The sequence below is a fragment of the Neolamprologus multifasciatus genome, chromosome 13 (genome assembly GCF_963576455.1).
Source record: "Neolamprologus multifasciatus chromosome 13, fNeoMul1.2, whole genome shotgun sequence".
NCBI lineage: Eukaryota > Metazoa > Chordata > Actinopteri > Cichliformes > Cichlidae > Neolamprologus > Neolamprologus multifasciatus.
The window spans coordinates 16,643,938-16,932,295 of NC_140451.1; the positions used below are offsets into that span (position 1 = coordinate 16,643,938).

At 40.1% G+C, this 288,358-nt stretch overlaps 15 protein-coding genes, 4 long non-coding RNA genes and 3 pseudogenes across 22 annotated transcripts; 7 read left to right on the forward strand and 15 right to left on the reverse strand.

The window, feature by feature from the left end:
* Window positions 1-5,185: 5,185 nt before the first annotated feature.
* LOC146505310 (uncharacterized) lies at window positions 5,186-10,342 on the forward strand. Its single transcript, XM_085182288.1, has 5 exons — window positions 5,186-6,158; window positions 6,235-9,261; window positions 9,402-9,456; window positions 9,590-9,627; window positions 9,714-10,342. Exons 2-5 carry the CDS (start codon window positions 9,254-9,256, stop codon window positions 10,156-10,158), a joined length of 546 nt encoding a protein of 181 aa, XP_085038414.1. The 5' UTR covers window positions 5,186-6,158; window positions 6,235-9,253; the 3' UTR covers window positions 10,159-10,342.
* Window positions 10,343-10,383: 41 nt separating this feature from the next.
* Window positions 10,384-12,319, reverse strand: fuom (fucose mutarotase). The gene is made up of 6 exons (XM_085182290.1): window positions 11,888-12,319; window positions 11,617-11,685; window positions 11,458-11,528; window positions 11,257-11,355; window positions 11,085-11,158; window positions 10,384-10,637 (listed from the first exon to the last, which is right to left on the reverse strand). The coding sequence occupies exons 1-6, from the start codon at window positions 11,970-11,972 to the stop codon at window positions 10,571-10,573; spliced, it is 465 nt and encodes a 154-aa protein (XP_085038416.1). The 5' UTR covers window positions 11,973-12,319; the 3' UTR covers window positions 10,384-10,570.
* Window positions 12,320-15,327: 3,008 nt separating this feature from the next.
* Window positions 15,328-19,891, reverse strand: echs1 (enoyl CoA hydratase, short chain, 1, mitochondrial). The gene is made up of 8 exons (XM_085182285.1): window positions 19,717-19,891; window positions 18,384-18,581; window positions 18,155-18,282; window positions 17,096-17,195; window positions 16,466-16,570; window positions 16,065-16,184; window positions 15,906-15,973; window positions 15,328-15,795 (listed from the first exon to the last, which is right to left on the reverse strand). Exons 1-8 carry the CDS (start codon window positions 19,805-19,807, stop codon window positions 15,730-15,732), a joined length of 876 nt encoding a protein of 291 aa, XP_085038411.1. The 5' UTR covers window positions 19,808-19,891; the 3' UTR covers window positions 15,328-15,729.
* A 98-nt stretch (window positions 19,892-19,989) lies between these two features.
* Window positions 19,990-23,350, forward strand: sprn (shadow of prion protein). Its single transcript, XM_085182289.1, has 2 exons — window positions 19,990-20,756; window positions 22,883-23,350. Exon 2 carries the CDS (start codon window positions 22,883-22,885, stop codon window positions 23,348-23,350), a length of 468 nt encoding a protein of 155 aa, XP_085038415.1. The 5' UTR covers window positions 19,990-20,756.
* On the reverse strand, window positions 20,828-29,102 carry mtg1 (mitochondrial ribosome-associated GTPase 1). Its single transcript, XM_085182286.1, has 11 exons — window positions 28,844-29,102; window positions 28,653-28,719; window positions 27,538-27,640; window positions 27,372-27,458; window positions 27,212-27,268; window positions 26,758-26,848; window positions 26,604-26,665; window positions 26,422-26,518; window positions 26,210-26,291; window positions 25,983-26,095; window positions 20,828-24,777 (listed from the first exon to the last, which is right to left on the reverse strand). Exons 1-11 carry the CDS (start codon window positions 29,037-29,039, stop codon window positions 24,680-24,682), a joined length of 1,053 nt encoding a protein of 350 aa, XP_085038412.1. The 5' UTR covers window positions 29,040-29,102; the 3' UTR covers window positions 20,828-24,679.
* A 9,100-nt stretch (window positions 29,103-38,202) lies between these two features.
* LOC146505315 (peroxisomal N(1)-acetyl-spermine/spermidine oxidase-like) lies at window positions 38,203-44,653 on the reverse strand. The gene is made up of 10 exons (XM_085182281.1): window positions 44,438-44,653; window positions 42,158-42,334; window positions 41,526-41,656; window positions 41,239-41,426; window positions 40,867-41,045; window positions 40,312-40,481; window positions 40,040-40,125; window positions 39,812-39,924; window positions 39,532-39,686; window positions 38,203-39,449 (listed from the first exon to the last, which is right to left on the reverse strand). The coding sequence occupies exons 1-10, from the start codon at window positions 44,589-44,591 to the stop codon at window positions 39,297-39,299; spliced, it is 1,506 nt and encodes a 501-aa protein (XP_085038407.1). The 5' UTR covers window positions 44,592-44,653; the 3' UTR covers window positions 38,203-39,296.
* A 1,501-nt stretch (window positions 44,654-46,154) lies between these two features.
* LOC146505316 (peroxisomal N(1)-acetyl-spermine/spermidine oxidase-like) lies at window positions 46,155-61,026 on the reverse strand. Its single transcript, XM_085182282.1, has 10 exons — window positions 60,783-61,026; window positions 59,593-59,769; window positions 59,350-59,480; window positions 59,067-59,254; window positions 50,590-50,771; window positions 50,219-50,388; window positions 49,886-49,971; window positions 49,660-49,772; window positions 48,120-48,274; window positions 46,155-47,595 (listed from the first exon to the last, which is right to left on the reverse strand). The coding sequence occupies exons 1-10, from the start codon at window positions 60,934-60,936 to the stop codon at window positions 47,464-47,466; spliced, it is 1,488 nt and encodes a 495-aa protein (XP_085038408.1). The 5' UTR covers window positions 60,937-61,026; the 3' UTR covers window positions 46,155-47,463.
* LOC146505317 (uncharacterized) lies at window positions 54,436-55,765 on the forward strand. The gene is made up of 2 exons (XR_014877509.1): window positions 54,436-54,962; window positions 55,523-55,765. It is a non-coding gene; the product is annotated as an uncharacterized LOC146505317 (long non-coding RNA).
* On the reverse strand, window positions 56,327-58,184 carry LOC146505318 (uncharacterized). Its single transcript, XM_085182287.1, has 4 exons — window positions 57,925-58,184; window positions 57,535-57,786; window positions 56,871-56,960; window positions 56,327-56,698 (listed from the first exon to the last, which is right to left on the reverse strand). Exons 1-4 carry the CDS (start codon window positions 58,052-58,054, stop codon window positions 56,439-56,441), a joined length of 732 nt encoding a protein of 243 aa, XP_085038413.1. The 5' UTR covers window positions 58,055-58,184; the 3' UTR covers window positions 56,327-56,438.
* A 4,080-nt stretch (window positions 61,027-65,106) lies between the features above and the next one.
* LOC146505319 (uncharacterized) lies at window positions 65,107-67,930 on the forward strand. 2 transcript variants are annotated; one of them, XR_014877430.1, is made up of 4 exons: window positions 65,107-65,843; window positions 65,943-66,005; window positions 66,105-66,167; window positions 66,271-67,930. It is a non-coding gene; the product is annotated as an uncharacterized LOC146505319 (long non-coding RNA). The 2 variants fall into 2 exon arrangements; XR_014877429.1 differs by having other exon boundaries at window positions 65,107-66,005.
* Window positions 67,931-84,997: 17,067 nt separating this feature from the next.
* LOC146505320 (uncharacterized) lies at window positions 84,998-146,889 on the reverse strand. The gene is made up of 2 exons (XR_014877510.1): window positions 146,312-146,889; window positions 84,998-88,388 (listed from the first exon to the last, which is right to left on the reverse strand). It is a non-coding gene; the product is annotated as an uncharacterized LOC146505320 (long non-coding RNA).
* On the reverse strand, window positions 88,569-98,785 carry LOC146505321 (peroxisomal N(1)-acetyl-spermine/spermidine oxidase-like). Its single transcript, XM_085182283.1, has 10 exons — window positions 98,583-98,785; window positions 97,450-97,626; window positions 97,207-97,337; window positions 96,929-97,116; window positions 94,113-94,294; window positions 93,742-93,911; window positions 93,409-93,494; window positions 93,183-93,295; window positions 91,644-91,798; window positions 88,569-90,008 (listed from the first exon to the last, which is right to left on the reverse strand). The coding sequence occupies exons 1-10, from the start codon at window positions 98,734-98,736 to the stop codon at window positions 89,877-89,879; spliced, it is 1,488 nt and encodes a 495-aa protein (XP_085038409.1). The 5' UTR covers window positions 98,737-98,785; the 3' UTR covers window positions 88,569-89,876.
* Window positions 117,686-127,367, reverse strand: LOC146505322 (peroxisomal N(1)-acetyl-spermine/spermidine oxidase-like; annotated as a pseudogene).
* A 263-nt stretch (window positions 146,890-147,152) lies between the features above and the next one.
* LOC146505323 (peroxisomal N(1)-acetyl-spermine/spermidine oxidase-like) lies at window positions 147,153-157,127 on the reverse strand (annotated as a pseudogene).
* Window positions 157,128-166,812: 9,685 nt separating this feature from the next.
* On the reverse strand, window positions 166,813-180,958 carry LOC146505324 (uncharacterized). The gene is made up of 3 exons (XR_014877568.1): window positions 180,776-180,958; window positions 180,442-180,527; window positions 166,813-168,295 (listed from the first exon to the last, which is right to left on the reverse strand). It is a non-coding gene; the product is annotated as an uncharacterized LOC146505324 (long non-coding RNA).
* A 243-nt stretch (window positions 180,959-181,201) lies between these two features.
* Window positions 181,202-186,761, reverse strand: LOC146505325 (peroxisomal N(1)-acetyl-spermine/spermidine oxidase-like; annotated as a pseudogene).
* A 19,787-nt stretch (window positions 186,762-206,548) lies between these two features.
* Window positions 206,549-216,884, reverse strand: LOC146505326 (peroxisomal N(1)-acetyl-spermine/spermidine oxidase-like). The gene is made up of 10 exons (XM_085182625.1): window positions 216,311-216,884; window positions 215,104-215,280; window positions 214,861-214,991; window positions 214,581-214,768; window positions 210,873-211,054; window positions 210,501-210,670; window positions 210,168-210,253; window positions 209,942-210,054; window positions 208,512-208,666; window positions 206,549-207,987 (listed from the first exon to the last, which is right to left on the reverse strand). Exons 1-10 carry the CDS (start codon window positions 216,462-216,464, stop codon window positions 207,856-207,858), a joined length of 1,488 nt encoding a protein of 495 aa, XP_085038751.1. The 5' UTR covers window positions 216,465-216,884; the 3' UTR covers window positions 206,549-207,855.
* Window positions 216,885-219,754: 2,870 nt separating this feature from the next.
* rassf4a (Ras association domain family member 4a) lies at window positions 219,755-243,276 on the reverse strand. Of its 3 annotated transcripts, XM_085182628.1 has the most exons (12): window positions 243,102-243,191; window positions 240,991-241,081; window positions 237,166-237,234; window positions 236,967-237,042; window positions 226,404-226,510; window positions 225,659-225,732; window positions 223,364-223,533; window positions 222,849-222,950; window positions 222,478-222,529; window positions 222,243-222,364; window positions 220,833-220,930; window positions 219,755-220,175 (listed from the first exon to the last, which is right to left on the reverse strand). In XM_085182628.1, exons 3-12 carry the CDS (start codon window positions 237,216-237,218, stop codon window positions 220,106-220,108), a joined length of 924 nt encoding a protein of 307 aa, XP_085038754.1. In that variant the 5' UTR covers window positions 237,219-237,234; window positions 240,991-241,081; window positions 243,102-243,191; the 3' UTR covers window positions 219,755-220,105. The 3 variants fall into 3 exon arrangements, with proteins under 3 accessions (XP_085038754.1, XP_085038752.1, XP_085038755.1); XM_085182626.1 differs by lacking the exon at window positions 240,991-241,081 and having other exon boundaries at window positions 243,102-243,234; XM_085182629.1 differs by lacking the exons at window positions 236,967-237,042; window positions 237,166-237,234; window positions 240,991-241,081 and having other exon boundaries at window positions 243,102-243,276.
* LOC146505328 (uncharacterized) lies at window positions 228,139-229,321 on the forward strand. The gene is made up of 2 exons (XM_085182631.1): window positions 228,139-228,273; window positions 228,682-229,321. Exons 1-2 carry the CDS (start codon window positions 228,245-228,247, stop codon window positions 229,088-229,090), a joined length of 438 nt encoding a protein of 145 aa, XP_085038757.1. The 5' UTR covers window positions 228,139-228,244; the 3' UTR covers window positions 229,091-229,321.
* LOC146505329 (growth-regulated alpha protein-like) lies at window positions 237,899-239,287 on the forward strand. Its single transcript, XM_085182632.1, has 4 exons — window positions 237,899-238,029; window positions 238,156-238,285; window positions 238,382-238,465; window positions 238,811-239,287. The coding sequence occupies exons 1-4, from the start codon at window positions 237,963-237,965 to the stop codon at window positions 238,926-238,928; spliced, it is 399 nt and encodes a 132-aa protein (XP_085038758.1). The 5' UTR covers window positions 237,899-237,962; the 3' UTR covers window positions 238,929-239,287.
* Window positions 243,277-245,141: 1,865 nt separating the features above from the next.
* tmem72 (transmembrane protein 72) lies at window positions 245,142-249,597 on the reverse strand. Its single transcript, XM_085182630.1, has 5 exons — window positions 248,931-249,597; window positions 247,006-247,072; window positions 246,287-246,358; window positions 245,990-246,129; window positions 245,142-245,850 (listed from the first exon to the last, which is right to left on the reverse strand). Exons 1-5 carry the CDS (start codon window positions 249,004-249,006, stop codon window positions 245,414-245,416), a joined length of 792 nt encoding a protein of 263 aa, XP_085038756.1. The 5' UTR covers window positions 249,007-249,597; the 3' UTR covers window positions 245,142-245,413.
* Window positions 249,598-276,717: 27,120 nt separating this feature from the next.
* On the forward strand, window positions 276,718-282,629 carry cxcl12a (chemokine (C-X-C motif) ligand 12a (stromal cell-derived factor 1)). The gene is made up of 4 exons (XM_085182982.1): window positions 276,718-276,857; window positions 278,467-278,584; window positions 279,524-279,607; window positions 281,259-282,629. Exons 1-4 carry the CDS (start codon window positions 276,791-276,793, stop codon window positions 281,284-281,286), a joined length of 297 nt encoding a protein of 98 aa, XP_085039108.1. The 5' UTR covers window positions 276,718-276,790; the 3' UTR covers window positions 281,287-282,629.
* Window positions 282,630-288,358: the final 5,729 nt, after the last annotated feature.

Here is a 288,358-nt window from a genome sequence, read left to right on the forward strand (position 1 = left end):
ATGAATGGAGCCTACTATAAAAGATACAGAGGGTGAGCAATGCAGTGCAATAATGCATTGCATGTGCAAGATTCCTCAAATCTGATCACAGATGGTCTTTGTGATACAGTTAAAAAAAAAAAACAATAATGCAATAATAAAATAAACAAAATAAAAAGGAAAAAGTATATATGTTTTGATGAAATTAATACTTTATTAAATACTCACACTTAAGAAAAAATTGATCTCTCTAAAGATTTAAGCAGAATTCAAGCAGAATTATAAAAACAGCTGTTAAAGTAGCGCTCTAGTTAGCTGTAAATGATGGATGCTGATTAACTGAATCACCTTGACCTTCTACATCACTGGGGAAATCACTACTGTTAGAAACACTTTCACTATTAGCACTCTTGTATTAACTTTTAAATATTCTCATAGGCTAAGATGGATATTTCTTCTTGTGGGTGTATGCACCGACCATATTTGTGTAAAATGTTCTCAGGGAAAAAACATAAAAGTCGAAAGCATACAAAGTTTCATCCACTGACATAACTGCTCAGAGCGGGCACATGTTTCTTTAATAAGGATGAAAGCGCGGTGCTCTTGTAACTGGATCTTTCTGTAGCAGAAGGCTTTCCATCAAGGAACAGCAGGATCCTTTCCTTAACCCGGGAGCATCGGCACAGATTAGGTCGTGACACGCAACCTCAGATACACGCAAATTCAGACCCGTGTGACAGACACAGAGGATATCTGGATTAAATATACAGCGGTGAGGGCAGCGTAATGAACATCTGGAACACCTGTATTCTCTGCTAACACCTGTACGCCCTTCACCTCCTGACAATGTTTTCAACAAGGATGTGCTCCCCTCTGAGTTCATTCTCTGAATTCTGTGGGGCTAGAGGTCAGAGGTTAAAGGTTAGGGGTATTCCAGCTGGCAGCTAGGGCTGCAGTGGACTCCAGTGAGGAGTCATTCAGCGACTGGAACAGGGGTAGAAGGGGAGGGGGCGAGGCTTTTGTGTTTCATGGTTGATACTCAGCTCCCAAGGCCTTTTAATTTTCTGGCATGAATGATCTCCGCTTTCACATAACAATGCAAGCTGGAAGAGGAGATGTCTTTAAATTGCATTGTGTGGGCCTCTTGATTGCTAAAGCATCTATAATAAGTTTGGGTTTTTTTTATTTATGAATACCACGATTGCTCCTGAGGTCACCGGTAGTGGAAAACAACCCTGGAGTGGAATCTGAGCTTGATGTACAACTTTCACTGACATAAGAAAACTCTCCGTTTGCTTCTAAGTGGTAGGAAACACAGGTAGCAACTATAGACTGTATATAAACGATGGGCAAAAGTGCCATGACATCGCCTCATTTGTGAAGATCTGTTTTGAGGCAGTGGCATTTTGGCCTTTGCCAGCTTGATTTGGTTGAGTGGGTGAATTGCTAAATTAACAGCTACTGCAAGCAAGCCTGGTTACCAAGGTAACCGTACACTGAATGCTTGCAGACACATAAATAACAAATACAATATTAGACTCCCCCTCCACCAAAACTGGAAAAGAGACCATTACAGTGGCTGATATTACCATTAACTACAGGCTGTTTGATATTATTATGGTAGACAATTGCATTAAATTGCTCCAAGCAGCACACAGTCAAAGTCGAGGTTGGCAAACTCCCCCTGATAATGATCACTTAAGGCCTTAATTAAGTGTAAGGAGCTAAAAATACTGCTCATGAAAGGAGAAAATTTGCTAAAGACACCAAACTCTTACTATTAAAAAAAAGGCTAAACAGTTTTATTTTTACAATATTTACAGAATTGAGCATTTTGCTGTAGGTGTCTATGGAGCTGATTTTAGATCTAGCCTCAACAGAAATCAGAAAAACTGCAGTTTTTACCAATTCTGCTGGCTTCATTTTTCAGTCCAGATGTTACCATTTGTTAGCAAGTAGTGGCTGGACATGGCATATTATTTATCATATATTTGTCGAGCTAAAAGTAGAATGACTGAGTCAGTGAATGCTGGACATATCGACTTAAAATGTGACTATAGCTGCCCTGAAGTCATTACCACATGTTTAAAGTAAATCTAATGCTAGGTAAAGATAACAGCTGTGAACCTGAAACTGAATGTCTTTACTTACGGTTTCTGTTCTTCCCCCTTTTTTTTCTTTCTTTTGTTAGAAGGTCGGTTTCTTAATTACTGAAATAAGCCAGATGTGCCACGTGTTGGCATGATGTGTTTTCCAAAACATTAGTTCTCTTTGAGTGGAAAATCTCTTTAATGAGAAGCGCACAAAACACAGTAAATAGCCATTAAACTTAGTTTAACAGCTCCCATATGTTTACTGAGTTTGTGAGGGCTGTGATTGAGGGAAGGAGGAGGAGGGTGTACAGTGTGGCTGTGTGAGAGAGAAAAACAGAAAGACCACCTGAGATTTCCTTCTCATTATAGTCTATTATTTTCATGGAGGTGACACACATTGTCACAGCAATGTGATGGTTCTGAGTCAGCACAGGCAGCTGGCACAGCTAAGGACATCTTTCATGCAGATGGTCAGATCAGCTTTTCAGATTACCTGCCCTGGACAAAAAGAGTTTAGCCATTCCTCTGCGTCTCCTCCTGAACAATGAGCTGCCCACTCTTCTGTCATCAGTTACATAACAGATTGTTTTGTTTGGCTTCTGTGGAGCTGTGCAGATTCTGGTGCATCTCCCCTCGTCTACCTCAACTGCCATCAGTCCTATTGTTGCTGGAAAAAAGTTCCAGGCAATACCTGTGGAGCCAGATAGTCAGGTGGATCAGGGCCCCAGACTGACTGGCTCTGGTTACAAAAAAAAATGAAATCCCATCTGATCATGAGGAAATGGTTTATTAAGCACTCACAATGTTAAAGGCAGTGTCAAAGAAATAATGCTTGTGTAACTGTTACACAGATGGGTGGCTAATTCTTCATAACTACCCCCCCCCCCCCTTTCCCGGTCACCCAACCCGTCACTACACTTCACATTCGCCTCCCCTCTTCCATGGAGGTCCTTCCCCCAACCCTGTAATTCGTGCAAGAAAAATCCGCCGTGAGATGTCTGATGTGTGTTTAATGAGTGTTGGTGAAGCATCAATTAAGTTAATTGTAGATCATTGAGTTAATTTTAGTTATTTAGAAAACCCCAGCTTTCCTAAATGTTGTGAATGCGGGGGGATATGACGGAAGGCTGCGTGTAAAGACAGAGAGGTGGTTAGCCTCAAATACAGCCCTGCGCGCCGGGACAACCTTTATGGGATTTACTTATAGTAATGACGCTGATGATGAGGTTTTGGTGCTGATGATTGTTTTAGTGTGGGCAGGGAGAGTAACTTTTCTGTTTCCATTTGCTTTCAAACAGCGATACATAATGTGCTGAGGTCTAGTGTGGAGTCTGATGTCTCCAGCTGATTGCCACCTGTTAAATCTTGTGTTCCCTATTTGTTTCTTCAGCAGTGAAGACATCTTGATGAAGATGCCACTTTGAGTCAAGTAGAAACATGACAGCTGCATTCACGAAAGTCTAAGTGGTAATGGGCTGTTATTGGTTTCAGGGCGGAGCCAGGACTTAAAGCTGGAATGATATATTGATCTTTCCAGCTATGCATCATTCCTGCATGCAGTAGTCTTATATACACACTTATACAGGTCATGCAACAAGTGAGTCAAACATTAAGCTGCATGATGCAATGATCATTTAATTTAAAATGGGAGTTTTGTCAAATATTCATTTTGGTGGTTTCCCTCGTAAACTGCTGCAGGCTGCAACATTTGCAGCATGTTTTCTATCCCAGAATTACGGGAATAAATCATGACTTAATGCTGCGTTTAAACAGTTACAGACAGGCAATTTATTCTTGGCTCGCTTGTAGCATTTTGTGCAAAAACACTGTGTGACTGTGTGTTTCACAGTTTATTGGCATCAGCCTTTGCTTACTGACAACTCCCATTCGCTCTGGTCTTCATTGTTGCTTTTACATTTACTTAAATGCTTGTCATTCACATACTCACACATTAATACATCTCTGAGGGACAGGAAGAGGAAAACAATCATGCACTTGGCAGATGAAACCAGCATTTAAACATCTTTTATGCTGGTTTTGCTTCAACATGAAGTTCTTTACTGCACAAATGCAGGTAAAGTACAAGGTTATGTGCAGTTATTATTTGATCAAAATGAAAAACAATGTGGATTTCACAATTTTGATGAGACTTCTGGTTTTACTGAATAATAACTGCTTTTCTTTGAGCATGGAGAGAAAGAAAGTGGTTACAGAATGAAATGCAGGGGAGCAACCCTGAGAGTTCACTATCAGAGAATACCAATAAAAATTCATTTTGATAAGGTCAAAATATTCCACACTGGATATCTTATTATGCATCAGCATGAAAAGCACATGGAATTAGTTAGTCTGTAAGAAAATTAGCCTCAGTTGCTGCTGATAGTTTGTTGTTTTACAAAGGTAGTTTGTTTTTTTGTTTTTTAGCTACTATTAATTTTAATTGCATAATTTTTTTTTGCATGTTTTAAAATAAATGACTTAGAAATATATGCATATAATTCAAAGCTCACACATTTTTGCCACACAGATTTACATTAAGTGTTACTCTGAAAAACAACCTCCCTTAACTTTTCAGCTAATCCCACTGATTGTAAACTTCAGTTCAAAACACAGATTAAAAGCACTGCAGCACCTAGATGGGTTGAGTGATGCACCACTTACTCATAAAAAGGATCCGATTATTTTTAAACCTGTGGGACTGTTAGAAGTTCAGAGAGCACTGTCCTGTGGTCGGTCCATTGCTGGTTGCCTCTGGGTTTCACGTAGAAATGTTTGATGAGTATGTGCAGGGAATAAGGGCCAGATGGGTAAGAGCTGCATCGCACTATATTCATCAGAGCTCACCTTCAAGACTCCTTTGGATGTCTTAGGGTGTGGTTTCTATGAGATCACATGTGCAGGCCTTAATGTCTGATCATCAACATGCATGCATGTATGTCCAGATTATAAATAGCAAGTACTGTATGTTTTTCATAGACATTGACCTATACACACACACACACACACACACACACACACACACACACACGCACACACACATATATATACATACATACATACATACATACATACATACATATGAAAGCCCAAAACTATACATGAGTAATGTCCGCTATTTACAAATGGTCAATATATACTGGAAATCACAATCACTTTCATGTTTATCTTTGCAAAGACCAGATCTTATCTAAAGGAATAGTAAATTCTTATTAGCACCATGGTCCAGATGAGTACAGCTAGGTTACCATAGCATGCATACTTAAAGTTGTTCTAAGTAAAACAGTTTGTGTATTAACAAGGAAGAACCAAGTAGGTGGTTTTACTTTCTCTTTAGTCTTCATGCTAAGTTAGATCATCTCCTAGTAGCTTCACATTTACTATCCAAATATGAGAAAATATCTTTATCTGCTGTACTGTCCAAAGATCTGTCATCATTATTTATTTTTGTTTAGCTTGGAACATGAAAAATGCAATTTACTCTAACATGCATATGTAGACACTAAAGCTGGTACGCCAGAATGTCATACTAAGGAGGGTTCTTTACAAATCTAACCAGCTTGAAAGTGAATATTTGGTACCACCACATTTATTCCTAAAAACAGCCTGAACGTTCTACGAGAGGTCTTTTGGCCTTTTGGCCGTTTGTTAACATGGATGGTTCTTCAGGCTTGGTGAAGAACATTCAAATGTTAATGTCCAGGCTCTGGGGAGGCCAATCCATGACTGTGTGTTCCACTGTGCGCTTTTCTATTCAGGTATACTTTTACTGCATTGGCAGTTTGTTTGGGATCATTGTTATGCTGAAAAACAAAGCGGTTGCCAATCTGATGCTTTCCAGATGATATTGCATGGTAGATCAAAATCTGATGGCCCTTTTCTGTGTTCATAATTCAATCAATTTTGGAAACATCCCCAACACCACTGGCTGAGATGCAGCCCCAAAACATGACAGAGCCTGCACCATGTTTCTATCTGCCGTAGACATTTTTTTGTAGGCCTGCCACGTCTCCTTTTGTCCTCTACTTGATAAGTTTCCTTAATTTTTCAGAACACCTTTTCCATCATGCTGTGATATGACAGATTTTGGTTAACCTCTTAAGCCCCAAGCCTACCTGATCTCCTGCTTTTTGCCCCCGTATCAGGGGGCGTTGGGGCTTAAGAGGTTAATATCTCTTTGGAAATCAACTTGTTGGTGCAAACATAATGTGGCTTTGTTTTTTGTCAAAAGACAACAGTAGGAAAAGAGTGCCTTCTTAATGACTTACCTTCACTTCAGTTGATTTCTCTTTAACACAACAGCATAATGTTTTTCAGCATAAGGGTAGACCAGTCATTTCTTCCTGTTTAGTTTATTTTAGGAGGTTTTAAACTATTTTTAAAGACAGATTTACAATAAGTACCTTCAAAGATGTCTGGTATTTGCTTGCTTGAGGCGTGTTTTAGTAAAGAAGCAGACCACTCAGCGGGGGCTAGTCAAGCCAGACTGTCTCGTAATATTGGACACATGAATCTGATCGAGACTGCCGACATGCTGGAGCCGTCCCCTAAACCGAACAGGAAGTTTGTGTTGTATCTTACAGCTCCTGTACATTACGCTGAATCCTGTTGGCATGAGAAAATATTACCTTGGGTTAATTTAATGGATCCCCTGCTGCCATGATGAACAGTGAAAGACATTTAGCGAAGAGACACGACAGCAGTTTGACGGAGGCACTGCCAGAAATGCTAAAACACTGAGCTGAAATTAACTTATATTCCTCAGGGGTAAGCTGATTGAGGAAAATTATGGTTGTGTGCTTCAACTTACAGATGTTTAACATAAATCCCAGAGTTTGCATATCAGAAAGCAGCAATTCAGAATTGAGTTGTAATGTAAACAACTCAGTCTGTGCATCAAACATGAATGAATGAATGTTTTTATTCCGACGCAGTTTTGCAGTATGATACGATGTTGGCATGAAGAGCTGACAAACTCGTAGATGATTCAGTGTCTGTGGTGCCTGGCACTAAGATCACAGACCTATCATCTGCCTCCAATCTGGCCACATGGATGTGCATGTGAAGGGTGATTAGTCTGTTTAAATGATTAAAGCTGTACACAATAGGACTCCGTCTGAATCTGGGTAAGTTCTCATGAAAGTAAGCTGGTATGGGAAGTGTGTGCATTTTTTTTTTTTGCTTTGTGGCACTGTAACATTATACATATGTCAAACTTGATTTTACATATGTGTAATGTAAAATCCACACTCAGGATTTAAAGTAGGACCAGTATAAAGTAGGTCCTGCAGTGATGTACACGTATTCAAAAAGGCTATTGTGTATTATTGTATCTTATAGCCTATAAGTAAGTAAGTGTAGATTTTTAGGGGATGCAGGAAACACGTCCCCTCAGTTTATTCAAAATTCATCCATGATCTTAGCAGCTGCACATCATCTACGATGTTTTGCACCCAGGCAGATAACAATGGAGGAATTCTAAGGAAAAAGAAAGATGAGGTCTCTTATCATAAGATTTTTCTCAAAAGATGGAAGCTGAGCTCAAGCCACTGTGTTGTGTTTTTTGAGCTTACAAACTAATCTTAGGATTAGGTTGCCTGTCCTTCTTATTTACAGTCAGCCTAAGTGATGTAGCTGAGATCTTAAATTCATCATCCCTAATAGAGGGGGAATGTTTATAGCACGCAGAATGTTTTCAATATGGGAACAAATCTGAGCTAATTAAGTTCAACCGATGAATGAAAATACAATAATTTATCTGCACATTTATAGATGCATTATTGGCGTGATATCAGACCAGATAATCAACTCATCGCACTTTGACTCTCATGCCTGTAAGTTGAACACAAAAAAGGACAGACAAGTAAATCGGGTCTATATGTGTGTTAGAATAATTATTTGAAAGACATGCAGAATGCTCAAGAGTCTCATTGTACCTTAATTACTGCATACTTACCAATGTAATATATGAGATGAACACAAAACAGGGCTGTGCATGAGGTGGATGTCATTGTTTTACAGGAATAAACCAAAATATTGGACAAACTCAAATAGAACCTGATCTCGTTACAGCAAATGTCAGGAAAGGGATCATATCATTACATTGCAAAGATTAGCAGATTTTATGGCAGTGCATGCCACTGTGGAGACATTTCAATCAAAACTACAAATGTCAACCTGGTGGTGGTGCTAGTCATTAGGCTTCATCAGCAGAGGATCATAAATATCTTCACAGCACTTCATGACAGTTCTCAGAATAGTTGAGATATTTCAGTGAACAATTCGTGATGTTACACAGTTGTGATACACAGCAGGGCATTAAACCCAATGAGAGAGAAACGATGAAAATATGTTATAAAAAGATTATTAAAACAGAGAGCAGGAAAACCAAACTCTGTGGAAAATGCAGTGTGCAACTGTGTGAGTGTATTGAGTTAAAACTACCAGTGGTAAAATGTGCTTGCACTTCACGGAGAATGATTTTATAGATGAATATGAGTGTGATTTGTTACCATCTTTCTGCACACAATGACAGCAGATGATCTCTGAACTCATCACCAGCGAATGATGTTCAGATAGAAAACTGCAGTTTAATACAATGCTGCAAATGTAACCAAGTACAGAAAGAAAGGATAATCCACTGGTGCTTGCTGCTAACTAGCTGACATATATACAGTCATGTATACAATAGTTACTGAGGTTAGATACCGTCGTCGTACAGACGTACTTGGAGAAACTACTGCTGCATGATAATAAAGTTTATCTCTTACTCTCAGTAATAAAGACAAGGAGCTTTACAGCCTTGATAAGGGAGATAATTGCATCAAATGTAATTACAATATTGTATATTTATTACATATTTTAGCTGTGTTTGCATAACTGTGATAAATTAAAACAAAGAAAAATATAGGATGATATAAATAAGAAAAACATTTTATATTTGACATGTTCTGCTCAGTTACATGGAGTGTACTTTGACACTTTGACAGAAAGAGGAATTTTAATGGCACCAACACAAAACACAGGCGAGATTAGAAATGATAAGTTACTTACAGCTGGCACTTGGAGGATACAAAGGTCGGGACAGCAGGTTTATAGATAGATCTTTGGTCCTTTGTTTCAGTAGCAGGTGATCAAAAGGTAATCTTGTTCCAAACACTGAGCTGCCAGCACGAAGACGCACCATGTTCAGGTGAGAAATCTCTTCAAAGATTCAGCTGGTTTTTAATGCTTATAGATTAGATGAGTTGTTTTTGTAAGTTGACAGGGATCTGTGTTTATGAAGTATGAAGTTGAACTCTAGCAATTAACCTAAATTGGTTCCCCTGGTAGGATTTCTCTAATCGTCTGTGTTTCGCTGATACTTGGCATCACAGCAAAGCCTTGGGTATGTATATATTACTTCTAGTCTTATATTACATTGAAATAAATCAGACTTACTGTTACTTTTAAACATATTTTTTATGGTTAATAGTATTTATTTGAATTGTAATCCTGTATTATTTGTGCTCTTCTCTCAGAATAAACTTTCAGATGAAGTCTTCCAGAAAGCTGTCATGTGAGTTGAAGTTTCTTAAACTAAAATAAAGGTTCTCACGTTTGCTTAGGCTGATAAAAACAAATGGTGTGTGATACTCATTTCAGGTCTATAGATGAGAGAGGTAGGCCAGCCTGGGCAGTGGCAGTTGAGCCTCCTGAGGATATGGATAGGACCCACTATGATATTGACCCCAACATGAAGATCTGGAAGAGTATGAGAAGCAGCGGACAGAAGAAAAAATATCTGAAGGCTGAGGAAGACCTGGATGAGCTGTACCATCCCTCAACGGGTAATCTCCTCCGAGGTCGAAACCAAAACTTGGATGTCCCCCCTGTTGTCCAGGCTGAGCCGCTGATACCTCAGATGGCGGTTAAAATTCAGGCCAGGGTTCACCTTGAGCCTGAGGAGGACATGGATGCTGTCTACCACAAAGAACCAGTCAGGCCGGTCTTCCACCAGGACAACATCAGAGCTGCCTATCCTGTCAATTTTCCACCTCAGAAGCACACTGAGCCAGAGGAAGATTTGGATATGATCTACCATCGCTGATCTTCCAACAACTCAGCTCTTTATCATTTAAGTTTATGTAGCTGCAACTGAGTAAAAAAAAAAAAAAAAAATCAAGAGCTTCATTTGATTCAATTACACTGCCTTAAAGCTTCACTAAGCAAGAACACCTAAATCTGTGTCACTCATATGCATCTTGATGATAAAGATACTGTAAACACTCCCATCAGAGACTGTGTTTCATTTATTTATTGATATAAACATATAATGCAGAAATCAGTTATAAAAATATAGATTGTATTTACAGCAGTGATTACAGATTTGAAATAAATGCATCTGAATTCACAAAATATGATGGTTTTGACTGTAAAGAATTCAATTAGTGCCTAATATCACAGAACAACAGAAAAATAAAAACTGAAATCATCAAATGTGTTCAAAATGTGTGTGTGTGTCACTGTAGCTGCTCAGCAGGAATGACCCCCTTCTTCAGTATCAGATTACCATACAGAGCTGTCTCCCTGAGGAAAATCATAAAGACACAAATGTAAAAAAAAAAAGAAAGAAAGAAAAAGAAAAAAGCCTTTTGTGTTGATTTTAAACTTTAGCGTGCAGACCATAATCTCCATAATTAAACTAGCTCCAGGCCTGTGCAATGATATCCAGATTTGTTCATGACAATGAAGCGATTAAAATCAGTGCAACAGTCTGATTATCGAGATGAGACACTTCTTGATTCATGATGCTGTAGGTTTGCTAATTTATGAAAAAAAAACAAAAAAAAAAACCCAACAACAACTGACAGATAAATCATGAGAATGATTTCTAGCACGGATCATCTTTTTCTTTCTTTTTTACAAACAGAACCATTTCTACACTTGATTTTGAAACATAGAAGTGCACTTTTAGCAATGCAACTCAATCTAGCTGTTCTTAGACTCAAATAGAGGCAGAGAAAATACACCAACCCTGTTGCCACAACAGCGTAGGCCTTCTTGGCTCGTTCATAGAAAGCAAACCTTTCCACCTTCTCAAGAGAAACCTGTATATAAACAGAAATCAGCACACAGAGAGTCACAAATCAAATGAACACACACTCATTTTGTTTCACTTAATAACAGGGTGAACGGGTTGTCTTACCTGAGAGCCTGCCTGGCTCAAGAGCTGTTCGTAGGTGTCCCACACAGGCACAGCTAAACCTCTCTGCTTGTCACTATCTACTAGATCCATAACTGCAGCCTGTGAAAGCATGCAGCACAGATTTTACATGATATGAAATAAATATTAAACAGTCAGGCACAAAAACGACAGAAGGTCTATGCAGATGCTTTAGCTCAGTACCGGAGAGGGGACATAGGTGTCCAGGGGCAAAAGCTTCAAAACAGCCTCCATAAGCCGTGGGATCCCCAACCCTGCATAAAGGTTAGACACAGTCTGAACGATAAACTTGAAGCACACACACACACATTTTTTTTTTTATAGGCAGGTGTATTTACATACCGTCAGCCCTTATCTCCTTTGGGCCACATGCACAAATAGAAGATGCTGGGAAATTAGCATCAGCAAGCACTGAAAATAATTAAACGAGTGAGTGACTTCATGAAGAGTGAGTAAAATCTCTGTAACTGTGCCGTGTAGCTACAGGTTAATGATCCTTTTTACGTGGTGTTGACATAAACTCGGATTAGCACAGCAGTGTGCAACATGCCTACAAGCAGAGGGTATACAGGTCACTGCTGTTAGCAGCTCTGTATGCGTGTAATTATCATACCCAGTTCATCCCCGTGGCCCATTTTAGCGAGAGCATACAGAAGTTCAGGTGATAAAACAGAGGGGATTCCTCTTAGCACGACCATTCCTGCAGCCTCAAAACACCATTGACTGTAGAAAAGGTTTTCTACAGTCAATGCAAAACACGGAGAATCGGAGACGGCTCAAGCGACGCGAGAGTAGTACCTGTAGCCAACTTCCGTCTTCGTTTGTGACATGCTAGAAACATAAAATTACCAATTTAGGAAGAAAAAAAAACTTTTAAGTTTTAAATGTTAACTGTTATGGCGGAAGATTCAGTCGCCAAGCTAAGATTTCAAACTCTTATTATTTTTCGTTGTTGGTTTGTCGGATAAAGAGTTTAGTAGCTTTAGCAATAACTATCTTGACAGTCTTCCTCAGATGAAAATAAACGCATCACGTGCTAAAACTGATGAATCTGATTGGTTAGCTCACTTTTCTTAAAATTTAAATACAGTCTCAAAAATCCGAAAGCCCAGTTTTTGGAATAAATAAATAATAGCATAAAATACTAATGTGGCCTAAACGAGTACTAAATACGCTTATAAATAGTTTGTGTTTTCTTTTTGCTTCAGTTAGTAAAAGTTATCTAACCACACTGTGCTTATGTGAATCTATAAAGCAGGGTCGCGTTGTTCGCCTGTAGTCTGGTGTAATTAATCTTAGGTCCGTGTTGTTTCTGACACCCTTGGGTGGGCATAATTCAAAGCAGACACCGGTGAACGTGTTATTCCGACCCGATCTGTGACGCCAAGAATGTGAGATAATGAAAATATTTGTACGATGAAAACCACACTCCACCCGGCTTGTTTCATCTGGGCCAGAAATGCTCTCAGCTGGATGACAAGAAAAAAATGCTGAGGAATCCTTTCCATGACCGCAGAGCCAGCCCGGTGCTGATCTGCATATAAAAAGGCTTTTTAAAAAGTAAAGTCACAGTTGCAGGCTTGTGGGCTTTTACACTGAATTTATAGATGCTGGTAATAATGCACCGAAGAAACACTGGCGCTTTATTGCTCGCATTTAATTTGCAAATACATATCCACGATCTGCATTTATCTTATATCCGAGTAAATGACTATACAAATCCTTATGTTTTGCTTTCGTTAACTAGCTATAACCTTACTTTTTAAGTTTGTATGTAACTTCTCATGAGAAAATATTGCTCTGCTTACTAAATGCAGCTGCCTGAATTTTAATGCATGCAAACGGATTATAACGCGGACATAAAAGCTGAGATATCCGGGCATGACTGGCACTGCTGCACTGCTGTTTAGGAAGATAAGAGTTTTTGGGGGGCTGCTGAGAAGGAGAAAAGGCCCTTTGCGGGAGTCAGGCCTGTCTGCCAGACTTGAGAGCCCCTTCACCCTCCCCGGACCCACGCTGCTCTCTCTTTATTCCGGCTTCTTTAAATGAGTTTATCACGCTACGAGGGTCCACGCTGCCAAAATGTAACGTTTTGCTTCCTTTGTCTGCGAAGAGCCTCAATTGAGTCTACATTTATTATTTTGACCTTTCGGTAGCCTCAAAGAGAGGTTTCTTTTCGGGCCCTCTCTGCGGACTTTTGTGCTTCCCTGCGGAGAGAAGAGACCAGTTTTTTTTCACCCCCCTCTCCTTTTTAAAGGTTTGTTTCAAGGGGCTGACAAGAAAGCAAGCTCCAGGGGAATATTGAATAAAAAAAATCAATTAGGACACGGACTTGTGGAGATATGGGGCACCGCCGTGTGAAGATCAGAGAGAAAGAAGGTGCCTCCTGATGACTGGAGCGGCAAAAGAAAGTGCGCACTAACCAAATTTGTTCTGGTGTTTTCTTTGAAGTGAAAATTGTGGGTTTATGTGGCCCCGAAGATCCTCACTCAATATGTGATGGGGAACTCTTAACTTAACTCTTAACTTATCTATAGTTTTTTTATATATTTTTTTATTTTATTTAAATTACTTATCAGTAATTTACAGAGGTGGCAAGAGCATCCAAATATCAATAATATCGATACCAACGCTAGTATTGGACTCATACTGTATATGATCGATACATTTTTCCTTATCATCTAAGTTCTGTATATAAGTGTGTTAAATTTATATTTCCTTTGATGGAAATGAAGAAAAAACATGCTCTATGAAAAAATGTCTGAACTTTATTGTGTTGACTCTCCCATCTGTTTTATTTATAACCTGTAGCACATTTAAAGTTCAATAAAAACCCCTAACATTTTGATGTTCTAAAAAAAAAGTTATAAAATGAAAGGTGTGTTTTGTTGGGTTATTGTTGTGGAAAGTTAAAATCACAGTTTAGTGGTTATTAAAATGTGTCCAAAATTTGGCACGCTGATGATGATTCATCTCATAAATCACGACACACTCCCTTTCCTTTATAAGCTCCCTTTATAGGTTAAACATATCACCACGCATCAGAAATACTGGTCGGGTATCTACTTGGTATCAGTCATCAAAAAATTTGGGAGTATGGCACAGAGCTAGTAATTTAAGAAGAAAAAAAGACAGCTGACACTTTATCCCAAGCCCGATGCAAACGGCACCATTTATTTTGAGCAAAGTGTGATATAGTGTTACATTTTCCTTTGATCTTATTGAATATATAAAACCCAGACTTGTATTTTAGTGACTTCATAGCTGTGAATTTGACCTTTGCTTGTCCAGCTCGGTGTGTCTCTCAGTCCTGTGGGCCGACCAGAGGACTTACTGGCCATGTCGCGTTTTCCTGCACTTGTTTACAGCGCAAGCGGGCCACCTAGCGGTCTGAAGGCCACGTGCCCATGATGTGACTTTCCTGTTCCACCACATCCCAATGGTGCTGTAGTGGATTGAGATCTGGTGCCTATGTAAGTGATTTGACTACAGTAAATTCAAGGTTATTTTCAAGAAACCAGTTTGAGAGGATCTGAGTGTTATCCTACTGGAAGCAGCCATCAGAAGACCAGTATACTGTGGTCCTAAAAGGGATGGAAATGAGGAGTGGTGTCCTGCTACTGCGGCCATTCTTCAAGGTTTGATATGAACACTCAAATTTGTAACATAAACAAAAACTGCTGCTTAGTTCCTGTAACCTCCTATAAAGAAAAAAGAAAAGAAAAAAATCCATCTCTGAGAAATGCAAAGTTTCCAATATAGGTGCGGTGCTCAGTTTGAGCTTCAGCAGGTCCTCTTGCCTGAAGGCACTGGGTTGCTGCCACGTGACTGGTTGATGAGATATTTTTGTATTAATGAGCAGTCGAACCTGCGTACCTAACAAAGCAGCTGGTAAGCATGTGCTTTGTTAGCATGTTACAAATCAGCCCCTGCTTGCCAATAAGCAAACACAATGTTTATGAAATTGGAAAAATATATGTAAAATATGAAAAATGTTTTATGGAATAAACTAATATGTTTACGAGTGAATAATTAATAAAGTCTTCCCATGTCTTCTTGCCTTAAGAGTCACTCCCAGGGTTTATTTGTAAAATGTACAGAATAACTTGCCTACAAAATACAAATGTTTGACAAATGAAAAGGCAAAGTCAGTACATGTCACATGCCCTACACCACCTGCTACACACTGACTATAATCACAGAGATCAAATCATATTCACATTCAACCCCCTTGCACCCAGACTCCATTTGATTTTGATGCTGATCCTCGTCAGATGGGGCTTCAGTGAGAAAGACACTCTTGTGCACTCACATGGTGGCAAATCCTAGTCCCAGCAGCTGGCAAATTCCAATAATCCTGGATTTTTGCATCACTCAGCATATTACACATAAGGAAGTGAGCCACTGATATCAGAAACTTTGTGTTCTTGACTGTGATCTTCATCTGCTCCTTTTCTAATTGTCCTGGAAACTGGCCTTTCTCTTCTCCACAAAGGCAGTCATGCCTTCTTTACGGTCATCCTGTAGGGAAGGGAAAAAAACAAAAAACAAAACAACAGTAGATCATGGATTGATTATTAAAATCTTACTCCACTGTTTTCACTTAATCCCATATTAGTTCTTCTACTCACCGTTGCAAATGTAGCATGGAATAAGCGCTTTTCCAAGCGATTCCCCTCAGCCAGAGTCAGTTCAAAAGCTGCCGTCACACAGAGGATGAGTCAGATAAAACATCCAACATATTCAGCTCAGTCGGTTTTAGAATATTTAGCCTTTTAAAATGTGCATACCTGCGTTAACAGCCTCTTTAGCCATAGCAGACACGAGTTTGGAGTTGGCAGCGATCTTCTCTCCACATTTTACGGCTTCAGACACCAGCTGGTCCACGGGATAAATTTTACTCACCAAACCTAAGAAATGCAAAGATACACAGTTGAGAACAATAAATATAATAAGTCAGTTTATTTGACACACTATTCATGTCACATTTTGTTTAAAAGCAGACTCTGTGAGGTTTAGCTTTGCTGTTATCCAGATGCAAAACTATTCAATACCTTCCTGTATGTAAAAGTACCAGAACCACAATCTAGAAATAATCTTTTTTAAGAAATGGTTGTTTCTATAAAGCAGACTTATATAAAGACTCAACTTGTAGAACCTTAAGCGCCTTTGTAGTGCTCTTTGTCATTACCTGATTGCTTTGCCTCTTGAGCACCAATCCTGTCCCCTGTTAGTACCATTTCCATCGCCAGGGATTTGCCCACTGCACGTGTCAGCCTCTGGGTGCCACCCGCCCCTACAGGCAGAGAGAAGTTAAGGTGCCAATAAACCGGCCTCAGTGATGTCATCACACAGATACAGTCATTTATACTTGTTAAGGTGCAAAAAGCCACTGCAGTATTCTCCTACGCAATAGGTGTTGCCACTCAGACAATAACGCGTCATACACGCTGATAAGGAAGAAGAAGAAGTCAAAACCAGAAGCCAAGACTTTGTCGAGTGTTTTTTTCTTTTTTGCAAAGTTTCTTCCACAAATTCAAACAATTTTCAATTTTCAAACAATTCCAACATCTTCCTCTTTGTGTCAGTATGTCTCTGAGTTTCTGTGCAGGATCCTCATTAAAACGGCACAGCAGGCCAATGCGCCATAAAGATTGTGTCTCGCGACACAGGATGTCATGTGAAAACTGTCACACGCGACCTACAACTTAAGTGACACGATGAGCAGAAAAGCTTTACAATCGACTGCTCAAAAAGCCAGCCTCTAGTAAAGAGGTGCAGTTTAACAGAAAAGTACAGTAATCCATAAATTAGACTTTACCAGGAATGGTCCCCAGCAGGATTTCTGGTTGGCCAAACTGAGCCTTCTCCCCGGCGAAGATAATGTCACACATCATAGCAAGCTCGCACCCTCCACCGAGCTGAAAGAGCAGAATGCACGCATAAAAACACCAAAGCAGGAGCTGTTTAGATGATACAACTGAACATATTACTTCTGTTGTCCTTAGTTTTAACAATGATGCCCCTCTACAGTAGAGGTGGGAATCACCATACATCCCACGATACAATATTATCACGATACGATATCATCACAATACTTAACGCACGATACGATATTGCAATTTTTTTAAATATTTTGCGATATTCAGATTCTGTACATAAAGATAAACTTTATCAATATTCATTTTATCTAATATCAAAGTCTCGCACTCGGTCTTTCTCTCATTTCAGTCAGTTTTATTGTTGACAAACTGAACAGTTTGCATTACAGTCTAGTCCAACTTAACTGAATGCAACCATCTGGTACAATTATAGCTATTCTGAACTATGCAATTTATGAAAACTATGCAGCCCATTCCGCAACTGAAGAATTTGAAAGTAAATTAAAACAAAATATAATTTTACATTGAATAAAAAAGTTTTAAACTTAATTAAAATAAAACATGTCTTAAATTAAAATAAGTAAACTGTCATGTTGCTACCCAAAAAAAAAAGTTAAACACATTTGGACAGTGAAGGAATGTCAGGATTCTTGCTCAGAAAAAGGATCAACATGCTCTGAAGTCAGAGCACAAAAACCTTTTTTGTAACAAAATATCGATTTCTGCTGTTCCTGTATCGATACATTATTAGCAAACAAAGTATACTACACAGTATCGATTTTTTCCCCCACCCCTACTCTACAGTGTGACATCCACTTTCTGAGCCTCGAAACTGTCCTGCAAAGAGCCCAACCAGGAACGCTCGGATTTTTGAAGAATTAAAAATGGCTACCAACCCAACCTGATCCCCCACTTATCAACAGTAACAAGCCTACATGAAAATCCCAGAAGTCAAAACAAACAAAGAAAAAAAACAAAAAACAAAACTTGAAACCTACAGCAAATCCATTGACAGCTGCTATCACAGGCTTCTTCACCGTGGACACTCTGTTCCAGTGAGCCAGGAAGTTTCCACCATAACACTCCTGGAAGGTTCGATTCTGCATCTCTTTAATGTCTGCTCCAGCTGCAAAAAAGTCCACACCAAACTCAAGTTCACTTAAACAGTTTTACGTACCTTCACAAAGGAGGAAATCTGCAAATAAAAGGACAGAAAAAAGTCCTCACCAGCAAAGGCCTTTTCGCTGCCAGTGATGACGACAGCACCGACGTCTCCATCAGCTTCAAACGCATCCAGCGCCTGTCCCACCTCCTTCATCAGCCCGTCGCACAGAGCATTGAGAGCCTTAGGTCGGTTCAGCTGAATGAAACCCACGTTTTTCTTCTTGCCTCGCTTTTCCACCAAAATATGCTCATAGTTACCACCTGCATGAAGACGGAATTCAACATTAACGAAAAACTTCCAATGTAACTTGTGCTGTTACTGTCCTCATTTTATGTTTTAATATTTTATTTTGAAAGTATTTTATAATAATACAGCAAAAACAACAAGGCAAGATAAAAGCTTTAATGTCTGATCTGACCACCCTGGACATTTAATTCCTCTTGTGTAACTGCGTGGGATAAGATCAAGGCTGCAGCTCATGCTCAAGTTATCAAGGTCGATTATTCAAGAAACAGTTAAGGATTAACACCAACAGCCTAGTAGTATGGCTTCAGACAGTGAGCAAAGTTACAGCATTTATTTGTATTAAATGTTCAAATTACTCTGCACCTTTAACCTGGTATTTAGAGCTAGAGTCTCATTAAACTGAGGCTCACGTCTTTCAGGACAGACACAAAGAAGTACCAGAAGATTGCCCTGAAGAACAAATGTGATCACACAAAATATTGAATATGCAGTGTATATCGTTTTCTCCTACTTGTATGTTTCAACAGACCCCCCCCCTCCCTCCATTTACCATTTTCCTGAAAAACATACACAAATGAGGGGTGCCAAAATTTTTGCACAGTCCTGTATGTGCAGACAGTTATTATGGGACTTCTGACCGTCAACTCTGCACAAATCCGTTAAAAATCCACCGACTTTGCGGTTGTCTATAACAGGCTGTTACTGAATGATTGCTCAGTGTTGTGTAATTCCAAAATGGCTCTTCTTGTGTGAGCCAAACTCCACCAGGTCACATAAACTTCAAACAAAATCATCAGAAAATAAATGTAAAAAAAAAAAAAAAAAAAAAATAGCAGCAATAACAGTAACAATAATAATAATAATGATGATTGCAAAGACTAAACGGTCAGCACCTGGAAGATGCCACGTTCAAATTCCCTTTGCAAACCGCACACAACACAACATTGACAAAAGTGGGGACTTTTTCACACAGTAAAGACTTTGCGATGCAAAAACACCACCAACAACACATAAACTGTTGGCCTAAACGTGAAGCCGTCGCACAGACAGTGACGCAGGTTTTTGACATTGTAGCAGCTGTTGGTGCAGCTGCAACAAACTGACCCCTGCAGACACGGTGGAGCTTAAACCACAAACACACAAAAACACCTGAGCTGTAGAGGCGGGCTGCGGATAGCACGGCTGGGGCAGCTTGGTAGGGCTTCAGCAGCGAAGCAGCACTTCGACAGAGGAAAGCCATGACAGCAGGATGGACGTCAGATAAGTTGCTTCGGGAGCAGCTAGCAGCTCTCGCTCGCCTCCAGTTGGTTCTTATTTGTTGGTGTTGTCCGTAAACGAGCACGTGACAGAAACTCGCGCTACCGCCACCTGCTGTCTGCGGAGGTGAAATATTTTTCCTTCTACATACGTGATGAAATATCCCTGTCCTCTCCACCATCTTCCTGTTTTTGCACAAAATTGATAAGTCAGGGATGACATAAGTATAGAATAGAATACGCCTGACAAAGACTCCAATCCGCCCACTGGATGGTTTTGCACTATATGAAGGAGGGCATAGATTTTTGACTTTTAACTGTATTTTAAAAAAGAAAGACCTAATTTTCAAGACAATATGCAACGAGAAGCTTTTCTGTAATTTTACACATGTATTTATTCGTTCTGGCATATTTCTTTAATTTACTACAGTAGCTTTTTATATAGAAACGCTTATAGAATAATCACATAGAAAAACCGAGACCTGCTGTTAAACTTCTTTTGCTTATAGCCTATTAATTTGAATTGATATGTATTTAAACGTATCTACAGAAAGGGGAAAGTCGCTAGTTCGGTCAATTTAAGATTAAAAGTGGGCCCTGTGTGGCCAACGATGTAAAATGAGTTCATGATACAGATATACCATATACAGAGGAAATACACCGGTTTCATTACTTTCTACATAAATAAGATCGCGAAATCATTTTTAAAAACTAATTTAAAAAAGACATTGAATCTAAACTGACATTATAAAATGCCTATGAAGAATTATTGAAGTCAGCATAACAATATTTGATGCTCAGATGTTTCTGTGAGCGTGCTGCTCGCTCTCGCATCTTTCAGATGGAACAAGCCTGCGCCGTACACGACAATCCCCTCCATCTTTCCTCCGAGTACCAACCCATTAACGGGCTTAACAACACCAGGGAATAAAGGTAAGTCTGTTTTGATGTAGCGTGTAACCTGGGTGTATAAATCCAATATATAATTATGATTTTTTTTAAAAAAATCGATGATCAGGCTGTAACATGAAAGTGCTAATTTATGAGAATGTACAAGACAATCAAATAGGATGCGTTGTCGATGCATTTGTATGCATATATATGACAATTTTGTATAAAAGGACAAGTTTTAAGATATGGAAAATATATTGTCGAAGAATTTTTTTTCTATCTTTGAAAACAGTGGCCCAGTTTCCTGCTAGCATTGCAAACGATGGCCTATTACTACCAACAAACACGCCATATTATTATTTTATTGCCTTTTATTTATAACCCTCCATTTTATGAATATTATTGCATGTAGTCTCACTGCAGGCTGAGACCCAAATAGAATTTTCTTTGCTTAGCATATTTCTGTTTAAACTGTTCCACTCTAATGGAGAGGGGAGTGATGTGCAACAGAAGCACTGAGCATTAAATGGACACATCAATTTTTGGGGGGTCAGTAACATAGACAGTGCTGTCTATGCTCATTAGCTGGTATTTCTTTAAATACATTGTGTCACACAAACATATGGTGGTTTTCTAATTTTATGCAAAAATAATCAGTGCACAGAAGTCATTAAACTAATGACATACAGCTGTTTCCTCAAAAGCTGTGGGACTGGAAATAAAAATAGGAACCCTTCACACTCCCAGCAAATTTATGGAACTGCATATGCATTTTTATGACAGTCGGGATGATACATTTTTATGATGGAATGACTCTAAAGCATTCATCTTTAATGACTTTGAAAAGCAAGAATCGGGTGCAAACATCTGAATTTATTTTTTCTAATCTGCTTTCTCTAATCCACACAGTCCCAATATCTATCTATCTATCTATCTATCTATCTATCTCTCTCTCTCTCTCTCTCTCTCTCTCTCTCTCTATATATATATATATATATATATATATATATATCCTGAAAAGGATAAGCGGAAGCGAATGGATGGATGGATGGATGAAATTTTTAGCTGCCCACATCAACAAGTCAAATGCCTTCTGGCAAAAAGGTTTATGGTCAGACAAGAAAAAGATTGACATTTGGTCACAATGACAAGAGGTATGTTTGGAGGACTGAAGATGTGTCTTTCAAACCTAAGGACACTGTACGAGCTGTCAAGCATGGTGGTAGCATCATGCTGTGGGGCTGTTTTGCTGCCAGCAGCACTGGTACATTGCACAAAGGGGATGGAGTAATGAAGAAACTGTTTTTGTAATGGATAAAGCCGGCTAACATTACGTTTCTGGAATGACCTTCCCAAAGCCTAGACCTCAACCCTTTTTTGAGGTTTGCCAATTCTTCTAACAAGAGTGGTCAAATATGTAGCCATGATTATACCAGAATCTTGTTAATGGCTACCAAAAGCATCTGGTTGAGGTGCAACTTGCTAAGGTTTATTTAACAAAATATTTGGGTATGTATGCACATATTATATGTATCATTTTGACCCTGTGTGGATGAAAGTAAATTCAAAATCAGCTAAAACTTGTGCACCCAATTCTTCATTTTTAACCTCCTAAGACCCAAACTCTTCCATGGCATGCATTTTTAATTTCTTTTTGATATTTGGGCTGATTGGGACCTGATGAATGTAAAAACAAAGTATTACCAGATTTTTCTTTCTCTAATTTTTGTTTCTAAGAAAAATGAGAGCCACATATGAGGATATCATTTAAATTTTAAATAGAACAGTTGCAGTATAATGTTCTCGTAAGTGGATATCAGGCCCTTGTAGAGCAAGATTTAGTATTTTGGTCTAAATAACCCAAAATGTAATGTAATGTAATATGTGGACGCCAGGCCCTAGGAGGTTAAAGTCATGAAAGATGTATGCTGTATGATCACCGTGGTCTAGAAAAAGAGCAGCCCAAAGAAATCATTAAAAGACCCAAATTACCATGACTGTATATGCAAACTTGAAACTATGCAAATTGACAAATACTTCCTATATATTTGCACAACAGACAAAATATTTTAAGTCTTATTTGACCACTGCATCAAAGGTTTAGCCATGCCACCAAAGGAAGGTTTAAGATGTGCCTTCTTGCTTCATCGTGTCCTCTTCCTGTACAGATGTCTGGGATGAACCAGGTGGTTGCAACATGCTGGACTTGCCTCCTGCTCTCTGCCTTCCTGTTTGAGCCCACGCTGTGTAAAGGCGGACGTGGAGGGTCCAGGGGCTCCTCTCGAGGGTCACCCTCCCGCAGCTCCACAGCAGGGACCTACAGGGGAGGAGGCGCTTATGGCGGGACCCGCTCTCGTTTCAGGGTGGCCGGCCGGACGTCACCGGTGAGGGTGGCAAGTGCAGCAGCAGCAGGGGCAGCAGTGGCGTTAACGGCAGATAAATGGTACGCATCTGCCTACCGACGCGGCAACACAGACAACTCGGAGGAAGAGCTGGATTACTACAACAGGACCAATTACTTTGATGCTCTAATGTCAGGTTCTACTCAAAATGGATCTTTTTTCTCTAAAGTAGTTTCTGTCATTATCACAATGTTTTCTCCTAAATACGGACTCTTGATGGACAGTATACTGTAGATATTTGGGTGATTTGTAGGATACATTTGTGATTGGATCTAGAACCGAAGTTCCATCCAGGTTATGATTATAATGCGGAGGACTGACTGGAACCTGCACGGGTAAGACCAGTTAGAGCGGTCACACAGGAGCAGAACAAAACAATGACAAAAACATCACTGTACTGTACTTTTTACAGTTTTTCCAACTGGCAAACAACAGGCTGCGTTACCAGCTTAGTATTCATGGGGACATTTCACCTCTCAGACTTCATCTCTGCATATATAACAGAACTACTGTCAATTTCCACCCCTAAAGCTTAAATCTTAGTATTTCACTGAAGAACATATCAGCAAAATGCCAATGACTCTTCAGAGTCTAACCGAGCTGCTTTCTGCCAATTTTAACTACTGCCAAATTTTAAAAAAATATACTTTTAATAATATGCACAAAATAAAAAGTGACCTGTACTGCAGCTCTGTACAAATGACAGAATCTATCTGTGTTTAAAAGCAGACCGGTGTATTAATATAAAGTTTGGACTTGCTGCAGTTCATTTAAAATATGGAAGTACAGATTATCAGCTACTTTATAACATTTATTAAGTTGAAAGGGACCTGGCACCAGCATTTTCTCACCCCTGAAATCAAACAGTATTAGTAATTTTTCTCTGAAATATGGACTTATTTGTTTTACAGAGGAAAATACGTGTTTTTGTTCAGCTTCCAAACTCAACCAATGCAACACATTTCACTTCGTTCTTTATACAATAATTTAGATAACAGAATAAGTAAGAGTGCTGTGCTTTCGGAAGCTAGTTTTCCACAATCGTCTTCGCATTCTGAATAGTTCACACTCTTTTTTAATAATGCCTGAAATTCAGCTGAGATCTGTGATCATGACATGGATGAGAGGCAAACCTACCGCTGCTCTCAAAAGCGACCGGTGTCTCTGGTAGGTTTTCACGGTGTTTACATCTTCCAAAAAATAAAAAAATTATCTACCTACAGAAGACACTCAGGAGCAACAGACTGTTCCACATTTACAAGTGCACTCTATTATATGCTACACTGATGTACATAATAATTAAAGAGTTTGTTATCACTGTCTTTATGCCAATAAATATCCTGTTTACACCACCCTGGATATCTGTCTCATGTATCCTACAAGCAAAACTGAGAATAACTATTTAATAAATGTCTTTTATTTACAAGTTATACAGGAGTCTGGTGACTTTTTGCATTATCCACAAGCCCAAAAAACTGCACCATGTCAGTGCAGACACAGACTAATATGCTCTTGAAGAAATCCAGAAACAGTTTTTAGTTATCATCGGTAAAATGACTTGGGTCAGTCGAGCATTACTTGACCCAGCTCTCCTTTCCTGAAGGCTCTTATGAAATCATATGCTGCTGCTGTGTAGTTTGGTATTGTGATGGTAACATTTCCTGAAAGAGACAAGGAAAAAATGGGATTGAACCGTTAAAAGAGAAAAGTGCAACAAACCATGAGGATTTCCCCTGAATGACGGCAAAGTAGTTCAAAAAAGGTACTGAAGTAGGTTAAACTGCTGATTAAAGCAAATATATGATCATCCAGTCACTTGATGCATTTAAGCATGCAGACATGATCAAGACCACTTACCAATGTTCAAACTGAGAATGAACATGGGGAGGAAGGTGACTTAAGTGACTTTGAAACATGACACGGTTGTTGGTGCCACTGATCCGAGCTGGCGTTAATATTTGAGAAAGTTCTGATCTAAAGCGATTTTCACCACACAGCCATCTCCAAGGTTTACAGAAAATGGCCAGAAAAAGGAAAAATAGTGAGTGGCAGTTCTTTGGGTGAAAATGCTTTTGTTGATGCCAGAGAAGAATGGCTGCTTTGAGCTGACATGAAGGCAGCAGTAACTCAGTGAATGTTGAACACACATCACATGAAATGTTGAAGCAGATGGGCTACAGTGGCAGAAGACCACACGGTGACCCACAGTCTTCAGATCTTGATCCAGTAATAGTAACTAAGGAAGTGGGCAGTTGCATATAAGCAGTCACTTTTATTTTTTAGGAATAGTAATATTTTTTTTTCTTTAGCAAACAATTGTATTTGCTTTTCAAGTTAAATTACAGGTTTTGTGGTCCCAGTAGTACTGGGACCACAGGTATTGTACTGTATTGTATTCTCTCTTTATTTATTTATTTATTTTTTAGATGGAACTGAGCTGGTGTTCTGTGCTTAGTTATCAGTCTGTTTGTTTTTGTTTATTTGCTTTTGTTTTTTGTTTTTTGATTTATTTATTCATTTTTGGTTCTGAATTGTACACTTTATTATGTTATGTAATTATGTACTATTTGTGAAAAAGAAAAAACTAATAAAAAAATATATTAAAAAAAAAAAAATTACAGGTTTTGTACTACTTTTAAATATAAAAAAAATATCTATTTGAAGCTCCTGCCTGCAGACTTGTTTTTTTTATCCCAATTTCAAGCCTTCATGCTAAACTACAAAGTTGCTTGCAACACAGACAAGGCAGTGGCATCAATTATGTTCCCAGTAAAAAAAGCAAATAAATAAAACCAATTCACTGATAAATAAATCATTAATTACACTGTACAGAGCAGTTGTATGCATAGGATGAGCCGTGTCTTACCCACTCCAGTAATCGCTTTGACCCGCTGAGTTTTTCCAAGTTTTACAGCAATGCGTTTGAGGACATGCTGGATGTCGTCACTAGGCTCTTGGAGATCATATTTGTCCACATAACTGCACACAAACACATCTTTACAGTAAACATTCAAGAGAAAGCTAAATAAAAAAAAATAAGAAAAAAATCTAAAAATGCACATGAACACAAAATAGGAGAAAGAAAAATTCCACCTGAACTTTCCTAGCCTGTTCAGAGAATACAGTAAGTAGTCAGCGATGATGTCTTCACCCACTAAATGGTCCAGTATAGTTCCTGCAGAAAAAAAGATTTTCAAATCATTCTGTATAAACAAGAAATCCAACTATTTGGAAAACAAAATGATTTTATTATATATACACAAACTGACAACAATTATGTTAGGGGAAAAAAATATTCTGCATACCACATAAGGCCAGCTTCATGCCTGTTTCAACACTCTCAATTTTAGGAGGCAAGACTCCAGGTGTGTCTAACAGGTACATTATGGGCCGCTCACACACCTGAGGACAGCAGCAGTTATAAATACTGGATGGTTGATCAGACCATCAAAACACAAACAAAGGCAAACGCATTCTCCACACACACCTGAATTTTAGTTAGGACCGCTTTGGTTATTCCTGGTTCCCCACCTACTCGAGATGCACGACCTGAAATTAGTGTACAAGTGCAACACTCGTTAATGAGGAGGTGAAAGTTATACTGAAATCTTCAAATCAATCCACAGCTTTTCTCTATTTACCCTTTTTTAGGTTTGTTCTTCTCAACGAGTTAATAAGAGACGACTTCCCAACATTGGGCACTCCAATCACCATCAGGCAGTAATTTGTATTCTGAAAGTTTAACACGTTAATGTGGTTGCATTTTAAATAAAATCAATGAAGTAGGAAAATGTAACATTCAAAGAAAACTAATTTCTTCAACATAGAAGACACTGGTGAGCAATTTGCTTCCATATTTGTAGCTTAAAGACTAAGATAGCCAATAAGGAGGGACGTGTAATTATTTCATAGGCTAAACTCACAGCATGGTGAGGGTATGAGTGCAATTTCTATAGTTTTGTGGCACTTTTTCTGGACATACCTCATATCTTGTGCAAGAAATTGAATTTGATGTTGTATAGAAACAGTGAGGATATATGTTCTCAAACACAGGGCACTAAAACAATATAGTTTAACCGTCCAGACAGAATGTACCTCCTCACGGTTAAAGCGTGGTTTGCTTGCAATAATATCCATCACCTTTGGCACCAGCTAAAGAAAAGAAGGCAGAATTAGTTTGCACATCTGTGCTCATAACTTTTGCAACTTTTTAGCTGTGTAGGAAATGGCTGCAAACAGTAAAATGTTTTTCTACCTTTGTGATGTTGTGGTCTCTCTGCTTTAAGCAGTCTGTGAAGAGAACATGTGTCATCCCTTCTTTTTCTAGCTTCTTCAGGATTCTCTGCAGAGTAAATGTAGCTGTAGTACAGTAAAATGCTGCTGACATGCGACTCTGCCAAAGCTGCTGCAAGAATTTGTACCTGCTTGTTGGACAGATCAGCGAGGTCCATCTTGTTGAGAATTAGCAAATGTGGTTTGGCACTTAGTGTGTCCTGAAACACTGGGTTTCTTCCAGAGAATGGGATGTTTTTAAAGTTAAGGATTAACATCACAGGGCTCCCGCAGTTTTCTTTTTAAAACGAGTACACTTTCTATATATCAAATTATCACCTGACCACATGCTATTTTTGAAATTCAGAACACACATGGAGTACTTAGGACTAGAAACACCTGTCTCTCTCAGATGGTAAACAAGCTCTGAACTAAACTAAACCACTTTCTACATAATTTAGTTATCTTGCCAAAATCTTGCATAGATAAATATATATATATATATATTTTAAATCAGCTCATGTGCATCTCCCAGATCAGTTCACAGTGATTCACCTTCTATTTTCACAACTATGCACCATGTTTATTGGCATAATAGTGAAAACTCTCTGCATAGAGTACCTTTTGCACAAAATGTTCTTATTCTTAAGAGTTTCTCTTAAGGATTAAAAAGGATGATAAAATCCATATACACTGTTAATGTTTATATCAATGTGCTCTTTTTTTCTTATGTGACCTTGTCTGCTGTCCTTCAATATATTTAAGAAAATCAAAAATAGAAAAAAACTCACTACTTATATACACCATTTTTTCCCATTTCAAAGTCAAAGCTTAATTGTTGTCAAAGCTTGTTGATGTTGTCTATAAAATTATTTGTTTTTAAGAGTGTATAGACTACCTATACATATAATCATAACCCATCATATCCTCTGATGATGCAGAGGTACTTTAGGTAGAGGTAAGGGCTTTATATAAATAAAAATATTCAGGCTTAAAATTAAAATAGAAAAAAATTACACCAATATGAAAGATGTTTCACCCTAAAAATATGCCAAAATGTCTCATCGATTATTAAGGTATTGGTTAACAAAATAACACGGAAAAATGTCCAAATATCAACAATAAAAGCTATGACAGCTGGCATCTTGCAGCACCCACCAGAAAATACGGTTTTTATTGGAATTTTGATACAATTAAATATACCACTGTTAGTTTTTTATTTAAAAGATGATACTGTTTTATGGTGTAATATAATAAAAAGGATATTCTGGCATCGTGTATTTCTATGATGCAGTCCACACTCTTCAGGTTGGCTCTCATCTGTTTTAGTCCTACAAAGAACAAATTATTTCAGCAATTATGTGACCAAGAAATGACCTCGGACACCAGATTACCCGCATTTTCAAAAGCATCAGAAACCACACTTTACAGCCAATGTAAAGCCGAAGCTGTCACCTTTAGCCATGTGTCCGGGGAACCAGTGAGCCACTTCCCGTCCGCCAAAGTCGAAAACGGTTCTGAACTTGTCGACATGACGGAGTGCCTGGTACAGTTTCATGCTATTTACCCAAATATATATCCACCGTCCTTCATTTGTTTTAACAGAACACTTACTTTGACTCCACTGGATGCACCAAACAGAAATGGACATGTGTCTCACTGTTTACATCCCGACTCGAATCTGCCGTCAAGCTTTTTTTGTTCCGGCATGAAGACGACTTACTCTACTTTTTTCAGGTTCGTATAACTTGCTACTGCCCCCTGCAGGAACACCTGAGCTGGGCAGAAAATCTTCCGTGTCATTGAATAAAAACTGATGACGGTGTCAAAGATCGTGGTAGGGAGATTATTTCAAGGGGAAGCATTTAAAAACCCTATTTTGGTACAGACTTTAGGCTATATTTCATTCTCCCAACAAATCACCCATATCCACGTTTAAATACAATTTCTTTATAAAATTTTGCAAGTTTACGCACCTTAACAATATTCTTAGTATTAAACAACTTCTCCATCTTATAAACATTTGGTCTCAACCTAAAATACACAGGCAGACATGTTTGTTTTTGCAACTTAAAATGACTACATTCAAACAAGTAATGAGAGTCATCTCCAAGTTTCCGTAATCTACAAAGTCCACATAAACATTTAGTACATATAACTCCATAAAATCTGCCCATGACTGGGATACCACTAACACCGCATCTAAACCTTTTCCAGATAACACAAAATAGAAACTACACAAATTTTATAGCAGTTTGATCTCTTGTTTAAATATTCTGTTATCTATTGGAAAAAATTGGAATTCCAATTTTGTCTCAGAATATCAGATATACTCGTCTCAGTAAGTGCTCTTATAGCTATCATTCACCACTCTGGTATGTACGGTGGCCCCTAGAGACAAAACACATGCAAACTCCAAAACACATGCAAACTCCAAAACACTTGCAAACTCCAAAACACTTGCAAACTCCAAAACACTTGCAAACTCCAAAACACATGCAAACTCCAAAACACATGAAAACCCCAAAGCACATGCAAATTCCAAAACACAACGGAAGTGCTCCAGGACGCTAGGGGCAGTGTTGAGCTCGATTTGCAAAATAAACGGCAAGTTTGTCTGTATGGGACGGTCTAGTCTCTGTCGCGCTTCCCAGGTTGCCTAGCAACCATGATACTAACCACTGGAAACGTGTCATACAACTTTGTTTGACAGAAATGAAGGAAAACATATTTTGTTCATTTGTTTGTTTGTTTCTACAAGAGCTTTGTGTGATTTGATAAGTATCTGAGGTTGAGACCACAGGACAGTAAAACATGATTTTTGGGCTTCATTTCTGTACTGAACAGTCATTTAAGATTAGTTAGTAAATAACAATTAGCTAATGTTGTTCATGAGACTAAAGTCATATCACTTTGGTAATGTAAATATAATATGGCCAATATTATAGTTATTATATTAATCATTATTAGCTATTACAGCAGTGAACATGAACTCTGTGTCAAATACTGAGCCTCAGTACAGATTCAAGTTGCAGTTATTTATAGGTCTTATCACCTTAAATCTTCACTCAAAGACAAGTATCTTTGACAGTGCATATATAGGTGTATCATATATAAGAGAGAAATGTTGTTCCTTCAGTATGTTGGCATTACTAAATTTGGCTCATTGCTTACATACGTGTGTAAAAAGAAATTATATGAGCTGTGATAATTGTTTCTGATAAAAATGAAGAGTAGACTGATATATTGAATATTCCTTTATTGGGTGAGAAAATCAGACCATGTCATAACTGCTTTAAGTCATACAGAATAGATATCAGAGCCTTAAACAGGCTGACTTCTGCTAAATGGGTCAAACTGGGCAGAAAGTATACAAACACATAGCATCATTATAGAATATGATGTAACGCTATAGATCAACTTACCTCAGAATATATAAAGCATATAAACAATTACAGCAATATGATGCAACAAACACAGCACTGCTACTAATCCAAAATACTCAAAGCTTCATAGAACTGAAACAAACATTTATTTTTAGGTCCATTCAGCTGCTGATACATACTTTAGGTTTCTGAATATTAAACTTGTTTCTTCCTTTCATAGTGTGTAACTTGAAGGCCCTGAGTACTTTCTCCCACACTGCAAACACTGGAATGATAAAATTATTTGAACATTACCTAATAAGACTGATTCAGGACAGACAATTAGTTATTTAAACTTTCCTAGCAGTCCTTCACAAACAGGGAACAGTCTGTCTATTCTCTCCATCTGTCAGCTGCTGCTGGCTCTTCCTCCTCCTCTTCCTCACACACTGCTGAGTCCTGGTGGATCATCAGGGGTGCAAAGCCTCACAGATAATGTGCAGCAGTGAGTCCCTCAGTCTGTCCTCACTCTGGACACTTGCAGTTGTCACACATGGAAATCAAATGCGTGATAAGCTGCAGGATTCAAACACAAGTGTAACTTATAAACACATGTTCATATTTTTATTACACAATCAGAGAGAAAGAAAAAGAGAGAGAGTGCAGGACAGACAGACAGGTGACAGTCTCAGGTGTATACACTGCTACAAAACAGCACAAAAGAAGGAGGACTGTGTTATTACGAAACAAGAAGAGTTCCCAGATGGTACAGTAGACACATGTGTGACTCCTGTGATTAAAGCATCTTTCTTTCAGCTTAACGAGTGAACCGTCAGCTCGTTCAAACACACGTTAAACTCTATTTGGCTCGACACCACCGAACAGAGGCAGCAATATAACATAGCTAACATTAACAGTGCAGTGAATCCTGCTTGTGCCGTGATATTCAGGACTGCAAACCGAGCAGCATCACTGACTTTCAGCCAGTTGTGTTTGTGGATATATGGCTGACTTTAATTATCCATAAAATCATCACATTCTCTGTAAGATTAAAGTCAACTATTGAACGGCGTATATTTTGGAGTAAAGGCTTTAAAACCAAGTTAGTACAAACATCACTAATGTCACATAACTTTCCCGACATGTGGCCAACAGTAATGTTTTAATGTTCTTCATTATAAAAAACATTTGCGCATAAATAAGTGACATAATACAGTACTTACTTCTGAAAGTTTACTCTTCGGCGGCTCCGCTTCCGCCGTTTTTTTCGGCAAAATTATCCACACCACAGCCGCGCTATGAAATCTGGGATATGTTGGGCCATGAAGGCTACAGCGACCCATCCTTAAAATTCAGGGAAATTAAGGACGCATTTGAGGGCCGCATTTCGAGCAGCCTTTGCATTGGGACAGGCTTCGTCGTGTCGCTGTGACGTAATCGGCCTTAAAACGCGGCCTTTAAGGCTGCAGACCCAAAGGGGGCCCAAGATGGCGCTCTGAGCAGTCACGTATCGCTGAGCTCTGCGAACCTTGCCTTTTTTAAATATATATTACACACAGTGAACAGAGACTTTATTTACGCCTACGCAATAGTCATCTTTTACTTCTCATTTTGGTATCTATTTGTGAACCAAAATGAGCAAACCCGAGAAGAGAAAGTCCGAATCTAAGAAGTTGCATGCTAACAGCGGCTCCGTTAGCAAGCTTGCTAATGTTAGCCAAGCTGCTCAGTCTTCTCTCGCTACTGAGATGCCCGCCGACACTAAAAATACTCTCATCGACTCCATGCACGACTATTTGGAGGCAGTTTCCGAACCGCTTCAGTATTCACGGATGGAAGAAGAGTTTCCCCCTCTCCCTATCACTCCATGTGCCTCTCCCGCTGGTAAGCTAAGAAAAGTTGCGGATATGGAGACATCTACGGTTCTCTCCCAGCTCTCATCACTTACCATGTTGATTAACTCGAGGTCGGACACTCTTGAAAAAATGGTGAGCAACAACTCCATAGCCATCTCCGAGATGAAAAAAGCTGTCCAAGAGAACACTGAACATATCACAGCTGTTAAGGAGTCATTTGATGCTGTTTGTGCTGAGTTAAATGATATGAAGAGCAGAGTTGTCAGTGTTGAGGCACAGCTCGAAAAATATAAAGCAATCGCTGAAGCACAGGAAAAGCGCATCTCTCACCTGGAGAGCTATTCACGCCGTTGGAATCTGAAGCTCTACGGTCTGACCGAGAGGGACAAGCAGGACATGCGGCAGGAGGTAATCAAAGTCTGTAGATCAGTCCTACCGGAGATGCAAGATAAATTCCCCGACGTCGTTGACACCGTCCACCGCATCGGTCCCAAGAAGTCCAACAACAACCAACCCAGGGGAATCATCATTCAGTTTACATCCAGGATCTACCGCGATGCTGTCTGGCGCGCTGCTAAGAAGTCCACCTACCTGAAAGGTAACAACCTAAAGCTGGCTGAGGATCTGTCCCCTGACGACCGCGCCCGAAGAAACAGACTCTGGCCGTCTGTGGAAGCTGCGCGCAAAGAAAACAAGCTGGCGTTCTTCGTAGGAGGTCGTGCGTTCGTGGAGGGAAAAGAGATTTTTCCACCCCTATAATTTGATCCAAGGTATTTTGAGGTGAAAACTGAAGTATCTTAAGATTAACTTGGTTTCACTGCCGTTCTTTTTTTTGTTTGTTTGTTTTTGTTGTTGGACTCATAAAACGATCAGAGTTAAACTGATGCAGTTTATTTGTTATAAGTTTATTGGTCTTCAGTTTGGCTGCAATTTAGGCTATTGTATTCCTATTATTATTCAAGTTCACAATTTCCTTACTCAGGGGTTGCAGTTCTCATCTTATATAGGACTCTCTTAAGTGACCAGGTTCCCAATTCAACTGTTCTTCATTTACTTGGTCTAAGCTTTTTCTTATTTGTCACCTTTAATTTTTGTTACTATCATTATGTCTCTGTCTGTTATTTCTTTAAATGCAAGAGGTTTAAGAAACAATGTTAAACGTAAGGCTATTTTTTTGTTTTGCAAGCAATTCAATTCAGATTTCTGTTTTATACAAGAGTCTCACTCAACAGAACAAGAAAAAAATTTTTGGAGATCGCAATGGGGAGATGATCTGTGGATGTCCCATGGTACAGAGCATGCTGCTGGTGTCTGCATACTTAAAGGAAGATTTAATGGTAAAATCTTGAATTCTGACATAGATAAAGATGGTCATTACATTTTTCTAATAGTTGAGGCTGCACACTCTATCTATATTTTAGTCAGTGTGTATGGTTTTAACTGTCAGAGGGAGAATAAACTATATTTTGATAGGTTGGAGGAGCGCCTACTGCGCTGGCTATCTAAATATCCCAATTCTTTTATTATTTTTGGTGGAGACTTTAATACAGTGTTTAACAGCTATTTGGACAGATGGCCTTCTAGAAGTTCAGACTCTAACTCATTCATAAGACTGTTTGCACAAAGATTCAACTTAGTCGATTCTTGGAGGGATTCTCATTCATCTCAGATAGCTTATACATGGTGTAATAAGACTCAAACCAGACACTCACGTATCGATTTTTGGCTTATCTCAAAAGATTTAGAAAAAGTTAAAACGGATATTTATCCTACACCACTCTCAGACCACAAAATGGTTAGCTTATCAATCCCGTTGTCATCCTCCCTAATCACTAAAACCTCTTACTGGAAGTTAAATAGTACCATTCTTGAGCATAAAGAAGTAATTTGTGAAGTTCAGAGATTCATTAAACTTTATTGGAGTAAAGCTCTCACAAATAATACATTTTGTAGTAACTGGGAACTTTTGAAATATGAAATTGGAAAATTCTTTAGAAAATATAGCAGTGATTTAGCAAAAAAAAGAAGATCTGATGAGACGCAAGTGATACAAAAGATCACATGCCTTACTTCCAAACCAATAGACACCCTCAGTGAATCTGATAAGATAAAACTGGTTGACCTGCAGCATAGGTTAGATGAGATTTACAAACGCAAAGCTGACGGAGCATTTATTCGGTCTCGCAGGAAATGGCTCGAAGAAGGAGAGCAGAATTCAGCCTATTTTTTCAGACTTGAAAAGCATCAATCTAACACCAACTCCATCCTACAACTAAATATTAATGGGACAATTTCTAATGATAAGGATACCATAGCAAAATATTGTTCAAACTTTTATTGCAAACTTTATTCTTCTAGTTATTGCCCTGAAGCTTGTCTGACTTTTTTTAATTCTTTAGACAAAATTACTCAGCTGAATGAGGAGGATAGTCAGCTTTGCGACAGATCAATTTCTTTGATTGAGATTGCAGATGCTATAAAACATCTAAAGATTAACAAATCACCTGGAACTGACGGCCTTACTGCCGAGTTTTATAAACAGTTCGCTGACAGTTTAGCCCCGTTTCTTTTAGAAGTTTTTAAGGAAAGTATGGATAGAGGTGCACTCCCTCCCACTTTATGTCAAGGTTTGATCACCCTCATTCCAAAACCAGGAAAGGATCCTTTGCTCTTAGACAATTGGCGACCAATCTCTTTACTGAATAATGATTATAAGATATTGGCACAAATTCTGGCTAATAGAATGAAACCTGTATTAGATAAAGTTATTGATGAGAGTCAGTCTGGTTTCATGCAGAATCGTCATATCTCAAACAACATAAGATTAATTTTAGACATAATAGATTACCCAGAACTTGTACAGGATGATAGTCTTATTCTTTTTTTAGATTTCTACAAGGCGTTCGACTCCTTAGAGCATGAGTTTATTTTTACTGCTTTAAATAAATTTGGGTTTGGTCAGTCCTTCTGTAATGCCGTTCGGACACTGTATTCCAATAGTAACAGCTCCATAAAGCTTGCCACTGGTATTTCCCCAAGATTCTCTCTAAAGCGTGGAGTGAGGCAGGGTTGCCCCCTATCCGTATATTTATTCCTTCTTTCTGTGCAACTCCTTAATTCACACATTAAACTCAGTTCTTTAAAAGGCCTGGTCATTGCTAACAGAGAAATACTCATAAGTCAGCTGGCAGACGATACAGCTCTCTTCCTCAGAGACGCCTCGCAAGTTTCAGTGGCCATTAACAATATACAGCCATTCACTAAAGCCTCCGGACTTTCACTCAACCTGCATAAATGTGAACTTTTACCAGTTAAAAGTTGTTTAGCAACTTCAATTCATGGAATACCTGTAAGAAACTCTGTAAGATACCTTGGAATTCAAATAATAAAAAATGAGCAATCCAGATGCTCCACAAACTTCATTCCTATTATAGATAAATCCCAAAAAATCTTTAATCATTGGCTACAGCGAGACCTGTCGTTGAAGGGTAGAGTTCTGCTATCGAAGGCTGAAGGTATCTCCCGTCTAACCTATGCTGCCCAGTCACTACATGTTGATAATACAACCTGTAAGTCAATTAACAAATTATTATACAATTTTTTATGGAAAAATAAAACTCACTACTTGCGTAAATCAGTAGCTTTAAATTCATATGATAAAGGAGGTATAAATTTTATTGATTTCGGTGCTCTTAACAACACCTTTAAAATAAACTGGATTAAAAAGTATTTAAGAAATCCCACTTCTATCTGGAACTTTATCTCACATCATGTGTTCTCTAATTTAGGCGGCCTTAACTTCCTACTGCTCTGCAATTATAGTATTCCAAAAATACCACTGAAACTTTTTCACTTTCATCAACAAATTCTTTTGGCATGGGCGCTGATTTACAAACACAATTTCTCTCCACAAAACTGTTTTATTTGGAATAACTGCAATATTATTTATAAAAATAAAACTCTTTTTTTAAATAACTGGTTTAATAATGGAATAATCTTGGTTAGTCAGTTATATAGAGAAGATGGACTCTTATATAATTACTCTGAGTTCCTCAGGAGATACAATGTACCGATAACGCCTAAAGAATTCTCAATAGTGTTCGATGCCATCCCATCTGGTCTGTCCATGTTACACAGATGCTTCCACAGTGCTCCACTACAGGTCACTCCCCCGGATGTGTTACATTCTTCTCTTGGCAATGTTTGCTTTTCTTCTCATAAATCTTTAAATACCAAAATAAGATCTCTCTTTCAGGATGCAATGGTCTCTGTTCCATCAGCCATATTTTATTGGGCCAATTTTGTAACAGATATTGAATGGAAAAAAGTTTGGACTTTACCACAAAGGTTTTTCTTAACAAACAAAATTAAAGAGATTTCCTTTAAGTTGATTCATAAGTTTTACCCTACCAAACAATATTTGTCCAAATTTATGGCTGAAATAAATGTAAATTGTACCTTCTGTCAAGAGCAACCTGAAACAGTTTCTCATCTGTTTTGGTCATGTAAATTTACATGTAAATTCTGGAAGGATTTCCACAAGTTTATTACTGACTCTGTTCTCCCTAATCTTCAACTATACTATAAGGATGTTATCTTTGGCTATTATAATTTTAAAGACAAGGACAATGATGCTTTCTTCTTTATAAATTTGGTTTTATTTTTGGCAAAATTTCATATACACAAAAGCAAAGTCCTCGGCAGAAAGCCTGAACTTCTTGTATTAAAAATGGAACTTGCACAATATATAAGGACAATCTCCTCATCAAAAAACACTAAGGCTCTCAAGACTGTTAACATCTATAACCGATTGAAACTGCTAACTTGATTTTGGCTCTTGCAAACTTTTGTTTATTTATGTTCCCCTTAATTTATTTTATTTTTTGTACTCACTTTTGTCTCACTGTCCTTGTCACTCTCTCTGTTCCTCATTGTACTACCACAATGTCATCTTTTATGTGATCCCTGTTTTACTCGACTGTATGTCTAAAATGTGATAAATAAAGTTTACAAAAAAAAAAAAAAAAAAAAAAAAAAAAGGCTGCAGACCCCAAATCCGGTTATTGGTACATCCTGGCTTGTGTAGTTACTAGGTAACAAAAGCTCAACACTGCCCCTAGCGTCCTGGAGCACTTCCGTTGTGTTTTGGAATTTGCATGTGCGGTGGAGTTTGCAAGTGTTTTGGAGTTTGCATGTGTTTTGGAGTTTGCAAGTGTTTTGGAGTTTGCAAGTGTTTTGCAGTTTGCAAGTGTTTTGCAGTTTGTATGTGCTTTGTCTCTAGGGGCCACCATAGGGGGTATGTTCTCATAAATAATAAAATCCTGTATATTGAAATGCTTGCTTTAAGATTCAATTAATGACATGGTCTTCATGGTCTTCATGGTCCCACGCCTCTGGTAAGAGCAACTGGTTAAATAATTGTAACTGAGTTTCAACAGATAATCCCAGATCTTTAGCTTTAGTTAACAAACTATATCTGCCCCAGTTGACTTAATAGCCTTTTCAAGTGATTATTGTAATTAAATGTCACACCAAGATAAGCATAATGATCCACTGCTTGTAATACAGAAATTCCAAATTTGAAGTCATGGAATTTTCTTACTTTACCTCTTGCAAAAACTTTACTTTTATTAGAATTTACACTTAGTTTCCAGTCAACACAATATCTTTCTACTGCATTTAAAGTCTTCTTCTTCTTATGATGAAGCCTTTATTTGCCACTTGCAGTTGCCTGCAGCGAAATTACACAAACATCACATCGGGGAGACGGGTCAGAACAGGTATACAGGCTTCTATAGCTTTGTCTCTGAGTCTGACAATACTACAGTGTCATCTGCATACATAAGAACAATAAGTCTTACACAGATCTCAGCATCATCATCACTCATTTCTCAGTCATTATAACACCTATTCATTGTATACTCAAAATCATTTAAAAAGATTGCAAAGAGGTGATACATTTTCACCCCGTTGAACCCCTATATTACAGTCAACAAACTTTGAAGGACTTTGATGATTCTAAAGGCAGAAAATCTTAAATAAAAAGTTAAAGTATATTATACTTTACAAGTTAACAGCAGGTGAAGATGCATTACTGCTGCTCTAGAGCTCTACATGGACAAGTGAACCTTTAAATCCATACATCCTCAGCAGATCCCTGAGGCCCCAAACTCTCCTCTGTGCCTGTGATCTGTGTACTCTGTGAGCTTGCTTAAAAAACAGCTAAAAAGTTATATTTTAAAGCTGTTCTAGCATTTTTGAGGTGAAGGACCTCGTAATATTTGCCTTAAAATGCATCATGTCAGAAGATGTGCTTAGTTCCTAAAAATTACATTCACAAAAAGCCGATCCACTACAAAATACAGTTTATTCATAGTTAATTAAAATCAGTCCAAACGCAACAATTTGAGTTTGCAAAAGGAAAGTTTAGTCAGTTATCGTCAGTCCTAGTCAGTAGTCAGTATTAACAACCATTATTCATGTCAACACATCATTATTCTACACATTGTGTGGGTTGCCTGTACTGGTTGAAAGTACCAGTGAGGCCCATTAAACATCCTCAAGTCAGCAGCAAGCCTTCATATTCACTCTGATTTTCATTGTTTGAAAATAATGTAACACATCAAAAGTGAAGTACATTTTTATATTATAGTAAATTTGAGCTTTTTAGTGGCAAAGAGCAATTTTTTAAAACTTTGACTTTGGAAACTCAGAAGGAGTAATGAGTGAGTAGTGCGAGATAAGTCTATCAGCTTCTCTCCACCCGGTGAGAACAGCTCCATGGACGGTTGAGAAGTAGCAGTGATGAGTTGCCTCTCCAGCGAACAACACCTGCAGGGGCTGAAAGAGGCAAATTAGAAAGAAGTGTTAGACCTTTGATGATGTTTCTGGTGGTTTGAGTGTGAACATAATATGTAGCTACTTGTGATTTTAATCCTTTTGGTGGAAGGGGCTCCATCAAGTTGTCCAGGTCCTGCTCTGAACAGCCTTTTCCAAGATTACTGTAGGATCCACACGTCCACGGATCGTGAAACCACTGGGAGCGCAGGATTCTCCTTGGAGTGACGATGGGGTTCCCTAAACATGCAAAAAAAAACCAAAACAAAACATATCTTTCTAAAATGACTTTTGTAAGTCCTTATGTAACTAATGACACTGGAATATCTGGCATTTCCCACTACTTATGATCTGTCTGGACTCACCTGTAAACCTGCGAATAAGCTGTGTGATGGTATCTGTGACCTGCTGTTCAGACAGTGTTTCCATGTACTCTGACTCATGTCCAGAAATCCAGCCACAGAGAAGGTGGCCGTACCTGAAGATTAAACCACACACAGAACTGCACTGTTAATGTACGAATTGGCATGTTTTTACCACTCAGTGCAAATCTAAAATGCTGGGCAAGCATTAGCATTTTGTGAGCAGTTGACCTTTCAGTGGGTTTGAGTACAGTGAAGCCAAACAACTTCTTTATCCAGGATGTTTGCACATCTGGCACCTGGTCCACCACAGCATCCTGAAGTATGAAAAGGGATTAAACAGACATTCAAGCATTAGCAAAGAATCTAACAACCAGCATAAACCTACAAACATTTTGAAACAGAGATACGAGCTGATGTACTCCTGTTTAAATCATAAGCTCAAACACAGCATGCACAGTATCTTTATTTAGGTGGCTGAGTATGCCTTTATGAAATCTCACCTCATCATCCCACACGAAGAAGATGACCTCACAGTCAGCATCCCACCACGGTGAATCAAACTCCACAAATATTTTATTGTTTGTCCCAAAACCCAGCCTCTGGACGGAGAGCAGCTTGTGCAGAGGGAGAGGAGGATGGAACAAGGTCGAGTGGTGCTTCTTCAAGTATCCTGACAAAAAGACAACAACTTTAAATTCACTGAGCCTCAATGTGGAAGTACTTGTTTTTGTGACTGTAAACGACCACGGCAGACCCAGTGGCATTTTGATACTTTTTATTAATGCTTTGACGGTTGCTGTCCACAATCACAGAGCTGCAGCTCTCCCGCTGCCCGCTCAACATTATCACAACAACCACCACCACAGGACCCAGTACAATATTTATATCGGTGGGGCATGATTGCGGATGCCGTGCAGGTGCGTCCGCCTCCTCTGCACGGCACCGCAGGCCACGCCCCACCACAGTGACCCTATGTGAATAAGGGAGCATTTATTAACTAATAAAACCTTCATACACTGAGGTATAAATCAGCATTTTATGCATGTGAAACTTACCGAGTGGCACGGTGACTATAACGTGATCAGCAACGAGCTTTTGGCCATCATCACACTCAATCATCACGGGCTCTGCGCTCTTTGCGCTGTTCCAGTTGACACAGCGCACAGGCTTATTGTAGGTCACTAAACCAGCGGGGAGCTCTGCTATCAAGTTCTGGGTTAGACCTTCATAGCCACTGTACAAACAAAGGACATAACTTTTAAGTCATATGTGCTGCAACAATTTACTGAATTAAATTAAAAATTGTATTAATTAACAGGCTGACTAATCTACTAAGACAATAATTAAGACTGAGTATTTCCTTGTTTGCCCAAACAAAATAAATGCTTGTTTTTGCACAGTGTAAATGCAGAGTCAGGAGTACGAACCCTGGGAATGTACAGTCCAGTCCAGGTAGAGTCTTGTATAGGCCAAAGGCCCCCATACTGACCTCATCCATGCTGTGAGTCCCATTGACACAGCACTCGACCTTCAACATGTTACTGATCACACAGAGTCGCAGAGATCTGGTGGCTTCATCAACATCTTTCCATTTCTCTGCTGCGTGCTGTTGCACCTACACCAGATAACAAGCAAAGAAAAACACCCACAATTCATGTGAGAATCTAGATGCCACTAATGGTGACAAATGATTTACCTGAAACCAGAAATTTACCTGTGCCCGTAAGAAATCTCCCACACTGGGCCAGGGTTCTCCTCTTTGACTCTGAAAATCGGAACTTTCATTTATCAGCTCCAAAAACAATTTCTGAGCAGGTAAGATGTCCTCAGCGTTCAGCTCCCGACCTGCAGATGTTACACAAGAACACTGGTCAGGAAAATCTAGACTTCTCTACATTTTTTTAACCTCTCCTCCAGTTCAGAGCTCTTCTTGAAGGCTGGTTTCACACTTTATCTTCCCATTCAATAAAGATGACCAAGACAGATTTAGTATGCTCTGAACCTTTTAAATCAATTTAAAATCCATTTGCTCCATGAAGTCATCCCCATAAAAATGAAGGGAATTCTTTACTCCTCATGGACTTTTTGACTCTTTAACTATATCACCTCTTGATGGCAGAGCTCAGTGGTTGTTGGCCACATCGTTCACACAGCACCAGCATGCAAACAATGATGATTTACAGCCTCTGCCTTTTCCTTGTCTATTTGCATAAATACTTTGCATTTGGTTGATGGAACTTCCCAGCCCCAGTAATTAGGTTAGGTGTAAGACTAATCAAAACATTACTAATCTAAAAAAAAAAAAAATCAAACAAACAAATACACTTTATAAAAACATCCTTGAACCTGAACTGCTGAAGAATCTAGGAACCCAAGGAAGATGGCCTCCGACATCCAAGGCCTGGTTCTCCGGCTTGAGGGCCTCTGGATCCAAAAGCCCATACTGACGGGCCAGACAAAACACCGGGTTCTCCTCACACGGCCCATGGATCCAGTTTGCTCCTATCTCGACAATTTTATCACCTACAGGTAAAAAGATTTAGTCCAGAAGCAGAGAAGGAAACAACTTTTAATAATCGGATTATATACTGTATACTCTTGCCATGCTGTTGTTGTATTAGAGCTGCCTGGCAAGGGTATAGGGTATAGGCAAGGGTTGGCTGGACAACCAATCAGCCTACTGTTTTATTAACCACATGATCAAATATACTGTTACATAGGAACAGGTTTTAATTGTATTTCTATTTTTTAAATGTGTCTAGTTTCTTCTACACCATGTTGTATATTGTTGAATGAATTTTGTCCTAAGAGACAACAATAGTGAGATTAGTTAACACAGTAGTATCATTTACAGACCTTGGTGTCATGATCCCGAGTCTCTGACCCAGTGTTCTTAGTTAAGTGTTTTGTTCTTTTAATTATGTTTTAGGTTTTTGCGCTGAAGTTATAGTTTCTTAATTTTGTCCCTGAAGTCCTGCCTCCTTTTGTTAAATCTCTGTCTGTGTTTGGTGCTCTATTATTTGCTGGTATTGTGCCAAAAAGTGATCGTCAGCCAAAGAGCGGTTTCCAATGTTTCTGTGTTTTTTCCCTTTAGATAGATAGATAGATAGACAGACAGATAGATAGATCAAAGAAATGGCCTGTTTTTCAAGTATCTTCATGATTCTACCTTTACCTATTTTACTTTACTTTACCTACCTACCTCTACCTATTGTACCTACATATATAAAATATCTAGTTCTTTTCGGGCCCTGAAAATATGTATTCAAAGTGATGGAAACATGGCAGCAGTTCGTCTGCTTTTATAAATTTGACAGGTATTATATAACAGTGATGTTAATTTTACAATTTCTGCTTCCCTCTTAGCTCTTGTTCCTGAAAAACTAATTTTTATGGTAAATGAGAGTTATTACTCAGAGAAATATAGCAAATATAACAGTTTGCCAAAAAATCATTGCAGCTTCTACCTAGGAATATTCTTTCTGGCTCAAAATGACTTGATATCATTTATTTGCGCATTTATTACCAACAAGTCATTTCTAAAGAAGTTAAAATTCCTGCAATCACTTTTTGGTAAATACCTGACAAAGATAGAGGGAAAATTGATACGGCATAGTATTGATAAACTAAAATACTCTGGGGATGCTATGAATAATCTCACTTTATAGAAGGCAACCTTTCTGCAAACAGTTATAGTCTGACTTGGATTGAGTCCAATCACTCTAGGAGAGATTGTTGAAGGTTTCATATAATAGCTGTCTAATTTATAAATGTAGACAAACTCCTGCCATGTTTCAATCGGTTTGAACGAGGCTTTGTCAGTTAGCACAAATCGAGGGGACTCAACTGGCTGCCAGTTGGTTGTAATCTAGTTATATTCCTATAGAACAGAAAGGTTACTGAACTCAAATGTAACAGTTAAATATTAATTTCTGTTACATGTGGCTCTCAGTAATTTATCACTCTTAGTTACTGTATTATCAAAAACATATTGAATGTCATTACCAACTTGATCCAGTCAGTTGCAGAATGGTAGCAGCATGTTGCAAAATGTTACCAATCGCAATAATATCATATCGTGAGTGGAATACTTTGGCAATGTTTTCCATTGGTTTTTGTCGCCACCCCCCTTATAGTTGTGTGCTCAGTGTGTGTTTCGCGTTTTCACCTTCTGCTCCACATTATTTGCATCTTGTATTTTGAACAGTTTACAGCAGTAAGGCTTCTTTCTTTACTTCGCTTTCCTCTCTTACGAATCCTGCATATGGGTCCGCAAAACCTTTGCCACACACCACTTTATGACGCTCGGAGGAGCTATACATTACGGTTATACAATGTGTAAGTTTCTGCCAGACTTCAGCTCATTTTACAGTTGTGCTATAAGGTGTTATAAAGTAGTATCCAAAGTCCTTCTATCATATCCCTGGCATGCATATGTATGCTGCGATTTTACTTTAGGTCATCCAGTACATCCAACATGAACGTGTAGTGCGAGGAAATAAAAAAACTTTACACTGCTGCTTGCCATCATGACAAGAAAATGAAATGTGTGTTTGTAATTTGCGGGAACCAGAATTTAAAAAAACTGCAGATTGACTGAAAAAGCCCTAAGTGCACGTTACTCACCGATCCTTCCAGTTTTTATTCGTCCTCCGCTTCTTCCTGTCGCCTCCAGTATCCGCACTTGATGAAAACCAGCTTTCACCAGTTTCTGTGCTGCTGCTATACCAGCTATCCCACATCCTATGATCACAACTTTCGCGTCCCTGTGTCCACCCATGTCTAGCAACAACGGTGAACCGCAGCTGTGTCCTTCCTCTGAGGAGCTAAAAAAAAAAAAAAAAAAAACCCGCTGCGAACAAAAATTCTTCCGGTCAGAATTTTCAGAATAAAGTCCATTTTCCGATTTTCCCTAGAAAGCTTGACTACATGGAAAGTTATTCTCGCCATTATAAATAAAATACATTGAAAATATGTTTATATTATAATATATTATCAATAAGCCAAAATTCAGGTTATTTCAAAATTTTAACTTAATAACTTAAAATGTCAAGTTATTTTCTCTCTCTTTTTTCCCCTCATAAGTTTCAGTTAGTAATTCATAATTTTGAGATACCCAGGTTGAAACTTGATAGGATGGGATAAGGCAATGGGCGCTCACTTGCATATAAACAGCTGGGTTTTGACTTCTTTTCTTTTGCTTTGGAAATAAGCCAAAAGGTGCATGTGAATAAATGCTTTGGGTCAACCAGCATCAGCATCAGACGATGCACAAGAGACGTGAAAGAGACGTGAAAAGAGAGTGCAGGAAGTGTGGAGTGGCTGGAAGACAGCAGCAAGAGTGAAAGGAAAGATTTACAAGGTGGTAATAAGATTTGCTATGATGTATGGCAGGGGTGGGGGAACTCTAGGCCTCAAGGGCTGGTGTCTTGCAGGGTTTTTTTGATGTGTCCTTAATCCAACACACATCCAACATGTCTTGAAGTTCTCCAGAGGCCTGGTAATGAACTAATCATTTGACTCGGGTGTGTTGACCCAGGGTGATATCTAAAACCTGCAGGACACCAGCCCTTGAGGCCCACAGTTCCCCCATCTCTGATGTATGGTTTGGAAGCAGTGGCAAGAACAAGAAACAGGAGCTGGATGCCAAAGTTGAAGATGCAAAGTGTTTGTAAGGAGTGGTCACTACTCCAAAAAAAAAGCTTTGCTGCATGGAGACAGATGAGCTGACAGAAGAAAGGTTTGCATGCCTCCCTAAAGCTGATCACATGACATCACCTTATATATTCATAGAGAGCTACTTTATTTGTCTTTAGTGGCTTTCTTAAATAAAATACACTTCATTACACACATTACATTATTTGGTGAATTTGAGGAAATGTATTTGTATTTCCAAAAAACAAAGACTTCACTTGTCAGTTAATAATTAAAGTTGTATCCTTACTGCAGTTTTTCAGTATTAAACTTCAGTAATATTGAAGTTTAATACTAGAGAACAGACAATGTATTTTCAAACGGAGGACTGACATCAAGGTTCTTACAGTTAGCTGGTATTTTGATCTATATAACATACTAACATTTTCATTTCAGATGAGAGAAAGCCTGAATCGCCTGGGTGCCCTAGAATGCACCTGGATCCTGGTAATCCTGGTTTATGATTAACCTTGGTGCTTCTAGTACAGAAAAGAAAAACACCTTTGCGGAGGTGCAAGTGAGAAAGTTCCAGCTCTCTTTATGCATAAACCAATAAAGACAAGAGTATTTGGTGACCTCATAAGGTGAACACAGGGGGAGAAAAAAGTAGACATTAATTTACTTGCATAAATAAACACAGTAAACACACTACAATGTGTCCATGTTTGATTTTATTTATTAATTCAAAACACAATCACAAACCTGGATAGAGCCCTTTTGTCCACTTGTGACAAGTAAAGCAAAGTGCATCTCCTGTCATTTACTAAAGTTTTATTATAGGGAATCTAATAAATTATGTTTGCATAAACTGAAACAAAATCATTACATAATTCTAAATATTAGGAGGACAGCGGCCCTTTAGAAAATGCAAATATATCATTATTTTGTGTTTAATGTAATGTTACAATGATTTGGTGTTCTCCCTATTGAGGAAATGAACTATTCTTCATCTGAATAACACATTATATTTGTGGTCTTTTTATTCTATAGAAAGACAAAAAACACACAAGCAACTACATAGCATGTGTCCTGATTGTGGTTTAAAACAGATGATTTGAACTAGACTTTGATTTGTGCTTATTATGCATTGCGAAATAGTTGCAATGTCCAGGAAATGCATTTATGTATGGATATTTCCTCTATGGAAAATAAAGCTATTACATATTTGGTGTACTTTTTATCTTGCTTACTTCATCCATATCTGCAAGTTTTCCCATTTTTAATCAATTCCTTCCTCAGTCACACTCACTAAGGGTTGTATCACTAATCCCACGCCACACTGACCCACTTTTCAATAACTTCCTGCTAGTTTGCCTGCCATTTGTATTTGTTCTATTGTACCTGCTTTGCTTAGCAAATTTTATCCAAGCACCTGCCCAACTACTGCTTGCCTGTAGCGATTAAGTCATGTGTGCTCTACCTGTCGTTTTTATGGTATGCCAGGGTTGACCGTGCATAACTGTGTCTTATTTGTTCATAATACACTAAAATTGTTCAGTGCTCTTATTCTTTGATTTTTTTTAAATTGTTGGCATTGATTCAGTTTATGCATACTCTTATTTTTAAAATCACAACAAAAACATAATTTTACTTGCATTAATATTACCAAAAACCCCACCAGTAAATGTTCCCTTGGCAACATGTTAACAATGACTAATGTATAATGTAATGTGTCAACCTTTAAACCCAGATAAGGAGTGGAACTCCAGATTACAACATAACTATGCCACAAGCCCTCTTTTTTTCCCATATTCAGCACTGTGGTTTTTAGTGCCAACAGACAACCACTATGATTACTCAGTGTCACCAGATAAGACACAGATAAGATTTGTCTTTTATCTTATCTGACTAAAGAGCAGTCAGAAAAGATAAAAGACTTATCTGATTGTTTTTTAGAAGAAAAGAAAAAAAGCTAAAAGAAAAGTCTTCATCTTTAAATTTCTTATATTACAGGGAATTCATGGGCTAACAGAATCCCAGTAGTGAGTGATGAGTCTATCTGCTTCTCTCCAACCAGTGATAATTGCTCCATGGACGGTGGAGTAAAAGCAAGGATGGGTTGCCTCTCCAGCGAACAACACCTGCAGGGGCTGAAACACACAAGCAGTAAAAGTGAGAAACATTTTTCAAGGTTATATTATGTCACTTTCTGTCTAACTATAAAGTAACAGAAGTCAGTACTTCCCTGAGCAATATGACTCACTTGATTTACTAATAGTTCATCTGCTGCACACCATGCCAAGATATGTCACGTTTTCTACTAGCAATTCTTATCAAACTGTGTTGTGATTTGGCGCTATATAAATAAAATTGAATTGAATTGAACTGTGTTATCACTGGCATTTTTTATAGATTGAATAAACAAATGTGAACAAATGATGCATTTTTTCCAACAGGCTGCTAGTAACAAAGCGCTAAAGGATGCCATTTAAAATGGATTTTAACGGACAAAACACTCCTCTGAAAATGGTCAGGTAAAAGGACTGGACTGAACATTTTTAAAGACATTCAAAAAAGCCTGGAGAACTCTTACTCAAGACCACTTTAGAAAAATGACATGAAAGTGTGGCTCCTTGGAAGCAAAATATTAACGGTGGCTCAAGACGTTCTGTACCTGTGACAGAGTTTCCTGTGAAGGCAGAGGTTCCATCATGTTCTTCAGGTCCTTGGCTGTACAGCCTATGGCTGGGTGACAGTAGGAACCGTATGTCCAGGGATCAGTGAACCACCGGGAACACAGGATTCTCTTTGGTGTGATCGTACCGTTTCCTACAGACAAATATGAAATAACCAAGGCTCAACCACTTCAGAAAATATATATAAAAAACTGATATAAATAAATTACTTTTACTACCTATTAAAGCCTTCCCTCTATGTATGACAGCTTTCTAGGACTTGAATACTGTATATCAGTAACTATTTGCTAGCTCATTTCAGCAGGCAGTGCCTTATACAGCCTGCCCCTCCAATATGCCCCCTGTGACAGCCAGTGGGGTGGCCTTGTGTTCTTGTTTTCTTGTTGCCTGTTTCTTGCAGGTAAGCGGAGCTGACCCAGTTATAGATGCAGCACACCTGAGCAGGCCAGTCCCAGTATATAAAGACACCTTGACTGAACCATGGCTGTCTCTCTTTGTCTGTCACTCATTATGTTCATTTTGTTCTTCAGTTATGGCTGTTGTATTATTTAACTTGTCTTTAAGTTTCTTTACCTTATTTCATTAAACATATCTTACAGCCTTTAAAAGCCTGTGTGTGATCTCCCACTTGCTTGTCACGTCCTTTGAGCCGGGTTGTGACACCCCAAACATTCTGGTTTATTAAAAAGCAGCAGCTGGATCAATTATGGATCAGTTATCTGAGAAGAATATTTCTTGCAGAAAAGCCTCAAGCTACTTTTAGATGCTCCCCTTTCCAAAACATGTTACCACATTAGGCAGCTCTGTATATTTGATTTGACAGATTATTATGGGTGCCCTTCCTGACGTAGTGTCCAGGCGATTTGTGTGTTTTCTCGGGCACAAACCAAGTAGCTTCTACCTTAATGGTGCCCATTCAATACCTATTCAATACTCGGTCTAACATGTACATTTCTGCACTAGAAGGTTTCAATCAAGGAAAATAGCTGCATAGTTTTCTACAATCAATTGTCATCTGCACAGTGGCCTGTTTTGGGCATGTCAACATCAGAAGATAAACTCTGAAATCTGACCTGGTTTCATAAATCTATACTGAACTATTTTCCCAATACTAATATGTTATATATAAGTAAGAGTGTGATGACTATCAGCTTTTTAAAATATAAATACAATTTGTGCAAACATCATATTAGCAGTTTCAACCACAAACTCAGTCTTATTGCTGTAAGACAAAGATATTTAGGTAATAGTCATACATGTTTGCTGCTCGATTTAATGCCATTATATCTGCATATATACTCTGTATTACCTGAACTTGTTTTATTCCTATAACAATGAGATGTTTTATAGATTTCTAATGAAAAATTTAACTGTTGTGATGCTTGTGCATACAGAGAAGTTTTCTTAGGTATAACAACCTTTAATTTTAATTATTAGTCTCTTTGATATTTATTTTTTTATCTTTAATTATGTTATAGAGGAAAGAGCTATAAGGGTTAGATCAGATATAAAACTTACCTGTGAATGTACGGACGAGCTTTGTGATTGACTCTCTCACTTCCTCCTCAGGAAGTGTCTCCATATACTCTGCCTCATGGCCACAAATCCAGCCACAGAGAACATGGCTACCCCTGAGAGTTTGTGTTAATCAACAAGAGAAGTCTGAATGCTGGTTTGAATTGCAAAGGAAACTTTATAGGAGGGAAAAATCATTAATGGTTCCTCAGATTAACATGTCACTTACGTTTCAGAAGGTTTATGCACAGTGAATGTCACCAACTTCCTTATCCAGGATTCACTCACATCTGACACTTGGTCTGACACAGTCTCCTGAAAACACAAAAGGGTTTATGTCCTCTCTGATCTCTGGCTCTAAAACACAAGTTCACACAATGTCTCTATTGTTTTACCCTTACTAGGCAACATTTCTGAGATATTTTATTGCATCATATACATAAAAACAAAGAAAAAGGTTCATATCTTTAAAATTGTGTAAGAAAGTTTAAAAATATCTGTCAACCTGTTATTAAGACAGGTTCGGTACATATGAAACTATTCTGGCTGCTGCATTACAAACCTCGTCTTCCCACACGAGGTAGATGATTTCACAATCAGCATCCCACCACGGCGATTCAAACTCCACAAATATTTTGTCACATGTTCCAAATCCTAGCGTCTCGATCGACTTCAGCTTGTGGGCCGGGAGAGGAGGGTAGAACAGAGTGGAGTGGTGCTTCTTCAGATATCCTGACAAAAAGAAAACGTATTAAAAATTGCATAAACTGCAGCAGAGGGTTAAATCTAACTTGGTCTGTATTCCATTGTGACACTACCAAAACCCCGCCATTAAGATTAAGCTCTGACATTGGTCATAACACGTAATTTACAATTAATCAATTTCATACAGAGATACGAAAAAGAGGATGAAGTATATGAAAAGAAGTTTACCTAAAGGCACAGTGACAATAACGTGATCAGCAGCAATCCTCTCGCCATTCTCACACTCAACCGTCACAGGACTTAAGCCACACTCTGTGTTGCTCCAGTGGACACAGCTCACAGGGCAATTGTAGGTCACCAAGTCAGAGGGGAGTTCAGACATCAAGTTCTCGATTAGGCGCTCAAATCCTCTGCAAGATAAGATACATTAAGATGACCACAATGCAGCATCTGTAGTACATTTGTATTTTATATTTGATGTAATAATTATAGCTGTTGACAATAACAAAGTGATGATGAGTGTCCATGAAGTGTGCAAAACTTGACTCACTGCTTACTATTGAGGTTCATTAGATTAGAGCAGTGGTTCCTAAACCTTTTTTTGCTAGGCCTCCCTTTGTTTTACAAGAAAAATGTTCGCGCGCACACACACACACACACACACACACACACACACACACACACACACACACACACACACACACACACTTATTTTGCTCAATTGCGGTTTATTTCCCACCTCAAACGTTTAGTAAACAATTAAAAATGACAGGTAGTAGTAATAAAATAAACTACTAACTCTTTTACACTATGGTCACACCTACACGGTATTTTTGAAAACGCAGCTGTTTCGTCCACACGTAAACGGCGTTTCCAATCACCGAAAACTGAGATTTTTTAAAACTCCTTTTTTGCGTTTAAGAGGAATACAGAGTTCCTCATGCAACTTCAAAGGTATGTGTCTTTTTTCACGTCACACTGTGCGCCACGTTATTGTTTACATGAGCTGAATTACAGAATGGCGGATAGAGACGAAATACTGTTACTGTTAATCTGACTATCTTCAGTTTTTACAGGCTTACATACACATGCAGCTACTGTCCCTCCATTTAAGAAGGTAGAAGCGTCACGGTGTAATTATTTTACATGTAGTTGTTTTTTTTTCCTGTGTAATAATATTCAACATTGCTATCAATACATTTTTCAAAAAATGCCTCTCTGTGCAAAAGGGGTTCAAAAACATAAACAGCTGTGGGATACTGTTTGTCCGTGATTTGAACCGGGGAACAAATCGTGGCAGGATCAGCCTGATATTATTTGTATCCCACCAGGGCCGTGCAGAGAGGTTTAAAGGGGCGGGTGCTCAAAGTTAAAAAGGGGCACATTGAACCAGGCTGAATAACAACAACAGACATTCATCAAGAATCTAATATGGGAAGGGCAGGGCTGTGCTGATCTGAGACTGTAGACAGTAAAAAGTCCACAGGAGAGATGGTAGCTGATTAAACAAGTGTCATGAGATAATAACAAAATGCAAAGATTGGTGACAGCGCTTGGAACCATAAGGCAACAAAAAACTGTGAGAAATAATTTAGGCTCTGCCTGTGAATCACTCTTTGCTTCTCTTCTTCCATCCCATCATCTCATATATCACTCTCCACTTGCTGTCTATCTGAGAACAAGGCACAACTTGCTATTGCAATAAACTATAATCTAATTATCCACACCTAACAACTCCAGCACTTAATCTATAATAAAATGATGACAGAAAAATGTTATAGCCCTGCCTTTAGTAGCCTCACACAGCTCCTACTGTTCCCTCCTCATGTCCTTACCAGCCATGTCTGCACACTGTTATATCATGAGTAATATTTTTTTTTTTTTTAAATCTATCTAAATAAAACAAACACATGCACGCACACACAGTGACATTTTAGACCTTCTTCAGAATACTGTATATACTATGGGCATCATGGTGCTGATCCAGAAACATTATTATTTATTACTAGAGCTACAATAATAAAGCAATGAGGAGGGGGAAGTAATAAATATGAAATAATGTATTTATGATGATTCCATTTGTTTCACTATCCACTCTGTGCAGGAGCAAAGCTTATTACATTTTTAAACTGTAGAGATACAATAATTTTACTGCTGTAAAATCCAAATTTTGTCTTATTTAAAATATAAATCTAATATAATCTGCTTCTTAATGTATGTTCTTTAAAATACAGCGTGTGTTTTTTAATATATTATAATAATGCATAATTATGTGGACATGCATATTAGATTGTTTTTAGTGAAATATAATCCCTCCAGAAAGGCAGGAAAAGCTCTGTAACTTACTTTAAAACTAAATATGTTCCCTAAAACGGTGACAGAGCTACAGACCCATGACAGCCTTACACAGGTAGCCAGCAGCTATGACCAGAACTACATGTGCAGTTAATAAAAGGACAGGTAATGTTTGTCGCGCTGTTACACGCACAGCACGCTCGTTTGTTTCAGTTCAACAGTTGCAACAAGACAGCTTACCAACGTAATAAGCTAACACTCCTGTGTGCTGTACACTACAGTGTACGCTGTACACCTACTTACTGGTTTTGTCGCATCAGTCTGTGTCTCTGAGTTAACTTGTGTTTCTCCTGCAGCTCCGGACTACAAAAAATGGGCGTGCTCTTTGTGAGCTCGTTCCCGGCTCATAACCAGCGCGTTCTGCCGTCAAGGGCGATCATTGGTTAAATGTGATCATGTGACTGATGCAAGCCAGATCCTTTTATTTAGCAAAACTGTGATTAATAGTTAAATATTATTGTTAAGGGGCACAGACAGGACTCCGCACGCACACACACATTAAAAAAAAAAAAGAATTTTAAAAAAGTTGCCTCAACAAAAGGGCACTTTGGACACCCATCAGGAAAGGGGCGGGTGCTCAAGCCCCTCTGGCCCCCCCCTCTGCACGTGCCTGTATCCCACTGTAACTTTACTGTATAAAGCGCTAACATCTCCAACATGTCAGGAGTAGTTAGTCATTAAAAGAAGTGTTTGTGAACTAAAAATCAAGAATGTGGGATACTGTTTGTCTGTGATTTGAACAGCCCAGCGCTGCTCCCAACGCAGGGAAAACCAATTCTGCAGGGGAGACCTACCTTGGCACTTGTGCAGGTGAATCCAAAGGGAAGATATGCTTCATCATATTTTCTAGTCTGAAGCTTAGAATGAAGTTGGTTTGGAAACATATTCAGCTATGCTTCATCTCCTGCTTTGCCTTTCTGAGGCCGCCCTGTACTAGCAGTGTCCAAGCATTTTGTTTTTTCCCCCCTTTCATACCGCGCCCCCCATGCAATGGCTCTGCGCCGCCCCTAGGGGGCGGGCCCCACACTTTGGGAAGGTCTGGATTAGAGCATTAGAGAATAGAATAGCATAAAAAAAATAGAATTTAATTCAAAAGTGTGACCTGCATATATATTATTTTTATTCCAAACACCTAAAGTGAAACCTAATCACACAGTCTAATAATTTAAGATATTGGATTTCTGATTCTAAGTCATAATCATCAAAATTAAAATAAAAAATGCTTGAAATCTATCACTTTACACGTATGTTAAAATATACATAGCGAGAGAGAGAGAGAGAGAGAGAGAGAGAATATATGAGTGTCTTCTTTCTTGTGTTATAAAATTTTTATACTATCCACAGTCAGAGTTACGTCCTCTCAAAAAGGTCTCGTTTGTGAACTCAGAGAAAAACAACAAGAATATTATACAACCTTAAAGTTGTTTCAGCCTGTGCTCCTGGTGATTTCATAGTCTTTCAAGACTTAGTCGTGGTAAGTGATTCTCTATATGAATTAAGGTGCAGCGAATGGAAATCAGGCCCATGACCTTTAATATGGCAGAGTGCCAAATATGTCTAAGAGTTAGCTCAAGGACATGTCCATGGATCCTGTCTGGCTACTTTAAATATAATCTGTAGTGAATAAATAACAAATTATAAAGATTAACTGGGTGAAACTGGAGCAGTCAAGAGCATCTTCTATTTATTTAGTACGTACTTACAGACATCAAGGTGCCTGTATTTCATTGTCTTACGGTGTGTTCACACCGAACGCGATGGACGCGAACAAAAACGCCCCAAACGCCCCTAATTTGACGCGTGCACATTCGCGCCTCAACGCGTGTCCAAGAAAAATCCATCGCGCTTCAAAATATGATATTTTGACGCGCGTGAACCGGAAATGTGGGAGGGATGTGGGAGGAAGTTGTGCCAGACCGGTATCTTTGCAAGATGGCAGCTGTCGAGTTAGCGCTTGAAGAGAGAGTCTCCCTTCTCTATGTACTGTGGAGAGCAGAGCAGCGGCGTAAAAGACGCCCTCGCCCTACCTGGGTCCATCAGGTCCTCCAGAGGCATGAGCAGTTTGGTGAGTTTCACCATTTGCTCCAGGAGCTGCGCCTGGATGACGGCCGATTCCAGCGACATCACCGTCTTTCACTCGGCCAGTTTGAGGACCTGCTTCCCCGGGTCGGTCCCAGAATCACCCGCCTAGACACCAATTACAGGCGCTCAATCCCACCTGCAGAGCGCCTGTCCATCTGCCTGAGGTTAGTAAAAGTATTTAATACGGTAGTCCTTTATTGATACCTGTGCTAATACATGCTAAACCATCCATTTATACACTGCTAACATGGATGTGCTATGCTAACAGTGAATGCTCTCGGTGTTTACTGATAGCAAACTGTGGTACGGAGACGACTGTTTATAATATTTCTAGTGATACTCAGAAGGTCTCATCAAGTCCCGATTTAATTCGATTTATGCTGTTATCAGTGTTTGAATGATAGCATGGCTGTGGTGTCATATCAATGTATGCGCTCGGTGTTTGCTGATATCAAACTGTAGCATTAGGACCACTGAGTTAACCTTTGTAGTGATACTCACTCCTTTTTATTTAGACCTGGTTTAATTCTGGGATAGTTGAATATTTGTATATAATCACCGCAGACTGTTTTAGATTATATCTAATATATATCATGTAATTATCCTTATAATTACAAAAGGTTTTATGTAAGATTTATGTTTTGCAATTTGTAATTTTGGAATTTCAATAATGTATTTTGTAACTGCAGTACACATAATACTCATTTTAAACAATTTTGTCCAGGTTCCTTGCCAGCAAACAACTCCTCCAGAGAGGCTGTCCTGGTGAGGGAGAAATTCATGGCTCACTTCTCGGTGGAGGGAGCTGTGTCTTGGCAACCAAAGGAGTAGCCTGTTTGAAGTCCGAGTGACTTCCCCACAACGGCTCTTTTAAGAGCCACCCACAAACCTCTAAAGAGTGTTCCTGTCCTTTTAATTTTTTCTTAATAAATGGAGCTCTACTCCAAAATAAACTAACCTCTTTTTACTCTCTTAAGTAACTTGTCTTCACTATGTTCCTATATACAGTGTGGTGCAAAAGTTTGGGCAACCTTATTAATAGTCATTATTTTCCTGTATGAATCGCTGTTACAATGAAAAATGTCAGTTAAATATATCATATAGGAGACACACACATTCATATACACTAAATATTTATTTCATTTCTCTTTTTTTGTGTCGCCAATTTATGCACCTGCTTGATTTAAACACTTATTGCACACTTTCTGTAAACTGCATTTCACTTCTCAAATATCACTGTGTGTCTCCTATATGATATATTTAACTGACTATTTTTATTGTGACAACCAGTGATTTGTACAAGAAAATAATTACTTTTCACAATGTTGCCCAAACTTTTGCATCCCACTGTATTAGTATGTTTTGTCATTAGTATAATATGAAATAAATTCTACTTGTGTCAAGTCGGGTGCCAATATTTGCTGTGTAGTAGAACAGAGACATTTTGTCATTATAAATGTTTATTTGAAAAAATATAAATTCATTAACAAAAACATTTATCATAAATATATGAAATGTAACTATTTACAGAGAGACAGGAATAAAAAGGACCCAGCTTGGAGTGGAAGAGCCTCAGGGAGAAGGAGGAGAAAAATAAGAACATTGTTTCTGCCCTGGAGAGCTGCTGCCTCATCAGAAAACTACTGATCATTAGGGTCCAATGTTTCCAAATTTAACACAGCTGTGCTGTTTTCAAAAGCTAATTTATAAATTTGAAATTTCACGAATTCTCGTGTCTGAGGCGGCATGCTCTCCAGAGCAGGAACAAGGCCGAGGAGGAAATGTTCAGTTGGAGACGGGCGTGGCCTCTTTAGGGACTCCAGGATGGCCAGCTCCACCGCCGATGGACCGTCCAGGGACCCGTCCCTCGCCCGCCTTCGAGCTGTCCTCCTCTGTGGGCCTGTAAAACACAGCACAAAACAACACAAAGTAATGAGAAGGCTGCTACTAGATTTTCATTTTCAAAATTGAAAAAAAAACATGATATAAACAGATTGGTTGTAGATATTTAGTAAAGGTGATCACAAGGGAATTCAAGCAAGTAAAAAGCTGTCAGTGCTTGATGTTCATACCTGTGGGTGCAGCAGCAGGAGCTGAGGGACCAGGGACTGGGGAGCCAGGAGAAGAGACAGCTGAGGACTCTGCTGCATGATTACTTGACTCTATCAAGACAATATTAGATGTTAACAGGTTGAAGACAATAGTCATAGAGAATATTATATTATTATATACTTATTATTATTATTATATACAGTGGTCTCTCATTTATTGCAGCACATGAACAGTAGTCACAGTTCTCACAAGTTGATTCTCAAAGTGAAAACCTTTGTCGATTTTAAAACGTAAAAGTATTATGCCGCGCTTTTTCTCCGTCTGCGGCGCCACTTTTGTGCGCCTTTTTTGCTCCCGGTGCAGGTGTGTATTTCCGAATGAGGCTCATAGTTATGAGTGTTTTTGTGCTGTTTTTTTCTATTAGACGTGATGGTTATCAAAACCAAACATGATAAGTTTGGCAAGCGCAGGAGACACGACATGGAGGAGATTTGTCATTTGGGCTGCAGAATGCAATGCGCATTGTTGAAAGCTGTACGGTGCAATAAAAAAAATCAGCGAAAAGGCGAGGCAGTGACGGATGAACAGCGGGACTACTGTATACTGTTTATTAATAAACAAAATATGTTCCTGTATGACAACACGCATAAATTAACTGCCTACATTAACTCAATGTAAACATACCTTCTGACTGACACTCCCCTGCTGCCTCTTCGGGCTGTCCCTGGTCCTCGGGGGAGAAGTTCTCCACGGTCCGCACCATATTACCGCTAGTCTCCCGCGGGGTGAGGAAGGGGTCCAGAAACCCCATGACCGCGAAGAACTTCCATCTTCTCCCCGATCCTGCTGCAGACCCACTCCTCTTCTCCTTCTCTGTCTTCTTCTCCTTATTATAAGTGTCCCTGAGGCTCTTCCACTTTCTCCTGCAGATGTCCTCTGAATAAACGCATTATCTTGTTAGCGGAAAGGTATTTGTACATCAGTGGGAAAATAGCGGGACAGTAGGCGGGCTTGCTAGCTTTTGCGCGGGTTCATCGGGTCAGTCTGAAAATTAAAAAGAAGGAATGAACTTACCAGGTTGCCCGATCTCCTCACTTATGTGTCTCCAAGCTAGGTCCTTTTTATTCCTGTCTCGGTAAAAGTAGTAGCTAGCATCGTATAGCTCCGGGTGATTAGCCACGGCACTGATTAGCTTTTCCTCCATACTGAATGAAGAATGAAGGGCTTTGGCTGGATCTGCCCCTTTGACCTAGGTCAGAGCCACGTCACCAGGCTCCTGATTGGTTGTCGCGGCGCGATTTGACGCTGGAGTTCAGATTTTTCCAACTCGAGCGGTAGACGCGAAACGCGAGTATGCACAAAATGCAACACAAAAACTCACGCGCGTGGTTTTATTCGCGAGTCAAACGCGCCAGACGCGCTACACTGACGCGCGTTTCATGCGTTTTGGCGTTTTGGCGACGCAAATCTGCTTCCGAATTTTCGCGGGACCCGCAATCGCGCTTCATCGCGCTTTTCCATTGACTTTACATGTAAACCTGACGCTCTATTCGCGTCCATCGCGTTCGGTGTGAACACACCGTTAGTCTTTATTGTGGATAAATTAGCTTTGTTTTTGTAAAACTAGACAATAAATGAATAAATAATAATTAGCTAATTGCTATAATAAAAACCACAGAAGGTTCTCACACAGGCTGATCAGAGGATTAAATGGTAAATGGCCTGTATTTGTATAACGCTTTACACATCCAGTCATCCACCCATTCACGCACACATTCACACACTGGTGATAGCAAGCTACATTGTAGCCACAGCCACCCTAGGGCGCACTGACAGAGGCGAGGCTGCCGGACACTGGTGCCACCGGGCCCTCTGACCACCACCAGTAGGCAACGGGTGAAGTGTCTTGCCCAAGGACACAACGACCGAGACTGTCCAAGCCGGGGATAGAACCAGCAACCTTCCGATTACAAGGTGAAGCCCCAACTCTTGAGCCACGATCGCCCAACCAATAACCAATAATAAAAGAAACAATCTAAAGGACTAAGGATCTAAATCACTGCCACTTTAATTACTCAGTATTAATCAATGCAGCTTTACTCTTTGACAGCACTTGGTGGTGAAGGCATAAACTTAAATTGCTACAGTTGAGCAAATGACAAGTAAATGAATGGCATTTATGTTAACACCCTTTATGCATACGATGATGCACAAACCTTGGAAGCGTGCAGTCCACGCCACGTAGGCTCTTATGCATAGAAACCCCTGCCAGGTCTATGTCATCCATGCTATGAGTGGCACTTCCACAGCACTCAAACTTCAGCATAGTACTGAAGGCAGAGAGAAGCAGCTGCCTAGTGGTTTCATCCTCATCTTTCCACCTTCCTGCTGCTTGGTTCTGCGCCTGCACAAAATGCCAAATTTCAACAAAACAGATTTTTTTTTTTTTTTTACAGCTTTTTATATCATCAGCAACAAGCATAATTCAAAACAATGTACCTTTGTTCGCATGAAATGTCCTACACTCTTCCAGGATGTGTTTTTGAGATTTTGAAATTGTGAAGTGTTATCCAAAATCTCACGAAACAGCTCCTCAGCTGGTTCCATGCTTTCTGCACTCAGCCTCTGACCTTTGGGACAGAATTTAAAGTTGTAATAACAATCACAGCTTACCAAGCACGCTATTAATATACACAATGATGTGATGTGCTGAAGTACACTTGTGTTACTATGTCTGGTCACCTGAACTGCTGAACCAGTTGGGGACCAAGGGAGGATGTTCATCCACGTCTACGGCCTGGTTCTTTGGAGTGAGCGCTTCTGGAGGCAGGAGGTCATAGTCACGAGCCAGACAAAACAATGGGTTCTCCTCAGATGGGCCATGGATGTAAGACGCACCAATCTCTGTAATAGTGTTACCTGTCAAAGAAAAACAAGTCTTTGTGTACATTTACTTGCACAATGACAGTAAACTGACCAAAGATTAAGTTGACAGCATAATTATCTTGAAACCGGATCTACTAGTACAATGGGAGGCCATTGTACTAGTAGATCCGGTTTCACAGAACTCTTTGTAATTCTGAGAAAAACTAAACACACACCATGAGTCAACAGCTGGAAGAACCACCTGTAGCAGCAATAACTATAAGTTATTCTTTACTGCATGACTTTAGTAGTCTCTCACGTCTTTGTAGAGGAACTTTGGCCAACTCTTCTTTACAATGTTGCTTCAGTTTATTGAGGTTGGTGGGCATTCATTAAAGCACAGCTCTGTTAAGGTCCCACATTCAATCGTGTTGAGGTCTGGAATTTCACTGAGACATGCAGCACCTCAATTATTTTCTTTTTCAGCTATTCCGCTTTAGTGCTTGGGATCACGATCCTGTTGTCTGACTTACTTTGGGCCAAGCTTTAGCTTGTCAGACAGACACTCACATTTGACTTTAGAATACGTTGGCATACAGAGATTGACTCAACGACTGCAAGGTGCCCAGGTCACACCCCTACAGCAGGCTGCCAAAACCCTTTTTTTTTGTGGTGAGGTTCATCCAGACTTTCACAGCACCTGGTTGCTAAGATGCACTTAGTTTTTCACAGTACTGCATAGTGTCCTGTAAAAACTTTAATGTGAGGTGTCTGTATGCACTGGCATCATTTTTGTGTTGTTTCACCATTCGGAAAACATCAGAAAGCTGCACAACAGTCCAAGCACTGAAACTGAGAATAAGTACAACAGAAGATGCTGACAGCAGCAGGTTATTAAAAGAGACAAGAACATGCTGGATCGCTTATCCTCCTAGATTGTCTGCAATAAAGATGCTCACACTTAGAAATTAATGTTGTTCTTACTAAGGATTTAATTTAGTTGGTTTCTGATTTTCTGACAGTGTAAAGACGAAACCGACTAAAACAGAAACTACATATAAACTTACCCAGAGTTACTGTTTTTATTCGTCCCCCGCTTCTTCCAGTCGCCTCAAGTATCCGCACATGACCATATCCAGCTTTGACAAGCCGGTGAGCCGCTGCTATACCCGATACTCCACATCCTATTATAACTATCTTTGGGTCCGCACTCGTCGCCATCCTTGGTTCGCATCAAACTGTAGGACTGTCGCTCTCACAGCTTTATCTCAACTTCACATCGGGGCGTGTATGAAATAAGTGTACCAAGGGCGTAGATTTGGTTTTGGCATTGGTGGGGATGGATGATTCAGCCACCAAACCCTGCCATGTTTCTTTTTTTTCCTTTTCGTCTTTGCTTCTTGTTAAGAGATATATTCTAAAACACTTCTTCAGTAGAGAATCAGAGAAGAGAAACACACAGGTTTTCTTGCTAGCAAGGGCAGCCTCCAGAACTCACACTCCAAGAGTGAGGTTCAGAGACTAAACACTGAGTACTGCCCTGGTCTTTTATTTATACACTTCAGTGAGCATTTGTTCCATACATTGAAATGTGGAGGTGTGTGTGTGTGTGTGTGTGTGTGTGTGTGTGTGTGTGTGTGTGTGTGTGTGTGTGTGTGTGTATGTGTGTGGGGTCAGAGTGTGACCCCATAAATGACTTCCCTAAACCTGCTGGACTGGAAGTAGGATGTGGGGGTGAACGCCAGAACACCCTGGAATGTTACAAACCTCCTAGGATGAGACATTCTTTCAATATGCCACCAACTATATACTTCTAAACACAAATGATTACGTGCAGTATTCTACCATATGCAAACTTATATCATTAAAAGATTATACTGACTACTAAGTACAATTTTCCATTGACATTCCCTCCTGTTGTCAGTATAACTTTAAGTGAGATATCAGTATGTAACATCTTGTTGTACATTTTCTGTCACATCGTCATTAATCACACAAAGTCTTTATGTTCCAACAGGTTGGGGTCATCATCATCATTTGTCACGGCTGTATATGCAGCAACAGTGGAAAATATTATGCGGTTAATCATGAGTTTTAGACATGGCAGTATACACGTTACAAAGACACAAAATAAAAGTAAAAATATCCCAACTCCGATGAGTAGTCCTTTTAGCACCTGTAACCAGGAGCCAGTGTAAAGCCAAGAAAACCAGTCACTTGTATCACTTACATAGTCCTGATTTTGGGCCTGCTGGATCTGTCTCAAAGCATTCAGGGCGTCAGTCATTTTTGATGAATGTACATCATCTTTATGTAAGTGCAGCAGGTGTTATTGAAGAGGACACAAAGTCCCCCTTCCTCTGCTAGTATCATGGAGTAGTTCTTCCCTGGGAGTTGGTCCAGGAACACATATAGTGTGGGGTGTGTTGACGTGCTGGGCATATGAGAACAGACGTAATAGTCTGTATTTGCCGATTCTGTCTTTGTCCTGTAAAGGTGAGCGTCGTAGTCAAGGTAACCAGGAGGGTCCACCTTCCCATGGCTACGTACAGGTCCGTCACACCCTACTATTTGATTACTCTAGAGTTGGCCAATGGCTGGAGGTTGAAGTGCGAGCAATTCCCTACGGGCGCCCAATCAGCACTTCCCCCTCGCCACTGAAGCAACCAAATCAACTAGTTGATTTCTGTGGAGGAAGTGGAATCCTCTGGGACCTCAACCTTTTTGCAGTGGCTCTGATGTATCCAGGAGGGTCTCTCCGCTATTTTGCAGGCAGTTGGAGTGGTCGGAAGCATTTGAAATGGCCTCTGTCAACCCCATCACCTCACTTTAGGCCTTCGTCCTGCGATAGGAATACTTATGACTCTTCTACTGTCCATCCTCTGCAGAAAAATCCCTCTGTGGAAAGGGTGGTGGGTCCAGTTATCTTACTGCTGTTATGATCCCAGCAGTCTTCAGAGTATCATCGTATGCACAGTACAGTGACACAGCATTAGGTGATGTTCATAGGAAACTGCTGTCATCACCACCATAGCTTCTGGTTCATGTGCTTTCACAGAATCATGATGTCATCCTCGGACTCCCTCTGCGCTGTCGATGGAGCTTGGCACGCTCCCCTCATCCTTCAGGTGCCCGTCTGTTGTCCACAGTCTCCTCTGTTGGCCTCTGGAAAGCCCCCTTGGCACAGCTCTCATTCCAATGCAGCTTCAGTTCCTTGCTGTGGCTCCAAAGTCTGATCTCGTGATGGGCCCCAACCAGCTCGACCTTTGACCTCAACCACTGCCTGGGCTGTCAGCTATGCCTGGAATGGTTCTTGTATCTCACTGGGCCTCTGAAGATTTCTCAGGAGATGACTGCTGCACCTGTATTTCCTTGCTAGGAGGAAAAACTTCTATTTGGAGAGCATGTCAACAATCATCAAACCACATTTTTTAGTTCAGTGAACTTCACTTATAGGCCATCAAAGCCTCATCTGAACATGGATGCATCACTTGCATAGGCTTAATACCCATTGAATGAACTGTTAATCACACAAATCGCTGCAAAAATAATATAAAACATAGTTTAATGTTAATTCATTGTTTCATGTTAATCCTGGACCCCTCCTCTTGATGCATGGACACTCCCATGAGTCAACTCATCAAAACCAGATTCCTGTCTTAAAGAAAAAGGTTAGCTAGATCACGTCCCAGGCAACATCAGGGCGTCTCCTCCTCTGGAGCAGCACCACCCCGGACCTACAATCCTGCAATAAAAGATGTTAGTGTGTTTGCATATTAAGTTTGCTTAAAAACTGGCTCCGCCAGGAGCCTGCATACACACCATCATGGCCTGGAAAACAAGATCTGGAAGTGAAATCAAACTTCACACTTATAAATAATTATATAATAAGAGTGATAAAGCATTCAACATCAGCAAGACAAGTGTCATGTGCAGGTTTTCTCAAATCAGTAAACTACAATTATTTCCATAATTCACCTCAGACATGGATCATCCCATGTACTCAGTCAACATTAATGTAATCGGTGACTTCTCTTAAGCAAAGTCACTCCACTCATATAGTACTAGGAGTTCAATAGTGGCCAGCTAATGAGCCCCATATTCAACTATTCCATAAACACTGCATCTCTTATTTGTTTTTCTCATGTCACTTGTCCGCTTCTGCTGAATCCTCTACATGTACTCTTAGAAAAACAAACATTAGCAACACACATTGACCATCCCGGTGGTCAGGCGCAGGTCGACAGGTTCCAGAGGTGCCATAAAAAGACCATAAAGTTAACCATCCATAGCTGTGGAAAGAAGTGACACTAGTTTTCAACACAGGAAATTTCTCACATGTTATTCACATTGTCAAAGTAACCTTCACATTTTCCCAAAAACACAATGTAACAGCATCACCAACTCATAACCTATAAACACAGTTTCTTCACACATGAGCCCAGAAATCCTGTAGTAGAAAAACATTAACTAGTTGTCCTGTTATAAATCACATGATCAAACCACATGAAGAACTGTAATGCTGTAGAGAAGAAAATGCAAATGTTAGCGCTGCGCAGATGTATACACACTTTGTCACAGTTACCTCTGTGAGCAACACAAGGTAGTGAATAACACCCCTGGTAGATGCACAGACACAGAAGGTGGCATTTAAAAAGTAGTAATACACCTGCACTTTTTTTGCCCCCCCCCCCCCCCCCCCCCCCTCACCCCCCACCCCACCCCACACCTCCCACCCCACACCTCCCACCCCTTCCCACCTAGACAAATGGCAGGGGAGTGTAGTAAGGTTGATGGTGGGAAACAGGACCTCCAGACTAGGTGTCTTTTGTCTCTTCGAGAACTCTGGGAAGTAGCATGGGAGTGTGAACCTTAAGGTGTGAAACAGTTGTGTACTGAGGCTAGACTAATTTTATAAATCTGACAATATCTCAGCTTGCTGCGATGCATGCAATTTATTTTGAAAACGGCACAAGTGGGAATTTCTTCCGAATGGGTAATGTCGGCATGTTCACAAGCGTTTTATTTAATTTAACTAGTTTTCTTTCCAGGGTTGATGCGATCATTTTATTTAAAAATCGGGATTTCGCAATGTTGAACTAAGACTTTTGTCTCTTCGAGAACTCTGGGAAGTAGCATGGGAGTGTGAACCTTAAGGTGTGAAACAGTTGTGTACTGAGGCTAGACTAATTTTATAAATCTGACAATATCTCAGCTTGCTGCGATGCATGCAATTTATTTTGAAAACGGCACAAGTGGGAATTTCTTCCGAATGGGTAATGTCGGCATGTTCACAAGCATTTTATTTAATTTAACTAGTTTTCTTTCCAGGGTTGATGCGATCATTTTATTTAAAAATCGGGATTTCGTAATGTTGAACTAAGACTTTTGTCTCTTCGAGAACTCTGGGAAGTAGCATGGGAGTGTGAACCTTAAGGTGTGAAACAGTTGTGTACTGAGGCTAGACTAATTTTATAAACCTGACAATATCTCAGCTTGCTGCGATACATGCAATTTATTTTGAAAACGGCACAAGTGGGAATTTCTTCCGAATGGGTAATGTCGGCATGTTCACAAGCGTTTTATTTAATTTAACTAGTTTTCTTTCCAGGGTTGATGCGATCATTTTATTTAAAAATCGGGATTTCGCAATGTTGAACTAAGGCAAACCTGTCTAGACAAATGGTAGGGGGGGGTGGGGTGGGGTGGGAAACAGGACCTCCAGAGTAGGTGTCTTTTGTCTCTTCGAGAACTCTGGGAAGTAGCATGGGAGTGTGAACCTTAAGGTGTGAAACAGTTGTGTACTGGTATTGTTCCTGGAGAAGGTATTTAACTGAGACCTATGCGAAGCTCAGGGTGAACTCAGCATTCGTCGCGACAACATCACTTTCTTTGAGACCATCAAAACTATCATCGTTCTTTATAACATGGACATCTTAAACGGTAAGTAAAACAAAACCTATTATTGTATTTTTAAAAGTGTTATGTTAACATATTATAGGATATTCAAACTATCTTTTTCCTAAAACAAAAGCTTAATTTTCAGGAGTTCGGGAGAACGGCACAGCACCCTTTTCTTTAGAAACGGGGGCTTTTAAAGATGGAACAACATCTCTAACAGGCACAAGGTGTGTACAGAATTACGCGATTTTTAATCGTATGTATGTTTTAAGCTTGCGATTGTTTTAAATTATATAATAACAGAGTTTTTCTTTGATTTGTTCCAGGGTTAACAAACTGAGCAGGAAAACATTCAGACACCGCGACCACAGAGCCCATCCTTACAAAAGGTATGTATACAACGGGGTGTATAATTGTGTATTTAAAAAAACAGCAAATGGGTTTAAACAATTCCAAATGTTCTAAAACCGACCGTTTTACACATACAGAGCCACGCCAGAGAACCTTATGTGCGGAGAACCAGGGCCGTCAGGAATAACGCACACTACAAGGTATATATATAAATTAGATAAAAAGAGATAGAGAGGGAGACACGCTTATTCTGTTTGAAATGGGTACATGTATAAATGTTTTAACACATATCTATCTTCACAGACTGCAGCACAGTACCCCTCCACATAATGATCAGGACACCGTACTCCAGACGTTTTTGGAATGTTTAAACAGTATCGACCTCCCAGAACAACAAAAACCTGGAGCTTTGTGCAACAGTGGAGAATCAGAAGCGATCTTCATCAGCGGTCCTGCAACACCCCCGAGTGAGTGCTTGCCTCGTGATTTCTCTGATGTTTTTGAATACAGTATATCAGATTTCGATCTTGTTCATATACCCACCCCACCAGAATGTGTCAGAAATAGCATTGATTCACACGTAGATTTTGAAGACGACGGTATAACAGACTCTCAAATATCAGCGGCGTATGATGCTTACATGAAGGTTTCAGACGCTCAACCTGTTGAACAGAGTCATATAGCTTCATTAGTTGATAAATTATGTTTGATTGAAGCTAGACTCAATCAATACCACCAAGAAGCACAGATACAAAACCAACAGTTTATCAAATTCATAAAAAAAGTGTGTAGTACATTAGACATCATCTGCAGCAAAATTTCAAGTCCCTGACTTTTAAAATCCAGACCATGGACCCTCCAAATAAATTATTTAAGCATAATAACGGAACCTCCAGTCCTGTTAGATGTTTTGACTTAGAGACTTTTATGCAGTGGGCTGAAGAAACAGATAACAAATTAGACAATATTATAGCTAGACTTAATAGTGTGCCTGCATCAGCCTCATCTGATACACATCCTCGTCAGACTGTTCCTACGCCTGCTATTGCTGATGGGGCTATTGTTGTTGTTAATAATAGTGATAGTACATCAGGTGTTGCTCGGACCACTGTTGTTACTGATGCTAACCGTATTGCTGCTGCTGCTGCTGTTATTGAGTCTGTTACCGCTTCTACTAGTACTACAGACGCACATGCGTGTCCGGGCACCGCTGCAACACCACACACCCCCTCAGTCATTGTAAATTTCTCACAAAGTGATACTATCGTGATTGAGCCCGTTGTGCAATCTGGATCTGGCAGGCGCTCCCAGCCACACATTAGAGAGATACCTAATTTTAATGCTCGCGAATTGCGTGAGCGCCTTGATTTTAGGGGTATAAGTCTTGATCATCCAGAACAAGTACCTGCGCGAGTGCGCGAGTGCTTAGCCAATGTGGTAGACCGAGCTGTGGCTGGATCTCAACAGGGCAGCGTTCTAAACGTAGTCCTGCGTGGCCCCTCGCTGGCTTCAGATGTTCAGGCTGTTTTAAACGCTGATGATCGGTATGATCCGGAGCTGTTTCTCGATCGAATTGCACAAGTTATGCAGAGTAATGATGAATCTATCGGTGATGATGAATTAGAGTTTATTGTCACGGTAGCTCAGAACAGTAGTGGTGGGGCTCGCTTAAGACTGGCACAAATCCCTTATGATGAGATTCTCTCAAAGAAAGGCAGACATTTATACACACCAAACAACACACACAACAATTTGTGCTTCTCCCTATGTATAGCACATTCATTAAACTCATCAGCCTCTGAGCTAGAAAAACTCGCTACAGCTAAACGGATGCATGCTGAAGTAGGTCTATGCGACAAGCAGCAAGTATCATTCACAGATGTCAGTAAATTTGAGAAGCACTTCAACATTAAGATTGTAATCTATTACCACACAGAAGGGCGTAAACGCCTGGAATGTTTTTTCACACACGAAGAGCCAAACACAAACACGCTGATGATGTATCTCCATAATCAACATTACCACATGATTTTAAACCCAACCGCTTTTCTTGGTGCATCCTATGTGTGTAATTTCTGTTACAGTACATATAATTCACCATTACATCATTCCTGTAAACATAGATGTAACACATGTTATACACTCTGTCAACACCACAGGGGTCCCACAGTGAAATGCAGCGACTGTAACCGCATCTTCAAATCACAACACTGTTACCAGCAACACAAATTACCAGAATTAAAACACAACATGATCCCCTGTGATAATATGAAACATTGCATGCACTGTGGCACCACATATAAAGAATCCAAGAAATCGCCACACAGATGTGCCCAGCCTAGATGCGAGCACTGCCGCGAGCCTAAATTAACCGGAGACTCCGACCATCAGTGTTTCATACAGCCTGTTGAAAAACAGAAGCCTACCGATAAATACATTTTATATGATTTCGAGACTAGGTACCACAACGGTAAACACGAGGCTAACTTTGTGTGTGCGTCTGATCTTAACACATTAAAGTGTGTGGAGGCGTTTGTGCAACATTACAGACGCCCAAGGTTTCGTGGGTACACTTTCATAGCACATAATGCATCTGGCTTTGACAACTACATACTCCTCGAGTACTTTGTCAGACAGTGCATAACACCTAGTGTCATAATGAGCGGCAGCCGTGTGATTTTGATGTATGACAGGGACTATGACCAGCGATGGATTGATTCGTTCAGCTTTTTGCCCATGGGCCTTGCCAAAATACCCTCTGCTTTAGGTTTTCAAGACCTGCAGAAGGGCCATTTCCCACACAGGTTTAATACGAGGGATAATGAGCATTATGTGGGCCCGTACCCAGACCCCTCCTTCTACGGCTATGAGTACATGTCTGAAAGCGATAAGGTGCGATTCATGGAATGGTACCAGGTTGCCTCACAGAATCCCTTTGATTTTCAGGCTGAACTCAGGCGTTACTGTGTTAACGATGTTGATGTCCTGCGTAAAGCATGCAGCATTTATCGTGACACGTTACTGGGTTGTACACAAGTTGATCCATTCATGTATACCACCTTGGCTGCATTTAGAATGGTGTGTATAAAACGCTGTTTCTGCCTAGAGACACGCTCGCTCTCACGTATGACGGGGCATACGTTGAGCAGAATAAGACGTTTTCTAACGTCTCTATCGAATGGCTTCAATACGTGTCCCACACCACCAACAAAGTGGTAAAACATGCTCTCAGAGGAGGCGAACAGAGGGTTGGACCGTATTTTGTGGACGGTTTTGACCCCACAAGTAATACAGCTTATGAATTTGCAGGATGTTTTCACCACGGCTGTGTTAAATGTTACCCCGAGAGCGAAGTTAATCCTGTCAGCAAAGCATCCTATGGACTGCTGCATCGCATGTTTTGTGACAAAGTTGATGCACTGAGATCACAACACAGTGTGAACGTAATAGTGATGTGGGAATGTGAATGGGCTGGCTTGAAGCAGACAGACCCTACAGTTGTGGCTTTCATGCACACATACAGAAAGCCAGAACGCATGAATCCCCGAGACGCTCTTTTTGGAGGTCGCACAAATGCTATAAAGCTGTACCACAAGACTGGTTGTGATGAAAAAATATTTTACTACGACTTCACCAGTCTCTATCCCACAGTGCAGTCTAAAAAAGACTATCCTGTAGGACACCCTCAAGTCATTTACACCAACTTTGACAAGCTAGAAAATTATTTCGGCTTTGTTAAATGCACAGTGCTCCCCCCTAAGGGTCTTTTTCACCCCGTCCTTCCCTACAGGTGCCACGGAAAACTGATGTTTCCACTCTGCAGCATGTGTGCTGAAGACCAAAACCAGCATACTGCATGTGGGCACAGGGACAGTGAGCGGGTATTGAAAGGCACTTGGGTCTCATTTGAGCTTGAAAAAGCTGTTGAGAAGGGATACAGGGTTCTTGCTATTGATGAGGTGTGGCATTTCCCCAATAAGACCGACACATTGTTTAAAGACTATGTGAAAGCCTTCCTAAAACTCAAACAGGAGGCCTCGGGGTATCCTGAACACGTCAAGACACCTGACGAACAGAAGAAGTACATAGACGAGTATTATGAGAAGGAGGGAATAATGCTAGACCCATCCAAGATTTGTGTAAATAAAGCTGTTCGTAACTGTAACAAGCTGTTGCTAAACTCGTTATGGGGTCGTTTCAGCATGAGGTCAAATATGGCATCATCTGAGCTCATTACAGACCCTTCCAGATTTAGCCAGCTAATGTTTAGCGACCAGTACGACGTGCGTCAGTTTTGTTTCATCTCTGACGACGTCGCAATGGTGCAGTGGCGGCATGCTGATGGTAGAGCTTCCCGTGTGAAGGATGTTAATGTTTTTGTCGGGGCCATGACCACTGCACACGCCAGACTCATGCTGTATGATTTGCTAGACAACTTGCAGCAGCGCGTGCTGTATTGTGACACGGACAGTGTCATTTTCACGGCACGCCCTGGCGAGTGGATGCCTCCTCTAGGTCCGTTTCTGGGGGATCTCACAAGCGAATTAGACTGTGGAGAGGGTGGTGTGGAGGATTACATAGCGGAATTTGTTTCCGGTGGGCCAAAATGCTACGCGTATCACACATCGTTGGGCAAGACCCAGGTCAAATGTAAAGGCGTGACACTGAACGCACTAAACTCAAAAGTTGTCACCCATGAATCCTTGAAAGGTTTAGTCCACAAGTTTGTAACCAATCAGACATCAGACGCACACCTAGTTGCCGTGTCTGATAGCATCAGACGCGATAAAAAGAAGCTTCATTTGAAGAATAAAACCATTGTGAAAAAAGTTAAAGTTGTTTACAATAAGCGCCGTGTGCTCCCAGACTATACAACCGTACCTTATGGATTTTAAATTAGAACAGGGGTTTGACGCCCGGTTGCAGCACCCGTTCAGTATGGTGGTCAGCGGTCCCAGTAACTGCGGCAAGACTTTTTTTGTTAAAAGCATAATTGAAAATTCTTCCCGGATTATATCATGCAGCATTGACAATATTGTATATATATACTCATGCTGGCAGCCATTATATGACCAGCTTCTTAAGATAAGAGACATAAACTTTGTTAACGGTATACCCGAATCTCTTGCTGATGACACCCTTCTTCCTGCAGAAAAGAACAATTTGTTAATTATAGACGATGTAATGAACGATGCAGCTAACAATTTAGAAGTACAAAATGTGTTCACAAAGTATGTGCATCATAGGAATTTGAGTTGTATATATCTAGTTCAGAATTTGTTTATTCAAGGAAAATCCAGTAGAACCATTTCCTTGAACACTAACTATCTAATATTGTTTAAAAATCCGAGAGATAAATATCAGGTTATGCTTTTAGGTAGGCAAATGTTTCCGGGTAATACTAAATATTTTATAGAAGCGTTTAATGATGCCACATCCACAACATACGGGTATCTTTTAATAGACTATAAAGCTAAGACCCCGGACTATTTAAGACTCAGAACAAATTTACTATCAGAGCGTCCGGTTGTTTACATTCCAAAACAAAAGTCAGCAAAGAGGTGAAAGGATGTCATCACGCATGCGGAGGAATCTGTCTCTGTTGGAGATGATATACAGGGCTCCTCCTACTCTACGCAGAGTTATTATTAGTAATTCAAACTTAGATTTTATCAATGCGCTGTGTGAGATAGCCTTTAATGTATTGCATGGTAACATACCACTGACCAATCAGCAGTACAAACAGCTGAAAAAGAAAAAATCAATAATCAGACTGATTGCAGACAAAAAAATAAAAACTTTGAAAAAGAGAAAGACAATCAACCAATCTGGAGGGTTTTTACTGCCGCTATTAGGGGCTGCAATCCCTTTCATAACCAGTCTGATAGCAAACAGGTGAAAATGGAACATGTGCAAAAGATGTTTTTGGTACCCCAACACCAGTTGGACTTAATAAAGCAACAGCAGCAGCAGCAGCAGCAGCAAACAGACAGCATCAGACAACAGTCTCAGAACGAGTTGGACAAGGAGATGTTACAAGTGTTACAAGATTCTGACATAGATGTGTATGAGAAGGCTAAAAAATACAGCGATATTCTCCAAAGATACCTTACCCTTGTGAGACAAGGTGCCCGTGAAAAGAATGTATTGTCTTTATCATTACCTGAACAATTTAACAGGGATGTGCAACCCCAGTCGACGGACACATCGCCTGTTCATGGTGATGCAGGGGTGAGGGATCTTGTTGCGGAGAATGTTTTAACACACATACCTAAAAGGTGTAGGAGGAATGCAGAACTTATTCTATCAGCGGTGAGCCGTTCGCCACACTTGATCTCTTACAACGACAAAGGCGAAATTGTTGTTGATAAACACACCATCCCTGGTTCACACATTTATGATCTAATTAAAGGCGTCACAACCACACACACACCCTCTGAGGGTTTGAGACCTATCGGATGGACAGAGTTTTTAAAAGCTGTCTCAGATTTAAACGTACCGTTATCAGCCATATCTAACACAGGCATACGTAAGACCGTCGCCATGTATAAAACCGATCACACACTGTCTGAAGACCCTGGTTTTTTAAAACACACACCAAAAAAGATCACCCCTGGTGGACCGCTGCGACATAGTACACTAAAAAAATAAAGAATAAAAAAAACAAATTAAAGGGGGGTCCTGTAGAGTGGTTGGATTTTTGAATTCAGGTTTTTTCTTATTGCACCTGAAATTGTTTTTCTGCTAAAAATATTTGCTGTTTGGTGTTTTTTCTACTGTAATGTTTTTTTTCACTTATTGCTGCTAAATTGTTTTGTTTTGTTTTATTTTATTACTGTTAAATATATTATGTCTTTATTACTGTTAAATATATGTTTTTCTTTTTTATTACGGCTTAATGTTTGATTTCTTTTATTTATGTTTAAACAATGTATGTTGTAAATCTATATATTTATATACGAGATTTGATAATAAATACCATTGACTCGATTATCATGCTCTCATGTTGTTTTTATTATTCTCATTAGTACATGTCAGTATCCGCATTGCACACACACGTAATCACTGCATACAGCAACAGGTTGTATGTTGTTGACAAATCGACACACCATAGCATCATTACAAATTAAATCAGACCCATACATGTTAAGCACACGCTCATAAGATACACCATTTTGCACATGATATAAAAAAAATACACAATGTTGACCGCATGTGATGGAGAAGTCGTTCTGCACTTGTTTTCCTGAATATAAAACAGTGGAACAGTTTTTTAGAAGAAACATCTTTATTGCTGGGGGAAAACTGTCTAACGAGTGACCAAAACTATCAAAAAAATAACCGCGTCTGTCTCTCGAAATATAAACAGCAAGCCAATGTTCCCCGGGCATCGTAGAAGGGTGGGTGTTTACAATACTCATAGCAGGGAGTCTTTGAAGCCGTTCAGTGGTTAGCTGATCATAGGCTAACACGCCTAGGAAATGTGTGTTTTTATTGATAATGCTGCCGATCACGGCTGATAGTTCTATAGTGTTCATGACCGTTTTTGTCTCAATAGTAGTCCAAGAGCACCTGTCTCATGTTAGATATTTCAATGACTGAATCAAATACCGAATAACACAAGAGGTTCACTGTACGGGGTAGTGGATTTCTGAAACGGGTTTCCAATCTCACGTTCCCAGTTTTAATTAACGACACATTCCCTGAATGTCCTTCGTCAGCTTCCCGATTGAAACAGAATAAAGTGTAGCCGTTACCAAAGTCCGCACGCGTAATAGCTAAGGATCTGTCCTTTAAATGTCTTCCTGTGGTTTGTATCAGCTGGTAAAATTCTCTGGTATAGTGTTTTCTCTGGAAATTGGGCTGGAATGGTTTAGCAGGATAAGCCTGACTATCAGCATATAAAGACATAAATTCTATATCGCAGTTTTCAAAATGAAATGGATTACGCTGGTAGGAGCCAGTGTATGCTTCATTGTCTATAAATGCAATGATCACAAATTTAGGTATCCTACCCATAAATAAATTGTCATTTGTTGATATTCTAGCCCCTGCAGGTATGGAGAAGGTCTTTAAAGACACTCTGTCTACCGTGTATTTTGCGTTTGCATGGTGCAATGCCTTGCTGTGTGCAAGTCTGACGGTCGGTGATACACTAACTTTCTTGACAAAGAGACTGGCTGAGACAATTTTAACTCTGTATGCATTGGCATCCACTGTCATGAGAGCAAATTCGTCTTTAGAGCGCACAAATTTCAGTGACAGGTCGATTCCATTAAGTAACAGTTTTTCTTGAAAAAACAGGTCTGCATGTACTGGTGCAATCAATTCAACAATACTGCTATTTGCTGTGTAGCCACCTCTGGTCACCAGGCCCTGGTTCTCTCCTTCTATAGATGTGTCATTCATGTGTGATGATGTATCCTTACAGAATAACCCGGTGCTGAACTGTGTGTCTAAAGTGTCCTTATTATAATTGATAAGACATTCTATCACACCTCTGTATGGATATGTGTTGGATGATTGACTAATGAGGCGGTCTCCCAAATTAACATCAACTTGGCTAAATATGCTGCATCCAGGATAATTAATAAATCCTACATTAGCGTCCCTAGCCAGGTTTGAGCCATCAGCGTTTGTGATTCTCACACGTGTGTAGATATATGAGTCATTTAGATCCAGGTAATCTTCACCGGATGATGAGATGTAAAACTCGATCGGCCCTCCATCAGTGATTGCAGATACAGGTGGGATTTCGATAAATGTACTTTTCTCAATGCTAGTCTGTGTGTAGGGAACAGTAAACAGGTCCAGCTCTGTTTTTACACATTCTCCAGAATGACTGTGTAACAGTGCCATTTAGAATATGTCAAACTCTGCAGTTTTAGAACGACTGGTTCTGGGTCTTTTCACTCTGCGTGGCGGTGTCCGTTTGCTAGCTCTCCTGCTAGGTTTTGTGGTTTTACGCTTTTTAGACAACGGTTGCCCTGGGGGTGGGGTCTTAGATGGTCTGGGCGTATACACATACAATCCGCTACCGTCCTGCTTAGTGGTTGAGGGTCTGGTTATGTTGGTTATGACATCAGACACTATGCCCGATGCGGCTGTTTTTAGGTGTGGTTTGACTATGCTAACTCCTTTTTTAAACAGTGGTACAGCAAATCTAAACAAGCTGCGGAACAACCCACCCAGCCCTGACCCATATTGCGTACTGGTCCCAACATACCCTCCGAGCTCTCCACCAGCCTGTGATAAGTAGTATTTTACATATTTTGAGTCATCAGTGTTGTAGACGGCCATCCTTTTTTTCAAAAATGCTGGGTTATCGGTCGGAAGTGTAACTTGACAAACACCTTGCCGTATAAAAAGGGTATGTGTTGATTTCGATCGTCTTTCAAATCAATTTCTATGTCGTCGATCAATGTCTTTGACACAGGTGTGTAGTGTGGGCTGTCAAATTGTAGAATAGGCAAGCGGCGGTCATCGTCCGTGATATTTATAGCTCTTAATAGCCTCGCGTGGGCGTCACCCACAAGCTGGTAATCAACGATATCTGCATAAATAAAGATGTTATATTTTCCCCGTATATGTCTGCGGGGTGCGGGGCATATGTGTTTTTATAATGAAGTACAAACGGCTCTCCTGTTTCGAATCCTAGGATTTCCGCCAGTCTCCCTCTAAATGTGAGAATAGTGCCCCTAGGTCCCATAACACAGGCATGGTTAGTAACTGTGTTGTATTGCATTTTAAGGTCTCCAGTGGTTTGGTACTGCTGACATTTAAAATTAAATTCTTTTATTATCTGTTCCACAGATGCATAATGACCCACAGACAGTTCGATCATGGTTACGGCGATGGTTCCATCTTTGACTGGGTCATGAATTTCCACTTGCGAATCTGATTGTGGAAAAGACATCCATATGCGTGGGTACTGTATCTCTATAACAGCAACCTCATACGGCTGATCCAAAACGATAGGTTTTGCTAGCTTTGTTCTAAAATTAGATATCTTATTACCCGGGTAAACATGCGCCGAAGCATTCGAGAAGAGGCTTACATAGAAGCCTGCATTGTTGTTGTTCTTTTTATTCATGCTTTCTCCGTCTATGCTCAGTGTTGAATGAATGTGTGTAGAGCTGCGTCATCTGAGTTAATTACGCCTCAACGATGTCTTTTTCTGGAATCCACGAATTAAAGCTGTCGGGCCATCCTAGCCATTTCACTAGCACATGCTTTTTCCGACCCACTTTTTTTCTAGCCAATATGTTTTCAATTTTAAATGTTTTGTTTTCATCAACAACCACACGTTGTATCTCAGGCTCATAAAATGACCCTTTCAATACCTCTCCTGCTAGATCCGCTAGTCTGTACACTGGGGGCTGTCTCCCTATACGTTCCTTGACTGTGAAAATCTCATCGGTGTAGGTCTGCTCGTATCCTTTTCGAAACTTTCCTCTCAGTTTTGATATTCGTACAGTGTCGCCAATATTAAATTTAAAGCACAGTTCCCTCTGAGGCCTCGTTTTGTACAGCGCGTTAAACACAGACTTCTCATTATCCTTATTCACCTCTGCCGGAGCCATTTGGATAGATCTGTGATAAGCATTGTTATATGCTTGTGTGAGATCTGGTATGACATCTACATATCTCCGGGAGTTGGCTGATGTTAAGTACTTCCACATTCTACCCTTGAAGCTACGATTGAATCTCTCGACAATACTGCATTTAACCTCGCTAGCTGTTGAGAAATGCTTGATATTATATCGCTCCATTAGGTGTTTAAAGGTTGTATTATAAAACTCTTTGCCTTCATCTGTTTGTAGTTTCACAGGGATCCTACCCTCACTAAGTATATCCTCAAAAGCAGCTGATACAACATTCGCTGTCTTGTTTGTTAGGCATCTAACCCATGCGTATTTTGAGAATACATCTATACATGTTAGCAGATATCTCACATTATCATTATCTGACACATATTCACACATGTCAACCAGATCGGCTTGAAACTGTTTGTCGATCCCTGTCACCAATACTCTATTTCTGGGGAAATGGATCCTCACAGGTTTATGGAGTGTGTAAGTGTCGTCTTGTTCTAAATAATGTTTGACCTGAGATATTGGAGGTGTTACACCTGATGCCTCCCCTGCCGCTATACGTAGCTTATTTAAACTGGCCAACCCCGCAGGATGGGCTGGATCATGATATATTTTATGCAATGTGCTTTCCATGACTGTGCAAACCACAAATGACTAAGAAGTTGGTGTTAACACGTCTTTTTATTTAATTTTCACACAGACACAATCACAGACAATGGATACTTGAACAGCACACATTAAACCAGGTCTCTCCCACCCCAGTAGTTTCCAATCATGCGGAGCATGGCTGGTTTAACACGTCGGGCGCAAGTACTTGCTTCTAGCAGGTCCACAATGTTGTCATTAATGGCGCATACTATATTTCGCTCTGATCTCAGTTCACACATGAGGTGTTCTGCAACTCTGCGGATTTGTGTTCCAGTCCCATCTGTGGTGTTTGAGCGTACAAACAGCTGGATGGCTGGGATGAATCGGTCAGTCTTGAGCCTTATCATCACATCGTCATAGTAGGTGTCGAAGAAATACTCAGACAATTCCTGCAAGCAGCTGTGTTGCACCTGACTGGGGTGGCCTGTTTGGCATCCGTAACATGTCTCTTGTAGAAACTCATTCAGCGCCAACATCAACAGGTGGAGAGTTGCGAGTTTGATGTCGATTACAGTTTCCTCCCACAGGTCTGATATGAGGGGGTCCTGCGAGCATGATGGTGAGGGTGGTGGAGTCTGGGGGGTCGGGATTAGCAGCCCTATTGATGGTGACTCTGACAGGTCCCACGACGGCGAGTCATTCTCTGTAAAATGAAAACCACAAGCTCTTAATTTGTCACATAGATACACACACACAACCCCCACACACACACACCCCTCACATTAAACCTACCAGTTTATTGTTTAGTTGTCGGAAGGTCTTATGATTTTAGGTTTGCACAGGGTAGCAGGCAAACCAGTCTTCGGACAACTCGCCAGATCGTCAAAAACAAGGCGTTTTCTAATACTCTCGTACGCAGTGTTGAGTCTGTCCCTCTTGATCGCGTCGTCAATCTGGCTAAACAGACGCGACAAACCTCTCCAGTCGCACCACTGTATAAAAAACAAGTCCTTAAACCATCTTGTGCGCTCTTCAAGGTTTAGAGGGTAAGGATTTAACCTCCAGTTTTCAAGCCCTCTGGAAGCAATAAGACTATCCCTGTCATCACATGCACTGAGAAAAATAAAGTCTTCAGGGTTGCGATTGAAACGATCAGCCTCAACCCTGTAAAGCTCAGGGCCTGATGCACTGTTCCACTGGGAAACATACAGCACCTCTGGGAAGCCCACATTGTCCAGGTCCGCACACACTACGGTCCGGAAGAGCTTCCAGTTTTTGGTAGAGATGCTTTGGGGTTCCCCCCAAAACAATCCCTCGCCACAATCTACACTAAGCACAACTGTCCCTTCGGTATATTTAATGGTATACACATACCCTTCAGCGCCGCGATATTCTAACTTAAATACAGTCCCATCTACGGCATTTTCACAGCGTTGCTTTTTACGTTGAGGACCCCGGCTGCATACTCCTGTAGACATACCTAGAGCGGCTGTGGCATGGGCGATGTCCTGGCTGGGTTTCATGGTTGATACAGATGGTATTCTGTGCTCCTTAGGTCGGTGAGTCATTGGGGGTCCTTAGCGCGATGTGTCTGTGCTCCTTAGGCCGTGGCGGTGATGGTCTTAGAATGTGAAAGGATCACTTTTATACCTATATAACCTAAGCCATCCCACTAGGAGGAGTCGATACCGCCCAGAGGGTGTGTTTTCACACCTGAACGCGCATGCGCCGAGCACATCTGAACGCGCATGCGCACACGCACGAATCCGACCAAACGGGGTGGGAGGTGTGTGTGTGTGGGGGGGGGGGGGGGGGGGGGCAAAAAAAGTGCAGGTATATTACTACTTTAAAAGCTAAATCGGTACGACCAAAGCTCACGCAACCTCGGATGTTGCTGTCATCTTTCTGCTCCTGTAAAAGAAACACACAAATTCATCCACCCTTTCGTCCTGTCTAGGTGGAGGTTAACCTTGAGTAGTGGTCAAGTCTTGTCAGCTTTTACCAGTCAGTCAGTTTGTTTTTATTTCCATTTCTCTGCTATTATTTAATCATTTTGTAACTGATGTGCTATGAGTCCACTGATCTTTGCATCACTTCCCATCACACTAAGTGACTTGGACAAGATGGTAAACAGACTCACATGCTTAAGATATTGTCTAATCTTCATGAGCTCTCTTGTGTTTGGAAGTGTTAGTAGGGTTAATGCATGTTCTGCTTGTGTGTGTGATTTTGTATATGTTTCTTTTTGCAGTGTTTCAGACTCCTTCACAATTTCCCACTTAAGCAGTCAGTTTTGTTTTTCCCAGGTTTGCTAACCCAAATTTTGATTTCCCACTTTAAACACCAGCATTCTCACTTACTCTCACTGTTGTCCTCTCCCACCTCAACAGTCCAATAGCAGGCAGTTCTCTTTCAGCTTTGTCCTGTGTTCCACTGTCTCTTCTTGCCATTTTACTCCAAAGGTGGCAAATGTCAAACTCCAACAGTCTCCTCAGTTCTCCTCAAACGTTCTTTTCACATGCACAGTGAATTTGCAGCTTGTTGGGAACACAGTGCCATTCATCCAATCAGTCAGTATGATGGGTTTGCTCTTCTTCACTGATGCTGTTTGTCCACACTGCTGCTGCTTGCTGGGACTCTTTTCTCAGGACTTTGCTGCTGTCTCTTTATCTGCCATGTTATTGCTCTTTGGAGCTGCATTCCTTGTCTTCAGGGAGGAGTGAGAGCTCGCTTGCGAGTTTGAGAGACACATGGTGCTGTAAATAAGTTAGCCAGAAACTTGGCCTGAATGTTTCCAATGATGTTAAACTATAACTTTCTTCCGACCGCTGCATGTGGAAAATTGATTCAGGTCTGCTTTTCACCTGAAAGTGACAAACTAAGACATTTTCATTATTATTATCACTGCTTAATCAACACACATCTCTCTCTGTTTTTGTGAACAGTCCTTTAAGCAGAAAATGAGATTGTAGTTGTTCTTGGCTGATCAACACAAAACCTTTTTCCTATGATTATTTTTCATCTACAATGTAAATTTTGTCTCTTTTTCACTCTTTTTTAAATTTTTTTACAATAGCTGGTGACCTGCAGAATCACCGCTCTCACAATCAGAGGCAATTACTTTTACACAGCGCACAAAAACACTGTGACGTCAGACACATTCACACTCACTTTTTCATCTGTATAAATAAATCACATGGCTGATGATATGTGCCATGGTGATCCATAAGTATGATCAAAAGTTTATTTAATTATTTTTCAACCCAACAAAACAAATAACAAAAACATGATGCTGATGCTATGAACACTCTACACACATGAGTCAAGATGCAGGAAAACTGCTCACGGAAACACTGCACACTCCAGTTATCATAGTTATCTTAGTTTCTTTTCCCTCTCTTTTATGAGTTTTAGGCCAGATCTCAATCTGATAATGTGTAGCTTGCTCATCAGCTCAGAAGAGACCGCAACGCAACCTCACAGTGGTTTCATATTCATGTCAGCTTCTCCATCATGTAGTTTTCAGCTGTTTCATACAGGGTTCAGCATATTAGTTGTTTTCATAGGTGTGCTCTATATCTCAACAATGGCTCATATTAGGATGACAGTTTTTCAAACAGGTCAAGTGCCTCTATACACGTAATTAGTTTAAATATTTACCTATTTTACTTCATATGTCATTGTACCGAATTTGAGCAACCCTGAGCTTAATGCAGATTACTATTAACAACTGGTTAAATTAATGGTCTGGAGCACCGGCTGTTGTTGATCAGGGCAATCTAAAGAATCTGCGTTTTTTTGCTTTTTGTGGATTTCTCCACCTATTTGCACTGATTTTACCTGCTCCGGCTTGTTGTTTTTCTAACCATTTCTCATCAGGTGTTAATTTTAATTGTTTATTCTCCATTTTCAAAGATTTTGCTGGGCCGTCGCTGGCATGCTTGACTTCAGAGTGGTTTACTGATACGGCCTTCAACTTCACCCTAACGGTGAAGCGGTATCAGTTTTATGAGATGAAACTCAACCGTTCTCCTTTGTCACCAGTACGTGAGCCTCAGCAAAGAAAACAAAAATGGAAGTAGTTCAGCAGCGTATTGTGCTGTAAAATCAACTTACTTCCAGACACACACACATATAGACATTTGTGCGCTAATCTGTCACGAAGTATTTCACGGCTACCTCTAAAACCAGTCTAAACACAGTTCCTTTTGGTGAACTTAAACCTAATTTAATTTCTCTGTCTCAACGTGTTTTCATTTGCTTAAACGTATTTTAATTTGTCACGAAGTAATTTCAGCTACGTCTAAAACTAGTCTAAACACAGTTCCTTTTGGCGAACTTAAACCTATTTTATCACGTTACTTTAAACCTTTGCGGCCGTTTTATATACCAAAATAGTGTTTCTCACCCTCCGACGTCTCACTGGTGGTTCGGATCATCAGACTGAATCCCAGCGCCGTGGACCAGGCCACCGGTCCAGACCCGAATTCACGTCCTGGGGCTCTCTCCTCGTCTAAGAGGGCTGTGCACAGGCTTCGGTGCTGGCTCCCCACGGCGTCAGGAATCAGTGCTGGATCCTGGAACAGAGTCACAGATAACAGTTCTGATATTTTCTGATCCGGCTACGAAGGACCAAATAATGTTAAGAGATATATTCTAAAACACTTCTTCAGTAGAGAATCAGAGAAGAGAAACACACAGATTTTCTTGCTAGCAAGGGCAGCCTCCAGAACTCACACTCCTGCCCTGGTCTTTTATTTATACACTTCGGTGAGCGTTTGTTCCATACATTGAAATGTGGAGGTGTGTGTGTGTGTGTGTGTGTGTGTGTGTGGTCAGAGTGTGACCCCATAAATGACTTCCCTAAACCTGCTGGACTGGAAGTCCAGCAGCACTTAGACTAAAACAGATATTACTACGTTAATCCTACCGTAAAACAATAAGACAAGGTACAACCTTTCCCATGCTCCTAGGATGTGGGGGTGAACGCCAGAACACCCTGGAATGTTACAAACCTCCTAGGATGAGACATTCTTTCAATATGCCACCAACTATATACTTCTAAACACAAATGATTACGTGCAGTATTCTACCATATGCAAACTTATATCATTAAAAGATTATACTGACTACTAAGTACAATTTTCCATTGACACTTCTTGATAAAAAAAAAGGGAGAAATATACTTGCCAACATATGCTATTCTACATGCTTTTAAACCATTTAAAATTACAATTCATAGTTTTATATGTGAATTATATAATGTTAAGTTACTATTAAACAAATGACTAAGTATTTTAGACTTTAGTTTACTTCAGCCATATTCCATATAAATCAGGTATCATACAAAAATAAAAATAGCTTCACATACAGTCATGACAATAAAAGAATATGACTTTAAGGACTTAACAACATTACTTCAGTTATACTACACCAACATCTCTGATACATCAGCACTAAGGGAATACTGAATGACCTGGTGGTTTTTGTCCATAAAACTACTCATCTAAGATTACCACAAAGTAACAGATCTCTCAGCAAAATTATGCAACATTTTAGCCACACTATTGCCCCGATCAAATCAGTGAGCTGGGATGTTTTACTCTAAACATGAACTACTGTTACAGCAACAGACATGGACTACTGGTGTCCCACACAACAACTCAATGTCCACTATGTGAAGGAGCCAAACACATGCCTTCTCCTCTCGTTAACTGAGATAAACGGCTGGCATATTTGTTTTACATCTATACTGTCCAGTCTCTCCTGGTGGACATGGTGACACGTTATTCATGGTTACATACAATTTTAGACTGATGTGGGCTGTTGGATTATAATATCATTTTATGCCATGTTAGACCCCTAATTAAAGATTGTGAATTATTATGTAGTTTTAGTTTGCATTATTCTCCTGAATTAGAAGAAGGTGATAACTATTCCGTTTGTTAAACTGATTTGCATTACATTAGACTGTTGATTTATTGTGAATGAATGATATTGTTTTATGATGCATTATACTGCTGAGTTATAAGAAATACTGTTCCAGTAAGTCATCACCTTATTTGTCTGATTAGAAGAGAACAGAGCATACTGCCCCATCTCATCAGGAGCAGATGAACAGGGAGCCAAGGTCGTAGCTTAGGCGCTGTGTGAGAGAAAGAATGTGAATGTTTAGGCTTTTATGATTAGGTGGGGGCCACTAGAGGCTATAAGAGTTTGATCAAGGCTCCACCATTTTGAGATCTGATGCTGTCTGCTGTATGGTGTCCATCTCCCACGCGTGTGTTCATTAAATCATCATTTGACTTGACCCGGCCGGACTAGTGTTGTTATTTTGGTTTTTCCTCCTGTATCCATCCCCAATATTTGAATCCGTAACAGTTTTGGGGGCTCGTCTTGTGGTATTGGGGTGGAAGTTTTGGAGGCTTGGACGGTCCGAGGTGGTCAGACGGGCAGACATTATCCGGCAATCGAACTGAGTGGACAGGCACCTTTATAAAAGAGGTAGGCACAGGCCTGTTGATTTTATCCGAAGTGTGCTGAATTGGACGATAAAATTAAATGTCTATTTAGTAAAAGTTGCCGGTGAGTGTCTGTTTTGATTTTGATGAAAAAAACTCATGAGATTTGAAGCTGAGGTAATGATAATAAATAGCAGTTGGACTGCTGAGAGAATTTATTTTGATAGGGAATTGGTCATTTAGTGGGTTAAAGTCCCCATTGGTCATGGTTGGACCTGCCTCAGTCATACTCTTGTTTTAGTGTGTTGACTGTTGTTTCAAAGTATTATAAATTTTTCAGAGTGGCAGTTGGACTGCTGAGAAGCACAGTGCTCAGAGGTAACGCTTGCCAAGGCCGGGGACGCCTAGGCCTTGTCCTCTTTGAGGGATAGTCAGTTGGTCACTGTGGAGCTTGGGGCACTCCAGAATAACTAGTGGTTGGACCACTTTACCGTTTGGAACGGTGTCTGTGTTTTTTTGGGCAGCAAAGGTTGGACCTTGGGTGTTGGACACTTTTAAATTGAGTTAGGGACTTTAGAGATGAGGCCAGAAACTGTTGGACAGATACTGGTTAATTGATCACAAAAAAGTTGGACTTTTTCGGTTGGACCCGTTAACTTAAATTTGTCAAAATTGTGTAGGCGCTAAGACTTTCAGGCCTGAGAGTGATTGTAAATATAAGTCGTCTTTGTTATAGAATAATAGAGTTGGGTGTGAAATGGAGAGAAAGGCTGTGTGTGACGACAGCGCGCTGCAAGCTATTTTTAGACGGTGTGTGAACATGCAAATGAGGTGGCTGCTGTGAAGCGCACAGAGCACTTTCACTTCCTGTTTAGCGTGTTATTGAGTTTTATAATTATGATTTGCAAACAATGATACATGCCTGTAATTAAAACGCTGATTTTGCTGATTATAATATTACAAATAAAGTTTTGAATGACTACGGTGAATGTTTAATGTTTGGCTGGGTTTTGATATAAAAGAGACGGCTTTGCAGCTGCTGGGGGTGAGTAGCTGTGTGTCTGTGACCGGAAATCTGCATGCCCATAAAAGGCAACTGCCTGACTGTGTGAACTATGCACCAAGAGAGAGAGAGAGTAAAATTTAGGCAGATGAACCAAAGGGATGTTTTAAGAAAAATAGTAAATGAATGTTTTAGTCTCTTAATACAGGTGGATTTCTCTCAACCTGGACACCTGAGTACAGCGGATAGATTAACAGAATTGGGACGACAGACAGGCCAAGCTCTGGCTAAAAATTTTACAGCTTGACCTCTCACTTTGTCCCCACCCTGAAAAGAGGCTTAAAGGACATCTTCTCCTCCAGTTATCGGTTACCATCACTGGAAATTTTCAGGCAAGTTTTTTGCTGAATTGTTTTTGGCACCATGTGTCCCTGAATCTCACAAGCAAGCTCTAATTCCTGGCTGAAGACATGGAATGTTGTTATTTAAGGTGGGAAATCAAAATTTGGGAAACAAAATTAAAAACACACACAACTAGAAAAATGCCTTGTTTGAGAAAAAAGTTAAAATAACCCACCCACAAACGCACACACACGCAATGAAGAAACAGCTTACACTCATGAACACGTGAAGATTTTCCAGCAAGCTTAAAGCAGCGAAACTTAACATACACCTGTTGTTAAATGATAAAGTTTATCAACTGCTAACAAATAAACTTTCTGGGTTGCAGGACAACAACTTGACTTCAAAAAGAAAGACACTGGTATGACCAACCAGTGATGAAACAACAAATTTAGTGGTTAAAAGAGTCAAATTGTGACATGTTTTCCTCTGATTGATTAATACAAGTGATTACTGAATGAAAACAAATTCCTTTTTTGGGCTATTAAACATGATCTTAAGAATTTTAACATGTACCTGTGTTGTCCTGTCAACTTGGTGGGTTATGACTTGATTATATAGTGAGAAAAAAAAAAAGGGGGGGGGGGGGGGGCGGAGAAAGCTGACACAGGGCCTGGCCCCTCTCTGAATAACACAGCCAAAACAACATCATTTTCCTGTTTGTCTGTTTTTGTTTTGTTTTTGTTTTTTCTCTTTATGCTTGATTACAGGCTGATTTGTCGGCCCGGAAAGCCAAGGCTGACCTGGACTCCTGCTCTCCCCTCTACCATCTTGGCTCTCCCCTCTACCATCTTTGATGTGACCCTGACCAAATGCTACAGCAGCTGGACCCACAACAACAACCTGAAAATGTCAACAGTGCTGCAGGAAAACGATCTCATGCAGCGGAGACGGAGAACGTTAAATCCAAGGCCCGTTTCACTACACGGGGGAGATTTCCAGATGGCTTCAGCTGACAGAGCTGTGACGAGACGCCTATTAAGCCCGGATGAAAAGTGAGGCCGAGCAAAAGAATGCTGACCTTAACAACACTGCATTAAAACTGTGCAGGACAGTGACGGACCAACACGGATGATCGGGCAGCAAAAAGGGCGTGCCAGAGACACGAGGAGTAACTGAGGTCAGGAGGCACCTGAGAATGGACAAAAGCACTAGAAGAACATAAGCTGAAGGCACAGGTGTCGGGGCTCGGCCAGGAGCTGACCTCTGAGAAGAGCCGGACAGCAGAGCTGCAGAAGGCCGTGGAAGCAAAGCAAGGAAAACATCAATAAACTTCAATCTGACGTCTACGGAAAAGACTCTGAGGTTTCTGCCCTCAGTAAGAGCTCAAGGCATCAGAGCAGAAACTGAGCATGGCTCAGGAGGAGCTGGCTGCTAATCGAACCCATCAGTCAGGCTTAGAGTCCCAGATACAGGACTTGAAATCAGGCCGGAGCTAGCTGGAGCAGGAGGTTGCCAAACCTGACGAGAAGCTCCAACACCAGGAGCAAACCCTGAAGGAACTACAGAAGCAAAAGGGTCAAGTTAAGGAGGAGCTGGACAAGGAGAAGATGCAGGACACTGGAGAAAAGGACTGCCTCAATTGGGGCCAGAACCAGTATGGACAGAACTTTGGGTGGCAGTACCAATGGACGCAAACGGACTGAAAAGGAGGAGGGCAGGACCTCAGGGCACGCTTCAGGCCGTGATTTTCCCAGAACACCAGAACAGGAAAGTGATGAACACAAACACACACAAGCACACACATCTACATACACTGACTCAGAAGAGAAAGAGAAACACACATATGAACACATATGCACTTGTTGATTGACTGAGAAATGACACACACACACGCACACAAATCGAAATGCTGATTCAATTCACTGAGAAGTGATCCACACACACACATATACACACGCTTGTGCAATGAAGAGTGATACACACACACGCTGATGCAATGAAGAATGCTTTACTAACAAATGCTATGCTGATATGCAAAATGCCGCACACAAACGTCCAAATACAGAATCTGTTACAACAACAAGAAGCCATTGATTGTTTATTGGTTAAATGCATTTCATGTCACCCAGAGGGCATTTGTGTAGATTTAGGGGACAGGGTCTAAAGCAGTTTGGTTATGAAAACAATGTCTGTGAGTGATGTCTGTTTATGGCTCAAGGCCTCGACTGAATTGTTTACTGTGCTTCACACAGCCTGATAAGGAGCAGTGGTACAGAGTGAAAATGATGAATTAACGGTGTGAGCCCTATTTCGGAGCGCCACATTTTTGCGATTGGGATTTCATTGAAGGAGGAACACACTGAAAGAAAAAAAATAATAAAGAAAAGGGGGCCAGCCCTTGGATTTACGAACTGTGTCCGCCCATGTCTGGCAACAACGGTGAACCGCAGCTGTGTCCTTCCTCTGTGGAGCTAAGAAAAAAATCCCGCTACGAACAAAAATTCTTCCGGTCCATTTTCCGATTTTCCAGCATCAGCATCAGACGATGCACAAGAGACGTGAAAGAGACGTGAAAAGAGAGTGCAGGAAGTGTGGAGTGGCTGGAAGACAGCAGCAAGAGTGAAAGGAAAGATTTACAAGGTGGTAATAAGATTTGCTATGATGTATGGCAGTGGTGGGGGAACTCTAGGCCTCAAGGGCTGGTGTCTTGCAGGTTTTTTTGATGTGTCCTTAATCCAACACACATCCAACATGTCTTGAAGTTCTCCAGAGGCCTGGTAATGAACTAATCATTTGACTCGGGTGTGTTGACCCAGGGTGATATCTAAAACCTGCAGGACACCAGCCCTTGAGGCCCAGTTTCCCCATCCCTGGTGTATGGTTTGGAAGCAGTGGCAAGAACAAGAAACAGGAGCTGGATGGCAAAGTTGAAGATGCAAAGTGTTTGTAAGGAGTGGTCACTCCTCCAAAAAAAGCTTTGCTGCATAGAGACAGATGAGCTGACAGAAGAAAGGTTTGCATGCCTCCCTGAAGCTGATCACATGACAAGACCTTATATATTCATAGAGAGCTACTTTATTTGTCTTTAGTGGCTTTCTTAAATAAAATACACTTCATTACACATTGAATATTTTATTTGGTGACTTTGAGGAAATGTATTTGTATTTCCAAAAAACAAAGACTTCACTTGTCAGTTAATAATTAAAGTTGTATCCTTACTGCAGTTTTTCAGTATTAAACTTCAGTAATATTGAAGTTTAATACTAGAGAACAGACAATGTATTTTCAAACAGAGGACTGACATCAAGGTTCTTACAGTTAGCTGGTATTTTGATCTATATAACATAATAACGTTTTCATTTCAGATGACAGAAAGCCTGAATCGCCTGGGTGCCCTAGAATGCACCTGGATCCTGGTTTATGATTAACCTTGGTGCTTCTAGTACAGAAAAGAAAAACACCTTTGCGGAGGTGCAAGTGAGAAAGTTCCAGCTCTCTTTATGCATAAACCAATAAAGACAAGAGTATTTGGTGACCTCATAGGGTGAACACAGGGGGAGAAAAAAGTAGACATTAATTTACTTGCATAAATAAACACAGTAAACACACTACAATGTGTCCATGTTTGATTTTATTTATTAATTCAAAACACAATCACAAACCTGGATAGAGCCCTTTTGTCCACTTCTGACAAGTAAAGCAAAGTGTATCTCCTGTCATTTACTAAAGTTTTATTATAGGGAATCTAATAAATTATGTTTGCATAAACTGAAACAAAATCATTACATAATTCTAAATATTAGGAGGACAGCGGTCCTTTAGAAAATGCAAATATATCATTATTTTGTGTTTAATGTAATGTTTCAATGATTTGGTGTTCTCCCTATTGAGGAAATGAACTATTCTTCATCTGAATAACACATTATATTTGTGGTCTTTTTATTCTATAGAAAGACAAAAAACACACAAGCAACTACATAGCATGTGTCCTGATTGTGGTTTAAAACAGATGATTTGAACTAGACTTTGATTTGTGCTTATTAATCATTGCGAAATAGTTGTAATGTCCAGGAAATGCATTTATGTATGGATATTTCCTCTATGGAAAATAAAGCTATTACATATTTGGTGTACTTTTTATCTTGCTTACTTCATCCATATCTGCAAGTTTTCCCATTTTTAATCAATTCCTTCCTCAGTCACACTCACTAAGGGTTGTATCACTAATCCCACGCCACACTGACCCACTTTTCAATAACTTCCTGCTACTTTGCCTGCCATTTGTATTTGTTCTATTGTACCTGCTTTGCTTAGCAAATTTTATCTATGCACCTGCCCAACTACTGCTTGCCTGTAGCGATTAAGTCACGTGTGATCTACCTGTCGTTTTTATGGTATGCCAGGGTTGACTGTGCATAACTATGTCTTATTTGTTCATAATACACTAAAATTGTTCAGTGCTCTTATTCTTTGATTTTTTTTAATTGTTGGCATTGATTCAGTTTATCCATATTCTTATTTTTAAAATCACAACAAAAACATAATTTTAATTGCATTAATATTACCAACAACTCCACCAGTAAAAGTTCCCTTGGCAACATGTTAGCAATGACTAATGTATAATGTAATGTGTCAACCTTTAAACCCAGATAAGGAGTGGAACTCCAGATTACAACATAACTATGCCACAAGCCCTCTTTTTTCCCCATATTCAGCACTGTGGTTTTTAGTGCCAACAGACAACCACTATGATTATTCAGTGTCACCAGATAAGACACAGATAAGATTTGTCTTTTATCTTATCTGACTAAAGAGCAGTCAGAAAAGATAAAAGACTTATCTGATTGTTTTTTAGAAGAAAAGAAAAAAAGCTAAAAGAAAAGTCTTTATCTTTAAATTTCTTATATTACAGGGAATTCATGGGCTAACAGAATCCCAGTAGTGAGTGATGAGTCTATCGGCTTCTCTCCACCCAGTAATAATTGCTCCATGGATGGTGGAGTAAAAGCAAGGATGGGTTGCCTCTCCAGCAAACAACACCTGCAGGGGCTGAAACACACAAGCAGTAAAAGTGAGAAACATTTTTCAAGGTTATATTATGTCACTTTCTGTCTAACTATAAAGTAACAGAAGTCAGTACTTCCCTGAGCAATATGACTCACTTGATTTACTAATAGTTCATCTGCTGCACACCATGCCAAGATATGTCACGTTTTCTACTAGCAATTCTTATCAAACTGTGTTGTGATTTGGCGCTATATAAATAAAATTGGATTGAATTGAACTGTGTTATCACTGGCATTTTTTATAGATTGAATAAACAAATGTGAACAAATGATGTATTTTTTCCAACAGGCTGCTAGTAACAAAGCGCTAAAAGATGCCATTTAAAATGGATTTTAATGGACAAAACACTCCTCTGAAAATGGTCAGGTAAAAGTAGGGCTGGGTATCGTCACTGATTTTTAGAATCGATTCAATTCCGATTCACAAGGTCCAGAATCGATTCGATCCACGATTCGATTTAATTCGATTCGATTCGATTCACTTCGATTTGAATCTGGGAAATTTTGACAGTCAGAAATATTATAATTCAGATTAGTACATTTACATATTTTTGTATCTATAAAAAGGAAGCTGACACACGCAAGACTTTATCAAAGGTGTGAGCGTCACAGCAGATGCCTTTGTGTCAAAGTAGCTGAAGATAAAACACAGAAACACATGAAGGTGATTTTTCCTGGCCTGGGATTTTATAAAAATATTCTGCAGTACATCAAAAACGAAAGAAAACCATTAATCAACATATGAACATTACCTCTGAAGTTACAGCGGTTTTATTAGAGACACGGCTAAGCATTTTGCATTTTGCATAATTTTAAAAAGTTTAAATTTGTTCAGCATTGAACGGCAGAAATTAGGTTTTCTTTTCGGAAGTATATAAAACAGAAAAAAAAAAAGTCGGCCGATAGCGCTGTAAACAACGGTAGTCTTGTGCGTAACAAGCAAGCGAATAATGCAGAAAACGTACAGAGAGAGAGAGGGGGAGAGAGAGAGAGAGAGAGAGCTGTGCATCATGGTCGAAGCAAAACAGTAAAAGTAAGAGTGAATACATGACGATGTTTTTGGATCCTCTTTTGTTGCTGGTTCGGTCAATATTGTTTGGAGAGACATCAAACTAACAGCTTTAGAATCAGCGCATAAAGGGCGTGAACACAAAGCTCAGACCCGCCGACAGATCAGAATCAGCGGGCTGTCGGCTTTCAGCCCCGACTGTGAGAAAGGCGACATCTAACTGATTCTGATCCGCGGGCTGCGCTGTGTGTTTAAGTCTTTGTGCAGAATCCGTGTTCCTGCTCTCATTTACTGTTTTAGCTGTTTGGTGGTTGTTGAAATTTTGTGAGATTTCACCTGAGATTCTGGCATTTCGGGCAAAATAAATTTATATTAAAAAATCGATTCAGGATTTTAATGAATCGATTTTACGTAATCCAAGCCAGAATCGATTTTAATCGATAAATCGATTATAAAAACCCACCCCTAGGTAAAAGGACTGGACTGAATATTTTTAAAGACATTCAAAAAAGCCTGGAGAACTCTTACTCAAGACCACTTTAGAAAAATGACATGAAAGTGTGGCTCCTTGGAAGCAAAATATTAACGGTGGCTCAAGACGTTCTGTACCTGTGACAGAGTTTCCTGTGAAGGCAGAGGTTCCATCATGTTCTTCAGGTCCTTGGCTGTACAGCCTATGGCTGGGTGACAGTAGGAACCGTATGTCCAGGGATCAGTGAACCACCGGGAACACAGGATTCTCTTTGGTGTGATCGTACCGTTTCCTACAGACAAATATGAAATAACCAAGGCTCAACCACTTCAGAAAATATATATATAAAAAAACTGATATAAATAAATTACTTTTACTACATATTAAAGCCTTCCCTCTATGTATGACAGCTTTCTAGGACTTGAATACTGTATATCAGTAACTATTTGCTAGCTCATTTCAGCAGGCAGTGCCTTATACAGCCTGCCCCTCCAATATGCCCCCTGTGACAGCCAGTGGGGTGGCCTTGTTCTTGTTTTCTTGTTGCCTGTTTCTTGCAGGTAAGCGGAGCTGACCCAGTTATAGATGCAGCACACCTGAGCAGGCCAGTCCCAGTATATAAAGACACCTTGACTGAACCATGGCTGTCTCTCTTTGTCTGTCACTCATGATGTTCATTTTGTTCTTCAGTTATGGCTGTTGTATTATTTAACTTGTGTTTAAGTTTCTTTACCTTATTTCATTAAACATATCTTACAGCCTTTAAAAGCCTGTGTGTGGTCTCCCACTTGCTTGTCACGTCCTTTGAGTCGGGTTGTGACACCCCAAACATTCTGGTTTATTAAAAAGCAGCAGCTGGATCAATTATGGATCAGTTATCTGAGAAGAATATTTCTTGCAGAAAAGCCTCAAGCTACTTTTAGATGCTCCCCTTTCCAAAACATGTTACCACATTAGGCAGCTCTGTATATTTGATTTGACAGATTATTATGGGTGCCCTTCCTGACGTAGTGTCCAGGCGATTTGTGTGTTTTCTCGGGCACAAACCAGGTAGCTTCTACCTTAATGGTGCCCATTCAATACCTATTCAATACTCGGTCTAACATGTACATTTCTGCACTAGAAGGTTTCAATCGAGGAAAATAGCTGCATAGTTTTCTACAATCAATTGTCATCTGCACAGTGGCCTGTTTTGGGCATGTCAACATCAGAGGATAAACTTGGAAATCTGACCTGGTTTCATAAATCTATACTGAACTATTTTCCCAATACTAATATGTTATATATAAGTAAGAGTGTGATGACTATCAGCTTTTTAAAATATAAATACAATTTGTGCAAACATCATATTAGCAGTTTCAACCACAAACTCAGTCTTATTGCTGTAAGACAAAGATATTTAGGTAATAGTCATACACGTTTGCGGCTCGATTTAATGCCATTATTCTGCATATATACTCTGTATTACCTGAACTTGTTTTATTCCTATAACAATGAGATGTTTTATAGATTTCTAACGAAAAATTGAACTGTTGTGATGCTTGTGCATACAGAGAAGTTTTCTTAGGTATAACAACCTTTAATTTTAATTATTAGTCTCTTTGATATTTATTTTTTATCTTTAATTATGTTATAGAGGAAAGAGCTATAAGGGTTAGATCAGATATAAAACTTACCTGTGAATGTACGGACGAGCTTTGTGATTGACTCTCTCACTTCCTCCTCAGGAAGTGTCTCCATATACTCTGCCTCATGGCCACAAATCCAGCCACAGAGAACATGGCTACCCCTGAGAGTTTGTGTTAATCAACAAGAGAAGTCTGAATGCTGGTTTGAATTGCAAAGGAAACTTTATAGGAGGGAAAAATCATTAATGGTTCCTCAGATTAACATGTCACTTACGTTTCAGAAGGTTTATGCACAGTGAATGTCACCAACTTCCTTATCCAGGATTCACTCACATCTGACACTTGGTCTGACACAGTCTCCTGAAAACACAAAAGGGTTTATGTCCTCTCTGATCTCTGGCTCTAAAACACAAGTTCACGCAATGTCTCTATTGTTTTACCCTTACTAGGCAACATTTCTGAGATATTTTATTGCATCATATACATAAAAACAAAGAAAAAGGCTCATATCTTTAAAATTGTGTAAGAAAGTTTAAAAATATCTGTCAACCTGTTATTAAGACAGGTTCGGTACATATGAAACTATTCTGGCTGCTGCATTACAAACCTCATCTTCCCACACGAGGTAGATGATTTCACAATCAGCATCCCACCACGGCGATTCAAACTCCACAAATATTTTGTCACATGTTCCAAATCCTAGCGTCTCGATCGACTTCAGCTTGTGGGCCGGGAGAGGAGGGTAGAACAGAGTGGAGTGGTGCTTCTTCAGATATCCTGACAAAAAGAAAACGTATTAAAAATTGCATAAACTGCAGCAGAGGGTTAAATCTAACTTGGTCTGTATTCCATTGTGACACTACCAAAACCCCGCCATTAAGATTAAGCTCTGACATTGGTCGTAACATGTAATTTACAATTAATCAATTTCATGCAGAGATACGAAAAACAGGATGAAGTATATGAAAAGAAGTTCACCTAAAGGCACAGTGACAATAACGTGATCAGCAGCAATCCTCTCGCCATTCTCACACTCAACCGTCACAGGACTTAAGCCACACTCTGTGTTGCTCCAGTGGACACAGCTCACAGGGCAATTGTAGGTCATCAAATCAGAGGGGAGTTCAGACATCAAGTTCTCGATTAGGCGCTCAAATCCTCTGCAAGATAAGATACATTAAGATGACCACAATGCAGCATCTGTAGTACATTTGTATTTTATATTTGATGTGATAATCATAGCTGTTGACAATGACAAAGTGATGATGAGTGTCCATGAAGTGTGCAAAACTTGACTCACTGCTTACTATTGAGGTTCATTAGATTAGAGCAGTGGTTCCCAAACCTTTTTTTGCTAGGCCTCCCTTTGTTTTACAAGAAAAATGTCCCCCCCGCACGCGTGCACGCACACAAACACATCCTCCAACCACACACACCCTTATTTTGCTCCATTGCGGTTTATTTCACACCTCAAACATTTAGTAAACAATTAAAAATGACAGGTAGTAATAAAATAAACTACTAACTCTTTTACACTACGGTCACACCTACACGGGTATTTTTGAAAACGCAGCTGTTTCGTCCACACGTAAACGGCGTTTCCAATCACCGAAAACTGAGATTTTTTAAAACTCCTTTTTTGCGTTTGAGGAATACAGAGTTCGTCATGCAACTTCAAAGGTATGTGTCTTTTTTTAACGTCATGCTGTGCGCCACGTTATTGTTTACATGAGCTGAATTACAGAATGGCGGATAGAGACGAAATACTGTTACTGTTAATCTGACTATCTTCAGTTTTTACAGGCTTACATACACATGCAGCTACTGTCCCTCCATTTAAGAAGGCAGAGGCATCACGGTGTAATTATTTTACATGTAGTTGTTTTTTTTCCTGTGTAATAATATTCAACATTGCTATCAATACATTTTTCAAAAAATGCCTCTCTGTGCAAAAGGGGTTCAAAAACATAAACAGCTGTGGGATACTGTTTGTCCATGATTTGAACCGGGAACAAATCGTGGCAGGATCAGCCTGATATTATTTGTATCCCACTGTAACTTTACTGTATAAAGAGCTAACATCTCCAACATGTCAGGAGTAGTTAGTCATTAAAAGAAGTGTTTGTGAACTAAAAATCAAGAATGTGGGATACTGTTTGTCCTTGATTTGAACAGCCCAGCGCTGCTCCCAACGCAGGGAAAACCAATTCTGCAGGGGAGACCTACCTTGGCACTTGTGCAGGTGAAGCCAAAGGGAAGATATGCTTCATCATATTTTCTAGTCTTTGGCTTAGAATGAAGTTGGTTTGGCAACATATTCAGCTATGCTTCATCTCCTGCTTTGCCTTTCTGAGGCCGCCCTGTGCTAGCAGTGTCCAAGCATTTTGTTTTTTCCCCCCTTTCATACCGCGCCCCCCATGCAATGGCTCTGCGCCGCCCCTAGGGGGCGGGCCCCACACTTTGGGAAGGTCTGGATTAGAGCATTAGAGAATAGAATAGCATAAAAAAATGATAATTTAATTCAAAAGTGTGAGCTGCATATATATTATTTTTTATTCCAAACACCTAAAGTGAAACCTAATCACACAGTCTAATAATTTAAGATATTGGATTTCTGATTTTTCATGGCCTAAGTCATAATCATCAAAATTAAAATAAAAAATGCTTGAAATCTATCACTTTACACGTATGTTAAAATATACATAGCGAGAGAGAGAGAGAGAGAGAATATATGAGTGCCTTCTTTCTTGTGTTATAAAATTTTTATACTATCCACAGTCAGAGTTACGTCCTCTCAAAAAGGTCTCGTTTGTGAACTCAGAGAAAAACAACAAGAATATTATACAACCTTAAAGTTGTTTTAGCCTGTGCTCCTGGTGATTTCATAGTCTTTCAAGACTTAGTCGTGGTAAGTGATTCTCTATATGAATTAAGGTGCAGCGAATGGAAATCAGGCCCATGACCTTTAATATGGCAGAGTGCCAAATATGTCTAAGAGTTAGCTCATGTCCATGGATCCTGTCTGGCTACTTTAAATATAATCTGTAGTGAATAAATAACAAATTATAAAGATTAACTGGGTGAAACTGGAGCAGTCAAGAGCATCTTCTATTTATTTAGTACGTACTTACAGACATCAAGGTGCCTGTATTTCATTGTCTTAGTCTTTATTGTGGATAAATTAGCTTTGTTCTTGTAAAACTAGACAATAAATGAATAAATAATAATTAGCTAATTGCTATAATAAAAACCACAGAAGGTTCTCACACAGGCTGATCAGAGGATTAAATGGTAAATGGCCTGTATTTGTATAGCGCTTTACACATCCAGTCATCCACCCATTCACACACACATTCACACACTGGTGATAGCAAGCTACATTGTAGCCACAGCCACCCTGGGGCACACTGACAGAGGCGAGGCTGCCGGACACTGGCGCCACCGGGCCCTCTGTCCACCACCAGTAGGCAACGGGTGAAGTGTCTTGCCCAAGGACACAACGACCGAGACTGTCCAAGCCGGGGATCGAACCAGCAACCTTCCGATTACAAGGTGAAGCCCCAACTCTTGAGCCACGATCGCCCAACCAATAACCAATAATAAAAGAAACAATCTAAAGGACTAAGGATCTAAATCACTGCCACTTTAATTACTCAGTATTAATCAATGCAGCTTTACTCTTTGACAGCACTTGGTGGTGAAGGCATAAACTTAAATTGCTACAGTTGAGCAAATGACAAGTAAATGAATGGCATTTATGTTAACACCCTTTATGCATACAATGATGCACAAACCTTGGAAGCGTGCAGTCCACGCCACGTAGGCTCTTATGCATAGAAACCCCTGCCAGGTCTATGTCATCCATGCTATGAGTGGCATTTCCACAGCACTCAAACTTCAGCATAGTACTGAAGGCAGAGAGAAGCAGCTGCCTAGTGGTTTCATCCTCATCTTTCCACCTTCCTGCTGCTTGGTTCTGCGCCTGCACAAAATGCCAAATTTCAACAAAACAGATTTTTTTTTTTACAGCTTTTTATATCATCAGCAACACGCATAATTCAAAACAATGTACCTTTGTTCGCATGAAATGTCCTACACTCTTCCAGGATGTGTTTTTGAGATTTTGAAATTGTGAAGTGTTATCCAAAATCTCACGAAACAGCTCCTCAGCTGGTTCCATGCTTTCTGCACTCAGCCTCTGACCTTTGGGACAGAATTTAAAGTTGTAATAACAATCACAGCTTACCAAGCACGCTATTAATATACACAATGATGTGATGTGCTGAAGTACACTTGTGTTACTATGTCTGGTCACCTGAACTGCTGAACCAGTTGGGGACCAAGGGAGGATGTTCATCCACGTCTACGGCCTGGTTCTTTGGAGTGAGCGCTTCTGGAGGCAAGAGGTCATAGTCACGAGCCAGACAAAACAATGGGTTCTCCTCAGATGGGCCATGGATGTAAGACGCACCAATCTCTGTAATAGTGTTACCTGTCAAAGAAAAACAAGTCTTTGTGTACATTTACTTGCACAATGACAGTAAACTGGGAGGCCATTGTACTAGTAGATCAGGTTTCACAGAACTCTTTGTAATTCTGAGAAAAACTAAACACACCCCATGAGTCAACAGCTGGAAGAACCACCTATAGCAGCAATAACTATAAGTTATTCTTTACTGCATGACTTTAGTAGTCTCTCACGTCTTTGTAGAGGAACTTTGGCCAACTCTTCTTTATAATGTTGCTTCAGTTTATTGAGGTTGGTGGGCATTCATTAAAGCAGAGCTCTGTTAAGGTCCCACATCCAATCGTGTTGAGGCCTGAAATTTGACTGAGACATTGCAGCACCTCAATTCTTTTCTTTTTCAGCTATTCTGCTTTAGTGCTTGGGATCACGATCCTGTTGTCTGACCTACTTTGGACCAAGCTTTAGCTTGTCAGACAGACACTCACATTTGACTTTAGAATACGTTGGCATACAAAGATCGACTCAACGACTGCAAGGTGCCCGGGTCACACGCCTACAGCAGACTGCCAAAACCCTTTTTTTGTGGTGAGGTTCATCCAGACTTTCACAGCACCTGGTTGCTGAGATGCACTTAGTTTTTCACGGTACTGCATAGTGTCCTGTAAAAACTTTAATGTGAGGTGTCTGTATGCACTGGCATCATTTTTGTGTTGTTTCACCATTCGGAAAACATCAGAAAGCTGCACAACAGTCCAAGCACTGAAACTGAGAATAAGTACAACAGAAGATGCTGACAGCAGCAGGTGATTAAAAGAGACAAGAACATGCTGGATCGCTTATCCTCCTAGATTGTCTGCAATAAAGATGCTCACACTTAGAAATTAATGTTGTTCTTACTAAGGGTTTAATTTAGTTGGTTTCTGATTTTCTGACAGTGTAAAGACGAAACTGACTAAAACAGAAAATACATATAAACTTACCCAGAGTTGCTGTTTTTATTCGTCCCCCGCTTCTTCCAGTTGCCTCAAGTATCCGCACATGACCATATCCAGCTTTGACAAGCCGGTGAGCCGCTGCTATACCCGATACTCCACATCCTATTATAACTATCTTTGGGTCCGCACTCGTCGCCATCCTTGGTTCGCATCAAACTGTAGGACTGTCACTCTCACAGCTTTCTCTCAACTTCACCTCGGGGCATGTATGAAATAAGATACAGTGTGACTCGAGCATACATTGGAGTGCGACTTATATATCGGTGTACCAAGGGCGTAGATTTCGTTTTGACATTGGTGGGGACCAGTGTTGGTCAAGTTACTTGAAAAAAGTAATCAGTAATTAATTACTGATTACTTCCCCAAAAAAGTAATCCCGTTACTTTACTGATTACTTATTTTCAAAAGTAATTAATTACTTAGTTACTTTTTAAAAACATGATTTACAACCTTTACAACTTTCAGCCCAATTCTACTTTTTCTGCATAATCATCATACAAAATGTAATCAAATGGAAGTCTCTTTTTAAAACTTGTTTTATTCGTTTTAATCTTTTAACTTTATGCATGAAGCAAAATTTTAATTATATGCACCATTCTCTGACTGGAAGAAATTAGTTTAACATTTAAACCTATTTTCTGCACATTCCAGCACATATATACAGTGTTGGGAAGGTTACTTTTACAATGTATTCCGTTACAGAATACAGAATACATGCCCCAAAATGTATTCTGTAACGTATTCCGTTACGTTACTCAATGAGAGTAACGTATTCCGAATACTTTGGATTACTTAATATATTATCATGCTGTTTACAACTACATGAATGTACTATTGCTGTGATTTATTACTGTTACTGAAGGTCCGCGGCTCTGAACCGTAGTAAAGGGACCTCTGGCTAATACGGTGGGTTCTGTGTCGGCTTGTAGCCGAAAACTAGCTTTACTTTGTTGTCTGGGTCATGTTTGCTAGCGAGAGACAGAGAGAGGCGTTGAAAGGCTGCTTCAACGGAACTTATTGTTTTTGGAGGAAAACACAAACACGGTGTACAGTCGAGTCTTAATAGCTTACTTACAACTGGGCTCGTCAGGCACTCTTCTTGGCTCCAGTGGTTATTATTATATTTACATGCTTCCAGCTCCCGTTTTTGCTTGATGACAGCTCGTACTTTTCCTTTTTCTCCCTCCCTCGCTCACAGACACATAACGTGTATGGCAGTCCATTCTCCCTGCAGCACGGACTACACTGCCTATGATGCTACATTCTTTAGAGCTATACCTGTAGCATTCTGCCTATTAGCTTAGCACAACGACAACAAAAAGGCCTCTCTCACCCAGGAAACACGCAGAGAGAGAGCGTCACCCTGTAACCATGGCAACCGTAACGCTGCCGCCTGGAACAACAGAACGTAGCTGTCAAACAAAACCCAAACAGTCCTGACCCGCCACAATATGAAACAGGGAAGTACCGCCATGTAATCCATTTATTTCAACAAAGTAAATGTATTCTAAATACCACCCTTTTAAACGGTAACTGTAACGGAATACAGTTACTCATATTTTGTATTTTAAATACGTAACGGCGGTACATGTATTCCGTTACTCCCCAACACTGCATATATATATATATATATATATATATATATATATATATATATATATATATATATATATATATTTATTATTATTTTTTTGTGTTTACACTCACTCTTTCAGATGCAAGTAAAACACAGCAGAAAATAAATAAAGTCAAAGACTAGCGGTCCTTTTGCTCTATTTTCACCTGTAAAGCAGGAGTAGAGTAGGCGGAGGTTTATCCTGGTGCAGGTGTGCCGCAGCGGTCAGTGGAAGGATACCGCAGTTTCTCTGTGAGTTTCCCATTACGTTGTAGCTACTCGGTGCTTGCTTGGAAGTTTAGGGGGGTTTTTTTCGCTGTAAAAAGAAGTTTTCTTCCCATGCACAGCGGACACTAATGTTTTTGTCACTTTTTATGGAATCAAACTCAAAATAAGGTCAGTACTTCCACGCTTTAAACGCTGCACGCTCATACTCTCTCCTGCACTCGATATATGATCCATTGTTGATCTGCACACAGCTGTTGTCACGAATGTCACACTCGCTTACTTCACTGTCATGAGACATTCTCGCAAGAAAATCACGGTTTTAGTAACGCAGTAACGCAGCGTTCCTACGGGAAAGTAACGGTAATCTAATTACCGTTTTTGCAATAGTAATCCCTTACTTTACTCGTTACTTGAAAAAAGTAATTGGATTACAGTAACGCGTTACAAGTAACGCGTTACTGCCCATCTCTGGTGGGGACAGATGATTTAGCCACTGAACACTGCCCTGTTTCTTTTTTTTCCTTTTCGTCTTTGCTTCTTGATAAAAAAAAAAGGGAGAAATATACTTGCCAACATATGCTATTCTACATGCTTTTAAACCATTTAAAATTACAATTCATAGTTTTATATGTGAATTATATAATGTTAAGTTACTATTAAACAAATTACTAAGTATTTTAGACTTTAGTTTACTTCAGCCATATTCCATATAAATCAGGTATCATACAAAAATAAAAATAGCTTCAAATACAGTCATGACAATAAAAGAATATGACTTTAAGGACTTGTTAAGAGATATAGTCTAAAACACTTCTTCAGTAGAGAATCAGAGAAGAGAAACACACAGATTTTCTTGCTAGCAAGGGCAGCCTCCAGAACTCACACCCCAAGAGTGAGTCTCAGAGACTAGCCCTGAGGACTGCCCTGGTCTTTTATTTATACACTTCAGTGAGCGTTTGCTCCTTACATTGGAATGTGGAGGTGTACGTGTGTGTGTGTGTGTGGTCAGAGTGTGACCCCATAAATGACTTCCCTAAACTTACTGGTCTGGAAAGTCCAACAGTTCATCTAAACAAAAGGCACTTAGACTAAAACAGATATTACTACGTTAATCCTACCGTAAAACAATAAGACAAGGTACGACCTTTTCCCATGCTCCTAGGATGTGGGGGTGAACGCCAGAACACCCTGGAATGTTACAGACTTCCTAGGATGAGACATTCCTTCAATATGCCACCAACTATATACTTCTAAACACAAATGGTTACATGCAGTATTCTACCATATACAAACTTATATCATTAAAAGATTATACTGACTACTAAGTACAATTTTCCATTGACATTCCCTCCTGTTGTCAGTATAACTTTAAGTGAGATATCAGTATGTAACACCTTGTTGTACATTTTCTGTCACATCGTCATTAGTCACACAAAGTCTTCATGTTCCAACAGGTCGGAATCATTATCATCACTTGTAACGGCTATGTATGCAGCAACAGTGGAAAATATTATGCGGTTAATCATGAGTTTTAAAACATGGCAGTATACATATTACAAAGACACAAAATAAAAGTAAAAATATCCCAATTCCGATGAGTAGTCCTTTTAGCACCTGTAACCAGGAGCCAGTGTAAAGCCAAGAAAACCAGTCACTTGTATCACTTACTTAGTCCTGATTTTGGGCCTGCTGGATTTGTCTCAAAGCATTCAGGGCGTCAGTCATGTTTGATGAATGTACATCGTCTTTATGTAAGTGCAGCATGTGTTGTTGAAGAGGACACAAAGTCCCCCTTTCTCTGCTAGTATCATGGAGTAGTTCTTCCCTGGAAGTTGGTCCAGGAACACATATAGTGTGGGGTGTGTTGACGTGCTGGGCATATGAAAACAGACATAATAGTCTGTATTTGCCGATTCTGTCTTTGTCCTGTAAAGGTGAGCGTCGTAGTCAAGGTAACCAGGAGGGTCCACCTTCCCATGGCTACGTACAGGTCCGTCACACCCTACTACTTGGTTACTCTAGAGTTGGCCAATGGCTGGAGGTTGAAGTGCGAGCAATTCCCTACGGGCGCCCAATCAGCACTTCCCCCTCGCCACTGAAGCAACCAAGTGAGGGTGAAACTTTCCTCTACTAGTTGATTTCTGTGGAGGAAGTGGAATCCTCTCGGACCTCAACCTTTTTGCAGTGGCTCTGATGTATCCAGGAGGGTCTCTCTGCTATTTTGCAGGCAGTTGGAGTGGTCAGAAGGACTTGAAATGGCCTCTATCAACCCCCATCACCTCGCTTTAGGCCTTCATCCTGCGATAGGAATACTTATGACTCTTCTACTGTCCATCCTCTGCAGAAAACCCCTCTGTGGAAAGGGTGCTGGGTCCAGTTATCTTACTGCTGTTATGATCCCAGCAGTCTTCAGAGTGTCATCATATGCACAGTACAGTGACACAGCATTAGGTGATGTTCATAGGAAACTGCTGTCATCACCACCATAGCTTCTGGTTCCTGTGCTTTCACAGAATCATGATGTCATCCTCGAACTCCCTCTGCGCTGTCGATGGAGCTCGGCACGCTCCCCTCATCCTTCAGGTGCCCGTCTGTTGTCCACAATCTCCTCTGTTGGCCTCTGGAAATCCCCCTTGGCACAGCTCTCATTCCAATGCAGCTTCAGTTCCTTGCTGTGGCTCCAAAGTCTGATCTCATGATGGGCCCCAACCAGCTCGACCTTTGACCTCAACCACTGCCTGTGCTGTCAGCTATGCCTGGAATGGTTCTTGTTTCTCACTGGGCCTCTGAAGATTTCTCAGGAGATGACTGCTGCACCTGTATTTCCTTGCTAGGAGTTAAAACTTCTATTTGGAGAGCATGTCAGCAATCATCAAACCACATTCTTTAGTTCAGTGAACTTCACTTATAGGCCATCAAAGCCTCATCTGAACATGGATGCACCACTTGCATAGGTTTAATACCCGTTGAATGAACTGTTAATCACACAAATCGCTGCAAAAATCATATAAAACATAATTTAATGTTAATTCATTGTTTCATGTTAATCCTGGACCCCTCCTCTTGACGCATGGACACTCCCATGAGTCAACTCATCAAAACCAGATTCCTGTCTGAAAGAAAAAGGTTAGCTAGATCACGTCCCAGGCAACATCAGGGCGTCTCCTCCTCTGGAGCAGCACCACCCCGGACCTATAATCCTGCAATAAAAGATGTTAGTGTGTTTGCATATTAAGTTTGCTTAAAAACTGGCTCCGCCAGGAGCCTGCATACACACCATCATGGCCTGGAAAACAAGATCTGGAAGTGAAATCAAACTTCACACTTGTAAACAATTGTATCATAAGAGTGATAAAGCATTCTTAGAAAAACAAACATTAGCAATACACATTGACCATCCCGGTAGTCAGGCGCAGGTCGACAGGTTCCAGAGGCGCCATAAAAAGACCATAAAGTTAGCCATCCATAGCTGTGGAAAGAAGTGACACTAGTTTTCAACACAGGAAACACAGTGTAACAGCATCACCAACTCATAACCTATAAACAGTTTCTTCACACATAAACCCAGAAATCCTGTAGTAGAAAAACATTAACTAGTTGTCCTGGTATAAATTACATGATCAAGTCACATGAAGAACTGTAATGCTGTAGAAAAGAAATGTAAATGTTAGCGCTGCGCGGGTGTATACACTCTTTCTAACAGTAATCTCTGTGAGCAACACAAACCCATGAATAACACACCCCTGGTAGATTCACAAACACAGAAAGTGGCATTTAAAAGTTAAATCGGTATGCAACCTCGGATGTTGCTGTCATCTTTCTGCTCCTGTAAAAAGAAACACATAAATTCATCCACCTGTAACATGGTAGAATTATGTGCCTGTGTTAATTCAGCTCCATATTATTGTGTGAAGTTGCACTGGGTTGGGAGTGGTTTTTTGTGTGTGTGTATCACATTTTTGGTGAGCCAATGGCTGGAATGGGGTTGGACTAATTAGAGGCAGGTGTACTTGATTGCACTGATACACTGGTCTACTTATAGCCCACACTACAAACACTGCTGTGTCATTTTGTCTCTCTGTGCAGGTATGTAATGTGATAATCTGATATGTTTGGGATGGATGGGTTTTGCGCTATGAATTTTATACTGAAGGTGTCATTTTGTCTCTCTGTGCAGGCCAGGGCCTATTATATGCCACAGCCTAAAGGCAGCAGAGTTGCAGAGGCTGGAGTGACCACTGGCTATATGCTTGCAGGGTGGTGGGTCTCCAAGGACAACTTCTACCCCTTGTTAAATGCAACATGTGGAGTGCAACTGGCCGTGTGGCATAGCTGGCTCTGGCCTTGGGACTGTGTGTTTTTTATTTGATTCATGAATGGGACACTGGACTGTTTTATCTTTTATCTCTTGATATTTTTTGTCAATAAATTATCTTTTAGAATTTTATTGACTGTCATCTTTTTGCCCACGACTGAGACGGTTGGTCAGACCTAAAATCTTTCTTTGGGTGTGTTACACACCCTTTTGGCCTGTCTAGGTGGAGGTTAACTTTGAGTCGTGGTCAAGTCTTGTCAGCTTTTACCAGTCAGTTTGTTTTTATTTCCATTCATTCATTCATTCATCCATCCATCCATTCTTTCTTTCTTTGCTGATAGTGGAAACTATCGCCGCATTTGATTTCCACCCTCAGCAAAATGACGTCATTTCAAAAAGAAAAAGAAGAACTTTAGATCGGATTACCTCGCTGAATCCTTTTTAAGCAGGGACTCTCATTTTCTAATTGTCCCAAATAAGTGGCTTTCTCCCGAGCCCATTTTAATTTGGAGAAGTTCACTTGTAACAATTTTCTCGACGACGTGTCGTAAAGCACTTTCTGTTCTAATCGTGCAGATTTGCTCAAACAGAGATTATCGAACAAAACTTAAATGCACTGTAAAAGTATCAAAATAAAAAAGGCCTTGTTAAGTCATGACACAAGCTCCTCATCTCAGGAGGGTAAATCATACCATTAGCATGGTTTATCATACCATCATACTAATTGGCAGGCTCAACTTCACAACAAAAGAAAAGTCATCAGCTAGATTAACTCCAAATCATCCATCAGCCACACAACGCACAACATGACCCTAATATGTTATTAGATATGACTTTAATCCCCAGGTCTGTGCTTTTCACTCATTTAGGCCACAGATCCATTTTATCCAGTTTTTCTTTTTTCCCGTCATCATAAAACATGTGACATGTTGTCATGCACTTCACAAAAGAAGTTTGTTCTTATGTATTCAGAGTTGTGTATCTAGGTACAGGATTCACTCGCACATCAAAACAGGAAACTCGGTGTTTTAGAGTCTCCACTCTAACAAACTCCAACACATCCCATTCACTCGTGCTAGAATTCAGTCCCCTTTCATTAATCTAAGAACGATCAACTAATTTGCATATCAGCTATTAACCCACTAAGATGACAGAACAGAAATGCATGTTCAAAATGTTATCACAAAAATAGAATTTCCCTCATACAGTAAATTACTTGTGCTGCATCAATCAAGCAGAAAGCATCTCCCAATTTACTATATTAACAACTAAATTTATTGTCTGATCACTGGTTGGTCAAACCAGAATCTTTTTTCCCACGAAAGTTAAACTGTTGTCCTGCAACCTAGAGAGTCAATTTTTTGCATTGGATAAATTCAGCATTTGATAACAAGTGTCTGTTAAATTTACCCTATTTTAACAGAGATGAGAGATAACAGGCTAATTTTCATTGCATGTGTGTTTGTGTTATTAGGCAGGTTTAATGCATGTCTGTGGAGCTGCATATCCAGCAGAGCATGTTCTTAAAGCTGCCTTTCCTACACATTTCTCTACTATTATTTAATCATTTTGTAACTGATGTGCTATGAGTCCACTGATCTTTGCATCACTTCACATCACACTAAGTGACTTGGACAAGATGGTAAACAGACTCACATGCTTAAGATGTTGTCTAATCTTCATGAGCTCTCTTGTGTTTGGAAGTGTTAGTAGGGTTAATGCATATTCTGCTTGTGTGTGTGATTTTGTATTTTTCTTTTTGCAGTGTTTCAGACTCCTTCACAATTTTCCAACTTAAACAGTCAGTTTTGTTTTTCCCAGGTTTGCTAACCCAAATTTTGATTTCCCACATTAAACACCAGCATTCTCACTTAACTCTCACTGTTGTCCTCTCCCACTTCAACAGTCCAATAGCAGGCAGTTCTCTTTCAGCTTTGTCCTGTGTTTCACTGTCTCTTCTTGCCATTTTCTCCAAAGGTGGCACATGTCAAACTCCAACAGTCTCCTCAGTTCTCCTCAAACGTTCTTTTTACATGCACAGTGAATTTGCAGCTTGTTGGAAACACAGTGCCATTCATCCAATCAGGCAGGATGATGGGTTTGCTCTTCTTCTCTGATGCTGTTTGTCCACACTGCTGCTGCTTGCTGGGACTCTTTGCCCAGGACTTTGCTGCTGTCTCTTTATCTGCCATGTTATTGCTCTTTGGAGCTGCATTCCTTGTCTTCAGGGAGGAGTGAGAGCTCGCTTGCGAGTTTGAGAGACACATGGTGCTGTAAATAAGTTAGCCAGAAACTTGGCCTGAATGTTTCCAATGATGTTAAACTATAACTTTCTTCCGACCGCTGCATGTGGAAAATTGATTCAGGTCTGCTTTTCACCTGAAAGTGACAAACTAAGACATTTTCATTATTATTATCACTGCTTAATCAACACACATCTCTCTCTCTGTTTTTGTGAACAGTCCTTTAGGCAGAAAATGAGATTGTAGTTGTTCTTGGCTGATCAACACAAAACCTTTTTCCTATGATTATTTTTCATCTACAATGTAAATTTTGTCTCTTTTTCACTCTTTTTTTTTTTTTTACAATAGCTGGTGACCTGCAGAATCACCGCTCTCACAATCAGAGGCAATTACTTTTACACAGCGCACAAAAACACTGTGACGTCAGACACATTCACACTCACTTTTTCATCTGTATAAATAAATCACATGGCTGATGATATGTGCCATGGTGATCCATAAGTATGATCACAAGTTTATTTAATTATTTTTCAACCCAATAAAACAAATAACAAAAACATGATGCTGATGCTATGAACACTCTACACACATGAGTCAAGATGCCGGAAAACTGCTCACGGAAACACTGCACACTCCAGTTATCATAGTTATCTTAGTTTCTTTTCCCTCTCTTTTATGAGTTCTTAGCCAGATCTCAATCTGATAATGTGTAGCTTGCTCATCAGCTCAGAAGAGACCGCAACGCAACCTCACAGTGGTTTCATATTCATGTCAGCTTCTCCATCATGTAGTTTTCAGCTGTTTCATACAGGGTTCAGCATATTAGTTGTTTTCATAGGTGTGCTCTATATCTCAACAATGGCTCATATTAGGATGACAGTTTTTCAAACAGGTCAAGTGCCTCTATACACATAATTAGTTTAAATATTTACCTATTTTACTTCATATGTCATTGTACTGAATTTGAGCAACCCTGAGCTTAATGCAGATTACTATTAACAACTGGTTAAATTAATGGTCTGGAGCACCGGCTGTTGTTGATCAGGGCAATCTAAAGAATCTGCGTTTTTTTGCTTTTTGTGGATTTCTCCACCTATTTGCACTGATTTTACCTGCTCCAGCTTGTTGTTTTTCTAACCATTTCTCATCAGGTGTTAATTTTAATTGTTTATTCTCCATTTTCAAAGATTTTGCTGGGCCGTCGCTGGCACGCTTGACTACAGAGTGGTTTACTGATATGGCCTTCAACTTCACCCTAACGGTGAAGCGGTATCAGTTTTATGAGATGAAACTCAACCGTTCTCCTTTGTCACCAGTACGTGAGCCTCAGCAAAGAAAACAAAAATGGAAGTAGTTCAGCAGCGTATTGTGCTGTAAAATCAACTTACTTCCAGACACACACACATATAGACATTTGCGCGCTAATTTGTCACGAAGTATTTCACGGCTACCTCTAAAACCAGTCTAAACACAGTTCCTTTTGGCGAACTTAAACCTAATTTAATTTCTCTGTCTCAACGTGTTTTCATTTGCTTAAACGTATTTTAATTTGTCACGAAGTAATTTCAGCTACCTCTAACACTAGTCTAAACACAGTTCCTTTTGGCGAATTTAAACCTATTTTATCACGTTACTTTAAACCTTTGCTGCCGTTTTATATACCAAAATAGTGTTTCTCACCCTCCGACGTCTCACTGGTGGTTCGGATCATCAGACTGAATCCCAGCGCCGTGGACCAGGCCACCGGCCCAGACCCGAATTCACGTCCTGGGGCTCTCTCCTCGTCTAAGAGGGCTGTGCACAGGCTTCGGTGCTGGCTCCCCACGGCGTCAGGAATCAGTGCTGGATCCTGGAACAGAGTCACAGATAACAGTTCTGATATTTTCTGATCCGGCTACGAAGGACCAAATAATGTTAAGAGATATATTCTAAAACACTTCTTCAGTAGAGAATCAGAGAAGAGAAACACACAGATTTTCTTGCTAGCAAGGGCAGCCTCCAGAACTCACACTCCAAGAGTGAGGCTCAGAGACTAAGCACTGAGTACTTCCCTGGTCTTTTATTTATACACTTCAGTGAGCGTTTGTTCCATACATTGAAATGTGGAGGTGTGCGTGTGTGTGTGTGTGTGTGTGTGTGGGGTCAGAGTGTGACGCCATAAATGACTTCCCTAAACCTGCTGGACTGGAAAGTTCAACAGTTCATCTAAACAAAAGGCACTTAGACTAAAACAGATATTACTACGTTAATTCTACCGTAAAACAATAAGACAAAGTACGACCTTTCCCATGCTCCTTGGTGAACGCCAGTACACCCTGGAATGTTACAAACCTCCTAGGATGAGACATTCTTTCAATATGCCACCAACTATATACTTCTAAACACAAATGATTACGTGCAGTATTCTACCATATACAAACTTATATCATTAAAATATTATACTGACTACTAAGTACAATTTTCCATTGACACTTCTTGATAAAAAAGGGAGAAATATACTTGCCAACATATGCTATTCTACATGCTTTTAAACCATTTAAAATTACAATTCATAGTTTTATATGTGAATTATATAATGTTAAGTTACTATTAAACAAATGACTGACTAAGTATTTTAGACTTTAGTTTACTTCAGCCATATTCCATATAAATCAGGTATCATACAAAAATAAAAATAGCTTCAAATACAGTCATGACAATAAAAGAATATGACTTTAAGGACTTAACAACATTACTTCAGTTATACTACACCAACATCTCTGATACATCAGCACTAAGGGAATACTGAATGACCTGGTGGTTTTTGTCCATAAAACTACTCATCTAAGATTACCACAAAGTAACAGATCTCTCAGCAAAATTATGCAACATTTTAGCCACACTATTGCCCCGATCAAATCAGTGAGCTGGGATGTTTTACTCTAAACATGAACTACTGTTACAGCAACAGACATGGACTACTCATGTCCAACAACTCAATGTCCACTATGTGAAGGAGCCAAACACATGCCTTCTCCTCTCGTTAACTGAGATAAACTGCTGGCATATTTGTTTTTCATCTATACTGTCCAGTCTCTCCTGGTGGACATGGTAACACGTTATTCATAGTTACATACAATTTTAGACTGATGTGGGCTGTTGGATTATAATGTTATTTTATGCCATGTTAGACCCCTAATTAAAGATTGTGAATTATTATGTAGTTTTAGTTTGCATTATTCTCCTGAATTAGAAGAAGGTGATAACTATTACATTTGGTAAACTGATTTGCATTATATTAGACTGTTGATTTATTGTGAATGAATGATATTGTTTTATGATGCATTATACTGCTGAGTTATAAGAAATACTGTTCCAGAAAGTCATCTCCTTATTTGTCTGGTTAGAAGAGAACAGAGCATACTGCCCCATCTCAGCAGGAGCAGATGAACAGGGAGCCAAGGTCGTAGCTTAGGCGCTGTGTGAGAGAAAGAATGTGAATGTTTAGGCTTTTATGATTAGGTGGGGGCCACTAGAGGCTATAAGAGTTTGATCAAGGCTCCACCATTTTGAGATCTGATGCTGTCTGCTGTATGGTGTCCATCTCCCACGCGTGTGTTCATTAAATCATCGTTTGACTTGACCCGGCCGGACCAGTGTTGTTATTTTGGTTTTTCCTCCTGTATCCATCCCCAATATTTGAATCCGTAACAGTTTTGGGGGCTCGTCCTGTGGTATTGGGGTGGAAGTTTTGGAGGCTTGGACGGTCCGAGGTGGTCAGACGGGCAGACATTATCTGGCAATCGAACTGAGTGGACAGGTGCCTTTATGGGGGTTAAATGGGTTAAAGTCCCCATTAGTCATGGTTGGACCTGCCTCAGTCATACTCTTGTTTTAGTGTGTTGACTGTTGTTTCAAAGTATTATAAATTTTTCAGAGCGGCAGTTGGACTGCTGAGAAGCACAGTGCTCAGAGGTAACGCTTGCCAAGGCCAGGGACGCCTAGGCCTTGTCCTCTTTGAGGGATAGTCAATTGGTCACTGTGGAGCTTGGGGCACTCCAGAATAACTAGTGGTTGGACCACTTTACCGTTTGGAACGGTGTCTGTGCTTTTTTGGGCAGCAAAGGTTGGACCTTGGGTGTTGGACACTTTTAAATTGAGTTAGGGACTTTAGAGATGAGGCCAGAAACTGTTGGACAGATACTGGTTAATTGATCACAAAAAAGTTGGACTTTTTCGGTTGGACCGTTAACGTAAATTTGTCAAAATTGTTAGGCGCTAAAACTTTCAGGCCTGAGAGTGATTGTAAATATAAGACGTCTTTGTTATAGAATAATAGAGTTGGGTGTGAAATGGAGAGAAAGGCTGTGTGTGACGACAGCGCGCTGCAGCGCTGCGAGCTACTTTTAGACGGTGTGTGAACATGCAAATGAGGTGGCTGCTGTGAAGCGCACAGAGCACTTTCACTTCCTGTTTAGCGTGTTATTGAGTTTTATAATTATGATTTGCAAACAATGATACATGCCTGTAATTAAAACGCTGATTTTACTGATTATAATATTACAAATAAAGTTTTGAATGACTACGGTGAATGTTTAATGTTTGGCTGGGTTTTGATCTAAAAGAGACGGCTTTGCAGCTGCTGGGGGTGAGTAGCTGTGTGTCTGTGACCGGAAATCTGCATGCCCATAAAAGGCAACTGCCTGACTGTGTGAACTATGCACCAAGAGAGAGAGAGAGTAAAATCTAGGCAGATGAACCAAAGGGATGTTTTAAGAAAAATAGTAAATGAATGTTTTAGTCTCTTAATACAGGTGGATTTCTCTCAACCTGGACACCTGAGTACAGCGGATAGATTAACAGAATTGGGACGACAGACAGGCCAAGCTCTGGCTAAAAATTTTACAGCTTGACCTCTCACTTTGTCCCCACCCTGAAAAGAGGCTTAAAGGACATCTTCTCCTCCAGTTATCGGTTACCATCACTGGAAATTTTCAGGCAAGTTTTTTGCTGAATTGTTTTGGGCACCATGTGTCCCTGAATCACACAAGCAAGCTCTAATTCCTGGCTGAAGACATGGAATGTTGTTATTTAAGGTGGGAAATCAAAATTTGGGAAACAAAATTAAAAACACACACAACTAGAGAAATGCCTTGTTTGAGAAAAAAGTTAAAATAACCCACCCACAAACGCACACACACGCAATGAAGAAACAGCTTACACTCATGAACATGTGAAGATTTTCCAGCAAGGTTAAAGCAGCGAAACTTAACACACACCTGATGTTAAATGATAAAGTTTATCCACTACTAACAAATAAACTCTCTGGGTTGCAGGACAACAACTTGACTTCAAAAAGAAAGACACTGGTATGACTAACCAGTGATGAAACAACAAATTTAGTGGTTAAAAGAGTCAAATTGTGACATGTTTTCTGATGATTGATTAATACAAGTGATTACTGAATGAAAGAAAATTCCTTTTTTGGGCTATTAAACATGATCTTAAGAATTTTAACATGTACCTGTGTTGTCCTGTCAACTTGGTGGGTTATGACTTGATTATATAGTGAGAAAAAAAAAAAAAGGGGGGGGGGGGGGGGGGGGGGGGGGGGGGGGGGGGGGGGGGGGGGGGGGGGAGAAAGCTGACACAGGGCCTGGCCCCTCTCTGAATAACACAGCCAAAACAACATCATTTTCCTGTTTGTCTGCTTTTGTTTTGTTTTTGTTTTTTCTCTTTATGCTTGTGTGATCCAGGGAAGGACGGATGTTGTTTTACTTTGCTATGTTTTAATGTGAAGTGTGCTTATTTATTTTTTTATATTGCATGTTTTGGTTGTGTCTTGTGGAGTGTTTTTTATTTATGCTGCATGTTTTGGTTGCATCCGTCAATTCGTCCTGGAGAGACTCCGCCCTTTTCCCCCTTTTTACTAATTTGACACACCTGAGAGGAACGGGAGTGGTAATTTATAGAGTGCTCAGTGACACATAAGGCTGGTGGAGCTTGGCGTTCGAGAGGGGAGGATACAGCGCCGGCAACCAGAGACGCAGAGCGAGCGGTCCGACTGCTGCAGCAACAGGAGGCTAGAGTACGCGTCTGCAGGGAATTGGAGGCGACGAGACGGGCCGGTGCCGATTGGCAATTACAAAGAAGCAGCGGGCAGAGTTAAGAGCTCTGCCCACCCGGGGTAAGTCTCTTGACTTTCCCCTTTTAATGAATGAAAGCTGCCTAAAAGAGTAGTAACTGCCGCTGCCTCCCTTCTCTAGCACACCGGGGCGCAGAACGTGGAGAGGAAGGCGAGGACGCCGCCGGGTTCCCCTCCTGCACAGCTCCACTGGATTTTTAATTCTTAGTGACTCTTATATTGTGGCGGACGCCACTGGATTTTTAATGTTGTGTTTTATTGATTTTTATTGTGTTGTCCCCTGGCCAGGGTTGTTTTAATTCATTTTACATTTTTAACTATTTAAATATAATAAATTATATTTTAATTATACAGTTTTAAATTCGTGTGCTTTCCCTTGGCGGCTCCACTGCTCTGTCCGTTTGGAGGAAGGTTTCCCTCCTTTAAACAAACACTGTGAAAAACATCACCTTCGCTCCGTTACACTTGATTACAGGCTGATTTGTCGACCCGGAAAGCCGAGGCTGACCTGGACTCCTGCTCTCCCCTCTACCATCTTGGCTCTCCCCTCTACCATCTTTGATGTGACCCTGACCAAATGCTACAGCAGCTGGACCCACAACAACAACCTGAAAATGTCAACAGTGCTGCAGGAAAACGATCTCATGCAGCGGAGACGGAGAACGTTAAATCCAAGGCCCGTTTCACTACACGGGGGAGATTTCCAGACGGCTTCAGCTGACAGAGCTGTGACGAGACGCCTATTAAGCCCGGATGAAAAGTGAGGCCGAGCAAAAGAATGCTGACCTTAACAACTCTGCATTAAAACTGTGCAGGACAGTGACGGACCAACACGGATGATCGGGCAGCAAAAAGGGCGTGCCAGAGACAGGAGGAGTCAGGAGGCACCTGAGAATGGACAAAAGCACTAGAAGAACATAAGCTGAAGGCACAGGTGTCGGGGCTCGGCCAGGAGCTGACCTCTGAGAAGAGCCGGACAGCAGAGCTGCAGAAGGCTGTGGAAGCAAAGCAAGGAAAACGTCAATAAACGTCAATCTGACGTCTACGGAAAAGACTCTGAGGTTTCTGCCCTCAGTAAGAGCTCAAGGCATCAGAGCAGAAACTGAGCATGGCTCAGGAGGAGCTGGCTGCTAATCGAACCCATCAGTCAGGCTTAGAGTCCCAGATACAGGACTTGAAATCAGGCCGGAGTTTGCTGGAGCAGGAGGTCGCCAAACCTGACGAGAGGCTCCAACACCAGGAGCAAACCCTGAAGGAACTACAGAAGCAAAAGGGTCAAGTTAAGGAGGAGCTGGACAAGGAGAAGATGCAGGACACTGGAGAAAAGGACTGCCTCAATTGGGGCCAGAACCAGTATGGACAGAACTTTGGGCGGCAGCACCAATGGACGCAAACGGACTGAAAAGGAGGAGGGCAGGACCCCAGGGCACGCTTCAGGCCGTGATTTACCCAGAACACCAGAACAGGAAAGTGATGAACACAAACACACACACAAACACACACAAGCACACACATCTACATACACTGACTCAGAAGAGAAAGAGAAACACACATATGAACAGTGTTGGGGAGTAACGGAATACATGTACCGCCGTTACGTATTTAAAATACAAAATATGAGTAACTGTATTCCGTTACAGTTACTGTTTAAAAAGGTGGTATTTAGAATACAGTTACTTTGTTGAAATAAATGGATTACACGGCGGTACTTCCCTGTTTCATATTGTCGCGGGTCAGGCCTGTTTGGGTTTTGTTTGACAGCTACGTTCTGTTGTTCCAGGCGGCAGCGTTACGGTTGCCATGGTTACAGGGTGACGCTCTCTCTCTGCGTGTTTCCTGGGTGAGAGAGGCCTTTTTGTTGTTGTTTTGCTAAGCTAATAGGCAGAATGCTACAGGTATAGCTCTAAAGAATGTAGCATCATAGGCAGTGTAGTCCGTGCTGCAGGGAGAATGGACTGCCATACTCGTTATGTGTCTGTGAGTGAGGGAGGGAGAAAAAGGAAAAGTAGAGGAAAAGGAAAAAACGGGAACTGGAATCATGTAAATATAATAATAACCACTGCAGCCAAGAAGAGAGCCTGAAGAGCCCAGTTGTAAGTAAGCTATTAAGACTCGACTGTACACTGTGTTCGTGTTTTCCTCTGAAACAATAAGTCCCGTTGGAGCAGCCTTTCAACGCCTCTCTCTGTCTCTCGCTAGCAAAGTTGACCCAGACAACAAAGTAAAGCTAGTTTTCGGCTACGAGCCCGACACAGAACCCACCGTATTAGCCAGAGGTCCCTTTACTACGGTTCGGAGCCGCGGACCTTCAGTAACAGTAATAAATCACAGCAATAGTACATTCATGTAGTTGTAAACAGCATGATAATATATTAAGTAATCCAAAGTATTCAGAATACGTTACTCTCATTGAGTAACGTAACGGAATACGTTACAGAATACATTTTGGGACATGTATTCTGTATTCTGTAATGGAATACATTTTAAAAGTAACCTTCCCAACACTGCATATGAACACATATGCACTCGTTGATTGACTGAGAAATGACACACACACACGCACACAAATTGAAATGCTGATTCAATTCACTGAGAAGTGATCCACACACACACATATACACACGCTTGTGCAATGAAGAGTGATACACACACACGCTGATGCAATGAAGAATGCTTTACTAACAAATGCTATGCTGATATGCAAAATGCCGCACACAAACGTCCAAATACAGAATCTGTTACAACAACAAGAAGCCATTGATTGTTTATTGGTTAAATGCATTTCATGTCACCCAGAGGGCATTTGTGTAGATTTAGGGGACAGGGTCTAAAGCAGTTTGGTTATGAAAACAATGTCTGTGAGTGATGTCTGTTTATGGCTCAAGGCCTCGACTGAATTGTTTACTGTGCTTCACACAGCCTGATAAGGAGCAGTGGTACAGAGTGAAAATGATGAATTAACGGTGTGAGCCCTATTTCGGAGCGCCACATTTTTGCGATTGGGATTTCATTGAAGGAGGAACACACTGAAAGAAAAAAAATAATAAAGAAAAGGGGGCCAGCCCTTGGATTTACGAACTGTGTCCGCCCATGTCTGGCAACAACGGTGAACCGCAGCTGTGTCCTTCCTCTGTGGAGCTAAGAAAAAAATCCCGCTACGAACAAAAATTCTTCCGGTCCATTTTCCGATTTTCCAGCATCAGCATCAGACGATGCACAAGAGACGTGAAAGAGACGTGAAAAGAGAGTGCAGGAAGTGTGGAGTGGCTGGAAGACAGCAGCAAGAGTGAAAGGAAAGATTTACAAGGTGGTAATAAGATTTGCTATGATGTATGGCAGTGGTGGGGGAACTCTAGGCCTCAAGGGCTGGTGTCTTGCAGGTTTTTTTGATGTGTCCTTAATCCAACACACATCCAACATGTCTTGAAGTTCTCCAGAGGCCTGGTAATGAACTAATCATTTGACTCGGGTGTGTTGACCCAGGGTGATATCTAAAACCTGCAGGACACCAGCCCTTGAGGCCCAGTTTCCCCATCCCTGGTGTATGGTTTGGAAGCAGTGGCAAGAACAAGAAACAGGAGCTGGATGGCAAAGTTGAAGATGCAAAGTGTTTGTAAGGAGTGGTCACTCCTCCAAAAAAAGCTTTGCTGCATAGAGACAGATGAGCTGACAGAAGAAAGGTTTGCATGCCTCCCTGAAGCTGATCACATGACATCACCTTATATATTCATAGAGAGCTACTTTATTTGTCTTTAGTGGCTTTCTTAAATAAAATACACTTCATTACACATTGAATATTTTATTTGGTGACTTTGAGGAAATGTATTTGTATTTCCAAAAAACAAAGACTTCACTTGTCAGTTAATAATTAAAGTTGTATCCTTACTGCAGTTTTTCAGTATTAAACTTCAGTAATATTGAAGTTTAATACTAGAGAACAGACAATGTATTTTCAAACAGAGGACTGACATCAAGGTTCTTACAGTTAGCTGGTATTTTGATCTATATAACATAATAACGTTTTCATTTCAGATGACAGAAAGCCTGAATCGCCTGGGTGCCCTAGAATGCACCTGGATCCTGCTAATCCTGGTTTATGATTAACCTTGGTGCTTCTAGTACAGAAAAGAAAAACACCTTTGCAGAGGTGCAAGTGAGAAAGTTCCAGCTCTCTTTATGCATAAAACAATAAAGACAAGAGTATTTGGTGACCTCATAAGGTGAACACAGGTGGAGAAAAAAGTAGACATTAATTTACTTGCATAAATAAACACAGTAAACACACTACAATGTGTCCATGTTTGATTTTATTTATTAATTCAAAACACAATCACAAACCTGGATAGAGCCCTTTTGTCCACTTCTGACAAGTAAAGCAAAGTGTATCTCCTGTCATTTACTAAAGTTTTATTATAAGGAATCTAATAAATTATGTTTGCATAAACTGAAACAAAATCATTACATAATTCTAAATATTAGGAGAACAGCGGTCCTTTAGAAAATGCAAATATATCATTATTTTGTGTTTAATGTAATGTTTCAATGATTTAGTGTTCTCCCCTATTGAGGAAATGAACTATTCTGCATCTGAATCACACATTATATTTGTGGTCTTTTTATTCTATAGAAAGACAAAAAACACACAAGCAACTACATAGCATGTGTCCTGATTGTGGTTTAAAACAGATGATTTGAACTAGACTTTGATTTGTGCTTATTAATCATTGCAAAATAGTTGCAATGTCCAGGAAATGCATTTATGTATGGATATTTCCTCTATGGAAAATAAAGCTATTACATATTTGGTGTACTTTTTATCTTGCTTACTTCATCCACATCTGCAAGTTTTCCCATTTTTAATCAATTCCTTCCTCAGTCACACTCACTAAGGGTTGTATCACTAATCCCACGCCACACTGACCCACTTTTCAATAACTTCCTGCTACTTTGCCTGCCATTTGTATTTGTTCTATTGTACCTGCTTTGCTTATCAAATTTTATCCAAGCACCTGCCCAACTACTGCTTGCCTGTAGCGATTAAGTCACGTGTGATCTACCTGTTGTTTTTATGGTATGCCAGGGTTGACCGTGCATAACTGTGTCTTATTTGTTCATAATACACTAAAATTGTTCAGTGCTCTTATTCTTTGATTTTTTTAATTGTTGGCATTGATTCAGTTTATCCATATTCTTATTTTAAAATCACAACAAAAACATAATTTTACTTGCATTAATATTACCAACAACTCCACCAGTAAAAGTTCCCTTGGCAACATGTTAGCAATGACTAATGTATAATGTAATGTGTCAACCTTTAAACCCAGATAAGGAGAGGAACTCCAGATTACAACAAAATTATGCCACAAGCCCTCTTTTTTCCCCATATTCAGCACTGTGGTTTTTAGTGCCAACAGACAACCACTATGATTACTCAGTGTCACCAGATAAGACACAGATAAGATTTGTCTTTTATCTTATCTGACTAAAGAGCAGTCAGAAAAGATAAAAGACTTATCTGATTGTTTTTTAGAAGAAAAGAAAAAAAGCTAAAAGAAAAGTCTTTATCTTTAAATTTCTTATATTACAGGGAATTCATGGGCTAACAGAATCCCAGTAGTGAGTGATGAGTCTATCTGCTTCTCTCCACCCAGTGATAATTGCTCCGTGGACGGTGGAGTAAAAGCAAGGATGGGTTGCCTCTCCAGCAAACAACACCTGCAGGGGCTGAAACACACAAGCAGTAAAAGTGAGAAACATTTTTCAAGGTTATATTATGTCACTTTCTGTCTAACTATAAAGTAACAGAAGTCAGTACTTCCCTGGGCAATATGACTCACTTGATTTACTAATAGTTCATCTGCTGCACACCATGCCAAGATATGTCACATTTTCTACTAGCAATTCTTATCAAACTGTGTTGTGATTTGGCGCTATATAAATAAAATTGAATTGAATTGAACTGTGTTATCACTGGCATTTTTATAGATTGAATAAACAAATGTGAACAAATGATGCATTTTTTCCAACAGGCTGCTAGTAACAAAGCGCTAAAGGATGCCATTTAAAATGGATTTTAACGGACAAAACACTCCTCTGAAAATGGTCAGGTACAAGGACTGGACTGAACATTTTTAAAGACATTCAAAAAGGCCTGGAGAACTCTTACTCAAGACCACTTTAGAAAAATGACATGAAAGTGTGGCTCCTTGGAAGCAAAATATTAGCGGTGGCTCAAGACGTTCTGTACCTGTGACAGAGTTTCCTGTGAAGGCAGAGGTTCCATCATGTTCTTCAGGTCCTTGGCTGTACAGCCTATGGCTGGATGACAGTAGGAACCGTATGTCCAGGGATCAGTGAACCACCGGGAACACAGGATTCTCTTTGGTGTGATCGTACCGTTTCCTACAGACAAATATGAAATAACCAAGGCTCAACCACTTCAGAAAATATATATAAAAAAAACTGATATAAATAAATTACTTTTACTACCTATTAAAGCCTTCCCTCTATGTATGACAGCTTTCTAGGACTTGAATACTGTATATCAGTAACTATTTGCTAGCTCATTTCAGCAGGCAGTGCCTTATAGCAGCACACCTGAGCAGGCCAGTCCCAGTATATAAAGACACCTTGACTGAACCATGGCTGTCTCTCTTTGTCTGTCACTCATTATGTTCACTTTGTTCTTCAGTTATGGCTGTTGTATTATTTAACTTGTGTTTAAGTTTCTTTACCTTATTTCATTAAACATATCTTACAGCCTTTAAAAGCCTGTGTGGGGTCTCCCACTTGCTTGTCACGTCCTTTGAGCCGGGTTGTGACACCCCAAACATTCTGGTTTATTAAAAAGCAGCAGCTGGATCAATTATGGATCAGTTATCTGAGAAGAATATTTCTTGCAGAAAAGCCTCAAGCTACTTTTAGATGCTCCCCTTTCCAAAAACATGTTACCACATTAGGCAGCTCTGTATATTTGATTTGACAGATTATTATGGGTGCCCTTCCTGACGTAGTGTCCAGGCGATTTGTGTGTTTTCTCGGGCACAAACCAGGTAGCTTCTACCTTAATGGTGCCCATTCAATACCTATTCAATACTCGGTCTAACATGTACATTTCTGCACTAGAAGGTTTCAATCGAGGAAAATAGCGGCATAGTTTTCTACAATCAATTGTCATCTGCACAGTGGCCTGTTTTGGGCATGTCAACATCAGAAGATAAACTCTGAAATCTGACCTGGTTTCATAAATCTATACTGAACTATTTTCCCAATACTAATATGTTATATATAAGTAAGAGTGTGATGACTATCAGCTTTTTAAAATATAAATACAATTTGTGCAAACATCATATTAGCAGTTTCAACCACAAACTCAGTCTTATTGCTGTAAGACAAAGATATTTAGGTAATAGTCATACACGTTTGCTGCTCGATTTAATGCCATTATATCTGCATATATACTCTGTATTACCTGAACTTGTTTTATTCCTATAACAATGAGATGTTTTATAGATTTCTAACGAAAAATTTAACTGTTGTGATGCTTGTGCATACAGAGAAGTTTTCTTAGGTATAACAACCTTTCATTTTAATTATTAGTCTCTTTGATATTTATTTTTTATCTTTAATTATGTTATAGAGGAAAGAGCTATAAGGGTTAGATCAGATATAAAACTTACCTGTGAATGTACGGACGAGCTTTGTGATTGACTCTCTCACTTCCTCCTCAGGAAGTGTCTCCATATACTCTGCCTCATGGCCACAAATCCAGCCACAGAGAACATGGCTACCCCTGAGAGTTTGTGTTAATCAACAAGAGAAGTCTGAATGCTGGTTTGAATTGCAAAGGAAACTTTATAGGAGGGAAAAATCATTAATGGTTCCTCAGATTAACATGTCACTTACGTTTCAGAAGGTTTATGCACAGTGAATGTCACCAACTTCCTTATCCAGGATTCACTCACATCTGACACCTGGTCTGACACAGTCTCCTGAAAACACAAAAGGGTTTATGTCCTCTCTGATCTCTGGCTCTAAAACACAAGTTCACACAATGTCTCTATTGTTTTACCATTACTAGGCAACATTTCTGAGATATTTTATTGCATTATATACATAAAAACAAAGAAAAAGGCTCATATCTTTAATATTGTGCAAGAAAGTTTAAAAATATCTGTCAACCTGTTATTAAGACAGGTTCGGTACATATGAAACTATTCTGGCTGCTGCATTACAAACCTCGTCTTCCCACACGAGGTAGATGATTTCACAATCAGCATCCCACCACGGCGATTCAAACTCCACAAATATTTTGTCACATGTTCCAAATCCTAGCGTCTCGATCGACTTCAGCTTGTGGGCCGGGAGAGGAGGGTAGAACAGAGTGGAGTGGTGCTTCTTCAGATATCCTGACAAAAAGAAAACATATTAAAAAATTGCATAAACTGCAGCAGAGGGTTAAATCTAACTTGGTCTGTATTCCATTGTGACACTACCAAAACCCCGCCATTAAGATTAAGCTCTGACATTGGTCGTAACACGTAATTTACAATTAATCAATTTCATGCAGAGATATGAAAAAGAGGATGAAGTATATGAAAAGAAGTTCACCTAAAGGCACAGTGACAATAACGTGATCAGCAGCAATCCTCTCGCCATCCTCACACTCAACCGTCACAGGACTTAAGCCACACTCTGTGTTGCTCCAGTGGACACAGCTCACAGGGCAGTTGTAGGTCACCAAATCAGAGGGGAGTTCAGACATCAAGTTCTCGATTAGGCGCTCAAATCCTCTGCAAGATAAGATACATTAAGATGACCACAATGCAGCATCTGTAGTACATTTGTATTTTATATTTGATGTGATAATCATAGCTGTTGACAATAACAAAGTGATGATGAGTGTCCATGAAGTGTGCAAAAACTTGACTCACTGCTTACTATTGAGGTTCATTAGATTAGAGCAGTGGTTTCCCAAACCTTTTTTGCTAGGCCCCCATTTGTTTTACAAGAAAAATGTTCGCCCCCACCCCGCCCCCCCGCACGCGTGCACGCACACAAACACATCCTCCAACCACACACACCCTTATTTTGCTCAATTGCGGTTTATTTCACATCTCAAACATTTAGTAAACAATTAAAAATGACAGGTAGTAATAAAATAAACTACTAACTCTTTTACACTACGGTCACACCTACACGGGTATTTATGAAAACACAGCTGTTTCGTCCACACCGGCGTTTCCAATCACCGAAAACTGAGATTTTTTAAAACTCCTTCTTTGCGTTTGAGAAATACAGAGTTCGTCATGCAACTTCAAAGGTATGTGTCTTTTTTTTTCACGTCATGCTGTGCGCCACGTTATTGTTTACATGAGCTGAATTACAGAATGGCGGATAGAGACGAAATACTGTTACTGTTAATCTGACTATCTTCAGTTTTTACAGGCTTACATACACATGCAGCTACTGTCCCTCCATTTAAGAACGGTGTTTGTATTTTACATGTAGTTGTTTTTTTCCTGTGTAATAATATTCAACATTGCTATCAATACATTTTTCAAAAATGCCTCTCTGTGCAAAAGGGGTTCAAAAACATAAACAGCTGTGGGATACTGTTTGTCCATGATTTGAACCGGGAACAAATCGTGGCAGGATCAGCCTGATATTATTTGTATCCCACTGTAACTTTACTGTATAAAGAGCTAACATCTCCAACATGTCAGCAGTAGTTAGTCATGAAAAGAAGTGTTTGTGAACTAAAAATCAAGAATGTGGGAAAAGGGGTGGGCGATATAAACGATATACGATAGAAATGATATAAATTTGGCCAACAATAGAGATTTTGACTATATCGCTCTATCGCGTTAGCGCATGTTGATGATGTCATCAAGCTGCGCCTGTTTTGGTCGAACGGAACGCAGCGGCTACAACCATTATCATCCTCAAAATATGCCGGGCGACAGTCATAGCAAAGAGATGAAGCACTTTTGAAATATGGGGAAAGCCAAAAACTGCGCTTCCTCCACTTCCAGAACATTGATTCATTAATGACTTTTATCGAGTGGAAAAAAGTTGCCGTTTATCCTCCAGCTTCACTGTGCTAATGTTATGCTAACATAGCTGTGTCGCTAGCAATCGCATAGCACAACATTATATACCAGGTAGTCCAACTTCAGTAACCCTGCAAACGCCACTGCTGTTTAGTTTTCTCTCTTCATTTATGTCAGAAGTGGTAGCAGAGCTGTACGTTTTAATTAGTTTCAAAAATCTCTCAGTCAGAACATGGTATGTCATGTTTAGGTGGAAACTAGCGAGCTAACCTCCTGCTAACTTCTAACTCCATTAAACTTAATAACTTCTATTTTCATGGATGCCTGGATGTTAAACTTAATTGTATCACCTGGTAAAGCAGCAACGCTGATGATTTTAATAAGATGAAAGAATTTAGACCATTTTTTACTCTGTGTTCGTTTGACTTTGAGATCTGGAGGGAGGAGTTTTGGACCCAGATTACTCCGCGAAGCTCCTCACTACGGCAGCCGTAATGCTCTGACAATCCATCAAGCAGTGCGGCTTACCAAAGTTGTAGTAAAAACATTTTTAACAGATTTCTGTACGCCCAAATCGGTTCGGGGTCAGTAAGCACAACCAGAATTCATACATAAGGCACACTCTCGATTTTTGAGAAAATTAAAGGATTTTAAGTGTGCCTTATAGTGTGGAAAATACCTTATACAGAAGAAAATAATATATCGCCCAGCCCTATGTGGGATACTGTTTGTCCGTGATTTGAACAGCCCAGCGCTGCTCCCAACTCAGGGAAAACCAATTCTGCAGGGGAGACCTACCTTGGCACTTGTGCAGGTGAAGCCAAAGGGAAGACATGCTTCATCATATTTTCTAGTCTTTGGCTTAGAATGAAGTTGGTTTGGAAACATATTCAGCTATGCTTAATCTCCTGCTTTGCCTTTCTGTGGCTGCCCAGTGCTAGCAGGGTCCAAGCGTTCTGTCCCCCCCCCCCCCCCCCCCCCCCTTTTCATACCGCGCCCCCCCCTGCAATGGCTTCTGCGCCGCCACTAGGGGGCGGGCCCCACACTTTGGGGAAGGTCTGGATTAGAGCATTAGAGAATAGAATAGCATAAAGAAAATTATAATTTAATTCAAAAGTGTGACCTGCATATATATTATTTTATTCCAAACACCTAAAGTGAAACCTAATCACACAGCCTAATAATTTAAGATACTGGATTTCTGATTTTTCATGGCCTAAGTCATAATCATCAAAATTAAAATAAAAAATGCTTGAAATCTATCACTTTACACGTATGTTAAAATATACATAGCGAGAGAGAGAGAGAGAGAGAATATATGAGTGCCTTCTTTCTTGTGTTATAAAATTTTTATACTATCCACAGTCAGAGTTACGTCCTCTCAAAAAGTCTCGTTTGTGAACTCAGAGAAAACAACAAGAATATTATACAACCTTAAAGTTGTTTTAGCCTGTGCTCCTGGTGATTTCATAGTCTTTCAAGACTTAGTCGTGGGTAAGTGATTCTCTATATGAATTAAGGTGCAGCGAATGGAAATCAGGCCCATGACCTTTAATATGGCAGAGTGCCAATATGTCTAAGAGTTAGCTCATGTCCATGGATCCTGTCTGGCTACTTTAAATATAATCTGTAGTGAATAACTAACAATTATAAAGATTAACTGGGTGAAACTGGAGCAGTCAAGAGCATCTTCTATTTATTTAGTACGTACTTACAGACATCAAGGTGCCTGTATTTCATTGTCTTAGTCTTTATTGTGGATAAATTAGCTTTGTTCTTGTAAAACTAGACAATAAATGAATAAATAATAATTAGCTAATTGCTATAATAAAAACCACAGAAGGTTCTCACACAGGCTGATCAGAGGATTAAATGGTAAATGGCCTGTATTTGTATAGCGCTTTACACATCCAGTCATCCACCCATTCACACACACATTCACACACTGGTGATAGCAAGCTACATTGTAGCCACAGCCACCCTGGGGCACACTGACAGAGGCGAGGCTGCCGGGACACTGGCGCCACCGGGCCCTCTGTCCACCACCAGTAGGCAACGGGTGAAGTGTCTTGCCCAAGGACACAACGACCGAGACTGTCCAAGCCGGGGATCGAACCAGCAACCTTCCGATTACAAGGTGAAGCCCCAACTCTTGAGCCACGATCGCCCAACCAATAACCAATAATAAAAGAAACAATCTAAAGGACTAAGGATCTAAATCACTGCCACTTTAATTACTCAGTATTAATCAATGCAGCTTTACTCTTTGACAGCACTTGGTGGTGAAGGCATAAACTTAAATGCTACAGTTGAGCAAATGACAAGTAAATGAATGGCATTTATGTTAACAACCCTTTATGCATACAATGATGCACAAACCTTGGAAGCGTGCAGTCCACGCCACGTAGGCTCTTATGCATAGAAACCCCTGCCAGGTCTATGTCATCCATGCTATGAGTGGCATTTCCACAGCACTCAAACTTCAGCATAGTACTGAAGGCAGAGAGAAGCAGCTGCCTAGTGGTTTCATCCTCATCTTTCCACCTTCCTGCTGCTTGGTTCTGCGCCTGCACAAAATGCCAAATTTCAACAAAACAGATTTTTTTTTACAGCTTTTTATATCATCAGCAACACGCATAATTCAAAACAATGTACCTTTGTTCGCATGAAATGTCCTACACTCTTCCAGGATGTGTTTTTGAGATTTTGAAATTGTGAAGTGTTATCCAAAATCTCACGAAACAGCTCCTCAGCTGGTTCCATGCTTTCTGCACTCAGCCTCTGACCTTTGGGACAGAATTTAAAGTTGTAATAACAATCACAGCTTACAAGCACGCTATTAATATACACAATGATGTGATGTGCTGAAGTACACTTGTGTTACTATGTCTGGTCACCTGAACTGCTGAACCAGTTGGGGACCAAGGGAGGATGTTCATCCACGTCTACGGCCTGGTTCTTTGGAGTGAGCGCTTCTGGAGGCAGAGGTCATAGTCACGAGCCAGACAAAACAATGGGTTCTCCTCAGATGGGCCATGGATGTAAGACGCACCAATCTCTGTAATAGTGTTACCTGTCAAAGAAAAACAAGTCTTTGTGTACATTTACTTGCACAATGACAGTAAACTGGGAGGCCATTGTACTAGTAGATCAGGTTTCACAGAACTCTTTGTAATTCTGAGAAAAACTAAACACACCCCATGAGTCAACAGCTGGAAGAACCACCTATAGCAGCAATAACTATAAGTTATTCTTTACTGCATGACTTTAGTAGTCTCTCACGTCTTTGTAGAGGAACTTTGGCCAACTCTTCTTTATAATGTTGCTTCAGTTTATTGAGGTTGGTGGGCATTCATTAAAGCAGAGCTCTGTTAAGGTCCCACATCCAATCGTGTTGAGGCCTGAAATTTGACTGAGACATTGCAGCACCTCAATTCTTTTCTTTTTCAGCTATTCTGCTTTAGTGCTTGGGATCACGATCCTGTTGTCTGACCTACTTTGGACCAAGCTTTAGCTTGTCAGACAGACACTCACATTTGACTTTAGAATACGTTGCATACAAAGATCGACTCAACGACTGCAAGGTGCCCGGGTCACACGCCTACAGCAGACTGCCAAAAACCTTTTTTTGTGGTGAGGTTCATCCAGACTTTCACAGCACCTGGTTGCTGAGATGCACTTAGTTTTTCACGGTACTGCATAGTGTCCTGTAAAAACTTTAATGTGAGGTGTCTGTATGCACTGGCATCATTTTTGTGTTGTTTCACCATTCGGAAAACATCAGAAAGCTGCACAAACAGTCCAAGCACTGAAACTGAGAATAAGTACAACAGAAGATGCTGACAGCAGCAGGTGATTAAAAGAGGACAAGAACATGCTGGATCGCTTATCCTCCTAGATTGTCTGCAATAAGATGCTCACACTTAGAAATTAATGTTGTTCTTACTAAGGGTTTAATTTAGTTGGTTTCTGATTTTCTGACAGTGTAAAGACGAAACTGACTAAAACAGAAAATACATATAAACTTACCCAGAGTTGCTGTTTTTATTCGTCCCCCGCTTCTTCCAGTTGCCTCAAGTATCCGCACATGACCATATCCAGCTTTGACAAGCCGGTGAGCCGCTGCTATACCCGATACTCCACATCCTATTATAACTATCTTTGGGTCCGCACTCGTCGCCATCCTTGGTTCGCATCAACTGTAGGACTGTCACTCTCACAGCTTTCTCTCAACTTCACCTCGGGGCATGTATGAAATAAGATACAGTGTGACTCGAGCATACATTGGAGTGCGACTTATATATCGGTGTACCAAGGGCGTAGATTTCGTTTTGACATTGGTGGGACCAGTGTTGGTCAAGTTACTTGAAAAAAGTAATCAGTAATTAATTACTGATTACTTCCCCAAAAAAGTAATCCCGTTACTTACTGATTACTTATTTTCAAAAGTAATTAATTACTTAGTTACTTTTTAAAAACATGATTTACAACCTTTACAACTTTCAGCCCAATTCTACTTTTTCTGCATAATCATCATACAAAATGTAATCAAATGGAAGTCTCTTTTAAAACTTGTTTTATTCGTTTTAATCTTTTAACTTTATGCATGAAGCAAATTTTAATTATATGCACCATTCTCTGACTGGAAGAAATTAGTTTAACATTTAAACCTATTTTCTGCACATTCCAGCACATATATACAGTGTTGGGAAGGTTACTTTTACAATGTATTCCGTTACAGAATACAGAATACATGCCCCAAAATGTATTCTGTAACGTATTCCGTTACGTTACTCAATGAGAGTAACGTATTCCGAATACTTTGGATTACTTAATATATTATCATGCTGTTTACAACTACATGAATGTACTATTTGCTGTGATTTATTACTGTTACTGAAGGTCCGCGGCTCTGAACCGTAGTAAAGGGACCTCTGGCTAATACGGTGGGTTCTGTGTCGGCTTGTAGCCGAAAACTAGCTTTACTTTGTTGTCTGGGTCATGTTTGCTAGCGAGAGACAGAGAGAGGCGTTGAAAGGCTGCTTCAACGGAACTTATTGTTTTTTGAGGAAAACACAAACACGGTGTACAGTCGAGTCTTAATAGCTTACTTACAACTGGGCTCGTCAGGCACTCTTCTTGGCTCCAGTGGTTATTATTATATTTACATGCTTCCAGCTCCCGTTTTTGCTTGATGACAGCTCGTACTTTTCCTTTTTCTCCTCCCTCGCTCACAGACACATAACGTGTATGGCAGTCCATTCTCCCTGCAGCACGGACTACACTGCCTATGATGCTACATTCTTTAGAGCTATAACCTGTAGCATTCTGCCTATTAGCTTAGCACAACGACAACAAAAAGGCCTCTCTCACCCAGGAACACGCAGAGAGAGAGCGTCACCCTGTAACCATGGCAACCGTAACGCTGCCGCCTGGAACAACAGAACGTAGCTGTCAAACAAAACCCAAACAGTCCTGACCCGCCACAATATGAAACAGGGAAGTACCGCCATGTAATCCATTTATTTCAACAAAGTAATGTATTCTAAATACCAACCTTTTAAACGGTAACTGTAACGGAATACAGTTACTCATATTTTGTATTTTAAATACGTAACGGCGGTACATGTATTCCGTTACTCCCCAACACTGCATATATATATATATATATATATATATATATATATATTATATATATATATATATATATATATATATATATTATTATTTTTTTGTGTTACACTCACTCTTTCAGATGCAAGTAAAACACAGCAGAAAATAAATAAAGTCAAAGACTAGCGGTCCTTTTGCTCTATTTTCCCTGTAAAGCAGGAGTAGAGTAGGCGGAGGTTTATCCTGGTGCAGGTGTGCCGCAGCGGTCAGTGGAAGGATACCGCAGTTTCTCTGTGAGTTTCCCATTACGTTGTAGCTACTCGGTGCTTGCTTGGAAGTTTAGGTGGGGTTTTTTTCGCTGTAAAAAGAAGTTTTCTTCCATGCACAGCGGACACTAATGTTTTTGGTCACTTTTTATGGAATCAAACTCAAAATAAGGTCAGTACTTCCACGCTTTAAAACGCTGCACGCTCATACTCTCTCCTGCACTCGATATATGATCCATTGTTGATCTGCACACAGCTGTTGTCACGAATGTCACACTCGCTTACTTCACTGTCATGAGACATTCTCGCAAGAAAATCACGGTTTTAGTAACGCAGTAACGCAGCGTTCCTACGGGAAAGTAACGGTAATCTAATTACCGTTTTTGCAATAGTAATCCCTTACTTTACTCGTTACTTGAAAAAAGTAATTGGATTACAGTAACGCGTTACAAGTAACGCGTTACTGCCCATCTCTGGTGGGGGACAGATGATTTAGCCACTGAACACTGCCCTGTTTCTTTTTTTCCTTTTCGTCTTTGCTTCTTGATAAAAAAAAAAGGGAGAAATATACTTGCCAACATATGCTATTCTACATGCTTTTAAAACCATTTAAAATTACAATTCATAGTTTTATATGTGAATTATATAATGTTAAGTTACTATTAAACAAATTACTGACTAAGTATTTTAGACTTTAGTTTACTTCAGCCATATTCCATATAAATCAGGTATCATACAAAAATAAAAATAGCTTCAAATACAGTCATGACAATAAAAGAATATGACTTTAAGGACTTGTTAAGAGATATAGTCTAAAACACTTCTTCAGTAGAGAATCAGAGAAGAGAAACACACAGAATTTCTTGCTAGCAAGGGCAGCCTCCAGAACTCACACCCCAAGAGTGAGTCTCAGAGACTAGCCCTGAGGACTGCCCTGGTCTTTTATTTATACACTTCAGTGAGCGTTTGCTCCTTACATTGGGAATGTGGAGGTGTACGTGTGTGTGTGTGTGTGGTCAGAGTGTGACCCCATAAATGACTTCCCTAAACTTACTGGTCTGGAAAGTCCAACAGTTCATCTAAACAAAAGGCACTTAGACTAAAACAGATATTACTACGTTAATCCTACCGTAAAACAATAAGACAAGGTACGACCTTTTCCCATGCTCCTAGGATGTGGGGGTGAACGCCAGAACACCCTGAATGTTACAGACTTCCTAGGATGAGGACATTCCTTCAATATGCCACCAACTATATACTTCTAAACACAAATGGTTACATGCAGTATTCTACCATATACAAACTTATATCATTAAAAGATTATACTGACTACTAAGTACAATTTTCCATTGACATTCCCTCCTGTTGTCAGTATAACTTTAAGTGAGATATCAGTATGTAACACCTTGTTGTACATTTTCTGTCACATCGTCATTAGTCACACAAAGTCTTCATGTTCCAACAGGTCGGAATCATTATCATCACTTGTAACGGCTATGTATGCAGCAACAGTGGAAAATATTATGCGGTTAATCATGAGTTTTAAACATGGCAGTATACATATTACAAAGACACAAAATAAAAGTAAAAATATCCCAATTCCGATGAGTAGTCCTTTTAGCACCTGTAACCAGGAGCCAGTGTAAAGCCAAGAAAACCAGTCACTTGTATCACTTACTTAGTCCTGATTTTGGGCCTGCTGGATTTGTCTCAAAGCATTCAGGGCGTCAGTCATGTTTGATGAATGTACATCGTCTTTATGTAAGTGCAGCATGTGTTGTTGAAGAGGACACAAAGTCCCCCTTTCTCTGCTAGTATCATGGAGTAGTTCTTCCCTGGAAGTTGGTCCAGGAACACATATAGTGTGGGGTGTGTTGACGTGCTGGGCATATGAAAACAGACATAATAGTCTGTATTTGCCGATTCTGTCTTTGTCCTGTAAAGGTGAGCGTCGTAGTCAAGGTAACCAGGAGGGTCCACCTTCCCATGGCTACGTACAGGTCCGTCACACCCTACTACTTGGTTACTCTAGAGTTGGCCAATGGCTGGAGGTTGAAGTGCGAGCAATTCCCTACGGGCGCCCAATCAGCACTTCCCCCTCGCCACTGAAGCAACCAAGTGAGGGGATGAAACTTTCCTCTACTAGTTGATTTCTGTGGAGGAAGTGGAATCCTCTCGGACCTCAACCTTTTTGCAGTGGCTCTGATGTATCCAGGAGGGTCTCTCTGCTATTTTGCAGGCAGTTGGAGTGGTCAGAAGGACTTGAAATGGCCTCTATCAACCCCCATCACCTCGCTTTAGGCCTTCATCCTGCGATAGGAATACTTATGACTCTTCTACTGTCCATCCTCTGCAGAAAACCCCTCTGTGGAAAGGGTGCTGGGTCCAGTTATCTTACTGCTGTTATGATCCCAGCAGTCTTCAGAGTGTCATCATATGCACAGTACAGTGACACAGCATTAGGTGATGTTCATAGGAAACTGCTGTCATCACCACCATAGCTTCTGGTTCCTGTGCGTTTCACAGAATCATGATGTCATCCTCGAACTCCCTCTGCGCTGTCGATGGAGCTCGGCACGCTCCCCTCATCCTTCAGGTGCCCGTCTGTTGTCCACAATCTCCTCTGTTGGCCTCTGGAAATCCCCCTTGGCACAGCTCTCATTCCAATGCAGCTTCAGTTCCTTGCTGTGGCTCCAAAGTCTGATCTCATGATGGGCCCCAACCAGCTCGACCTTTGACCTCAACCACTGCCTGTGCTGTCAGCTATGCCTGGAATGGTTCTTGTTTCTCACTGGGCCTCTGAAGATTTCTCAGGAGATTGACTGCTGCACCTGTATTTCCTTGCTAGGAGTTAAAACTTCTATTTGGAGAGCATGTCAGCAATCATCAAACCACATTCTTTAGTTCAGTGAACTTCACTTATAGGCCATCAAAGCCTCATCTGAACATGGATGCACCACTTGCATAGGTTTAATACCCGTTGAATGAACTGTTAATCACACAAATCGCTGCAAAAATCATATAAAACATAATTTAATGTTAATTCATTGTTTCATGTTAATCCTGGACCCCTCCTCTTGACGCATGGGACACTCCCATGAGTCAACTCATCAAACCAGATTCCTGTCTGAAAGAAAAAGGTTAGCTAGATCACGTCCCAGGCAACATCAGGGCGTCTCCTCCTCTGGAGCAGCACCACCCCGGACCTATAATCCTGCAATAAAAGATGTTAGTGTGTTTGCATATTAAGTTTGCTTAAAAACTGGCTCCGCCAGGAGCCTGCATACACACCATCATGGCCTGGAAAACAAGATCTGGAAGTGAAATCAAACTTCACACTTGTAAACAATTGTATCATAAGAGTGATAAAGCATTCTTAGAAAAACAAACATTAGCAATACACTTGACCATCCCGGTAGTCAGGCGCAGGTCGACAGGTTCCAGAGGCGCCATAAAAAGACATAAAGTTAGCCCATCCATAGCTGTGGAAAGAAGTGACACTAGTTTTCAACACAGGAAACACAGTGTAACAGCATCACCAACTCATAACCTATAAACAGTTTCTTCACACATAAACCCAGAAATCCTGTAGTAGAAAAACATAACTAGTTGTCCTGGTATAAATTACATGATCAAGTCACATGAAGAACTGTAATGCTGTAGAAAAGAAATGTAAATGTTAGCGCTGCGCGGGTGTATACACTCTTTCTAACAGTAATCTCTGTGAGCAACACAAACCCATGAATAACACACCCCTGGTAGATTCACAAACACAGAAAGTGGCATTTAAAAGTTAAATCGGTATGCAACCTCGGATGTTGCTGTCATCTTTCTGCTCCTGTAAAAAGAAACACATAAATTCATGCCACCTGTAACATGGTAGAATTATGTGCCTGTGTTAATTCAGCTCCATATTATTGTGTGAAGTATGCACTGGGTTGGGAGTGGTTTTTGTGTGTGTGTATCACATTTTGGTGAGCCAATGGCTGGAATGGGGTTGGACTAATTAGAGGCAGGTGTACTTGATTGCACTGATACACTGGTCTACTATATAGCCCACACTACAAACACTGCTGTGTCATTTTGTCTCTCTGTGCAGGTATGTAATGTGATAATCTGATATGTTTGGGATGGATGGGTTTTGCGCTATGAATTTTATACTGAAGGTGTCATTTGTCTCTCTGTGCAGGCCAGGGCCTATTATATGCCACAGCCTAAAGGCAGCAGAGTTGCGGAGGCTGGAGTGACCACTGGCTATATGCTTGCAGGTGGTGGGTCTCCAAGGACAACTTCTACCCCTTGTTAAATGCAACATGTGGAGTGCAACTGGCCGTGTGGCATAGCTGGCTCTGGCCTTGGGACTGTGTGTTTTTTATTTGATTCATGAATGGGACACTGGACTGTTTTATCTTTTATCTCTTGATATTTTTTGTCAATAAATTATCTTTTAGAATTTTATTGACTGTCATCTTTTTGCCCACGACTGAGACGGTTGGTCAGACCTAAAATCTTTCTTTGGGTGTGTTACACCCTTTTGGCCTGTCTAGGTGGAGGTTAACTTTGAGTCGTGGTCAAGTCTTGTCAGCTTTTACCAGTCAGTTTGTTTTTATTTCCATTCATTCATTCATTCATCCATCCATCCATTCTTTCTTTCTTTGCTGATAGTGGAAACTATCGCCGCATTTGATTTCCACCCTCAGCAAAATGACGTCATTTCAAAAAGAAAAAGAAGAACTTTAGATCGGATTACCTCGCTGAATCCTTTTAAGCAGGGACTCTCATTTTCTAATTGTCCCAAATAAGTGGCTTTCTCCCGAGTAGGGATGGGTATCGTTTAGGTTTTATCCGATACCGGTGCCAAACCGGTACTTTTGAAACGGTGCCGGTGCTTAAACGGTGCTCAAACCGGTGCTTAAAGAATGGAAAACACAAAAGTGGTCCAAAAACCTCTCATGTTCAGCTGTTTTTTTGTAAAAAGATAACAATGTTAGCCTTTTCTGCAGCTATGGGGCATATATGGCATCACTCTTGGCTGGAAGCAGTGCTTAATCAATGGAAAAAAACACAAACTTTGTCCAAAAACCTCTCATGTTTAACTGTTTTCCACTTTTTCTTTGGTCATTTTAGCCTTTTTGGCCAGGGTGAAGGGAGTATCTGCCATCAAACAAGAAGACAGCCGCATGTAGCTATGATGGTGTTTGCTGTTCACCTTACATGCATAATGTAATAACGTGGTTAGCCTACTCAACGTAAATGACACACGAACAACATTAAGCTACTCACGCAGAGAAGAACGGCTGCTGCTGCCATCATCATCCTCATCATTTCTGCTACACTGGCAGGGCTAGGGGCCAGGACTCCTCCTCTTCGGGTTTTTGGGGGATGTTGCTAATTCCGGGTCCGATAACAGGCAACCCACAAGCAGTAGAGTTGCTCGGTGTGAGGTCTCGCAGCAAGCTATCAAATATGGCGCATTTCTCGGCTTTAAAAAAAAACACTATGCGTCGCCAGGTGTTTCATCAGATTGAGGTGTTACCTCCTTTGACAGTATCACAGTATCACCTTAAAGCACTTGTTGCACCTGCTGAGTTTGCATCTTTTGCTGTGAAAGTACAGCCAGACCTTTTGACCGCTCTCGCCTTGGACATTTTTAAATGTAGCTCTGCTCTAAAAGAACGTACGTACCTGGACCCGCCTACTATTCTCGGAAACTTAAAATGATTGGCTAGAATCTAAAGTGTATCATTCCATACCAGTTGGTGGCGGTAATGCACCTTTCAGTTGTTTGCCAACCGCCAATACAAATGTAAGGAAGAAGAAAGTGTATCACAGCTCAGGAAAAAAAGCACCGAAATAAAGCACCGAAATGTGCGCTGCTTTTCGGTCTGGTTACTACCGTTTATGTCAGAACCGGTGCCATCATGGCACCGGATACCGGTACCCATCCCTACTCCCGAGCCCATTTTAATTTGGAGAAGTTCACTTGTAACAATTTTCTCGACGACGTGTCGTAAAGCGCTTTCTGTTCTAATCGTGCAGATTTGCTCAAACAGAGATTATCGAACAAAACTTAAATGCACTGTAAAAGTATCAAAATAAAAAAGGCCTTGTTAAGTCATGACACAAGCTCCTCATCTCAGGAGGGTAAATCATACCATTAGCATGGTTTATCATACCATCATACTAATTGGCAGGCTCAACTTCACAACAAAAGAAAAGTCATCAGCTAGATTAACTCCAAATCATCCATCAGCCACACAACGCACAACATGACCCTAATATGTTATTAGATATGACTTTAATCCCCAGGTCTGTGCTTTTCACTCATTTAGGCCACAGATCCATTTTATCCAGTTTTTCTTTTTTCCCGTCATCATAAAACATGTGACATGTTGTCATGCACTTCACAAAAGAAGTTTGTTCTTATGTATTCAGAGTTGTGTATCTAGGTACAGGATTCACTCGCACATCAAAACAGGAAACTCGGTGTTTTAGAGTCTCCACTCTAACAAACTCCAACACATCCCATTCACTCGTGCTAGAATTCAGTCCCCTTTCATTAATCTAAGAACGATCAACTAATTTGCATATCAGCTATTAACCCACTAAGATGACAGAACAGAAATGCATGTTCAAAATGTTATCACAAAAATAGAATTTCCCTCATACAGTAAATTACTTGTGCTGCATCAATCAAGCAGAAAGCATCTCCCAATTTACTATATTAACAACTAAATTTATTGTCTGATCACTGGTTGGTCAAACCAGAATCTTTTTTCCCACGAAAGTTAAACTGTTGTCCTGCAACCTAGAGAGTCAATTTTTTGCATTGGATAAATTCAGCATTTGATAACAAGTGTCTGTTAAATTTACCCTATTTTAACAGAGATGAGAGATAACAGGCTAATTTTCATTGCATGTGTGTTTGTGTTATTAGGCAGGTTTAATGCATGTCTGTGGAGCTGCATATCCAGCAGAGCATGTTCTTAAAGCTGCCTTTCCTACACATTTCTCTACTATTATTTAATCATTTTGTAACTGATGTGCTATGAGTCCACTGATCTTTGCATCACTTCACATCACACTAAGTGACTTGGACAAGATGGTAAACAGACTCACATGCTTAAGATGTTGTCTAATCTTCATGAGCTCTCTTGTGTTTGGAAGTGTTAGTAGGGTTAATGCATATTCTGCTTGTGTGTGTGATTTTGTATTTTTCTTTTTGCAGTGTTTCAGACTCCTTCACAATTTTCCAACTTAAACAGTCAGTTTTGTTTTTCCCAGGTTTGCTAACCCAAATTTTGATTTCCCACATTAAACACCAGCATTCTCACTTAACTCTCACTGTTGTCCTCTCCCACTTCAACAGTCCAATAGCAGGCAGTTCTCTTTCAGCTTTGTCCTGTGTTTCACTGTCTTTCTTGCCATTTTCTCCAAAGGTGGCACATGTCAAACTCCAACAGTCTCCTCAGTTCTCCTCAAACGTTCTTTTTACATGCACAGTGAATTTGCAGCTTGTTGGAAACACAGTGCCATTCATCCAATCAGGCAGGATGATGGGTTTGCTCTTCTTCTCTGATGCTGTTTGTCCACACTGCTGCTGCTTGCTGGGACTCTTTGCCCAGGACTTTGCTGCTGTCTCTTTATCTGCCATGTTATTGCTCTTTGGAGCTGCATTCCTTGTCTTCAGGGAGGAGTGAGAGCTCGCTTGCGAGTTTGAGAGACACATGGTGCTGTAAATAAGTTAGCCAGAAACTTGGCCTGAATGTTTCCAATGATGTTAAACTATAACTTTCTTCCGACCGCTGCATGTGGAAAATTGATTCAGGTCTGCTTTTCACCTGAAAGTGACAAACTAAGACATTTTCATTATTATTATCACTGCTTAATCAACACACATCTCTCTCTCTGTTTTTGTGAACAGTCCTTTAGGCAGAAAATGAGATTGTAGTTGTTCTTGGCTGATCAACACAAAACCTTTTTCCTATGATTATTTTTCATCTACAATGTAAATTTTGTCTCTTTTTCACTCTTTTTTTTTTTTTTTACAATAGCTGGTGACCTGCAGAATCACCGCTCTCACAATCAGAGGCAATTACTTTTACACAGCGCACAAAAACACTGTGACGTCAGACACATTCACACTCACTTTTTCATCTGTATAAATAAATCACATGGCTGATGATATGTGCCATGGTGATCCATAAGTATGATCACAAGTTTATTTAATTATTTTTCAACCCAATAAAACAAATAACAAAAACATGATGCTGATGCTATGAACACTCTACACACATGAGTCAAGATGCCGGAAAACTGCTCACGGAAACACTGCACACTCCAGTTATCATAGTTATCTTAGTTTCTTTTCCCTCTCTTTTATGAGTTCTTAGCCAGATCTCAATCTGATAATGTGTAGCTTGCTCATCAGCTCAGAAGAGACCGCAACGCAACCTCACAGTGGTTTCATATTCATGTCAGCTTCTCCATCATGTAGTTTTCAGCTGTTTCATACAGGGTTCAGCATATTAGTTGTTTTCATAGGTGTGCTCTATATCTCAACAATGGCTCATATTAGGATGACAGTTTTTCAAACAGGTCAAGTGCCTCTATACACATAATTAGTTTAAATATTTACCTATTTTACTTCATATGTCATTGTACTGAATTTGAGCAACCCTGAGCTTAATGCAGATTACTATTAACAACTGGTTAAATTAATGGTCTGGAGCACCGGCTGTTGTTGATCAGGGCAATCTAAAGAATCTGCGTTTTTTTGCTTTTTGTGGATTTCTCCACCTATTTGCACTGATTTTACCTGCTCCAGCTTGTTGTTTTTCTAACCATTTCTCATCAGGTGTTAATTTTAATTGTTTATTCTCCATTTTCAAAGATTTTGCTGGGCCGTCGCTGGCACGCTTGACTACAGAGTGGTTTACTGATATGGCCTTCAACTTCACCCTAACGGTGAAGCGGTATCAGTTTTATGAGATGAAACTCAACCGTTCTCCTTTGTCACCAGTACGTGAGCCTCAGCAAAGAAAACAAAAATGGAAGTAGTTCAGCAGCGTATTGTGCTGTAAAATCAACTTACTTCCAGACACACACACATATAGACATTTGCGCGCTAATTTGTCACGAAGTATTTCACGGCTACCTCTAAAACCAGTCTAAACACAGTTCCTTTTGGCGAACTTAAACCTAATTTAATTTCTCTGTCTCAACGTGTTTTCATTTGCTTAAACGTATTTTAATTTGTCACGAAGTAATTTCAGCTACCTCTAACACTAGTCTAAACACAGTTCCTTTTGGCGAATTTAAACCTATTTTATCACGTTACTTTAAACCTTTGCTGCCGTTTTATATACCAAAATAGTGTTTCTCACCCTCCGACGTCTCACTGGTGGTTCGGATCATCAGACTGAATCCCAGCGCCGTGGACCAGGCCACCGGCCCAGACCCGAATTCACGTCCTGGGGCTCTCTCCTCGTCTAAGAGGGCTGTGCACAGGCTTCGGTGCTGGCTCCCCACGGCGTCAGGAATCAGTGCTGGATCCTGGAACAGAGTCACAGATAACAGTTCTGATATTTTCTGATCCGGCTACGAAGGACCAAATAATGTTAAGAGATATATTCTAAAACACTTCTTCAGTAGAGAATCAGAGAAGAGAAACACACAGATTTTCTTGCTAGCAAGGGCAGCCTCCAGAACTCACACTCCAAGAGTGAGGCTCAGAGACTAAGCACTGAGTACTTCCCTGGTCTTTTATTTATACACTTCAGTGAGCGTTTGTTCCATACATTGAAATGTGGAGGGTGCGTGTGTGTGTGTGTGTGTGTGTGTGTGTGTGGGGTCAGAGTGTGACGCCATAAATGACTTCCCTAAACCTGCTGGACTGGAAAGTTCAACAGTTCATCTAAACAAAAGGCACTTAGACTAAAACAGATATTACTACGTTAATTCTACCGTAAAACAATAAGACAAAGTACGACCTTTCCCATGCTCCTTGGTGAACGCCAGTACACCCTGGAATGTTACAAACCTCCTAGGATGAGACATTCTTTCAATATGCCACCAACTATATACTTCTAAACACAAATGATTACGTGCAGTATTCTACCATATACAAACTTATATCATTAAAATATTATACTGACTACTAAGTACAATTTTCCATTGACACTTCTTGATAAAAAAGGGAGAAATATACTTGCCAACATATGCTATTCTACATGCTTTTAAACCATTTAAAATTACAATTCATAGTTTTATATGTGAATTATATAATGTTAAGTTACTATTAAACAAATGACTGACTAAGTATTTTAGACTTTAGTTTACTTCAGCCATATTCCATATAAATCAGGTATCATACAAAAATAAAAATAGCTTCAAATACAGTCATGACAATAAAAGAATATGACTTTAAGGACTTAACAACATTACTTCAGTTATACTACACCAACATCTCTGATACATCAGCACTAAGGGAATACTGAATGACCTGGTGGTTTTTGTCCATAAAACTACTCATCTAAGATTACCACAAAGTAACAGATCTCTCAGCAAAATTATGCAACATTTTAGCCACACTATTGCCCCGATCAAATCAGTGAGCTGGGATGTTTTACTCTAAACATGAACTACTGTTACAGCAACAGACATGGACTACTCATGTCCAACAACTCAATGTCCACTATGTGAAGGAGCCAAACACATGCCTTCTCCTCTCGTTAACTGAGATAAACTGCTGGCATATTTGTTTTTCATCTATACTGTCCAGTCTCTCCTGGTGGACATGGTAACACGTTATTCATAGTTACATACAATTTTAGACTGATGTGGGCTGTTGGATTATAATGTTATTTTATGCCATGTTAGACCCCTAATTAAAGATTGTGAATTATTATGTAGTTTTAGTTTGCATTATTCTCCTGAATTAGAAGAAGGTGATAACTATTACATTTGGTAAACTGATTTGCATTATATTAGACTGTTGATTTATTGTGAATGAATGATATTGTTTTATGATGCATTATACTGCTGAGTTATAAGAAATACTGTTCCAGAAAGTCATCTCCTTATTTGTCTGGTTAGAAGAGAACAGAGCATACTGCCCCATCTCAGCAGGAGCAGATGAACAGGGAGCCAAGGTCGTAGCTTAGGCGCTGTGTGAGAGAAAGAATGTGAATGTTTAGGCTTTTATGATTAGGTGGGGGCCACTAGAGGCTATAAGAGTTTGATCAAGGCTCCACCATTTTGAGATCTGATGCTGTCTGCTGTATGGTGTCCATCTCCCACGCGTGTGTTCATTAAATCATCGTTTGACTTGACCCGGCCGGACCAGTGTTGTTATTTTGGTTTTTCCTCCTGTATCCATCCCCAATATTTGAATCCGTAACAGTTTTGGGGGCTCGTCCTGTGGTATTGGGGTGGAAGTTTTGGAGGCTTGGACGGTCCGAGGTGGTCAGACGGGCAGACATTATCTGGCAATCGAACTGAGTGGACAGGTGCCTTTATGGGGGTTAAATGGGTTAAAGTCCCCATTAGTCATGGTTGGACCTGCCTCAGTCATACTCTTGTTTTAGTGTGTTGACTGTTGTTTCAAAGTATTATAAATTTTTCAGAGCGGCAGTTGGACTGCTGAGAAGCACAGTGCTCAGAGGTAACGCTTGCCAAGGCCAGGGACGCCTAGGCCTTGTCCTCTTTGAGGGATAGTCAATTGGTCACTGTGGAGCTTGGGGCACTCCAGAATAACTAGTGGTTGGACCACTTTACCGTTTGGAACGGTGTCTGTGCTTTTTTGGGCAGCAAAGGTTGGACCTTGGGTGTTGGACACTTTTAAATTGAGTTAGGGACTTTAGAGATGAGGCCAGAAACTGTTGGACAGATACTGGTTAATTGATCACAAAAAAGTTGGACTTTTTCGGTTGGACCGTTAACGTAAATTTGTCAAAATTGTTAGGCGCTAAAACTTTCAGGCCTGAGAGTGATTGTAAATATAAGACGTCTTTGTTATAGAATAATAGAGTTGGGTGTGAAATGGAGAGAAAGGCTGTGTGTGACGACAGCGCGCTGCAGCGCTGCGAGCTACTTTTAGACGGTGTGTGAACATGCAAATGAGGTGGCTGCTGTGAAGCGCACAGAGCACTTTCACTTCCTGTTTAGCGTGTTATTGAGTTTTATAATTATGATTTGCAAACAATGATACATGCCTGTAATTAAAACGCTGATTTTACTGATTATAATATTACAAATAAAGTTTTGAATGACTACGGTGAATGTTTAATGTTTGGCTGGGTTTTGATCTAAAAGAGACGGCTTTGCAGCTGCTGGGGGTGAGTAGCTGTGTGTCTGTGACCGGAAATCTGCATGCCCATAAAAGGCAACTGCCTGACTGTGTGAACTATGCACCAAGAGAGAGAGAGAGTAAAATCTAGGCAGATGAACCAAAGGGATGTTTTAAGAAAAATAGTAAATGAATGTTTTAGTCTCTTAATACAGGTGGATTTCTCTCAACCTGGACACCTGAGTACAGCGGATAGATTAACAGAATTGGGACGACAGACAGGCCAAGCTCTGGCTAAAAATTTTACAGCTTGACCTCTCACTTTGTCCCCACCCTGAAAAGAGGCTTAAAGGACATCTTCTCCTCCAGTTATCGGTTACCATCACTGGAAATTTTCAGGCAAGTTTTTTGCTGAATTGTTTTGGGCACCATGTGTCCCTGAATCACACAAGCAAGCTCTAATTCCTGGCTGAAGACATGGAATGTTGTTATTTAAGGTGGGAAATCAAAATTTGGGAAACAAAATTAAAAACACACACAACTAGAGAAATGCCTTGTTTGAGAAAAAAGTTAAAATAACCCACCCACAAACGCACACACACGCAATGAAGAAACAGCTTACACTCATGAACATGTGAAGATTTTCCAGCAAGGTTAAAGCAGCGAAACTTAACACACACCTGATGTTAAATGATAAAGTTTATCCACTACTAACAAATAAACTCTCTGGGTTGCAGGACAACAACTTGACTTCAAAAAGAAAGACACTGGTATGACTAACCAGTGATGAAACAACAAATTTAGTGGTTAAAAGAGTCAAATTGTGACATGTTTTCTGATGATTGATTAATACAAGTGATTACTGAATGAAAGAAAATTCCTTTTTTGGGCTATTAAACATGATCTTAAGAATTTTAACATGTACCTGTGTTGTCCTGTCAACTTGGTGGGTTATGACTTGATTATATAGTGAGAAAAAAAAAAAAAGGGGGGGGGGGGGGGAGAAAGCTGACACAGGGCCTGGCCCCTCTCTGAATAACACAGCCAAAACAACATCATTTTCCTGTTTGTCTGCTTTTGTTTTGTTTTTGTTTTTTCTCTTTATGCTTGTGTCATCCAGGGAAGGACGGATGTTGTTTTACTTTGCTATGTTTTAATGTGAAGTGTGCTTATTTATTTTTTTATATTGCATGTTTTGGTTGTGTCTTGTGGAGTGTTTTTTATTTATGCTGCATGTTTTGGTTGCATCCGTCAATTCGTCCTGGAGAGACTCCGCCCTTTTCCCCCTTTTTACTAATTTGACACACCTGAGAGGAACGGGAGTGGTAATTTATAGAGTGCTCAGTGACACATAAGGCTGGTGGAGCTTGGCGTTCGAGAGGGGAGGATACAGCGCCGGCAACCAGAGACGCAGAGCGAGCGGTCCGACTGCTGCAGCAACAGGAGGCTAGAGTACGCGTCTGCAGGGAATTGGAGGCGACGAGACGGGCCGGTGCCGATTGGCAATTACAAAGAAGCAGCGGGCAGAGTTAAGAGCTCTGCCCACCCGGGGTAAGTCTCTTGACTTTCCCCTTTTAATGAATGAAAGCTGCCTAAAAGAGTAGTAACTGCCGCTGCCTCCCTTCTCTAGCACACCGGGGCGCAGAACGTGGAGAGGAAGGCGAGGACGCCGCCGGGTTCCCCTCCTGCACAGCTCCACTGGATTTTTAATTCTTAGTGACTCTTATATTGTGGCGGACGCCACTGGATTTTTAATGTTGTGTTTTATTGATTTTTATTGTGTTGTCCCCTGGCCAGGGTTGTTTTAATTCATTTTACATTTTTAACTATTTAAATATAATAAATTATATTTTAATTATACAGTTTTAAATTCGTGTGCTTTCCCTTGGCGGCTCCACTGCTCTGTCCGTTTGGAGGAAGGTTTCCCTCCTTTAAACAAACACTGTGAAAAACATCACCTTCGCTCCGTTACACTTGATTACAGGCTGATTTGTCGACCCGGAAAGCCGAGGCTGACCTGGACTCCTGCTCTCCCCTCTACCATCTTGGCTCTCCCCTCTACCATCTTTGATGTGACCCTGACCAAATGCTACAGCAGCTGGACCCACAACAACAACCTGAAAATGTCAACAGTGCTGCAGGAAAACGATCTCATGCAGCGGAGACGGAGAACGTTAAATCCAAGGCCCGTTTCACTACACGGGGGAGATTTCCAGACGGCTTCAGCTGACAGAGCTGTGACGAGACGCCTATTAAGCCCGGATGAAAAGTGAGGCCGAGCAAAAGAATGCTGACCTTAACAACTCTGCATTAAAACTGTGCAGGACAGTGACGGACCAACACGGATGATCGGGCAGCAAAAAGGGCGTGCCAGAGACAGGAGGAGTCAGGAGGCACCTGAGAATGGACAAAAGCACTAGAAGAACATAAGCTGAAGGCACAGGTGTCGGGGCTCGGCCAGGAGCTGACCTCTGAGAAGAGCCGGACAGCAGAGCTGCAGAAGGCTGTGGAAGCAAAGCAAGGAAAACGTCAATAAACGTCAATCTGACGTCTACGGAAAAGACTCTGAGGTTTCTGCCCTCAGTAAGAGCTCAAGGCATCAGAGCAGAAACTGAGCATGGCTCAGGAGGAGCTGGCTGCTAATCGAACCCATCAGTCAGGCTTAGAGTCCCAGATACAGGACTTGAAATCAGGCCGGAGTTTGCTGGAGCAGGAGGTCGCCAAACCTGACGAGAGGCTCCAACACCAGGAGCAAACCCTGAAGGAACTACAGAAGCAAAAGGGTCAAGTTAAGGAGGAGCTGGACAAGGAGAAGATGCAGGACACTGGAGAAAAGGACTGCCTCAATTGGGGCCAGAACCAGTATGGACAGAACTTTGGGCGGCAGCACCAATGGACGCAAACGGACTGAAAAGGAGGAGGGCAGGACCCCAGGGCACGCTTCAGGCCGTGATTTACCCAGAACACCAGAACAGGAAAGTGATGAACACAAACACACACACAAACACACACAAGCACACACATCTACATACACTGACTCAGAAGAGAAAGAGAAACACACATATGAACAGTGTTGGGGAGTAACGGAATACATGTACCGCCGTTACGTATTTAAAATACAAAATATGAGTAACTGTATTCCGTTACAGTTACTGTTTAAAAAGGTGGTATTTAGAATACAGTTACTTTGTTGAAATAAATGGATTACACGGCGGTACTTCCCTGTTTCATATTGTCGCGGGTCAGGCCTGTTTGGGTTTTGTTTGACAGCTACGTTCTGTTGTTCCAGGCGGCAGCGTTACGGTTGCCATGGTTACAGGGTGACGCTCTCTCTCTGCGTGTTTCCTGGGTGAGAGAGGCCTTTTTGTTGTTGTTTTGCTAAGCTAATAGGCAGAATGCTACAGGTATAGCTCTAAAGAATGTAGCATCATAGGCAGTGTAGTCCGTGCTGCAGGGAGAATGGACTGCCATACTCGTTATGTGTCTGTGAGTGAGGGAGGGAGAAAAAGGAAAAGTAGAGGAAAAGGAAAAAACGGGAACTGGAATCATGTAAATATAATAATAACCACTGCAGCCAAGAAGAGAGCCTGAAGAGCCCAGTTGTAAGTAAGCTATTAAGACTCGACTGTACACTGTGTTCGTGTTTTCCTCTGAAACAATAAGTCCCGTTGGAGCAGCCTTTCAACGCCTCTCTCTGTCTCTCGCTAGCAAAGTTGACCCAGACAACAAAGTAAAGCTAGTTTTCGGCTACGAGCCCGACACAGAACCCACCGTATTAGCCAGAGGTCCCTTTACTACGGTTCGGAGCCGCGGACCTTCAGTAACAGTAATAAATCACAGCAATAGTACATTCATGTAGTTGTAAACAGCATGATAATATATTAAGTAATCCAAAGTATTCAGAATACGTTACTCTCATTGAGTAACGTAACGGAATACGTTACAGAATACATTTTGGGACATGTATTCTGTATTCTGTAATGGAATACATTTTAAAAGTAACCTTCCCAACACTGCATATGAACACATATGCACTCGTTGATTGACTGAGAAATGACACACACACACGCACACAAATTGAAATGCTGATTCAATTCACTGAGAAGTGATCCACACACACATATACACACGCTTGTGCAATGAAGAGTGATACACACACACGCTGATGCAATGAAGAATGCTTTACTAACAAATGCTATGCTGATACGCAAAATGCTGCACACAAACGTCCAAATACAGAATCTGTTACAACAACAAAAAGCCATTGGTTGTTTATTGGTTAAATGCATTTCATGTCACCCAGAGGGCATTTGTGTAGATTTAGGGGACAGGGTCTAAAGCAGTTTGGTTATGAAAACAATGTCTGTGAGTGATGTCTGTTTATGGCTCAAGGCCTCGACTGAATTGTTTACTGTGCTTCACACAGCCTGATAAGGAGCAGTGGTACAGAGTGAAAATGATGAATTAACGGTGTAAGCCTTATTTCGGAGCGCCACATTTTTGTGATTGAGATTTAATTGAAGGTGGAACATACTGAAAGAAAAAAAATAAAGAAAAGGGGGCCAGCCCTTGGATTTACGAACTGTGTCCGCCTATGTCTGACAACAACGGTGAACCGCAGCTGTGTCCTTCCTCTGTGGAGCTAAGAAAAAAATCCCGCTACAAACAAAAATTCTTCCGGTCCATTTTCCGATTTTCCAGCATCAGCATCAGACGATGCACAAGAGACGTGAAAGAGACGTGAAAAGAGAGTGCAGGAAGTGTGGAGTGGCTGGAAGACAGCAGCAAGAGTGAAAGGAAAGATTTACAAGGTGGTAATAAGATTTGCTATGATGTATGGCAGGAGTGGGGGAACTCTAGGCCTCAAGGGCTGGTGTCTTGCAGGTTTTTTTGATGTGTCCTTAATCCAACACACATCCAACATGTCTTGAAGTTCTCCAGAGGCCTGGTAATGAACTAATCATTTGACTCAGGTGTGTTGACCCAGGGTGATATCTAAAACCTGCAGGACACCAGCCCTTGAGGCCCACAGTTTCCCCATCCCTGGTGTATGGTTTGGAAGCAGTGGCAAGAACAAGAAACAGGAGCTGGATGGCACAGTTGAAGATGCAAAGTGTTTGTAAGGAGTGGTCACTCCTCCAAAAAAAGCTTTGCTGCATAGAGACAGATGAGCTGACAGAAGAAAGGTTTGCATGCCTCCCTAAAGCTGATCACATGACAAGACCTTATATATTCATAGAGAGCTACTTTATTTGTCTTTAGTGGCTTTCTTAAATAAAATACACTTCATTACACATTGAATATTTTATTTGGTGACTTTGAGGAAATGTATTTGTATTTCCAAAAAACAAAGACTTGTCAGTTAATAATTAAAGTTGTATCCTTACTGCAGTTTTTCAGTATTAAACTTCAGTAATATTGAAGTTTAATACTAGAGAACAGACAATGTATTAGAGAACAGACAATGTATTTTCAAACAGAGGACTGACATCAAGGTTCTTACAGGTAGCTGGTATTTTGATCTATATAACATACTAACATTTTCATTTCAGATGACAGAAGCCTGAATCGCCTGGGTGCCCTAGAATGCACCTGGATCCTCCTGCTAATCCTGGTTATGATTAACCTTGGTGCTTCTAGTACAGAAAAGAAAACACCTTTGCAGAGGTGCAAGTGAGAAAGTTCCAGCTCTCTTTATGCATAAAACAATAAAGACAAGAGTATTTGGTGACCTCATAAGGTGAACACAGGTGGAGAAAAAAGTAGACATTAATTTACTTGCATAAATAAACACAGTAAACACACTACAATGTGTCCATGTTTGATTTTATTTATTAATTCAAAACACAATCACAAACCTGGATAGAGCCCTTTTGTCCACTTCTGACAAGTAAAGCAAAGTGTATCTCCTGTCATTTACTAAAGTTTTATATAAGGAATCTAATAAATTATGTTTGCATAAACTGAAACAAAATCATTACATAATTCTAAATATTAGGAGAACAGCGGTCCTTTAGAAAATGCAAATATATCATTATTTTGTGTTTAATGTAATGTTCAATGATTTAGTGTTCTCCCTATTGAGGAAATGAACTATTCTGCATCTGAATCACACATTATATTTGTGGTCTTTTTATTCTATAGAAAGACAAAAACACACAAGCAACTACATAGCATGTGTCCTGATTGTGGTTTAAAACAGATGATTTGAACTAGACTTTGATTTGTGCTTATTAATCATTGCAAAATAGTTGCAATGTCCAGGAAATGCATTTATGTATGGATATTTCCTCTATGGAAAATAAAGCTATTACATATTTGGTGTACTTTTTATCTTGCTTACTTCATCCACATCTGCAAGTTTTCCCATTTTTAATCAATTCCTTCCTCAGTCACACTCACTAAGGGTTGTATCACTAATCCCACGCCACACTGACCCACTTTTCAATAACTTCCTGCTACTTTGCCTGCCATTTGTATTTGTTCTATTGTACCTGCTTTGCTTATCAAATTTTATCCAAGCACCTGCCCAACTACTGCTTGCCTGTAGCGATTAAGTCACGTGTGATCTACCTGTTGTTTTTATGGTATGCCAGGGTTGACCGTGCATAACTGTGTCTTATTTGTTCATAATACACTAAAATTGTTCAGTGCTCTTATTCTTTGATTTTTTTTAATTGTTGGCATTGATTCAGTTTATCCATATTCTTATTTTTAAAATCACAACAAAAACATAATTTTACTTGCATTAATATTACCAACAACTCCACCAGTAAAAGTTCCCTTGGCAACATGTTAGCAATGACTAATGTATAATGTAATGTGTCAACCTTTAAACCCAGATAAGGAGAGGAACTCCAGATTACAACAAAATTATGCCACAAGCCCTCTTTTTTCCCCATATTCAGCACTGTGGTTTTTAGTGCCAACAGACAACCACTATGATTACTCAGTGTCACCAGATAAGACACAGATAAGATTTGTCTTTTATCTTATCTGACTAAAGAGCAGTCAGAAAAGATAAAAGACTTATCTGATTGTTTTTTAGAAGAAAAGAAAAAAAGCTAAAAGAAAAGTCTTTATCTTTAAATTTCTTATATTACAGGGAATTCATGGGCTAACAGAATCCCAGTAGTGAGTGATGAGTCTATCTGCTTCTCTCCACCCAGTGATAATTGCTCCATGGACGGTGGAGTAAAAGCAAGGATGGGTTGCCTCTCCAGCAAACAACACCTGCAGGGGCTGAAACACACAAGCAGTAAAAGTGAGAAACATTTTTCAAGGTTATATTATGTCACTTTCTGTCTAACTATAAAGTAACAGAAGTCAGTACTTCCCTGGCAATATGACTCACTTGATTTACTAATAGTTCATCTGCTGCACACCATGCCAAGATATGTCACATTTTCTACTAGCAATCTTATCAAACTGTGTTGTGATTTGGCGCTATATAAATAAAATTGAATTGAATTGAACTGTGTTATCACTGGCATTTTTTATAGATTGAATAAACAAATGTGAACAAATGATGCATTTTTTCCAACAGGCTGCTAGTAACAAAGCGCTAAAGGATGCCATTTAAAATGGATTTTAACGGACAAAACACTCCTCTGAAAATGGTCAGGTACAAGGACTGGACTGAACATTTTTAAAGACATTCAAAAAGGCCTGGAGAACTCTTACTCAAGACCACTTTAGAAAAATGACATGAAAGTGTGGCTCCTTGGAAGCAAAATATTAGCGGTGGCTCAAGACGTTCTGTACCTGTGACAGAGTTTCCTGTGAAGGCAGAGGTTCCATCATGTTCTTCAGGTCCTTGGCTGTACAGCCTATGGCTGGATGACAGTAGGAACCGTATGTCCAGGGATCAGTGAACCACCGGGAACACAGGATTCTCTTTGGTGTGATCGTACCGTTTCCTACAGACAAATATGAAATAACCAAGGCTCAACCACTTCAGAAAATATATATAAAAAAAACTGATATAAATAAATTACTTTTACTACCTATTAAAGCCTTCCCTCTATGTATGACAGCTTTCTAGGACTTGAATACTGTATATCAGTAACTATTTGCTAGCTCATTTCAGCAGGCAGTGCCTTATAGCAGCACACCTGAGCAGGCCAGTCCCAGTATATAAAGACACCTTGACTGAACCATGGCTGTCTCTCTTTGTCTGTCACTCATTATGTTCACTTTGTTCTTCAGTTATGGCTGTTGTATTATTTAACTTGTGTTTAAGTTTCTTTACCTTATTTCATTAAACATATCTTACAGCCTTTAAAAGCCTGTGTGGGGTCTCCCACTTGCTTGTCACGTCCTTTGAGCCGGGTTGTGACACCCCAAACATTCTGGTTTATTAAAAAGCAGCAGCTGGATCAATTATGGATCAGTTATCTGAGAAGAATATTTCTTGCAGAAAAGCCTCAAGCTACTTTTAGATGCTCCCCTTTCCAAAACATGTTACCACATTAGGCAGCTCTGTATATTTGATTTGACAGATTATTATGGGTGCCCTTCCTGACGTAGTGTCCAGGCGATTTGTGTGTTTTCTCGGGCACAAACCAGGTAGCTTCTACCTTCATGGTGCCCATTCAATACCTATTCAATACTCGGTCTAACATGTACATTTCTGCACTAGAAGGTTTCAATCGAGGAAAATAGCGCATAGTTTTCTACAATCAATTGTCATCTGCACAGTGGCCTGTTTTGGGCATGTCAACATCAGAAGATAAACTCTGAAATCTGACCTGGTTTCATAAATCTATACTGAACTATTTTCCCAATACTAATATGTTATATATAAGTAAGAGTGTGATGACTATCAGCTTTTTAAAATATAAATACAATTTGTGCAAACATCATATTAGCAGTTTCAACCACAAACTCAGTCTTATTGCTGTAAGACAAAGATATTTAGGTAATAGTCATACACGTTTGCTGCTCGATTTAATGCCATTATATCTGCATATATACTCTGTATTACCTGAACTTGTTTTATTCCTATAACAATGAGATGTTTTATAGATTTCTAACGAAAAATTTAACTGTTGTGATGCTTGTGCATACAGAGAAGTTTTCTTAGGTATAACAACCTTTCATTTTAATTATTAGTCTCTTTGATATTATTTTTTATCTTTAATTATGTTATAGAGGAAAGAGCTATAAGGGTTAGATCAGATATAAAACTTACCTGTGAATGTACGGACGAGCTTTGTGATTGACTCTCTCACTTCCTCCTCAGGAAGTGTCTCCATATACTCTGCCTCATGGCCACAAATCCAGCCACAGAGAACATGGCTACCCCTGAGAGTTTGTGTTAATCAACAAGAGAAGTCTGAATGCTGGTTTGAATTGCAAAGGAAACTTTATAGGAGGGAAAAATCATTAATGGTTCCTCAGATTAACATGTCACTTACGTTTCAGAAGGTTTATGCACAGTGAATGTCACCAACTTCCTTATCCAGGATTCACTCACATCTGACACCTGGTCTGACACAGTCTCCTGAAAACACAAAAGGGTTTATGTCCTCTCTGATCTCTGGCTCTAAAACACAAGTTCACACAATGTCTCTATTGTTTTACCATTACTAGGCAACATTTCTGAGATATTTTATTGCATTATATACATAAAAACAAAGAAAAAGGCTCATATCTTTAATATTGTGCAAGAAAGTTTAAAAATATCTGTCAACCTGTTATTAAGACAGGTTCGGTACATATGAAACTATTCTGGCTGCTGCATTACAAACCTCGTCTTCCCACACGAGGTAGATGATTTCACAATCAGCATCCCACCACGGCGATTCAAACTCCACAAATATTTTGTCACATGTTCCAAATCCTAGCGTCTCGATCGACTTCAGCTTGTGGGCCGGGAGAGGAGGGTAGAACAGAGTGGAGTGGTGCTTCTTCAGATATCCTGACAAAAAGAAAACATATTAAAAAATTGCATAAACTGCAGCAGAGGGTTAAATCTAACTTGGTCTGTATTCCATTGTGACACTACCAAAACCCCGCCATTAAGATTAAGCTCTGACATTGGTCGTAACACGTAATTTACAATTAATCAATTTCATGCAGAGATATGAAAAAGAGGATGAAGTATATGAAAAGAAGTTCACCTAAAGGCACAGTGACAATAACGTGATCAGCAGCAATCCTCTCGCCATCCTCACACTCAACCGTCACAGGACTTAAGCCACACTCTGTGTTGCTCCAGTGGACACAGCTCACAGGGCAGTTGTAGGTCACCAAATCAGAGGGGAGTTCAGACATCAAGTTCTCGATTAGGCGCTCAAATCCTCTGCAAGATAAGATACATTAAGATGACCACAATGCAGCATCTGTAGTACATTTGTATTTTATATTTGATGTGATAATCATAGCTGTTGACAATAACAAGTGATGATGAGTGTCCATGAAGTGTGCAAAACTTGACTCACTGCTTACTATTGAGGTTCATTAGATTAGAGCAGTGGTTCCCAAACCTTTTTTTGCTAGGCCCCCATTTGTTTTACAAGAAAAATGTTCGCCCCCACCCCGCCCCCCCGCACGCGTGCACGCACACAAACACATCCTCCAACCACACACACCCTTATTTTGCTCAATTGCGGTTTATTTCACATCTCAAACATTTAGTAAACAATTAAAAATGACAGGTAGTAATAAAATAAACTACTAACTCTTTTACACTACGGTCACACCTACACGGGTATTTATGAAAACACAGCTGTTTCGTCCACACCGGCGTTTCCAATCACCGAAAACTGAGATTTTTTAAAACTCCTTCTTTGCGTTTGAGAAATACAGAGTTCGTCATGCAACTTCAAAGGTATGTGTCTTTTTTTACGTCATGCTGTGCGCCACGTTATTGTTTACATGAGCTGAATTACAGAATGGCGGATAGAGACGAAATACTGTTACTGTTAATCTGACTATCTTCAGTTTTTACAGGCTTACATACACATGCAGCTACTGTCCCTCCATTTAAGAACGGTGTTTGTATTTTACATGTAGTTGTTTTTTTCCTGTGTAATAATATTCAACATTGCTATCAATACATTTTTCAAAAAATGCCTCTCTGTGCAAAAGGGGTTCAAAAACATAAACAGCTGTGGGATACTGTTTGTCCATGATTTGAACCGGGAACAAATCGTGGCAGGATCAGCCTGATATTATTTGTATCCCACTGTAACTTTACTGTATAAAGAGCTAACATCTCCAACATGTCAGCAGTAGTTAGTCATGAAAAGAAGTGTTTGTGAACTAAAAATCAAGAATGTGGGAAAAGGGGTGGGCGATATAAACGATATACGATAGAAATGATATAAATTTGGCCAACAATAGAGATTTTGACTATATCGCTCTATCGCGTTAGCGCATGTTGATGATGTCATCAAGCTGCGCCTGTTTTGGTCGAACGGAACGCAGCGGCTACAACCATTATCATCCTCAAAATATGCCGGGCGACAGTCATAGCAAAGAGATGAAGCACTTTTGAAATATGGGGAAAGCCAAAAACTGCGCTTCCTCCACTTCCAGAACATTGATTCATTAATGACTTTTATCGAGTGGAAAAAAGTTGCCGTTTATCCTCCAGCTTCACTGTGCTAATGTTATGCTAACATAGCTGTGTCGCTAGCAATCGCATAGCACAACATTATATACCAGGTAGTCCAACTTCAGTAACCCTGCAAACGCCACTGCTGTTTAGTTTTCTCTCTTCATTTATGTCAGAAGTGGTAGCAGAGCTGTACGTTTTAATTAGTTTCAAAAATCTCTCAGTCAGAACATGGTATGTCATGTTTAGGTGGAAACTAGCGAGCTAACCTCCTGCTAACTTCTAACTCCATTAAACTTAATAACTTCTATTTTCATGGATGCCTGGATGTTAAACTTAATTGTATCACCTGGTAAAGCAGCAACGCTGATGATTTTAATAAAGATGAAAGAATTTAGACCATTTTTTACTCTGTGTTCGTTTGACTTTGAGATCTGGAGGGAGGAGTTTTGGACCCAGATTACTCCGCGAAGCTCCTCACTACGGCAGCCGTAATGCTCTGACAATCCATCAAGCAGTGCGGCTTACCAAAGTTGTAGTAAAACATTTTTAACAGATTTCTGTACGCCCAAATCGGTTCGGGGTCAGTAAGCACAACCAGAATTCATACATAAGGCACACTCTCGATTTTTGAGAAAATTAAAGGATTTTAAGTGTGCCTTATAGTGTGGAAAATACCTTATACAGAAGAAAATAATATATCGCCCAGCCCTATGTGGGATACTGTTTGTCCGTGATTTGAACAGCCCAGCGCTGCTCCCAACTCAGGGAAAACCAATTCTGCAGGGGAGACCTACCTTGGCACTTGTGCAGGTGAAGCCAAAGGGAAGACATGCTTCATCATATTTTCTAGTCTTTGGCTTAGAATGAAGTTGGTTTGGAAACATATTCAGCTATGCTTAATCTCCTGCTTTGCCTTTCTGTGGCTGCCCAGTGCTAGCAGGGTCCAAGCGTTCTGTCCCCCCCCCCCCCCCTTTTCATACCGCGCCCCCCCCTGCAATGGCTCTGCGCCGCACCTAGGGGGCGGGCCCCACACTTTGGGAAGGTCTGGATTAGAGCATTAGAGAATAGAATAGCATAAAGAAAATTATAATTTAATTCAAAAGTGTGACCTGCATATATATTATTTTTATTCCAAACACCTAAAGTGAAACCTAATCACACAGCCTAATAATTTAAGATACTGGATTTCTGATTTTTCATGGCCTAAGTCATAATCATCAAAATTAAAATAAAAAATGCTTGAAATCTATCACTTTACACGTATGTTAAAATATACATAGCGAGAGAGAGAGAGAGAGAGAATATATGAGTGCCTTCTTTCTTGTGTTATAAAATTTTTATACTATCCACAGTCAGAGTTACGTCCTCTCAAAAAGGTCTCGTTTGTGAACTCAGAGAAAAACAACAAGAATATTATACAACCTTAAAGTTGTTTTAGCCTGTGCTCCTGGTGATTTCATAGTCTTTCAAGACTTAGTCGTGGTAAGTGATTCTCTATATGAATTAAGGTGCAGCGAATGGAAATCAGGCCCATGACCTTTAATATGGCAGAGTGCCAAATATGTCTAAGAGTTAGCTCATGTCCATGGATCCTGTCTGGCTACTTTAAATATAATCTGTAGTGAATAAATAACAAATTATAAAGATTAACTGGGTGAAACTGGAGCAGTCAAGAGCATCTTCTATTTATTTAGTACGTACTTACAGACATCAAGGTGCCTGTATTTCATTGTCTTAGTCTTTATTGTGGATAAATTAGCTTTGTTCTTGTAAAACTAGACAATAAATGAATAAATAATAATTAGCTAATTGCTATAATAAAAACCACAGAAGGTTCTCACACAGGCTGATCAGAGGATTAAATGGTAAATGGCCTGTATTTGTATAGCGCTTTACACATCCAGTCATCCACCCATTCACACACACATTCACACACTGGTGATAGCAAGCTACATTGTAGCCACAGCCACCCTGGGGCACACTGACAGAGGCGAGGCTGCCGGACACTGGCGCCACCGGGCCCTCTGTCCACCACCAGTAGGCAACGGGTGAAGTGTCTTGCCCAAGGACACAACGACCGAGACTGTCCAAGCCGGGGATCGAACCAGCAACCTTCCGATTACAAGGTGAAGCCCCAACTCTTGAGCCACGATCGCCCAACCAATAACCAATAATAAAAGAAACAATCTAAAGGACTAAGGATCTAAATCACTGCCACTTTAATTACTCAGTATTAATCAATGCAGCTTTACTCTTTGACAGCACTTGGTGGTGAAGGCATAAACTTAAATTGCTACAGTTGAGCAAATGACAAGTAAATGAATGGCATTTATGTTAACACCCTTTATGCATACAATGATGCACAAACCTTGGAAGCGTGCAGTCCACGCCACGTAGGCTCTTATGCATAGAAACCCCTGCCAGGTCTATGTCATCCATGCTATGAGTGGCATTTCCACAGCACTCAAACTTCAGCATAGTACTGAAGGCAGAGAGAAGCAGCTGCCTAGTGGTTTCATCCTCATCTTTCCACCTTCCTGCTGCTTGGTTCTGCGCCTGCACAAAATGCCAAATTTCAACAAAACAGATTTTTTTTTTTACAGCTTTTTATATCATCAGCAACACGCATAATTCAAAACAATGTACCTTTGTTCGCATGAAATGTCCTACACTCTTCCAGGATGTGTTTTTGAGATTTTGAAATTGTGAAGTGTTATCCAAAATCTCACGAAACAGCTCCTCAGCTGGTTCCATGCTTTCTGCACTCAGCCTCTGACCTTTGGGACAGAATTTAAAGTTGTAATAACAATCACAGCTTACCAAGCACGCTATTAATATACACAATGATGTGATGTGCTGAAGTACACTTGTGTTACTATGTCTGGTCACCTGAACTGCTGAACCAGTTGGGGACCAAGGGAGGATGTTCATCCACGTCTACGGCCTGGTTCTTTGGAGTGAGCGCTTCTGGAGGCAAGAGGTCATAGTCACGAGCCAGACAAAACAATGGGTTCTCCTCAGATGGGCCATGGATGTAAGACGCACCAATCTCTGTAATAGTGTTACCTGTCAAAGAAAAACAAGTCTTTGTGTACATTTACTTGCACAATGACAGTAAACTGGGAGGCCATTGTACTAGTAGATCAGGTTTCACAGAACTCTTTGTAATTCTGAGAAAAACTAAACACACCCCATGAGTCAACAGCTGGAAGAACCACCTATAGCAGCAATAACTATAAGTTATTCTTTACTGCATGACTTTAGTAGTCTCTCACGTCTTTGTAGAGGAACTTTGGCCAACTCTTCTTTATAATGTTGCTTCAGTTTATTGAGGTTGGTGGGCATTCATTAAAGCAGAGCTCTGTTAAGGTCCCACATCCAATCGTGTTGAGGCCTGAAATTTGACTGAGACATTGCAGCACCTCAATTCTTTTCTTTTTCAGCTATTCTGCTTTAGTGCTTGGGATCACGATCCTGTTGTCTGACCTACTTTGGACCAAGCTTTAGCTTGTCAGACAGACACTCACATTTGACTTTAGAATACGTTGGCATACAAAGATCGACTCAACGACTGCAAGGTGCCCGGGTCACACGCCTACAGCAGACTGCCAAAACCCTTTTTTTGTGGTGAGGTTCATCCAGACTTTCACAGCACCTGGTTGCTGAGATGCACTTAGTTTTTCACGGTACTGCATAGTGTCCTGTAAAAACTTTAATGTGAGGTGTCTGTATGCACTGGCATCATTTTTGTGTTGTTTCACCATTCGGAAAACATCAGAAAGCTGCACAACAGTCCAAGCACTGAAACTGAGAATAAGTACAACAGAAGATGCTGACAGCAGCAGGTGATTAAAAGAGACAAGAACATGCTGGATCGCTTATCCTCCTAGATTGTCTGCAATAAAGATGCTCACACTTAGAAATTAATGTTGTTCTTACTAAGGGTTTAATTTAGTTGGTTTCTGATTTTCTGACAGTGTAAAGACGAAACTGACTAAAACAGAAAATACATATAAACTTACCCAGAGTTGCTGTTTTTATTCGTCCCCGCTTCTTCCAGTTGCCTCAAGTATCCGCACATGACCATATCCAGCTTTGACAAGCCGGTGAGCCGCTGCTATACCCGATACTCCACATCCTATTATAACTATCTTTGGGTCCGCACTCGTCGCCATCCTTGGTTCGCATCAAACTGTAGGACTGTCACTCTCACAGCTTTCTCTCAACTTCACCTCGGGGCATGTATGAAATAAGATACAGTGTGACTCGAGCATACATTGGAGTGCGACTTATATATCGGTGTACCAAGGGCGTAGATTTCGTTTTGACATTGGTGGGGACCAGTGTTGGTCAAGTTACTTGAAAAAAGTAATCAGTAATTAATTACTGATTACTTCCCCAAAAAAGTAATCCCGTTACTTTACTGATTACTTATTTTCAAAAGTAATTAATTACTTAGTTACTTTTTAAAAACATGATTTACAACCTTTACAACTTTCAGCCCAATTCTACTTTTTCTGCATAATCATCATACAAAATGTAATCAAATGGAAGTCTCTTTTTAAAACTTGTTTTATTCGTTTTAATCTTTTAACTTTATGCATGAAGCAAAATTTTAATTATATGCACCATTCTCTGACTGGAAGAAATTAGTTTAACATTTAAACCTATTTTCTGCACATTCCAGCACATATATACAGTGTTGGGAAGGTTACTTTTACAATGTATTCCGTTACAGAATACAGAATACATGCCCCAAAATGTATTCTGTAACGTATTCCGTTACGTTACTCAATGAGAGTAACGTATTCCGAATACTTTGGATTACTTAATATATTCATGCTGTTTACAACTACATGAATGTACTATTTGTGATTTATTACTGTTACTGAAGGTCCGCGGCTCTGAACCGTAGTAAAGGGACCTCTGGCTAATACGGTGGGTTCTGTGTCGGCTTGTAGCCGAAAACTAGCTTTACTTTGTTGTCTGGGTCATGTTTGCTAGCGAGAGACAGAGAGAGGCGTTGAAAGGCTGCTTCAACGGAACTTATTGTTTTTGGAGGAAAACACAAACACGGTGTACAGTCGAGTCTTAATAGCTTACTTACAACTGGGCTCGTCAGGCACTCTTCTTGGCTCCAGTGGTTATTATTATATTTACATGCTTCCAGCTCCCGTTTTTGCTTGATGACAGCTCGTACTTTTCCTTTTTCTCCCTCCCTCGCTCACAGACACATAACGTGTATGGCAGTCCATTCTCCCTGCAGCACGGACTACACTGCCTATGATGCTACATTCTTTAGAGCTATACCTGTAGCATTCTGCCTATTAGCTTAGCACAACGACAACAAAAAGGCCTCTCTCACCCAGGAAACACGCAGAGAGAGAGCGTCACCCTGTAACCATGGCAACCGTAACGCTGCCGCCTGGAACAACAGAACGTAGCTGTCAAACAAAACCCAAACAGTCCTGACCCGCCACAATATGAAACAGGGAAGTACCGCCATGTAATCCATTTATTTCAACAAAGTAAATGTATTCTAAATACCACCCTTTTAAACGGTAACTGTAACGGAATACAGTTACTCATATTTTGTATTTTAAATACGTAACGGCGGTACATGTATTCCGTTACTCCCCAACACTGCATATATATATATATATATATATATATATATATATATATATATATATATATATATATATATATATTATTTTTTTGTGTTTACACTCACTCTTTCAGATGCAAGTAAAACACAGCAGAAAATAAATAAAGTCAAAGACTAGCGGTCCTTTTGCTCTATTTTCACCTGTAAAGCAGGAGTAGAGTAGGCGGAGGTTTATCCTGGTGCAGGTGTGCCGCAGCGGTCAGTGGAAGGATACCGCAGTTTCTCTGTGAGTTTCCCATTACGTTGTAGCTACTCGGTGCTTGCTTGGAAGTTTAGGGGGGTTTTTTCGCTGTAAAAAGAAGTTTTCTTCCCATGCACAGCGGACACTAATGTTTTTGTCACTTTTTATGGAATCAAACTCAAAATAAGGTCAGTACTTCCACGCTTTAAACGCTGCACGCTCATACTCTCTCCTGCACTCGATATATGATCCATTGTTGATCTGCACACAGCTGTTGTCACGAATGTCACACTCGCTTACTTCACTGTCATGAGACATTCTCGCAAGAAAATCACGGTTTTAGTAACGCAGTAACGCAGCGTTCCTACGGGAAAGTAACGGTAATCTAATTACCGTTTTTGCAATAGTAATCCCTTACTTTACTCGTTACTTGAAAAAAGTAATTGGATTACAGTAACGCGTTACAAGTAACGCGTTACTGCCCATCTCTGGTGGGGACAGATGATTTAGCCACTGAACACTGCCCTGTTTCTTTTTTTTCCTTTTCGTCTTTGCTTCTTGATAAAAAAAAAAGGGAGAAATATACTTGCCAACATATGCTATTCTACATGCTTTTAAACCATTTAAAATTACAATTCATAGTTTTATATGTGAATTATATAATGTTAAGTTACTATTAAACAAATTACTGACTAAGTATTTTAGACTTTAGTTTACTTCAGCCATATTCCATATAAATCAGGTATCATACAAAAATAAAAATAGCTTCAAATACAGTCATGACAATAAAAGAATATGACTTTAAGGACTTGTTAAGAGATATAGTCTAAAACACTTCTTCAGTAGAGAATCAGAGAAGAGAAACACACAGAATTTCTTGCTAGCAAGGGCAGCCTCCAGAACTCACACCCCAAGAGTGAGTCTCAGAGACTAGCCCTGAGGACTGCCCTGGTCTTTTATTTATACACTTCAGTGAGCGTTTGCTCCTTACATTGGAATGTGGAGGTGTACGTGTGTGTGTGTGTGTGGTCAGAGTGTGACCCCATAAATGACTTCCCTAAACTTACTGGTCTGGAAAGTCCAACAGTTCATCTAAACAAAAGGCACTTAGACTAAAACAGATATTACTACGTTAATCCTACCGTAAAACAATAAGACAAGGTACGACCTTTTCCCATGCTCCTAGGATGTGGGGTGAACGCCAGAACACCCTGGAATGTTACAGACTTCCTAGGATGAGACATTCCTTCAATATGCCACCAACTATATACTTCTAAACACAAATGGTTACATGCAGTATTCTACCATATACAAACTTATATCATTAAAAGATTATACTGACTACTAAGTACAATTTTCCATTGACATTCCCTCCTGTTGTCAGTATAACTTTAAGTGAGATATCAGTATGTAACACCTTGTTGTACATTTTCTGTCACATCGTCATTAGTCACACAAAGTCTTCATGTTCCAACAGGTCGGAATCATTATCATCACTTGTAACGGCTATGTATGCAGCAACAGTGGAAAATATTATGCGGTTAATCATGAGTTTTAAACATGGCAGTATACATATTACAAAGACACAAAATAAAAGTAAAAATATCCCAATTCCGATGAGTAGTCCTTTTAGCACCTGTAACCAGGAGCCAGTGTAAAGCCAAGAAAACCAGTCACTTGTATCACTTACTTAGTCCTGATTTTGGGCCTGCTGGATTTGTCTCAAAGCATTCAGGGCGTCAGTCATGTTTGATGAATGTACATCGTCTTTATGTAAGTGCAGCATGTGTTGTTGAAGAGGACACAAAGTCCCCCTTTCTCTGCTAGTATCATGGAGTAGTTCTTCCCTGGAAGTTGGTCCAGGAACACATATAGTGTGGGGTGTGTTGACGTGCTGGGCATATGAAAACAGACATAATAGTCTGTATTTGCCGATTCTGTCTTTGTCCTGTAAAGGTGAGCGTCGTAGTCAAGGTAACCAGGAGGGTCCACCTTCCCATGGCTACGTACAGGTCCGTCACACCCTACTACTTGGTTACTCTAGAGTTGGCCAATGGCTGGAGGTTGAAGTGCGAGCAATTCCCTACGGGCGCCCAATCAGCACTTCCCCCTCGCCACTGAAGCAACCAAGTGAGGGTGAAACTTTCCTCTACTAGTTGATTTCTGTGGAGGAAGTGGAATCCTCTCGGACCTCAACCTTTTTGCAGTGGCTCTGATGTATCCAGGAGGGTCTCTCTGCTATTTTGCAGGCAGTTGGAGTGGTCAGAAGGACTTGAAATGGCCTCTATCAACCCCCATCACCTCGCTTTAGGCCTTCATCCTGCGATAGGAATACTTATGACTCTTCTACTGTCCATCCTCTGCAGAAAACCCCTCTGTGGAAAGGGTGCTGGGTCCAGTTATCTTACTGCTGTTATGATCCCAGCAGTCTTCAGAGTGTCATCATATGCACAGTACAGTGACACAGCATTAGGTGATGTTCATAGGAAACTGCTGTCATCACCACCATAGCTTCTGGTTCCTGTGCTTTCACAGAATCATGATGTCATCCTCGAACTCCCTCTGCGCTGTCGATGGAGCTCGGCACGCTCCCCTCATCCTTCAGGTGCCCGTCTGTTGTCCACAATCTCCTCTGTTGGCCTCTGGAAATCCCCCTTGGCACAGCTCTCATTCCAATGCAGCTTCAGTTCCTTGCTGTGGCTCCAAAGTCTGATCTCATGATGGGCCCCAACCAGCTCGACCTTTGACCTCAACCACTGCCTGTGCTGTCAGCTATGCCTGGAATGGTTCTTGTTTCTCACTGGGCCTCTGAAGATTTCTCAGGAGATGACTGCTGCACCTGTATTTCCTTGCTAGGAGTTAAAACTTCTATTTGGAGAGCATGTCAGCAATCATCAAACCACATTCTTTAGTTCAGTGAACTTCACTTATAGGCCATCAAAGCCTCATCTGAACATGGATGCACCACTTGCATAGGTTTAATACCCGTTGAATGAACTGTTAATCACACAAATCGCTGCAAAAATCATATAAAACATAATTTAATGTTAATTCATTGTTTCATGTTAATCCTGGACCCCTCCTCTTGACGCATGGACACTCCCATGAGTCAACTCATCAAAACCAGATTCCTGTCTGAAAGAAAAAGGTTAGCTAGATCACGTCCCAGGCAACATCAGGGCGTCTCCTCCTCTGGAGCAGCACCACCCCGGACCTATAATCCTGCAATAAAAGATGTTAGTGTGTTTGCATATTAAGTTTGCTTAAAAACTGGCTCCGCCAGGAGCCTGCATACACACCATCATGGCCTGGAAAACAAGATCTGGAAGTGAAATCAAACTTCACACTTGTAAACAATTGTATCATAAGAGTGATAAAGCATTCTTAGAAAAACAAACATTAGCAATACACATTGACCATCCCGGTAGTCAGGCGCAGGTCGAGGTTCGGTTCCAGAGGCGCCATAAAAAGACCATAAAGTTAGCCATCCATAGCTGTGGAAAGAAGTGACACTAGTTTTCAACACAGGAAACACAGTGTAACAGCATCACCAACTCATAACCTATAAACAGTTTCTTCACACATAAACCCAGAAATCCTGTAGTAGAAAAACATTAACTAGTTGTCCTGGTATAAATTACATGATCAAGTCACATGAAGAACTGTAATGCTGTAGAAAAGAAATGTAAATGTTAGCGCTGCGCGGGTGTATACACTCTTTCTAACAGTAATCTCTGTGAGCAACACAAACCCATGAATAACACACCCTGGTAGATTCACAAACACAGAAAGTGGCATTTAAAAGTTAAATCGGTATGCAACCTCGGATGTTGCTGTCATCTTTCTGCTCCTGTAAAAAGAAACACATAAATTCATCCACCTGTAACATGGTAGAATTATGTGCCTGTGTTAATTCAGCTCCATATTATTGTGTGAAGTTGCACTGGGTTGGGAGTGGTTTTTTGTGTGTGTGTATCACATTTTTGGTGAGCCAATGGCTGGAATGGGGTTGGACTAATTAGAGGCAGGTGTACTTGATTGCACTGATACACTGGTCTACTTATAGCCCACACTACAAACACTGCTGTGTCATTTTGTCTCTCTGTGCAGGTATGTAATGTGATAATCTGATATGTTTGGGATGGATGGGTTTTGCGCTATGAATTTTATACTGAAGGTGTCATTTTGTCTCTCTGTGCAGGCCAGGGCCTATTATATGCCACAGCCTAAAGGCAGCAGAGTTGCGGAGGCTGGAGTGACCACTGGCTATATGCTTGCAGGGTGGTGGGTCTCCAAGGACAACTTCTACCCCTTGTTAAATGCAACATGTGGAGTGCAACTGGCCGTGTGGCATAGCTGGCTCTGGCCTTGGGACTGTGTGTTTTTTATTTGATTCATGAATGGGACACTGGACTGTTTTATCTTTTATCTCTTGATATTTTTTGTCAATAAATTATCTTTTAGAATTTTATTGACTGTCATCTTTTTGCCCACGACTGAGACGGTTGGTCAGACCTAAAATCTTTCTTTGGGTGTGTTACACACCCTTTTGGCCTGTCTAGGTGGAGGTTAACTTTGAGTCGTGGTCAAGTCTTGTCAGCTTTTACCAGTCAGTTTGTTTTTATTTCCATTCATTCATTCATTCATCCATCCATCCATTCTTTCTTTCTTTGCTGATAGTGGAAACTATCGCCGCATTTGATTTCCACCCTCAGCAAAATGACGTCATTTCAAAAAGAAAAAGAAGAACTTTAGATCGGATTACCTCGCTGAATCCTTTTTAAGCAGGGACTCTCATTTCTAATTGTCCCAAAAGTGGCTTTCTCCCGAGTAGGGATGGGTATCGTTTAGGTTTTATCCGTACCGGTGCCAACCGGTACTTTTGAAACGGTGCCGGTGCTTAAACTGCTCAACCGTGCTTAAAGAATGGAAAACACAAAGTTGGTCCAAAAACCTCTCATGTTCAGCTGTTTTTTTTGTAAAAGATAACAATGTTAGCCTTTTCTGCAGCTATGGGGCATATATGGCATCTTGGCTGGAAGCAGTGCTTAATCAATGGAAAAAAACACAAACTTTGTCCAAAAACCTCTCATGTTTAACTGTTTTCCACTTTTTCTTTGGTCATTTTAGCCTTTTTGGCCAGGGTGAAGGGAGTATCTGCCATCAAACAAGAAGACAGCCGCATGTAGCTATGATGGTGTTTGCTGTTCACCTTACTGCATTAATGTACTAACGTGGTTAGCCTACTCAACGTAAATGACACACGAACAACATTAAGCTACTCACGCAGAAGAACGGCTGCTGCTGCCATCATCATCCTCATCATTTCTGCTACACTGCAGGGCTAGGGGCCAGGACTCTCCTCTTCGGGTTTTTGGGGGATGTTGCTAATTCCGGGTCCGATAACAGGCAACCCACAAGCAGTAGATGTGCTCGGTGTGAGGTCTCGCAGCAAGCTATCAAATATGGCGCATTTCTCGGCTTTAAAAAAAACACTATGCGTTCGCCAGGTGTTTCATCAGATTTGAGGTGTTACCTCCTTTGACAGTATCACAGTATCACCTTAAAGCACTTGTTGCACCTGCTGAGTTTGCATCTTTTGCTGTGAAGTACAGCCAGACTTTTGACCGCTTCGCCTTGGACATTTTTAATTTGTACTCTGCTCTAAAACGTACGTACCTGGACCCGCCTACTATTCTCGGAACTTAAAATGATTGGCTAGAATCTAAAGTGTATCATTCCATACCAGTTGGTGGCGGTAATGCACCTTTCAGTTGTTTGCCAACCGCCAATACAAATGTAAGGAAGAAGAAAGTGTATCACAGCTCAGGAAAAAAAGCACCGAAATAAAGCACCGAAATGTGCGCTGCTTTTCGTCTGGTTACTACTACGTTTATGTCAGAACCGGTGCCATCATGGCACCGATACCGTACCCATCCTACTCCCGAGCCCATTTTAATTTGGAGAAGTTCACTTGTAACAATTTTCTCGACGACGTGTCGTAAAGCGCTTTCTGTTCTAATCGTGCAGATTTGCTCAAACAGAGATTATCGAACAAACTTAAATGCACTGTAAAAGTATCAAAATAAAAAAGGCCTTGTTAAGTCATGACACAAGCTCCTCATCTCAGGAGGGTAAATCATACCATTAGCATGGTTTATCATACCATCATACTAATTGGCAGGCTCAACTTCACAACAAAAGAAAAGTCATCAGCTAGATTAACTCCAAATCATCCATCAGCCACACAACAACATGACCCTAATATGTTATTAGATATGACTTTAATCCCCAGGTCTGTGCTTTTCACTCATTTAGGCCACAGATCCATTTTATCCAGTTTTTCTTTTTTCCCGTCATCATAAAACATGTGACATGTTGTCATGCACTTCACAAAAGAAGTTTGTTCTTATGTATTCAGAGTTGTGTATCTAGGTACAGGATTCACTCGCACATCAAAACAGGAAACTCGGTGTTTTAGAGTCTCCACTCTAACAAACTCCAACACATCCCATTCATCGTGCTAGAATTCAGTCCCCTTTCATTAATCTAAGAACGATCAACTAATTTGCATATCAGCTATTAACCCACTAAGATGACAGAACAGAAATGCATGTTCAAAATGTTATCACAAAAATAGAATTTCCCTCATACAGTAAATTACTTGTGCTGCATCAATCAAGCAGAAAGCATCTCCCAATTTACTATATTAACAACTAAATTTATTGTCTGATCACTGGTTGGTCAAACCAGAATCTTTTTTCCCACGAAAGTTAAACTGTTGTCCTGCAACCTAGAGAGTCAATTTTTGCATTGGATAAATTCAGCATTTGATAACAAGTGTCTGTTAAATTTACCCTATTTTAACAGAGAGAGAGATAACAGGCTAATTTTCATTGCATGTGTGTTTGTGTTATTAGGCAGGTTTAATGCATGTCTGTGGAGCTGCATATCCAGCAGAGCATGTTCTTAAAGCTGCCTTTCCTACACATTTCTCTACTATTATTTAATCATTTTGTAACTGATGTGCTATGAGTCCACTGATCTTTGCATCACTTCACATCACACTAAGTGACTTGGACAAGATGGTAACAGACTCACATGCTTAAGATGTTGTCTAATCTTCATGAGCTCTCTTGTGTTTGGAAGTGTTAGTAGGGTTAATGCATATTCTGCTTGTGTGTGTGATTTTGTATTTTTCTTTTTGCAGTGTTTCAGACTCCTTCACAATTTTCCAACTTAAACAGTCAGTTTTGTTTTTCCCAGGTTTGCTAACCCAAATTTTGATTTCCCACATTAAACACCAGCATTCTCACTTAACTCTCACTGTTGTCCTCTCCCACTTCAACAGTCCAATAGCAGGCAGTTCTCTTTCAGCTTTGTCCTGTGTTTCACTGTCTCTTCTTGCCATTTTCTCCAAAGGTGGCACATGTCAAACTCCAACAGTCTCCTCAGTTCTCCTCAAACGTTCTTTTTACATGCACAGTGAATTTGCAGCTTGTTGGAAACACAGTGCCATTCATCCAATCAGGCAGGATGATGGGTTTGCTCTTCTTCTCTGATGCTGTTTGTCCACACTGCTGCTGCTTGCTGGGACTCTTTGCCCAGGACTTTGCTGCTGTCTCTTTATCTGCCATGTTATTGCTCTTTGGAGCTGCATTCCTTGTCTTCAGGGAGGAGTGAGAGCTCGCTTGCGAGTTTGAGAGACACATGGTGCTGTAAATAAGTTAGCCAGAAACTTGGCCTGAATGTTTCCAATGATGTTAAACTATAACTTTCTTCCGACCGCTGCATGTGGAAAATTGATTCAGGTCTGCTTTTCACCTGAAAGTGACAAACTAAGACATTTTCATTATTATTATCACTGCTTAATCAACACACATCTCTCTCTCTGTTTTTGTGAACAGTCCTTTAGGCAGAAAATGAGATTGTAGTTGTTCTTGGCTGATCAACACAAAACCTTTTTCCTATGATTATTTTTCATCTACAATGTAAATTTTGTCTCTTTTTCACTCTTTTTTTTTTTTTTTACAATAGCTGGTGACCTGCAGAATCACCGCTCTCACAATCAGAGGCAATTACTTTTACACAGCGCACAAAAACACTGTGACGTCAGACACATTCACACTCACTTTTTCATCTGTATAAATAAATCACATGGCTGATGATATGTGCCATGGTGATCCATAAGTATGATCACAAGTTTATTTAATTATTTTTCAACCCAATAAAACAAATAACAAAAACATGATGCTGATGCTATGAACACTCTACACACATGAGTCAAGATGCCGGAAAACTGCTCACGGAAACACTGCACACTCCAGTTATCATAGTTATCTTAGTTTCTTTTCCCTCTCTTTTATGAGTTCTTAGCCAGATCTCAATCTGATAATGTGTAGCTTGCTCATCAGCTCAGAAGAGACCGCAACGCAACCTCACAGTGGTTTCATATTCATGTCAGCTTCTCCATCATGTAGTTTTCAGCTGTTTCATACAGGGTTCAGCATATTAGTTGTTTTCATAGGTGTGCTCTATATCTCAACAATGGCTCATATTAGGATGACAGTTTTTCAAACAGGTCAAGTGCCTCTATACACATAATTAGTTTAAATATTTACCTATTTTACTTCATATGTCATTGTACTGAATTTGAGCAACCCTGAGCTTAATGCAGATTACTATTAACAACTGGTTAAATTAATGGTCTGGAGCACCGGCTGTTGTTGATCAGGGCAATCTAAAGAATCTGCGTTTTTTTGCTTTTTGTGGATTTCTCCACCTATTTGCACTGATTTTACCTGCTCCAGCTTGTTGTTTTTCTAACCATTTCTCATCAGGTGTTAATTTTAATTGTTTATTCTCCATTTTCAAAGATTTTGCTGGGCCGTCGCTGGCACGCTTGACTACAGAGTGGTTTACTGATATGGCCTTCAACTTCACCCTAACGGTGAAGCGGTATCAGTTTTATGAGATGAAACTCAACCGTTCTCCTTTGTCACCAGTACGTGAGCCTCAGCAAAGAAAACAAAAATGGAAGTAGTTCAGCAGCGTATTGTGCTGTAAAATCAACTTACTTCCAGACACACACACATATAGACATTTGCGCGCTAATTTGTCACGAAGTATTTCACGGCTACCTCTAAAACCAGTCTAAACACAGTTCCTTTTGGCGAACTTAAACCTAATTTAATTTCTCTGTCTCAACGTGTTTTCATTTGCTTAAACGTATTTTAATTTGTCACGAAGTAATTTCAGCTACCTCTAACACTAGTCTAAACACAGTTCCTTTTGGCGAATTTAAACCTATTTTATCACGTTACTTTAAACCTTTGCTGCCGTTTTATATACCAAAATAGTGTTTCTCACCCTCCGACGTCTCACTGGTGGTTCGGATCATCAGACTGAATCCCAGCGCCGTGGACCAGGCCACCGGCCCAGACCCGAATTCACGTCCTGGGGCTCTCTCCTCGTCTAAGAGGGCTGTGCACAGGCTTCGGTGCTGGCTCCCCACGGCGTCAGGAATCAGTGCTGGATCCTGGAACAGAGTCACAGATAACAGTTCTGATATTTTCTGATCCGGCTACGAAGGACCAAATAATGTTAAGAGATATATTCTAAAACACTTCTTCAGTAGAGAATCAGAGAAGAGAAACACACAGATTTTCTTGCTAGCAAGGGCAGCCTCCAGAACTCACACTCCAAGAGTGAGGCTCAGAGACTAAGCACTGAGTACTTCCCTGGTCTTTTATTTATACACTTCAGTGAGCGTTTGTTCCATACATTGAAATGTGGAGGTGTGCGTGTGTGTGTGTGTGTGTGTGTGTGTGTGTGGGTCAGAGTGTGACGCCATAAATGACTTCCCTAAACCTGCTGGACTGGAAAGTTCAACAGTTCATCTAAACAAAAGGCACTTAGACTAAAACAGATATTACTACGTTAATTCTACCGTAAAACAATAAGACAAAGTACGACCTTTCCCATGCTCCTTGGTGAACGCCAGTACACCCTGGAATGTTACAAACCTCCTAGGATGAGACATTCTTTCAATATGCCACCAACTATATACTTCTAAACACAAATGATTACGTGCAGTATTCTACCATATAAAACTTATATCATTAAAATATTATACTACTAAGTACAATTTTCCATTGACACTTCTTGATAAAAAAGGGAGAAATATACTTGCCAACATATGCTATTCTACATGCTTTTAAACCATTTAAAATTACAATTCATAGTTTTATATGTGAATTATATAATGTTAAGTTACTATTAAACAAATGACTGACTAAGTATTTTAGACTTTAGTTTACTTCAGCCATATTCCATATAAATCAGGTATCATACAAAAATAAAAATAGCTTCAAATACAGTCATGACAATAAAAGAATATGACTTTAAGGACTTAACAACATTACTTCAGTTATACTACACCAACATCTCTGATACATCAGCACTAAGGGAATACTGAATGACCTGGTGGTTTTTGTCCATAAAACTACTCATCTAAGATTACCACAAAGTAACAGATCTCTCAGCAAAATTATGCAACATTTTAGCCACACTATTGCCCCGATCAAATCAGTGAGCTGGGATGTTTTACTCTAAACATGAACTACTGTTACAGCAACAGACATGGACTACTCATGTCCAACAACTCAATGTCCACTATGTGAAGGAGCCAAACACATGCCTTCTCCTCTCGTTAACTGAGATAAACTGCTGGCATATTTGTTTTTCATCTATACTGTCCAGTCTCTCCTGGTGGACATGGTAACACGTTATTCATAGTTACATACAATTTTAGACTGATGTGGGCTGTTGGATTATAATGTTATTTTATGCCATGTTAGACCCCTAATTAAAGATTGTGAATTATTATGTAGTTTTAGTTTGCATTATTCTCCTGAATTAGAAGAAGGTGATAACTATTACATTTGGTAAACTGATTTGCATTATATTAGACTGTTGATTTATTGTGAATGAATGATATTGTTTTATGATGCATTATACTGCTGAGTTATAAGAAATACTGTTCCAGAAAGTCATCTCCTTATTTGTCTGGTTAGAAGAGAACAGAGCATACTGCCCCATCTCAGCAGGAGCAGATGAACAGGGAGCCAAGGTCGTAGCTTAGGCGCTGTGTGAGAGAAAGAATGTGAATGTTTAGGCTTTTATGATTAGGTGGGGGCCACTAGAGGCTATAAGAGTTTGATCAAGGCTCCACCATTTTGAGATCTGATGCTGTCTGCTGTATGGTGTCCATCTCCCACGCGTGTGTTCATTAAATCATCGTTTGACTTGACCCGGCCGGACCAGTGTTGTTATTTTGGTTTTTCCTCCTGTATCCATCCCCAATATTTGAATCCGTAACAGTTTTGGGGGCTCGTCCTGTGGTATTGGGGTGGAAGTTTTGGAGGCTTGGACGGTCCGAGGTGGTCAGACGGGCAGACATTATCTGGCAATCGAACTGAGTGGACAGGTGCCTTTATGGGGGTTAAATGGGTTAAAGTCCCCATTAGTCATGGTTGGACCTGCCTCAGTCATACTCTTGTTTTAGTGTGTTGACTGTTGTTTCAAAGTATTATAAATTTTTCAGAGCGGCAGTTGGACTGCTGAGAAGCACAGTGCTCAGAGGTAACGCTTGCCAAGGCCAGGGACGCCTAGGCCTTGTCCTCTTTGAGGGATAGTCAATTGGTCACTGTGGAGCTTGGGGCACTCCAGAATAACTAGTGGTTGGACCACTTTACCGTTTGGAACGGTGTCTGTGCTTTTTTGGGCAGCAAAGGTTGGACCTTGGGTGTTGGACACTTTTAAATTGAGTTAGGGACTTTAGAGATGAGGCCAGAAACTGTTGGACAGATACTGGTTAATTGATCACAAAAAAGTTGGACTTTTTCGGTTGGACCGTTAACGTAAATTTGTCAAAATTGTTAGGCGCTAAAACTTTCAGGCCTGAGAGTGATTGTAAATATAAGACGTCTTTGTTATAGAATAATAGAGTTGGGTGTGAAATGGAGAGAAAGGCTGTGTGTGACGACAGCGCGCTGCAGCGCTGCGAGCTACTTTTAGACGGTGTGTGAACATGCAAATGAGGTGGCTGCTGTGAAGCGCACAGAGCACTTTCACTTCCTGTTTAGCGTGTTATTGAGTTTTATAATTATGATTTGCAAACAATGATACATGCCTGTAATTAAAACGCTGATTTTACTGATTATAATATTACAAATAAAGTTTTGAATGACTACGGTGAATGTTTAATGTTTGGCTGGGTTTTGATCTAAAAGAGACGGCTTTGCAGCTGCTGGGGGTGAGTAGCTGTGTGTCTGTGACCGGAAATCTGCATGCCCATAAAAGGCAACTGCCTGACTGTGTGAACTATGCACCAAGAGAGAGAGAGAGTAAAATCTAGGCAGATGAACCAAAGGGATGTTTTAAGAAAAATAGTAAATGAATGTTTTAGTCTCTTAATACAGGTGGATTTCTCTCAACCTGGACACCTGAGTACAGCGGATAGATTAACAGAATTGGGACGACAGACAGGCCAAGCTCTGGCTAAAATTTTACAGCTTGACCTCTCACTTTGTCCCCACCCTGAAAAGAGGCTTAAAGGACATCTTCTCCTCCAGTTATCGGTTACCATCACTGGAAATTTTCAGGCAAGTTTTTTGCTGAATTGTTTTGGGCACCATGTGTCCCTGAATCACACAAGCAAGCTCTAATTCCTGGCTGAAGACATGGAATGTTGTTATTTAAGGTGGGAAATCAAAATTTGGGAAACAAAATTAAAAACACACACAACTAGAGAAATGCCTTGTTTGAGAAAAAAGTTAAATAACCCACCCACAAACGCACACACACGCAATGAAGAAACAGCTTACACTCATGAACATGTGAAGATTTTCCAGCAAGGTTAAAGCAGCGAAACTTAACACACACCTGATGTTAAATGATAAAGTTTATCCACTACTAACAATAAACTCTCTGGGTTGCAGGACAACAACTTGACTTCAAAAAGAAAGACACTGGTATGACTAACCAGTGATGAAACAACAAATTTAGTGGTTAAAAGAGTCAAATTGTGACATGTTTTCTGATGATTGATTAATACAAGTGATTACTGAATGAAAGAAAATTCCTTTTTTGGGCTATTAAACATGATCTTAAGAATTTTAACATGTACCTGTGTTGTCCTGTCAACTTGGTGGGTTATGACTTGATTATATAGTGAGAAAAAAAAAAAAGGGGGGGGGGGGGGGGAGAAAGCTGACACAGGGCCGGGCCCCTCCCTGAATAACACAGCCAAAACAACATCATTTTCCTGTTTGTCTGCTTTTGTTTTGTTTTTGTTTTTTCTCTTTATGCTTGTGTCATCCAGGGAAGGACGGATGTTGTTTTACTTTGCTATGTTTTAATGTGAAGTGTGCTTATTTATTTTTTTATATTGCATGTTTTGGTTGTGTCTTGTGGAGTGTTTTTTATTTATGCTGCATGTTTTGGTTGCATCCGTCAATTCGTCCTGGAGAGACTCCGCCCTTTTCCCCCTTTTTACTAATTTGACACACCTGAGAGGAACGGGAGTGGTAATTTATAGAGTGCTCAGTGACACATAAGGCTGGTGGAGCTTGGCGTTCGAGAGGGGAGGATACAGCGCCGGCAACCAGAGACGCAGAGCGAGCGGTCCGACTGCTGCAGCAACAGGAGGCTAGAGTACGCGTCTGCAGGGAATTGGAGGCGACGAGACGGGCCGGTGCCGATTGGCAATTACAAAGAAGCAGCGGGCAGAGTTAAGAGCTCTGCCCACCCGGGGTAAGTCTCTTGACTTTCCCCTTTTAATGAATGAAAGCTGCCTAAAAGAGTAGTAACTGCCGCTGCCTCCCTTCTCTAGCACACCGGGGCGCAGAACGTGGAGAGGAAGGCGAGGACGCCGCCGGGTTCCCCTCCTGCACAGCTCCACTGGATTTTTAATTCTTAGTGACTCTTATATTGTGGCGGACGCCACTGGATTTTTAATGTTGTGTTTTATTGATTTTTATTGTGTTGTCCCCTGGCCAGGGTTGTTTTAATTCATTTTACATTTTTAACTATTTAAATATAATAAATTATATTTTAATTATACAGTTTTAAATTCGTGTGCTTTCCCTTGGCGGCTCCACTGCTCTGTCCGTTTGGAGGAAGGTTTCCCTCCTTTAAACAAACACTGTGAAAAACATCACCTTCGCTCCGTTACACTTGATTACAGGCTGATTTGTCGACCCGGAAAGCCGAGGCTGACCTGGACTCCTGCTCTCCCCTCTACCATCTTGGCTCTCCCCTCTACCATCTTTGATGTGACCCTGACCAAATGCTACAGCAGCTGGACCCACAACAACAACCTGAAAATGTCAACAGTGCTGCAGGAAAACGATCTCATGCAGCGGAGACGGAGAACGTTAAATCCAAGGCCCGTTTCACTACACGGGGAGATTTCCAGACGGCTTCAGCTGACAGAGCTGTGACGAGACGCCTATTAAGCCCGGATGAAAAGTGAGGCCGAGCAAAAGAATGCTGACCTTAACAACTCTGCATTAAAACTGTGCAGGACAGTGACGGACCAACACGGATGATCGGGCAGCAAAAAGGGCGTGCCAGAGACAGGAGGAGTCAGGAGGCACCTGAGAATGGACAAAAGCACTAGAAGAACATAAGCTGAAGGCACAGGTGTCGGGGCTCGGCCAGGAGCTGACCTCTGAGAAGAGCCGGACAGCAGAGCTGCAGAAGGCTGTGGAAGCAAAGCAAGGAAAACGTCAATAAACGTCAATCTGACGTCTACGGAAAAGACTCTGAGGTTTCTGCCCTCAGTAAGAGCTCAAGGCATCAGAGCAGAAACTGAGCATGGCTCAGGAGGAGCTGGCTGCTAATCGAACCCATCAGTCAGGCTTAGAGTCCCAGATACAGGACTTGAAATCAGGCCGGAGTTTGCTGGAGCAGGAGGTCGCCAAACCTGACGAGAGGCTCCAACACCAGGAGCAAACCCTGAAGGAACTACAGAAGCAAAAGGGTCAAGTTAAGGAGGAGCTGGACAAGGAGAAGATGCAGGACACTGGAGAAAAGGACTGCCTCAATTGGGGCCAGAACCAGTATGGACAGAACTTTGGGCGGCAGCACCAATGGACGCAAACGGACTGAAAAGGAGGAGGGCAGGACCCCAGGGCACGCTTCAGGCCGTGATTTACCCAGAACACCAGAACAGGAAAGTGATGAACACAAACACACACACAAAACACACAAGCACACACATCTACATACACTGACTCAGAAGAGAAAGAGAAACACACATATGAACAGTGTTGGGGAGTAACGGAATACATGTACCGCCGTTACGTATTTAAAATACAAAATATGAGTAACTGTATTCCGTTACAGTTACTGTTTAAAAAGGTGGTATTTAGAATACAGTTACTTTGTTGAAATAAATGGATTACACGGCGGTACTTCCCTGTTTCATATTGTCGCGGGTCAGGCCTGTTTGGGTTTTGTTTGACAGCTACGTTCTGTTGTTCCAGGCGGCAGCGTTACGGTTGCCATGGTTACAGGGTGACGCTCTCTCTCTGCGTGTTTCCTGGGTGAGAGAGGCCTTTTTGTTGTTGTTTTGCTAAGCTAATAGGCAGAATGCTACAGGTATAGCTCTAAAGAATGTAGCATCATAGGCAGTGTAGTCCGTGCTGCAGGGAGAATGGACTGCCATACTCGTTATGTGTCTGTGAGTGAGGGAGGGAGAAAAAGGAAAAGTAGAGGAAAAGGAAAAAACGGGAACTGGAATCATGTAAATATAATAATAACCACTGCAGCCAAGAAGAGAGCCTGAAGAGCCCAGTTGTAAGTAAGCTATTAAGACTCGACTGTACACTGTGTTCGTGTTTTCCTCTGAAACAATAAGTCCCGTTGGAGCAGCCTTTCAACGCCTCTCTCTGTCTCTCGCTAGCAAAGTTGACCCAGACAACAAAGTAAAGCTAGTTTTCGGCTACGAGCCCGACACAGAACCCACCGTATTAGCCAGAGGTCCCTTTACTACGGTTCGGAGCCGCGGACCTTCAGTAACAGTAATAAATCACAGCAATAGTACATTCATGTAGTTGTAAACAGCATGATAATATATTAAGTAATCCAAAGTATTCAGAATACGTTACTCTCATTGAGTAACGTAACGGAATACGTTACAGAATACATTTTGGGACATGTATTCTGTATTCTGTAATGGAATACATTTTAAAAGTAACCTTCCCAACACTGCATATGAACACATATGCACTCGTTGATTGACTGAGAAATGACACACACACACGCACACAAATTGAAATGCTGATTCAATTCACTGAGAAGTGATCCACACACACACATATACACACGCTTGTGCAATGAAGAGTGATACACACACACGCTGATGCAATGAAGAATGCTTTACTAACAAATGCTATGCTGATACGCAAAATGCTGCACACAAACGTCCAAATACAGAATCTGTTACAACAACAAAAAGCCATTGGTTGTTTATTGGTTAAATGCATTTCATGTCACCCAGAGGGCATTTGTGTAGATTTAGGGGACAGGGTCTAAAGCAGTTTGGTTATGAAAACAATGTCTGTGAGTGATGTCTGTTTATGGCTCAAGGCCTCGACTGAATTGTTTACTGTGCTTCACACAGCCTGATAAGGAGCAGTGGTACAGAGTGAAAATGATGAATTAACGGTGTAAGCCTTATTTCGGAGCGCCACATTTTTGTGATTGAGATTTAATTGAAGGTGGAACATACTGAAAGAAAAAAAATAATAAAGAAAAGGGGGCCAGCCCTTGGATTTACGAACTGTGTCCGCCTATGTCTGACAACAACGGTGAACCGCAGCTGTGTCCTTCCTCTGTGGAGCTAAGAAAAAAATCCCGCTACAACAAAAATTCTTCCGGTCCATTTTCCGATTTTCCAGCATCAGCATCAGACGATGCACAAGAGACGTGAAAGAGACGTGAAAAGAGAGTGCAGGAAGTGTGGAGTGGCTGGAAGACAGCAGCAAGAGTGAAAGGAAAGATTTACAAGGTGGTAATAAGATTTGCTATGATGTATGGCAGGAGTGGGGGAACTCTAGGCCTCAAGGGCTGGTGTCTTGCAGGTTTTTTGATGTGTCCTTAATCCAACACACATCCAACATGTCTTGAAGTTCTCCAGAGGCCTGGTAATGAACTAATCATTTGACTCAGGTGTGTTGACCCAGGGTGATATCTAAAACCTGCAGGACACCAGCCCTTGAGGCCCACAGTTTCCCCATCCCTGGTGTATGGTTTGGAAGCAGTGGCAAGAACAAGAAACAGGAGCTGGATGGCACAGTTGAAGATGCAAAGTGTTTGTAAGGAGTGGTCACTCCTCCAAAAAAAGCTTTGCTGCATAGAGACAGATGAGCTGACAGAAGAAAGGTTTGCATGCCTCCCTAAAGCTGATCACATGACAAGACCTTATATATTCATAGAGAGCTACTTTATTTGTCTTTAGTGGCTTTCTTAAATAAAATACACTTCATTACACATTGAATATTTATTTGGTGACTTTGAGGAAATGTATTTGTATTTCCAAAAAACAAAGACTTGTCAGTTAATAATTAAAGTTGTATCCTTACTGCAGTTTTTCAGTATTAAACTTCAGTAATATTGAAGTTTAATACTAGAGAACAGACAATGTATTAGAGAACAGACAATGTATTTTCAAACAGAGGACTGACATCAAGGTTCTTACAGGTAGCTGGTATTTTGATCTATATAACATACTAACATTTTCATTTCAGATGACAGAAAGCCTGAATCGCCTGGGTGCCCTAGAATGCACCTGGATCCTGCTAATCCTGGTTTATGATTAACCTTGGTGCTTCTAGTACAGAAAAGAAAAACACCTTTGCAGAGGTGCAAGTGAGAAAGTTCCAGCTCTCTTTATGCATAAAACAATAAAGACAAGAGTATTTGGTGACCTCATAAGGTGAACATCAGGTGGAGAAAAAAAGTAGACATTAATTTACTTGCATAAATAAACACAGTAAACCACACTACAATGTGTCCATGTTTGATTTTATTTATTAATTCAAAACACAATCACAAACCTGGATAGAGCCCTTTTGTCCACTTCTGACAAGTAAAGCAAAGTGTATCTCCTGTCATTTACTAAAGTTTTATTATAAGGAATCTAATAAATTATGTTTGCATAAACTGAAACAAAATCATTACATAATTCTAAATATTAGGAGAACAGCGGTCCTTTAGAAAATGCAAATATATCATTATTTTGTGTTTAATGTAATGTTTCAATGATTTAGTGTTCTCCCTATTGAGGAAATGAACTATTCTGCATCTGAATCACACATTATATTTGTGGTCTTTTTATTCTATAGAAAGACAAAAAACACACAAGCAACTACATAGCATGTGTCCTGATTGTGGTTTAAAACAGATGATTTGAACTAGACTTTGATTTGTGCTTATTAATCATTGCAAAATAGTTGCAATGTCCAGAAATGCATTTATGTATGGATATTTCCTCTATGGAAAATAAAGCTATTACATATTTGGTGTACTTTTTATCTTGCTTACTTCATCCACATCTGCAAGTTTTCCATTTTTAATCAATTCCTTCCTCAGTCACACTCACTAAGGGTTGTATCACTAATCCCACGCCACACTGACCCACTTTTCAATAACTTCCTGCTACTTTGCCTGCCATTTGTATTTGTTCTATTGTACCTGCTTTGCTTATCAAATTTTATCCAAGCACCTGCCCAACTACTGCTTGCCTGTAGCGATTAAGTCACGTGTGATCTACCTGTTGTTTTTATGGTATGCCAGGGTTGACCGTGCATAACTGTGTCTTATTTGTTCATAATACACTAAAATTGTTCAGTGCTCTATTCTTTGATTTTTTTTAATTGTTGGCATTGATTCAGTTTATCCATATTCTTATTTTTAAAATCACAACAAAAACATAATTTTACTTGCATTAATATTACCAACAACTCCACCAGTAAAAGTTCCCTTGGCAACATGTTAGCAATGACTAATGTATAATGTAATGTGTCAACCTTAAACCAGATAAGGAGAGGAACTCCAGATTACAACAAAATTATGCCACAAGCCCTCTTTTTTCCCATATTCAGCACTGTGGTTTTAGTGCCAACAGACAACCACTATGATTACTCAGTGTCACCAGATAAGACACAGATAAGATTTGTCTTGTATCTTATCTGACTAAAGAGCAGTCAGAAAAGATAAAAGACTTATCTGATTGTTTTTAGAAGAAAAGAAAAAAAAGCTAAAAGAAAAGTCTTTATCTTTAAATTTCTTATATTACAGGGAATTCATGGGCTAACAGAATCCCAGTAGTGAGTGATGAGTCTATCTGCTTCTCTCCACCCAGTGATAATTGCTCCATGGACGGTGGAGTAAAAGCAAGGATGGGTTGCCTCTCCAGCAAACAACACCTGCAGGGGCTGAAACACACAAGCAGTAAAAGTGAGAAACATTTTTCAAGGTTATATTATGTCACTTTCTGTCTAACTATAAAGTAACAGAAGTCAGTACTTCCCTGGGCATATGACTCACTTGATTTACTAATAGTTCATCTGCTGCACACCATGCCAAGATATGTCACATTTTCTACTAGCAATTCTTATCAAACTGTGTTGTGATTTGGCGCTATATAATAAAATTGAATTGAATTGAACTGTGTTATCACTGGCATTTTTTATAGATTGAATAAACAAATGTGAACAAATGATGCATTTTTTCCAACAGGCTGCTAGTAACAAAGCGCTAAAGGATGCCATTTAAAATGGATTTTAACGGACAAAACACTCCTCTGAAAATGGTCAGGTACAAGGACTGGACTGAACATTTTTAAAGACATTCAAAAAGGCCTGGAGAACTCTTACTCAAGACCACTTTAGAAAAAATGACATGAAAGTGTGGCTCCTTGGAAGCAAAATATTAGCGGTGGCTCAAGACGTTCTGTACCTGTGACAGAGTTTCCTGTGAAGGCAGAGGTTCCATCATGTTCTTCAGGTCCTTGGCTGTACAGCCTATGGCTGGATGACAGTAGGAACCGTATGTCCAGGGATCAGTGAACCACCGGGAACACAGGATTCTCTTTGGTGTGATCGTACCGGTTCCTACAGACAAATATGAAATAACCAAGGCTCAACCACTTCAGAAAATATATATAAAAAAAACTGATATAAATAAATTACTTTTACTACCTATTAAAGCCTTCCTCTATGTATGACAGCTTTCTAGGACTTGAATACTGTATATCAGTAAATATTTGCTAGCTCATTTCAGCAGGCAGTGCCTTATAGCAGCACACCTGAGCAGGCCAGTCCCAGTATATAAAGACACCTTGACTGAACCATGGCTGTCTCTCTTTGTCTGTCACTCATTATGTTCACTTTGTTCTTCAGTTATGGCTGTGTGTATTATTTAACTTGTGTTTAAGTTTCTTTACCTTATTTCATTAAACATATCTTACAGCCTTTAAAAGCCTGTGTGGGGTCTCCCACTTGCTTGTCACGTCCTTTGAGCCGGGTTGTGACACCCAAACATTCTGGTTTATTAAAAATCAGCAGCTGGATCAATTATGGATCAGTTATCTGAGAAGAATATTTCTTGCAGAAAAGCCTCAAGCTACTTTTAGATGCTCCCCTTTCCAAACATGTTACCACATTAGGCAGCTCTGTATATTTGATTTGACAGATTATTATGGGTGCCCTTCCTGACGTAGTGTCCAGGCGATTTGTGGTTTTCTCGGGCACAACCAGGTAGCTTCTACCTTAATGTGCCCATATCAATACCTATTCAATACTCGGTCTAACTGTACATTTCTGCACTAGAAGGTTTCAATCGAGGAAAATAGCGGCATAGTTTTCTACAATCAATTGTCATCTGCACAGATGGCCTGTTTTGGGCATGTCAACATCAGAAGATAAACTCTGAAATCTGACCTGGTTCATAAATCTATACTGAACTATTTTCCCAATACTAATATGTTATATATAAGTAAGAGTGTGATGACTATCAGCTTTTTAAAATATAAATACAATTTGTGCAAACATCATATTAGCAGTTTCAACCACAAACTCAGTCCTTATTGCTGTAAGACAAAGATATTTAGGTAATAGTCATACACGTTTGCTGCTCGATTTAATGCCATTATATCTGCATATATACTCTGTATTACCTGAACTTGTTTTATTCCTATAACAATGAGATGTTTATAGATTTCTAACGAAAAATTTAACTGTTGTGATGCTTGTGCATACAGAGAAGTTTTCTTAGGTATAACAACCTTTCATTTTAATTATTAGTCTCTTTGATATTTATTTTTTTATCTTTAATTATGTTATAGAGGAAAGAGCTATAAGGGTTAGATCAGATATAAAACTTACCTGTGAATGTACGGACGAGCTTTGTGATTGACTCTCTCACTTCCTCCTCAGGAAGTGTCTCCATATACTCTGCCTCATGGCCACAAATCCAGCCACAGAGAACATGGCTTACCCCTGAGAGTTTGTGTTTAATCAACAAGAGAAGTCTGAATGCTGGTTTGAATTGCAAAGGAAACTTTATAGGAGGGAAAAATCATTAATGGTTCCCTCAGATTAACATGTCACTTACGTTTCAGAAGGTTTATGCACAGTGAATGTCACCAACTTCCTTATCCAGGATTCACTCACATCTGACACCTGGTCTGACACAGTCTCCTGAAAACACAAAAGGGTTTATGTCCTCTCTGATCTCTGGCTCTAAAACACAAGTTCACACAATGTCTCTATTGTTTTACCATTACTAGGCAACATTTCTGAGATATTTTATTGCATTATATACATAAAAACAAAGAAAAAGGCTCATATCTTTAATATTGTGCAAGAAAGTTTAAAAATATCTGTCAACCTGTTATTAAGACAGGTTTCGGTACATATGAAACTATTCTGGCTGCTGCATTACAAACCTCGTCTTCCCACACGAGGTAGATGATTTCACAATCAGCATCCCACCACGGCGATTCAAACTCCACAAATATTTTGTCACATGTTCCAAATCTAGCGTCTCGATCGACTTCAGCTTGTGGGCCGGGAGAGGAGGGTAGAACAGAGTGGAGTGGTGCTTCTTCAGATATCCTGACAAAAAGAAAACATATTAAAAAAATTGCATAAACTGCAGCAGAGGGTTAAATCTACTTGGTCTGTATTCCATTGTGACAGCTACCAAAACCCCGCCATTAAGATTAAGCTCTGACATTGGTCGTAACACGTAATTTACAATTAATCAATTTCATGCAGAGATATGAAAAAGAGGATGAAGTATATGAAAGAAGTTCACCTAAAGCACAGTGACAATAACGTGATCAGCAGCAATCCTCTCGCCATCCTCACACTCAACCGTCACAGGAACTTAAGCCACACTCTGTGTTGCTCCAGTGGACACAGCTCACAGGGCAGTTGTAGGTCACCAAATCAGAGGGGAGTTCAGACATCAAGTTCTCGATTAGGCGCTCAAATCCTCTGCAAGATAAGATACATTAAGATGACCACAATGCAGCATCTGTAGTACATTTGTATTTTATATTTGATGTGATAATCATAGCTGTTGACAATAACAAAGTGATGATGAGTGTCCATGAAGTGTGCAAACTTGACTCACTGCTTACTATTGAGGTTCATTAGATTAGAGCAGTGGTTCCCAAACCTTTTTTTGCTAGGCCCCCATTTGTTTTACAAGGAAAAATGTTCGCCCCCACCCCGCCCCCCCGCACGCGTGCACGCACACAAACACATCCTCCAACCACACACACCCTTATTTTGCTCAATTGCGGTTTATTTCACATCTCAAACATTTAGTAACAATTAAAAATGACAGGTAGTAATAAAATAAACTACTAACTCTTTTACACTACGGTCACACCTACACGGGTATTTATGAAAACACAGCTGTTTCGTCCACACCGGCGTTTCCAAATCACCGAAAACTGAGATTTTTTAAAACTCCTTCTTTGCGTTTGAGAAATACAGAGTTCGTCATGCAACTTCAAAGGTATGTGTCTTTTTTTTCACGTCATGCTGTGCGCCACGTTATTGTTTACATGAGCTGAATTACAGAATGGCGGATAGAGACGAAATACTGTTACTGTTAATCTGACTATCTTCAGTTTTTACAGGCTTACATACACATGCAGCTACTGTCCCTACCATTTAAGAACGGTGTTTGTATTTTACATGTAGTTGTTTTTTTCCTGTGTAATAATATTCAACATTGCTATCAATACATTTTTCAAAAAATGCCTCTCTGTGCAAAAGGGGTTCAAAAACATAAACAGCTGTGGGATACTGTTTGTCCATGATTTGAAACCGGGAACAAATCGTGGCAGGATCAGCCTGATATTATTTGTATCCACTGTAACTTTACTGTATAAAGAGCTAACATCTCCAACATGTCAGCAGTAGTTAGTCATGAAAAGAAGTGTTTTTGAACTAAAAATCAAGAATGTGGGGAAAAGGGGTGGGCGATATAAACGATATACGATAGAAATGATATAAATTTGGCCAACAATAGAGATTTTGACTATATCGCTCTATCGCGTTAGCGCATGTTGATGATGTCATCAAGCTGCGCCTGTTTTGGTCGAACGGAACGCAGCGGCTACAAACCATTATCATCCTCAAAATATGCCGGGCGACAGTCATAGCAAAGAGATGAAGCACTTTTGAAATATGGGGAAAGCCAAAAAACTGCGCTTCCTCCACTTCCAGAACATTGATTCATTAATGACTTTTATCGAGTGGAAAAAAGTTGCCGTTTATCCTCCAGCTTCACTGTGCTAATGTTATGCTAACATAGCTGTGTCGCTAGCAATCGCATAGCACAACATTATATACCAGGTAGTCCAACTTCAGTAACCCTGCAAACGCCACTGCTGTTTAGTTTTCTCTCTTCATTTATGTCAGAAGTGGTAGCAGAGCTGTACGTTTTAAGTAGTTTCAAAAATCTCTCAGTCAGAACATGGTATGTCATGTTTAGGTGGAAACTAGCGAGCTAACCTCCTGCTAACTTCTAACTCCATTAAACTTAATAACTTCTATTTTCATGGATGCCTGGATGTTTAAACTTAATTGTATCACCTGGTAAAGCAGCAACGCTGATGATTTTAATAAAGATGAAAGAATTTAGACCATTTTTTACTCTGTGTTTCGTTTGACTTTGAGATCTGGAGGGAGGAGTTTTGGACCCAGATTACTCCGCGAAGCTCCTCACTACGGCAGCCGTAATGCTCTGACAATCCATCAAGCAGTGCGGCTTACCAAAGTTGTAGTAAAACATTTTTAACAGATTTCTGTACGCCCAAATCGGTTCGGGGTCAGTAAGCACAACCAGAATTCATACATAAGGCACACTCTCGATTTTTGAGAAAATTAAAGGATTTTAAGTGTGCCTTATAGTGTGGAAAATACCTTATACAGAAGAAAATAATATATCGCCCAGCCCTATGTGGGATACTGTTTGTCCGTGATTTGAACAGCCCAGCGCTGCTCCCAACTCAGGGAAAACCAATTCTGCAGGGGAGACCTACCTTGGCACTTGTGCAGGTGAAGCCAAAGGGAAGACATGCTTCATCATATTTTCTAGTCTTTGGCTTAGAATGAAGTTGGTTTGGAAACATATTCAGCTATGCTTAATCTCCTGCTTTGCCTTTCTGTGGCTGCCCAGTGCTGGCAGGGTCCAAGCGTTCTGTCCCCCCCCCCCCCCCTTTTCATACCGCGCCCCCCCTGCAATGGCTCTGCGCCGCACCTAGGGGGCGGCCCCACACTTTGGGAAGGTCTGGATTAGAGCATTAGAGAATAGAATAGCATAAAGAAAATTATAATTTAATTCAAAAGTGTGACCTGCATATATATTATTTTTATTCAAACACCTAAAGTGAAACCTAATCACACAGCCTAATAATTTAAGATACTGGATTTCTGATTTTTCATGGCCTAAGTCATATCATCAAAATTAAAATAAAAAATGCTTGAAATCTATCACTTTACACGTATGTTAAAATATACATAGCGAGAGAGAGAGAGAGAGAGAATATATGAGTGCCTTCTTTCTTGTGTTATAAAATTTTTATACTATCCACAGTCAGAGTTACGTCCTCTCAAAAAGGTCTCGTTTGTGAACTCAGAGAAAACAACAAGAATATTATACAACCTTAAAGTTGTTTTAGGCCTGTGCTCCTGGTGATTTCATAGTCTTTCAAGACTTAGTCGTGGTAAGTGATTCTCTATATGAATTAAGGTGCAGCGAATGGAAATCAGGCCCATGACCTTTAATATGGCAGAGTGCCAAATATGTCTAAGAGTTAGCTCATGTCCATGGATCCTGTCTGGCTACTTTAAATATAATCTGTAGTGAATAAATAACAAATTATAAAGATTAACTGGGTGAAACTGAGCAGTCAAGAGCATCTTCTATTTATTTAGTACGTACTTACAGACATCAAGGTGCCTGTATTTCATTGTCTTAGTCTTTATTGTGGATAAATTAGCTTTGTTCTTGTAAAACTAGACAATAAATGAATAAATAATAATTAGCTAATTGCTATAATAAAAACCACAGAAGGTTCTCACACAGGCTGATCAGAGGATTAAATGGTAAATGGCCTGTATTTGTATAGCGCTTTACACATCCAGTCATCCACCCATTCACACACACATTCACACACTGGTGATAGCAAGCTACATTGTAGCCACAGCCACCCTGGGGCACACTGACAGAGGCGAGGCTGCCGACACTGGCGCCACCGGGCCCTCTGTCCACCACCAGTAGGCAACGGGTGAAGTGTCTTGCCCAAGGACACAACGACCGAGACTGTCCAAGCCGGGGATCGAACCAGCAACCTTCCGATTACAAGGTGAAGCCCCAACTCTTGAGCCACGATCGCCCAACCAATACCAATAATAAAAGAAACAATCTAAAGGACTAAGGATCTAAATCACTGCCACTTTAATTACTCAGTATTAATCAATGCAGCTTTACTCTTTGACAGCACTTGGTGGTGAAGGCATAAACTTAATTGCTACAGTTGAGCAAATGACAAGTAAATGAATGGCATTTATGTTAACACCCTTTATGCATACAATGATGCACAAACCTTGGAAGCGTGCAGTCCACGCCACGTAGGCTCTTATGCATAGAAACCCCTGCCAGGTCTATGTCATCCATGCTATGAGTGGCATTTCCACAGCACTCAAACTTCAGCATAGTACTGAAGGCAGAGAGAAGCAGCTGCCTAGTGGTTTCATCCTCATCTTTCCACCTTCCTGCTGCTTGGTTCTGCGCCTGCACAAAATGCCAAATTTCAACAAAACAGATTTTTTTTTTTACAGCTTTTTATATCATCAGCAACACGCATAATTCAAAACAATGTACCTTTGTTCGCATGAAATGTCCTACACTCTTCCAGGATGTGTTTTTGAGATTTTGAAATTGTGAAGTGTTATCCAAAATCTCACGAAACAGCTCCTCAGCTGGTTCCATGCTTTCTGCACTCAGCCTCTGACCTTTGGGACAGAATTTAAAGTTGTAATAACAATCACAGCTTACCAAGCACGCTATTAATATACACAATGATGTGATGTGCTGAAGTACACTTGTGTTACTATGTCTGGTCACCTGAACTGCTGAACCAGTTGGGGACCAAGGGAGGATGTTCATCCACGTCTACGGCCTGGTTCTTTGGAGTGAGCGCTTCTGGAGGCAAGAGGTCATAGTCACGAGCCAGACAAAACAATGGGTTCTCCTCAGATGGGCCATGGATGTAAGACGCACCAATCTCTGTAATAGTGTTACCTGTCAAAGAAAAACAAGTCTTTGTGTACATTTACTTGCACAATGACAGTAAACTGGGAGGCCATTGTACTAGTAGATCAGGTTTCACAGAACTCTTGTAATTCTGAGAAAAACTAAACACACCCCATGAGTCAACAGCTGGAAAGAACCACCTATAGCAGCAATAACTATAAGTTATTCTTTACTGCATGACTTTAGTAGTCTCTCACGTCTTTGTAGAGGAACTTTGGCCAACTCTTCTTTATAATGTTGCTTCAGTTTATTGAGGTTGGTGGGCATTCATTAAAGCAGAGCTCTGTTAAGGTCCCACATCCAATCGTGTTGAGGCCTGAAATTTGACTGAGACATTGCAGCACCTCAATTCTTTTCTTTTTCAGCTATTCTGCTTTAGTGCTTGGGATCACGATCCTGTTGTCTGACCTACTTTGGACCAAGCTTTAGCTTGTCAGACAGACACTCACATTTGACTTTAGAATACGTTGGCATACAAAGATCGACTCAACGACTGCAAGGTGCCCGGGTCACACGCCTACAGCAGACTGCCAAAACCCTTTTTTGTGGTGAGGTTCATCCAGACTTTCACAGCACCTGGTTGCTGAGATGCACTTAGTTTTTCACGGTACTGCATAGTGTCCTGTAAAAACTTTAATGTGAGGTGTCTGTATGCACTGGCATCATTTTTGTGTTGTTTCACCATTCGGAAAACATCAGAAAGCTGCACAACAGTCCAAGCACTGAAACTGAGAATAAGTACAACAGAGATGCTGACAGCAGCAGGTGATTAAAAGAGACAAGAACATGCTGGATCGCTTATCCTCCTAGATTGTCTGCATAAAGATGCTCACACTTAGAAATTATGTTGTTCTTACTAAGGGTTTAATTTAGTTGGTTTCTGATTTTCTGGACAGTGTAAAGACGAAACTGACTAAAACAGAAAATACATATAAAGCTTACCCAGAGTTGCTGTTTTTATTCGTCCCCCGCTTCTTCCAGTTGCCTCAAGTATCCGCACATGACCATATCCAGCTTGACAAGCCGGTGAGCCGCTGCTATACCCGATACTCACATCCTATTATAACTATCTTTGGGTCCGCACTCGTCGCCATCCTTGGTTCGCATCAACTGTAGGACTGTCGCTCTCACAGCTTTCTCTCAACTTCACCTCGGGGCATGTATGAAATAAGATACAGTGTGACTCGAGCATACATTGGAGTGCGACTTATATATCGGTGTACCAAGGGCGTAGATTTCGTTTGACATTGGTGGGGACCAGTGTTGGTCAAGTTACTTGAAAAAAGTAATCAGTAATTAATTACTGATTACTTCCCCAAAAAAGTAATCCCGTTACTTTACTGATTACTTATTTTCAAAAGTAATTAATTACTTAGTTACTTTTTAAAAACATGATTTACAACCTTTACAACTTTCAGGCCCAATTCTACTTTTCTGCATAATCATCATACAAAATGTAATCAAATGGAAGTCTCTTTTTAAACTTGTTTTATTCGTTTTAATCTTTTAACTTTATGCATGAAGCAAAATTTTAATTATATGCACCATTCTCTGACTGGAAGAAATTAGTTTAACATTTAAACCTATTTTCTGCACATTCCAGCACATATATACAGTGTTGGGAAGGTTACTTTTACAATGTATTCCGTTACAGAATACAGAATACATGCCCCAAAATGTATTCTGTAACGTATTCCGTTACGTTACTCAATGAGAGTAACGTATTCCGAATACTTTGGATTACTTAATATATTATCATGCTGTTTACAACTACATGAATGTACTATTGCTGTGATTTATTACTGTTACTGAAGGTCCGCGGCTCTGAACCGTAGTAAAGGGACCTCTGGCTAATACGGTGGGTTCTGTGTCGGCTTGTAGCCGAAAACTAGCCTTTACTTTGTTGTCTGGGTCATGTTTGCTAGCGAGAGACAGAGAGAGGCGTTGAAAGGCTGCTTCAACGGAACTTATTGTTTTTGGAGGAAAACACAAACACGGTGTACAGTCGAGTCTTAATAGCTTACTTACAACTGGGCTCGTCAGGCACTCTTCTTGGCTCCAGTGGTTATTATTATATTTACATGCTTCCAGCTCCCGTTTTTGCTTGATGACAGCTCGTACTTTTCCTTTTTCTCCCTCCCTCGCTCACAGACACATAACGTGTATGGCAGTCCATTCTCCGGCAGCACGGACTACACTGCCTATGATGCTACATTCTTTAGAGCTATACCTGTAGCATTCTGCCTATTAGCTTAGCACAACGACAACAAAAAGGCCTCTCTCACCCAGGAAACACGCAGAGAGAGAGCGTCACCCTGTAACCATGGCAACCGTAACGCTGCCGCCTGGAACAACAGAACGTAGCTGTCAAACAAAACCCAAACAGTCCTGACCCGCCACAATATGAAACAGGGAAGTACCGCCATGTAATCCCATTTATTTCAACAAAGTAAATGTATTCTAAATACCACCCTTTTAAACGGTAACTGTAACGGAATACAGTTACTCATATTTTGTATTTTAAATACGTAACGGCGGTACATGTATTCCGTTACTCCCCAACACTGCATATATATATATATATATATATATATATATATATATATATATTTATTATTATTTTTTTGTGTTTAACACTCACTCTTTCAGATGCAAGTAAAACACAGAAGAAAATAAATAAAGTCAAAGACTAGCGGTCCTTTTGCTCTATTTTCACCTGTAAAGCAGGAGTAGAGTAGGCGGAGGTTTATCCTGGTGCAGGTGTGCCGCAGCGGTCAGTGGAAGGATACCGCAGTTTCTCTGTGAGTTTCCCATTACGTTGTAGCTACTCTGTGCTTGCTTGGAAGTTTAGGGGGGTTTTTTCGCTGTAAAAGAAGTTTTCTTCCCATGCACAGCGGGACACTAATGTTTTTGTCACTTTTATGGAATCAAACTCAAAATAAGGTCAGTACTTCCACGCTTTAAAACGCTGCACGCTCATACTCTCTTCCTGCACTCGATATATGATCCATTGTTGATCTGCACACAGCTGTTGTCACGAATGTCACACTCGCTTACTTCACTGTCATGAGACATTCTCGCAAGAAAATCACGGTTTTAGTAACGCAGTAACGCAGCGTTCCTACGGGAAAGTAACGGTAATCTAATTACCGTTTTTGCAATAGTAATCCCTTACTTTACTCGTTACTTGAAAAAAGTAATTGGATTACAGTAACGCGTTACAAGTAACGCGTTACTGCCCATCTCTGGTGGGGACAGATGATTTAGCCACTGAACACTGCCCTGTTTCTTTTTTTCCTTTTCGTCTTTGCTTCTTGATAAAAAAAAAGGGAGAAATATACTTGCCAACATATGCTATTCTACATGCTTTTAAACCATTTAAAATTACAATTCATAGTTTTATATGTGAATTATATAATGTTAAGTTACTATTTAAACAAATTACTGACTAAGTATTTTAGACTTTAGTTTACTTCAGCCATATTCCATATAAATCAGGTATCATACAAAAATAAAAATAGCTTCAAATACAGTCATGACAATAAAAGAATATGACTTTAAGGACTTGTTAAGAGATATAGTCTAAAACACTTCTTCAGTAGAGAATCAGAGAAGAGAAACACACAGAATTTCTTGCTAGCAAGGGCAGCCTCCAGAACTCACACCCCAAGAGTGAGTCTCAGAGACTAGCCCTGAGGACTGCCCTGGTCTTTTATTTATACACTTCAGTGAGCGTTTGCTCCTTACATTGGAATGTGGAGGTGTACGTGTGTGTGTGTGTGTGGTCAGAGTGTGACCCCATAAATGACTTCCCTAAACTTACTGGTCTGGAAAGTCCAACAGTTCATCTAAACAAAAGGCACTTAGACTAAAACAGATATTACTACGTTAATCCTACCGTAAAACAATAAGACAAGGTACGACCTTTTCCCATGCTCCTAGGATGTGGGGGTGAACGCCAGAACACCCTGGAATGTTACAGACTTCCTAGGATGAGACATTCCTTCAATATGCCACCAACTATATACTTCTAAACACAAATGGTTACATGCAGTATTCTACCATATACAAACTTATATCATTAAAAGATTATACTGACTACTAAGTACAATTTTCCATTGACATTCCCTCCTGTTGTCAGTATAACTTTAAGTGAGATATCAGTATGTAACACCTTGTTGTACATTTTCTGTCACATCGTCATTAGTCACACAAAGTCTTCATGTTCCAACAGGTCGGAATCATTATCATCACTTGTAACGGCTATGTATGCAGCAACAGTGGAAAATATTATGCGGTTAATCATGAGTTTTAAACATGGCAGTATACATATTACAAAGACACAAAATAAAAGTAAAAATATCCCAATTCCGATGAGTAGTCCTTTTAGCACCTGTAACCAGGAGCCAGTGTAAAGCCAAGAAAACCAGTCACTTGTATCACTTACTTAGTCCTGATTTTGGGCCTGCTGGATTTGTCTCAAGCATTCAGGGCGTCAGTCATGTTTGATGAATGTACATCGTCTTTATGTAAGTGCAGCATGTGTTGTTGAAGAGGACACAAAGTCCCCCTTTCTCTGCTAGTATCATGGAGTAGTTCTTCCCTGGAAGTTGGTCCAGGAACACATATAGTGTGGGGTGTGTTGACGTGCTGGGCATATGAAAACAGACATAATAGTCTGTATTTGCCGATTCTGTCTTTGTCCTGTAAAGGTGAGCGTCGTAGTCAAGGTAACCAGGAGGGTCCACCTTCCCATGGCTACGTACAGGTCCGTCACACCCTACTACTTGGTTACTCTAGAGTTGGCCAATGGCTCGAGGTTGAAGTGCGAGCAATTCCCTACGGGCGCCCAATCAGCACTTCCCCCTCGCCACTGAAGCAACCAAGTGAGGGTGAAACTTTCCTCTACTAGTTGATTTCTGTGGAGGAAGTGGAATCCTCTCGGACCTCAACCTTTTTGCAGTGGCTCTGATGTATCCAGGAGGGTCTCTCTGCTATTTTGCAGGCAGTTGGAGTGGTCAGAAGGACTTGAAATGGCCTCTATCAACCCCCATCACCTCGCTTTAGGCCTTCATCCTGCGATAGGAATACTTATGACTCTTCTACTGTCCATCCTCTGCAGAAAACCCCTCTGTGGAAAGGGTGCTGGGTCCAGTTATCTTACTGCTGTTATGATCCCAGCAGTCTTCAGAGTGTCATCATATGCACAGTACAGTGACACAGCATTAGGTGATGTTCATAGGAAACTGCTGTCATCACCACCATAGCTTCTGGTTCCTGTGCTTTCACAGAATCATGATGTCATCCTCGAACTCCCTCTGCGCTGTCGATGGAGCTCGGCACGCTCCCCTCATCCTTCAGGTGCCCGTCTGTTGTCCACAATCTCCTCTGTTGGCCTCTGGAAATCCCCCTTGGCACAGCTCTCATTCCAATGCAGCTTCAGTTCCTTGCTGTGGCTCCAAAGTCTGATCTCATGATGGGCCCCAACCAGCTCGACCTTTGACCTCAACCACTGCCTGTGCTGTCAGCTATGCCTGGAATGGTTCTTGTTTCTCACTGGGCCTCTGAAAGATTTCTCAGGAGATGACTGCTGCACCTGTATTTCCTTGCTAGGAGTTAAAACTTCTATTTGGAGAGCATGTCAGCAATCATCAAAACCACATTCTTTAGTTCAGTGAACTTCACTTATAGGCCATCAAAGCCTCATCTGAACATGGATGCACCACTTGCATAGGTTTAATACCCGTTGAATGAACTGTTAATCACACAAATCGCTGCAAAAATCATATAAAACATAATTTAATGTTAATTCATTGTTTCATGTTAATCCTGGACCCCTCCTCTTGACGCATGGACACTCCCATGAGTCAACTCATCAAAACCAGATTCCTGTCTGAAAGAAAAAAGGTTAGCTAGATCACGTCCCAGGCAACATCAGGGCGTCTCCTCCTCTGGAGCAGCACCACCCCGGACCTATAATCCTGCAATAAAAGATGTTAGTGTGTTTGCATATTAAGTTTGCTTAAAAACTGGCTCCGCCAGGAGCCTGCATACACACCATCATGGCCTGGAAAACAAGATCTGGAAGTGAAATCAAACTTCACACTTGTAAACAATTGTATCATAAGAGTGATAAAGCATTCTTAGAAAAACAAACATTAGCAATACACATTGACCATCCCGGTAGTCAGGCGCAGGTCGACAGGTTCCAGAGGCGCCATAAAAAGACCATAAAGTTAGCCATCCATAGCTGTGGAAAGAAGTGACACTAGTTTTCAACACAGGAAACACAGTGTAACAGCATCACCAACTCATAACCTATAAACAGTTTCTTCACACATAAACCCAGAAATCCTGTAGTAGAAAAACATTAACTAGTTGTCCTGGTATAAATTACATGATCAAGTCACATGAAGAACTGTAATGCTGTAGAAAAGAAATGTAAATGTTAGCGCTGCGCGGGTGTATACACTCTTTCTAACAGTAATCTCTGTGAGCAACACAAACCCATGAATAACACACCCTGGTAGATTTCACAAACACAGAAAGTGGCATTTAAAAGTTAAATCGGTATGCAACCTCGGATGTTGCTGTCATCTTTCTGCTCCTGTAAAAAGAAACACATAAATTCATCCACCTGTAACATGGTAGAATTATGTGCCTGTGTTAATTCAGCTCCATATTATTGTGTGAAGTTGCACTGGGTTGGGAGTGGTTTTTTGTGTGTGTGTATCACATTTTTGGTGAGCCAATGGCTGGAATGGGGTTGGACTAATTAGAGGCAGGTGTACTTGATTGCACTGATACACTGGTCTACTTATAGCCCACACTACAAACACTGCTGTGTCATTTTGTCTCTCTGTGCAGGTATGTAATGTGATAATCTGATATGTTTGGGATGGATGGGTTTTGCGCTATGAATTTTATACTGAAGGTGTCATTTTGTCTCTCTGTGCAGGCCAGGGCCTATTATATGCCACAGCCTAAAGGCAGCAGAGTTGCGGAGGCTGGAGTGACCACTGGCTATATGCTTGCAGGATGGTGGGTCTCCAAGGACAACTTCTACCCCTTGTTAAATGCAACATGTGGAGTGCAACTGGCCGTGTGGCATAGCTGGCTCTGGCCTTGGGACTGTGTGTTTTTTATTTGATTCATGAATGGGACACTGGACTGTTTTATCTTTTATCTCTTGATATTTTTTGTCAATAAATTATCTTTTAGAATTTTATTGACTGTCATCTTTTTGCCCACGACTGAGACGGTTGGTCAGACCTAAAATCTTTCTTTGGGTGTGTTACACACCCTTTTGGCCTGTCTAGGTGGAGGTTAACTTTGAGTCGTGGTCAAGTCTTGTCAGCTTTTACCAGGTCAGTTTGTTTTTATTTCCATTCATTCATTCATTCATCCATCCATCCATTCTTTCTTTCTTTGCTGATAGTGGAAACTATCGCCGCATTTGATTTCCACCCTCAGCAAAATGACGTCATTTCAAAAAGAAAAAGAAGAACTTTAGATCGGATTACCTCGCTGAATCCTTTTTAAGCAGGGACTCTCATTTTCTAATTGTCCCAAATAAGTGGCTTTCTCCCGAGTAGGGATGGGTATCGTTTAGGTTTTATCCGATACCGGTGCCAAACCGGTACTTTTGAAACGGTGCCGGTGCTTAAACGGTGCTCAAACCGGTGCTTAAAGAATGGAAAACACAAAAGTGGTCCAAAAACCTCTCATGTTCAGCTGTTTTTTTGTAAAAAGATAACAATGTTAGCCTTTTCTGCAGCTATGGGGCATATATGGCATCACTCTTGGCTGGAAGCAGTGCTTAATCAATGGAAAAAAACACAAACTTTGTCCAAAAACCTCTCATGTTTAACTGTTTTCCACTTTTTCTTTGGTCATTTTAGCCTTTTTGGCCAGGGTGAAGGGAGTATCTGCCATCAAACAAGAAGACAGCCGCATGTAGCTATGATGGTGTTTGCTGTTCACCTTACATGCATTAATGTAATAACGTGGTTAGCCTACTCAACGTAAATGACACACGAACAACATTAAGCTACTCACGCAGAGAAGAACGGCTGCTGCTGCCATCATCATCCTCATCATTTCTGCTACACTGGCAGGGCTAGGGGCCAGGACTCTCCTCTTCGGGTTTTTGGGGGATGTTGCTAATTCCGGGTCCGATAACAGGCAACCCACAAGCAGTAGATGTGCTCGGTGTGAGGTCTCGCAGCAAGCTATCAAATATGGCGCATTTCTCGGCTTTAAAAAAAAACACTATGCGTCGCCAGGTGTTTCATCAGATTTGAGGTGTTACCTCCTTTGACAGTATCACAGTATCACCTTAAAGCACTTGTTGCACCTGCTGAGTTTGCATCTTTTGCTGTGAAGTACAGCCAGACTTTTGACCGCTTCGCCTTGGACATTTTTAATTTGTAGCTCTGCTCTAAAAGAACGTACGTACCTGGACCCGCCTACTATTCTCGGAAACTTAAAATGATTGGCTAGAATCTAAAGTGTATCATTCCATACCAGTTGGTGGCGGTAATGCACCTTTCAGTTGTTTGCCAACCGCCAATACAAATGTAAGGAAGAAGAAAGTGTATCACAGCTCAGGAAAAAAAGCACCGAAATAAAGCACCGAAATGTGCGCTGCTTTTCGGTCTGGTTACTACCGTTTATGTCAGAACCGGTGCCATCATGGCACCGGATACCGGTACCCATCCCTACTCCCGAGCCCATTTTAATTTGGAGAAGTTCACTTGTAACAATTTTCTCGACGACGTGTCGTAAAGCGCTTTCTGTTCTAATCGTGCAGATTTGCTCAAACAGAGATTATCGAACAAAACTTAAATGCACTGTAAAAGTATCAAAATAAAAAAGGCCTTGTTAAGTCATGACACAAGCTCCTCATCTCAGGAGGGTAAATCATACCATTAGCATGGTTTATCATACCATCATACTAATTGGCAGGCTCAACTTCACAACAAAAGAAAAGTCATCAGCTAGATTAACTCCAAATCATCCATCAGCCACACAACGCACAACATGACCCTAATATGTTATTAGATATGACTTTAATCCCCAGGTCTGTGCTTTTCACTCATTTAGGCCACAGATCCATTTTATCCAGTTTTTCTTTTTCCCGTCATCATAAAACATGTGACATGTTGTCATGCACTTCACAAAAGAAGTTTGTTCTTATGTATTCAGAGTTGTGTATCTAGGTACAGGATTCACTCGCACATCAAAACAGGAAACTCGGTGTTTTAGAGTCTCCACTCTAACAAACTCCAACACATCCCATTCACTCGTGCTAGAATTCAGTCCCCTTTCATTAATCTAAGAACGATCAACTAATTTGCATATCAGCTATTAACCCACTAAGATGACAGAACAGAAATGCATGTTCAAAATGTTATCACAAAAATAGAATTTCCCTCATACAGTAAATTACTTGTGCTGCATCAATCAAGCAGAAAGCATCTCCCAATTTACTATATTAACAACTAAATTTATTGTCTGATCACTGGTTGGTCAAACCAGAATCTTTTTTCCCACGAAAGTTAAACTGTTGTCCTGCAACCTAGAGAGTCAATTTTTTGCATTGGATAAATTCAGCATTTGATAACAAGTGTCTGTTAAATTTACCCTATTTTAACAGAGATGAGAGATAACAGGCTAATTTTCATTGCATGTGTGTTTGTGTTATTAGGCAGGTTTAATGCATGTCTGTGGAGCTGCATATCCAGCAGAGCATGTTCTTAAAGCTGCCTTTCCTACACATTTCTCTACTATTATTTAATCATTTTGTAACTGATGTGCTATGAGTCCACTGATCTTTGCATCACTTCACATCACACTAAGTGACTTGGACAAGATGGTAAACAGACTCACATGCTTAAGATGTTGTCTAATCTTCATGAGCTCTCTTGTGTTTGGAAGTGTTAGTAGGGTTAATGCATATTCTGCTTGTGTGTGTGATTTTGTATTTTTCTTTTTGCAGTGTTTCAGACTCCTTCACAATTTTCCAACTTAAACAGTCAGTTTTGTTTTTCCCAGGTTTGCTAACCCAAATTTTGATTTCCCACATTAAACACCAGCATTCTCACTTAACTCTCACTGTTGTCCTCTCCCACTTCAACAGTCCAATAGCAGGCAGTTCTCTTTCAGCTTTGTCCTGTGTTTCACTGTCTCTTCTTGCCATTTTCTCCAAAGGTGGCACATGTCAAACTCCAACAGTCTCCTCAGTTCTCCTCAAACGTTCTTTTTACATGCACAGTGAATTTGCAGCTTGTTGGAAACACAGTGCCATTCATCCAATCAGGCAGGATGATGGGTTTGCTCTTCTTCTCTGATGCTGTTTGTCCACACTGCTGCTGCTTGCTGGGACTCTTTGCCCAGGACTTTGCTGCTGTCTCTTTATCTGCCATGTTATTGCTCTTTGGAGCTGCATTCCTTGTCTTCAGGGAGGAGTGAGAGCTCGCTTGCGAGTTTGAGAGACACATGGTGCTGTAAATAAGTTAGCCAGAAACTTGGCCTGAATGTTTCCAATGATGTTAAACTATAACTTTCTTCCGACCGCTGCATGTGGAAAATTGATTCAGGTCTGCTTTTCACCTGAAAGTGACAAACTAAGACATTTTCATTATTATTATCACTGCTTAATCAACACACATCTCTCTCTCTGTTTTTGTGAACAGTCCTTTAGGCAGAAAATGAGATTGTAGTTGTTCTTGGCTGATCAACACAAAACCTTTTTCCTATGATTATTTTTCATCTACAATGTAAATTTTGTCTCTTTTTCACTCTTTTTTTTTTTTTTTACAATAGCTGGTGACCTGCAGAATCACCGCTCTCACAATCAGAGGCAATTACTTTTACACAGCGCACAAAAACACTGTGACGTCAGACACATTCACACTCACTTTTTCATCTGTATAAATAAATCACATGGCTGATGATATGTGCCATGGTGATCCATAAGTATGATCACAAGTTTATTTAATTATTTTTCAACCCAATAAAACAAATAACAAAAACATGATGCTGATGCTATGAACACTCTACACACATGAGTCAAGATGCCGGAAAACTGCTCACGGAAACACTGCACACTCCAGTTATCATAGTTATCTTAGTTTCTTTTCCCTCTCTTTTATGAGTTCTTAGCCAGATCTCAATCTGATAATGTGTAGCTTGCTCATCAGCTCAGAAGAGACCGCAACGCAACCTCACAGTGGTTTCATATTCATGTCAGCTTCTCCATCATGTAGTTTTCAGCTGTTTCATACAGGGTTCAGCATATTAGTTGTTTTCATAGGTGTGCTCTATATCTCAACAATGGCTCATATTAGGATGACAGTTTTTCAAACAGGTCAAGTGCCTCTATACACATAATTAGTTTAAATATTTACCTATTTTACTTCATATGTCATTGTACTGAATTTGAGCAACCCTGAGCTTAATGCAGATTACTATTAACAACTGGTTAAATTAATGGTCTGGAGCACCGGCTGTTGTTGATCAGGGCAATCTAAAGAATCTGCGTTTTTTTGCTTTTTGTGGATTTCTCCACCTATTTGCACTGATTTTACCTGCTCCAGCTTGTTGTTTTTCTAACCATTTCTCATCAGGTGTTAATTTTAATTGTTTATTCTCCATTTTCAAAGATTTTGCTGGGCCGTCGCTGGCACGCTTGACTACAGAGTGGTTTACTGATATGGCCTTCAACTTCACCCTAACGGTGAAGCGGTATCAGTTTTATGAGATGAAACTCAACCGTTCTCCTTTGTCACCAGTACGTGAGCCTCAGCAAAGAAAACAAAAATGGAAGTAGTTCAGCAGCGTATTGTGCTGTAAAATCAACTTACTTCCAGACACACACACATATAGACATTTGCGCGCTAATTTGTCACGAAGTATTTCACGGCTACCTCTAAAACCAGTCTAAACACAGTTCCTTTTGGCGAACTTAAACCTAATTTAATTTCTCTGTCTCAACGTGTTTTCATTTGCTTAAACGTATTTTAATTTGTCACGAAGTAATTTCAGCTACCTCTAACACTAGTCTAAACACAGTTCCTTTTGGCGAATTTAAACCTATTTTATCACGTTACTTTAAACCTTTGCTGCCGTTTTATATACCAAAATAGTGTTTCTCACCCTCCGACGTCTCACTGGTGGTTCGGATCATCAGACTGAATCCCAGCGCCGTGGACCAGGCCACCGGCCCAGACCCGAATTCACGTCCTGGGGCTCTCTCCTCGTCTAAGAGGGCTGTGCACAGGCTTCGGTGCTGGCTCCCCACGGCGTCAGGAATCAGTGCTGGATCCTGGAACAGAGTCACAGATAACAGTTCTGATATTTTCTGATCCGGCTACGAAGGACCAAATAATGTTAAGAGATATATTCTAAAACACTTCTTCAGTAGAGAATCAGAGAAGAGAAACACACAGATTTTCTTGCTAGCAAGGGCAGCCTCCAGAACTCACACTCCAAGAGTGAGGCTCAGAGACTAAGCACTGAGTACTTCCCTGGTCTTTTATTTATACACTTCAGTGAGCGTTTGTTCCATACATTGAAATGTGGAGGTGTGCGTGTGTGTGTGTGTGTGTGTGTGTGTGTGTGTGGGGTCAGAGTGTGACGCCATAAATGACTTCCCTAAACCTGCTGGACTGGAAAGTTCAACAGTTCATCTAAACAAAAGGCACTTAGACTAAAACAGATATTACTACGTTAATTCTACCGTAAAACAATAAGACAAAGTACGACCTTTCCCATGCTCCTTGGTGAACGCCAGTACACCCTGGAATGTTACAAACCTCCTAGGATGAGACATTCTTTCAATATGCCACCAACTATATACTTCTAAACACAAATGATTACGTGCAGTATTCTACCATATACAAACTTATATCATTAAAATATTATACTGACTACTAAGTACAATTTTCCATTGACACTTCTTGATAAAAAAGGGAGAAATATACTTGCCAACATATGCTATTCTACATGCTTTTAAACCATTTAAAATTACAATTCATAGTTTTATATGTGAATTATATAATGTTAAGTTACTATTAAACAAATGACTGACTAAGTATTTTAGACTTTAGTTTACTTCAGCCATATTCCATATAAATCAGGTATCATACAAAAATAAAAATAGCTTCAAATACAGTCATGACAATAAAAGAATATGACTTTAAGGACTTAACAACATTACTTCAGTTATACTACACCAACATCTCTGATACATCAGCACTAAGGGAATACTGAATGACCTGGTGGTTTTTGTCCATAAAACTACTCATCTAAGATTACCACAAAGTAACAGATCTCTCAGCAAAATTATGCAACATTTTAGCCACACTATTGCCCCGATCAAATCAGTGAGCTGGGATGTTTTACTCTAAACATGAACTACTGTTACAGCAACAGACATGGACTACTCATGTCCAACAACTCAATGTCCACTATGTGAAGGAGCCAAACACATGCCTTCTCCTCTCGTTAACTGAGATAAACTGCTGGCATATTTGTTTTTCATCTATACTGTCCAGTCTCTCCTGGTGGACATGGTAACACGTTATTCATAGTTACATACAATTTTAGACTGATGTGGGCTGTTGGATTATAATGTTATTTTATGCCATGTTAGACCCCTAATTAAAGATTGTGAATTATTATGTAGTTTTAGTTTGCATTATTCTCCTGAATTAGAAGAAGGTGATAACTATTACATTTGGTAAACTGATTTGCATTATATTAGACTGTTGATTTATTGTGAATGAATGATATTGTTTTATGATGCATTATACTGCTGAGTTATAAGAAATACTGTTCCAGAAGTCATCTCCTTATTTGTCTGGTTAGAAGAGAACAGAGCATACTGCCCCATCTCAGCAGGAGCAGATGAACAGGGAGCCAAGGTCGTAGCTTAGGCGCTGTGTGAGAGAAAGAATGTGAATGTTTAGGCTTTTATGATTAGGTGGGGGCCACTAGAGGCTATAAGAGTTTGATCAAGGCTCCACCATTTTGAGATCTGATGCTGTCTGCTGTATGGTGTCCATCTCCCACGCGTGTGTTCATTAAATCATCGTTTGACTTGACCCGGCCGGACCAGTGTTGTTATTTTGGTTTTTCCTCCTGTATCCATCCCCAATATTTGAATCCGTAACAGTTTTGGGGGCTCGTCCTGTGGTATTGGGGTGGAAGTTTTGGAGGCTTGGACGGTCCGAGGTGGTCAGACGGGCAGACATTATCTGGCAATCGAACTGAGTGGACAGGTGCCTTTATGGGGGTTAAATGGGTTAAAGTCCCCATTAGTCCATGGTTGGACCTGCCTCAGTCATACTCTTGTTTTAGTGTGTTGACTGTTGTTTCAAAGTATTATAAATTTTTCAGAGCGGCAGTTTGGACTGCTGAGAAGCACAGTGCTCAGAGGTAACGCTTGCCAAGGCCAGGGACGCCTAGGCCTTGTCCTCTTTGAGGGATAGTCAATTGGTCACTGTGGAGCTTGGGGCACTCCAGAATAACTAGTGGTTGGACCACTTTACCGTTTGGAACGGTGTCTGTGCTTTTTTGGGCAGCAAAGGTTGGACCTTGGGTGTTGGACACTTTTAAATTGAGTTAGGGACTTAGAGATGAGGCCAGAAAACTGTTGGACAGATACTGGTTAATTGATCACAAAAAAGTTGGACTTTTTCGGTTGGACCGTTAACGTAAATTTGTCAAAATTGTTAGGCGCTAAAACTTTCAGGCCTGAGAGTGATTGTAAATATAAGACGTCTTTGTTATAGAATAATAGAGTTGGGTGTGAAATGGAGAGAAAGGCTGTGTGTGACGACAGCGCGCTGCAGCGCTGCGAGCTACTTTTAGACGGTGTGTGAACATGCAAATGAGGTGGCTGCTGTGAAGCGCACAGAGCACTTTCACTTCCTGTTTAGCGTGTTATTGAGTTTTATAATTATGATTTGCAAACAATGATACATGCCTGTAATTAAAACGCTGATTTTACTGATTATAATATTACAAATAAAGTTTTGAATGACTACGGTGAATGTTTAATGTTTGGCTGGGTTTTGATCTAAAAGAGACGGCTTTGCAGCTGCTGGGGGTGAGTAGCTGTGTGTCTGTGACCGGAAATCTGCATGCCCATAAAAGGCAACTGCCTGACTGTGTGAACTATGCACCAAGAGAGAGAGAGAGTAAAATCTAGGCAGATGAACCAAAGGGATGTTTTAAGAAAAATAGTAAATGAATGTTTTAGTCTCTTAATACAGGTGGATTTCTCTCAACCTGGACACCTGAGTACAGCGGATAGATTAACAGAATTGGGACGACAGACAGGCCAAGCTCTGGCTAAAAATTTTACAGCTTGACCTCTCACTTTGTCCCCACCCTGAAAAGAGGCTTAAAGGACATCTTCTCCTCCAGTTATCGGTTACCATCACTGGAAATTTTCAGGCAAGTTTTTTTGCTGAATTGTTTTGGGCACCATGTGTCCCTGAATCACACAAGCAAGCTCTAATTCCTGGCTGAAGACATGGAATGTTGTTATTTAAGGTGGGAAATCAAAATTTGGGAAACAAAATTAAAAACACACACAACTAGAGAAATGCCTTGTTTGAGAAAAAAGTTAAAATAACCCACCCACAAACGCACACACACGCAATGAAGAAACAGCTTACACTCATGAACATGTGAAGATTTTCCAGCAAGGTTAAAGCAGCGAAACTTAACACACACCTGATGTTAAATGATAAAGTTTATCCACTACTAACAAATAAACTCTCTGGGTTGCAGGACAACAACTTGACTTCAAAAAGAAAGACACTGGTATGACTAACCAGTGATGAAACAACAAATTTAGTGGTTAAAAGAGTCAAATTGTGACATGTTTTCTGATGATTGATTAATACAAGTGATTACTGAATGAAAGAAAATTCCTTTTTTGGGCTATTAAAACATGATCTTAAGAATTTTAACATGTACCTGTGTTGTCCTGTCAACTTGGTGGGTTATGACTTGATTATATAGTGAGAAAAAAAAAAAAAAGGGGGGGGGGGGGGGGAGAAAGCTGACACAGGGCCTGGCCCCTCTCTGAATAACACAGCCAAAACAACATCATTTTCCTGTTTGTCTGCTTTTGTTTTGTTTTTTTTTTTTCTCTTTATGCTTGTGTCATCCATGGAAGGACGGATGTTGTTTTACTTTGCTATGTTTTAATGTGAAGTGTGCTTATTTATTTTTTTATATTGCATGTTTTGGTTGTGTCTTGTGGAGTGTTTTTTATTTATGCTGCATGTTTTGGTTGCATCCGTCAATTCGTCCTGGAGAGACTCCGCCCTTTTCCCCCTTTTTACTAATTTGACACACCTGAGAGGAACGGGAGTGGTAATTTATAGAGTGCTCAGTGACACATAAGGCTGGTGGAGCTTGGCGTTCGAGAGGGGAGGATACAGCGCCGGCAACCAGAGACGCAGAGCGAGCGGTCCGACTGCTGCAGCAACAGGAGGCTAGAGTACGCGTCTGCAGGGAATTGGAGGCGACGAGACGGGCCGGTGCCGATTGGCAATTACAAAGAAGCAGCGGGCAGAGTTAAGAGCTCTGCCACCCCGGGGTAAGTCTCTTGACTTTCCCTTTTAATGAATGAAAGCTGCCTAAAAGAGTAGTAACTGCCGCTGCCTCCTTCTCTAGCACACCGGGGCGCAGAACGTGGAGAGGAAGGCGAGGACGCCGCCGGGTTCCCCTCCTGCACAAGCTCCACTGGATTTTTAATTCTTAGTGACTCTTATATTGTGGCGGACCGCCACTGGATTTTTAATGTTGTGTTTTATTGATTTTTATTGTGTTGTCCCCTGGCCAGGGTTGTTTTAATTCATTTTACATTTTTAACTATTTAAATATAATAAATTATATTTTAATTATACAGTTTTTAAATTCGTGTGCTTTCCCTTGGCGGCTCCACTGCTCTGTCCGTTTGGAGGAAGGTTTCCCTCCTTTAAACAAACACTGTGAAAACATCACCTTCGCTCCGTTACACTTGATTACAGGCTGATTTGTCGACCCGGAAAGCGAGGCTGACCTGGACTCCTGCTCTCCCCTCTACCATCTTGGCTCTCCCCTCTACCATCTTTGATGTGACCCTGACCAAATGCTACAGCAGCTGGACCCACAACAACAACCTGAAAATGTCAACAGTGCTGCAGGAAAAACGATCTCATGCAGCGGAGACGGAGAACGTTAAATCCAAGGCCCGTTTCACTACACGGGGGAGATTTCCAGACGGCTTCAGCTGACAGAGCTGTGACGAGACGCCTATTAAGCCCGGATGAAAAGTGAGGCCGAGCAAAAGAATGCTGACCTTAACAACTCTGCATTAAAACTGTGCAGGACAGTGACGGACCAACACGGATGATCGGGCAGCAAAAAGGGCGTGCCAGAGACAGGAGGAGTCAGGAGGCACCTGAGAATGGACAAAAGCACTAGAAGAACATAAGCTGAAGGCACAGGTGTCGGGGCTCGGCCAGGAGCTGACCTCTGAGAAGAGCCGGACAGCAGAGCTGCAGAAGGCTGTGGAAGCAAAGCAAGGAAAACGTCAATAAACGTCAATCTGACGTCTACGGAAAAGACTCTGAGGTTTCTGCCCTCAGTAAGAGCTCAAGGCATCAGAGCAGAAACTGAGCATGGCTCAGGAGGAGCTGGCTGCTAATCGAACCCATCAGTCAGGCTTAGAGTCCCAGATACAGGACTTGAAATCAGGCCGGAGTTTGCTGGAGCAGGAGGTCGCCAAACCTGACGAGAGGCTCCAACACCAGGAGCAAACCCTGAAGGAACTACAGAAGCAAAAGGGTCAAGTTAAGGAGGAGCTGGACAAGGAGAAGATGCAGGACACTGGAGAAAAGGACTGCCTCAATTGGGGCCAGAACCAGTATGGACAGAACTTTGGGCGGCAGCACCAATGGACGCAAACGGACTGAAAAGGAGGAGGGCAGGACCCCAGGGCACGCTTCAGGCCGTGATTTACCCAGAACACCAGAACAGGAAAGTGATGAACACAAACACACACACAAACACACACAAGCACACACATCTACATACACTGACTCAGAAGAGAAAGAGAAACACACATATGAACAGTGTTGGGGAGTAACGGAATACATGTACCGCCGTTACGTATTTAAAATACAAAATATGAGTAACTGTATTCCGTTACAGTTACTGTTTAAAAAGGTGGTATTTAGAATACAGTTACTTTGTTGAAATAAATGGATTACACGGCGGTACTTCCCTGTTTCATATTGTCGCGGGTCAGGCCTGTTTGGGTTTTGTTTGACAGCTACGTTCTGTTGTTCCAGGCGGCAGCGTTACGGTTGCCATGGTTACAGGGTGACGCTCTCTCTCTGCGTGTTTCCTGGGTGAGAGAGGCCTTTTTTGTTGTTGTTTTGCTAAGCTAATAGGCAGAATGCTACAGGTATAGCTCTAAAGAATGTAGCATCATAGGCAGTGTAGTCCGTGCTGCAGGGAGAATGGACTGCCATACTCGTTATGTGTCTGTGAGTGAGGGAGGGAGAAAAAGGAAAAGTAGAGGAAAAGGAAAAAACGGGAACTGGAATCATGTAAATATAATAATAACCACTGCAGCCAAGAAGAGAGCCTGAAGAGCCCAGTTGTAAGTAAGCTATTAAGACTCGACTGTACACTGTGTTCGTGTTTTCCTCTGAAACAATAAGTCCCGTTGGAGCAGCCTTTCAACGCCTCTCTCTGTCTCTCGCTAGCAAAGTTGACCCAGACAACAAAGTAAAGCTAGTTTTCGGCTACGAGCCCGACACAGAACCCACCGTATTAGCCAGAGGTCCCTTTACTACGGTTCGGAGCCGCGGACCTTCAGTAACAGTAATAAATCACAGCAATAGTACATTCATGTAGTTGTAAACAGCATGATAATATATTAAGTAATCCAAAGTATTCAGAATACGTTACTCTCATTGAGTAACGTAACGGAATACGTTACAGAATACATTTTGGGACATGTATTCTGTATTCTGTAATGGAATACATTTTAAAAGTAACCTTCCCAACACTGCATATGAACACATATGCACTCGTTGATTGACTGAGAAATGACACACACACACGCACACAAATTGAAATGCTGATTCAATTCACTGAGAAGTGATCCACACACACACATATACACACGCTTGTGCAATGAAGAGTGATACACACACACACGCTGATGCAATGAAGAATGCTTTACTAACAAATGCTATGCTGATACGCAAAATGCTGCACACAAACGTCCAAATACAGAATCTGTTACAACAACAAAAAGCCATTGGTTGTTTATTGGTTAAATGCATTTCATGTCACCCAGAGGGCATTTGTGTAGATTTAGGGGACAGGGTCTAAAGCAGTTTGGTTATGAAAACAATGTCTGTGAGTGATGTCTGTTTATGGCTCAAGGCCTCGACTGAATTGTTTACTGTGCTTCACACAGCCTGATAAGGAGCAGTGGTACAGAGTGAAAATGATGAATTAACGGTGTAAGCCTTATTCGGAGCGCCACATTTTTTGTGATTGAGATTTAATTGAAGGTGGAACATACTGAAAGAAAAAAAATAATAAAGAAAAGGGGGCCAGCCCTTGGATTTACGAACTGTGTCCGCCTATGTCTGACAACAACGGTGAACCGCAGCTGTGTCCTTCCTCTGTGGAGCTAAGAAAAAAATCCGCTACAAACAAAAATTCTTCCGGTCCATTTTCCGATTTTCCAGCATCAGCATCAGACGATGCACAAGAGACGTGAAAGAGACGTGAAAAGAGAGTGCAGGAAGTGTGGAGTGGCTGGAAGACAGCAGCAAGAGTGAAAGGAAAGATTTACAAGGTGGTAATAAGATTTGCTATGATGTATGGCAGGAGTGGGGGAACTCTAGGCCTCAAGGGCTGGTGTCTTGCAGGTTTTTTTGATGTGTCCTTAATCCAACACACATCCAACATGTCTTGAAGTTCTCCAGAGGCCTGGTAATGAACTAATCATTTGACTCAGGTGTGTTGACCCAGGGTGATATCTAAAACCTGCAGGACACCAGCCCTTGAGGCCCACAGTTTCCCCATCCCTGGTGTATGGTTTGGAAGCAGTGGCAAGAACAAGAAACAGGAGCTGGATGGCACAGTTGAAGATGCAAAGTGTTTGTAAGGAGTGGTCACTCCTCCAAAAAAAGCTTTGCTGCATAGAGACAGATGAGCTGACAGAAGAAAGGTTTGCATGCCTCCCTAAAGCTGATCACATGACAAGACCTTATATATTCATAGAGAGCTACTTTATTTGTCTTAGTGGCTTTCTTAAATAAAATACACTTCATTACACATTGAATATTTTATTTGGTGACTTTGAGGAAATGTATTTGTATTTCCAAAAACAAAGACTTGTCAGTTAATAATTAAAGTTGTATCCTTACTGCAGTTTTTCAGTATTAAACTTCAGTAATATTGAAGTTTAATACTAGAGAACAGACAATGTATTAGAGAACAGACAATGTATTTTCAAACAGAGGACTGACATCAAGGTTCTTACAGGTAGCTGGTATTTTTGATCTATATAACATACTAACATTTTCATTTCAGATGACAGAAAGCCTGAATCGCCTGGGTGCCCTAGAATGCACCTGGATCCTGCTAATCCTGGTTTATGATTAACCTTGGTGCTTCTAGTACAGAAAAAGAAAAACACCTTTGCAGAGGTGCAAGTGAGAAAGTTCCAGCTCTCTTTATGCATAAAACAATAAAGACAAGAGTATTGGTGACCTCATAAGGTGAACACAGGTGGAGAAAAAAGTAGACATTAATTTACTTGCATAAATAAACACAGTAAACACACTACAATGTGTCCATGTTTGATTTTATTTATTAATTCAAAACACAATCACAAACCTGGATAGAGCCCTTTTGTCCACTTCTGACAAGTAAAGCAAAGTGTATCTCCTGTCATTTACTAAAGTTTTATTATAAGGAATCTAATAAATTATGTTTGCATAAACTGAAACAAAATCATTACATAATTCTAAATATTAGGAGAACAGCGGTCCTTTAGAAAATGCAAATATATCATTATTTTGTGTTTAATGTAATGTTTCAATGATTTAGTGTTCTCCCTATTGAGGAAATGAACTATTCTGCATCTGAATCACACATTATATTTGTGGTCTTTTTATTCTATAGAAAGACAAAAAACACACAAGCAACTACATAGCATGTGTCCTGATTGTGGTTTAAAACAGATGATTTGAACTAGACTTTGATTTGTGCTTATTAATCATTGCAAAATAGTTGCAATGTCCAGGAAATGCATTTATGTATGGATATTTCCTGTATGGAAAATAAAGCTATTACATATTTGGTGTACTTTTTATCTTGCTTACTTCATCCACATCTGCAAGTTTTCCCATTTTTAATCAATTCCTTCCTCAGTCACACTCACTAAGGGTTGTATCACTAATCCCACGCCACACTGACCCACTTTTCAATAACTTCCTGCTACTTTGCCTGCCATTTGTATTTGTTCTATTGTACCTGCTTTGCTTATCAAATTTTATCCAAGCACCTGCCCAACTACTGCTTGCCTGTAGCGATTAAGTCACGTGTGATCTACCTGTTGTTTTTATGGTATGCCAGGGTTGACCGTGCATAACTGTGTCTTATTTGTTCATAATACACTAAAATTGTTCAGTGCTCTTATTCTTTGATTTTTTTTAATTGTTGGCATTGATTCAGTTTATCCATATTCTTATTTTTAAAATCACAACAAAAACATAATTTTACTTGCATTAATATTACCAACAACTCCACCAGTAAAAGTTCCCTTGGCAACATGTTAGCAATGACTAATGTATAATGTAATGTGTCAACCTTTAAACCCAGATAAGGAGAGGAACTCCAGATTACAACAAAATTATGCCACAAGCCCTCTTTTTTCCCCATATTCAGCACTGTGGTTTTAGTGCCAACAGACAACCACTATGATTACTCAGTGTCACCAGATAAGACACAGATAAGATTTGTCTTTTATCTTATCTGACTAAAGAGCAGTCAGAAAAGATAAAAGACTTATCTGATTGTTTTTTAGAAGAAAAGAAAAAAAGCTAAAAGAAAAGTCTTTATCTTTAAATTTCTTATATTACAGGGAATTCATGGGCTAACAGAATCCCAGTAGTGAGTGATGAGTCTATCTGCTTCTCTCCACCCAGTGATAATTGCTCCATGGACGGTGGAGTAAAAGCAAGGATGGGTTGCCTCTCCAGCAAACAACACCTGCAGGGGCTGAAACACACAAGCAGTAAAAGTGAGAAACATTTTTCAAGGTTATATTATGTCACTTTCTGTCTAACTATAAAGTAACAGAAGTCAGTACTTCCCTGGGCAATATGACTCACTTGATTTACTAATAGTTCATCTGCTGCACACCATGCCAAGATATGTCACATTTTCTACTAGCAATTCTTATCAAACTGTGTTGTGATTTGGCGCTATATAAATAAAATTGAATTGAATTGAACTGTGTTATCACTGGCATTTTTTATAGATTGAATAAACAAATGTGAACAAATGATGCATTTTTTCCAACAGGCTGCTAGTAACAAAGCGCTAAAGGATGCCATTTAAAATGGATTTTAACGGACAAAACACTCCTCTGAAAATGGTCAGGTACAAGGACTGGACTGAACATTTTTAAAGACATTCAAAAAGGCCTGGAGAACTCTTACTCAAGACCACTTTAGAAAAATGACATGAAAGTGTGGCTCCTTGGAAGCAAAATATTAGCGGTGGCTCAAGACGTTCTGTACCTGTGACAGAGTTTCCTGTGAAGGCAGAGGTTCCATCATGTTCTTCAGGTCCTTGGCTGTACAGCCTATGGCTGGATGACAGTAGGAACCGTATGTCCAGGGATCAGTGAACCACCGGGAACACAGGATTCTCTTTGGTGTGATCGTACCGTTTCCTACAGACAAATATGAAATAACCAAGGCTCAACCACTTCAGAAAATATATATAAAAAAAACTGATATAAATAAATTACTTTTACTACCTATTAAAGCCTTCCCTCTATGTATGACAGCTTTCTAGGACTTGAATACTGTATATCAGTAACTATTTGCTAGCTCATTTCAGCAGGCAGTGCCTTATAGCAGCACACCTGAGCAGGCCAGTCCCAGTATATAAAGACACCTTGACTGAACCATGGCTGTCTCTCTTTGTCTGTCACTCATTATGTTCACTTTGTTCTTCAGTTATGGCTGTTGTATTATTTAACTTGTGTTTAAGTTTCTTTACCTTATTTCATTAAACATATCTTACAGCCTTTAAAAGCCTGTGTGGGGTCTCCCACTTGCTTGTCACGTCCTTTGAGCCGGGTTGTGACACCCCAAACATTCTGGTTTATTAAAAAGCAGCAGCTGGATCAATTATGGATCAGTTATCTGAGAAGAATATTTCTTGCAGAAAAGCCTCAAGCTACTTTTAGATGCTCCCCTTTCCAAAACATGTTACCACATTAGGCAGCTCTGTATATTTGATTTGACAGATTATTATGGGTGCCCTTCCTGACGTAGTGTCCAGGCGATTTGTGTGTTTTCTCGGGCACAAACCAGGTAGCTTCTACCTTAATGGTGCCCATTCAATACCTATTCAATACTCGGTCTAACATGTACATTTCTGCACTAGAAGGTTTCAATCGAGGAAAATAGCGGCATAGTTTTCTACAATCAATTGTCATCTGCACAGTGGCCTGTTTTGGGCATGTCAACATCAGAAGATAAACTCTGAAATCTGACCTGGTTTCATAAATCTATACTGAACTATTTTCCCAATACTAATATGTTATATATAAGTAAGAGTGTGATGACTATCAGCTTTTTAAAATATAAATACAATTTGTGCAAACATCATATTAGCAGTTTCAACCACAAACTCAGTCTTATTGCTGTAAGACAAAGATATTTAGGTAATAGTCATACACGTTTGCTGCTCGATTTAATGCCATTATATCTGCATATATACTCTGTATTACCTGAACTTGTTTATTCCTATAACAATGAGATGTTTTATAGATTTCTAACGAAAAATTTAACTGTTGTGATGCTTGTGCATACAGAGAAGTTTTCTTAGGTATAACAACCTTTCATTTTAATTATTAGTCTCTTTGATATTTATTTTTTATCTTTAATTATGTTATAGAGGAAAGAGCTATAAGGGTTAGATCAGATATAAAACTTACCTGTGAATGTACGGACGAGCTTTGTGATTGACTCTCTCACTTCCTCCTCAGGAAGTGTCTCCATATACTCTGCCTCATGGCCACAAATCCAGCCACAGAGAACATGGCTACCCCTGAGAGTTTGTGTTAATCAACAAGAGAAGTCTGAATGCTGGTTTGAATTGCAAAGGAAACTTTATAGGAGGGAAAAATCATTAATGGTTCCTCAGATTAACATGTCACTTACGTTTCAGAAGGTTTATGCACAGTGAATGTCACCAACTTCCTTATCCAGGATTCACTCACATCTGACACCTGGTCTGACACAGTCTCCTGAAAACACAAAAGGGTTTATGTCCTCTCTGATCTCTGGCTCTAAAACACAAGTTCACACAATGTCTCTATTGTTTTACCATTACTAGGCAACATTTCTGAGATATTTTATTGCATTATATACATAAAAACAAAGAAAAAGGCTCATATCTTTAATATTGTGCAAGAAAGTTTAAAAATATCTGTCAACCTGTTATTAAGACAGGTTCGGTACATATGAAACTATTCTGGCTGCTGCATTACAAACCTCGTCTTCCCACACGAGGTAGATGATTTCACAATCAGCATCCCACCACGGCGATTCAAACTCCACAAATATTTTGTCACATGTTCCAAATCCTAGCGTCTCGATCGACTTCAGCTTGTGGGCCGGGAGAGGAGGGTAGAACAGAGTGGAGTGGTGCTTCTTCAGATATCCTGACAAAAAGAAAACATATTAAAAAATTGCATAAACTGCAGCAGAGGGTTAAATCTAACTTGGTCTGTATTCCATTGTGACACTACCAAAACCCCGCCATTAAGATTAAGCTCTGACATTGGTCGTAACACGTAATTTACAATTAATCAATTTCATGCAGAGATATGAAAAAGAGGATGAAGTATATGAAAAGAAGTTCACCTAAAGGCACAGTGACAATAACGTGATCAGCAGCAATCCTCTCGCCATCCTCACACTCAACCGTCACAGGACTTAAGCCACACTCTGTGTTGCTCCAGTGGACACAGCTCACAGGGCAGTTGTAGGTCACCAAATCAGAGGGGAGTTCAGACATCAAGTTCTCGATTAGGCGCTCAAATCCTCTGCAAGATAAGATACATTAAGATGACCACAATGCAGCATCTGTAGTACATTTGTATTTTATATTTGATGTGATAATCATAGCTGTTGACAATAACAAAGTGATGATGAGTGTCCATGAAGTGTGCAAAACTTGACTCACTGCTTACTATTGAGGTTCATTAGATTAGAGCAGTGGTTCCCAAACCTTTTTTTGCTAGGCCCCCATTTGTTTTACAAGAAAAATGTTCGCCCCCACCCCGCCCCCCCGCACGCGTGCACGCACACAAACACATCCTCCAACCACACACACCCTTATTTTGCTCAATTGCGGTTTATTTCACATCTCAAACATTTAGTAAACAATTAAAAATGACAGGTAGTAATAAAATAAACTACTAACTCTTTTACACTACGGTCACACCTACACGGGTATTTATGAAAACACAGCTGTTTCGTCCACACCGGCGTTTCCAATCACCGAAAACTGAGATTTTTTAAAACTCCTTCTTTGCGTTTGAGAAATACAGAGTTCGTCATGCAACTTCAAAGGTATGTGTCTTTTTTTTCACGTCATGCTGTGCGCCACGTTATTGTTTACATGAGCTGAATTACAGAATGGCGGATAGAGACGAAATACTGTTACTGTTAATCTGACTATCTTCAGTTTTTACAGGCTTACATACACATGCAGCTACTGTCCCTCCATTTAAGAACGGTGTTTGTATTTTACATGTAGTTGTTTTTTTCCTGTGTAATAATATTCAACATTGCTATCAATACATTTTTCAAAAAATGCCTCTCTGTGCAAAAGGGGTTCAAAAACATAAACAGCTGTGGGATACTGTTTGTCCATGATTTGAACCGGGAACAAATCGTGGCAGGATCAGCCTGATATTATTTGTATCCCACTGTAACTTTACTGTATAAAGAGCTAACATCTCCAACATGTCAGCAGTAGTTAGTCATGAAAAGAAGTGTTTGTGAACTAAAAATCAAGAATGTGGGAAAAGGGGTGGGCGATATAAACGATATACGATAGAAATGATATAAATTTGGCCAACAATAGAGATTTTGACTATATCGCTCTATCGCGTTAGCGCATGTTGATGATGTCATCAAGCTGCGCCTGTTTTGGTCGAACGGAACGCAGCGGCTACAACCATTATCATCCTCAAAATATGCCGGGCGACAGTCATAGCAAAGAGATGAAGCACTTTTGAAATATGGGGAAAGCCAAAAACTGCGCTTCCTCCACTTCCAGAACATTGATTCATTAATGACTTTTATCGAGTGGAAAAAAGTTGCCGTTTATCCTCCAGCTTCACTGTGCTAATGTTATGCTAACATAGCTGTGTCGCTAGCAATCGCATAGCACAACATTATATACCAGGTAGTCCAACTTCAGTAACCCTGCAAACGCCACTGCTGTTTAGTTTTCTCTCTTCATTTATGTCAGAAGTGGTAGCAGAGCTGTACGTTTTAATTAGTTTCAAAAATCTCTCAGTCAGAACATGGTATGTCATGTTTAGGTGGAAACTAGCGAGCTAACCTCCTGCTAACTTCTAACTCCATTAAACTTAATAACTTCTATTTTCATGGATGCCTGGATGTTAAACTTAATTGTATCACCTGGTAAAGCAGCAACGCTGATGATTTTAATAAAGATGAAAGAATTTAGACCATTTTTTACTCTGTGTTCGTTTGACTTTGAGATCTGGAGGGAGGAGTTTTGGACCCAGATTACTCCGCGAAGCTCCTCACTACGGCAGCCGTAATGCTCTGACAATCCATCAAGCAGTGCGGCTTACCAAAGTTGTAGTAAAACATTTTTAACAGATTTCTGTACGCCCAAATCGGTTCGGGGTCAGTAAGCACAACCAGAATTCATACATAAGGCACACTCTCGATTTTTGAGAAAATTAAAGGATTTTAAGTGTGCCTTATAGTGTGGAAAATACCTTATACAGAAGAAAATAATATATCGCCCAGCCCTATGTGGGATACTGTTTGTCCGTGATTTGAACAGCCCAGCGCTGCTCCCAACTCAGGGAAAACCAATTCTGCAGGGGAGACCTACCTTGGCACTTGTGCAGGTGAAGCCAAAGGGAAGACATGCTTCATCATATTTTCTAGTCTTTGGCTTAGAATGAAGTTGGTTTGGAAACATATTCAGCTATGCTTAATCTCCTGCTTTGCCTTTCTGTGGCTGCCCAGTGCTAGCAGGGTCCAAGCGTTCTGTCCCCCCCCCCCCCCTTTTCATACCGCGCCCCCCCCTGCAATGGCTCTGCGCCGCCCCTAGGGGGCGGGCCCCACACTTTGGGAAGGTCTGGATTAGAGCATTAGAGAATAGAATAGCATAAAGAAAATTATAATTTAATTCAAAAGTGTGACCTGCATATATATTATTTTTATTCCAAACACCTAAAGTGAAACCTAATCACACAGCCTAATAATTTAAGATACTGGATTTCTGATTTTTCATGGCCTAAGTCATAATCATCAAAATTAAAATAAAAAATGCTTGAAATCTATCACTTTACACGTATGTTAAAATATACATAGCGAGAGAGAGAGAATATATGAGTGTCTTCTTTCTTGTGTTATAAAATTTTTTATACTATCCACAGTCAGAGTTACGTCCTCTCAAAAAGGTCTCGTTTGTGAACTCAGAGAAAAACAACAAGAATATTATACAACCTTAAAGTTGTTTCAGCCTGTGCTCCTGGTGATTTCATAGTCTTTCAAGACTTAGTCATGGTAAGTGATTCTCTATATGAATTAAGGTGCAGCAAATGGAAATCAGGCCCATGACCTTTAATATGGCAGAGTGCCGAATATGTCTAAGAGTTAGCTCAAGGACATGTCCATGGATCCTGTCTGGCTACTTTAAATATAATCTGTAGTGAATAAATCACAAATTATAAAGATTAACTGGGTGAAACTGGAGCAGTCAAGAGCATCTTCTATTTATTTAGTACGTACTTACAGACATCAAGGTGCCTGTATTTCATTGTCTTAGTCTTTATTGTGGATAAATTAGCTTTGTTTTTGTAAAACTAGACAATAAATGAATAAATAATAATTAGCTAATAATAATAATAAATACTAATAATAAAAACCACAGAAGGTTCTCACACAGGCTGATCAGAGGATTAAATGGTAAATGGCCTGTATTTGTCCCTAAGGACCCCAAAGCGCTTTACACATCCAGTCATCCACCCATTCACGCACACATTCACATACTGCAAGCTACATTGTAGCCACAGCCACCCTGGGGCGCACTGACAGAGGCGAGGCTGCCGGACACTGGCGCCACCGGGCCCTCTGACCACCACCAGTAGGCAACGGGTGAAGTGTCTTGCCCAAGGACACAACGTCCGAGACTGTCACTGCCACTTTAATAACTCAGTATTAATCAATGCAGCTTTACTCTTTGACAGCACTTGGTGGTGAAGGCATAAACTTAAATTGCTACAGTTGAGCAAATGACAAGTAAATGAATGGCATTTATGTTAACACCCTTTATGCATACAATGATGCACAAACCTTGGAAGCGTGCAGTCCACGCCAGGTAGGCTCTTATACATAGAAAACCCTGCCAGGTCTATGTCATCCATGCTATGAGTCGCAGTTCCACAGCACTCAAACTTCAGCATAGTACTGAAGGCAGAGAGAAGCAGCTGCCTAGTGGTTTCATCCTCATCTTTCCACCTTCCTGCTGCTTGGTTCTGCGCCTGCACAAAATGCCAAATTTCAACAAAACAGATTTTTTTTTTTTTACAGCTTTTTATATCATCAGCAACAAGCATAATTCAAAACAATGTACCTTTGTTCGCATGAAATGTCCTACACTCTTCCAGGATGTGTTTTTGCGATTTTTAAATTGTGAAGTGTTATCCAAAATCTCACGAAACAGCTCCTCAGCTGGTTCCATGCTTTCTGCACTCAGCCTCTGACCTTTGGGACAGAATTTAAAGTTGTAATAACAATCACAGCTTACCAAGCACGCTATTAATATACACGATGATGTGATGTGCTGAAGTACACTTGTGTTACTATGTCTGGTCACCTGAACTGCTGAACCAGTTGGGGACCAAGGGAGGATCTTCATCCACGTCTACGGCCTGGTTCTTTGGAGTGAGCGCTTCTGGAGGCAGGAGGTCATAGTCACGAGCCAGACAAAACAATGGGTTCTCCTCAGATGGGCCATGGATGTAAGCCGCACCAATCTCTGTAATAGTGTTACCTGTCAAAGAAAAACAAGTCTTTGTGTACATTTACTTGCACAATGACAGTAAACTGACCAAAGATTAAGTTGACAGCAAAGATTAAGTTGACAGCATAATTATCTTGAAACCTGATCTACTAGTACAATGGGAGGCCATTGTACTAGTAGATCAGGTTTCACAGAACTCTTTGTAATTCTGAGAAAAACTAAACACACCCCATGAGTCAACAGCTGGAAGAACCACCTGTAGCAGCGCTAACTATAAGTTATTCTTTACTGAATGACTTTAGTAGTCTCTCACGTCTTTGTGGAGGAACTTTGGCCAACTCCTCTTTACAATGTTGCTTCAGTTTATTGAGGATGGTGGGCATTCATTAAAGCACAGCTCTGTTAAGGTCCCACATTCAATCGTGTTGAGGCCTGAAATTTGACTGAGACATGCAGCACCTCAATTCTTTTCTTTCTCAGCTATTCTGCTTTAGTGCTTGGGATCACGATCCTGTTGTCTGACCTACTTTGGACCAAGCTTTAGCTTGTCAGACAGACACTCACATTTGACTTTAGAATACGTTGGCATACAGAGATCAACTCAACAACTGCAAGGTGCCCGGGTCACACGCCTACAGCAGACTGCCAAAACCCTTTTTTTTGTGGTGAGGTTCATCCAGACTTTCACAGCACCTGGTTGCTAAGATGCACTTAGTTTTTCACGGTACTGCATAGTGTCCTGTAAAAACTTTAATGTGAGGCGTCTGTATGCACTGGCATCATTTTTGTGTTGTTTCACCATTCGGAAAACATCAGAAAGCTGCACAACAGTCCAAGCACTGAAACTGAGAATAAGTACAACAGAAGATGCTGACAGCAGCAGGTGATTAAAAGAGACAAGAACATGCTGGATCGCTTATCCTCCTGGATTGTCTGCAATAAAGATGCTCACACTTAGAAATTAATGTTGTTCTTACTAAGGATTTAATTTAGTTGGTTTCTGATTTTCTGACAGTGTAAAGACGAAACCGACTAAAACAGAAACTACATATAAACGTACCCAGAGTTGCTGTTTTTATTCGTCCCCCGCTTCTTCCAGTCGCCTCAAGTATCCGCACATGATCATATCCAGCTTTGACAAGCCGGTGAGCCGCTGCTATACCCGATACTCCACATCCTATTATAACTATCTTTGGGTCCGCACTCGTCGCCATCCTTGGCTCGCATCAAACTGTAGGACTGTCGCTCTCACAGCTTTATCTCAAGTTCACCTCGGGGCGTGTATGAAATAAGATACAGTGTGACTCGAGCATACAGTGGGGTGTGACTTATATATCGGTGTACATTATATAGTAGTGGTAACGCGTTGGCAGTCCGTGGACGGCACGTCTGCAGAGAGCGTCTGTTGTCGATGGAGGCAGTGGCAGGCTAGGTGAGTGGGCTACTCAGCCAGCCGTGGACAAGACAGAAGTTACAAAATACAAAGAGCTGAAGTGAAACAGAGTGTTAAAGGAAATGAAAAGCGCCCACTACAGCCGCGGTCTGTGCCTCTCTTGCTGTATTCATTATTATTTTTTAGCTCTTCTCTTGCTCCTGGTGGAAGTTATCTGTCCTTTCCTTCCCTGTTTCGGCCCACCTCTCAACCAATCACCGTTTGATCAACGCACAACGTCATCCACGTCTAGGAACGTGCAGTTGGAGGACTGCGCTGCAGCATGTTTGCGGTACTTGTCCGTAGGAAAACGCAATACACAAAATGAAAAAATTAACGGACCATAAACGCATCATCAGGAAGCGTCATTTCACTTTGTACTAACTTGTTTATAAGCAGTGACCACAGACACTTGACATGATTTCTCTGACATCAAACTGGGGAAAGGACCATAAAAGGCAAGAAAAATGAGAAATATAGTTTTGAAATGATATACAGACACATCTGCCCCAACAGCAATTTGGTGATTTTTAAAACTTTTAAAGCCCTTTTAAAGCCCTGTTTGTTAAATGTTAATGTTTTTCTGAGAGCATCTCCCAACCAAGCTGCAACTAATGCAAAATGAAACCAGTGCTGAAGTGCCAAAAGTCCCAGTTTCTCCAGTGGCCCCTTGATAGATTTAGCTACCAGTTCCTAGTTTGAAAAGTTGGAAGTGCCTTAAAACTCCATTCTTTTAACTGGCCAGCAGGCTGCTGTTGGAATGGACTCTAAGCAAAAATTTACAGGGGACCCCTCCAACCAGCGTTCATCACCATTATTTTATAAATAATCTCACACCCCTAACAGTACCAACAGTCCTATAAAATCCAGGTGTTTATTACTCCAGAAATGCCAGTGACCACATTTGTTTGTTCCTCTTCTTCTTCTTTTTTTTTTTTGCACTCCTAGAAAAATAATTCATAATTTTCCTGGCATGATTCTGTCCCCTTTGAGTCAGATGGAACCCCCTTAGAGAGGTTAGGTCTCGCTAACTGTCACTGCCAACTTTGCACATTGTAAGATAAGATAAGATAAGATAAGATAAGATAAACTTTTATTATTCCCACACGTGGGAATTTTTTTACTGCTGTAACTGATGTACTTTAAAATTTTCAGTCCTCCTTGCCCCCCACTTGACCTGTTATCTCAGTAAACTTTTTTTCAGATTATTTGTATTATACTAAATGGAATAACAGCTCATTTTGTAAATTATGGTTCTGATTAGAGCTCACTAAGCCTGTTTACATTGCCTATCAACTTGTCAATCAAGTTGTGAGCCAGTGAGTGTGTAGTGTGCCCCAGTTTCCCAGTTAATTTAATCCATAGACAAGATGAAAGATGGTATCATTGGTTTGGGTCTTGCAGTTTTGTCATTTCTGCACCGGTGTAATTTTTCCACACAGATGGTTCTGTTTAGGTTGTCCCTACATAAATTGTTTTTGTGCATCAGTATTTCAATGGCCACTAGAGGGTGCTATTACAGCAAAGAAAAATGCTTTAACAAATGGCCTGTGTTTGTTATTTGCACACACATGAAAACAGCGAATTACAATAAGTTTTTCTAAATGGCATTTTAAGTTCTATGCAGTACAGCACAATTAACATTGTATTTAATACTGATTTTCTCCCTTTAATTTTAAGATGATCTTAAAATATGATAAAACGTTTTGTTTTTGGGTTCAGAGATGAGATTGTAAGTAAATTTACAACAACAGGAACACCGATTGATAAAACAGTCATAATGTCAAGGTCCACACAGTAGCTCTTTGGTGAATGCAAATCATTACTATTGTTTTTATTTTTGGTTTACTGCTAATCAGTTGCCAGTCTCTCAAACCTATCAGCTAGGGTGCAAAGGCCAGGTTTTCACAGCTTCCTATGTAGCAGTTTTATTTGGATCACGGATATGTGGTTCAAGACCTCCTGTTTTGTGAATCAGTCATTGTTTATAGATGCAAACGATATATCTTTAAAAGCTTAACCATCTTCAGACAATAGCTGATGTTTTTGAAATTACTTTTCAGAAGTGTTATCCTTTTTTTTTTTCAAATGGAACATTTACATGCATGCAACAAGTTCAGTTGCAATGATCAATAGAACTTGCTTTTATTGACCACAATCAGAAACCAGAAATTTTCAGCTATGTAAATCCAATGTCTGCTTATAGTTTCTACTAACTTCCATGCATAGATATTTAGTTAGTTTAATATATAGCAATGTAACAGGATATCTTATCCATTTGCAGGAAAGGCAGACTCTGATGCTTATCAGGAATTTTGCACGAGCATATGTTTTTCATACTGAAAATTAAACCAGTATTCAAAGGCTCAAAAGAAATTACTGCAGCAAACATGACTATACTTGGAGTTTTTCCATTTCTGCAGGGTTTTAGAAGTTCATAAGATACAGCTTTCCTTAGCTGGACACAGTTAACCTTTAGCAATATTCCCTTAAGTAGTGGATAAATGTGACCAATCTTCCTCTTGCCCAATATTTCAAACTAAATTTGCTTTAGTAAGAAGATGAGCTCTGTAAATATATGTGAGATTAATGGTTGGGATTAGGGAGCATTATTGAATTACTGTTATAATCTGATAAAACAATAATAGTGAGTGATTGTAGGTCAGTGTTTAAAGTCAAGGTTGAGCCACAAAATATTACAAAAGTCTTGCCGTTTGTAAATCTGTGGGAAAAAGGAACAGCCATACTCTCCCAGGATACCTCTATTGTGTAATGCTGAAAGGTTCAGGGTTCACACACACACACACACACACACACACACACACACACACACACACACACACACACACACACACACACACACACACACACACACACACACACACACACACACACACACACACACACACACACACACCTCATGGGAAGTAGCTGGCAAAGAGGGCTGCTTAGAAGAACAATGCTAATGTGTGTTCAGTCTGTGGAAACACAGGAAATAATAAATATGGCTGTGTGTGTGTGTGTGTGTGTAAGCCCAAGCTTAGCTTCATTATTATAAGACATCAAGCTGTATTTTTGAAGGACAACACTAAAGCTGATTTATTAGATAAAAAAGGTCCAAGTCAGAGAAAACATTACCAAAACACTTCAGTATAAATATCCATATGTGCAGTAAAGATTTTCATACAAAATGTGAATATATTAATAGAAGATATCTAAACAGTGATATCCTGATATCTACACTGTCAGTGATATTCTGTCAAAAATATTGACAGAATAGATGATACAAAGTGGTGACTCACATTTTCTCCTTTACCTCTACATTCACTAAAGTATCTGGAACTATTCCCATACTAAAACAACAATCATTAGTGTTGCACCCACCCATTCCCCTTACACATCAGCACGCGCCTATAGAAACAATCATGCTCTGTCATCAGTGTGAGCTCTGTCTTCAAGCTGATGCAGTATCATAGATTTCAGGGCACTGTACCTGCAGAGGTGGGGGGGAAAAGAAACACTCGAATAAAGGCTTTGTGTTGCATGTCTACACTTACACCCAAATACATGTTTATTTATTACTGAAGGGTGGTATTATTTTAATGAAAAGACTGAACAAAGAACGTGTAATGAATGACTTATTTGTCAGACTGTCAGTGGAGCTTAGCTACTTAGAACACAAATCCTAAAAAAGAATACAGGTTGAGACAATTTGCTGCAAGTTAACTGTAACCATGAAAGGCACAATTGTGATTCCATCACTAACTTGTAGTAATTCCTGGAAACTTTATCCTAACCTTAAACCGGATCTTAACATTGCAATGTAATATTTTTCTTATGATGATGTGCCTTTTGTCTCCAGAAGAGAAGCAAGTCTGTTTCCCACAGAACTGTGTAAACAGACTCATAAGGCCACATGCGTCATAAAAGTACATACAATGTCAGGCTTAGTAGGCTGAAATCTCAGTCATATGAGGTGAAAGATTATATAAGCTTGCAAACAATAAGCCGTGACACTGTCCTTAACTGAAGAGTGACTGCCTTGTTTTGATTTAGTAATACTGACAGGAAATATGCATATTGGCTCCACATCATGAAATAAATCAGTTGAGATTTACAACATTTATGAAAGGAGAGACTCTTGACTTACTTTTTGGTCAGTTTGATTATTTCACGTTCCTCTTCCTCTTTCAGTTTTTCTACAAAGCTGTCTAAAACGGGAATCTCAAACTTTATGTACTGGGCAACCTGGAAAAAGATAAATTCAAATGTATCATTTTGAGGGAGAACTATCCAAATAAATGTTACACAAAACAAAGTTTTTTTCCTTTTCCCTGGTTTAGCACTAAGATGGCAGATTGTACTCATTACTGTTATTTATTGTATTCTTGTGCTTTTCAGTGCAACTGATATATTGTTTGCTTTTATGGAAAGGTCTGCATTGTGTGTGAGAGTGAATATTGTGACTGGAATTTGCTGAAATTGTGGCCCATATACACAGCCATATGGATGAATATCTGTAACTTGTGCACTTTGTGTTCACACCTGCAGGAGTAATTGGGGTGTCTGCACCCCATTCTTTTTTATTCTTTCTTAACTTCATTGAGATGCATAGATATAGTATACATAATATAGATGTATAGATATTTGTTTACCCATTATTTGTGACTCTAATCCTAATTTATACTCTTTAAAAAAAATTATTAATAAATATGACATTTACTGTTCATTATTAAATTGTTGTTGTGCCTGCTGGGAGCTCGGAAAATTTATATTTATTGTGTCCTTTTTAATTTTCCCAGACATAGCATAACATAAATTGGGGGCTAGTCCAGGATTTGCCCACAGTCCCTTTTTTGCAGAAAGTGATAATCAAACTGCTAAACCAAACACACACTCTTAGCACATAACACAAACAAAATAAAATATACTTTAAACTACAAATACTTAAATCAACACAAATATTTATTCCAAGAAAAAAACCCCTCAACTTTATTTGAAATAATCAACTGAACACGTAATGAACAGTTTTCCAGTTGTCTTAATACAAATAGTCAAAAGTCACTTCTGTGTTTTACCCAGAGAAAATTGGGAATAAATATTACTTTGGCATTTTGTTTAAAACTCTAATCTTTTAAAAACTATAAGATGACACAACAATAATAAAAGGACATGTCAATGAACAATGAACCGAAATCAGACAAGTGAGATTTGGCTTTTAGTTATTATTTTAAATAAAGGTAAAACTTTTGTTTACTTGTGCAAAAATAGTGTTGCCTTTCTTAATTTAGAGTGATTCAAATGATAGACTATTTGGGGAATGTACTGAACAGCAACCTTATTTATATTACAGTATTGTCACAGATTTAGTCATGTTAGCCATTGTTACATCAGTCCCTAAACAGGAAATCTTTTCTCAGCTTGCTAATTATAACCCAACTGTCTATCATTGCGCCATTGTTTTGTTGTGCGTCTACAGAAAAAATAGAAAAGAAAAAAGAAAAAAAGAAGTCACGCGCACAAGATAAAAGAAGAGTAGTGGCACTAAGCCCATCCTCACATCATATGTGACTTCCTCTCCCAGGTCCGCCTCTGTGATAAAGATCTTGGAAATTTTCTCACAGGGTCCATAAAGCACACGTGTCACCAGTGGGTATTCACCAACCCTCAGTCGTGTCCTTTCTGCAAGGTCATAAGCAAAGTAACACACAATTAGTAAAAAAAACAAAAACAAAACATAAACAAATTAATTTATAAAAAAACAACAACAACACAGATTGAAAGGTCTCACTTACCACCAGACTCATGCACCATGTAAAGAACAAACTCCTCAGCTTTATTCTCCACCTTAGAAGACAGACGTATTAAGGCAGGCATAGAAAGCTTTTAGTTCAAAAACAATGTTGCTGTTATGCCAGCAGGTTAGAAGGATTGGTTTCCTTGAGTATGCTGCCTATGAAACTGTAGCTGTCTCCAGGCTAGCACTGTGTGTTTGTCAGTGGCAAGATCCAGTTTACCACTGATTTACCGAAATGATCACCCATGATAATAACTGCTTACTTCACTCACATTTTCAAGTATACAAAATTTATCAAATGAATATATTAATAATGTAAATACTTGATTTTGATCAACTTGAAGTGAGACCGGTATCTTTATTGCTCACCCTAAACTTGTGTAGCAGCAGGTTCAGGACTTGTCCAGTTGTCATGGTGCTGTTTACTCTTACGTTAGTGACTGAACCATAGGCTGGAGTAAAAACAGATGTCTGGAGGCAAGAACACAATAATGGAAAAATTCACAACAGAAAATGCCTATGTAGAAGACAGAGTACTAGTAGAGTCGCTTTGCTTAATCGACACTTCAGTGTGGATTCCTAGGCTTGAGTGCCCTGGACATTTTCCACAGGAAGTCTAAAGCAGAAAGGAAATCTCTCACTCTGTACCTGGACTCTGTTCAAAAACAACATGCACTTATTGTATCTGAGAGACTGATGCAGGAACACAGTGTAACCCTTTTTTTCTCCTCCCTGTGGCACATTAATGAAATGAGATCACAGCTGGCTATTATAAAACTCAGCTAAAGCACAGGCACACCCACACAGGAAAGCACTGCCCCTCTGCACCTGGAGATGTGTCAACAACCAGAAACATTAACGGGTGTACTGTTCTGTTTATGTACCTTATGGTTGTAGAAGTGGCCGTTGATTGAGAACCTGTGTGTGCGCAAACGCTGCAGGTCTCTGGCAGTGTGAGTCTTTGACCTCCTCTGAACACGCATGAAGGAAGCATCACTCCTGGTCCTGAGTAGCTGGGGAGAGTCGTCCTCATCCTGACCACCCACGTCACCACCTCATTGAGGGAGACACGTAAAGAAAAAACACACCTGTTTTAACACAGGTACATTGATTCAACTGCAAATACCTAATCACCAAATAAGGTAGGAGCAGCTCCTGATTAGGCATAGAGAAATAGTCTAGAGAGCCTTATTAAGTTCAAAGCCAACCACAACATTTAACTGACTTTGAACGTGACATGGTTGTTGGTGCCCGAGAGGACTGTCTGCGTATTGCAGAAACTGCTGATCTATTGGGATTTCCACATAGAACCATCTCTAGGGTTTACAGAGAACACTCCATAAAAGAGAAATTTCCAGTAAGCAGCAGGTGAAAATGCCTTGTTTATGTCAGAGGTCAGAGGAGATTTGGCAGACAGCTTTGAACTGACAGGAAGGGAATAGTAACTCAAATAATCACTTGTTACAACCAAGGCATGCAGAACATGTTGAATCTCGAAGCAACAACGGAGGACAACAACAGGTGCCATTCCTGTGAGGTAAGAACGGGAAACTGAGGCTACAGTTCACACAAGCTGACCAAAATTCGACAATAGAAGACTGGAAAAATGTTGCCTGGTCTGATGAGTCACAGTGTTTGTTGCAAGATTCAGCTAATATAGCGAGAATTTGGTGTAAATGACATTAAAGTATGAATCAATCCTGCCCTGTATTAACCTCTCAAGCTGCTGGTGGTGGATTGTCAGGGTGAATATTTCTTTGGTGCGCTTTGGGCCCCTTAGTGGCAACTGAGCATGTGACATTTAAACCTCAGTTTTGTTGTCATAATCATGTCTGTCCTTTAATGGCAACAGTGTACCCATCTTGTGATAGTTGCTTCCACCAGGATAACGTACTATGTCACGAAGCCTAAATCGTGTCAAACTGGTGTCTTGAACATATCAGTGAGTTCACTGCACTCTCTGCAGTCACCAGATCTCAATCCCATAGAGCACCTTTGGGATGTGGTAGGCAGGAGAGTTGTGGATGTACAGCCAATAAACCTGCAACAACTGTGTGTTGCTATCATGTCAATATGGACCAAAATCTCATAATTGTCTCCAGCGCCCTTCTGGATAAAGAATTAAAGCCGTTCTGAAGGCAAAAGGGGGTCTAATCCAGTAATGGTTATACTGGGTTAGACCTCCTTTTGGGATAATAAAGTGGAGAGTGGGTGTATATTCAATAGCCTGTACTTCATACTAACATTAAATGTAACATTAAAATATGTGAACAAGCATTTTGGGGTTAGGGGAGAACATATTTCATACATTTATATCCAATAAAAACTATTCGTCTGCTGACACATTCTTTTTACATGAGCAGCAGCAGCCTAGTTTTCAGCCTGTGGTATTTTCTTCCCAATTATGAGACAATTATTAGCATCAATAAGTAAAATGATTTCTTTATTTGTTATCAGCACCCTTGTTCAGTTAATTTTTTTAAAGCAATTTCTATAGTTCAATAAATACAATAATGTCCTGCAACTGGCAGGAAACCAGGATTTTTCCAATAATCAATCATAAATCAAACAGCTATTAATATGGTGTTAAAGTCAGACAAATCTTGCTCCTCAGAGCTAGCTCTGACAAATGAGTGTTACACTACAAGTTAACAAGAGTTTTCCAAATTAGCTTGTGAGACTCTCACCAGTACATTACAACTCTACAATCACAATCTAACTAAACTTATAACAGTAAAAAGTAGATCATATAGTATTAGTTGTGAATATTCATTTTTTCTTCCATATATTTTTTAATTTTGTCATATAATAGTGACCACATCACCACTGTATGACAAAATGTTAAACCACTGATTCAGATTGGCAAATTTTACAAATTTGCTGCGTTGTTTACCTTTGGTCATAAGGTGCCTCTGTGAGAAAACAGATGCTATCAAAACCACTTAGTGATGGCTTTGATAGAGGCCTTTCTAACAAGTCTAACTGGTTATTTATAGAGCTGGTGATCGGATTTCAGTGGCATCTCATGATCGTATGTGCCCAACACGTGAGTCTACCTGACCACTGTGCTTAATGAAGCACTTGTGGGACCATAATCTCCTTCAGTAGGTGTGTAATCTGAACTAATCCAGCAGGTTTGTGTGTGTGAAAGAGAATAGCCGCACGTGTTTCAAACTCACCTGCTGGTCCGGTTTCTCGGTCAAGCGAGTTATTATTAGACTCTGCTGACACCTGCTTCGCCACGGTAAATCTGCTGTTTTTGTAGAAGACAAACGAAGGGAAAATGTTTTTAAACCTCGAACACCAAGCGTATCATATTTGATACATGAGTTTTTATGTTATCTTTACATTATCAGTGTGATTTTAGCAGTGTGCAGTTAAATTGCACAATACATTTTTAAGCCATACATTGCACAAAAATGTCAGACATAGCAATTTTTAAACTGTAGTATGATACAAATACAATAGAAATTACAAGTCAAATATGCAAATTGATAGTTACTTTTTTAATGTTAGACATTTCCATAAACATTCCAGTTTTAAAAATGAGAATTTTCTCGCACCTAATGTCATGGTTCAGGCTTTTACAAGGTTAATGTATCTTTACAGTTTATGTGAAGTTATTGTATTTACCTTGTTCTGAACTGGTGAGATGTGATTGAAAGCCTTAAGTAAGCAATGGATTTACTTTTTTTTTTTCAGACAGCTAGATGAGCAAATTAGCATCTTTCAGATAATTATGATGCTACAGTAAAAAGAGGATTATCTTAGCTTAGCTCAAAGCTAGAATAATTGTTTTAATTATTCTGAGTATTGATGAAACTGCCAATCATTCTCTTCAGAAACATATCATTGGCTTTTGGCTTCAAAGTGCTTAGAAATGGACTGAAATTAGAAGCTGGCATTTGAATTAGGCCGTTATACCTGCTGAAACGAAATCTTTCATTGTCATCATACATCTGAAGTCTTATTGGTCGACATAGACCCCAGTAGATGTTCAGCAGCCCTTCAAGAACAAACTCTCCATCCTCCTGCATACAGACACAAACACACGTATGACAATAATTATCAGCAGTCATTGTCAGAGGGGATATCCTGCTGGCCTGCAGCCACCATGGTTTAATATCAGGTGTACGTGCTGGGACATTCGCTCACAGCTGCAGGGTGAGCTCTGTCATCTCTCAGAAACTGTGGAAAAAAGGGCATGTCACTTGATCCTTTTTATAAGAATGAATCATGTCTGGGAGGGCCGAAATGGAACAAAGTCTTAACAACTGCTGTGGGTCACGTACACGCAGGGGGCGAGTTTGTTGTTTTTGTTGAGAAAAAAAAGTGAAACTCTAAAATTAGAATCAATTGGAAACTATGCCGTACGTGCTTTGGATGTAGAAAACAAAACTGTTTGCTTTTACAGCTAAATGCAAAACACAAAAGGCAGAACTAAAGCAGAAATCAAGGGCCTTCGGCGTGTTAACGTGAAAAAAAAATCCAGAGGTTCAACAACAAGTCAAGGTTCTGTTTTGTATTAAAGCTAGATCAATGATAAATCAGATACCACACATCTGTGACTGTGATAACAGCCATCCACCACACTTTTAGGACGTCCGCTTGCCTGAAACAACTTGTTATATCATCACTATAACTAATTCATTACCGAGAAATACAATAAATATCATTTAACAGATTTGCTGAGGGAAAAAGCTGATGAATCAAATCATTATAGCAGTTTCAACAGCAAAGTAGCACAGATAAGAAATGGAAGAAATAATTTCTAATTCTCAGAAGCCCAACTGCTCAGCTGACACCAGTGAAAACAACAAGCATCGATTTTTAAAGTATAATTTTTAAGTAATAAAAAGTAAAATCATTGGAAAAGGCTGAATACACCTGGAATTAATAAGTCACAGAGAATTTTAAATGTATGCAAGTTTTGACATTTCAATTTACATACATTCCAATAAGATTGAATCATTTCCACTGAAATGTAATAAATCTTAATGGATTCTTCTAATTAAGGAGGTGTTACATACAAACACTTGGCTTCACTAAGCTCAAACAGATTAAATATTAATTAAACAAGAACAAAACAATTCATATTAGAGGGCAGATATTTTATGTACTTTTTGAGCAGCTTGCATGTGATGCATCCTCGTGTATGCTCTGCTTTCATGCATTTCACTTGTGTGCATGAGACTGATTGTTGAAGTAACCACATGATTTGATGAGTTTTTATGTAAACAGTTTTTACAGGCGTCTGAGCCATTACGGACATAATCCTCATGTTTTGTTTTTTAAACTTTTAATATATATTGTATATGTATATGTATATATGGATATTTTTTTCTGTTTTATAACAAGGGATCAGGAGGAGGCATAATGGTTGGAAATGACTGAAAGAATAATTATGCTTGTTTTCATTTTCATAATTATAACAATCATAAATGTTAAAGAATGGAGAGAAGAGACAGAAAGTGGATTTCTGGAGGCGCTCACGGGGCTTCATTGTTTTGGAAATATAAACATTCAGTGCAGCTGCACCACTGAACCTCGCTGACCCACCACTCCTGAGTTTCCTGAACAGGCATGAACACACCCTCAAGTGCACGCACACAAATTCACACAGATGCGAGTTAGGTCAGCTGAGCTATTTTTGGATCTAGCGGTTAATCACTGTGCTGCAGCGTGCCTCTATAAAGGCTGGATACACACTCCAGTCCACTCAGACTCAACTGCAAAGACTGGACATCACTTCTATTTCTCTCTGCATGTCAAACCTACAACACAAGTATCAAAGGTGAGAATGATTCCTCTTTTACTTCTTCATTATTAGCTGTTCCTCAGGACTACAAATGAATTATCCCCACAAGTTATTTTAGAGAAATCCTAGAAGTGTATTCAACATTAACTAAAGAGTTATAAAATTAAGTTAATGATTTGGAAGTAATTATTTCCAGGAAACAATACAGAATAAGGAAAGGGGGAAAAATCTTTCAGTTTAGCTCCTGTTTTTAAATTAAAAAAAAAAAAAATGGTAATGAGAATAATTAGGGATGTTTACAGATTATGTCAGATGTTTTAGCAGCACAGTTATATGTTGTCAAATATTAGAAATGAGAGCTATAATCTGTATTTCTTTTGATTTTTTCTTGAATAGAACCCCCTTCCCAGAGTCTAATTATTTTATTGTTCCTCTCCGCTGCAGCATGAAACGCAGACAGTTGTTGCTGTCTCTGCCTCACTTGCCAACCATTACCGAGACACTCGAGGACTTGCCTGTCAACCCTTCATCCTCCCAGTCCACCCAGAGCTCCCAGTCTCTAGAGGACTACATGACCTGCATCCAGGCTCTTGCCCGACCTGCTGAGGCCCCAAGCTACGGCCCTGTAAGACTCCAGAGGACCCCCAGGCTGCGGCAGTTCTCAAAGGCTCAGATGAAGCTCTCAGTTTCTGCCTCAGCACCTCGCGGGTCTCCGCGCACACTAAGGACTTCCAGACCTTCCAGTCTGAATCTAAACAACGGCACAGAGGATTTTCCCCTCAGGATGAGCAGAGAACGTGACTGCAAGGGAAAAGACCCAGTAGACTGGCTGTTTGGACAGATAAGGACTTAAAGAGAAGTTTGGTTGTTGTTGTGGGAAACCCTGGAGGTACTTTGGAGTATCCAAACAAGGAGCCACAGGAGGCAGTGAACTGCTGGTATTTGCTCGGTGATAAAATTTCTATGTGACTCATGAGCAAAACGAAGACTTATTTATTTTCCTGCACTTCTACATGTTTACATAAAGAAATATTTTGTTAAGATGTAAAGGCTATAGTTTGCAATAAAATACTAAAATAATCAACAGAGTCTGAATTAGCATGTTTTTGTTTCTGAGATTAATCCACAAAGAAGAAGATGACTTAAAAAAACCCTCTTTTTTGTGTGTTAAGTCACACTCTCTAAAAACAAAACAAAAATCTTTAAACATCTGAGATCTTTTGACAGAAAACCAAAAAAAAAGTCTGTCAAATTAAACCCTACTTATTAAAAAAGGTAGATGATCCTATTCTACTGACAATAACAACAATTGTTATTTGCATCCATAGTGTGAGAGGTTGTGTCCGCAGGCGAGCAGCACATATTTTAGTGAAACCCTGTTACAGAAAGAATTTTACTCTATACTTCATCTACACTATATAACAGAGGTAAACATTTTAAAACAACACTTGAATGAGTAAATTCTAAATTCTAAATCTAAAATCATTCTTATAGCAGACCAACTCTCCTGCTAAAATAAACAGACACTCATGTGATCATGTGATCAACAGTCAAACAGCCACTGATTACATCTGGAAAGTAATGGAGTGAAAAAAGGGAAGGAGTGACATTTTTCACACTATATGGACAAATATACACTACTAATCTAAACCAATATTAAAATAGTACATTACATGTTTTTTTTTTTAAGTATTGATAGTTATGATATATAAAAATATGAAAGTCAGCATTCTGCAGGAGCATATATTTAATGCTGATACTTTCACTTATGTCAACTGAATATTTCTATTTTATTCAGTGTTATAATAAATATAGTGAAATATTGTGCAGTATCATACCAAAGCTACAGCTGTAGTTAAAATGACATCCTTTGACCTACTGCAACAAAAAATATAGTAACAACATTTGTAGTAAAATGCTTACATATTAAAACATCACTGGTGATGATCCACAGAATATAACATGTAATTATATTTAAAGACAAGTAACTATTTTATAGAAGTCCCAAAAAGTTGATTCTGTTCACCTGGAGTTTTCAGTTGGAAAAACATTTGGTCCAGATGAACAGAACCAACTTTTTGGGATTTCCTTAACCGGATGTTAGAACATGGATTAAGATATTCTATAGAAGGCATTTTAGTGAGTGTCCTCCCCAAGTAAATTCTAATGATAATATTTTTTATGCACGACTTGTAAATGGTCCATTTAATTTTTTTTTTTCTGTGCTTCAACTTAAGTTCACAAACTTCTTCCATCACGGCTACAAATCTACCACGATGATTCCTCCCCCGTCTCCGTTTACCTCTTTTAGTCTCAGCATGCCAGTGACATCCAGCGGTGAGAAATGGGGGCTACATTTCAAAACCTGGATTCGGCCACTAGAGTGCGCTATATACTCACTGACGGACACCGGAGGTTAATAGAGCAATATTATATACCAACCAACCTACCACTCCTGTGCAACGTCCAGGAGTGGCTGAAGTGAGCCCAGTGTTTACTTAGATCAGGCTGAAACCTTTGCACCATACAACAGTGTGGTAGCCTTTATAGTCTGAAAAATACACCCAAACAGTATCCACCGTTTACGTTTAAGACAAACCCAGATGCTGAAGTGCTCTTTAGCATGTTTTGAAACTTAGCTCTGCAATCTGAGGAGTGAAAGGAGAATTTGACACCTCCGGCAGTCTACACCTGCATTATTACAGATATTGCAGTGATACTCTTTAAAAGTGTACATGTTAGAATTTGTTTTCTTCCCACAGGTCCTGGGGTTGTTTATTCTGGATGGTACTAAACTTCCACCTCAAAGCACCTGACATTTCCTCCTCCTCCAGTATGACTAATACACATCACCTGACTACACCTTTAGAATTTGATCATGAGTGATTCTTAAAAACAATACATATCTCTGCAGCCTCCAACCGCCACTTCACATGTGTCTTTCCAAAGACAACCTGAATGATTGTGCAAGTCTGGCTTTGTCTAATTACAGACACATATCTTCTAGTAATTCACAGGAGGAATTTTCTACTTTTATCTTATAATCAAGGAGTGTCAGTACAGTGCAATATTTGTGAGCCGTATCTACAAAATATCTACTGTTTAGTGGATGAAGATGAAGCATGACCCTGTGGTCAGATTGCTCTTGATAACAGTTGACAAAACAAAGAAACTACTTTCAGCTGCTCCCTTATTCATAGGGGGTCATCACAGCTGGTAGTTCGGCGTATTTCATTTTGCAGGGTTTTCCTTTCTGACACAACTCCAAGAGGATTGTGTTTCCTCCTGGAATTGAATAAGGGGTCTTTCACTCCAAGGTGAAACCATGTGGAATTCACTTTCATTTTTCAATGAAACCTCCACCAAGACAGCTCACTCTCTGGGCAGTATTTACTTTTAAGGGAACAGTATTGTATTTTGTATATATTAATATTTTTTTCTTTGTTCTTTTTAAACGTAGTTTAGGATGTTTTTAGTGCAATAAAAGTGAGTGCAACATACAGACTTTTGTCATTTGCCCCACTGAAATCCGTTTAAATATACTTGACATAATTTTGAGTATAATTATGCTTTACAGTTTCTAAGTTCTAAGGCTTTTTGGTTGCACTTCCACCAATAAATCATTAGGCTGACCTTGAAGACCTTGATGGATGTGAGCCCAATTTCAATGGACTGTTAACACAACCCCACTCGTCACCCCTACAAAGTTTTATCAGAATTCATTCAAAGGTTTTCGAGCTACCACGTTTATAGACAGAATGGCACACACACATGCAAACACTACCAAAAGCATAATCTCACTGGTAGAGGCAACTATGTTTATAATCTAAAAAAGTGCTTGATGATTTATTTATTTTATGACTTATTCCTGCATTTCCTGTGGTACAACCATTATAAAAGACTGAATTCAAGACTGAATTGTTCAGTCTTTCTGTACACACCTTGTAAGGTGGAGCAATTAAGAATAGTTGAAGAAATCCTGAAACTCAGACAAGCAGTAAAACAACAAAAGGTAATGCTTTGAATGTGTGTTACACTGTACTTACTCTATGATAACAGAGACAGACTTGACAACAACCATGCAGAAGCACATTAAAACTTCTCCTAGCAGAACTGTTTTAAGGAATGGGAGTTTTCACAGTACAATCTAAACAGTGGGACAAACAGTGGGTGCGTGAGAATTGAGCAGATAGTGGTATGAAGAATTCACAGCAAATGGCTGGGCTTTGTGTCCTGCTCCCTGCACACTTGACCCAAGCAGCTTCTTAACCCTAAACCAAGTGGAGTACATCCAGCTGTGAAAACAGGCACTTTTTCTTGTTCTACATGGCCACTATGTTTGTCATTGTCCAGCATTTGAGTCAAAAAACAGCTTTAGGTAATCAGATTGAGTAGCTTGTTTGCCAGCAAAATTAGCATTTAGGATTTACTGATGCACCCTAACCAAAAGTCCCTGTCAACTGTTCTCATGCAGCTAAACATAGACATAATTCATTTTTATTTGTCCTCGCATCAACATTACTGCTGAGCAATAATTCTCCACTGAGAGTGTATTTTCAGTTAAAATGAGACAGCATTTGAACTTTACCACTACAATAAAGCTGATATTTAATTATCAAGAAAGCAAATACATTGTTCTTGACAAAAATAAGTAATATGAATCTAGTAAGAGTTGGTGATGTGTGACCTGTAAAGTTAGCTTATGTGTATGAATCATTGTCACTGTGAATGCGTCATCGTCTTGTTTTGCCCGTGACACAGATTCTCTCTGTGTCTGCTGCTGCTGCTGTTGTTAACTGGAATATTGAGTAATAGCCGAAGGCAAACATACATCTGAAGCCACTGTGACATCATCCATGGGTTTGGGGCTCCACTCTTTGATGTGTTGAATTTTTGGATGCTGCCATGTTGGTTTCTTGGAAGTGACCACATGTGAACAAGAGGGTGGAGTTCTAAGTTATCAGCTAACACTAATAAACCTGGGTAGAAAGCTGCATTTGTAAACTGTATGGATGTAATGCACAGACACATTTAACTATAATTAAAGGTGCTTTTTTACCATGCATTATCATAAGTAAAAGACTAATAAAATACTGGAATTTCCCTCCCTGAAACTGAAGCACAGACTTCTGTAGTCTGTACAACACAACAGGCCATATTATTAGTTAAACAAGTCAATTAAAAGTCTCCAAATACACACCAACAGCACACACAAACTGAAGAGGCCCAGTTTAATCACTTAAAGTAGTGGAAGTGAGGCACTGCTGACGTTATGAACGGGCCTCGGGGGTCCACACCCACCCAATAAAGTCACTGTGCCCCGTCAGCTGAATTCTACTGCTATACTTTAACTATAAGTTACGCTAATTCATACAATATGGTACTGAAAAGGTTAAAACACCCATATCACGGTGAAGTTATTGCAGTACCAGCTCACTTTAATGATTTGGTTCACAGTAGTTTAGTGCTTCTGGAGCAGTCATAACCAGCATGACAAAGGAGGGTACTGATAATGTGGGCTTATGCATGTCAGACTTTGGGAAGTACCGCTCATATATCGTTGAAGCTAAAAAGAGGTCATTTGTCTGCTTGTACAATTTGTTTCAGAGCATGACCCCACCAGAAAATTGCAAAACAAATGAAAATGTGTTGAGGATATTGTGTGCTCTCGGTTAAAAGGTCTTGTTTTGCTTTGCCTCTGTAAATAGAGCCTTCAGCTTTCAGATCCTCTTCTGGGGAACCAGCACCCAATTTGGATTTGAGAGACAGACACCCTTGCTAATTTTAAGATCCAGCTTGAAATTGTACTTTTTGATAAAGCTTATAGTTAGGTCTGGATTACGGGACCCTGAATCTTTTCTTTGTTATGCCGCAATAGGTTTATACTGTTGGGGATTTCCCATGATGCACTGAGTGTTTCTTTTTCAGTGTATAAACACTGTGTGTTTATACACCACTCTGAATTTTTATCATTAGTAATAATTCATCTCTGGCTCTCTTCCACAGCATGTCTTTGTCCTGTTTCCCTCCCCTCGGCCCCACTGGGTCGTGGCAGATGGCCGCCACTTCCTGAGCCCGATTTTGCTGGGGGGCTTCTTCCGGTAAAGAAAAGGAATTTTTCCTTCCCACCGCCACCCAACTGCTTGCTCACAGAGGGTCATCTGACTTGTGGTTTCTCTGTCTTTACCTTACAATGTAAAGCACCTAGTGACAACTGTTGTTGTGAATTTTGGGACTATACACATAAACCTGAATTAAACTGAAATATGTTTGTTTGTTTTCTGGGGGGAGAATAGCAACGCAGCGTGAGCTGAAGGCCCCCAAGTCAAAGTTACCTGTTCATACGTTCTGCTGACTGTGATGGTGACGCCTAGCAGACATCTGTTAATTAAACTCAGAAAGGCTCTATATCCACTATCCCTACGACTTCAGTATACAGATAGCTGTGTAAGAGTCATTCACCCACTCAAAGTGGTTCTGAGTGGGGAAACTTCATGGAGGCCAAAACCAGCCTCATGTGGCACTTCCGCATTGGCTTCATTTCTGGAGGTTGCCCCTCGGTAATAATACAGAAATCACACACATAGCCCACACTCCAATCATTGCGAAGTGTTTTGATCACAGACACTCTGGACCCCCTGCAGTATGCCTACCGGTCCAATAGGTCCATGTCAGACACCATCGCTGCTGCCCTTCACTATTCACTCTCCCACCTGGAAAACAAAGACTCATACATCAGGGTACTTTTTGTTGATTACAGCTCCGCTTGCAATACTGTCATCCCACACAAACTCACAAGCTGGTAACACTTGGCCTGCACCCCACCCTATGTGACTGGCTACAGGACTTTTTGACTGGCAGGCCCCAGTCCGTCAGGATCGGCAACAGGACTTCAGCCAGCATTATTACAAACACTGGTGTCCCACAAGGTTGCGCCCTCAGCCCCATCCTCTACACCCTGTACACCCACGACTGTGTGGGTGACTCCAACAAAGACATCATTTTGAAGTTCATGGATGACACTGCAGTGATCGGTCACATCACTGGGGGGGACGGAGCGGCTTATAGGAGAGAAGTAGCCGGTCTGGTGCCATGGTGTGATGACAACAACCTCACCCTCAACACTGATAAGACAAAGGAGATGATAGTGGACACAAGGAAGAAGAGGAGGCCTCACCCACCGCTGTCTATCTGGGGCCTTGAAGTGGAGAGGGTGAGCAGCTTTAGGTACCTGGGCGTCTACATCTCTGAGGACCTCACCTGGTCACTGAACACCACACAGCTGGTCAAGAAGGCTCAGCAGAGGCTGTACTTCCTGAGGAGGCTGAGGAAATTTGGTATGTCGTCCAAGATCCTCAGCAGGTTCTACAGCTGCAATGTGGAGAGCACCCTGACTAGCTGCATCACTGCATGGTACGGCAGCACTACTGCTATGGGCCGCAAACGCCTGCAGAGAGTGATAACAACCACGGAGAAGATTATCAGAACTCCGCTGCCCTCTCTGCAGAGCATCTACCATCGCAGAGTCCATCCTCAAAGACCCCACACACCCCCAACACGGACTGTTCACACTTCTGCCCTCGAGACGAAGGTTCAGAAGTGTGAAATCCAGAACATCCAGACTCACTAACTCACAAAGAAAGAATTTCATTGCACAAAGAAATGCCTTTTCTCTTGTGACACATGACAATAAACACTTTGAATCTTGAATCTCATGTGGTGGACTTCAGTAGGGTCCTTTCCCCCCCCCGATAAATCCATATTCAGCTTAGATAAACAGAAATTTTAATTTCATTTTTCATGTTCAGCAGAGCTGGTGGAAAAAAATCAGCTCTGACATACTGTTATAAACTTACAGTGGTTCATTCCACCACTGTATTGTGTACGAAGTCATTCTTTATGGAAATTAGAAGGAAAAATGTTTTATTTAATCTCTTCTTATCACACATTAAGGCTTTTCCTTTTTACACATTTCAACCACTTTGTATTTTAATATTATGGTTAATGTTGTAATAGCACTGGTGCCTCTGTATCCATGCTGGGTCTGTGGCTATGGGGGATTTTCCCAAAAGTGACAATGTAGTGAGTCTCACTCTAGGGGCACAACAAGAGGGACAGATCTTGACCACCTTGCCCTCTCTCTCTCTCTCTCACTCACTCACACACACACACACACACACACACTCACACACTCACAAAGCACACATTGCTTCCTCCTTAAAAAACCCGCTGGTAAACGCAAAGGGAAACTCCCAACCAAAAATCCTAAAGAATGAATATCTGACAAATAACTAAAACTTTTGCAAACAGCTTTACACCCACAACAGCAACATTTTGCAGAAAAAAAATGTTGTGCTAAGCAGACTTTGATGAAGAAATTTTGAAACTCTTGTCTCTCCTTATATCTTTATTTTGAGGGAAATAGGGGCTTTTTGTGGTTTGCCGACTGCTTGTCCCAAAGGAAAAAAAACACAGCACTCTCAGGTCTGTGTTTAGAGCCGTCTCCACATTGGAAACCAGTTCGGTCTTGAGACTTTTTTCCTCATCATTTGGCTGAAAACCAGAGTGCTGGTTTGTAGCAACTGGTTCCAGTTTTGTTATGTGCGTGAGCCATTTTATGTAGCGTGTCCTGCATTCCAGCAAGGCAATTTTCAAAACTGCTCTGGTCACCTCCCCCCCTCCAGCACTGTCTCTTGCTAGGTGGTCCATGAGCCACTCGCTTTTCCTACCTCACGAGTCCTCAGCTGGAAGTTTTTCCCTTCATGGTAACAGTTGTACGTCTTCAGCAGTGATAAGATATCAGACCTGAGCATGAACACACAAAAGGATGAATCAGTTTTAAAAGTGAGAGCACTGATAAAAATTTAATAAATGTGAATTTCTACTGTAACGTAAAAACTGTCCAGTGATGGAGCAAGGAGCACTTACTTTGGTATGAGTTTCTCCTCACTGAGCTTCACGTAGGTCTGATGCGCACTCATTCTGACTAGAGTGCAGCTGTGGCAGAAAAACATCAAACACAAAAAATAAAATATGCATGTGATGCTAATGTACCAATAATTTTCACTGTGAGAGTCTGTGTGGATTTAAGCAGTGAACGGAAACGCAGAAATACATTTAAAGCATATAATAAGAATAGTGCAACTTAGTGTTATTTGCTGTCATACTTTTTCCAAAGTTGGAGATCTTTGGGATGTTTTTTCCTCTTGTAATGAAAAGGATTTCAAATATTTTCTCCAGTGTTAATGGCAAGGACAGTGGTTTAGGAGAAATCACATGACATTGGCATGGAGCCATCATGTTGTATCATGTTGCAATAGAGCAGCGCAAATGGCAGAAAACAACATCTTAATCTAATTAAGGGGTTAATGGCCGCTTCAGTGGGCATCTTATGTGTAATTATATGTAAAACAAGCGGACAAGAAAAAAAAGACAGCAATCGCTGCATCATTTATGTCTGTGTCACTTGTGTCGTCTTCTTTTTTGTTTCAGAATCTAGTGGACAGCACAAAACAAAAGGGAAACCTATTAATCAATGGGTGCTTTTTTTCTGGCAAAAGCAGGAGAGATGTCCCTGATCCTTGCCCAGATTCCTGTATCCTGATACTGTGGAGGGAAGGTGGTACAGGGAAATTCCTCGCTGGGAAAACACACCACGTGGGGGAGGAGCATGAGTATAAAGCAGCCAACATGTGGTTCTGGGCTCAGTGTCAACGTCCTTCAGCATGAAGCTTAATCCTCAGTCCGTCTGTGCGTTCGCTATCCTTAGCCTTTGCTGTGTACTGATCACAGGTAAGAGTCTTTTCACTTATCCATGCTTACAACTAAAACTCACTCTTTTTCAGGGTTTGCAGTAACTTAACCTGTGCTGTTGGTTGGACTGAGCTGACTTTTGATCTTATTACAATTTCTGTGCAGTGAGAGAGTCAAACAGCACATTTATCCCGGGGAGATGTGTTTGTCCAAAAACACAACAGGGTGTCAGAGGTCAACTGAAGGCACTAAAAGTGTTACTACCAAGCTCTACTTGTCACAACGTCACAGTCATGTGAGTACCAGATACTGCAGACACACTTTCACCTCTTCAGACATGTGTGCACTGAGTTGATTGTAAACTAAAAGTGTTGTTTCGTGCGTTTTTCAGAGTCACCCTGCAAAGAAACAATAAATCACTGTGCCTGAATCCAGAAGCGCCGATGGCCAAACAGCTGATTCGCTGCTGGCTTAGGTGAGATTTATCTGTTTGTCACTGGTCAGTAAACTAATAAACACATAGGGGATACACCCGTCTTCAAAGTTCCTGTAGATTGCAACCAACAGTGTCTTATAAGTTGCCCAGCCGGTTTTTGTAACAAAGCACGTGGTTGTACTGCTACTTAATCTTTCCTACTGCTTTGCTGCTTGAGAATCAGTAACAAATTTCAGTTGCAGGTGAATTTATTGCACAACAAAAGAATACAAATTTCTATCAGACGAAGAAAAAGGGTCTGATATTAAGTACTGATACTTATTGCTGGATTTTCTAAGCTCATCTTTTTCTTAACTGTGTTCCTTTATGTTTTTCCCCCTCCAGAGTTCAGCAGTTGGGTCGTGATGTAAAACTGTGTCTACAAAGGAAGAAAAGGAGAGGGGGCCAACGCCAGCAGACTCGACAGAGGAGAAAAGGCCAAAACAGGAAAGTCTCATCCTGAGACTCTCAGTAGCTAGTCAGACCAAGGAAGGAAAAAAATGACACCAAGTATGTACAGAGGAGAAGTGTGCGCAGGGGAGAAACTACTGTAAGGCCACTTGTGTCTTTTCTCTCTCTTTATGTCATTGCAGACATTAAGCTTCTTTAAATTGTCTAAGCTCTACATCAAAGTCTCCTAATTATTTCATTCTAAATGACTAATGTATTGAAGCAAAGCCCTGGAGGCTCATAAATGAAAAAATAAGTCCATGGTTCTGTATATGCAGCTGGGAAGACCAACTCGAGATTTTGTGGTTTATATTTATATGACTGCTTGATGTTTTATACTTTTTTATTTTAAATAAACATATCTGAACAATTCTGTGACTGTGTTATTTTGGCTTAAGCCTTTGATATTCTTAATAATTGAAGGAAAGGAAAGGGATTATTTCCTTGGCAGGGTATGCGAGGTCACCGAGCAGACAGCCTCAGCTTAAGCTAATAAACTAAAGGATTCAAGTCAGCTGCAGGAATAAAGCAAATTGTTTTCACTTAAACTTTGTATTGGTATCTTAAATTTATAACCTATAACTAACCACGTGTTGTTTTTATAATCTGGATGCATGACATCCTTTTCCACGGCTCTTACCTATGATCAGCAGAGAGAATCCCTAACGTAAAAGCAATGGAGAAACTGATCACCATTACGGTGCATAGTGGTTATTGTGTATGCTGAATTTTATGACTACAATGGTTGGTGGTGTTGCACAATAGATGCGGAAACAACTAGGTGATCAGGGTGTGGATTTTGTAATGTTTTATGATAGCTAGTTAAGCTCAAGATCCATTTGAGATTTCGTGTAAATCATGTGACACCCTACTGGAGTCAGAGCAGAATATACAGACACAGAGAGAAACTTAAGCAATAAATACTTTTTCTTGCACTGCATGAACTGAATAAGTGAAGCATGCACTGACCTGTACCATTTCCCCCTCCCAGTGTTTAAAGAAGAAAAAAAAGTAGAAGTATGTGAGCTAATATGGAAAGTGAAAGTCCTCAATAACAGCACCTTTGTTAAGGTGTTAATTTTAGGGACTTTTCTTATCTGTTGTGGGAAAGTGGCGATTCCTTTGGAACCAGGTATTTATTAGGTATGACAGGATTCTTGTAGATGATGCAACAGGATAACAGTATTGGTAGACAGCTATAGAAGAACTCAGTACGTTTATAGTTTAATTATCTTTACCACTAAAGGATTTTTATGAGAGGCAAGTAAAGGCCAAGGTGTAAAGTAATATCTACATTTCACCAAAAGCTAATGAAGAGGAAAGAAGTACAACACTAGGAAAAGGGAAAACAAAAAATATAGTGACTGAAAAAAACCCGACTGAAAATGAATTGTTATTCTAAACTTCAATGCTAATTACTTAAAAAAGAAAAATCTTGATAGTAATCTTGGCCCTTTATACAAACCGCTTAACACATTTAAGGCTTGTGGGGTTTTTTCCCCTCACCTGATAACATACTACATTTATCTGATCATAAGATTATATTATAAGTAAAGTGAAAAAAAAACATGTCTTATCTTCACCAAGAACATGTTTATGCAACACGCAGATTAGTCACCAATGACATAGAATAGATGATGCTATGGTGCCATCTAGTGGCTATTGCAAGATAGAACTTATGAAATCTTAAAGCAGTGTGGTTCCCGCTTAATGTGCCTCTATTAAACACTCAATTTATTATGTACACCTGCCCCACAGTTCTTTATGCAAATAATCATATACCAGCAACTAAATACATTTAAGCATATAAATATGGTCAAGGTGACCTAGTGAAGCTCAAAGCTTTGAATGTACTTTGAATGTTGCATGGTTGTTGGCGCCAGACAGGCGGTCTGAACATTTCAGAAACTGCTGATCTATCGGGGTTTACAGAGAATTATCTGAAAGGGAGAGTGGCATTTCTCTGGGGAAAATGTCTTGCTGATGCCAGAGATCAGAGGAGTATGACCAGACTGCTTTTAGTTGATAGGAAGTAACTCAAATAACAGCTTATTACAAAGAAGGTATATTGGTACCTTAAAACAGATGGGATCCAGTAGCAGATACCAGAGTGGGTTCAGCCAAGGATAGAAAACTAAGGCTACAAGTCACACAGGCTGATCAAAACTGGAAAATAGAAGATTAGAAAAATGTCACCTGGTCTGATGACCCTCTGTCTCTGCTGCAAAATTCAGTTTGCGCAAACGACATTTAATCATGGATCCAACCTGCCTTGTATCAGCGGTTCAGTCTGGTGCTAGTGGCTGCTTCCAGCAGGATAACACACCTCAGATTTTTTCAAACTGGCTTCTTGAACACAGGAGTGACTTCACTGTACTCAAATGGCCTCCACAGATCTTAATCTAATAGAGCACCTTTGGAATGTGGTAGAATGGGAGATTTTCATCATGGATGGGGTGCTGCAGCAACTTTGTGATGTTATCCTGTTAACATGGACCAAAATCTCTAAGGAATGTTTCCAGCATATTTTTGAATCTATGGCACGAAGAATTAATGAAGTTCTGAAGGCAAAAGGATGTCCAACACAGCACTAGGAAGGAGATAAAGTGAGTACTCAAGTATATACTCACTCACCACTAATCTCTGAGTATAAATATCTATAATGAGTCAACCTTTATTTACAGGGACTGCAGTCTCTTTCACACCAGCAGGAGACAAAGGCAGCTTTGTGTGCAGCATTAGTGCAGATTTTACTTCAAAAACAAAAAAACACAAATGTCTGAGCTATTTTTTGGTCTCAGTACTTCCTGAGATTTTGTCACATGACAAAAAAATAAGGGAAGTTAATCAGTTAAAGTAATGCTGTGTGACTTATTTATAATAAATACTGTTCCACTTTGATACTCTCTATATTCAATCTGGAACTGGCCCATTCATGATGACTTTAATATGAGTCATTAAATCTTTTATTCTCAGAATCAAGGGAGGCAGATCTTTCTGAAAAAAAAAAACCCCTCAGTCATACAGGAAATGATTTTTTTCTAGATCTTTAAGCAAAAACAGAACTTTGTCCGGTAGAGGAGAAAAAAAAACAGAAGAAAAAATGCTTGCATGAGCAGTGTTAGCCACCACAGAAATCAGGAAACAGACTGCCCCATACTGTCTGACTGGGAAGTGATCTCTGGGAGGTGATTCAACCAATTCAGCCAAATAATAGGAATAACAAAAACTAAACAAAATAGAGAGAAGTTGAAGATATAACCTTAACAAAATCCTCCTTGCTGGGGTTTACAGAATCGACAATTAAGTCCACATTTATTTCATGCATTACTGAGGCAACAACACCTGTCCTACCTCCCCCTTTAATGACCTCTGTCCATCGCCAGCTTCAGCTAAGCAATGTGCTGACAAAGTATGTGCATACAGAGATGGTCAGTCTACCTTTCATACATATTTATACACAATAATGGGTTTATAAATTTTCCATAACTTAAAGGTTTCCAGTCTGTCACCATTATTATGAATTATTCAACAATCACAAATGGCTATACGGTAGATGGGCCAAACGCTGTGCGATGAAAATTCATTTTATTTGGCTGGGCTCGGATTTCGGTGAATTTACATCGTCTGCGTTTTCTCAGCTTTTCTCTCCTATTCATGCATCATCTTTGTGTGCAAGCTTCCTCGGTGGACAAAGAGCTTTCATTGCAGGTCTGCTAATTGGTTTGATCATCGCGAGATTCGTATCCAATTATCACACCTACACCGGCAGCTGCGCCCGAAGACAATTCAGTCCCACGCATAAAATGACCCGGAGAGCTCCAAATAAAGCACTCAATGTGAATTTCCGAAACATATCTCAACAATAAAGTATAAATTTCAAATACTAATGAGGCAGATAACACTGATCGGCAAATCACGGCTGACTTAGAGATTTAACGATAACGAACGTGGTTTCTAACTGCAAATAGTAGATCATATGAAGGCTAACGGAAAGTTTCTTATACTAGTCAATACTCCCAAAAGCAAAAGACAAAACAAAGCGTAATTTAACCTGCATCCAACTTCTGAGCATCTCTTCTTATCAGACTATTTTTTATTTGTTCCGGGCTTTTATTGCAGGATGAAAGTTAATGTGCCTTCTTTAAACGTAACTAAACATAAACTGAATCATTTTGAGCCTTACCATAACAGAGTGCGTCCCCGTTTTCTTCCGTATCACCAGCGTTATATGCCTCTTTTCGTTATCAGTTTTCATGCCTCCTTGGCAGTGCGGTATTCTGAGCCGAGAGATAAAGGTGACATCCTGAATATCCAATAGCAGTCCGCGTTGATACACCGCAGCCAATCACACTCGAGCATAGGCGGGCTGAAACAGGGCTGCATACCTCTCCCTTCTTGATCAAGGTGGCTCTGGGGCTTTCCTTTAATCCTATCAGCCAGAAGTGTTTTAAATTGTGGTCTTCCCCACACTAAGGGTGTTAAGACTCAGCTCTAAGACTATAGGTTTAATTTAGAGCTTTGATTGAAAGTTATATGAGTTAAGTGAGATTTGTATAAAAAAATACACGTTATCCATGCAGCATATTTTGGTTTCTATTGAACTGTTCTATTGAACACAATTGACACTCTAAATAATAAATAATGTATTCGTAGAGTATTCTTGTTACTGGATGTTTGTTTTCCATATGAGTAACAAATGTAGTTTTGGTTTATTTGCTATCGAGGGTGAATTTTAACTTCAATATCCACTTCTGAGATATATCCTTTAAATTCTTTCTGCTGTTACATATTTAGTGACAGAAAAAATCTAATTGGTTTACCAACACCATCAACAACGACCCACTCTGTTGTATTTTTCCAGCTAGGGGAAGAAGTTCCTGTGACCTGTTACGATTTTTTTCACCCATCCTGTTTTTGAGCCTGGATCTGCCATCTAGGAAACTATTGCAGGGTGGAAACACAAACTGTAGGAAGTCCCTCTCTCTCTCTGTCTGAATAGGATTCATGATTTAGCATGCACAGAGGAAGTAAGTTGTTCCAGCAGCTGAACAACTTCCCTCATTCTGACGGATGTGGACATGACAAAGCTGCTGGAGCGCTTATAGAAGAGGGCGAGAAATAGTGCCGTTCTTTTCCTCCCGTCTGTTTATAGGTCAGTCAGCTGCTAATTGAACAAAGATCATTGTGAAGATAATAATATAGCTCAGGTTATGGGCCAGTGAGCAGCCTCAGCAAAATCCAGACAAAGACTCTCTGTTCTTTCCACAACACAGGAGAAGGTCTTGTCCCTCTGGAGAGGATACACATGTCATGACATAAAAACATATCGAAGCTATTTATGACACCAGGTGATACCTTGCTGGTTGTGTAACTTTGTGAGAAATATGTGGAATAACCCTGTTGTTTAACCTTCAGGTTGTTCATGCTATCTGGCCTCAGTTCTCGCTGAGGTGCCTTCTGATGAATAGGGCTCTCTGATTATATTGATTCTCTGATGCTACAGAGAGGTTTCCTCTAAGGGCTACATACAGTTATATATTTATTGTTCAGTGAACAAAAGACTGAGGAATACCCTGTGTGTGTGGAGTGTGTGTGTTTTGACAGAACAAGACAATATTGATTTATGACCTGAACAAAAGAGGAATGCCCATGTAGAGTCTCACATCCTTTGTAGCTCAATAAAATAAAAAGGAAAACAATAGAAACATCAATGCTGGCTTTTTTCTATTCACTTTTGAATCATAATTATAGTAAAAATAAGTGCAATTCAAACTGTCTGATTCACTCTTAGTGCTCACCATATGACCCTTTATTGATAAATAATTTACTGTGTTTGGCTAGACGTGTTTTGGGTGAAGCCTGTAGCCGTGCTTTCGGTGAACGATCTGATGTTTCTTTCATCACCATATTAACATGGACACTCCTCCCAGAGCTCTGTCTCCATGGTCACCGCTCGCACACGACAAACACACAATGAGGGCCGACGCATGCACCTGCACAAGCTCCACTGCCTGCTATACTCTCAGTCACATTTGCACATGTTTTCTCTGAATGAGTGAAACAGTTGATCTAATTTATGACCTTATGAATAATGTATGTGGCAGTAATGGATGGGATTGCTGGGCATTAATGTCTGCTCTTCATTCAGTGCTGGCTTTGACAAAAACAACAACAAAAAAAATAAAAAATAAAAAACAGGCCTTAATCCACCCACATGCACATGTTGGTACAAATGGTTTCATTTATTTGAGTGCATGCATTTGAAACTCCAACTTTTAAATTTATACAAGACTCCAAAAATATACAAATCAGTCAAATATTTCATAAAAATCATTTTTTTATAGCTTAATCACATAAAATAAACCTTATTGTGGAAGACATTGGTGCTTTCTACAAAAAGTTGGTGCAAGACCGGCTGTTTGTACGGAGTATGCGTGAATGCATTATTCTTTATACATCATTTCCATTGTGTGTTATCAGTAAGCACAGCGACATTCAGTCAGTAATCATAGGTGCAGTGTCTGAGGTGGTGTCTGGCTCACCGTATGCATCCATCTCTTCCATCTCCCTCTCCACAGGCTCCTCCCCACTTCTAAAGCATATTAGTCTCTTCTCTTTCCACCTCCTCCTCCTTTCCCCATCTGTGTCTTTAGGTGCTGTTGTCTGCTCCAGCTCCAGCATAGCCTGGATGCTGTCTCCTCTCTCTCCGGTGCTGAGGCAGTTGTCTCTGCTTGTCGGTGACAGCCTCTGTCCTCGCCTGCCTGTCACCATATGGAAGAATGAGAAGGTGCCCTCTGAGCCCGTGCTTTCTGTCACAAAGACAGCAGTTGGGCCTTGGTTGCTGAAGCTCTCCTGCGGGCTTTTGGGAGGTTTGGTCTTTGTTTTCTTGCTCAGTATGAAGTTGAAAAAGGCTGTCACCAGAAGCATTGTTCCTGAAGTTAGAATAATAATGTCACCATTAATTTTCTATGCTACATCTATGCTTTTTCATGATAGGATCATCTGCTGCTGAAATGCCACAACAACAGGAAACAGTAATGTGAAGTATTGAACTTGCTGGTGTTGTTTTACCTGGGATGATTGCATGCCACACTAGCACAGGGTGCAGGAAACAGACCACTGACATGATGGAGTAGTATAGGAACTTATGAAAGCCTCCAATGCGAGCCATCTTCCCCCACAGTACAAACAACTTCCAGTCTGGAGGGCAGCTGTAGAGATATCAGGCAAGAAGGCAAGAAAAAGGTCAGGATTACTTTACATTATTACAGTTTAGACTGCAGTTTAGACCGCAAAGTTCAAAGTTTGAAAACCTCAAAGAATTGTGAGTTATCTTTGCTACAGTAGCCATGAGGGTTGTGTACTCACGGCAGACACATGGACAGGAGAGAATCCAGGAAATAGGCTAGTTCAAGAATCATGATCCCAATAAATGAGACTCTGGGGGTAGAAATTGGACAATGATGATATACTCAGTAATTTCTACACTTAAAAAGCAGCTGCAAGTGCTCAAGATATTACCCTACATATGGTAAAGAAAACGTTTGTGACAACTGCAATTTTCTTGTATTTAGTTTACAATTATCTAATCCAGCAATAGAGAAAAATGCACCCAGACTAACCAGTATTACACACTAACCTCTTTTAAGTGTAATTGGTGTGTTGTGTGTTACTGTGCGTGAGGACGGCATCCATCTGCACTAACTTTATGTGTAGTGATTGAATAAACAGTCATTCGTTTCTAGTGTCCTTGGAGAGATGTTTTCTGTTGTCTCTGTGGGAATTTGTCTCTGTACTACAGAGATAATAATAAGAATCAGGATATGTCCTCTGTTCTGCCCTCTGCACCCTGCTTCAACTTTCTGAGTCCTTCCCAACAGCTCCTCTCAAGTGTGTTTATTTATCAGAGACTATAAAAGCATGTGCAGTGTTTTTCTAAACCATCTTCTTAAAGCCCTTGGGTCTTTTGCTTTGCCAGCTTTCAAAACCAGGCTGTGTATTTGTAACTCAAGAATGCCACCAGAGTCAGGAGTGCTTGTAAATCCCATCAGTAAGTCAAGAAGTAGACTCAAAAAGTAAGCGCTTACATCAGATAGATGCCAAGGCTGTTGAATTCTCCCTGATGTAGTGTTTCCACTCCCACAGCACACAACACTGAAAAAGACACGGGATAATAATTCAGCTTAATTCATGGATTTGTTGGTGAACAGATTCTGTCCACCAGATGTCAGAGTACGTTCATGAATTTTTCTGTGCTGGATGCTGGAATGCAGCCGAAGGTAACCTTCTGTAAATGCTCTCAGTACTTTCACTGGGATTAAACACTCTTGTGTGGTGTTTTCAGTGTTCTTTGGATTTATTTTTTTACTATGTCTTTCATATTTTGCTTTAAAAGTTGTCTCTATAGTGTTCTGTCAGCCACAGTAATTTAAAGCCGACTGAATGTTTTCCTCAAGAAAAGGGCAACTGTCTGTAGCACAAGGGATGCAAGTTAAAGTCACATTTACATACCACAGGAATGGTGGTACTGACCTAGTGATGTACATTAAAGTTATTTAATGATGCTTAATTTAAGCAATTATTGCAATTGTTCCTGTCATGGTCATGAAACTTTGGTAATAACTTACTCATGCTTGCAATTGCCATACCAATGTCAGTAGGTAATTTTACTTGAGTGGACATATCACACAGTCACACAGCTAATGCCATAAAACGCCATCAATCCATGAGATCTGTGCTTTAGCATCAAGATAGTAAATCTCTTCAGCAGATAATGCTAACTGTGACTTAACTACACTTCTATATGGTAAATGTCAAACTAATGCCAGCAGTTGGTTAGTTTAGCAAAAATGCTGGAAGCATGGGTAAACAGCTGACTTGACTCTGTCCAGATGTAACACAATCCACCAACCAGCACCATTCAGTGTTCCTTTAACAGGAAGTTCTCCCAAGCTGTGTGCTGACGACAATAAAATACCTTTCATGCTACATGAAAGGACACTACTGTGCTGGTGTGACACAAGATAAGAAATGACATGACAGCAACATTTTTAAAACTTTAAACAAAAGTGCATTTTATTAACCAGTCATTCTCTTGTGAGATAAGCCCGGTTAAATGGGGATTGCTGCCAAACACATGGAAGCACTTTCTCTGGCCTGCTTACCAGAAATCAAGAGATTCAGTGATACAATCTGCAGCAGAGGGAAACTCGGGTAATGTGGCTAAATGGTTTCTAGTAGTTTGGAGAGTATGCGAGGATTTAAAGCTGCATATAGAGCAGCTGGATGTACTGTGAGCATGTGGAACACACACAGACACCAACAGGCCAACCCAGACATGTGAACTCACAGCAGACTGCCAGCCAGAGGCACACACACATAGACATTTACCAAAAATAGACTGATACACACACGCACACATAAAAATAATGCACAGAAAGCTCATGTGGGCGCGAATGCACAACAGCTTGTGATCACATAATCCCAATAACCCAGCTGGACGCAGAGACTGTTTGTGTCATGTGTGGCACATGCTTCTCAATAAATATTCAGAGTCTGCAGATGTTTGAATTTAAGTGTGTGTGTGTGTGTGTGTGTGTGTGTGTGTGTGTGGGGGGGGGGGGGGGTCCCATATTTTTCTGAAGGAAGCAACAAGCAGACAGCTTTTGTGATGATTTACTGAGGCAAAGACAGCTTTGTATAATCTGTCCTTGTGTGTCTGAGGAAAACAGAAAAGGAGGGACAATAACGTAAATCAAGTATATGCTCTATATATCAGCCAAGACAGGGCTTAGTGCTCTTGGAGATCAAGACTATGTCATAGTCTGACCTTTTAACATTGTTTTTACAGACATGATGGGTGCCTCTTCCCCCGAGGAGATGTTTTAAGATTTTTAGAAAGATCTATAGGTGCACCCAAAGAATCTGGCTCATACTAAAACGAGAAGAGACACACATGACGCTAAATGAAATCTGTTGCTTTTCTCTGCTTCTTTTCATATTTATGTCTTACCTGTGGATGTAGAAATGCCAAGGAGCCTGCAGGTGCACTCGATTACAATCCACCACATTCTCTCTAAGCTCCCCATGACCTCAAAAGTTTCACCTTTGTAAAATATATATATTTTTTCCCAGCACCTGATCGTTATAAAAGTAGCATTCTAGATGCGTAGTTGAATCCTGGCTAGATGAACAGATGGTAGAAAAGCTAAAACAGAGCAATGCAGCACTTCCATGATGTGGAGCCTGTTACCTCATGAAGGTTTGTGGCTGAATGCCCCTGTTGCTGCAGTAACTGCTAATCACACACCACACACACACACACACACACACACACACACACACACACACACACACACACACACACACACGTCAAGGAGAAACTATTGAGCTCAAGGTAACTTGCTGACCATTTTACATTTGTCATTAAAGCTGGTTAAAAATTAAATCCATTAAAAACCCTTCTAGTACCTGATCCAAAGGTATTTACTTTATAAGCTGGAATGCAGAGACGATTACTGACCTTGCTTTTCACCCAAATAATTTCTTCTCCTCTCTTTATAACATGTTTTCTTTCATCTGATTTCACCTTATTGTGAGGTTGTTGGTGATCCAACCAAACCATCTGGAAGACTTCAAACAAACACCATCTTTTTTTCAAACCCACACCCAACGTACAACCATCATTTTGGCACCCACTGATCCCAACTTTGTCTCAGCAGAATGAGCACTGATGAAATATACAGCAGCTTGCGTCAGTAAAGAAAAGGCCATTTTTTATGGGTTTGCACATATTATAAACAAACTGCACTTAGTATGCAGTGCAGTGCATGCCTGATTGGCTCGCTGCACTTTGTGAAGAGTGGCTACAATGGTATAAAAACAAACAGATACCTTTTGACATACATTCAAATGTAGCTCACATAATCAGGTGACGCAGGTTTCAATGAGGTGTAAGCTTGTTCAGGCACAGCAGAGGCCTACTGGAACAAGCAAGTCAGATTTGCAGAGTTCACACAGGCATACCCACACTGACTCCTGTCAGGGCCAAAGTAAGCTGCATAAATCTTCTTAATCTACAACAAAGACACTTTTGTGTTTTTGTACCAGTTCAACTTGTTTCCGGATATTTGTGGCATTTATGGTATTGAGTGAGTGTGGATGAACTGTGTGGCAAAAACAACAGATACTAAATGTGTAACAACAAATCCAACCCTATATTTGGTGCCACTTTTTGAAGGGAAGGCAACATCGTTCAGATTGTTCATGTCTTGTGTGACTGAAATGTTTGAAATATTTAATTACACAGCAAAGCAATACACGAGTAGGCAAAGTTCTTCATGTTTCTCGTGCACGGGAGAGAACCGGACAAACGCCGTTCCTTCGCTTGACCACAATTGCTCTCGTCCGCTCCCCCGTAACACTGCTCTTTTATTGAGGTTACATGAATATGCATAGGTTCATTAACATACGACGTATACATACACACAAAGAGTACCTTGCCTTTGTGTGTGTGTGTGTGTCTGTGTGTGTGTGTGTGTGTGTGTGTGTGTGTGTGTGGGGGGGGGGGGGGGGGGTCAGAGTGTGACCCCATAAATGACTTCCCTAAACCTGCTGGTCTGGAAGTCCAGCAGTTCATCTAAACAAAAGGCACTAAAAGACTAAAACAGATATAGCTACGTATATCCTACCATTAAACAATAAGACAAGGTACGACCTCTCCCATGCTCCCAGAGTGCTCTCTAATGCACACAAAGTTTGCAGACTATCAAGGATCAAACCTCTACCAATCTACAACTAATTATAAAACTCTAAGCATATATAAGTAGATATTTCTAAGCATAAATGACAATCAACAATACAAAACCTAACATGTGGTACTATAATATAAGGATCCTAACAGGCTAAACTAAGATGGAAAACAGGAAATAGCAAATATCATAGGTTACCTACGCAACATCAGCATGTCCACATAGTTGATATGAACACATCAGCATGCAATGATGTTCAAAGCACTGCATAGAGTCTCTATAGCTAAAGACAGACAGGTTTGTTTTTTTTTGCATATTCACATTGTATGCAGATTGACTTTAGAAATCCTGCATGAAAGGATCCAAAAGGCATTTGATTATTTGAGGTTTTCACTGACCATAACCCTCAGATATGTCATCACCATGATGTCACCCACTGGTTTGTCTGTTTCTGCTTTGAAACCATGGGTAAAATGATTTGACTGTCACCATCTTAGTTTTTCTAAACTGGAAATGAGGAGTGGGAAACTGTGAACACTACAAACTCACACAGTAGCAGCTTTCTAGCCTTTTCATTTATTTTGCTCTAAATAAGACCATATTTCACAAAACAGCGATTGTGCGCTGTTAAATAAGACTTGTAAAGAATGACTGAGACTTTAAGATGACTGGGAAAGTGTTTATTGAGGCAATAAATCACAAGAATGACTAGGTTCTCTTATTGGCTTCTTTTCTTTGCGATTTCATTTTGAAACCAGAGAAGACGCCCCCTGCTGGTCTGGGGGAAAAGCATTTCAGCAGTGACTTCTCTTTTTAGAACGGCCATACTTTACGTAACTCTAAATCATCTGTGGTCTGGATGCTTCTCCTCTGGGGTCTCTAATACTTTTGGATCACAGAAAACAATTTTGTCCATAGTCTGTGCTATTGTACGACTGTAGCCAAACACTATGACCTCTCAAATCGGATTTCAAAGTGTCTTTTGTGTCACTCGCATCGGCACGAACAATGACATTAAACAAACACAACAGTTTAACCACACTTTTAATGCAATTGTGTTGATGAAAGAAAAAAGGGGGGTAGAGAAAGTCTTGGTTAAACAACATGCATGTTTAGACTGCAGTGCATTTTTGCACTTGAACTACACACGCTTGAGGGAGGAGGAATGCGTGCTGTTCTGTGCCATCATGGCCACAGTGGGCAGTGTGTGTATGTTTATTTGACTCTTATGATGACATATAAACAGCCTTATAACTACATAATTTATGGTAATCAGTCACTGTGTAGTGTTTGGGGATCCCTGCAGATATTTACTGTACATCATGAGTTACATGGCAATCATTTGGATATGCCAGAGGGTGGAACAGTTTAAAGAATTGAGTGATTGCCATCTGAGATTGTAAATCTAGTGTTACAGTATAAATACAGTCTCATGGTTTTATTTGGCCCATGCAGCTATATGGACACATGTCCTCTTTTAACATGGCTCAGTTTGACCAACTGAGCTTCTGTTCAGACTTCACGTTCTCACGTTCTCTCACTCTGTAATCATCTCTGCTTTATGCATCCTCACCATTCTCATCATCTCTGCTTCACACCATTCTCTCCAGCCTATGGCAGTGAGACTTGAGATTAATTGTACCTTTTTTCAACCACATTCCCCCATCTAGCTACTCTCAGTCTGGAATAGTTGTCTGGTGCCTTTCTGAACCAGTGAAAACAGCTCTAATCCTAATTAAACCAGCAACTTTATTGGCCTGTTCTAATGCTTTGCTCAGACAATATCTCCATTATCCACTTTATCTCTGACATGCTATTTTATCCAAAGGTTAAGCTGTGAGGATTGACTGAATTAATTCCACTGTGATACATGATAGAATATGAATATATAAACATAGCTGTATCGAATCTTAGTATTAAACCACACAGAGGGATTAATCTCTGCTTTCATGGATCCTAATGACTTCATTTACAAATGCACGGAGTCCCCTAGTGGTTGAGAGGTACTGGTACACTGCAGCCCTGAATGACCTGTATGGTCATTGTCCATCAGATCCATGAACTGAGGGAGATATTTACATACTGACACTGAGCAGGAAAAAGTCATTTTTAAGCTCTTCTAAAAATTACATTTCTAATTATACCAAAAGGTCAACAGCATTAATCAGAAAGATGAAGTACAGACATGGGAAACATCAGAAAAATATGTGGTTGTGGAACAATCAAAAAAAATATGGAAAGTTTCGGGAACCGTAAAAGGGTGTTTGCACTTTGATTTGGTCAGATGAACCACTTTTTAAAGAAGGCATTGTAGTGTTTGTGTGCTGCACAGTGCTGCCCACAAAAAAGCTAAATTCTACATCCCGATGGATGAAATTAATTTTTGCGTGCACACGACGAGCTTGAGTCCAATATCAATTGTCATCTTAACTCTTTTTTGGTCTCTCTCCTAGAGAATTTAATTGAAAACAACTGAGAGCAAAAGCATTTCTTACTCAAGCCACATCATACTAGTGGCCTGTACGGTGAGATATGGGCTGAGGTTTCAGTGCTACGAAGGCTCACTTCTTAGTGGGATATATTACAGTTGCAATTTGTGCTACAGCCCTAATCAGCTCAGGGATAGGTTGAGTTTTAACATTAGTTATTAGCGTGTGTAAAAACACAGCCTATAGACCAACCAACCAGTTATCTGGAAAACAGTGTCCCCTTGCCTAGAAGATCATTAAACTCTCAGATGAGCCACGTGTGGAACTCAGGGCTGCTCTGTATAGGTCTATCATGAGGGAGTCTGTAGTTTTTGGAGAAAGTCTAGCTTTCCCTGATGTGTATCAGTGAGATAAAGATTCTCAAAGACGTGAGCTTTATTCCTGGCTTCATTTATTTCCCCGGCTGGCAAAAACATTTCATCATTCTATCAGCATTTTTCTAGCAGCATTAAAGCTCCAATGTTTGAAGGTAAGCCTGCTTACTGGTTAAAATACTTTTCTTATTTGTGCTTTGTTTGCACAACATTTGGTCTTACACACCGCAGGATAATGGTACATGTAATCTAAGAATTAAGCTAATGTAAATACATGTTTGTAATTGAGATCTACCTTCACGAGTCACTGATTGATAAGCCCATTAACTTACACATTTAACATTTCTTTTGCCAACTTTTCTTCTTAGCCTTGGCTGCAGCAGCAGTATTGCTTTCAGCCCCTCATATATTTTCAAATTCCTCATATTTCTTTCATAGATGCTCTCTTTTGAGAAATATTGTATGTTACTCTAAACTTGTCCATGTTTGGTCCTCTGGTGCCATCTTGTCCCTTTCATGTTATCGAGCTCGGATAGATTCACAAAACCTGCGCTGACTTATGGAGTTCATAACCACGTTTGTGTGACTGATTAGGGTTGATGCTGATATTAGGCTCAGCAAAGCCACATTACTGAAAAAACATCATTGGTATGTTGAACTTGCTTTGTAGTACAAATTCTCACATACCAGTGAATTGTGTATATACTGTAGTGAGAGTTCATCGTTGGCTTCTCGGTCTGAGCACAGCTGGATGAATGCGCTGTTACATAAATACTTAATCTTACCAATCTTTCTCCTTCAAAGCTAATGTTAAGCTAATGTGTTAAGGTTTTAATTTAAACAGATTCACTTCTTCTGAAGTACAATCCCATTTCTGAAAAGGCTTCAATGATATGCAAATCTCATAAACCTGTATTTTATTTGCAGTCAAAGACAGAACGCACATCAGATGTTTGACTCGAGAAAGCGTACCATTGGAGGAAAAATATGAGCTCATTTTGAAATTGATAGCAGCAACACATCCCAAAAACAAAAGGTAGGACAGAACCATGTGTACCACTGTGTGTTTGTAATAATAATAATAATGGATTGGATTTATATAGTGCTTTTCAAGGCACCCAAAGTGCTTTACAATGCCACTGTTCATTCACTCTCGCATTCACACACTGGTGGAGGCAAGCTACGGTTGTAGCCACAGCTACTCTGGGGCAGACTGACAGAAAAGAAAAGTGTCTTGCCCAAGGACACAACGACCAGGATGGAGAGCCCGGGGATCGAACCGGCGACCTTACGGTTACAGATGCGCTTCTCAACCCCTTGAGCCCCACCTGTAACCTGCGACCTTCCGGTTACAGATGCGCTTCCCAACCCCCTGAGCCACGGTTGCCCCCAACTGTAGCAACAGTTTGTAAACATCTGGGAACTGAGGAGTCCAGTTGCTGGACCTTAGAGAGAGGAATGTTGTTACATGCTTGTTTGATATGAGATTTTAGCTGCTCAACAGTTCTCTATCTTCTTTCTCATATTTTTTGTTTCATGATGTTTTAAATGTTTTCATTTGATGTAAGGTCAGGAGTGCAGGCACGCCAGTTCAGCACCCAGACTCTCCTTCTATGAAGCCATGCCATTTCATGCAGTAATAGATGCAGTATGTGGGTTTAGTATCATCATGTTTATACCTTTCCAGATGTGCAAGCTGCCAATTCCATAGGCACTAATGTAGTCTCATACCATCAGTGATTCAGACTGACTGAACTGAGTACTGATAACCAGCTGGATGGTGCCTCTCCTCTTTTGGTACAGTGTCTAGACTTTCCATTATTTCATGTTCGATTCTTCTGACCACAGAAAGGTTTTCCACTTTGGCTCAGTCCATATTAAATGAGTTTTGGCCCAGGCAGGGTTTCTAGATCATGTTCACGTATGGCTTCATCTTTGTACAATAGAGCTTTAATCTGCATCTGTGGATGGCACAGTGAACTCTGTTCACAGACAATGATTTCTGGAAGATATATGAAATTAAAAATCATTACATTCTGTTTTTATTTACATTTTACACAGCATCCTGGCTTTTTTGGAATTGGGTTTGTATGAGAATATGACTTTTAGAGATTAGCAGCTCTTGTTCTGATGATTTGTGTTTATTGGTAACTCTCCTCACTTTACAACATATCACAGTGAGCTAAAACAGTGCTTTCTTATTTGCCCATTATCTTGCTCATAACTTGTCTTTCTTTAAGTCATTTAGTCTGCCTGTTTTTCATCCCACAAAAAGGCCTAATTAATAGAAACAAGGTAACTTTTTTCCCTGACAGGTGATATCAGATGGGCTGTCAAGCTAGGTGAAGAATTTTCTTTCAGCCAGTGATAGAATGGCAAAGCCCCCCCCCCCCCCCACACACACACACCCCTGCCAGTCTAGTCTGATGTTATACCAAGCCATCATCTTGAGCTGTTACAGGGAGTAAGTATCATAACAAATCTTTTAGTAGAGGTTGGAATGCAGTACACACACATACACATATATGCACAGCATTAGATTAACACACTGATAATAACCAGAGATGAGAACTGTTAGCAATCCAGAGTTTGGCTTTGGTACTGAGGAGCTCTGATATTGCTTCTTTAATTTTTGCTTTTAGAATCAGCATTTCTGTCCCACGAGCAGTTATTCTGCGGTTCCAGCATAAAGTCTTTAAAGATGAAGTATTTGCCCTGTAACCAAAAGGTTGCAGCAAAAACACAGGCCCGCTGGTCCCTTCAAACTGATGGCAGCCTCTCACATGCCCCGGTCATCTCCTGCTGGCTTTGCTAGACATGTCTTCTTCAGCAATCCAAATCCAAGAGAAAGCAATAGATCTAAAATGATTTAAATATATGAATAAAAGATTCTTTAAAACCCACAATATTCTCCCTTCAAAACATACATTATAGCCGTATAGTATCCTCTCCACCACGATAAAATCTGAGATGGTGCAGTGTTTCATTGAAAACAGAAAAAAAAATCTCATGACATAGTCTGCTGTTTCTTTGTTGACATCCAAAACTTAGTCATAAAAATCTGCTCTTTATTTATTCCTTGTTTCAAATCAGGAGTAGAAGAAAAGCTTTCACGGCAATCTGGACTGGCTGTAAAAATTATCCGAGGAGGTCCTTGGAGACGGAAACCTAAAAAATCACAACCCGGTTATCAAAGGAGAACGAAGCAATGCGGAGAAGAGATGCTCAAGTCAGCGACCTTAAAGGCACTCGTGAGAGTAATAGACTTTACAGTCTGACAGTGAATATGGGAGTATTTTTCATCCTGCTTTATATCATAGTGCAACACGAGACCTAACCTGCACTTTTGTGTTCACATCAAAGAAAACAGTGAGGGTCGGCTTGGAATCCAAGTTGAAAATCATCTTACTGTATGGTCCAGTTGGGAGGTGTAAACTATGGTCATGCTTCACGAAAGCTTGTGTCACTAAAAAAGATAAATATGCAGGTAATGGTTACACAGAGACTCCTCTGTGTATTGAATATCAAATGTATAACTGAATGTACATCATGCTGTGTACATGTACACCATCATCATTTGTAGCCAGACCAGTGTTGGAGATATAACTGAACTAATGTTTCAGCATTATTAATGCCCCAATGACAGCTTAGCTTTTTAACTGTTGTTTGTGTAACATACAGCTGCCTGATTCATCGTGGCAGAGAAGGCAGCCAAGTCTACAAGACAGCTCTGGAAAATGGGACGGAGGGAACCAATTTCAGACTTTTTACTTTCATGGCATTCACAGGTTTGCCTGACCTCCCTTATTGTCATTCATACTACACCAAAGTGATCCTGTTTTGTCACTATCTGGTGTAAATTTCTATTTTTTCAATCCCAAATTACTCCAAAGAGAGTTTTATTTTTGTTAGTAAACTGTTATTATGTGATTATGTGACTGTGACATAATGTGAATTACTGTCCCGTGATTGTAATTACTAGTAATTCTACACATTTATTTATGCATTCTGACAGATTTCTGTCATTTACTACAGCAGCATAGCAGCATTTCTTTAAAGATAGATTTTTCTTTATAAAAAAATGTTGAAAACTGCAAAAATGTTGAAAACTGCACTATATATATATATATATATATATATATATATATATATATATATATATATATATATATATATTAAATGGGGTTAAATGTGTAGTTAAACATCTTTACAGTGACAGAATGGTGAGTTTCACGTGTTTGGCCCACTTGAGATCAAAGGGGACTGTATGCCGTCTATGATATAAAGTGAGTTTGACATCCCGGGAAAAGAGGCATGAATGTTATTGAAGAACTTCCTTTACCCTTCCAAAATATGTGCGTTTAGGTTTAAAGATAAATATGTTTATATGTACATATGTGAAGGATTAAGGGAATGGATGGGGGTGAAGGTTCTTAAAGATACTGTATGATATATCTAAAAATATATATATATACCAGCTTCAATGCCATGCCAAGTTTTGTTAAGAATTTTAGTTTTGATTATTTGTTTCCTGTATTTGTGGCTCCTGTCAGGTTGTAGCATTTCCAAGGTATAACATCAAAATAAAACAAAACTCACATACAGTGAGTACAAATCCATCCAATTAGCATGCACCATACAAATGACTGCTTCATACTGAAGTACACTATTTATACAAGTTTGTCTGTCCCCTGTGTGTGGGTCAAGACCACTAACTGACTTTAACAGACACAGACGGGCATTAGTTTCATATTTCTGCATTTAAGGGCAACCGGAATCCAACCAAGAGAAAGTTCAGCTTCTGTTTGACTTATCATCAAGGATTTGGATGAATGCCTGTGTGCCAAAGTTTGAGATTTCAGAAGATAAAATGACTTTGGAAGAAACTGAATGGTGTGTTTTTGTCCTGAGGGCAGTAAAAAGAGACAACCTGTGCTCCATGTGCTATCCTGTGGTTTGCTTTTACAGTTGTGAGCTCAGTCTAAAGACAGCTAATAAATTGGAAGATTAAGTTCAAGATCCAGGTTAAGAGAGCAGAGTCATGTTTATTATATAATTATATACTACACACTATAAACACCGTGTTATTAGTCATGCCTACTGCCCTCATACTGAATATCAAAAGAAAAGTCATCACCCTGCCAGACTTACACATGGCTGTGTTTCATAAGTACGTGGGGCGGTCAGGGTGAGGGCCATCCCTCAGCTTTAAGTGCTTCCATGCTGCTGCGTTTTGCTAACCACAGCTGGTTGCCCAATGGTACCAATGAGAGGAGGCCCCAATCAAGGACAGCCCAAGAAGATTAACCAGCTGCTCCAAAGTTTGCATGCTTATACTTTTACACATATGTGTACACGCTAGAGAAACATGACATTTTGTGAGGTAGCAAGTCTGGAGTCAAGTATCATAATGAGAAAGATTTCTTAACTTTATCAGTATATCAGAAAATACTAGTCAAACATAATGTGGCCAATGGGGTGCAGTTCAACTGAATTCTCTCTGCGTGCTGTGGATGTTGGCCAGACTTTAATTCCCAAAACATGAACTGAAATGATTGCATAGGAAAAGTAACTCTCTTTGGTGTTATGAGAATAGGGATATTCAATGACAGAAATGTAGAACTCGTTTATTCTGGCATCCACAAAAATTTGTGTCCAAATGAAAGGGGAGCAAAGGTTTATGACTACGACTTTGACTTTATGGGAATGATGGCTACAGCTCGTCCTGAGTGTATATTTGTTAAGCACCTGTCATGTACATAAATCACAGCAGACTCATGTGTGAGGACACACAGGAAGAATGTACTCAGCTAATCTGATTCTATAACGGGATGCACTAACGAGCTCCGAGTGAGAACAGATGGACTTTGAATTAAATAACAGAAAACAAGGCGAACTTAATATTTTGTTTTTAAATCACCAAAAAAAAACCTCTTACAAGCTAAAATTGATGTTGAAAACAGAATTTAATGATGATAGAGGAGTTACCAGTGCCTGTATGCTCCAGTGCCAATATGTATAACACTGACACCGACGCCATTCGTGTCCGACCTTTCGCAGCTTCGAGCTGAACCTGTGACCCGGTCCGACCACACAGAAGCACTTCGTCAGCAGGGTCAAGGCTGCATTTCAACCCTCACTGTGAGGTGAGACATGCGTGTAAATGCAAGGAAACCACCTTGCGACCCTGACATCATCAGGGGGTCATCTTTGCTCAGGCCAGTTGCTCTGGCAACATTACTTAATAGAAAGGGCCAATGTCTTAAACATATTGGTAAGATGTTGGATGCTTGTGGGGGTGTGAGTGAAAGGTTAGGGTAGAAGCTGATCAGTTTGAGTGGTGAAAGGTTAAGTGTGAGGTCAGAAGGATTTCATGATGAGTGCCTGCAAAGTGTGAAAATGTAAAGATCTCATTTCCAGGGTTACTGGAAGTAGTGAGCATGAGGTGAGAGATCCCCGGGGTCCCTTTCAGGCAGGGCTCATTTGTCCAAATGGAAAAAACTCAGCAAAGCAATAAGTCATGCATGATGTCTGTGTTTATACTTAACCACACACAGCAACCGAACACAAGACCCTGGCATGCCCTAAATGTAAATAAATATGAAGAAACATGTTTCTGTTGTAATAACTTCAGTAGTGATGACTGTAATTGTTTCTGTAATTGTTTATCCCAGAGTGGAAGGTGTAAATTCCTAGAGGTGGATGGCATTACATTAATTATTTTCTGCTTGGATTTCTGTCATTTTTCAGGCCTGCTTCCAAAACAAAATAACCGGCTGCACATCAGAAGTTAGTGAAAGTTAGTGAAACCCAGAACCTTTTCTAATGGTCACTGAAGCACGGCTTTAAGGGTACAGCAGAGGTTGTTAAATGGCATCTTTATAAGAGAAATATTTTAAGTAAGAGTAGTTTCCATTAAAAGGAAAATACAATTTAAGTTACTCTGGCTTTCACCCAGAGCTTACAAAACAGTTTAACCGCCTCTGAATTTCACCTGCCTTAAAGAAATCTCCTTGTTTTCAGAAGTGAGTTTTCCAAATGACATGAACACCTGATGTCTTTTAGTATTTCCTCTGCTCTTCATCGGGTTATGGTTGGCAGATGATGTGCGATTCAGCAAAGCCAACCTGATGCCCCGAGTTTTAAAATGTAAGAGCAATAAACAAAAACTTAAAAGCCAATGGGTACAGAGGATTAGCAAATTTGACAACCTAAACAACACTTACACACAAGCTCAGCAGAGAAATGATCCAATGGCTTTGTTTTGCTTTGGGGAGGGATTTTGCTGGTATGTTTTGGGTACACTTTTCCCTCAGAAAAAAGGTTTACTGCACATCAAAGTGTTCTAAACAATCCCCCTTTTCTGTAATTAAATATTTCTATCATAATAGAAATATCCTTTACCAGCATGACAATCACCCCTTTCATTCAAGGGTAACCCAAAGGTTTAGGAAAATGTGCAAATTAGATGATGTGGCTTTGGCAGCCTGTATGAAAGAGTGATGTTGGACCGATGTGCCAGACAGTGCAACTGATTCCAGTATCTGTAAAACATTGTTTTTGATGGTATTCCATCCCTTAAGTAAAGCTCAAAGGGCATGTAGTATAAGCACAGTTGCACGCTGAAACGGCTTTGGCAGGCACTTAGTGGTTTTCCTTTAATTTGTCAACTTTAGCACATGTACTCTTAAATCCTCCTTACGTGCCAAATTACAGCTGCATCTAGAAGATCACTGATTAAATCATATTGACCTTTTTCGGCATTTGTTACATGTGTGCAAAACTTTCTCTCAGTAAAAGAATCGAAGTTGACATTTCAGAAAACACATTGACAATTAGCCACAATTAACCAGACAAGTAAGCTAAGTACTCATGGATTGTCTTATTTAGTTACATATTACAATTTGTATAATGATACACTAACGTGACAGTTGTCAAGGTTAATGGGAAGATTGGAAGATTCACTGTTTATTTACAGTGAATAAATATATTTGCAGACACAATGCAAAAGGGGAATAGTGCTCCAAGGGGTCAGGGGAGGGAATCCACTCATCCTATATTTACAGGTAAAACTCTCTCTCTCTCTCAAACTCTGGGTTTTGGGAACACAGACATAAACAAATGAGCACAGATAGAGAAGAGAGGAGAGAGAGAAAACTAAAGGAGACAGACAAAGAAAGCAAACCTGGAGCAGACAGCCAGGGAGGACTGAAGGACCATGACAACAATTTAAATAATTTTTTATATGTAATAATTGTTAGCTTTATAATTGAACTTATTTAAAACAGTTAAAGCTTTTTTTTCTAGAATGCTATTCTCCTTCATTTCAGCATAAACATAAAATTTATAGGATACTATTATAATAAAAATACAATAACTTTCCTCTGGTGCTTCTGTTGACCTAAATGAAAATGGAAGATCTAATTCAATATCACATACCACAGTTTGGGAAAAAATTTGCAGCTGCCAAGTTATCTCGATGCTGCACCTTGTTCAAATTTCACGGTCGCTTTGGTTGATGAAGGTTGAATAACGATATATGCTTGCGGTCCTCACCTCTAACACTTTGGCCTCTGGCAGCTGAAAAATAAAAAGATGAATGATTGATCAAAACATGATGTGGGATTACAGCTGAAGGTTTGCCGTCAGCAGTTCTGAGCTTTGGCATCTTGACTGAACGCTGCCATAAAAGAGGTGTACTTTCTTCCTTACGTAAAGTTAGAATAAAATATAATACACCATAGCTGACGCAGTTAAAATGGCAAAGCAAACATTACACATATAAATAATCACTTAAGCACAAGAGGAAAAGAAAGCAAACACAGCAAAATAAATGACGGGTTTCACTCATTTTCTTTAGTAAAATACATGGAGACATTATTTTTTTTAACAGTTACAGCATTGATGCTTGCAGACAGCCCCTCCTTTCCTTACACACACTCCAACATGTGCCAGACGTGCGCTTACTAACGCACAGGTCATGGATTGTCTTATAAAAACACATGTGTTAACTGATTCGTCACATGCAGAATAAAAACACAGCGAGAAATGATTGCAAAGGCTTTTTTATGCAGTCAATTTTTCTTGGCTTTTTTTATTCAGGACAAAAAGCAGTTTATCAGCATCGTAACACAAACAGAGCGAGCTTGATTAGAAATGATTGGCCAAGCACACTGCTTCACATCATAAACTGCGGCATACTTTATTAATGAGTCTGTGAGCATTCCCATTTTATGTTGAGCATAATAATTGCAATTAGTGTTTGACAAAATGTTTATTTTCTTTTGAATATACGTCACAGTACAAATTGCAGCTGTTGTTTCTAGAAAGCAACTTTTCACTGATAAGTGGGAAACAGGCAATCAGATAGACGGACCTTTTTTTTTAATGGTGTCCTAGTTTATTCATGTGATGAGCAACTGTTTCCACACTTTTTGCCTTTTTAAGTTGGAACTCTTGATGTAGATCATCGCCCACGCTTGGCGGAGGCCACATGCAAAGAGAAACAAACAATTCTGTTTTAGGTGAAAAACAGAAGATTTGTTCCACAAATTGACCCTGTGTTTGGGATGCTTCCCTTAGGAATCCATGACCACAGCCTAAACGAAAGCCAGACAGATAAATTCACAGCAAGCATTTGTTCTTGAGACCCACACAGACACACACGCATACGCACACATCTATCTAGGTGACACAAGTGTTTGGTTTAAACTACCACTAGAAGAACATAGTTACTTATGTACAGAAACCAAAGTTTTGGTCTCCTGCAGAGCCAATTTAACCAGCATCACTAAGCAATAAGCTAGGTTTATGTGTCTGATTCCAGCCTCAATCTTTATCTGTGTGAAGGCTACATTTTGATGGCATTTGTCTTAAAGAACCTCGTTTACAGTATAAGCCATAACCACTTGAGTGGAGTGCATGTAACTGAGAGAACAAGGTGGGACAGGAAACCAGCCTAATCCAACAGGATCACTCCATTAAGCCACAGACAGATTCAATTAAAGGGAAAAATAATTACCTCTTCCACAATAACATAACACATGCAGACAAAAACAGTCCTGCCTCAGATACTTAACCACTCACAGCTTGACATGTGTGCAAATATTTGAGCGTGAAAGAACAAACTGGAGTTCGAGCATTGTTTTTTTTTTCATCCTAAAAAAATGTGTGGTCGAGTCCAGCGTGGAGATTCTGATTTCATGGAGGAAAGATCACCTCAATAAGAAACAAATGCTGCCCTCTGTGTTTCTTAGGAGTCAAAACTATCTCCCTCAACGTGAACTGAAGTAGAACGTTAATAGGGTCTAAATTAACATTGTTTAGTTGTCTTCTATGTCTTTCTAAGCAGCCTGGTCCAGCTGCACAAATATGAACTATTTACCCTCAGGGAGTATCACTAACATATCATACTAGAGCCCTGTGGCAGACGCCCGACAGACATGCCAATCGAGACAGAGTTTAAACCCTAGAAATGAAATGTATGGATGGGACACTTAATATTTCAGAACAGCAGAAACTGCCAAGTAGAGTCTCAACCGCAAACATGGAACCAGAATAAAGGAAGTTTCCTAATTTCTTACAGAAGAAGCCGTCATGCCTTTATCAAAATGATTTTTATGCCTATTCTGATGAAAGAGGGATTTGGTAATTATGGTAAGATTATGAATGGAACTATGACTCCATTCTCCATTGTATGTCCCGTATACTTACAATATAAAGTAACAGCTCCACATCAAGAGCCAAATGAAAATTTATCTGTAAAAATATAAAGCTACAGCCAGAAGCTATTTGTAATAAGTAGAAACAGTCAACTAGGGATTTACTGATCCATGGCCCCCAGCAAAATTAAGTTTGTTTTTAATTTTTTATCTGATTTAAACAGACAACATTGTGACCTGCAGTGTGAAAAGAGATCCAGTAAAAGAGAGTCTGGAGAGGTGGCTGTATGTTTTGGAAAAAAACATGAGTGAAAGTCAGCAGAAGCCTGTGTTTAAATGAGAGGTGAAAGGAGTAGATACCTGACGTAAATACCTGGGATCAACCATCCAAAACGACGGGCATTGCACAAGCGAGGTGAAGAGGTGAAAGAGTGCAGACGGGGTGGAGTGGGGGGAGATGAGTGTCAAGGGAGATGTGTGGCAGAAGGATAGCAGCAAGTGAATGAAAGGAAAGGTTTACAAGGTGGTAGTGAGCCCTGCTATGATGTATGCTTTGGCGATTGTGACCCTAACAAAAAGGAGATGTGGCTGAGGAACAGCTCAGGTTGCTCAAGTTGGAGCCAAAATCAGAGAGGAACGGCTGGGGCGGTTTGGATATACGCAGAGGCGGGATCGTGTATGTATTAAACAAAGGGTGTTGAATCTGTAGCTGTCAGGCAGGAGGAAAATAGAAAGACCACATGGATAATTCATGGATGTATTGAAGGAGGACATGCAGAGGATTGGTGTGACAGAGGAGGATGCAAGCGATAGGGTGAGACGGAGACAGATGATCTGGTTTGGCCATTTCTAAATGGAGAAGCCAAAAGAAAAAAAGGAAGAAGATGATTAAACAAACATAAAATTAGGCAGCTACCGAGGTGTAGAAAGGTGAACTATCTTACTTTTGGACAGAGTCAGAGCTGCTCTTTTCTGCTGCTTCCAGTCCTTTAGTCAAGCCAACTTGCTGCTGGCTGCAGGATCATAGTTGGCGGATAGCAGGTGGTATCGGTCTTCTCGTTTGACTCTTAGCAATAATGAGTACAAGGAGATTACCCAAACACAAATGTTCACATTATAATTTCAGGTTTAATTAACACGCTCAATCATTACAGTGTTGCAAACACCAGAGATCCCTTTTAACAACCAGTCTCTTCTTGCTAAGGAACACAGCAGATAATTAACCATTCACCCATGTAGCTCTGTATTATTTCATTTGGTCACATATAGAGTCACAGGCCTGCACCACAGTTCAAAAGCTTCTTTTATCTCTGTTTAATCCTTTTACAACTACTATATGTGTTAAAATGTGACAGAAAAAGGTCTACCCCCTCTTCCTCTAGCCTTAATTTCCTCTCATGTTATCAGATTTTTATAAGGTTTAAGATAGCTTCTTACTAACCAGAAGCCCCCTGCGGGTCCCCAGGTCTGGCCAGGCCAACAGACAGCAGGTAGTCAATAAAGGCTCACTTTATGGTGGTCTATTGCAGGCCTGGGAAGAAGACATCTCTTATCAAAATCACAGCACGACACAGACCTGCTAACCAGCCTCTGATAAGAGAGATTTAGCACGAGGAGAGGAAAAGCAGCAGGTTGAAAGGATCACAGTAAAATATAGAAAGGAAGTCATGCATCAAGGAGACAGTTTAGCACAGAGGGTTGTATTTAGGTACTAAATTCTAACCTGCAATTTTTTAAATTGCCACATGTTAATGATGCAAGTTTAGCTTTCCCATTGAAACAAACCAAATGCTGCTCCCATTCCTAATTATTATTTAAATGTTGAGGCCTGCTGTGATTGCTAGGGAGGTCTGGAAAGCAGACATTTTAATGCATGTATGTTCACAGCAGGGTGCCTTGTAGTAAACCCTTCACATGTTTGCTGGCCCACGCTTTTAAAGCGCAGTTAAGATTTGCAGAAAACCCCCAGAATTAGAGCCATATAGCTCCAAGTCTCAGCTTTTGTACCTGAGTGTGTTTGTAAGTCATGTTGCTCTCTGTCATTGCCACATAATAAAGGCAAAAGTGGCTCATGCTTATATGATCATTACTGAGTGTTATGACCAAAAAACCCCCCAAAGAGCTCAAGCTCTTTAAGCTTGTGAGATGGAGGCTAAGCAGAGGTTTCTTTCTCTTCTGATTGGTCTCTGAATTTTTATTCTCTGTGTCCTCTTTAATTGGATTCGAGGGAAAGCCACAGCAGCTGAATAGCTGCCACACCAGCACACAGAAAGAAAGACATACAGTTCCAGTCAAAGTGGGCTCGCATTTCAACGGCCAGCCAACATCTGAACAGTGGATTATCACTGCTTTTGGACCGCTGTGCACCTCCTGAATGGCCTTGATTCCCTGGTAATGGCACCCATACATTTGTAAAGTAAGGAAGTGAAAGACCAAGTCGAAAAAGAAGAAAGGGGAGAACCTTATTTCACATTCACCTCCTGAAAACCTTTTCACTGCACATACAGCGCTCAGACACAAAGCTGCTTTTGTCTGAAGAGTCTGGGGTTAACAGAGACTTGTTAGGGTACAGAAACAAAGCCACTGGGAACCTCTGTGCACACAAATATAAATCAGTTTATATTAAATAAATAAAAACTCATAATGACAAAACATTTTTTCTTTCCGTCTAAGGCTTTTCTCATTGTTTTTTAAACAAACAGAGTGGATGTTGTGACATAAACAGATACTCTACAATAGATACTTAAAATCTGTGTGGGAACGGCTCTGTTCTCTTTTTTCCCATCAGTTTGTGCAGCTAACAATAGCTTTGGCAGTGCTACATGATTGAACCGTTCTGTGTTTATGCAGTTGTCATACAGCAAAACTGGGAAAACACGCTAATAGAAGTAACTTCACAAAGAGGGCAGAAAAACATGAAAGTCTATCTCAGTTGTAAGCTAATTCTAATTTCAGACTCGCATAATTGTTGTGAATTCGATTAGAATTTTAAAAAAGCCTCTCTTGGTTCCACTTCATACACTCACATAGTCCTCAAATGCGTGGACCTTTTAACAGATGGACTATTTGTGCAATGAGATAAACCATTGCTCGGTTCTGTGCAGTCAAAAGGCTTTTACAGGAGTGTGAAGTCATTGTCGCTGCAGAACAATTTAGAGAAGATGGATGAGGAAAAGAGAGGAAAGGGGGAGAAGAGAAGAGGTATATTTGTGAACAAGCTGCTAAGCCATGTAAACCAAACAATATTGGTCTTTTTTTCCCTCACCGTGAAAAAATAGGCTAGAGAGGAACAACAGAGACGTTAAAGCTTTTTGGGACGTCCCGCTGCGGGTTTGGCAAGTCTCAAGCTTAAATTAGACTATATTTTTCATCTGTCATTTGTTCCTTTGTATGGTGCTGGCATCTTATTTCACTGACACCCTATAGCCCTTTCTGTTTTCATTCAGGAGTGGTGAGGGATCTTCAGAGTGTGTAATCCTGTTGCTGTTCCTGCTGCAGAAACAAATTAACTCCCAATGAAAGTTTGATGGCTTCTGTTATACGCAGTGTTTAGCAACACCTGCCTGAACACTGATTCTTTAATGCATGTGTGTAACAGGCGAGCACTTTATGACTTTTAAAAGCATGAAAACAACAACAGTCAGGCTTGCAGAGGTGCTCAGACCACATGTTGAGAAACCCGAAAAGAGCACTTGTAACAGCTGATGTGCCTACTTAAAAGACCCCATAATCAGATTACATGTATGTGATGCTTTTGCAGCTTTGTAAGACAGCCCTCCTTATGCAATTGTGTTTTTATGGTTGTTGTTTTTTTTTTTTTTACTTTTTTAGAAGATATGACATATGTTATCTGATAAAACACTTACATTAGATAAATCATAGTGATGATTTTTTATTATTAAGAAGAAAAAACTGAATATGCTACCACACTTTCACTCAAATGACGCTGAGTAATCCTGACCTAAATTTTTGACCTCCTCTGAAAAGTCCATTAGGAAATGCATAAAAAAAAGATGATCATACTCTAAGTACTGTCGGATTATGATATTATTTTATGCCATGTTAGACCCCTAATTAAAGATTGTGAATTATTATGTAGTTTTAGTTTGCATTATTCTCCTGAATTAGAAGAAGGTGATAACTATTACATTTGGTAAACTGATTTGCATTACATTAGACTGCTGATTTATTGTGAATGAATGATATTGTTTTGTGATGCATTATACTGCTGAGTTATAAGAAAATATTGTTCACAGAAAGTCATCGCCTTATTTGTCTGATTAGAAGAGAACAGAGCATACTGCCCCATCTCAGCAGGAGCAGATAAACAGGGAGCCAAGGTCGTAGCTTAGGCGCTGTGTGAGAGAAAGAATGTGAATGTTTAGGCTTTTATGATTAGGTGGGGGCCACTAGAGGCTATAAGAGTTTGATCAAGGCTCCACCATTTTGAGATCTGATGCTGTCTGCTGTATGGTGTCCATCTCCCACGCGTGTGTTCATTAAATCATCATTTGACTTGACCTGGCCGGACCAGTGTGGTTATTTTGGGTTTTCCTCCTGTATCCATCCTCAATATTTGAATCCGTAACAGTACATATGCATAAATCCTATTAAAGACATCCCTTTGATGTCTTCTGCTTGCAGGATTTTGGATTTCCTTCCACTTTATGACAATAGCATGTTGGGCTACAATAAACAAAAAATAATCACTTTCATTTTGCTTTCATTTACTGGAATATCTTGTGGAAAAAATAAAATAATGACATAATCTATTTGGTTCCAAAACATCTGGAGTTTTTCATGCTCATAAAATGAAAGTGGGAGATTTTGAGATTGAAATGATGTAGCTTCATAAATATGCAGAATTTGTAGTTTATGGACAAGATTTTTGAAATTTAAATATTTGTGATTTCCACTTGTAGTCTTCTTGCAATCCCATGGCGCTACAAGCTTTCACAGTAGGGATTCTCACGACAATTGCATGGCAGGTATAAGAGAGAGAAACATAAGCCGGGATGTTTGCTGTTCCCATTAAAATTCCTGTTTAAACATACAGAAATTTGTATTTACTTTATGGTGCACTAATAAAACATAAAAAGCCATAATTTGCATCAAGAAATAACATTATTTATTAGACTGTAAACAAACACAATACCCTAATTAGACACCTTGCACCTTAATAATGGTCTAATTCAAAGCCATGTATAATTTAGCCCAAATAACCACACTTAACCAGTATTATACCAAATTACTTTGGATTTAGCCCTAAATCCAATGTAATTTGGTAAAACACTGAGCTCAGATAACAAGAATCCTGCATATTTTTTTCATTTTCTTAGACATTTGTTGCTTATTAGAAAACTAAAGTCAAAGCACATAAGAAAATATTGTGCATACCCTCTGCAGAGTGGGTTTTGTTCAGGGTGCTGTGGAATGTGTAGGCGATACTTCCTTGATGCTTGTACTCCCATAAAGGTTAAGACCTGTCACAATTCAATCCCAGTGGGGTAATATTAGCCTAATAGTAGGCCAGGAAAGCAGCCAGGATGCTGATGTTCCATCATTAGAAGCTCGTTAGACTTTCTTAGAATGTAATTTTCAAAACATTACATCAGAACTGTACTGTAAAATTCAGACGTAACAAATGCAGGTCAATTGTATAATTTTGTCTAAGCATTGTATTATACCAAAAGCACTCACAGACAGCCATGGCCAAGAGTTTAGCTGTAAAGAGAAATGATAACAGATAAAGTACAGCATTAACGTGCGCATCTATAGTTGCTGAAAAGGTTGAAATTCCTAAAAATTATATGGCACAATTTCTGTAAAGCACTCACAGATGACAAGAGGCAGCTAAAAATAAAGATTTCTGGACTTGTCATTCCTTTAGCTTCGCCTCACCGATTAAGATAGCACATTTCATATTTTACACAAGTAACGGGTGTGAATCCCAGTGAGGAAATACCAATCAGATCAGAAGCTGTTTTTGAGTTATGTTCAAGTTCAAGTTCAAATTTTATTCGCCACATGCAGTGGCAGGTTGCCCTGCAGTGGAATAAACCCGCCCCCCGACCTTACACACACGACACAGACATCACATGGGGGATACAAGTCAGAGAACGGTTGCATTACAGAAAAAACACTGAAATGTACAGTGTTTTATGGTAACCTTAGTTTTGTGGAGAGATGTCCCGAGGATGGATTTAGACTCAGTCTGCATTGCCTAACCTCCAGGAAAGAGTCCACTCTTCCTCTGCTGCACCTCCACGCTGTGGTGAGTTAATGAGGAACAGAGCGTGGTAACATTCACTAATCAAAGCCAGCTCTGGAAAACGGGGCTTCAGCTGGCTGCTCATTTTTCTCCTGCACCTCTTGTTACTTTGTCTTTCCTCTGCATCATCTGTTCCCCTCCTCTGCTCCTCTCTCTTGTTACCTGTTGTTGACAGTGCTTCTCGGTTACCTTTTCTACCGTTCTTATCATTTGCATCCCGTATTCATCTGCCACCTACTCAGAGAACATTTGTGACGTATGCACGCTGCTGTTAGTGAGCCCACAGGAGGCACACGGCCTATTAAGAATACCAGAGTAGCAGAGGCAAATACCTTCAGGCCAAACAACCAGCATGTCAAACACGTCGCACACATAATCACAATTAGCCAGGAACATTTAGAACTCCACGGCTCTGTCTACATCCTAACATTGCACACAATCTATTTTTAATATTGTTATATACATTCGTGTGTGGTTTTGTGCCTTTTTATTTATACCCATGTGATTGTATGTCCATGCACATGCAAGCGGACACCTAATCCCCTTCATGTTCATTTATGCCTTCATGAAAAATCACCTTACTTCAAAGCCGCCAAGCAGGATGAATAACATGTAACAATATCTCGTATTTGTCCATGTGAAATAGGACAAGATACTCTGTCTTCGCTTCTCTGCTGGTTCCATTTCCTCAGTCTGATTAATAGGTTTTTGATTGCAGCTACAGCGAAAACGAGCCCGAGAACAGAGCTCCATGGCTGCTCACTATTATAGCCTCCTAAGTTACACAGAGAACGCATAAAAGTGACGGTTATGTTAAGCTGCTCTGTCGTTTTGACTGACAGCTGTAGCCTTAACTCTCCCTTTAAATGCTGCTTAAGTGTTTTATGTAGTGACCTGTGCATGCAAAAGCAGTAAAGAGACAGCAGCTGCGGTGTTACAGCTCAGCAGAGGACTGACAATAGAAGTACCTTGGGGGTTGTCCAAGAAGAAGTGGCGAAAGGAAAGGGGGGGAAAGTACTTTCTTTAAAACTATGCTACGATTCCTTGATAATTGTAGTGCAGGAAATGTGATATGTCCAGTGCACTTACCAAATTAAATTCATGCACGGGAGACTGGAGGCTGCAGGTTGTTCCACAGGTAATTATTTTGAGCCTGGACGATGTGCAGGTTTGCTTGGCTGGTAGACAAAATTGTGTTTTCTTTGTTCAGCCAATATCATGTTTCTCAGTCTTCAAATTAGCTCCTGATGAATTTCTGATATGAAGTCCAAACATGTAAAAGCATCTCTCTGGGAGCCGTGGGGAAGTGGATAGCTTTAGATCATACTGTCAGAGTAAAATGAAAAATCTGCTAACTTTAGGGAGCTGAATGCTTTTTCAGCCCTGGACATTTCAAGGATTAGTATTGTAGCGCTGTTGCATATTTAGGATAAACATGATTACTTTTTTGCAGAATGAACAGTAATAAAGGGAAAAGCAGTGATTTGTAAACTTATAGCTTGACATACACAACTGTGGTAATGAAATATAAGCTGCAAAAACTCAAACAAGTACAACTGCATCTTGTGTTACATTAAGACAATGCATCACACATATTTTTAGATCAATGCTTTGGTCTTTTTATTGTAATTAAGCAGCCACCTTTGTGTTCACTCAGTTTCAGCCTACGCTAGCCTACTTTACAGATCAGGCCAGACTGACTTTTTGCTCTTTCTGACACTTATTCAACTCTTTCAGCATCTCTCAGAAACCTTAGACCTATGGCTGCTTGATGACAGACAGAATCAGTGTAGTCAGCAACACTTGTGCTGTATAACACACAGGAATGAATGAATAATGAAATATTAATTGACTCCATGTGTCCTTTAAGCCATTTTTATCACAGAAATGGATCAAGTTTAAGGACGAGCCAAAAACATCAGCTTTGTGAGGATACACTGACTAATGTAGGAGCCAAAGAGGATAAAAAGAAATGAAGGGGGAAAAACAAGGGGGTTAAATAAGGGATCATGTGTCAGTGTCTTTGTCAAGAATTAAACATGTGGCTGGGGCTGAAGCACGGGGCATATTGTTTGTGTTGTGGTTTTCAGTTTTGGTGACAAAGTAAACTGCAGGAGCTTTCGATTGTGAGAAAAAGTGTATCTGGGTCTGTGTATCTGCCCTGGTATTTAATGTGTGTCTATGTACAGTTGCAACACAGTAACAGTTAGCTGGACAAATGAGTCTATATACAAGTTTGTAGTTCAATGACTCCAACATACGCAGAGTTGAGAAACTACAATAAAAGAAACAAAATACGCACTGATCTCTTTAACAGGTCAGACAAAAGCTAAAACTTTGGTGACTTATCTTTATCGCATTTTGTGAGAGTGAGTCACAAATCTCTTTGACCCATCAAAAAAACCTGCTTAAAGAGAAAAAGAATTAAGCCACATTTCTTCAATTTACAAAACCGTGACGGCAGCTGACGGATTTTTGTTCTCGCGGCCGGACACCACCAGGTGTCAAACTCTATGGATCCACCACCAAGTTGCTCCACACCAGCTGTGGCTCATGTGCCCTTTTCTGGCATAAATTCACAGCTGAAACTATAAAAACTAGCACAACTGACATTTACTTCATCCATTTAATGTCAATTGAGCTTTTCTTTTGTTATTCTAGAGGGAAAAAACACATCTACTCTATCTCAGCAATGCAAAACCCATTCTATTGTTACTTAATAATAGGAAAGTCATGTCTGGTGTCTTGGCGACAGTTACATTTCTTTTTTTTTGCACTGCAGAATCGTGTTTTGTTTGTTGCGAAAAAGAAAAATGTAAGTAGTTTTGTTCATGACAGCACTGTGACGCACATAGAATTTTGTGCGGTTCCCAAACTATTTTGGATGATGATATAAATGATAAATATCGACTCTGATTGTTTACAATTTGAAGCAAGAAAACAGAGAGAATTAATTAGCAGACGAAGGGAGGAAGCTCTTTACACGGTGAAGAAGTGATGGAACAAACATGAGGATTATGCTTAGAAGAAAATAGTGAAATTGTGCAATTTTATTTGAGTGGATCTTTTATTAGTTTGGATAAAATGAAGCAGAAAACCTCTCTTTTTGCGCTTTTAGAAGATCTTACCAGTGGTAATAAAGCCATTGTCCAGAGCATTGTTTCCCATTGATTCAACATCTATTGCTAAAGACTTTGTCGACAGCCCATTGAGGTGGTCCATATGGTGGTAAGGAGGCACCGGGCTCGTGACTTTCTGGAGGACATAGAGAAAACCAGACAAAAGGCTGAGCCAGCAGGCCCTCAGCCTCACAGAGCCTCAATGGACCACTGGCAGATTCCCTACTGGGGCTAGCTGCCTGTACGTTCTCAAACCAGTGTGATCTATGGAAACTGGCAACCCCACCATAATACGTTCAGCCATCCATACTTCAGCCCCCTTGCACCACATGGTCTCTTTTTAAAGGTGAATAATGGTAGAGGAATGTTTAACAATCTAGTGGCATGTGACAGACTTGCATTTTTCTACTTATCATCAACAGCATACAGACCCCTTTTAAATGAGTATGTTTAAACATTTGTTCTGTAAGTGTTATGCTGATGAGACTAGAGAAATTTAGACATTGTGCAGTCTGAACGGATCCGGAGATTTGGTACAGTAGGCGAGGAATAAACAGTGTGTATGTATGTGAAGTAGGGATAAATATGTAAACTGTATTTAGACATTTATGAGACATGTGACATTTTCAAGGCTTCAAAAAAACAAAACCTCTGGAGGACACCTGCCTTCACAACTTCAGAGAAAAACCTTAACTGTTCCATCTTACCTTATTCTTTGAGAGTACAGTAAGATACGACTCACGAAGAGAGCAGATGGACCCCTACAGTGATACCTCCCAAACCAGACAGATGGGCTACAGAAGACTATGCTGCAACTCAAAGTTACTGGATGCTGGACAGGTGTGAATAACACATAGCAGGTAGACATGTGTGTGCATTATATACAAACCACTATCGACCACTATAGCCATCAGAGGTAGAGCACGGCGTTCACCAATTGTAAGGTCAGGACAGATTGGAGCAAATCGAAGTATCCTTGGGCAACATCCTGAACATCCTGTGAGTGTAAGCGTGTGAACTTTAGACAAGTTTAGAAAAAAAAGTGCATTGAGTTCTCAGAGTAGAAAACCCCTATATAACTATCAGCCCATTTATCATTTACAATCATGTGAATCAATGACCCCAGAAATGTGAGACCTTTTTCTGTTTCATTTTTAGAAAACGTACCCTAATAAGGGTTTCTATAAACATTTGCATGTGCTGAGAAAAAAAGAAAAGTTTTATTTCGGGAAAACACAGCCAGATAATGTGAAAAAAACAAAACAATCGGGAAGATGTTCTGCCAAATCTGCTTATGTAACCACACTATTATAGTCCATTCACCTCTGGCCAAGAAAGTAAATCTTGCTTACTGTTGAGAAATGTCGCAATACTTGAATGTGCTTTGACTTCTCTCCCATGACATGTCACAGGTTGCCCCCCACTGACAGCCTGAACTATGCGCATAGACCGAGTAGATGTGAGAGCATGTGTATGTACTTGTGCTTGAGACAAATGACTTCCATTTGCCTGTGTGCTTGCGCAAACCCCACTGCACACGTTTGCTGTTTCTGCAGGCTCACAGGAAAGTGCAGTGAAGTGAGCATAACCTGTAGATTGTAGCGACATGTCAGGCATCCTGTGTGAGAACAAGCAAGGTTGATGAGGTGAGCACTTTGATCCGAAACTCTTCACTCCAAGCTGAGAGGACGCTTACTGAAATATCAGGGCCTTCATACAACGCTCTTTACTTTTTCCCTACTCTGTCTTTCTAACACGCACGCTTGGAGTTAGCCTTTGTGGCCTGTGAGAGAAGTCAATATGTCCTTTCAGCTGTCAGCTAATTTTACCCTCCGTGCGTCTCCTCCCGTGCGTCTGGTATCCATGGCTTCATTCATCATGAGATCCAAAACACAGACAGCCTGCAACAAATCTAACAAAAATGTCTCAGAATTATGAACAAACAGGTTTACAAAAAGGGTAAGTATTGGTTATGTCAGGACTTTATTGTCACAAACACTTTGGTCATAAAGCAGATCTTGCCAACACAACAGAGGAATTGTCCTTTTTATTTACGATACCAGCTAGAGAGTTAAAACAAGCGCAAAACAAAGTTATTCTCCTTGAACAACCATCTTCTATTCCTCACTCATTTTCATGATAAAGTGTGCTGTCAGCAGGTGGTTTGCTTTCCCACAGTTGGTGTGATGAGAGGATATGTCTGCAATAACTGAAAAAAGAAAGAATTGAAAATACAAAACCAACCACTTAGTCACATTATTCATGTTGCTCTGAGATTCTGAAAAAAATGTCTCAAAACACAACCTCAGTCTGTGTAAATATAAGCTTTGGTTGTCTGCAGTTTCTATTTACTTAGTGGAATTGCATGGAGTTCAGTTGTGTGTATTTAACTTAAACAATCTAAAAAGGTAATTATGGTGTTAATGCATTAGTATAAGGTATCATTTGATGAACATGTGAATAGGAATAAATTTCTCAGATCTAGGCCCACACACCCACACATTCTCCAAAAGGCCAAAAGTGTTGTATGCTCTTTCTACACCACATTTTTTACTTTTTGGAAACATTAGTGTATACTCACAAAAATTCTTCCCACTTTTACTTATGTAGGGTCATGACCAGTTATAACATGAAAAACCAAGAAGCATGAAAAAAGCATGCGCAAAAAAATGTTTCTCTTTCTTTTCAGCAGCAGCTTTAAGGACAGCGCAGAAGAAATCATGCCAATTGCTTGAAGGTACATTTTGGATCCTACCCGTATTTTTTAGGAAATAAATGAACAGCTACCAATCAGCTTACTGCCAAGTCTTCTTCCATGTAAAAAAAAAAGAAAAAAAAAAAAAAAAGAACACTTTCATTAAACACTTTCGTCAGAGGCATGTGCACACTTGCGCGCGCCTGGGGGTCTATCGCGCATTAATAGGCTCTATCCGAAAATCCTCCTAAAACACCGGAAATAATAAAAGCTCCTACAAAATAAAAGAATGACAAAGTCATTAATATAAGATTTAACACAGATCTATTAAAATGACGGCTCATCTATGACGTGTTTTTTCTTAAAGTGGTTTTTGTTACAATTTGACGCCTTATTACTTCATAAATATCCGTTAAAGTAAAAAATCTACTTTTACTTTTACCGGAAACACCATTTCTTTATGGTAGCTTGACGCAGTGGTGCCTAATTTAACACTCCGCCGGTGCCCCGTCTGTCAGAACTCCTCTGGACTTTACTCTGAGCAGTTTCGGAACTCTTTGACATTAACGCAAAATGGATGTGAAACTACTGGCGGTCGTGGCTGTACTCATGGTGATGATATATGCACCTCCAGCGCAAGGTATGGGTTCATTTTCGGGGTTGCTGTTTTATGTTGCTTCAGATTTTGTTTAGACTGTATTGCAGCTGTGATGCGTATTGGAGGGAAGTATCAGCAACATATTTGCTTTTACGCTGTCCACCTGTTGACTTGTCTTGTCTGTAGTCCATTCATCCATCATTTCTTCCGCGTATCCAGACAGCAGGGATAGGCTCCAGACGAGCTGCGACCCTGGATGTCTATAGTATTTCTATAAATAATAACCCCGATAGAGTTCTGCAACTCTATCGGGGTCCAGTGCGTCCGCAGTTCTTTTTAAATACTTTTTTTTGCTACTAATTATTTTACATTAAATACAGTTACTGTAAATCAGTGTGTATTTATAATATTAGTTGCCAAAAATCTGAGCACGACATCAGATGAGAAATTCCAATTGCGTGCACTCGGAGTGCAATTACTGTGGGGAAAAAAGGGGGAAAAAACGTAAATTGGACCTGAGAATTTAAAATTTTATTTACATTTTTTAAAATGCATAAATCTTTCATGCATTTTTTTTTCCTTGAAGAAGGGAGAGTGCATTTTTTGCCGTGCGTAAAGCACGGCAGGCTGCACATGTGGCTCTTGCCGTATAGGAATTTCCCCGCTGGATCAGTGATCAGCGTGTGTTTGTCCTTCCCTTTGTTTTCTTTTAATTAGCCACAAATGAAGTCTCTAGAAGCCAAACCTCAGCTAGCCTACGTGGCGACATCAATCACCCAACTTGAAGGTGTTGCGCTCTTTTATCATGGTAATCAGGTGTAAAAATAATTAGCGTAGTTTAATCCACTGGGGCAGGTTTCACCATCTGTGACTTACAGTCGGCCAGTATCGCTTTAAAACAATTTACTGACAAGTAAAACTTAACATGTGTATAAACGGCATTTGGGCTAAAACTACCTTCTATCGGCGCGACTGCTTTATCTATTTTCAACGCCGCTTTTAGACGTAACGAAACGGGGAAAAAAAAGATTATCTTTATTTTTCCACATTAATCAACTGTGACCATCTCAGTGTAGGAACCTGAAAGCTGAGGCTCCAATGGAAACTGCGCACATCCATCACGCAGGGACCACACAGTACACAGTGATGTTTGAAAGAGCTTAGTGTTTGTGGGTGTAAAACCCCCGTTAATAATGTACTCAGTCTCTCTGTTTGCTGTGTGGGATGAGCAGAAACTGGATTTTGTAAAGCTTAAATATGGAATTTTCATCTGTCAGTGTCATTTGTTAGTCCTATTTGGCAGTGTTGACTGTAGGCTTCTCGGCAAGGAAAGAGATAAACAAGTAGAATGGAAGGATAAAAATCAAACGCTTTAAATCCAAAAGACTCTGTATACTTCACTGCAGGGGGCATATTATTTATTTGTTCATAATCAGAGGGCTGGTGCATGCTTACTTTGTGCTTTGATAGGCTAAAGACTTGCTGTATTTTTATCTTATTTGCTGGTGGAATTTGTGATATTGTATTATGTGTATGTCATTTCATACAGGAATGATATTTCATTTAATCTAATCTGAATTATTGCTTTGTTTAAATTTTGCTTTACTTTAAAATAGTTTTGTTATACTCAACTTCTCTTTTGCTTTCTCAGCAAAGCCCATCAGCCTGGTGGAGAGATGCTACTGCCGTTCAACAGTCAACACTGTCCCACGAAACTACATCCGAGAACTTAGGTTCATCCACACACCCAACTGCCCCTTCCAAGTGATGTGAGTGTTGTTTTTGACTTCTCCAGGCAGCACGTTTTCTGTCTGGGCCATATAAACGTTAGACAGGTTTCCTCCTCGTTCGGACATTTCTCACCATCAATCTCTGCAGGGTGACAAGCCAGAGAAAGGAATCAGGCATGAATGTGTACATACACGCCCCTCAGTCACTCGCTCGCTCATTCACAGAAAACAAGTCGTTCTTTTTGCAACTGGCCCACTGACGCATCCACAGGAAGTGGTCCGTTTGAGTATGAGCGAATGTGAAAAGGTGGTGGAAATTGGATAGTTTTGTTTTTTAACCAGGAAGCAATAATCGTGGGTTTTGTAACTGGGTTTGCTTCTCATTTGCTTGTCACGCAGCGTTTTCTCTTCATACTGTTCATACAACCTTTAGTTGAGATCGCATTCGTCGGCATAGCTTGTGCAGTGCAAATCCATACATGAAAGTGTGTGGCAACATCGGTGAAAAAGGGTCAGTTGCAATAGAACTTAAGAAGCATGGAAAAATAAAATTGCCACATCTTACAAGTTTACATAAAGAGACATAAAACATGTCTGAAGCTACTTAAAACAAGATCTGTTGCCAAATGAGGCATGGTCCCCCACATGGAGACATATGATATGGTTGTAGCCCATTCTTTAAATAACCACAGGACTATCATGGCTTTAGAAACTAGCCTGCGCATTGCAATATATTCTAATTTGACCTAACACTAAAGTACCTTAAGGGTCAGTATCTTATCAATATTAATGCATATTAATTTCTGTAGCAGCATCACTTACAAATTAAGGCACTACTATTAAGAGGTTTGCTGCAAGTATCAAACTAGCAAGTCAGTGTTAATTCAGTCAGTTTGATAACAGTGTGTTAAGATACCCACTGTTAATGATTATGCATATTTCAAGCTTTTATCCTCATCTTATCCTTTTTCTAATCAGTGCCAAGCTGAAGTCAAACAAGGAGGTGTGCGTGAACCCAGAGATCCGGTGGCTGCAGCAGTACCTGAAGAACGCTCTCAACAAGTAAGTATCAGCAAATCCAGCAGATTTTAGTCATGGGGTCATGTTTTTTTCTGTAATACACAATCCCGTCTGGCTTTAACAAATCTGTTGGCACAAGTGGGATATACTCACTTACACTCTATAGAAATTTAAAACAAAGAATTTACAAATCCAAAGGCGCAAATGCGCATTTGGATGTTTACCAATAGACTATTGTAGGAGTAAAAGCTCTCAATTGCCCAATTTATATTGGAACCCAAAGTCAAAACATGCTGGTACATGACCAAGTGGGAGTAGAGCGTTTCCACTTTCACATACAAAGTGTGGGTGCACTTAATCTGCTCTTAAGTGCTATTGCAGGTTTGTTCCTGGTCATCACTATTCATACTGGAACACAGTTTATATTAAACTGCAAATGCAGTTTAATATAAACTATACACGGCACACTTGCATACTGCTTAGAGTTTGGGACATTTAGTGCATTAAATGTTACATCGGAGAGTAAAGATAAAGATAACGTTGTAAATTTGTAAAAATAATGTAATATGATGGGATTCGTGGTCACCTTATGCAACTCTGAATTGCACAATCAAGTTAAATTCATACTGAGACTGGTGGCGCTAAAAGTCACTGTCTCCTTCCTTCCCTGAGGAAGCAGACACTTTTCTGAAAGATGTTGGTACAACAAAGTTTATAGAAGGGATCAAGTTGCCATGTCTGTTATTTAAAGAACGAAACAAACACTGCACTGTGCGATGGAGGCAGATAAAAGAGTTTTTGGAATGTCACATGTGGATTCTCGTCTTTTCATGTAAAGAAAACTAAACGCACTACGGCATTTAATCCAGCTTGTGACATACACACTCAATACACACTGACAGATCCGCCCACAGTCTAGCAGTCAGACGGCCTGTCTCAAGGATGACTGTGGAGCCCTCGGGTTGATGAGGCGTGAACAGCCCTCTGCATAACAAAATAGCGCATGTAGAGTGCATGTTGCTTGTTTACAATCAGTCAGATCTAATGTGTTTCCACTTACACATGCAGTCACAGAGGAGGAGGCATAAACCTGCTTGTAATGTGTAGAAATGCGCACGATTATAAGCCATGCGTTACTTTTGTAAACTAAATGATGATTGCCTTTTTGTATCTGACGAGTGGCAGATATAATTAAAGAACCCACTGGAGTTCCAAGTGTTTATACTGTTAATATCCTGTTTATCCTTTGGCATCATCGCCCTGAGACTGCTTCACGTCAGTGCTCTGCAAAATTACATCTTCAGACATAACATTTTCAGAATGGCCCACTAGTTGACCGGCCAACTGAAAGTGAATGCAGAAATCAAATTACATTTATTATTGCTAAGATGGTTAGCTCATGATTACAAGTCAAAAACATTTCAGCTTTCTAAACAGGAAGCAGCTGTTTTTACTTGATAACCTGGAACTGAAATCAGTCGTGAGTTGTGCCACTGGACTAAATGCTCATTAATTTGTTTACTACTCACAAGTTACCGTGCATTTATCTTTTGTTGTATTTTTGACACTCTATTATATGGAGTGTCAAATATTTAGACCACGTGAACAGTCAGCACCAAAAAGCCATATGATTCTGACGTTGTAGTTCCCGTGTCTACTTTGTTCTCATGACAAATGTGCTTTTCCCTTCCAGGATGAAGAAAACCAAACAGGGCAACTAAAATGCCTGCAGAAATCCTCCTGAGCCACCGCTGAGGATTTGGACCACATCATCGCAGATATGTAACATGATACCAGATCATGTGTTAAGTTGTACAGCACTTACTCTAGCTGACACGCTGCAGCCTTGTGCATGAATCAGCTTCAAAGTCCTCACCATAAACACCATGCTCCTAGCACTGCTGCATCCTTCACCACTTCATTTCACCACTTATAGATTTAACAAAATATTAGTGCAAAGTGCCATTATATCTATGAGTGTATACTTTCCTAACCATAGTGTAAATACTATTTTGTTAATGGACTTTAAAAGTATAGAGCTATTTTTGGAGATTTTTCCTTTGGCCTCTCTGTTATTTAGGAAAAAAGCAAAGGCCCCACCCAGCGTGAAGGGGCTTAAAGAGGGATGACGTGGCTTAGCTAGGTTTCCTCCATATCAAACTTTATTGAGCATCCCATTTGTGAGGAGCACAGTCTTGTGGTCTGTGGATCAGTTTATTCTGATCATGTCAGATTTCAGATTACACAAATTGATGTATAGGTTCTCCTCTAAAATAAATAATCAGTTTAAGTTAATTGGCACCAAGGAATTTAAGTGAATGCCAGCTGCCCCCCAACTGAAAACCCCTATAAAAATAGCAATTACAATGTTTTTGTGATGGAAATTAATGCAGAAAGAGCTGCAGCATTTCCTACAGCTGTTCTGTGGCTGATTATGCGCCTGCGTCTTATTTCTTTCTTCTTTTTTTGTTGTTCTTTGTAAAAGCTCAACATCTGGTTTCCAAACTGTGTTTTAATGAGCAGCCAATAAGACGAGATTTACCAGAATCATAAAATTGTGTCAGTTACTGAGAAATTGTGAGAAGAAATTGTGACACTGATCAAAATAGCCTCTCAATGTGAATACCACTTCCAAACATGGGTGTGCAAAAAAGGTAATTAAAATAGTAATAAAAACAATCGGTAACACAGAGGGCTGCAGTAGAACAAATACTACCATTACTGGCAATTAATATATGTATATAGATTTGACTACCTACAACTGTCATGCAGATAGAAATGCACTTTATACCTGATGTATTCATGTTTTAGCAAAAAAAATGTATTATTACTAACTTTAAACACTACATTCTGTATTTTTGTTTTCTTTTTTTAAAACGGTTTATCGTCCTGTTTCTACTCTTTTGTGATCATTGAATGTGTAACTGAATTTAACTGGTTTGATTTTTTCTTCCACCCTTTTACTCATTTAAATCTCCTCTCCCTATGTAAAATTTATCTCATACAAATGTTTTATTTTTGTACTCTTTTATGCATTTATATTAAATCCAAACATTTAAATGAAGGAACTGTACTCTCACAACTGAGCCATCCAGTGTTGTTTTTTTTTTTTTTTATTTTTTTATTATCAAACATGTATACATCTGGTCAGTAAAAAGGAAATCTTTGAAATACTATGGGTGTTTGATTCCTGTACATGTCACAAGCCTCGTTGCCACTGATGCACACATACACACTTTTCATTCGAGTGACTCTTATAATCATGAAATTGAATGTAAAGCAAGCTCTGCCAGGGCCGACACACAGCTGCTGCAGTCTTACAGTACCAGCAGGTCAGAGGCTAAATGTAAGGCTTTGATGAGAGAACATGTGTTTGGCTTTACTCGCGAGGGTAAATGAAAGGCAAGGACAATGATCCTGCCAGCTATTTAACTATTAACTCAACAAGCGACTATTAGGAAAGCATTAGCGCTAAAAAGGGTGAACTTTTAACTTCCCACATGGGGCCTTCTTTAAGGCTGAGCGAGGTAGTATATCTAATGTGAGTGTTGTGCTAATAGAAACATCAGGGAGAGAGAAAGGGATGCAAGATGCAGGTAACAACCCATTTCACTGTGTTTACTGATTTTCTTTGAAATCCAGTTTAAATGTGAGAAAATATGAGTCAGCAGTAGCTTTATTTCAACTTACAGTTTGGAATATAAGTAAATCAGATATAATCGCTATCTTAACTTGTTTCACTGCAGGGATCTGCAGGTGGAAACTTCGCAGTACTTTGAAGATAAGGGAGCTTATCTAGTGTTTAAGTTTTTAGTCACAGCGGAGATTTCCATCCTAGAGTCTTTGTGTAAGACGCTGTATTACAAAGTGGATCATTTAAACATATTTACCAAGGCTCTGCCTAGCTCATACATTATTTGCCTTCTGTCATTATTATTTTACTACCTGCTCATCGTGTCTGCCTACATTATCACTAACTGATCTACGTAGGCTGCACAGGAATCTGCTCAATTGTGAAATTGTCCTTAATGAAAAGCAGTTGTTTGTAATAGTTAATACCTCATTGTGTCTACGAGACCGCTGCCAACACCCACTGGTTTAACTAAGCAGGTGTTGTGACTGGAACCATGGGGGTAGGGAGTATTGCAAACAGCGAATGGTTTAACTTTAGATTTTATTTAATCAGAAATGGAAAATGTAGGTGGAAAAAATTGTGTGAGGGTATCGCATAAATCTAGTAAAGCCAGGTGATTCATATAAAACGCGTTGTTTCTAATAAACAGAATGGTTAATACGAGTATCTGAAGAGGTTACTGCAAATAGTCATTAAACAAAAGCCTTTGGGAAATAAATGAGTTGTGTTACAGCACTAATACATCCTCACATGAAGTTTGACGAAGTGGAACAGAGCAGCATGATTATCGGGATAATTATAAGATTTACATGAATGATCTTCCTTAGTGCCATGTTAGTAGTTCAGGCCAGCTGGGCACCCAGCCTAAATAAACACACACAGAGACCTTCAGTGCCAGAGTGTCTCACATATTCAATACTGTTTCCAAGAGAAAGGCACAGATATAATCAGCTATGACTCACTGCAATTTTGCACATAAAAAGTCCCTACGCAGCAATGTTCACATAAGAAAAAAGGTGAAAAAAGAGAAAAGAAAAAAATTAAATGATTAAAAAAAGACACGTGACCATGAAATAAAGCCAGTGTTGCAAAACTGAGTTTTACAAAATTGCACAATATTCAAAAAGAATACAAATTTAGGAGAAATCAAAAGGCTACTCAGCACCTTGGTATGAATCGTACAGCCAGCGCTGCTCTCGTTTGCTCAGAGGTTGAGGAATGTAGAAGACAAGAGAAGACATATGAAAGTCATATTCAGCGTGGCCTTCAAAAACTCCATTGGGGTTTTGACTTCAACCACAATGTCAGACAAAAAACCGACACCTTGACACATGAATAAAGATTTGTTACATGAAATGGAAGGAATGACACAGAAACAAGGGACGAGCTAAGTGTGTGCGCTCATTTAACTTGCAGTGCGAGTTCCCGCCATCCTTAGCTGTAAAGGTTCCCAGATGTGTAGCCAATGAAACTCCACTTAGTGGTTATTCATCATGAAAAGCCGAGCATGAAAATATGAAATATTGTCGTGCGTGAGTGTAAATGTGTGCATGAGAGGGCAAAGGGGGTCACAGAAAGCCACTTCAAGAAGGTCGCGTTGAACGCTGCCCTCCTGGGTCAAACTAGTTTTTAATAAAAGCTGCAAGGTGGAAAAGTTAACCTTGGTCAGTTATTAATATTTGCGTGTGCATGGGTGTGTCACTTCCTAGCTTTACTTCAAGACATTGACTTTGCTTCAGATCCGTACCTTCAGCCACGCTGGCAGTTACACATAACAGTTTAAAAATGCTTTGTAGTTTGTCACCGCTCGAAATTTTAGGGGATGGTGGAAATTGCCCCGCGGAGCGTTTTAGGTGGTCAAAAATGCAGATACTCCCTCGTCACTGTGGTCTGATGAAGAAAGAGAAAAGTTGTGCTGCACAACAATAATCTCCTGGAGCGAAATGAAATATCAGACTTACGAACTGTTTGAATTGGCAGGGCGAGGATGCAAGTGCACACAGATCTGGTGCTCTTGCATACTTTGTTCCACTGAAAGTGTTTACATCTGCTTATTCTATAGTACATGGAAAATCTCTCTGATTTGCAAATCTTTTGAAGGATTCCAGAAGTTACCCGCAAAATTCACAGAGGAAGAAAAATCTATTTATAAAACAATATTGACTGCTGAACTCATGGCCTTTATTTTTCTTTGCTTGTTGTTCTTGGTATCCATATTTATGAGAGGGCATTCACTTCTGTTCTCCCAAAGGGGAACTTGACTTTTTCTGTTTCACCCGCTCCATAATTAGCTTGAGTATGGGGTCAGCTACTGCAGGGCAGATACTTGGCCATCATATGGGATTGATCTTTGTTTTTTTGCAGTTGATAGGTTGCCTCTTTAAATCCTTTGGCACCCTGAAATGCTATAAGGTTAAAGATACATGTTCATGCAACTGCTTACTTATTATGGCAAGCAGCATACTAAAGAGCCAAATAAAAAAAATCATAGTAATTACACTCTCCTGGGCATATGAAAGTTGGCAAGACTGCATTTAGCTAATAAATCTCATTGTATTATTAAAGCTGTGGCTTTCTTTGGAAAAGTTGACTTTGGAGCCTCAATGAGTGAGATAACGCGCTCAGTTAATACCATTCCCATGTTTCTGAAACAATATATTGCATTTGAGAGTGTCTGACTCCAGTTATCTAATGGTTATGAACGACAAGGACACTGTTGGTAGAATATCACAGAAACTCTTCAGAGGCAATCTCACTGAGGTGAGCTTTCACCCTGAGCAGATGTATCATGGCGCATGTATTTGCATATCTTGCATGAAGAGCTGTCTCTAATCTTTATCATCTCTCTGAGTGGACGCCCTTAAGTACTGATTCTTTCCCTTTTCTAATCAAACTAGACGTCCAGATGTTGTCCATCTTCCTTTACTGAAGCAAATACAATATACCAACTGTATTCAGTCTGTGAGAGAGTTTTGAGCAATAAGGTTAGGAGCCAAATGGAGGCAGCTGAAGGCTGAATGACCTAAACAAACACAAGATTTCACAGCTCATAAAAAATAAAGCATTTAAAATGGAAAAAAAGCAACTCAAACAAAAAAAACCCAAAACAAGCATGAGGAAACAATGAAAATAGCACAAACCAGGGAAAGTAAAACAAAGGAAAGAGGAAAGAAAGAAGTATATATACACAGAGAGAGCTGATTAGTCAAGAGGAGAAATGGTGAGGAGGCACAGCTAAACATATTGAAGACAGTTAGGATGAGGATAACAATTACAAAGGAGGGAAAACAGAAAGTAAAAGCAGAACAAGACACAACAGAAATCCAACCTTCAAAGTGAGGCGGAAAGTAAAGCAAACAAGCTACTAAACAGGGACAAGACCCATACAAGAGCAGACAAGGAAACAAAGAGGAAATAGCAACTATTCCGAGAACAAAGATCAAGACATGAACTGAAACGCCAGACTGCAAGATTGAAACTAATCACTGCAATAACCGTGAAATAAAAACAGCAAAAGCATTAGTAATATCACATGAAACAAAACTCACAATCTATTAGAATAATAACAAAATCAAAACAGGAGTTCAAAAATTCAAGAAACACAAATCAAGACCACAAATACTAGAACAGCTATAAACCTCTTGGGCCATGACAGCTCCACAGAACATTTTTGGAAGCACTCTGAGAGGTTTCTGTTCTCTCTCAACCAAAGTGTCCCTCCTGCTTCCTCCTTTTTGTTGTTACTTATAACCTGGCCCAGACCAGGCCACTGTCCTGAGGCACTGTGTGCACCGAGCTCACGCTCCCCAAGGGAAACACAGGCACAGTCAAAGCTGTTCATATATCAGATGACCTGTTGCACATTTCCACGAATCAAGTAATGATTTGTAAATGACTTGTTGATTGCGTGAAGGGGGGCACCGAGTGCTGTTAATTTCCTTAACACTGCCAGTGACCCGCCAGAGCATTAATCATAATTATGACAAAATTACTCAGCTAAGTGTCGTAGAGGAGTTGGGCTCTGCGGCGGATGTTGAGTGACCAACATGCAGCGTGTAACAACACTGTCATATGCGTTTCTGTTTGTGAACGAAGGGGAGGCAAATAGAGGGGCCCCTGTGAGCGGCTAAAATAGCCCTCCTGAAGTCTTTCTACCTTTCATGTGCTAATATTTCCAAGGTTATGGGTCCTAACTCCATCCATCTCCACACAGCTGTTCTCAGAGATGTGGGGCCTTCCCTCCACACAATAACACCAGCTATGGAACCAAATTCCTTTAGTGTGAATATGTTTTCAAGCCCAGAAGAAACACAGCAATCACTTGATGTTAGGTATGGATGAGACACAAAAGAGTCACACACTCAGGGGACAGTAGGAGGCCTCTGTCTGTGGGGCCCAGAGAAGCTGAAACACTACCAACTTTAAACCTCACCCATATATCTCATTCTGCTTGCCTTCATCTCCATTCCTTTCAGGATTATCACCCACATCCTAATTGGTTGATCTCTCCATGATGCCTCCATGAATGGTGTGCTGAATGTCCCTCCATATGTAGCTTTGGGCAGCATGTGACATACAAAGAGACTGGGCAAAAGCCCATGAAGGATGTGACACACCATTAAAAAAAAAAAGAAACAGTTACTCTATTATCTGGAGATGTAGCTGATGTACTGTACTTGCCACATCTCCAGCGCTTTTATATAGAGATGCTTCTGTTGGCCTGCAGTATGATTCAGTGGCTGAGCATGCTGCCTATATGAAACATACGGGAGGTCTGATCTCTAATACTCCCCACCAACATTATTCATCCACAAACAATTCAGTTTTCCAGAAACAAAATGAAGAAACATCAGTTTTACCCATGATACATCTGAACGGCATTTTGATGCAACTGATACCCCACAAATATTTGGGATGGTCTTTATTTCATTAGGTATAGCTATTTGAGTTTCTCTGGTCTAGTTTCAAATTTGACAAGGACTGTTTAAGTCAATACACTTGTCAAAAGACATGACTCAGTGGTGGAAACATGTAACCTGTGTTAAATTTGTGTGTAGGTGACCCTATGTGACCGTGTCAGATCAGAAAGAAAGAGGGTTCCTGCTTCAAACCTGCCACATGGCTGCAGCCATGCTTGCATGACTTCTCTTGGGTACAAC

Excerpts from the sequence above, each read along its gene's own strand:
- LOC146505321 (XM_085182283.1), bottom strand. The coding sequence starts at position 98,736 with ATGGCGACGAGTGCGGACCCAAAGATAGTTATAATAGGATGTGGAGTA. Across the intron at positions 93,912-94,112 it reads TATTGTCACTGTGCCTTTAG|GATATCTGAAGAAGCACCAC; the intron begins GTGAACTTCTTT and ends TCTTTTTGTCAG. Across the intron at positions 91,799-93,182 it reads GCTCGTCCGTACATTCACAG|GAAACGGTACGATCACACCA; the intron begins GTAAGTTTTATA and ends ATTTGTCTGTAG.
- tmem72 (XM_085182630.1), bottom strand. The coding sequence starts at position 249,006 with ATGGGGAGCTTAGAGAGAATGTGGTGGATTGTAATCGAGTGCACCTGC. Across the intron at positions 247,073-248,930 it reads TGGCATTTCTACATCCACAG|TGTTGTGTGCTGTGGGAGTG; the intron begins GTAAGACATAAA and ends TGTCTTTTTCAG. Across the intron at positions 246,359-247,005 it reads AGCCTTGGCATCTATCTGAT|AGTCTCATTTATTGGGATCA; the intron begins GTAAGCGCTTAC and ends TTCTACCCCCAG.
- LOC146505326 (XM_085182625.1), bottom strand. The coding sequence starts at position 216,464 with ATGGCGACGAGTGCGGACCCAAAGATAGTTATAATAGGATGTGGAGTA. Across the intron at positions 208,667-209,941 it reads GCTCGTCCGTACATTCACAG|GAAACGGTACGATCACACCA; the intron begins GTAAGTTTTATA and ends ATTTGTCTGTAG. Across the intron at positions 207,988-208,511 it reads CACAGGAAACTCTGTCACAG|CCCCTGCAGGTGTTGTTTGC; the intron begins GTACAGAACGTC and ends TGTGTGTTTCAG.
- LOC146505328 (XM_085182631.1), top strand. The coding sequence starts at position 228,245 with ATGTCAAACCTACAACACAAGTATCAAAG. Across the intron at positions 228,274-228,681 it reads CTACAACACAAGTATCAAAG|CATGAAACGCAGACAGTTGT; the intron begins GTGAGAATGATT and ends TCTCCGCTGCAG.
- LOC146505329 (XM_085182632.1), top strand. The coding sequence starts at position 237,963 with ATGAAGCTTAATCCTCAGTCCGTCTGTGCGTTCGCTATCCTTAGCCTT. Across the intron at positions 238,030-238,155 it reads TTGCTGTGTACTGATCACAG|TGAGAGAGTCAAACAGCACA; the intron begins GTAAGAGTCTTT and ends ATTTCTGTGCAG. Across the intron at positions 238,286-238,381 it reads TGTCACAACGTCACAGTCAT|AGTCACCCTGCAAAGAAACA; the intron begins GTGAGTACCAGA and ends TGCGTTTTTCAG.
- sprn (XM_085182289.1), top strand. The coding sequence starts at position 22,883 with ATGTCTGGGATGAACCAGGTGGTTGCAACATGCTGGACTTGCCTCCTG.
- LOC146505318 (XM_085182287.1), bottom strand. The coding sequence starts at position 58,054 with ATGGAGGAAAAGCTAATCAGTGCCGTGGCTAATCACCCGGAGCTATAC. Across the intron at positions 56,961-57,534 it reads AGGGGAGTGTCAGTCAGAAG|AGTCAAGTAATCATGCAGCA; the intron begins GTATGTTTACAT and ends TTGTCTTGATAG. Across the intron at positions 56,699-56,870 it reads TCCTGCTGCTGCACCCACAG|GCCCACAGAGGAGGACAGCT; the intron begins GTATGAACATCA and ends TGTGTTTTACAG.
- mtg1 (XM_085182286.1), bottom strand. The coding sequence starts at position 29,039 with ATGTCCATTTCTGTTTGGTGCATCCAGTGGAGTCAAAGTAAGTGTTCT. Across the intron at positions 26,849-27,211 it reads CACGCTTTAACCGTGAGGAG|AATACAAATTACTGCCTGAT; the intron begins GTACATTCTGTC and ends TTAAACTTTCAG. Across the intron at positions 24,778-25,982 it reads CAAAGCGATTACTGGAGTGG|GAAATGTTACCATCACAATA; the intron begins GTAAGACACGGC and ends TGTCTCTTTCAG.
- LOC146505316 (XM_085182282.1), bottom strand. The coding sequence starts at position 60,936 with ATGGCGACGAGTGCGGACCCAAAGATAGTTATAATAGGATGTGGAGTA. Across the intron at positions 59,770-60,782 it reads AATAAAAACAGTAACTCTGG|GTAACACTATTACAGAGATT; the intron begins GTAAGTTTATAT and ends TTTCTTTGACAG. Across the intron at positions 59,481-59,592 it reads CAACTGGTTCAGCAGTTCAG|GTCAGAGGCTGAGTGCAGAA; the intron begins GTGACCAGACAT and ends TCTGTCCCAAAG.
- cxcl12a (XM_085182982.1), top strand. The coding sequence starts at position 276,791 with ATGGATGTGAAACTACTGGCGGTCGTGGCTGTACTCATGGTGATGATA. Across the intron at positions 276,858-278,466 it reads ATATGCACCTCCAGCGCAAG|CAAAGCCCATCAGCCTGGTG; the intron begins GTATGGGTTCAT and ends TTGCTTTCTCAG. Across the intron at positions 279,608-281,258 it reads CTGAAGAACGCTCTCAACAA|GATGAAGAAAACCAAACAGG; the intron begins GTAAGTATCAGC and ends TTTCCCTTCCAG.
- LOC146505310 (XM_085182288.1), top strand. Across the intron at positions 9,457-9,589 it reads GCATCACAGCAAAGCCTTGG|AATAAACTTTCAGATGAAGT; the intron begins GTATGTATATAT and ends CTCTTCTCTCAG. Across the intron at positions 9,628-9,713 it reads GTCTTCCAGAAAGCTGTCAT|GTCTATAGATGAGAGAGGTA; the intron begins GTGAGTTGAAGT and ends TACTCATTTCAG.
- fuom (XM_085182290.1), bottom strand. The coding sequence starts at position 11,972 with ATGGTCGTGCTAAGAGGAATCCCCTCTGTTTTATCACCTGAACTTCTG. Across the intron at positions 11,686-11,887 it reads GGGCCACGGGGATGAACTGG|TGCTTGCTGATGCTAATTTC; the intron begins GTATGATAATTA and ends AATTATTTTCAG. Across the intron at positions 11,356-11,457 it reads ACACCTATGTCCCCTCTCCG|GCTGCAGTTATGGATCTAGT; the intron begins GTACTGAGCTAA and ends ATGCTTTCACAG.
- rassf4a (XM_085182626.1), bottom strand. The coding sequence starts at position 237,218 with ATGAGTGCGCATCAGACCTACGTGAAGCTCAGTGAGGAGAAACTCATA. Across the intron at positions 237,043-237,165 it reads GAGGAGAAACTCATACCAAA|GTCTGATATCTTATCACTGC; the intron begins GTAAGTGCTCCT and ends GTTCATGCTCAG. Across the intron at positions 226,511-236,966 it reads TCCAGCTGAGGACTCGTGAG|GAGGATGGAGAGTTTGTTCT; the intron begins GTAGGAAAAGCG and ends GTCTGTATGCAG.
- LOC146505315 (XM_085182281.1), bottom strand. The coding sequence starts at position 44,591 with ATGGGTGGACACAGGGACGCGAAAGTTGTGATCATAGGATGTGGGATA. Across the intron at positions 42,335-44,437 it reads AATAAAAACTGGAAGGATCG|GTGATAAAATTGTCGAGATA; the intron begins GTGAGTAACGTG and ends TTTTACCTGTAG. Across the intron at positions 41,657-42,157 it reads TAGATTCTTCAGCAGTTCAG|GTCGGGAGCTGAACGCTGAG; the intron begins GTTCAAGGATGT and ends TAACATCTGCAG.
- echs1 (XM_085182285.1), bottom strand. The coding sequence starts at position 19,807 with ATGGCTTTCCTCTGTCGAAGTGCTGCTTCGCTGCTGAAGCCCTACCAA. Across the intron at positions 17,196-18,154 it reads CAGCTGTCAATGGATTTGCT|CTCGGTGGAGGGTGCGAGCT; the intron begins GTAGGTTTCAAG and ends CTGCTCTTTCAG. Across the intron at positions 16,571-17,095 it reads CCTGCTGGGGACCATTCCTG|GGGCGGGTGGCACCCAGAGG; the intron begins GTAAAGTCTAAT and ends CTCTGCCTGTAG.